Source organism: Protopterus annectens, chromosome 13.part0, assembly GCF_019279795.1.
Source record: "Protopterus annectens isolate FY-2018-M chromosome 13.part0, PAN1.0, whole genome shotgun sequence".
NCBI classification, from domain to species: Eukaryota; Metazoa; Chordata; order Ceratodontiformes; family Protopteridae; genus Protopterus; species Protopterus annectens.
Window position 1 is genome coordinate 1180570510 of NC_056747.1, and position 288358 is coordinate 1180858867.

The following is a 288358-nucleotide window of genomic DNA, read 5'->3' on the forward strand; positions in this document are numbered from 1 at the left end:
TCATAGATGTTTATATATATGGCTATAGATGTAACTGTAAATATATATATATATATATATATATATATATATATATATATATATATATTTATATCTATGTGCAGACATCACTGACATGTACATATATATATATATATATATATATATATATATATATATATATATATATATATATATATATATATATATATATATATATATATATATATATATATATATATATATATATATATTTATATATATATATATATTGTATTAATTTGTAACAGTTATACATATATAGACCTGTATATGTTGATTCACAAACTACAGTACATTACAATGTACTGTACATATGTACACAAAGTGACTGGCCCATTTGTGGTCAGTATTGTGGAATGCCTATAGTATAAGGTGTAGTCTAAAGACCATGAAATATATATACAACTCAGATGGCTTAGTAGAAAGTCCCATGACTATAGTGTGCATGGTCCAGGGTTCAGCACCTGCGATGCTTTAAAAATGTTTTTTTTTTTACTCCAGAATAAGGCTCATTTAAGCAATTGTAAGCATGTTTAAAAGTGTTTGTGTGACATTAAAGCAGCAGTTAAACAGTTGAACAAACTTTAAAACGTATAACCTGTGTGCGCAAGTATGGCCACATCTGCTAACTACTCAGGCTATATACATTTCAGTGAAATAACATCTCACTATGTGCTTACATAACATTACATTCACTGTTGACTTTACTCTCAAACACACATGGGTTTATATGGGTGTTTCAAATGTTTATTATACCGACGAATACTACCTATATATGCAAACGGTGGTTAAGGTATACTTTTTATAGGTTCATAGGTTCATAGGTTCATACTAGGCTATCTGCCCTAGGGCATTTATAAGCCTTGCCAGAGTGTGTGTGGCTTTCACCACCCCTTAGGATGAGAATACTATACCCATTAGTTTGCTGTGCCTCTGTCCAGCAGTGATACAGAGATGATTCCCGGGGTAAACCTACGATCTCCCATCCACTCGTCAAGATTTCTCTTGAACAGAGTCAGTGAGGGGCTCTGCCTCACATGGACTGGGATTCTGTTCCATAGTGTAGGGAGTCTCTGGGTGATGAATCTGTCCCTCCAGCACGTCCTATTTATATCCGTGTTGAGGTTTAAGTCTCTTGCTCGTGGCTCTGGTGGATTTGGATTTTTGAGGTGGAGCATGTCCATTAATTCAGGGTTGGACATGGCCTTGTATGTCAGGCACAGATCACCTCTGAGCAGATGGTATGCGACTGAATAGAGCTGGAGTTTCTTCAGTCGGGCATCGTATGACATATGTTTGAGCCCCTTTATCCTTTTGGTGAGGAACTTTTGGGGTCTTTCCAACGCTGCAGGTGTCGGGTAAGGTACATTCGAATGGGGCATTGTACTCAATCATTGGTCTGATAAGTGAAGAGTACAGGGGTACAATGACCTCTCCTGATCTGGATGTGAATCCCTTCATGATCAGGTGGGCAATGTAGAAGGTCTTCCTAACCACTTTGGCAATGTGAGTGTCAAAAGAGGTTTCTGTCAACTTGGGTCCCCAGGTCCCTGATAACTTCTTCCATGTTTAATGGATTACCACCTATGTGGTAATTAGGGGTTACCTTGTTTTTCCCAAAGGGTATGACTATACATTTTTTGGCATTTAGCTTAAGGCCATGGCTCTGGCACCAGTTATCCATTTCTATGAGACCTCTCTGGAGGATGTCTGTGTCTGATGGAGTGTCAATTATGGTGCCCAGTTTGCAGTCATCTGCAAATTTTGTCAGCCACAATCCCCCTATGTTTGCCTGCACTTCAGAAAAATAAATGCCGAACAAGAGGGGCCCCAGAACTGAGCCCTGTGGGACACCGCTCGTGATCGGCTTAGAGTCTGACATGGCACCAGCAACTCTAACCCTGTGTGTTCTGTCCTTGAGCCAGTTTGCAACCCATCTTGTGACATATGGGTTTACATCTAAGCTGGTGAGCTTTTCTATGATGCCCGAGTGGGGTATTGTGTCGAATGCTTTTGCTAGGTCAAGGTAGGCTGTGTGAACTGCCTTACCCTCATCAATGGCCTTAGTGACTGTTTCGAAAAAGTCGACCAAGTTCAAGAGGCAGGATCTGCCCTTGACAAAGCCAAATTGGGTAGGATCCAGTGTCTGTAGGTCCCCAATGTCTTTATTTATGAGTTCCATTATGATCCTCTCCATAGCTTTGCAGACAAGGCTCATCAAGCTTATGGGGCGATAATTTCCAGGGTCCGTAGAAGCACCGCCTTTGTGGAGTGGGACCACAGTTGCCGTACGCCATTCTTTGGGTACGTATCCTGTAGTAAGGCTAAGATTAAACAGCAGCCTTATGTGTGGGTTTAGTTCCTCATTGAGTTCGTGTAGCACACAGCTGGGGACACCGTCCAGTTCCATTGATGCTGTGTTTTTTGCTTTAGAGAGAGCAGCTCTCACCTGGGCATCTGAGATGTTTGGGAGGCTAGACTCTGGTGGGATAGATATTTCTCCTTTTGGGGGGGGGAGGGAAGAAATTTGCACTGAACCTGTCTGCCAGTATGTTGGCAATGTCTGTGGATTCAGTGATTTTTTTATCATTTTGGACTAATTCTGAGCATATCTGGGAGTTTCCACCCAGGTTTCTAACATAGCTAAAGAAAGCTTTATGATTGTCTTTTGTGTCATTAGCGATTTTTCTCTCAAAGTTGGCCTTGGATGATTTTATGAGTGATCGTAGTTTTTGCTAGTATTGATCAGAGATGCCTTCCCTTTTAGGGATTTTGCTCTGTCATGTAGTAGCTTTCTCCTCTTATTGTAGAGTTTGTTTATGGCTGGGGTCCACCAGACCGGGCACCTGCCTTTGGTGGAAAGGGTCTTGATTTTATTAGGGATTGCTTGATCCATACATTCCTGGAGGTGCTCGTAGAAGGCATTTGTAAGGGTTTCAGCAGCGTGGGTTGTGGTTTCCACTGGCTCGGGGCCTTGAAGGATACCACTCCAGTCTTAAGAAGTGTGAAGTTTGCTTTTGAGAAGTTCTTCACTGTGGTCTTTTTTGCTGGGGGTGGGGGCGGGATGTGGATCTCCAGTGAGATTAATTTATGGTCTGATCTCACCAATGAGGGATATACTTCGTGTGGAGCATTTTGTCCCCATGTTTGTGATGATCAGGTCTAGTATATTTTCTCCTCTTGTGGGAATGGTGACTAGTTGTTCCATAGCATTTGAGTTTATGAACTCAAGGAACCTTTGGGCTAGGGTGTTGGGGCTTGAGTAATGTTCCCAGTCTATGTTTGGATAGTTGAAGTCACCCAATATGATGGTGTTTGGAGACATTCATACTCTCCAGTGTCTTCAGGAAGGCTGTGTGTGTTTCCTGAGTTTGAGAACGTGGTCTGTAGCATGTTACAAACTGTAGGGCAGTTTTACCTATGGTTAATTGCACCTGGATGGTCTCCGATGCTTCGTGCGTTGCCACTAACCTGGAGGTGTGGGTATCCTTTATGAATATGGATACTCCCCCTCCTTTTGTGGTTCGGTCCGGATTTTGGGGCCGGAACGCATGATATGAGGTATAACCTGATAGTGCTGGGGTGCTCTCAGGAGCCTTGAACCAGGTTTCAGTCACAGCACAGACATCGATGTTCTCCATACTGAGGAGGGCTTGAGGCGTGCATCTTGAGGTTTAGACTTCTGGCATTGAGCAGTATTACCCTTAGTTTTTCTCCATTTTTGTTTTCTAGGGTGGTAGGTTTATCATTTGAGCCTTGCCTAAAAAAGGCACTATGGGGTGGCAAGAGCCTTTGCCAATATCCGGAAGCCCAGGGTGACAGGTGCAAGCCGTCCCTTGTGAAGCAGCGTGGCTTGTCAAGCATGTCATCCCAGGCAGACAGACATTGGATCCCCTTAGAATGACACCAGTAATTAAGCCAATTATTAAAGCTGATCATTTTGTCTTTGTATTGTGGCATCATTCTTGGTGAGGGTAGGATACTGCTCAGGGTCAGGGTCATACCGGCCTGGGCTACATAATCTGAGAGCTCCTCTATGTCTCTTTTCATGTAGTCCAGGGAGGTACATCTCAGGTCGTTCACACCGGCATGGAAAATGACTGAGTCATACTTGTACTTGCTGTGGAGTGACCTGAGTGCTTGTGTTATGTGGCGGATTCTAGCGCCTGACAGGCAGCTTACTGTGATCTTTTCCTTGCTCAGTCTGGTGAGTGGGACGTCAGTGTGTCTGACTATGGAGTCACCTATAACAAGTGTGTCTGGCATTGTGTTTGGCCTTAAGGGCTGTGGCTGTTTAGCACACTGACTTTGAGAACTATGTGTTGCATGTCTTATGTCTTGAGGTGGCAGTTGCTTGGGTGTCTGCTTTGGAGGCCTCTGTAGTTTTGGTAGATTTTTGATCAGTGCCTCCGTGTATGTTTTTGTGTGTTTATGTGTTTGATTTGCAGTTGTGATAGTTCTATGTGAAACTGGGTTTGTGGTGTGCGTGGTTTCCTTCTCCTCCTGTCTGGTCTTGCCAGTCCTGAGTTGAGAGAGCTCAGCCTCCAGTTTGGCTATATAGTTGCATCTCTCACATGTATTTGTGTTTTGTGGGAGAAGGAGTGGGTTGTCTGTGTACATGAGGCAATTGTAACATTGCCTCAAGATGCCCAGATTTTCTCCCCTGACTTTATTGGGATTTGAACCTCGACTGCACAGATATTATGCAAATGCTGTAACCATTGCACTATTGACATTAACGTTGCTTCTGCCTATTTCCTATTTAGATGATTTCTATGTGCATGCTAGGTTAAGCAAAGGGCGGAGGCGCCCAAACCCAGTGAGTTTCACTTACTCTTGAAATAAAAACATAACAAATGAAATGAGAGACTATAAATTACATTCCTAACTACATTAGGCATAGCCCCTCACTGACACACTTCAAGGGAAACCTTGATGTGTGAATGGGTAACAGAATATACACCCCTGGGATCATGTGTCCCAGAACCATACAGCCAGGGGGTGGGGGATCCCCTCCAGTTTTATAGCTGCAAAACCTGTTGGGGAAATTGAATGGTGTTGATTTTCATGTTAACATTTATTTATTTATTTATTTATTTTACATTTGTTGACCAGGATGATCTGACTGGATACATGTCCATTTTCAGCTGAGGCCCGGGGAGAAAAGCTCCACATTTACAGCAAATAACGTACGGGATACAAAAGCAAATGTCATACAATTTACAAAGTTACATATTGTTACATTAATAACACATAGGTGAAGGAGAAACATAGCATGTGCAATGGGGAAAAGAACATGAGAATTGCATATGATCTAAGGAAGTAACATCTTAGGAGTAGCACTCTCAAAGTACAGTTGTATAGCAGTGGAAATTATGCTATTATATAGTAAGAGGTTGTCAAGCTTCATGTTTTGGGCATCTATTCGATTAGGTAATACAGTGTTAGATCATAAATGAAAGAGTTTAAGTCCTAGGGATATTCATTAGTTAGAGCATGGACTTTGGCTTCATAAAGAAGAGTTAGTCTGGGACAGAGCACTGACATAGCCAGTGTGACTTGAAATGGAGTTTTAGATCCTTTTTGAATTGGACCAGGGAGCTTGACAGAGTGAGGTTAGAGGGGAGGGAGTTTCATATTTTACCAATAGTGTTGGCAAACAGAGTATCTCCCCCTGAGTTATGGGATTTGACTGTTTGGACAAGTAACCTATTTGATGAGTGTAGGCAGCTAAGATTAGTGTATGGTATAATAAGGTTTTTCAGTGCTGGAGAGTTGCCAGGTTGTTTGAGAATTTTAAAAGCCTCAAGGAGTTGGTTCAAATGAAGAAGGTTTGGCAGTTCAATCCAGCCCAGGTTTTTTAGGTTGTGGCAGTGGTGGGTCCTGTAAGGCATGCCAGCTGCAAATCTGGCAATGTTATTATAGCAGCTTGTAAGTTTGTTCAGGTCAACTTTATTAAGGTTAGTCAGTATGGGGGAGGCATATAGTAGGGTTGATAGGAGATGTGAGTGGGCGACGGCTACTTTGGCTTTTGGAGTTAGGAAATATTTTATTTTGTATAGAGACCCTAGTTTCTTGTTAATGGTTTTGATGGTCTGGTTAATGTGCATGCCAAATTGCAGTTTATTGTCAATGGTAACTCCAAGGAGTTTGGTATGGGAGTCAGGGGAGATGATAGTCCCGTTGTTAGATTGTATAGTAAAGGGAATAGGAGAGGGTTTCTGGGTAGTATGAAAGAGTAGTAGTTTGGTTTTGTTTGGGTTCAGTATCAGGTTCTGGCCTGATAACCAGTTTTCTACTGTAGTCAAAGTGAGCTGGGTTGTGGATAGTAGGTTGACTAAGGATGTATCAGAGCAGAGTAGTGTAGAATCATCTGCATATTGAATGCAGACAGCCTGAGGGATGACTGTATGAAGATCATTTATAAAGACTGAAAAGAGAAGAGGTCCTAGTATGGAACCTTGACCCCTATGGTATTAGGTAAGAGTTGAGAGAGCTGATTCTGCCAGAGTACTGCCTGTTGTCTATTAGAGAGATAAGCATGAAACCAATCAAGGGTTTGGTTGTCTAAGTACAGAGTGTTCAGTGTGTGGAGTAGCAGCTGGTGGTTAACCATGTCAAATGCTTTTGACAGGTCCAGAAAGAGAGCTGAGGATATTTTTTTGTTATTCCAATTATGGTTAATTGTATCAGTGAAGGAAAGGAGGGCAGTGGTAGTACTGTGGTACTGAGGTCTGAAACCATGTTGAGAGTCGGTAAGAAGATTATTCTGGGTGAGGTAATGTAGAAGTTGATTGTGCACACATTTTTCCATGATCTTGGCAAGTGGTGACAATATGGCTATTGGCCTATAGTTTGAAAGGTCTGTAGAGGTGCCACCCTTATGGAGTGGTATTACATAAGATATTTTCCAAATTGAGGGGATAATAGACTCTGTTATGGTTCGATTAATTAAGATAGAGACTGGGTATGCTATGACATCCGCAGCTTTTTGCAGGTATTCGGCTGGGAGAAGATCTGCAGAGAGGGTAGTTGACTTTAGTTTCTTCAATAAAGATCGGATCAAGGAAGTAGGAATGGGCTGAAGGTTGAAGGAGAGTGGTGTGCTGGGAAAAGAGCATGTTATTGAGGAGGAGGTAGCGGGTGATTGTTTGGCTAAGGACTGTATAGTCTCAGTAAAGAAGGTGTTAAAGGAGTTTGCTACTTTTTCTGGGTTCTCATTGCATAGTATTGCTGGGGTAGGAGTGGAGGATTTACCTGGGTGGAGAAGATTATTAATTCCTGTCCAGAACTTTTGAGGGTTATTTTGGTATTTATATTGTAGTTGGCAGTAATAGTTTTTTTTGTCAAGTGAGATGGCTTTTTTAGTCTCATTTCTTAGCTGTTGGAATTTAATATGATCTAGAGGTAGCCTAGTTGTACGCCACTTATCCCATGCTTTGTTTCTGAGTTTGATTTTGACTTTGGAGTCATTTGTTAGCCAAGGTGCTAATTGTGATTTTGTTTTGATTAATCTTTTTGGGGCATGAGAGTCAAGTATGGTTAGAAATGTGGTATTAAAATATATTACTGCCTCCTCTAGGGGAAGATCCTTTAGGGTTGACCAATTACAGGATCTGAGTTCTGTTAGGAATTTTGTGATGTCAAAGTTTTTCTTGTTTTTACAGATCTGTAAGTGGGTGATTTGGGGCTGACTGCTTTGTCTTTTCTTATGTATGTGATGAGATGGTCACTAGTGTCATTGGGAAGAGTCCCGGTCTTATACATATTAGGATGACTATTTATGAGTATCCAGTCTAGGATACTCTCTTTTTGGTTAGGGTTTCCTATTCTGGTGGAGGAGGATATGATCTGTGAGAAGCCGTAAAGGTTTAGGTGGATGGTGTTTGAGTCTGAGGAGCATAGGTTCCAGTCAATGTTAACATCGCCCAGAACAATTGTTTCTTGAGGGCAGTTATTAGCTAACCAGTTAAGAATATTTTCGAGTGTGCTAGGGTTATTCCCAGGGGGGATATAGATCACAATTAGATTTATACTTTTTTGCTTGTTTAGTTGCACTTTTAGGGCTAGAATTTCAGCGTTGGAGAACAGGGGAGGTTGAATGGGATAAGGTAAGACGTTTAGTGAGCTTTTAGAGGACCACAATGCCGCCTCCTTTTTTCTTTGTACAATAAGCCCTGAGTATGTTATAGCCGGGTGGTAAAATCTCATTATCTTTGGTTGTTGGTTTAAGCCATGTTTCAGTTAGACACAATATGTCAGGGAGATAGGTTGCTAAAAGGGCATGAAGGTTATGTACTTTATTGTTTACGCTTCTTATGTTTAGGTGGTAAATTTGCATGGAATTAGGTGACCTGGGAGAGAAAGGTGGGGTATCAGGTTTGGTGGTGGACAATGGACCTGGGTTAGGGTGGACGTCACCATCTTTAGTTATGTCTTTTCTTAGGTAATCTATTAGTCACATTAGTTTAAGTAGTAATTTGTGAACATATTTGGATTTAAAATGTTTTAGGTTTGGTTTGTTAAGATACTGATTGAGAGGTCTAGCTGTTGTAGCGGTTAGATAGTAGGTTGTGAGCTCGGTCATAGGTCAGATAAGTGGGGTGGCGGTTCTATTTTTGGGGTAGTGGAAGCCTGAGTATAGCTTGTCTTCATGTCTAGTTAATATATATGGGATGAGTATGAGTGGTAGTATGAGAAGTATAGTTATAAGTCTGGGGTTGAGAGTGGAAGGGATGGAATGCATTGTCCTAGGGTGATGGGCCTATTCCCTAATGGTATGAATAGGGTTAACAGGAAAAGTGGTGTGTGGGTGGTGAGGTAATAGGGAAGTGATTATGTATGGTTGAAAGGGGAGAGGAGATGTGGCTAAGTTAGTTATAAATGAAGCAGTGGTGGGGGCGGGTGGAATACGGGGGCAGGGTGGGGTGGGGAGCAAGCCCGAGCAAAGCAAGGGTGAGCGGAGTGGGGCTAAAACCGCCTCAAAGTTTCCAAAGGCCAGTGAATAAGGTGAGTATAAAAGTAACCTCTTTACTATTATAGTTCACAGAACATTAAAACAAATCCCTCTAACTATGGAAAATATGAACTTTGTTTTGGATAAAATTTGTCTAGAGGAGTTACTAGAATTGGATTAGGTTATAGGGTTTACTGCCGTGAAATGAACCTAGTCCGTACCCTTTTAGAGAACACTATTTAAGTGTTCTTTACACTATAGTATTAATGAATATTAACCTTGGCCATGCCCTCTTTAGATCATTAAGTGCCCCTATCACCCTCCACCACCCCAGTCTTCAACAGCTTCCTGCAACTCTGCCTGGAATAACATCATTGGCTATGCTTGACAGAGGCTCAGTTACTTCATCAATGGTGCAGAGAAAGCCAACACACTGTAGCTATGCTTCTAATTGCCCTTGCAGGCCATCACAACCATAATATGTAAATAAATAGAGCTTTCAAATCACAATATACAGTGAAAAATCACCATGTAGTCAGAAAACAGTTAAGTACAGCAAGAACATACAGAACACTGATCCTTAATCACTCCAAAAGCCTATCTTGGAAGCTAGAAGACTTATATAAGTTTAAGGCTTTCTATTGCTTACCAGTAGGCTACCTGCAGGAAAGATGAGAAACAAGCACAGATGGGAAACATGCATGCAACAATACCATACTGGCTTATGTGTCAGCCTTAGGCTTTGGAATACTGGCCAAGGCTATTGGCGCACCCATGGTGCCTTTTTTAGGAAAGTCTTAAAGGTGAATCCCACCTCCATAAACAGCACAATAGCAGAATCAATTAGGGTTATGTTACTCAGCGCCAGGGGTGTGATCACAACATGCACGCACTCACAGCACTCCTCAGTATGGACAACATCAACATCTGTGCAGTAACTGAGACCTGTTTTAAGGTTCCTGGGAGCACACCAGCACTACCAGACTACAACCCATACCACACATTTTGGCCACAGAACATGGACTGACACAGACATGGAGGGGGTGTATCCATATTCATCAGGGATACCTACATTTCCAGGTTAGTGGGGCAGCATGATACCTCTGAGATCATCCATGTGTAGCTAACATCAGCCACAACTGCAATGCAAACTGTGGCCTGTTACAGTTCACCCTCCATGACCCAGCGCCACCACTCCACCTACCTGGAGACAGTGGAGAACATGACAGCTCTACCACACACCCCGGTATTGGTCGATGTCAACTACCCCACCATTAACTGGGAAACTTACTCAAATACTCACTTCCAGACCCAGCGCTTCCTGGAATTTATCACCTCATATGCCCTGTATCAGATGGTAAATTCCCTAACGAGGGGTGGAAACATACTAGAAGTGGTAATCACCAACATGGACAACAGGTTCACCACAGCAGAGGTAAACCGGTCACTGGTTAGATCTGACCATGAACTATTCACTGTTTCCACACCCAACCATCTCCCCCACCCACGGAAACCACAGTGTATACCTTTCCTTCAGCTAAATTCACACTACTAGAGACAGGTGTGGGGGGTTTTGCAGCCCCCCATGCTAAGGGAAAACACTGCTCAAGATACAGACAGATTTACAAATGCACTCTATAAGCACCTACAAGGATGTATGGATTGTGCCATCACTGGTAAACCAAGACTCACTCCTCCTAGACAAGGACACCAGTCTGGTGGACCCCTGCAATAAACAGGCTATACAACAGAAGTAGGACAGTAGTCCAGAAAAACAGCAAATCCCAAGAAGGCAGACATCAGTGACCAGTATTAGTAAGAAATGTAGGTCCCTCATGAAATCATCCAAGGCTAACATCAACAGGAAAATAGGCAAGGATTCGAAAGGTAGCCACAAAGCCTTCTTTGGCTATGTCAAAAGTCTAAGTGGTAGCACACAGATTTGCACTGTGCCAGTGAAATATAGCACAAAATATACTGACCCTACTGATATCGCCAATATCCTTGCAGATACATTCAGTGCAAACTTCACCCCCTAAAGAGCCCACAACAATACCCAAAAAGTACAGTATCCCAGACATCAGAGACACACAGGTGGAAATGTCCCCCTCTAACAGCAATACACAGCATCAATGGAGGCAGATGGTGTCCCAGACTGCATCTTTCAAACACTGCAAGACAAACTGACCCCTCATCTAATTAAGCTTTTCAACCTCAGCCTCTCCACAGGCTACATGCCCATACAATGGTGCTTGGCAATGGTTATTCCACTCCACCATGGTGGAAACACAACTGACCATGGTAACTACCACCCCATAATCCTGACTAGCCTGATCTGCAAAGCTATGGAGCTCATCCTCATGGCACTCATTAACAAAGACATTGGTAACCTCCAAACACTTGACCCAACCCAGATCAGCTTGGTTGAGTGCAGTTCATGCCTACTGAACCTGTTTGATATCTTACAGACAGTCACCGAGATGTTAGATGAGGGGAGAGGTGGTTCACACATACTACCTGGACTTTGCCAAGGGTTTTGACACCATTCCCCACTCACGTATTATTGATAAACTTACCAGCCTGTACATACACCCATACATCACAGGATGGGGTGCCAACGAGTTTGCACACAGAACCCATATGGTACGGCTAGCAGTCTCCAGGTCCAACTCTTAACCAGTCACAACTGGTGTCCCACAGGACTCAATCCTGTGACCCCTACTGTTTGGCATATACTTCTCAGAGGTACAGGCAAACACAGGTGGACTACGGCAGACCATGTTTGGCAATGACTGCAAACTGGCAGCCATAATTGACAGTCCAGCTGACACAGACATCCTTCAAGGGGCCTCACAAAGACCAACACAGGGTGTCAAAGTCATGGCCTCCAGCTAAGTGCCAAAAACTGCATGGTTATTCCATTGTGGAATATTAAGCACCCACATATTAACACATAAGTGGCAGCCACTTTAATACAGACGAGGTAATAGGGTATCTGGGGACTAAGGTAGATAGTGATCTCTCCTTTGACAATCATATCTCCAAAGTAGTTAGGACATCCTTCTGTGTGGGCCATCTGATTAATAAAGGGTTCACATCTAGACATACTGAGGTTATAGTGCCCCTTTACTCATCACTCATCAGTCCCATCATAGAGTATAATAACCCATTTGGGATGTACCTCAGAAGACACATCCAACAGCTGGAAGGTCCACGAATGTACCACACCAAGAGGATTACTAGCCTCAAACATATGTCCTATGCAGCCAGACTGAATAAACTCCTACTTTACTCAGTGGCATCTTGTTTACTCAGAGATGATCTCTGCTGGCCAACAAAGCCATGTTGAACTCAGGCTTAATGGATATGCTCCATCTATGGGAATCCATATCACAGTGAGCCACACGTTGTAGAGAGCTGAACCTTGCCACAACAATAACTGGAAAATGCTGGAGGGACGGATTCCTGTCACAGAAACTTCCCATACTTTGGAACAACATCCCAAATTACATTATACAGAGCCCCTCAGTAACACTCTTCAAGAGAAACCTTGAAGAGTGGATTGGGAACAGTAGATACACCCCAGGGATCCTGCCATTGGCTCTGCTCCACAGAGGGACAGTTAATGAATCAATGGGGTGGCAAAAGCTGACACATTTTGGCTAGGCTTATGAATGCACTTAGGCAGTTAACCAAGTACCTACCTATGAACCTATGAACCTATACATACAGTATCAGCACATGCTGATAGCTTAATTTACTGTTCAGGTGTTGACTTACCTTGTGCCAATCGCAGTTTTGTGTGCAATAGTTGAGGGCTGCCTATGTTGGATGCACACAGTAGACTGCCTATACATGACAATTTACAGGTAGTCTTGTGTGTGTGCCATCCACTTTTACTGTGTGTGCAGGTGGAGAAAGGTGTCAGTCCCTAGGTGCCTACACTGTCGGTGTGTGTGCTATACATTCCCTCCTTGCCAAGACATGGGCATACTGGGCACACCTCTGTCTGCCTACTGGGCCTGGCTCTGGGTGTTCATGGCCTGAGTACCTCTGTGCCTGTGGGGCCCTTGGCAATGGTGGTGGGCTGTGAGGGCCTTCACCATTCTGTCCCTCCTGCAGCTGTTTCCGCAGGATCATATCATGTAGCATGGCACATACTATGAAGATGTGGGTACATGTGCCTGGAGAGTACTGCAAGGCTCCACCAGATATGTCCAAGCAACGGAACCATGATTTAAGCATCCCAAACACACACTCTATGATGATTCTGATTTGTGCATGTGCCTCATTATGGCATTCCTGCATGGGTGTGTTTGCATTTCTGATGGGAGACATCATCCACAGTTCCAGTCCATAGCCAGCCCCCCCCCCCAAGTGGCCATATGGGATGTCTCCTCTGGCAAATACCTGATACAGCTGTGAGGCATGCCAGATGTGAGAGTCATGATAGCTTCCAGGGCTGCCAGCACACACATTCATGATAATGCCCTGGGCATTGCCCATGACCTGGCAGTTGATGGAAGGGTATCCCTTCCAGTTTATGTAGCACCTAGCCTGCTCACCGGGTGGTGACTTGATGTGTATGTGCATGCAGTCTATTGCACCCAGTACCTCCAGGTATTCTGCCACATGATGGAAGAGACGCATATTGCTGGCTAACTCCTCCTGCATTCGGGGGAAGTATATGTGCTCATTGGCATGTGGTAACATGGCATCCAGGAACTGGTGAAGTACCCTGGATGCTGATGCCTGTGAGATCCCCATGATATCCCCAGTTGGCCTTTGAAAGGTACCTGTAGCTAGTATTCTCAGGCTTACACATACCTTTGTATCCACTGGGATGGGTTCCTCTCTGTTTGTTCTGGCTCTGAGGCATGGCCGGCACAGCTCCACAAGTTGCTGTAAGGTGTCCCTGTCCACCTTGTAATGCTCTACTATTTCCTGATCATGTAGCCCCTGGTAGGTTAGCCTGGGTCTGAACACTCTTCTCCTCCTCTGGTGCCTGAAGTGGTTGTGTGCATCATCCTCCACACCACCTTCAGTCTACAACACATGCTGGTGGATCAAAGCTATGGCAACCCCTAACATGTACATACTAAAAGTTCCCTGTCTGTATACACCAATGGTGCAGAGTGTATGGGAATACACAAGTGTGTGTGTGAGGTGCTTTCACACTTTATACTATTTTGCTATGGATGCTGCTGATGTCATTGGGTGTGTATCAGCAATTCCAGCTGCAGCATATCTTAATTATGGGCTTTACAGTGAGTACTGCAAGTGTGGGGCTTTTGTGTGGAGTTATGCTTGCCTGCCTTGATTAATCTGTTGCCCTTTAATTCACTTTTAAACCTGGATCCCCTCCAATTATCAGGCATGCAGCCACCTGCCGTCTTTCTTGTTTTGCACTTTCCCTACCCAGTCATGTGTTGCAAAATGTGTCTTATAGCTGATATACTGCAAATCCACTTTGTTCTGCTGTGACACTTTACTGTTTTCTTTGCAGTACAGCCCCTCCCCTTTCCTGTTCTGCAGGTAGCTGCTTGCAGCCTTGTTAGCTGTTGTCAATGGCCCACTGTAGAATCCTAGGTGTTAATTAGTCATTTGTACTCCAATTTCCTTGCTGCAGCATTTCCTTATTTCTTTCCTATATCCTTCTTGTTTCAGCTCCAGTGCGCGCCACGCAAACCCATTTGCCTGGTTGAAGAGCGTTTTCATCTCCGTTCACATGCATACTCAGTTACCTTGTGTACTCTCAGCTAAGCTAAGCTATAGCCAGTTCAACACACCCCTATCCTGCAGCTTCGCTTAGCTATGGGCAAACCGGATTAGCAATGCCCCAATGTGCTTATAGCAAAGGTGACACACCCCTCTCTTGATGTCATCTTTATCTCAAGGGCACACCTCAGTGTTATAATGCTACACTGTGAGGTGCATCCTTACACCAGCGGGGAATCTGTGATTCACTATTACTCCTCTTATTTGCATGGCATTGCCTACTAATTTCTAGCTACCACGCATAACACTGTCACAGCCCCTTAGCAACCCGTGTGCCATGGTGTGGTGTAGCATGCCTGCCATTCACTATTATGGGGAAATCATGATATGTGTTACATTGCAGTTTTATTCTATATTTTTCTATTTTTCTTGCAATCCCGTTTATGCGCCACTGCCCTGCACTTCCACTTCGCTATAGTGCGAATATAAATATTAAATGTTGATTTTATATTTTGTACATTTTTTTTATGTCGATGGCTATATATTTAGCCATTGGCATATATTAACAATATAATACATGTGTTTGGTTGGCTGTCATGGCTCTGATTTTATGTTTGCAAAAATGTAAACTGTTTTTTACGGTTTACATTTCTGCATGCTTACACTACACCTGCACCACTTCCTGGATCGCTACATACCTTCATTTGCATGCTACACTGCTGCACATGGGTTAATTAGCATACAGGGCCCGGGAGCTGTGCAGGCATAGTGTACACAGGTAGTACACATGGGAATAGCTCGTACCTGGATTGCTCACCGGCCATATTTGGTGTTGGAACGCCGACGCTAAGTCTGCACCTGGTGCAAGCTTCATGAATCCCGGGGCTTGTCATTAATACCCAGTTTTCTATCAGCACAGAACTTAAAAATCCAATGCAATTCCCTTTCTTTTTAAATCACCTCCACATTGTCCTTTAAACACAGCTTCTACAACCTTTAACATAAAACTATGTGAAAGTCCTGACTCATGCACATGTTTAGCTAGAGCATTGGTTAAATCACTTCTCCTAATAGCATATTTATGCTCACGTATTGTTTCATAAAACATTCTATTAGTTTTTCCTAGATAAAAACTTTCACATGCTATGTATGTTGCTAAATAGACAATGTTTCTAGTTTTACAATGTGTATGTACCTTAAAAACAAATCTTTGTTTAAAAGCAGGATGTATAAACAGATTTGACATTTCTATAAAAGAACAATATTCACATCCACCACATGGAAAGGTACCAAAAGGTAAATGTCTATCTGAAGTGTCTTCCTGACACAATTTGGACTCCCTATGGCAGAGCCGTCTTTTTAAAGACTTCTTGTTCTTATATGTATAAAAAGGGGAACCCCCACTATACCCTTAATCCTGTCATCCGTAGTGAGGATGTTCCAATTAGAATCTGTTACATGTCTAACCTGTCTAAAATCACTAGCATAAGGCAATACTAATAGTATATAATTATTCCTTTTCTCCACTGCTGACAAAAAAACTTGTTACACTTTTTCCAGGGAAATAGGAGGAAGTTGTATTAGCCCTTGATTTACTTAATTCTTCTACCATTCTACTTATTTCTCAATTACTATACTCTCTGGCCATAAAGTCAGAAGACAGTGATTCAAGGTCAGTTTGAAAACCCTCTTCAGTGTTGTTGAGCCGTGAGACTCTCATCCCTTGACTTTTCAGGACATTCCTGTAGACATGGAGAGGATGCATACTACTACGCTGAAGCAATGTGTTTTTCCTGCATGATTTTCAATAGAGTCTAGAAACAAAATTCCCCATACTGTCTTTTTGAACAAGAACAACTAAAAATATAGCCTCTTCCCTGGATGCATGTGAAGTAAAACGCAGGAAAGTAGTATTATTTAAATAATCAATGAAGTCAGCCAGCTGTAACTCTTTACCTAGCCAAACCAGAGCCACATCATCAACAAACCTCCTATAGAATAAGAGATAACCTTTGTATGGGCTATTAAACACACACTCTTCTTCTCATCTAGCTAGTACCATGTTGGTGTAGCTATTTGCACAGGAAGTGCCCATAGCTACGCCAACTTTTTGTAAGTAGTAATTCCCTTGAAACATAAAAATGTTATTTTCTAGTACAACCTCAAGAAAAGGACATATCAAATCTATCTGTTTGATATCTAAATCACTATGTAAAGTTAGAAAGGACTTAACCATACTAATGCCTTCTAGACTAGGAATGTAGGTGAACAATGACTCCACATCTAGGGTAACTAGCAAACAGTCATTCAGGTCAGCATCATTGTCTTGAACAAACACATATAGGTCATTTAAAAATTGTTGTGTATCATTAAGCATGGTGACTACATTGTTAATTACCGGATGTAATTGCTTATCTATAAATATAGAAAAAGGTTCCGTTATCCATTTCCTCCCTGAAACTATTGGCCTGAATGGAGGTGAGACTAAATTTTTATGGACTTTGGGAAGACCCTCAAAAACTGGTATCACATATATTCAACATTCAAATATTGTGAAAATTGTTTAGTGATCAAAAAAATTTCTAACCATCACAAATAGTGAAGAAAATCGTGCATTATATATCCCATTTATAATCAAACTCAAAGTTCTCATAGACAGAAACATCATTTAACATCTCAAAAATACAGTTTACATAATAATCACTATCAAGCAAAACAGTAGCTCCACCTTTATCTGCTCTCTTTATAATAACACTATCATCTTTCTCTAAAGCCATTAGGGCTGATTTCTCTTCCTTATTTAAATTGTAGAACTTGCGTCCATTAGGCTTTTCAGAGCAAGGTGTAGATGTTCCCGAAAATAATTGAAATAAATCCTGTTCACATTTCCCACAGAACACCTCTAAAGTGGAGTCTGTAGGTGGTTGAAACAAGCTCTTTTTTTAAAAACATTTCCACTTAAAGATTAGTCAGTATTGTTACTGTTTTAAAAGGAGTTTATACCCATATTAGATATATTGTTTTTAGTTATGTTATATGTCTTTTAGTTAGTGTGCATAATGCTATGTATTGTTAGGACTGTTTCCATTTTAGAGTTAGGTGAAATGCATCATGTGACTTGTTAGTGTATTTAATGCAGCCTTTTTATTCTTGTTTGTATCTGATGAAGCAGTATAATCTGTGAAAGCGTTCATTACCTTTGTGAATAAAGAAATTTGAAGAACTGGAGCACTCTGCCATTTTTGAGTTCACTTGTGTACTTGGAATTGTTTGCTGGTTTATTTTATGTGAGCCTGACTCTTGGAGAATCGTGGTGGTTTGTATTTTTTATTTATTTTATACTGTTTTGTGAGGATTTGATGGAAAATGAAAATAATAGTTTGGGTTTAATATACCCTGTTTAAGCAGTTATGAAACAGATGGTGAGATTTCTACTTTCTGTCCTGTGCTTTCCAACTTTTGTATAGATGTATAGAAAAATATTGATATAAGTTGTTAAGAAGTTGTTTTCTAGGACAATACATTTTAATTATAACCTCACAAAGTGGGGATGGGAGGCTTTATATGTTTTGGAAAGAGAATGTAGGAAGGGAAGCTTGATAATCAAAGAAAATCAGTACTTACGTATTATCGCAACCAGATTTTTGTGATAATACCACTTGCTTCCCGATGTGTGAATGTAACCAGAAATGTATGCAGAATTACAGTGGCAATGTTAACTTTATGAAAAGACATTGTTTAGGCAGGAAGAACAGTGTACAGTTTAAAAAATGACTGAAGTTATACAATTTCCCGACATCATGTCACTCATGATACACCCGCGACTGAACAATCCACAAGTATGTGACCCTAAAACATCCAGAAAACATCCACAAGTATGCTGTCCAAAACATCCAGAAAACATCCACAAATATGCTGCTCAAAACATCCAGAAAACATCCACAAGTATGCTGTCCAAAACATCCAGAAAATATTCCAACAGTAACTACTATCCATCTGAAAACAAAAAAATCATCCGGTACTGTCAGATACTCCATACATGTTTATCTTACACCTAACAGCACATGTAATATTACGTTTGGCCTCTGTTGTACATGTACTTTATCTGTTTGTTCTTCTCTTTAACTTAAATTCTTTTCAAATGTTTGTAAAATAAAGTCAATAATTTACCCCCAAAATTTGCTGCTCTTGATATCTTATTCTCTGAAAAAAATGTATTGTCAACTTTGGAATAATCCTTCTTGCAGTACGGCAGCAGTTCAACCAAACATTTCCCAGGTGTTCTCGTTTCATTTCCAGCAGTATGACAGCAGTGTAACCAATTTTCAAGTACGCAAACAGGATTCACATTTCCACGTTAATTTTGCTTATGAATTTGTGAAAAAAATAGGTTGTATCCATAGAAAACATCAAATTCAACCTTAACTTTACTCCCACAATCCGTTTTTGGGCCAACAAGCATATTACCGCAACTGCGAAAATCTGGTTGCGATAATACGTAAGTACCAGAAAATCATAAGGAGGATAACATTGCATTGATGGATGCTTTACAGTCTAGAGCTGTGTGTTTACAAGTCATGACTGACAATATAGCTTATGAAGTACTTGATAAGAAATCTACTGTTAGCTATACCAATTAAAATAAGGCAACTGTGTCAAATTTCTTTGATTTAGGGATTCTTCCATTGCAACAATTGACATAACAGATTTTTTTCATTGCAACAATCGACATCACTTCAACCTTTTAATTTACTGGTACCTGTTTCTCTATTATGGGTTGCCAAAGATTCATAAATCTGAGATTAAACCTCCAATTAGGCCTATTATATCCCTTTCCGGTACTTAATTTAAGAAATTAGGTAAGTTATTACAACTTTTTTACAGCCACTTGTGAAAGTGAGACTCTTACCAGTTTGTGGGGAATCAAGGAGCTTGAATTCTCTTAAGTTTTATTTATTCATTTATTTATTTTGCAACTTTTGATGTAAAATTTTTAAATAGTATTAAAACATAATTAATAATCAGAAGCTATTGCTTACTTTTTGTCGATGGTCTTAAAAATAATGTTGTGTTATATTTATTGGAGTTTTGTTTGCAACACAATTGTTTGTATTTTGATAACAACTTCTATCTCCATAAAAAAGTTCACCTATTGGAAATAGTTTTGTCCCATCATATGCAAAATATTTTCATGAGTCATTTTGAACAAAGATTAATTTATTTATTTATTGGTCATCATTTTTTTCAATTCTTTGCTTGTTTTTTGTGTGTGTGTGTGTGTGTGTGTGTGTGTGTGTGTGTGTGTGTGTGTGTGTGTGTGTGTGTGTGTGTGTGTGTGTGTGTGTGTGTGTGTGTGTGTGTGTGTATATATATATATATATATATATATATATATATATATATATATATATATATATATATATATATATATATATATATATATATATATATTTATAGAGAGAGAGAGAGAGATTATTTATTTATTTTAGGGTTCTGATATGTTGTTTGATAGATTTTCACAACATCTTAATTCTAATAACATAAAGATTTCATTCACAGGAGACTGTTGGGAAATGTTATATTCATGGATATGCAGCTAGAGACTGCACCATGAAGTTTATATAATTAATTGTTTAGAAAGCCTGCTGCTATTAATTCAATATTTTGGGCTAATAGTAATTGTCCAGAACATGCATTGCCCAAGGGGAATTTATACAAGCTGCTCGGTTATGTAACACAATTGAATTTTATTGCCGAGAAGTTAACAAAGGGTTATGATCTGGTTGCCAATCATAACTTTCTTATAGTGTGTTCAAGACAGGGATGCAAAGAAAGTTACCGCTCAAGCAAAGCTCAATAGGTGAATCTTGGCATCCATGTTGAGAACACATACTTTTAAGTTATGATCATAATTCTTTCTAGTTTATGGACATCTGTCTGTTCCATGCACTACTAGCTACAGAAAAAAATTAAAAGTATTCTGCCAGCTTGAAATCCAATAATACAGTTCAGAACTGCATTATGTATTTACATATTCCTAGTGTAAGGAAAATGGATGGTTCTCAAATACAGTATTAATGAGTATAATGTAGACAGCAAACAGAAATGAAGTTGAAATTAGCCTGTTTCATATTCTGCTGCTATTTGCACTTGAATATCAGTTAAACAACACCCTGATTCAGTGCTACTATGGCACTGATATAATGTTAACAGCATAGGAGATGCTTAACAGTTGTTAAGCATCCTTCTAAGTGTTGTTAAGGTGAGGTCTCATGCTATAGTACAGCTGAACCAGGATGTCATTTAACTGATATTTGAATATAATAATGGTGCTTCATGCACTAAAAGATTATTGACAAGTTTGGGCAATGTAGTTATGCCAACAATAAAGTTTTGAATGCCTTGAAATCTATTTATTCAGATTAACCTAAGGGTAGTAAGACATTTACTGTTTATACTGACAACTGAGGGGGTGACTCAGTTCTCATCTGATTTGTTACCAAACATGCCAGTATTGCTGATGCTATTTCCTTTATTGTTCAATCACATTTACATGTTTTACTTTCCTCTGTTTTACCCAAACACTCATTAGTCTCTTATTGCACAGGTTCTAGTCTTAAAATGGACCAGTATACTATGTTCCCTTGTCCTTTTTTTATTTTTTTCACTGGAGACCCAACCATGTCTACACTGTAAAATGCAACTTTGCAGCTACGGATATTCATTGGAGTTTTCCATCAGGTTTGTTTGTGTCTTTCGGCTTTTCCCGGTTAGGGGTCGCCACAGCGGAACTCCGGTCCGCTAATGATTGGCAGTAGATTTTTACGTGCTGGCTTGCCGGGCCTAATGCACAACCTTCAACAAAGGAATGCCCATTCAAGCATGTTTTCCATCAGGTAATTTTAGTATTAAACAGTGTTTTACATGTTGTTCTTTTATATTGATGCATACTGTTTTTCTTATAAACTGTTTATACAGGTAAAACTATAAATATGGTGAAAGTTAGGACAGTAGAACACATAAATGATTATAAAAAATAAAAAATTCTGTTGCTGAATATCTTTGGAATTGTCATGCAGTATTCTTGAACATATAAGATATTTTTGTTATGAGACATTTGTCCGGATTCAGCAAGCTCTGCATGTAGTGCCTGAATAGTGCAAGAGCTGTTGCAATCAATATGGCCGCTGATCGATCCAGGAACGAGCCCCTGAGACGTGCACGAGCACGCCTACACTATTCCTGCACAGATACCACTGCTATATGCTAATTACCTCATTTGCTGGTGAAAAACATGCAAATCAGGTGAATTAGCGATACAGGAAGCAGGCAGGTGTCTGTGCAGGAATAGTGTAACCTGCGGAAATGTATTTGGTTACTAACCAAATACATTTCTGCATAGGTTCATAGGTTCATAGGTTCATAGGTTGGTACTAGGCTATCGGCCCTAGGGCCCATACAAGCCTAGCCATAACAATTCCCTGGCTATTTCTTCCCACACTATTTACTTCCCTGGACCCCTGTTTAGCAGGGCGACTGACGTGATCCCCGGGGTGAATTTCCTTTCTCCCATCCAATCGTCAAGGTTCCTTTTGAAGAAGGCCAAAGAGGTGCTCTGCTTGACATGTATGGGCAGTCTATTCCAGAGTCTGGGGAGTCTTTGGGTCAAGAACATATCCCTCCAGCATGTTTTGTTTATTGTGATGACAAGGTTTAGATCCCTGGAGCATGTGGCTCTGAGGGATTGGGATTTCTTTAAGTGTAGCATGTCCAACAGCTCTGGGTTTGACATGGCCTTGTATGTTAAGCAGAGATCGCCTCTGAGTAGACGATATGTCACAGAGTATAGCTGGACTTTTTTAAGGCGGTCAGCATAGGGCATCTGTTTTCGGCCTGTGATTCTTTTAGTGAGGTATTTCTGCAGCCTTTCCAGTTGTTGCAGATGACTTGAGAGGTACATACCAAATGGGGGAGTTGTATTCTCTAATGGGTCTAATGAGGGATGAGTACAGTGGGACAATGACCTCCTTTTTCCTGGATGAAAAGCCCTTAGTGATGAGGTGTGCCACATAGAAGGATTTCCTGACTGTTGTGTCGATGTGGTTATCGAAGGTGAGACCATTGTCCACCTGTGTCCCTAAGTCTCTTATCACACTTTCGATGTTTGTTGTACTGCCACCTATGTGGAACAATACTTTTTGGAATCATTTCACAAAAATTAATAATGGAAATTTTACTGATAAGGATAAAAATATTATTAAAGTCAATGGAAAATGCTACATCCTCTTTATATCGGAAACTTTTCATCTGGAAATTCTTGTACAGAGCATTTTTTACACCTAACAAGGTTGCAATTATATATAAATCAAACAGAATCAAATGCTGGAGACGTGATTCTGAATTAACAAAAGATTGGATACATATGGTATATGTATGTGAGGTTATCTCCCCTTTGTTTGGAAAGAAATTCATAACTTTATTCAAATATTGTGGTTGGATAGATATAATATTTCCAAGTCATTGATTTTATTTAATGCTCTGATCCCTGAAATAATGTCAAGGACTCAAGTGCCTCTTCTTTATTCTATACTAGCAATAGCTAGGAAAATAATAACCAATAACTGGAAGAGTAAAACTACTCCCTCTCATACTGAATTTCTTAGTATGGCAAAAATTGTATGTAGTAGTGAGCTGCACATGATTAGGATAAGAATTTATAATCTTACTCATTCATATAAGTTGTGGCTAAAACTTAAAGACTTGCTTGAAAAATATTAACTTGTTAAGTTGTATTACATTGATATATTACACAGCTGTGAACATATGTAAATAGTTATTTGTTTCTTTTATTTTACTCTATTCTTTGTTATTAAAATAAAATACAAAGTTTTTTTAAAAAAAAGAAGTTCTGGGTAGTTCATAGGTTGGTACTAGGCTATCGGCCCTAGGGCCTATGCAAGCCTAGCCATAACAATTCCCTGGATATTTCTTCCCACAATATTTACTTCTCCAGGCCCATGTCTAGCAGGGCGACTGACATGATCCCGGGGTGAATTTCCTATCTACCATCCAATCATCAAGGTTCCTTTTGAAGAGGGCCAAAGAGGCGCTCTGCTTGATATGTATAGGCAGTCTATTCCAGAGTATAGGGAGTCTCTGGGTCAGGAACCTATCCCTCCAGCATGTTTTGTTCATTGTGATGACAAGGTTTAGATCCCTGGAGCGTGTGGCTCTGAGGGATTGGGATTTCTTTAAGTGGAGCATGTCCAACAGCTCAGGGTTTGACATGGCCTTGTATGTTAAGCAGAGATCGTCTCTGAGTAGATGATATGCCACAGAGTATAGCTGGAGTTTTTTTAGACGGTCAGTATATGGCATCTGCTTTAGGCCTGTGATTCTTTTAGTGAGGTATTTCTGTGGCCTTTCAAGCTGTTGCAGATGACTTGTGAGGTACATACCAAACTGGCATTATACTCTATAATGGGTCTAATGAGGGATGAGTACAGTGGGACAATGACCTCCTTTTTTCTGGATGAAAAGCCCTTAGTGATGAGGTGTGCCACATAGAAGGATTTCCTGACTGTTGTGGCAATGTGGTTATCGAAAGTGAGACCACTGTCCACCTGTGTCCCTAAGTCTCTCATCACGCTTTCGATGTTTAGTGTCCTGCCACCTATGTGGTAATTCATGGGTACATGTTTTTTTCCAAAGGGGATAACTATACATTTCTTGGCATTTTTACAGAACTATACATTTCTTGGCAAATTACAAAACAGAGGCATGACAGCTCCAAAAAGCATGCATTCAATGTAGTAAGCATGCCAATGGCCAAATACATGGCCATTTGTATGAGAAATAGTTGCTAAATTATTAAAAACAACTTTATTTATTTTTTTGGGCCAATCTTGGCCGTTTAAGCATAGGGCAGCGGTGCACAAATGGGATTGGCCTGAAAATAAGAAAAAAAAGTTGGAAATAAGTTTTTAAACCCAAATCAGCATTTTCCCATAATAGTCAATGGCATGCATAAGACAACAATACCAGGGATTAGTGGTTGCTAAGGTGGATGGTTGAGTGTGAGTGTAGTAACTATGAATTAGCATTCTGTTTTATGCAAATGAGGGGATTGACACTGAATCACAGATTTCCTCTCACTGTTAGCTTGCACCCAACCGTGTAGGTGCAGCAACACCATTGTATAAGTCTAAGAGGTGGATGACCTCATAAGGGGGAGTGTCATACATGCTTTATTTATTTATTTTATTTTTTATTTTACATTTGTTGACCGGGCTAGTCCAGCTGGATATATGTCCATTTTCAGTGGAGGCCCGGGGAGAAAAGCTCCAACGTAATTTTCATATAATTCACAGAAACAGTCAATACAAGGTAAAAATTATTAATTATTGAGACAGAACATAAAAATACTTGTAGAGAGGCATAGTCAAAACAGGAAATTATTTAAACAGAGTTTAATAGACATTTGCTATACAGATTCTAAAATATAAGTATATAATATGGAAAAAGGAGAAAAGAAAGTGATAATAAAATTTTTTTTTTTTTACATATGTCTATAGTATGTTATGTGAGGAGGAATTAAGAAGGGAAGGAAAAAAGAAAGGTTAATCTGGGTTGTTACAGGAACAAAGCCAGTGCTCATTAAGATGTGTTTTCAGCTGTTTTTTAAAGAGTGGAAGACTAGACAAAGATGAGATATCAGATGGTAGTTTGTTCCACATTTTTCCAACAGAGTTAGAAAAAAGGCTGTCACCTGCAGAGTTATTGGGTATGGTAATATTAACTAGTAGTTTGTTTGAAGAGCGTAGCTGTTTCAAGTTATTATAAGGTGTAATGAGGTTAGAGAGAATTGGTGTTTTGGAAGGCTGATAAAGAATTTTGTGAGCAGTTAAGAGCTGTTGATAAGTCAGCCTGTTAGGAAGTTCAAGCCAGCCTAGTTGTTTTAGGTTATGACAGTGATGGGTTCTGAAGAGGGATCCTGTAGCAAATCGAGCAATATTATGGTAGGATGTGGCAAGTTTCTTGAGGTTATTTTTAGAGAGGTTGGTATAAATAGTGGAGGCATATAGAAGGGTAGAGATAAGGTGAGAACTAGCTAAGGTGGTCCGAGCTTCAGGAGTAAGGAATGGTTTGATTCTATAAAGGGAACCAATCTTTTTGTTTATTACTTTTATTGTGTTGTTTATATGAGAATCAAAATTGAGATTGTTGTCTATAGTTATTCCTAGTAGTTTTGTAGTAGCATCAGGAGAAATCAGAGTGTTATCAGAGGAAGCAATAGAGAAGTTAAGAGAGCTTGATTTGTGGGTAGGTGAGAACAATAGCAACTTTGTTTTCTTGGGGTTGAGGAGAAGACAACGGTCAGAGAACCAGTGTTCAACAGTGGAAAAAGCTTTTTGGGTAAGTGACAGGAGTTCAGTCTGAGAGGAAGCAGTGCAGATTATAGTGGAATCGTCTGCATATTGTATGCAAGTAGTGTTTGGAATAGCTGACTGGAGGTCATTAATAAATATAGAAAATAGGAGTGGGCCAAGTATAGACCCTTGAGGTACTCCTAAAGAGATAGGAAGGAGATTAGATAGTGAGTTTTTCCAAAGTACTGCCTGCTGACGGTTTTCTAGGTAAGATGTAAACCAGGATAAGGAAGAAGGATGAATTGAGAGAGATTTTAGTATATGCAGAAGGAGTTTGTGATTAACCATGTCGAAAGCTTTTGAAAGATCTATGAAGATGGAAGATGATAGATTAGTGTTGTTACGGTTATGGTTGATAGTGTTAGTAAAGGAGAGTAATGCAGTAGTGGTACTGTGAGAAGGTCTAAATCCATGTTGACTGTTAGCAAGTAGGTTGTTATGGAGAAGGTGGTTAAGGAGTTGTTTATGGATGCACTTTTCCATGATTTTGGCTATAGGTGATAGCAATGCTATGGGACGAAAATTAGAGAAGTCATTAGAATTGCCCCCTTTGTGTAGTGGGATGATGTGAGATATTTTCCAAATGGAAGGGAAAATTCCTTCCTTTATAGATCTATTTATCAGGATTGAGATGGGGTAGGCAATGGCTTTAGCTCCTATCTGCAGAAATTCTGCAGGAAGTTTGTCTGCAGAGGGTGTGGTGGGTCTAAGTTTCTGGAGTAGGGATAAGATAAATGAGGTAGGTACAGGTTGAAGGTAAAGGGGAAGAAAAGTGTGTGGAGTAGGAGAGGGTAATTTAGAGATGTCAGGAGGTAGGTGATTTGCTAGAGTTTGGATAGTGTTGGTGAAGAAAGAGTTGAAGTCATTAGCTATTTGTTTAGGATTGTTTGGATTAGAGTCCTGGGGATTTGGGGTGAGTGACTGACCTGGGGATAGAAGATTATTAATACTGGCCCAGAATTTTTTGGGTTCTTTTTTGGTGGTTTGTTGTAGTTGAAAGTAATAGTTCTTTTTGTCTGCCAGGATGGCTTTTTTTGTACTATTTCTAAGCTCTCTGAAGTTAAGGTGGTCAGTTAGGTTCTTAGTGGAACGGCATTTAAGCTTTAAGCTTTAAGCTTATTGGAGCTCTGTGGCCCGTGTTTGCCCTTAGCTAAGCACAGCTAAGGAAGGTGGTGTGCCTACCAGTGTTTACATTGCCTAAATGGCTGCGTGCATGGTGCACTGGGTTTAAAAAAAAAAAAAAAAACAGGAAACAGCAGCTTTGTTCACATCTGAGCACTGAATATGTGCGGCGAGTCTCAGGGTTTAAACAGAAAGGCAATGGAAAGGGAAAACAGCAGGAGGAAGGCAATCAAGGAGAACTAGCATAGCTGGCAGGTGAAATCTATCAGAATCAGCCAATTACACATGGAACAGCCTAGCACACTACTATAAAGTATGCAAACACCTTCCAGTCAGGATTTACCCACAAATTCTACACCACCAGTGTACACAGACAGGGAAATTTTACCTGACAAAACTAACAAAATGTTAGGGGCTGCTGTCACTCTCATACATCAATATGTGCAAGAGGCTGAGGGTGGTGAGGATGTGAATGCTGATGACCACCCCACAGTGAGGAGAAAGAGAAGAGTGTACAGACCCAGGGTAACCTACCAGGGGCTACATGAGCTGGAGATAGTAGAATGCTATAGGGTGGGCAGCGACATTCTACAGCAAACTGTTGAGCTGTGCCAGCCGCACCTCGCACACAGAACCAACAGAGGGGAACCCATCCCAGTGGATACCAAGGTATGTGTAGGCTTAAGAATACTAGCCACAGTTACCTTCCAATGGGCAACTGGGGATATTATGGAGATCTCACAGGCATCAGCATCCAGAGTACTCCATCATTTCCTGGATGCCATGTCAGCACATGCCGGTGAGCACATACATTTCCTCAACACCTGTGAGGTGTTGACCAGCGATATGTGTCTCTTCTACCAAATAGCAGAACACCCTGAGTTAGTGGGTGCTATAGACTGCACACACATACATATCAAAGCACCACCAGGTGAGCAGGGTAGGGTCTACATAAACCACAAGGGCTTCCCTTCCATCAACTGCCAGGTCATGTGCAATGCCCAGGGCATTATCTTGAATGTGTGTGCTGGCAGCCATGGAAGCTATCACGACTCCCACATTTGGCATATGACACAGCTGTACCAGCTGTACCAGTCAACATACTAGGCAGTACTAGACAAGGTGACAAATCCCACTGCAGTACATGTGGTGGCCCAAATGTGTGTCCATAGGACACACACATGCATGTCAGTGAAGCTCACATACCCACCACCAGCCTCAGCCAGCAGGACAGGTGTAGATAACCATAAAGAAAGGATGGGCTAAGGCCTCCAATTGATGGTAATGGTTAACAACTCCAGTCCTACACAGACAGACTACAACAGGTCTGGCAGTTGTATGTTAGTTCTGAAGGGTAAGAAGTCTGAAACTGAAATGTAGGTCAATAAAACCTAAGATCTATACTCCACTGATATGTCTCCAGTCTACATGATAGGTCAGAATACAAAATGAAATAGAAGCCAACAGAGTGCCTGAAATACCAGGACAGTCATAACAAATGTTTAAAGTCATAAGGTGTGCCCCTCCCCCACAATCCTATGTAGAAATGCAGTAGCATGTAAGTGTGAGGTGTAATAACAGTGGAGCACAGATTACCCGAGCTGGCCCGATCTACAGGTTAGATTGCTGCATGTGTACAATATGCAGGGGTCTGTGTGTTAGGTTGTCATGTGTTCAATATTGTCTGGAAGTGGTCAGCATGTAGGCATGGAGGATTGCATCTCGGTGGCCTATGGGCAGTACTGTGGATGACAGGGCCATGTTCCGATAACTGCAGTACCGACCACAATGCTTCATAGCAATACCCATATCAGCTGTCATCCATACTCACTGTCCAGATGTCATCTGTCACAGTCTGAAAGATGGACGTGCCATGAATGTGGGCCCATACATACATACAGTAGACAGGTGGAAGTACCCTAGTAAGAGTACATAAAATGTAACTGTCAACTGCAGACAACTTTGGAATTGTACATAAAGGTTAGCAGCACATTAGTTGTCTGTGTAGTATGGAATACTTATGTAGTCTGGCCAATCACTGGCAGACCACAAAAGGCACAGTTATGAAGTAATGAGAGACTGCCTATGCCCCGCACAAGGCAGCATAAGGGGAATGTCCCATGTATATCTGTGAGTCAGCTGCAAGTAGCTTCCATATCACACATGCACTCAGCACACCCCACCATCAGCCACAGGTTTATCACAGATCATATCCTTACTGTTGGGAATGAGTACAGTATGATCTCACTTCTGTATGGGAATACCCACAGAATGCAGCATGCTGAAGAGGTGTCCCATGCAGGTGTTTCCCTAGCTGCAAGCAGCACCCTGCCTACATCCAGACCAATGGATTAATATGGACAGGAACTATTGCCATTAAAACCTCACACACTTACCCTGTCACCCCAGGAGAATCTACTGCTCACAGCCTGGAAATGTAGGAGTGACAGAATGCACTGGCCTGCTACAGATTGCCTGCTTCACTACCAAATGGCCTACAGTCCTCTGTCAAAGGCCTGCACCTCACCTGTAGTGCCAATGTATGGTATCTCATGAGGTCCCAACTAACAACATAACACATCCAACAGAACACAACTGCAAGACCATGTTGACAAATCCCAGTAGCATGCCCACCATGTCTTACTGCATGAACTGTGGACCAACCCCTAAATACCGCTGGGATGAAGGACCAACTATAGGGATACTTCTCAGATATCGCTTGCATAATGTTAGGAAGATTATAGAATAACAGAGTGGGGGGGTGTAGAAGCATGGACGTCATGGAGTGTGTGAAGTCTGAATCTCTGATGTGTGCTCATACTACCCCTGCCTGCAAACCCAGTAATGGGTGACTACAAGCCTGCTCGTAAACCACAATGTGAAGGGAAACTGACCAGATATATGAGCCCTGCCTCTGGGTAACTTGGGTGAATCTGTACAGCTGAGAGGTATGGCCACAGCAGGATATGGCCATTCTGTTACATTGATATATGTACAAGAAGAGGATCCTCAGCCACCATAGTACCAAGGTGCTGGACCATTTACACACACCCATCAGCAAGTGTCTGCAGCTACCCCTCCAAAATTGCATGAGTGTGCAAGAATATGTAATGTGTGGACCACAATACTGGACATACCTTCATTCATCTTGTATTTCCCAATAAATAACTGTGAGCAAATAAGTATATCTGTCATTAGTTGATGACATAATACATTACAGTGTAAAACAGTACATATGTCTGAATATCTCTGCTAACACCAGCCATGTAACACAAGCAACACAGACAGCAATAGTTATAGTATCAGACTATCTGTCACCTATTGTGACTCCATATTGTCAACCTATCTACAGATATCCTACAGAAACAGGTTGCTAGCCATAGGTGTAGAACACTTAACCCTGGACTGGAGTACAACCCTACCTGGAATGGATTCACACACTTAGTACAGAAGGTCATACTGGGCATGCTCCTATGCTTAGATAAAATGAAACCCATGTCTGGCAACACAGTGGACTATACATATTTGTCATTCGCAGATGTCTGTATACACACACCAAATTGTACACCATTCATGCACACACCTTACATAGGAATACTCACACATATCCAAGGCTAACACACTATAATATGTCAAACACACACACACACACACACACACACACACACACACACACACACACACACACACACACACACACAAACACACACATAGATGTGGGGAAGGGAGAGACAGACAGTGACAGCTTTACATTATGAGGCCTTACCCACCCACCACACATCCATTTGGCTGATATCACATGATGTGCTGATATCAATCACTGTAGATATTCCTTTTGGCAGCCCTCAGCCCTATAGTGTCTGTAGTGCTTGTGATAACTGTGTAACATGATAGTACAAATCTGAATTTGCCTGGCATTTGTATACCCAGTCCTGTCAAATGTAAAGTTGTGTGTGACTGAGTGTGTGTGCGTGTGTGCATGTGTGTGTGCGTGTGTGCATGTGTGTGTGTGTGTGTGTGAATGCGTGTGTGTGTGCATGTGTGCATGTGGGTGTGTGTGGGGGTGTGTGGGTGGGTGTGTGTGGGTGTGTGGGTGTGTGTGGGTGTGTGGGTGTGTGTGTGTGTGTGTGTGTGTGTGTGTGTGTGTGTGTGTGTGTGTGTGTGTGTGTTTCCAGAGAAATTATTTATGGCCCTTCCACACACACTGCACTTCCCATTGCCCATGTTAGCACTCCTGCTGATGTCACCTATAAGCTACATTGTCCTGGTGATACATGTGTAATACTGTAGTATAGAAAACTAGTTAGGTAGGAGTTCTAATCCCAGACATGGCAAGTGTGAAGCTCTGTATGTGTGTGTGGAGACAAATGATTTTGAGGCCATTCACACTCACTACACCTCCCATTGTCCTATTTTAGCATGCCTGCTGATGTCAGTCACCTTGAAATAACCCTTTGGCCAATTGCCAGCCCTATAAGCTCCATGGTGCTTGCAATCACTGTGTAAAACTATAGTGCAGCATACTAGTTAGGTAGGATACCAGACATGGCAACTGTGAAAACTGTGTGTGTTTGTGGGAGAGAGTGTGTGTGTGTGTGTCTTTGATGATACCTGATTTTATGGACATTTACTACTCTCCCCTTACCCCTCCTTTAGCACTGCTGCTGATGTTACTCACCTTCAAAGATACCATTGGACAGCTCTCCAACATATAAGCTCTGTGGTGCTTGCAAGAACTGCATAGTACTATAGTGTACCATACTAGGTAGGTAGGTGTTCTAATCCCACAAATGGGAACTGTGAAACTGTGTGTGTTTGTGTGTGACAGAGTGTGTGTATCTTTAATGATACCTGATTTTTTGGACATTCTCACTTACTACTCTCCTCTTACCCGTCTTTTAATACTCCTGTGGATGTTGCTCACTTTCAAAGATACGTTTGAACAGTTTTCCAACATATAAGCTCCATGGCACTTTCAATAACTGCATAATACTATAGTGTAGCATACTAGTTAGGTAGGAGTTCTAATCTCAGACATAGCAACTGTGAAACTGAGTGTGTTTGTGTGAGAGTGTGTGTGTCTTTGATGATACCTGATTTTATGGACATTCACACTTACTACTCTCCCCTTACCCCTCTTTCAGCACTGCTGCTGATGTTACTCACCTTCAAAGATACCATCGCACAGCTCTCCAACATGTAAGCTCCATGGCGAGTGCCATAAATGTTGAACAATGTAGTAGCAATAACTGTTTGTGTGTACATATGGCTACATATGTATGTCCGTACCTCAAAGATTTTGGCCCCATGTACACCCAGTACACATCTCAGTGCCTGACTTTAGCAGTCCTGCAGATATCATCCACCTTAGAAGTACCTGTTACCAACGCTAAACCATGTAAGGTCAGTGGTGCATGTGGTAAATGCATAACCATAATGGTCCGAAAAGATAGTTCGATAGAGGTTTGAACCTTACCCCTGGCAAATGTAAATGTGTGTGTAGGGTAAAGTTATTTTTGGGATCTCTCACCCACTACATCACCCAATGCCAGTATTTACAAGGGCTGGTGATGTTCCTCACCTTAGAAGTACCTTTGGACAACACTCATCCTATAAGCTCCATGGTACGTGTTATAAATGTGGTACACTGTAGTAGGAATACATAGCTAGGTAAGGGTTTTTATCTCAGTATTGGCAAGTGTGTGTGTGTGTGTGTGTGTTTGTGTGTGTGTGTGTGTGTGTGTGTGTGTGTGTGTGTGTGTGTGTGTGTGTGTGTGTGTGTGTGTGTGTGTGTGTGTTTGTTATTAGTATCCTGTGTGAGGGCATTGTGGGGTGGGTTTTGCTAAACTATTATGTTGAGGACCTAGTATATGTCACAATGTCCACATTACAAGGCCAACAGATGCCAAACACCAGAGAGGATGGTGTAGACAATCCACAGCCCTACATGTGACAGTATGGATTAGTGAACAATATAGGCAACCCTTCTATTGCACAGCGAACACTCTACACCCACATATCATACACAAACACACTTGGCTAGTCAACAACCCTTATGTATTGGTAGTTCCCTGCATATTGCCTCCCAGATAACAACCACAGTGTGATAGCAGTGGACTACATGCCTGCTGACCACAACAGTGCCACTGACATCAGAAAGTACTTTGATGTGTTACATCTCCTGACTGAGTGTGTGTTATCCAGCAAGTAAAAGGACATGGCACCCTGTTCTCTCCCCTCAGCAGCCAAATAAATGTGTACAGTGGACCTTTTGCCATGTTCCCCATTGGATGCCTGCAACAACTGTAGAGTCTGCAAATGTACCTCACAAAGGGAATACTATGCCTTATACACATGCCCTGTATGGACAGACGCCACTAATTCCACTGAATACCCATGTCATACTGTCAGTGTAGGTGCAATCACAACCTCAGTTACATAGCCAGGTCTCACCAAATGAGGTCAGGAATGCTACATCAGAAGATAATCTGTCCACACACCATGCCCCAGATACCTCAAGTGCACTTCCACACGTCAAAGAACATACATGTGGGACATGTGCACAACCCAGACACTGTCCATGTTATGGAATATAGATCACATACATGGGAAGCAGTGCATGTCACTAGCTACCCACAATAGAAACCCAGATGAGTGGATGGTGAATACAATACCCAACCCTGGGGGCCACTCCAGGGACTACACCCCTGAGCCACACTGGAGACTATTTTCATGTGGCCCGATGCAAAGGTATTTCCTTGACCTAGCCTTGTAGAGCCTTCAGGCCCATTCACCTACTACACACCTGTGAAGCAATGAACCTATGCATCTCAGTACAGACAAGTGTGAGTGTGTGTGTGTGTGTGTGTGTGTGTGTGTGTGTGTGTGTGTGTGTGTGTGTGTGTGTGTGTGTGTGTGTGTGTGTGTGTGGAGATGAATGATTTTGAGGCAATTCACAATCACTACACCTCCCATTGCCCTACTTTAGCTGGCTGCTGATGTCAGTCACCTTGAAATAACCCTTTGGCGATGTTTCAGCTCTATAAGCTCTGTGGAGCTTGTGATAACTGTGTAATATTGTAGTGTAGCAAACTAGTTAGGTAAGAGTTCTAATCCTGATTCTGGCAACTGTGATAATGTGTGTGTGTGTGTGTGTGTGTGTGTGTGTGTGTGTGTGTGTGTGTGTGTGTGCGTGTGTGTGTGTGTGTGTGTGTGTGTGTGTGTGTGTGTGTGTGTGTGTGTGTGTGTGTGTTCATCTTTGTTGACACCTGATTTTGTGGACATTCACACTTACTACACTTCCCTTACCCCTCCTTTAGCACTGCTGCTAATGTCAATCACCTTCAAAGATACCTTTGGACAGCTCTCTAATATGTAAGCTTTGTGGTGCATGCGATAACTGCGTAACACTGTAATAGCAATACATAGCCAGGTAGGGGTTTGAAACCCAGTACTGGTAAGTGTGTGTGTGTGTGTGTGTGTGTGTGTGTGTGTGTGTGTGTGTGTGTGTGTGTGTGTGTGTGTGTGTGTGTGTGTGTGTGTGTGTGTCATCAGTATCCTGTTTGGGTGATTGTGTAATGACAGGATCATTTGCAGTGTGGGTTTTGCTACACTATTATATTGAGGACCTATATGTCTCAATGTCCACACTACAAGGCTAACAGTTGTCAAACACTGTAGATGTTGTTGTAGACAATCCACAGCCATAAATGTCTACTGCCATGTGCAATTACTATGTGAAAGTATGGATTAGTAAACAATATAGGCAACCGTTATAATACCCAGAAACCATTCTCCACCCATGGATCATACACACGCTTGGCTCTTTCTCTCTTCCTTTCTCTCTATCTCTCTCACTCTCTCCCACTCTGGTAGATGTGGAAAAATGCATCTGTTTTGCATAGGCAACAACTTGACTTTTGTAGGTAATCCTCATGATCAGCTGATGGCCTGTGCACTAATTGGAGTCCCCCACTTGCTAATTGCATGTGGAATAGCTGTGATGTCATTTCTATAGCCAATTGCATGGAAACACACTCCTATAACTAAGCACTTTATGTGGGTGTTGGCCCTTTTCCTTCACTGTGAGCAGAACTTCATGTGGGTGTCTGACAAACAGCATCACAGAGGGTAGTTGGAAATACCTCTTACAAGAAGCACTGTGGAGACAGGCCAATAAACAGGAGGGGGATGTTCCAGACATGGGGACAGAATGTAAGTATTGCTGTTCTACATTTTAAGTAATGTTGGTTTAATAGGGTTTGTGTGGATATGGCTGTTCTGCATGGTTTAAAGTCTGGCATGACAGTATTATGTGGTTGAGGAAAGTCTCACATGTAGGGCTATCTGCAGACTGGCCAGAGTCTGGAGTCTTAGATGTGGTGTGTTACTCACACATTTTCTGTCTTTAGAAATGCAGTAGCATACTCTGATGATTGCAGTCAGTAGATGGTGACATCCATGTGTTACTGACTTCATATCCCTCAGAAGAGATATGTCACAACAAACCCTGTTACACCAGCAATATTCTCAGTTTATCACAGCAATATGTCAAAATTGGCCCTGTGTTTGTGCCTCTGTCCACCAAGTCTGTACCCTTTGTCCATATGTCATGCTATAAGAGGTGCATATGTACAGTATATCATTATTTACTGCCATCATTCCTGATATCAAGTCAGTGATATATCAGACTGCCAGACATGTTATGTATAGGAGGCCTTATATTTGAGGACAAAACCTGGACATTCTGTTGTAGTCTGTACAGTAGTGAGGTCTGTGCACTTATGATGATTGTTGACAGTGTCGGTATTGTGCAGCAGTGTATTGTGAATATATTTGGCCTGTGTGCAAACTGGGGTAGATATCAGTGTTCTTGGTCCTGTTCTATCTGATGTTGCATGCTGCTCCAGTTTCTGGTATCCTATCAGCGTATATGTTTGCAGGGCCAGACTGAGACATGTCCCATACCATAGTCAAGCATCAGACTACACTGTGAATTGGGCCATTATATGTAGGGTTAGTGTGTGAGTGGCAAACATGAGGATGGTTTTGTTCACACAGTCCATATACTGTACTATTAATTAGGCTTACCATAATGTGACTGTGACTGTGCTGAGATTGGTTGTAGGTATGCAGTTTCACACTGGTGTCTGTTACTCCATGCTGTTACATGCCTGTAGTGTTTGCTATATTTGCAATTATATGTGTATTCCCCCATAGGAAACTTGGGTTAGTGTGGTGGCAGTCTGCCTGTAGTTTAGACAGTGCTTGGTGACATACCTAGCAGCTCATTGTATTTACCTAGTGTGATGTTATGTCCAGATATTTGTCAGCTGTACTGTTGCCTGGCCACCATAAGTGTTGTGTATTTCTGAAAAAGCAGTAGGATGCTGTGAAGATGTATATCACTAAATAGTGGGAAGTATGTGGGTTTGGAACCTCTGCTCCTCCAGTTAATATGTGTTAGGACAGACAGGAGGGTGTGAATGCATCAGCTGTGTGAGCTTATCTACGCCAGTATTTGTGATATATCCCCATTTTCATGGCTTTAAACATCCCCTTTGTCAGGCTTGGTCCACACATCGTGCACTAAGGAGTTCTGTGTATACCTCTGGACTGACCAGATTGTTTCAGACTGTCCATGTTTATTGGTCATATTTCTGCTGTATTCTACAGGATCATTACTGTGATTTGTGTGGTACTTCACTATGATGATTTTATGATGTCTGTCAGTAACTAATGGTGTACATCAGTTTCAGAAGAACCTTCCTACACAACATATCTGTTGACACAACCCCTGTTACTGTAGCAACATTCTATATTTATAACTGCAATACTTACATTATGTTCCCTTGCATTAATAGGTTGAGAGTTATGGTGCTGAGGTATGACTCCACTACATATTATGGGCATATGTTATATATACATATGCATACACACATACATATATATATATATAAAATATACATATATATATATATATATATATATATATATATATATATACATATATATATATATATATATATATATATATATATATATATATGCATATGCGTGTATATACATGTATACATATATCTACATATGTATATATGTATGTATATATATATATATATATATATATATATATATATATATATACATATCCCTGTTATGTGTAAACATGAGTGTTGTATATATCTTCTCAGATGTATCCCATCATAGTTATCTGATATGTGTATATAGATGTAAAAACATGACTGATTCAAAACTATTTTCACTAACAAGTAGTAAACAATTGTAGTAGTCAAAGCAGTTGTTCACTACTATTCAGTACGTGTACTGAATGATATAGCTGAAAAAGCAAGAGATATTTTTACAGTTTAGATGGCTTAGTGGTTAAGTGTTGTGATTATAGTCTAGAGGGTTCTGGCTTCAAGACCTGCAAAGGCTATTTGTTTTGTTGCTAGGCAGAACAAGGATTGTTGGATACAGAGTGGTGAAGGCAGTTTTGAGCAGCTTTAAGCCGGTTTGCACAGGTTTGCATGATGGTAAGTAGGGCTAACATGCAGTTAAATGAAAAGGCGCTTACACCATGTAGCCTTCGCTTACCAGTGCGAAGATCCAAGGGAGCCCGCAGGATTTTTTGCAGGGGGGGGTGCAAACCCAGAGCCCCACCCACATAGCTCTCCCCGCCCCCTGCCAACACAGCCCCGCCCAAGTCCACCCACCACAAGCCCCGCCCACACCACCATTCTAGTGTCCCATTACTTGGCTATTTCTCCCCATTTGCCGTAGACACTGTTCAAATCTCTGAGTGCATACTGTTTTATGCTTTAGTTCTACAATGATTACAGGCAGTTGGATTTAATTTACAACTTTTATTTCAAACATTATAGCCCAAACACTGATAGACATTTACTAAACCTAAACAAAGCAATAGTCTTACAATAAAAACAGACTTGGCATTAAAGCTTCTCTACTTTTGAAACTCACATTCAATGAAACAGCATTGAAACCCACATTCAAAGAAAATGCATCTGGCCAGTGGCAGGTTATTTACTTTCAACTGTTTTCAAGCAATAGGCTCCTTGCACACTGTTAGGGCCATGCAAAAGTTATTTGATTTACCTGATTGTATTAATTATAATATATAATATATAATTGAATTATATCCCTTGTATTATACAGCAACACTTGTTTGAGTGTGTTTTAAATTTATAGTTTTGAACATTTTTCCAGTAAGCAATGAAACAAAACATACAAACCAATAATGACAAACTGTCCAATTCAGAACATTTCAACCATAAAAGGCCACTCATTACAATCCACCAATATCAGTCAATACACACAATCTCTGCTGAAGTAAAAGTAATCTGAATAATTCCACATTAAAGATATCTGAAACTAATGGAGAGGTTGTTGCTAGAAAACAACTGTATATTTCAGTGTTTCATCTACAAATTCAGTGCCTGCTGCCATCAAAGAATAAATTGCCTATGTTAAATTCAAAAAAATGGTAAGCTGGTATATTGCAATAAAAAATGGATGGCAAGCTGAAAAACAGGTTCATAGTTATTAGGCATCTCATCCAAAGGAGGACATCCTCAGGACTGCAACATACAAATGTACATGCTGTAGGAATAGAACCTCAAGCCTCTACATTAAGATGCAAGTATTCTACTTGTGGTGCTACTAACATAGTTTTAAAACTTTATACCACAATAGAGATACCATTTGCGAAACAAAACAGTTGCACATTGTAAATAGACTTGGCATGAGCAGCAGTAAACTTCGCTTCCCTTAAAACTCAGTTCCTTGAAAATGCACTTGAAAATAAATTCCACCTGCTAGCTCTAACTTGAGCATTTCACTGTCTCTCTCTCTCTCTCACACAAACATACCACACCCCTCAAGGCCTCAACCTTAGTGCAAGAAATCTGGACAAAGCCTAAAATAAATAGGGGATTATAAATATGGCTCTCATAAACTTAGAAAATTGCAAGAGTACCAGGATTTGTGTTAGTATGCATTTTTCTAAATGATATGATGTCTAAAACTGAAATGTCTCTCATTATTTAGCGACTTCAATCCTTTTTAGGAGGAATATGGGGCAAAAATCTGGACATTCTGCAAAAACCTGGACAGCTGAGGGGTATGCTACCTCCCTCTTATAAACACACACCAAATAATTCTGGTCAGACTTGAATTAGTTCTGGGAAGGTTGCACTGAACGGCACCATGCTTGATCTGAAGTGGGTGAAATCCTGGTAGCCAGTGATAATAACTGTGATCTGCAGCTCAGCAATGTGGAGCATTGAAGCATTTTTAGCAGAGCATTGTTTCATCACTACCTATTGTGTTTGCACATAAGCTGTAGTTATTTCAAACATTTGCCTTTTTTGATTACTACAGAGTACATTTACCCACCAGAGCTATTGTGTTTTGACTTCAGTGTGGAGCTTACCTAGTTGTTGCAGGGCTTGGCTTTTAAGTAAGGTAGCAATGCTTATTTACCATATAACATTAAAGCCACCCAACTACAAGTGTACTAACACACAGACACTGCTATAAGACAGTGGTATCCAATAAAATGTAATGAGCTTCTGAAAATACTGTAACCCTGTCCTTTTATTACAAATACTGTCATATGCATTTCAATACCCAAGGCTTATACATTATCTAGTTATGTAAATATTCTCTGCATGGCAACAGCGAAAAGGCTTTCAATGCTGGTAATTCTTTAACAGTTTGCTTACTAAAGCTTACTTGCATCTTACAATCTCTGACAAGCTTACCTGATGTTCATTAAACCATGGCTACTTAAACAGAGCAACAGGGCACTGTGACAGCATGCAGTTCCTGAATAATAAGAAGCATAAATCAACAGTATAAAAATCTGATAGAAAACCAGAACATTCTGCAAAATCAAGGACAGATGAAAAGCCATGGTCGTATTTGTGATCTACCTTGGATGGGGGAATACTCTGCACACTTACACTGCATAACTGCTCCTTGCCTTCCTTGGACACATCCAGAGCCACTACAATGGGGGGTGGGGTGCAATAAGTATGTCATAATTTGAAATGTCTCTGGCTGACAGCGATGGCTCTGACACTCATACCTCTCAACTTCAGAGCAAGAAATCTGGGCAAAGCCATACATAGAACTAGAAGTGGGACACAGGCCCAAAAATAAGGCCAATTTTTAAATATTGTTCTTATTAACTTAGATAATAGAACAGTAGTAGATCTTGCATTAGTACAAATTTTCTGAAGGGTATAAAATCTGAAACTCAAATGTCTGCCATTATTTTCTAACTTCAATCTTTAATGACTTGCCACTAATTTGCCAGAAAACCACAATTTTATGAAAAACGGACCAAAATGTGATGCAAAAATATAAAGTTGCCACATAATACAGCTGGGAACCTGTCAAAAAAGGGACACCTTTTTGATATTAACATTGTTAACTTGAACAGCTAACAAAATAAGAAGATCTACATGCATTTCTGGAATAAAAGTAACCTATAACTCTGATCATTACAGTTATATATAATTGTAAACCCTCCACATTATCTTCCAAAATTGCCATTTTGGAGGAGGGATTATTAGGGGAGAGCAACATTTTGAGCCAAAATTGGGGACAATTGAGAGGTTTAGATATTCCTAATCTACAAAGTGATTTGCATGTACCTCTCAACCTCTTAATGCAGGAAATCTGGACAAGGCCAAATATATTGGGGGAACATACAAACACTACTAAAAATTGCTCTTGTATAAACTTAAGACAGTCTTGCATTAGCATGCATTTTTCTGAAGGTTATGACGTCTGAAACTCAATGTCTGTCATTTAGTGACTTCATTCCTAAATGATTTGCTAGAAAACCACAAATTTTATGAGGAACAAACCAAAAATAAGAAGCAAATATCTATTCATTCTGCAAATATATGGACAACTGAGAGGTATAGTTCAACCGGGGCTGAGTTTGCTAACCCCCCCCCTCACAAAATCATGGTTGAATGGAGCCTCCCCCCTGCAGCCATTCCAATGTCCCATTCATAGGTTCATAGGTTCATACTAGGCTATCTGCCCTAGGGCATTTATAAGCCTAGCCAGAGTGTGTTTGGCTTTCGCCACCCATTTTAAATTAATTTTGCTATGCCTTTTTTTGAGGTTAGTCTAACAGTGACACAGAAGTGATAGCTGGGGTAAACCTATGATCTCCCATCCACTCATCAAGATTCCTCTTGAAGAGAGTCAATGTGGGACTCTGCCTAACCTGGACTGGGATTTTATTACAGAGTGAAGGGAGCCTCTGGGTTATGAATCTGTCCCTCCAGCATGTCCTATTTATTTCAGTGCTGAGGTTCAAGTCTCTCAAGCACGTAGCTCGATGGGATTTGGATTTTCTGAGGTGCAGCATGTCCATTAATTCCGGGTTGGACATGGCTTTATACATCAGGCACAGATCGCCTCTGAGCAGGAGGTATGCCACTGAGTAGAGCTGGAGTTTCTTTAACTGGGCAGCATATGGCATCTGTTTGAGCCCTTTGATCCTCTTGGTGAGGTACTTTTGGGGTCTTTCCAGTTGCTGCAGGTGTCTGGTAAGGTGCATCCCAAAAGGGGCATTGTACTCAATTTTGGGCCTGATGAGGGATGAGTAAAGAGGCATAATGACCTCCCCTGATCTAGATGCGAATCCCTTCATGATTAGGTGGGCTATATAAAATGTTTTTCTAACCACTTTGGCCACGTCGTTGTCAAATGAGAGATTGCTATCAACTTGGGTCCCCAGGTCCCTAATGACTTCTTCTGTACTTAATGGATTACGACCTATGTGGTAATTTGTGGGCACTTTGTTTTTGCCAAAGGGGATGACTATACACTTTTTGGCATTTAGCTTGAGGCCATGGCTCTGGCACCAGTTGTCTGTTTCTATGAGGCCCTTTTGGAGGATGCTTGTGTCGGCTGGAGAGTTGATTATGGCGCCCAGTTTGCAGTCATCTGCGAACTCGGTCAGCCACAGTCCTTCTGTGTTGGCCTGTACCACCGAGAAATATATACCGAACAAGAGAGGTCCCAGGACTGAGCCTTGTGGGACGCCACTTGTAACTGGTTTGGAGTCTGACATGGCTCCAGCAATTCTAACCATGTGGGTTCTGTCCTTGAGCCAGTTTGCAACCCATCTAGTGACATAGGGGTTTATATTTAAGCTGGTGAGCTTATCTATAATGCCCAAGTGGGGTATTGTATCGAAGGCTTTTGCGAGGTCCAGGTAGGCTGTGTGGACCACCTTCCCCTCGTCAATGGCCTTGGTGACTGTTTCAAAGAAATCAACCAGGTTTAAGAGGCAGGATCTGCCCTTAACAAAGCCAAACTGGGTAGGATCCAGTGTCTGTAATTCCCCAATATCTTTATTTATGAGGTCCATGATGATCCTTTCCATAGCGTTGCAGACCAAGCTAGTCAGGCTTATGGGGCAATAGTTTCCAGGATCCGTTGAGGCACCACCTTTGTGGAGAGGGACCACTGTTGCTATACGCCACTCTTTGGGTACATATCCTGTAGTAAGGCTAAGATTGAACAGTAGTTTTATGTTTGGGTTTAGCTCTTCTTGGAGTTCATGTAGGACGCAGCCCGGGACACCATCTGGTCCCATTGATGCTGTGTTTTTTGCTTTGGAGTGGGCGGCTCTTACGTGAGCATCTGAGATGTCAGGGGGGCAGCACTCTCTTGGGATAGATATTTGCCCTTTTGGTGGGGAGGGGGGGGAGAAGTTTGCACTGAACCTATCAACTAGGATGTTGGCAATGTCTGTGGGCTCGGTGTATTTTTTGTCATTTTGGACTAATTCTGAGCATATCTGGGAATTCCCACCCAGGTTCCTAACATAACTAAAGAAAGCCTTGTGATTATCCTTAGTGTCCTGTGCAATTTTTCTCTCGAAGCTGTCCTTAGACGATTTTATGAGTGCCCGTAGGTTTTTGATAATACTGATCAGAGATGCCTTCCCTTTTTGGGATTTTGCTCTATCATGTAGTAGCTTACTCCTTCTATTCTATAGTTTGTTTATGGCTGGGGTCCACCAGACAGGACGTCTGCCTTTGGAGGATTGGGTCTTGGTTTTATTTGGGATTGCATGATCCATGCATTCCTGAAGGTGTTCATAGAATGCGTTTATAAAGGATTCTGCGGTCTGGGCCGTATTTTCCACAGGCCCGGGGGCTTTGAAGGATTTCACCTCGGTTTTGAGGCGTGTGAAATTTGCTTTATAGTTTCATAGTTTCATAGTATAGTACTAGGCTATCTGCCCTGGGGCATTTGTAAGCCTAGCCATAGTGATGTGGCTTTTGCCACCCCATGAAATGGTACAAAAATGTACAGAATAAATCTAGAATACTGTGCCTCTGTCTAGTAGTGACACAGTGAAGGTCCCCTTATATAATAGAATTAGTTTACTGTGCCCCTGTCTAGCAGTGACACAGATGTGACCCCTGGGGTAAACTTACGATCTCCCATCCACTCATCAAGATTTCTCTTGAAGAGAGTCAGTGAGGGGCTCTGCCTAATACGAACTGGGATCCTGTTCCAAAGCATGGGAAGCCTCTGGGTTATGAATCTATCCCTCCAGCATGTCCTATTCATACTTGTGCCGAGGTTTAAGTCTTTAGCTCTCATGGTCCTAATGGATTTGGATTTTTTGAGGTGGAGCATGTCCATCAGATCCTGATTGGACATGGCCTTGTACATCAGGCAGAGATCACCTCTGAGCAGGCGGTATGCTACTGAATAGAGCTGAAGTTTCTTTAGTCTGGCAGAATAAGACATACGTTGGTGACCCTTGATCCTTTTGGTGAGGTACTTTTGTGGTCTCTCCAGCTGTTGCAAGTGCCGGGTGAGGTACATACCAAATGGGGCATTGTACTCAATCATGGGTCTGATGAGGGAGGAATATAGGGGTACAATGACATCCTTGGATCTGGATGTGAAACCCTTCATGATGAGGTGTGCAAGGTAGAATGTTTTTCTAACCACTTTGGCAACGTGGGTGTCAAATGAGAGGTCGCTGTCTACTTGGGTCCCTAGGTCTCTGATTACTTTTTCCATACTCAGTGGGTTGCTGTCTATGTGATAATTTGTGGGTACTTTGTTTTTCCAAAGGGATGACTATACATTTTTGGCATTTAGTTTAAGGCCGTGACTACGGCACCAGTTGTCCGTTTCAGTGAGGCCTTTTTGTAGGATGTGTGTATCTGCTGGTGTATTGACTATGGCGCCTAGTTTGCAGTCATCTGTGAACTTTGTCAGCCACAGCCCTCCCATGTTTGCTTTAACATCTGAGAAATAAATGCCGAACAAGAGGGGTCCCAGGACAGATCCCTGTGGGACACCACTTGTGACTGGCTTTGAGTCTGACATTGCTCCAGCGATGTTAACTTTATGGGTTCTGTCCTTTAGCCAGTTTGCAACCCTTCTAGTGACATAAGGGTTTACTTTTAAGCTGTTTAGCTTATCTATGATGCCTGAGTGGGGTATTGTGTTGAAGGCCTTAGCCAAGTCCAGGTATGCTGTATGGACTGCTTTGCCCTCATCAATGGCTCTAGTGACTGTTTTGAAAAAGTCAACCAGGTTTAAAAGGCAGGATCTGCCCTTTACAAAGCTGAACTGGGTGGGGTCAAGCGTCTGTAGGTCCCCTATGTCTCCGTTTATGAGTTCCATAATGATTCTTTCCATAGCTTTGCAGACCAGGCTAGTCAAGCTTATGGGGCGGTAGTTTCCAGGGTCTGTAGAGGCACCCCCTTGTGGAGTGGGACCACTGTTGCTGTACGCCAGTGTTCAGGTACATATCCCGAAGTAAGGCTAAGGTTAAATAGCATTTTTATGTGTGGGTTTAGCTTCTCTTGGAGTTCACGTAACACGCACCCCGGGATACCGCCAGGTCCCATTGATGCTGTGTTTATTGCTTTGTTTAGGGCGGTTCTCACTTGGACATCTGAGATGACAGGGAGATTACATTCAGCTGGGATAAGTATTTCTTCTTTTGGGGGTGAAGGAGGCGAGAAATTTGCACTGAACCTGTCAGCCAGAATGTTAGCAATATCTGTGGGTTCAGTGTATTTTTTGTTGTTGTGAACCAACTCTGAGCATATCTGAGGGTTTCCGCCCAGGTTTCTAACATAGCTGAAGAAGGCTTTGTGGTTATCTTTAGTGTCCTTAGCGATTTTTCTCTCAAAGTTTGCCTTGGATGTTTTTATGAGAGAACGTAGTTTTCTGCTAATGTTGATCAGAGATGTCTTCCCTTCATGGGATTTCACTCTGACGTGCAGTAGCTTCCTTCTTTTGTTATACAATTTGTTTATGGCTGAAGTCCACCAGACAGGACACTTACATTTGGTGGAGAGGGACTTGGATTTGTTTGGGATTGCATGATCCATTCATTCTTGGAGATGTCCATAGAAAGCATTTGTGAAGGATTCGGCATTGTGGGATGTGGTATCCACTGGCACAGTGGGCTTAAAGGATACCATCTCAGTCTTAAGAAGAGTGAAGTCTGCTTTTGAGAAGTTTTTCACTGTGGTCTTTTGTGCTGGGGGTGGAGGTGGGATATGTATATCCAGGGTGATTGTGGTCAGATCTCACTAGTGAGGCGTATACTTCCGGTGTGGCACATTTTGTCCCCATGTTTGTGATGATCAGGTCTAGTATATTATCTCCCCTAGTGGGAGAGGTGACTAGTTGTTCCAGTGCATTTGAATTTATGAATTCCAGGAACCTTTGGGCTAGGGTATTAGAGCTAGAATAATGTACCCAATCTATGTTTGGGTAGTTGAAGTCTCCCAGTATGATGGTATTTTGTTATACATTCATATCCTCCAATGTCTTCAGGAAGGCTGAGTGGGGTTCTTGAGATTGGGAGGGTGGTCTGTAACATGCTACCAGTTGTATGGCAGTTTTGCCTATGGTTAGTTGCACCTGTATGGTCTCTGATGCTTCATGTGTTGCTACTAACCTGGAGGTGTGGGTGTTCTTTATGAATATGGACACTCCCCCTCCCTTTGTGGTTCGGCCCGGGTTTTGGGGCCGAAAAGCATGATACGAGGAAGTTTTTCACTGTGGTTTTCTGGGCAAGGGGTGGGGTCGGGATGTGAATATCCAGTGAGATTAGTTTATGGTCTGATCTTACCAGTGAGGGATGCACTTCTGGTCTGGAGCATAGTGTCCCCATGTTGGTGATGATCAGGTCCAGTATGTTTTCCCCTCTTGTGGGAGTGGTAACAAGTTGTTCCATAGCATTTGAGTTTATAAATTCTAGGAACCTTTGGGCTAGGGTGTTGGAGCTAGAGTAATGCTCCCAGTCTATGTTTGGGTAGTTGAAGTCGCCTAATATAATGGTGTTTGGAGAGACCTTCATATTTTCCAGTATTCTCAGGAAGGACGAGTGGGGTTCCTGTGTTTGGGAGGGTGGTCTGTAGCAGGCTATAAACTGGAAGGCAGTTTTACCCACAGTTAGTTGCACATGGATAGTCTCTGATGCTTCGTGCTGTGCCACCAACCTGGAGGTGTGGCTATCTTTGACGAATATTGATACTCCCCCTCCTTTTGTGGTTCGGTCCAAGTTTTGGGGCCGAAAAGTATGGTATGAGGTATAACCTGGTAGTGCTGGGGTGCTCTCGGGAGCCTTGAACCAGGTTTCTGTTACTGCACAGATATCGATGTTCTCCATGCTAAGGAGAGTTTCGAGTGCATCTTGAGGTTTAGACTTCTGGCATTGAGTAGCATTACTCTTAGTTTCTTATCCCTTGTGATACCTATGGAGGTGGGTTTGTCTTTTGAGCCTTGCCTAAAAAAGGCACTATGGGGGTAGCAAGAGCCTTTGCCAATATCCGAAAGCCCAGGGGTGACAGGTGCAAGCCGTCCCTAGCGAAGCATCGTGGCTTGTCGAGCATGTCATCCCAGGCTGACAGGCATTGGATCCCCTTTGAATGACACCAACACTTAAGCCTTGGTTATTTTCCCCATTTACCATAAACACTGTAATGTGCATAATGCTTTACTTCTGCGATGATTTAGATTTCATTTGAAAGTTTTATTTTGCATTTTACAGCACAAACCCTAATACATATCTGTTAAACAAAGCAATGCAGTCTCACAATGAAAATAGACTCAGCATTAAAACTTCTCTGCCCTTGAAACTCACATGCATTGAAACAGCATTGAAACCTACATTCAAAGAAAATACATTTTGCCAATGGCAGATAAATATTAACTCTGGGCTGTCTTCAAAATCATAGGCCCCTCAAACATAACATACACATGCTCTTTGATACACCTTCCTGACTGTATTACATTATATTCCTTGTACAATACAGTACAGTTGTTAGAGGGCATTTTAAATTTATTGTTTTGAACATTTTTCCAGTAAACAATGAACAAAATGCATACACCAATGACAAAACTGCCCAATTCAGAACATTTCCATCATAAAAAGTCTACTCAACCTTCTATAGTCCACCAGTATCAGTAAAAAATATGCACAATCTCTGAAGTAGTAAAATCCACATTAAAGAAATTTGTAACTAATAAAGAGGTTGCTGCTAGCAAACAACTTTATATGTCATTGTTTAATCTACAAATAAAGTGCCTGTTACCCTTGAAGAATAAATTGCCTTTGTTGCATGCAATAAAAAAATGATAAGCTAGTAATACCGCAATAGGGAATGGATAGCAAACTGATAACAGGTTCATAGTCACTAGGTATCTTTGCCAAAAGGACTGCAGCATCCACCCCCTTTACAACACAGTACAGTATCAGCAATGCATCTACCTACTGGGGAAGTAGAACCCACAGCCTTCAGCATCAAAAGCAAGTACACTATCTGTTGTGCTATTAACAATGCAAGCAGACTAAACATAAGCAGGACTAAACTTTTGCTCCCCTGCAGCTCTCAGCTCCTTGTAAAATCTACTCGACACTCAGCTGTATCTCTGAACTTTGTAGCACAAGAAATCTGGAAAAAGCCAAAATTTATTGGGGGGGACAAAAGGCCAAAAACCAGGGACACATTTTAAACATTGCTTGTATAATGTTGGAAAGTTGCTAGAATAAAATGCTGCGTTACCACCATACATTTCACTGCCACGTCTTGCACCCAGGAAACCCTGTGCAAAACAGTCAGAGCAACATACCACTATGCCAAATCAGCTGTTTTGTGAAAGAGGAAGACTGAAACTTAAATGGCTACCATTTAGTGAATTCATTTCTCACCATAGCACAGCTGTCAACCTCTTAGCACAAAATACCTGAACAAAGCCAGTACTGGGTGAATACAGCCCCCAAACATTCAGTGAATTCAGTTCTCACCATAGCTCTCAACCTCTTAGCAAAAAACACCTGGACAAAGCCAGTAATGGGGGAATATAGCCCCAAACATATTCAGTGAATTCAGTTCTTACCATAGCTCTCAACCTTAGCACAAAACCTGGATGAAGCCAATAAATGCCTGAACAAAGCCAATACTGGATGAATACAGCCCCCAAACATATTCAGTGAATTCAGTCCTCACCATAGCTCTCAACCTCTTAGCAAAAAACATCCGGACAAAGCCAGTAATGGGGGAATATAGCCCCCAAACATATTCAGTGAATTCAGTTCTTACCATAGCTCTCAACCTTAGCACAAAACCTGGATGAAGCCAATAAATACCTGAACAAAGCCAATACTGGGTGAATACAGACCCCAAACATATTCAGTGAATTCAGTTCTTACCATAGCTCTCAGCCTTAGCACAAAACCTGGATGAAGCCAATAATGGGGGGGAATACAGTCCCAAAGACAGGGATACATTTCAAATATCCATCTTGTACACTTAGAAAATTGCTAGAATAAAAGCTTTTGTTACAATGCACTTTCTGAAGAATATGAAGTCTGATATTGAAATGAGTGTCCATTTTTTTAACATTTGTTAACCAGGAAAGTCTGACTTGGTAAAAAAGCTAATTTTTAGCAGAGGCCCAGGGAGAAACACTCCAGACAGCGAAGAAACAAACCAGAGAACATGTAGCTGTCAGGCAACAAGGACACAAATACAGAAACCACAGATTTTATGAGGAACAGAAAAAGTATGAGGGAAAAACCTGCAACATTTTTACAAATGGTGGTGGGTAGGGAATTCAGGCTCTTGCCACTTGGACTCAAGGTACAGGGTTCAAGCCTTATTCTCTACCCACCACCATGTAACACCTGAGGCATTTCACACACACACACACTCACACACACACACACACACACACACACACACAGCTACTCACTCTGAAATTGTCCCATCTTCAGTCTGTTTCCTCCTGCTTATGAATCCGTCCGTTTCAGGTCCCATCTTCTGTCCGTTTCCTCCCGCTTGCGAATCCATCCGTTTCAGTTGCTGCTTGTTTCCTCCCGCTTGCGAAACTACCCGTGTGAGTTCCCGCTTGCAAACTTGTAAATATGAGCGATGATGTCAGCACGCCCACGACTGGACTTCTTAAAGAAGAACTCATGATGTCAGCACGGACTTCTTTCTTCTTAAAGAAGAACGCACTAAAAAAAAACTTTTTTTAAATTATAGCATTAACTAGTCAGCCAATTCAAGGGGGGTGCAAGTGCACCCCCTTGCACCTGCCTGCGGGTGCCCTTGCACAGATCTACATAGCATTTACATTTAAGCAATGCTTATACTTACTCAGCATAGCTCAGCCCTGGTAACCAGTGATCACATTCCAGTCTGATAAAATAGCAGGGTAATGACATTTTTAATAAGTGTATTTAACTCCATGTACATAACATACTTCTATGTGCTGTCATTACAGTAGCAAGGGGTGTGAGTATACATGGATAGTACCACAATATTTTCTCTTTGTATGTGTTTCATACATGGGTAGTATCCCAGGTTATATGCAGACACACTTGCATGTATTGTATCATTACGTTACTACTTTTAACAGTGTTTTCCAAGTAAGAGTAGACTGCAGATTGTAGTACTAGAACCATACACCCCTGCATGCAAAGCTGAACTCTGAGTACTGACTATCATGTTCTTGTTGTGTGAGCTGCATGTTTTCAAGTATCTCCTATTGGATATTGATCTGATATGTTGATATTAACTATATACTATGTGTTTAGGACATGTCATTGAGGACTGCTGTCATGTAGTAATGGCATACCTATCAGTGTCAGATGTCTATCTGTCAAAACATTCATCCTAATGCATAACCTGTTGGCTAGCTAATTTCTGTCTGTCCTCTGTACAGATGTGCAGACATCAGGTATCCATCTTGGCTGCTTACAGCCACAGCTAGAAAACCCCACCCTGTATACACCACATGCCATGGATACCTCAACCAGACTACCACAGTCAACAGAACATGCTTGGGTACAAGTCTCTAACCCAGACACTGGCCATGGTATGCAATATATTTTGCATACATGTCAATTGTAGCACCTCACTGGCCCTCTACAAGAGAAAACCAGATTATTGGATGTTGAATTTAACAGTCACCCCGGGGTCACTCAAGTGGCATTGGTTAATAGATGGCCTTCTGACAAACGTCAGGTGGCATGATACCAGTGTACCCACATGCCCTACTCTTCTCATCTCTCCTTGGACATTAGCATGGTACACACCTAGGAACAACTGCACCTATGGACTTCAGTACTGACAAATGTGTCAGTGTGCATTACTGAGAATAACATTGTCTGTGTGTTTGTAAACTTGTAGTTGAAAATACTGTGAGGGCCTTCTAATCCCACCGCACCCCCATTCCTATACTTAGAAATGGTTGCTGCTGTAATTGACATTAAATGTACCTTGTTACACTCTTCACGCTATGGGCTACCTGGAGCTTGGAGTACCAGCATAACACTGTTCTACAAAACGGTAGATAAGCATGGGTTACCCTCTGAGTCCTGGCAAATGTGAGTATGTGTGTGTGTGCATGTGTGTGCAATTGTGTGTGAGTGTGCATATTTGTAGGAGACAGCATTCTGAGGCCCACATTCTCCAAATACAATAAACCTTGCCATGCATTATAAGGGATGGTGATTTATATGACATTAGGAGAGCCGTGACAAACCCTCACCCTGCTATCCCTGTGGCATGTGCAATAAATGCATATCCCTGTAGTAGCACTGATTAGATAGACAAGGGTTTGTAATGCAGTCCTGGTCTATGTGTGATTGTGGGTATGTCAGAGCATTATCATGGGTTTCAGTGAGTACAATATCCAATGTGAGGTGTGGGTGCTAGGTATACTGTCTTTACACCATGGTACCCCCAGTACATGTCTCAAGGTCCACTGTATGAGGACCGCTGTCACCATCAACCATACAGGTAACTGATTACACTATCCAGCCCAATGATGCATGTGCTGTGTGCAAAAACTCTGTAACAGTATGGACTCACTGACAAGGTAAACACTGCTAAACCCAGGTCTGTCAAATGTGTCTATGACTGTATGTGTTTGTCAGTGTGATATGACAGTATGTCATACTATGTATTGTTCATTATTACCCAGTATATCCCCCATTACCATACTGTACAAGTCCTGGTGATGTTGTTTACTTAACAGGAAACTCGGGACACACCTCACCCTAAAAGCTCTGTGGTGTGTGCAATTAAGGCCAAACACATTAGTAAAAATAAGTACCTAGGTAGGGGGTCTACTCTCAGTGTTGCCAAGTAAGTGTGTGTGCATGTGAATAGATCTACTTCAGTTTGCAGAAAATATATGTCCCAGGAGATCATTTGTCCAGGAACTAACTGGCAAAAGGTAACATTTCAAAGCAATCATCTTGTGAAAATTCATTCCATCAAAACTAGTAGTGGATATGTAAATGTCCTCTTCCCCACTGTACAGCTGTACAGCGATACAGGAGTTGGCAGAGATAGTTGGGTGTGGTTGTTGTGGCCATAGCCACCCACATTGGGGTCATTGTTGTGCGTATCCCCCGCTTAGTGTGCTGTTATGCCTACAGTTTATGTTAACAGGTTAAGTAGTTGTTAATCACACTATGTGTGGTTCTATGCCACCCCACGCCCTCCAAAGTGGGGGGCTGTGCCACCCACATCAGCACACCTATGTTTACCAACTCCAGAATTGCACTACATTGGGGAAAAGGACATATACTCTGCCAGTACCATTGTCAATGACATTAAACTGGCAGACTGATTATTTACTGATGTGATGTTTTGGCAATTTGGCCTTGGTGGAATTACATAGGCCAAAATGAGCTCACTCCAAAATAAAGTACATCCATGTGAACATTATTCTCTGTGTATTGCATCAACACCAAAGCCTGTGTGTGTGTGTTATTCACAAACATTTGGTATGTGCCATCCAGTACACTTACCATTGTCCACTGTAGAAAAGCTGCTTACATCAGCCACCATGTATTCACCTGCATACACCCCTCAAACCTATCAGCCATGTGGCACATGCAGTAACTGCTATACAGACCTGTTACTTGTGTTCAGCTGTACTCGGGATATGACACAGTCAATGTGTCACCACAGTGCTACACCCCTTGTAGGAAAGGACAGCAGACCAACATCCTGCTGACATGTAGACACCTACAACACAAACAGAATACATTATGGAAACCACAATCAGTCAGTCTTAAGAACAGCTATAATGCATCATGGCCAGACAGCTACACACCCTGACATGTAAGAATTAATAATTTCAGCTGAAAATATGTTAAATAGCATTAAATTGTTAAACCTTAATACATACACCCTGTGCATCAGAACCATATTAGCATGTCCCTGCATCAATGGCATGGATTACAGGGATGTGGCACAGGTATCATCATATGCACAGGGTGTGTTGTGGGTTTGCCAGAGGACTAGGATGAGCTGTTTTGTTGACATCATGTGTGTGGGTTAGGGCATTCTTTATTAAATGGGCTGTACAGACGTGGTGTGTGTAGGTATGGAGGTGCCCTAGCTGTGTTGGTGATGTGTGTATGTATGCACACATTTCTGCCATGTGGATGCCCTATACAGGAGTTTGTTGGACAGCTGCAGACTGTACATGGCAGTGTGTACAGTTCACCATGTCCAGCCATGGACATGGAAACTGTGCTTGCCAGGGGTTGCACAGGCACTACCAGGCAGAAGCCCAGATATGGTACTCTCCCCTGATGATGACAATTGTCCTTTGGATTTGCATCCCTGTTGGAACTGGCCAGGACCATGTGCACATCACCTGCTGCTTTCTGGTGTGGACAGCACCCCCCCCCCGCAGTGCTGGGACTGCCACTATGGAAGCGGCCATGAGTTGTTGTACATCCACATAGACCTCCACCTGTTGGTGTTGCTAACCTATGTCCACGTGGCTGACACCCTATTCCCACCACATGCTCTACCACAGACACCACACAGTCGAGGATTCCCACCATCTCACCCAACCATCTATCCATGACCTCTGCAAAATAACGGTAGGCACCTGCAGGATCACGGATGTTGTCACGTACAGCAGGAAGAGTAGCCCTCTGGAGCCTCAGACTATCTCTGGTATAATGTTCCATATGTGCCTGTGCCTCCACGATGGCCTGAAACATGCATCTGGTGATACCTGCTGTGGCACTTCTGCCAGGGGCATGATGGCCAGCAGCCCTCATACAAGCACCCCCATACATCTTCCTTTGTGGTACCTCACCAGTCATGCGGCTATGGCTGCTGTGTACAGATACATTTGCCATAGTTCCCACACTTTTCTGTCCCATGCCACCACCCGCCAACTGTCCCTCATCTATGACCACTGCTGATGGGGTGTGTATGGGCATTGTGACTGTTTGCAGAGATGGGGTGGATAAAAGTGGGATGCCAACCAATAGCACAGATTCAGCCCCTGACAACTCTGCCTGTACTTCACTATGCCTATCATCATTGCCAGTGTCTGTATGGACACTAATATCAGTTTGCCTGCAGGAGGGACCCTGACCCACCTTGCCACCTGTGAGGGGCAGACAAGAAATGTAAATTAAGACCTGTACATTATGGTTTACTTCTACACACATACACACTTACAGGTGAGGTGGCACAAACATATTACACAGACCTCAGTACCCAACAATTGACATGCATGACATATGGCACTCAATATCAGCCAGTGCAGCCATTCTAAATCCTGGTTACAAACAATATACATATGTGGGATGCATGAATCATGTTAGTAGGTGATGCCCCTTCCCCTGGGACACACTGCACCCATGTACACATTAATGCTGTGCATGCACTGTACACCATACATCACAACTATACAAATCATTGCTGAATGTGTTAGATGTGTAGCAGTTATGTTTGCTCTGTTCTTCACAACCCCTATGTGTTTGTCTGACACATGACTGGGATGATATGAGGATGGATGTTACTAATGAATGACTGACATTTGATTCCCAGATCTCATCATCATCAGTTGATGTATGTGCAATAACATCTATGTACACTGACAACCTTCCAAGCTTCATGTGGATTTCAGGAGCATACACACCCCTGTTGACATGGCAACCTCTTATATGATATGCAATGGGGCCACATTACTGCAGTCAAAAATATTACGTACACCTATGTGACATATGACCTATGCAATCCAACCCTGCATCAGATGACTGTCAGTCATGGAGATGCTGATTGAGATGCATACCATATTGGAGTGCATAACTGTACACACCCTTAAACCAATGGTTTGTTGAAGCACCTGCTAACTGAAATACAGCAGTCACTATTCCTGTACGGGGCACAGTAGCATGTCACTTCCTTGCCTTTGCATAATTAGGTCCATCTTCCCTACAAAGGTACCACAACTCTGCCAGATTGCAAGGCCAGCTCATGTGCACAGCACATGGAAGTCACACAGGGACTTCAGTATTGCTGTGGAGTGTGTGTTATGTGTGGGACAATTCATAACCTTGAATGTGTTAAGATATGGCCATTCTTAGCTAGCTTTGGATGTATGCTTCAGTTCACTGTTGTATTTGAAGTTGACACCCCTCCCCATCCTCAGCCTTATTGCAGATGCCTGACAACTATGGCCCACACATGAGTGTTAGTTTGCAATGTTCCACATTCACTCCACCATGTCTACAGGCCTACTTTCAGATAATGAACAGCAACTGTAAAGGTGTACACTGGCACCAGCAACCTTCAAGTTGGGGATGGTGGCTCTGATATGATGTGAGCTGCTGCTTGTGCACAACACGTAACTTTAGGACTACTGTCTGTAGGTTTGAGTCTTGGTCTCATGACATCATTATACATTGCAACACATTGCAACACATGCCTTTGGAAAACCTGGGGTCATGCTTTTACTACCTGAATGGAGGCCTGGATGATGTTTCTTGTGGGATAAATCTCCCATCTACTTACTCTAATATGAAGACTCCAGGCGATTGCTGATGCAGGTAATACACAGACAGGACTTGCTACACATTTGTGCAACTGCCTCAGTGTTGCTGCATGTATCTGGGTAGCCTCCCTGACCAGTTTGCACTATGTATTGTCATCTGTATTGGATGGCCATCTGTGTCTTGTCAACATCAGTGTCATTTTAATACACCTCTAGATGACTGTCTGCACTGTTTGCCATGGAATATACAATGGTGAGGTAATGTTATTTTACCCTACTCCTGACTACTTCCTTTCAGATATGGGATCCATGTCATGCCTTGGAAGATGTCTGTAAGCCATGGCTGCCTGTGTTGCAGGCAACTGGCCAATTGTCATGGACATACTTCTCAGACAGCAGACCATTACATGGTGTGACATGGAGGCCTGTACTTGATGGCAGATGTGTACTGCAGAAGAGTGAATGCTGTCAGTACATCACAAGCTGCCTCCACAATATGTTAATTGGAGTGTGTGCACATATATGCTTCCAGTGTGTTGTAAGGTTTCCAAACCCCATATTTGTTGTCCTAGCATAGGATTCTATTTTATACATTAATTTCACGTTAAGCGCACATTATGGGTTGTAAAAAGGTGTGGAATGTGTTATTGTGCTCTGTCATTGTATATATCAGGAACAGCTGACACCATCATAGGAGTGTGTACACTGTTGTATTGATTGTATGAGGGTTATGTTTCATACATGTCCCTACTGTAGGCCATTTGTCCCACCATTTGGCTTGTCTCTGTCCACACATCTTGCGCTGATGGGTTGTGAGGTATACTGCAGGAATCCTACCTACCCTTCACCATGGTGACCACTGTGATGGTGTGATAAATGTGTACAGGACATAGAGCATGGACTTAACATGGCCAGTGTATTGGCAAGCATGAGCAAAATAACCCCATACTCACCAGCCACGGGCTGCTGCCCCAGTTGTATACCTGAGGGACCTGCATAGTTGTGGGAGAGAGGTAATTTCAGTAGCCACTCATGTGGCATTGCTACAGGGTAGAAGCAGCATTTCAGAACATTAACAGAACAAACAGCAATATTACAGAATATTCAGCCCAACACCATAAATGTGCACATCTGTGCATTACTAAACTCCAGCTACAGTCTATTATCTCTGATATATGCATGCAGATTCTCTATAGACAGAAATATAGAATCAACACTCTTCTAGTTATGTGCACTGTGGCCTTACCTGCACGCTCCTCAGACATTGGTTGGGTGCCAACCAACTCAACTATGTTTGGTTCTGTTTCATGGTGGGTGTGCCGGGCGGGTGCACCAAGGTTGGCAAGGAGCTTTTCCATATGTGTCAGTGGGGGCTGGATGGCTGCACCCCCACCTATGGCTAGTTGTTCCCTTGCTACAGCAGCTGCTCAGTTCCATGCATGAAGCAAAATGTCACTGGCTCTATGACGGACCTGCTCATAATGCCAGTTCTGTTGTCCAGCATCATTCACCCTGTGAACCACTTCTTCCCAAAGGGTTGTTCGGTCATGTACGGCTTCTGTGCCATGTCTGAACAGGACATCATACTGCTGTATGAGATACTGAATGATTACATCATTCTCCAATGAAGTAAAGGCTGGTAGCCTTCCTTCTGGCATGGTAGCTGGAAGACATAAACGGGCGAAAAGGTTACACACCTCATACGGTTGTCTACTTGCACATCAACACAGAATATTAATTGACAATATTCCAAACTACAACCTAACCCTATAATCAGCTGTCATTAAACTCCTGGCCCTTACCTATCTTATTCCACTCAATGTTGCACAGTTAACTGGATAATCCTCTATTCTCCATTCATTTCTGTGTATAGGGATGACAGTGGCCATCATCCATGTGGCTTGTGGCAAGTCTGTGTTTGACTGTAGTGTGTGATGGAGCTGTGAGCACATGCCTTAGTTCAGGTAAGAGACAGACAGTAATGTTCTCATGGCCCAGGGAGACTTGCTGTTGTTGCCTTCAGTAGGCATTATGTACATGTTCACCATTGATGGGGGGTAGTGTATTTGATGTGCACATCCCCCTATAGAATATGTGTGGACAGGGTGACACTTTTCCCACCTAACCTTTATGATGCATGTTGCCTATATCCATGGCATGTGTGTATGAGGTGTGTTTTATCCCCAGTACAGGTTGAATTGTGTTGTTGCCCCTGAGACTGACTACATATGTGAAGATACTCTGTTGCAATTGTCCTTGCTGGTGTGGATATGTCTGATTTAAAGTCATAATCAGCCTCACACAATGTCAGCTGTGAACATACATGCTTGCTGAGATAGAGGTGGACTTGCCTCCAAGTTGTTGGCTGTGCCTATGTTGTCCCTGTACAGCCAATATAGCATCCTATTATGTGCTTTGTGTATTGCTGCTGTCCACCAAGGGGGATTACTCTCTCCTTGGTGCAGGCTAATTTTACAGGTCAGGTACTGCTGATTGCAGATAACTACAGTGGATATAAGGTGTACACACCCTGTTACAGTGCCTGGTATTTGTGCAATTGGAGCATGACACCACAAAAACCCATTTCAAATAAATTCACACCTGCAATGTGACCTCTATCCTTTACAGTTTGATGTAAAACATGACAATCGAGTCTGTGAAAACATATGTGAAATAACAATCAGTACAATAAGCCAGTTGAATGAGTGAGCACACCCTTAAAGTGATATTTTGTGTGAACACCTGTTGAGATAACTACAGCATCCATCTGTCTTGGTTTGAACACTCAATAGAATTGTACAGGTTATGGGTCACTTTTGGGGTGTGGAACATTTTTGAAAGATTATCTGTGGTCTAATTGTCATACAGCACACAAACTTGGCATTCCAACAGGGGTGTGAACGCTTTTGATATCCACTGTATATAGGTGTTGCTATAGCTGTTAGTGTTAGGCATGGGCAATGGGTATTAACACAGATGAACACTTCATTGATTACTACATGATAATCATGCCAACTGTAGTACCCATATCAGTGTCAGGGCAATGCAACAAGCAGTAGCTGTACACATTTATTTCTGTTGTATGCACTGACACTGATGTTACACATGTGCAACATGCACACCCTATTTTTTTGACTGCTTGTAACCCATGGTATCAGTTTTGTGCCTTCCAGCTGGACATACACATACATAAATGTGCCCAGGGGATACCTGGTATACATTTGTGTTCTGTGTTAGTATGGCACACTTATTCACAGTCTTGCTAATCAATCATACTTTTTGGCCGGTTATACCCACAGGACTTCAGGGCAAAGACCCACATCAATGGCTGACAAAAGTAACATCAATGTTGTTGTTTGTCTTTTGGCTTTTCCCAGTTAGGGGTCACCACAGCAGAACTCCGGTCCGCTAATGATTGGCAGTTAGTTTTTATGTTGTCGAGTTGCCAGCCCGATGCCCAACCTTCAACGAAGGCAGGCCATTCAACGCATGTCTTTTGAACGCCCACTCGACCGCGGGGAGGACATGCAGACTCCACACAGAAGGCACTCCCAACACAAGCCAAGAATCGAATGGGAGAACCTCTTGCTGTGAGGCAACAACACTACCGCTGCACCACCGCAGAACTGATACCATATTATTTTAGCTGCAACATGCATATTTAAGTTGATTGCACATTAGCCTTTGACACCAGTGTGATAACCTGGAACATGTCCAACAGTCATAACTACACTATTATGTTACGTTGTCATTGCTGGAAGACTTGCCACTGGTTTGGCAGACATAGGTCAAGTATATGTGTGTGTGTCTACAGATATCAGTTACAAATGTGCTTATTGCCCAGCAGAACACTGTACAGTTGAATGTTATTAATTCAAGATATGACATGCAGTTCAGCACATATGTCTGTGACAGTACTGTACTATGCACATGCCCTATATATGTCTTTGAACTTTCCAAGACAAACATATATCATACTCATATTCACAGGTAACATACGAATATGGACAACATCCCATTAGCTGGCCTAGCAGTGACACAGTCACAACTGTTTGACAGACACTATAGTGGTTGACAAATATGAGCTGTCCTTTCCCAAGGTGAGTCAGGCTCCTGAGTTATGATACCACTTCTCAAACTCTTAGAGCATCACACGTGGACAAAGCCTAACATGATGGGGGGGGGGTAAATAGGGACATATTATACATATTCCTCTTACAGAGTTATGAAGCTTTTAGCATAATATATTTTGCATCACTGTGACTGTTCTGAAGGATGTGTAGGCTTACACTCAAGTGTTTGTCATTACTTCATGACTTCAGTCCTCAGCTATTTGTCAAACAGGTAGAGATGTTAAGAGGAACAGACATAACAGTCTGATTTTAAAATCTGGACATTCTGTGAAGATTTGTACAGTTGACAGGTATGGCTGTGATGTCTCCCACTGCAGACAGAGCAAGATGCTATGGCCATAGCAGTTGTACAGCAGGACATCAGTACAGCAAGTTTTGCTGGCACATATACATTTTTCAAACTCAGCTATCCCATTATTACAGACCAAGTAATACATTAAATTACATGCTTAAATGTTTCACATACCTTTTTGGAGGGGTTGTTGTATATTCAAATCTAAGTGTTTTGTTTGGTTGTTGTCTCGCTCTGTGTCATTTTCTCTCTCTCTCTCTCTTTCTCTCTCTATAGTACAGGGATTGAGTGGGTTTGATTAAGTGACAGCATGGTTTTTGTAGGTGATGGTCATGACTAGATGATGGCCTATGCACCAGTCGGTATTCCCCACTTGCTAATTGCATGCAGAGCAGCTGTATAGTTCTTCCAATAGCCAATAACATGGCAACTGATTCCTATAAATGTGTACTTCCTGTGGTCGTTGTCCCTTTACCTTGCCTATAAGGAACACATCCTTTCTGTGTGTGGGCAGCAGTGTTACAGACAGCAGGTGAGAATATCTCTTACAACAGGACATGTGGACATAGGCCAACTACAGGTTTATATAAGGTTCCAGAAGTAGGGACAGAGTGTGAGTATCACTGTTATATGCTTTGAATACTGCTAGTTTAACAGGGTTTATGTGCACATGCTAGTTCTGCATAGTTTGCAGTCTGACAATGTTATGTGTCTACATAGATCTGAAATGTAGGGCTATACACATAATGGCCAGGGTTTGGGCCACTATGTTTAGTTTGTTCCCCAAACAGGTGCTCTCCTTGACAAATCATTGCCATACTCTGTTGACTGCTAATCAGTAACTGGAAACATGCATTAGTGTTTGTGATTTCATATCCTTTCTTCTTCTTCTCTTTTGGCTGTTCCCATTAGGGGTTGCCACAGCAGATCATCTGTTTCCATTTCTTCCTGCCCTCTGCATATTGCTTTGTCACACCAGCCACCTGCATGTCCTCTCTCACCATGTCCATAAACCTTATCTTAGACCTTCCTCTTTTCCTCTCACCTGGCAGCTCCATCCTTAGCATCCTTTTCCCAATATACCCATCATGCCTCCTCAGCACATGTCCAAACCAACTCAATCTCGCCTCTCTGACTTTGTCTCCAAAGTGTCCAACCTGAACTGACCCTCTAATATACTGATTCCTAATCCTGTCCATCCTTGTCACACCCAGTGCAAATCTTAACATCTTTAACTCTGCCACTTCCAGCTCTGACTCCTGCCTTTTTGTCAATGCCACTGCCTCCAACCCATACAACATAGCTGGTCTCACTACCCTCTTGTAGACATTCCCTTTCACTCTTACCAGTACCTGTCTGTCACAAATCACTCCTGACACCCTTCTTCACCCATTCCACCCTGCCTGTACTCTCTTCTTCACCTCTCTTCCACACTCACCATTACTCTGAACTGTTGATCCCAAGTACTTAAGCTCTACCACCTTTGCCAACTCTACTCCCTGCATCCTCACCATTCCTCTATCCTCCCTCTCATTCATACACACATATTCTGTCTTAGTCCTGCTGACCTTCATTCCTCTCCTCTCTAGAGCATATCTCCACCTCTCCAGGATCTCCTCAACCTGGTCTCTACTCTCACTACAGATCACAATGTCATCTGCAAACATCATAGTCAATGGGGCCTCCTGTCTGATCTCATCTGTCAACCTGTCCATCACCATTGCAAATAAGAAAGGGCTCAGAGCTGATCCTTGATGTAATCCCACCTCCACCTTAAATGGATCTGTCACTCCCACTGCAGACTTCACCACTGCCACACGGGTCTATATTAGAACATCAAAGTTTCGAAACTTTGAATGTTCTAATATCGAACTCTATTCAGCGAAAGCTGAAAACATCGAACATATAGAACAGCGATTTTTTTTTCCTAGGGAAAAATTTGCTGTTCCAAAACACATACACACAACACAAGCACACCAAACAAACAGCAATCCACTCACATACACCTAAAATCTTACACCTGACCCTACACTAGACTATACACACACCACTATCCACTTACCTTAACCCAAACCCTAACCCTAAGGTACGTCACTATTGCACACTCACCTCACACGTGCCCTAACCCTAACTCACATCGCACACTCACCTCACCCGTGCCCTAACCCTAACTCACCTAACCCTCATGTCCACACAATCGCACACTTACCTGACCTGCACCCTAACCCTAACTCACCTAACTTGCCCTAACCCTCACATCCACGCAATCGCACACATACCTAACCTGCACCCTAACCCTAACTCATCTAACCCTCCCTAACCCTCACATCCACACAATCGCACACATACCTAACCCGCACCCTAACCCTAACTAACCTAACCAGCACTCAATCACACACTTACCTGAACCCGACCCATAACTTTTTACCACAGCGCTGAAAATACCAAAGCAACAGAAACGGACAACCAAATTCTTTCCCTAGGAAAAAAATTTGGTTTTCTGTTGCTTCGATATTTTCAGCTTTTGTTGAATAGGGTTCAGTATTAGAACATTCGAAGTTTTGAAACTTCGATGTTCTAATATAGACCCCTGTCACACTACCCTCGTACATATCCTGTACCACTCTTACATACTTCTCTACCACTCCTGATTTCCTCATACAATACCACAACACCTCTCTAGGCACCCTATCATATGCTTTCCCCAAGTCCACAAAGACACAATGCAACTCCTTCTGACCTTCTTTAAATTTCTCCATCAACACTCTCAGCGCAAACATCACATCTGTAGTGCTCTTTCCTGGCATGAAACCATACTGCTGATCGCTAATCATCACCTCCCTTCTTAACCTAGCTTTCACTACTCTTTTCCATAACTTCAAGCTGTGACTAATCAGTTTTATCCCTCTTTAGTTACTACAACTCTGCACATCACCCTTATTCTTAAAAATAGGTACCAAAACACTTTTTCTCCACTCCTCAGGCATCCTCTGACTTTCCAAGATTTCATTAAACAATCTGGTTAAAAACTCCACTGCCATTTCTCCTAAGCACCTCGTGTTTCCACTGGTATGTCATCTGGACCAACAGCCTTTCCATTCTTCATCCTCTTCATAGCTGTCCGTACTTCCTCCTTGCTAATCTGTTTCACTTCCTGATTCACTATCCCCACATCATCCAACCCTCTCTCTCTCTCATTCTCTTCATTCATCAACCCCTCAAAGTACTCTTTCCATCTGATCAACACACTCTCCTCACTTGTGAGTACATTTCCCCTCACTATCCTTTATCACCCTTACCTGCTGCACATCTTTCCCAGCTCGGTCCCTCTGTCTAGCCAATTGGTACAGGTCCTTTTCTCCCTGTTTAGTGTCCAACCTTTCATACAACTATCCATATGCCTTATCCTTAGCATTCACCACCTCTCTCTTTGCCATGCTCCTCATCTCCTTATACTCCTGACTACTTTCTTCATCTGTCTGACAATCCCACTTCTTCTTCACCAGCCTCTTCCTCTGTATACTCTCCTGTACTTCCTCATTCCACCACCAGGTCTCCTTGCCCTCCTTCCTCTGTCTAGATGTCACACCAAGCACCTTTCTAGCTGTCTCCCTTACCATCTCTGCTGTGGTTACCCAGCTATTCGGTAACTCTTCACTGCCCCCCAGTGCCTGTTTTAACTCTTCCCTGAGCTCCACCTCACAATCACCCTTTTTCAACTTCCACCATTTGATCCTTGGCACTGGTCTCATACTTATCCTCCTCTTCTTGATCACCAACATCATCCTACAGACCACCATTCTATGCTGCCTAGCTACACTTTCCCCTATCACCACTTTACAGTCTCCAATCTCCTTCAGACTGGCCCTCCTGCATAGGATATAATCCACCTGTGTGTATCTTCCTCCACTCTTGTACATCACCCTATGCTCCTCCCTCTTCTTAAAATATGTATTCACCACAACCATGTCCATCCTTTTCACAAAATCCACTACCATCTGACCTTCTGCATTCCTCTCCTTAACACCATACCTGCCCATCATTTCCTCATCCCCTCTGTTCCTTTCACCAACATGCCCATTGAAATCTGCTCCAATCACCAGTCTCTCCCCCTTGGGTACACTCACCACCACTTCATCCAACTCACTCCAAAATTTTTCTTTCTCATCCATCGCACACCCAACTTGCGAAGCGTATGCACTAACAACATTCATCATTACACCATCAATTTCCAGCTTCATAAACATCACTCTATCTGACAGTCTTTTCACCTCCAAAACATTCTTGGCATACTGTTTCTTCAGGATAACCCCTACCCCATTTTTCCTCCCATTCTTCCCATGATAGATCAATTTGAACCCACCTCCTATACACCTGGCCTTACTCCCCTTCCATCTGTTCTCTTGCACACACAATATATCAACCTTCCTTCTCTCCATCATATCAGCTAGTTCTCTCCCTATACCAGTCATACTGCAGCATTCAAAGTTCTTACCCTCACTACTACACTCCTAAACTTCCTCCTCTCTTTCTGCTTTTGGGCATGCCATCCCCCTCTTCTTCTCCTTCGGCCAACAGTAGCCCAATTTCCACAAGCACCCTGTTGGCTAAGAGCACTGGTGGCAGTCATTGTTAACCCGGGCCTTGACCGATCTGGTATGGAAATCTGTATTGTTACCCGCATATGTTATTTGGCAGAGGTTTTACACCAGATGCCCTTCCTGATGTAACCCTCCCCATTTATCTGGGCTTGGGACCGGCACAAAGAAATGCACTGGCTTGTGCATTATGGGATTCAGGTTTTTGAGTTTTCAGGCTTATGAAATTTCAGGCTTTTTGTATTCTGGCTTATGCAATTCAGGCTTGTGATCATGCAGGCTTCTGAAGTGAAACTGTATATGCACATATATAGAGCAAACATTCACAGATATACGTTTACACACATATAAATATAGGTATATGCATATGTATATGTGTGTGTGTGTGTGTGTGTGTGTGTGTGTGTGTGTATATATATATATATATATATATATATGTATATATAGATATAGATATAGATATATATGAGTAGATATATAATTTTATATATATATATATATATATATATATATATATATATATATATATATATTTATATATGTGTGTGTGTGTGTGTGTATCTTATTTGAATGCTTACTGCTTCCACAATATACATTCCCTATAGTACAGTGATTGTCCTGCAAGATATATTCATGAAATCATCTCCCACTCTTACAGCTTATGTGACTTAATACTTACATGCTGTGACTATGGTGTACATGTTGCTGGGTTCAAAACCAGCAAAGGCTGTTTATTTTGTTGCTGGACAGAACAAGGGCTCATGAAGAGAGGGTGATTAAGGCACTTTAAAGCAGCTTGAAATGGGTCTGGGCTTAGCAGAGCTAACGCACAGTTAAACATACAGGCATTTAAACTGTGCGGGCTTGTCTTAGCAGCACTTACCAATGCACAAATCTGGTTAGGTATGATAACTACTGTTTACCTATTCTGTGTTTGAGCATATGTCAACTGGTTTGCAAGCTGCTCAGCGATGATAATACACAGTTAAATGTATAGGCATTCTATTGAATGTTAAGTTTGACTAAACAAGCATAACTTATGCAGTTCAGGTGGTGTAGTGGTATGGTCTCTGACTGCAGTGTACAGGGTCCTGGGTTCAAGACCTAGAGCAGTTAACTTTTTCATTAATGTTAAATGACCGGACTGCATGATAAGTTAGACAAAGCAAGAGCAGCTTATAGAACTCAGATGGTACAGTGTTATGGTTGCTGACTGTAGTATAAAGTGCCCTGGATTCAAGACTTGGTATCGCTAATTAGTTTTGTTGCTGGCCACAACAGCTGAGGGTGAGAGGATGATTAAGGCACTTTAAACCGGCTTTAAGCAGGTTTGCACAATGCTAAGTGTTGCTAAAATACGGTTACTTTGTTTTAGCTTTGCTTAGCGGTGCTTACTCCCACTAACCCTTGTGCTAATTTCTTTGAAAGAAAAGAAAAAGGGGTGTTAGGAAAGTGGTGAAAAAATGGGCACACAAAGGGAAAAACAAGATGAAAGATGGATAGGGATGTGCAGGACAGGAGTAGGGAAGGTCCATAGCTGGCCATTTCTCCTACAGCAACAGCTGTGCATATGTATTGAATTTGGAGGTGAAGTTGGATACTCATACCCCTGAGAGAGGGTAGAGGACAACAGTAATGTGTTGTCTTGGCAATTGGACAAGATTGCGTGTGTCCAGTGGACACATCTGTGAAATGGACAGCTATGTGTGGAGCATAATTTTTTGTGGGAACAGACTGCCCTTTTTTTTTTAGGGTAAGAGTGGGTTGTTGGGGAAGGATAGTAAGTATATGTGGGGAGGAAGGTTGTGTAGGAAAACAGACAAGACAGACAAGACAACAGACAGGGGTGGTGTATGACACGTGGGGGGTGAACACCTTGACGTGGGGGGTGGTTGGGAATTGGAGGCACATGAGCCCACAAATGGATACAGTGAGACTGAGGTCCCCACCCATGGGCAGTCATCACTGCACTTTCATAGCCCCAAAGATGTCTGTGCTGGGGGCTGAGCAGGAGGGGCAGGCTGACCCTCAAGATGCACCACATGACCCTCAAGCTGGCATAGCTGAGCTGCAAACTCCTTTTGCATCTCCCTATGCACCAGACCCCGGACCTGACATCGGGTGACAGGCTCCTGTCCATGCCTGCTCTGGGGGGAGAAGATCCCCATCCCCTGAAGTGGTTCCATCCATGGGTGGTGCAGGACCAGTGGATGAGGAAGATCTGGGGTGGGTCCTACATGTGCTAGGGCCCAGTGCCATGGCCAGATGAGGTGGAACAGGATCCACTGGGATCATCCTTCCCAGATGAACTAGGGTGTTGACAGTTTATAACATATGTTGGCTAGTTATGAACAATACAATGCCAGGATTAGTTATAACAGCATGCATGGGTGTTCCAATAGATGCCATAACACAATTTTCAATCAGTTGCATAGCAAACAGAACACATGCAGATATGTAACCACAGTGGATATTACAGCAGCATGCGGGTTACATTTATAGCAACAGGCCACCAATGAGTTCATTTCAACAGGGAACAGCAATAAACAGACACTGAAATATTGGTATAACAATGAGGAACATGTCCCAACAGTAGGTTTGTTAAAAACATACCATTTATTTTTATGGTTGTATTATTGTTGCAGATAGGCTGGGGGTGAGACAGAGAAATGAACAACTATTTGTTACTACATTGCTCACAACTGTTCTGTACATTATAGTCTACTCAGTACTCTCCAGATATGACCTGAAATTACAGCTACCAATGGGCTTGGGGTTGCCAGTGGGTGTTGTACACAGTTATCAGTTCAAACTTCATACACCTAATATACAGCTGTACTTACCTGTCAGACCTGTGAAAAAAATTGGGTTAACACTACTTGACTGTTTCTACACATTAACAGGGTTCAGCTTTGATTTGTGCAATCATAGTGTATGTGTGTGTGTGTGTGTGTGTGTGTGTGTGTGTGTGTGTGTGTGTGTGTGTGTGTGTGTGTGTGCTAATGTCATAGTCCACCTTCATTTTTGTACAGCACCACGGGTGCTGGGGACAGTGACCAATAGCTGTGACAGCATGACACTTGAGGGACATTTTTGGGGGAAAACTAAGTGGTCTATGTACTTTTTTGCTGTCATCTGCAGCCTTGGGGCTGGCCAGTGTGTGTTCTACACAGTGTATAAGAGACACATCCTATGGTTAATATCCAGCCTGCCTTACCTGCCGAAGCTGTGGGAAAATGTGTGTTTACACAACCTGACTGTTTGTAACAATACTCGCATATTCTTGTGTGAAAATATACAGACAGCTTAGCACCACTCCTGGGATTTAAACCCTGCCAGTGTGTTCAAAAAAGTAGTTACAATGTTGATGTTTATCAGAATAAGCTATCAAGGAACTGCTATTGCTTGTGTGAATGTTTTCTACCTATTAGTCTGTGATTTGGCCAATCTGACCTTGTACTTCTGACATTCCTGCATGGCAGACAGTTGTTCTGCTGTGTAGTCACACTTTCAGATATTACATTACAGGAAACAAGGGTTAGCAAGCATTTTTAATATTCAGCTATCAGATCATAGTACAGGGGAACTTTGTTATGCTTAATTTGTTGTACAAGACTTGACTGTTGCCACATGAACCTCAGATACTTAATGCTATCAGAGCCATATTTGCTGTGCAAAAACTATACACATTTCCAATTTCTACAAACACATTGCAAATAAAACACAATAGTCCAGAGTTGTATAGTTTTATTGACAGGTTATCACTGTTTTATGTATATCACTAGCATTATCTGTGGTAATTTCAGTTTTATTTGGTCCAGCAATACATAGATTACAGCACTGACAGGTGATATTCTACTACTTTCAATTATACTGCCAGCTAGATCAGTATTCATCAGCCTCGCGGCGCAGCCTTTGCAACCTGCTGCCATGTGCCTCCATGTTTGAAGCCCTCGCAGCTGCAGCTGTACAGGAGACAGAGAAACATTTATGACTACCTAGCCATCACATACACAGCCTGGACTATCTTAAACAGCAATTGATACAGATACTTACACACTACTGGGGCATTCCCTGCCCAAATGTCTTGTTCCCAGTGATCCAGAATGTCCCTCTTTCTCCGCTTGAGATCAGCATAGTGATGCCAAACCTGCTCACCACTCCGAGGGATTCCAATAGCACTGATGAGTTCACGGGCAAGATGGTCCCAGGCCTCCACTTTATATTTTGAGCCCTGGTACTGGCCATGCAACAATCTCAAATCAAGGTTTTCAACAAGGAGTTCAACCATGACCCTGGAGTCCAGAATGCCCCAGCATTGCGCACAAAAGTGAGCATCTCTTCTTATTCCAGCAATGGTGCCTACAGTGATGAGCTCCAACTGGTTATGAGCTGTATTCCCACCTACAGGGTTTAAATAGGGCTGATTTCCCACATTTTGCCATAATTGGTTACTTTTGAAACTGCTGAGCTCAGCTAAGCTATGAGCAAACCTGCTTAACTAAGGTTGGCAGTGCTTAAGGGATGGGTTCAACACTGCTTACCACTGGGCAAATCCACTTAGCTTGGCTGCTCACTGTTTAGCATTCATATTTAAGCAATGCTTACAACTTGTAAGCATGGCTGTAATATGCTTGGCATTGCTTACATTTTAGTTTTATAGACTATCAGTTGTGTGGGATTGATTCATCATTCCTGACATATTATTATTTTGTTTACCTTCCGTAACATCCCACTCTGTGCTTTCATTACATTTATTCTTGTGTGACTATCTGTATGGGGCACTTGTGTTTATACTGGGGGTTCACAACTTTATTACACTGACACTTCACATCTGGCCCTAATATACTCCTCCGGTTGCAAATATAAATTATTTACTCATAACTACATTCAAAAATTACATTTGTGATGATTTCACATATGAAATACAAAAGTGGGGCTAGAACGCTGCCTGTTCACTTGCAAAGCATATGCACTAACCACTCCACCATTCCAGTATTGCTTACTGCGTATGTGTATTGCTACTTAACTTGTTGGGCTGTTTCAGCTCAGCTAAGCATAGCTAAGCAGCAGGCACACCCGAGCAGCTACACTTAAACTTTCTTGCTGATTTGAAAAAAAAACATTAAGGACATTTTTTAAGTATTTCTCTTGCAAACTTTATGGCTGTTAGACTAACAGGTTTTGTATTTCCATGCATTTTCTGAAAGGTATGACATCTGCACTTCAAATTCTCTGCCATTATTTTCTAACTTCATTCTTTAACGCTTTGCCACTATTTTTACAGTGGCCACTACAATTTTATTTTACAGCTGTACACTATACGGCATTTTGGCCACATCTCTGATGTTCAAAGAGCGATCTTGCTCTTTTTGCTTTGCCGTACGGCAATTCTGTTATGCAATATAAGACTACAATTAGCATTCAAACAATACTACTGAACTGACAAAATGTGATGAAGAACGCCACTGCCACAATGTCTTGAGATGCCAAAACACCCTTTATAAAACCATAATTCACTGTAGTAACGACTGCAAAAATCTCCACTGACAAAAACCACAGTTGACCATTCTAAAATGGTAAAAAATGATGATTTAATGTGATATAAGATCCAACAAGTTAAGCGCTTTCACCCGCTACATTACGAGCTTCATCAGAACAATACTCCAAGTAACTGTTGCCATTTAAATAAATGTTTTGGCACCAAAAATCTTATCATTTAAAGTAACACATCCATTAAAAAGGACTGAAACCGTCCAAATGAATAAATGCAATACATGTCAAATCCTATCAATAATCTACGTAAACATATTTAATTTATACAAACCTATATTAAAAATAATACTTTACCATGTTAAAAAATCATCCTAATACAATACATTATAGATTAGTGGCCTCTATTATTTGTATATAACTTAATTTAGATACAACATGTAAATGTAAACTAACAGGAAATATTCAACAAGGGCTTAATGGTGGTGTAATCATTTAGCCCTGGTGGTGTGGAAGCATTGGTGTATAATTGCCACCAAATTTCCTTGTATGACAATATACCTTTGTAATCTCCCCCTCTAGGGTCTATTTGAATGATGTCCAGTATAGCAAATTTGAAATTGTGTCTGTCTCCACACTTCTTTACATGCCTATATAAGGCATTGTTTTCATCCTTCGTCCTTATACTATACAAATGTGCATAAATACGCTTGTTGAACTTCCTCTCTGTTTTTCCTATATAAAATCCTGAATACACAGTACACTTAGCTAGGTATATTATCAATTTGCAATTACAATTACCCTGTTGAAATCTAATATTAGACCTATTCACATTGTCTAAGGTAATTCCCCCTTCCTCATAAATGGCATAACACTGATTACAACTTCCACATTTTTTAGTATACCTGTTAGATGGGACTTTAGATATTTGACCTCTTTCAAGATAATTCTTAATATTGCGTGCCACTTTGTTGACAAATATGGGTTGAGACCCTAATATATTGTCTATATCATAATCTGCTAAAATTATATTCCAATTATTGACCATTATATTCTTTACTTTTGCAGCATGTGGACCGTACTCCAAAATACATGCTCTACTAAATTTTGCTCCTGTACTTGAAAACCTCTCCTGAATAATTGGGGCAATGTCTTTATTATAATAATTATAACCTAATAAAGGGGTGTATTTTCTTCCCCACTCATTAATAACTTGCTTACTCACATTTATCATCATATTCTTATCATAACCTCTATCTCTAACTAGAGAGGTAATATATGACACTTCTTCTAACATCTCTGAATGTAATGATGTCATTCTTATAGCTCGTATGAGTTGTCCTTTGTATATATTAGTTAGTAATTTCCTAGGATGGTTATTTGAGTACTCCAAGTAACCATTGGAAAATGCATTTTCCTGTATATTTGAGATTTGAAACTTCTACCTCCTTTAGAAACATAAGTATCTAGATAAGGTATACCTTCATGACTACTGGATGATGTAAACTTTAAGTAGTCATTACTATGATTAAAATATTCCAAACATTGTTCCAGCATAGTAGGACTGCCATCCCATAAAATATAGATGTCATCAAGAAAACGGGAATAGTGTTTTATGTATTTAAAAAATTCACTCTGGAAAACAGTGGTTTCTTCCCAGTCAAGCATAACCAGGTTTGCAAATATGGGGGCACAAGCTGCCCCCATAGCCACACCTCTGGTTTGCCTGAAATATTCTCCTTCATAATAAATATAATTATGTTCCAAAACTAATGACATCATATCTAGAATGAGACAAGCTTTGTCCCAATCAAATTCAGCATACTTCCTAATACTATTTGAAAAGGCTTCTAACCCTTCATCTTTAGGAATGCAAGAAAAAAGATCGATAACGTCTATTGTGATGAATAACATATCTTCTTTGCATAAATAAACTGGATAATTTTTCAAAAATTCCCAAGAATCTTTGACTAAATGAGGAATTTTGTCATAAATGCGTTTAAGCATAGTATCGACGGCTACCCCCATGGGAAAAGTTTTGGATCTACTACCAGAAATTATAGGTCTAAAAGGTATTTTGTCAACATTTTTATGTACTTTAGGAATCCCAACAAGGGATGCTAATAAGGGATGTTCAACCTTCAAATAGTTGTAAGTTTCTACGGTGATTCTTTTATCTATCAAAAATTCTTCCACGTGCATGTCTATACTCCTATATGCTATGTTGATTTCATTCAATGAAACAGTCTCATAGTTGCCCGACAACTCATACGAGCTATAAGAATGACATCATTACATTCAGAGATGTTAGAAGAAGTGTCATATATTACCTCTCTATTTAGAGATAGAGGTTATGATAAGAATATGATGATAAATGTGAGTAAGCAAGTTATTAATGAGTGGGGAAGAAAATACACCCCTTTATTAGGTTATAATAATTATAATAAAGACATTGTCCCAATTATTCAGGAGAGGTTTACAAGTACAGGAGCAAACTTCATTAGAGCATGTGTTTTGGAGTACGGTCCACATGCTGCAAAAGTAAAGAATATAATGGTCAATAATTGGAATATAATTTCAGCAGATTATGATATAGCCAATATATTAGAGTCTCAACCCATATTTGTTAACAAGGTGGGACTCAATATTAAGAATTATCTTGAAAGAGGTCAAATATCTAAAGCCCCATCTAACAGGTATACTAAAAAATGTGGAAGTTGTAATCAGTGTTATGCGATTTATGAGGAAGGGGGAATTACCTTAGACAATGTGAATAGGTCTAATATTAGATTTCAACAGGGTAACTTTAATTCCAAATTGATAATATACCTAGCTAAGTGTACTGTGTGTTCAGGATTTTATATAGGAAAAACAGAGAGGAAGTTCAACAAGCGTATTTATGCACATTTGTATAGTATAAGGACGAAGAATGAAAACAATGCCTTATATAGGCATGTAAAGAAGTGTGGAGACAAACACAATTTCAAATTTGCTATACTGGACACCATTCAAATAGACCCTAGAGGGGGAGATTACAAAGGTATATTGTCATACAAGGAAATTTGGTGGCAATTATACACCGATGCTTCCACACCGCCAGGGCTGAATGATTCCACCACCATTGAGCCCTTGCTGAATATTGCCTGTTAGTTTACATTTACATGTTGTATCTAAATTAAGTTATATACAAATAATTGAGGCCATTAATCTATAATTTATTGTATTAGGATGATTTTTAACATGGTAAAGTATTATTTTTAATATAGATTTGTATAAATTAAACATGTTTACGTAGATTATTGATAGGATTTGACATGTATTGCATTTATTCATTTGGATGGTTTCAGTCCTTTTTAATGGATGTGTTACTTTAAATGATAACATTTTTGGCGCCAGAACATTTATTTAAATGGCAACAATTACTTGGAGTATTGTTCTGATGAAGCCCGTAATGTAGCGGGTGAAAGCGCTTAACTTGTTGGATCTTATATCACATTAAATCATCGTTTTTTACCACTTTAGAATGGTCAACTGTGTTTTTTGTCAGTGGAGATTTTTGCAGTCTCTACTACAGTGAATTATGGTTTTATAAATGGTGTTTTGGCATCTCAAGACATCGTGGCAGTGGCGTTCTTCATCACATTTTGTCAATTCTGTTATGCAGGGGGCATGTATCTTGTGAGAGCACTGCTCTCATGCACACCCCCTGCTCTCATACACATTTCCGTGTACATACTGCAGCACGGCAACGTGCCTTCATGCATATGCATGGTGAGCTGCCATGCTATACGGGAACAGTACCTTCCGTACAAGAATAAGCTATTCCTGTACGGAAGTTTGATGAATCCCGGGGACTGTGTATTAAAATTACACAATAAATATGCTATAGCTGCATATGATGCAGATCTGCAAATGATATATAAAAATTAGCACATATCAAGATTAATTATTTCATGCTCTTAAGGAGGTATGGGTCTCTTTGAAATTGATTATATGTCTATTTCTGCAATTGTTGAACTGTATACATATCTCCTGACCTCATCAGATTCAAACACAGTAAAAGTTTTACAACATGAAGAGATGAGGTATAAGATAATCTCTCTACCTAAATCTACCTAAACCAGAAGCAGTGGCAAGCGGTAATGGAAATCAAACCAGAAGCAGGCAAACATCAGACAGTAACTGAATGTGCCAAAAAAGCAAAGAAAGAATATAAGGAGAAGGATTAAATGAGAAAGAAAGAAATGTGGAAAAAACACAAATATAGTGTAAACTATGGAGCTCTCCTGAAACAACCTCGTATCAATCAAGATTTGAAGTAGGAATAGCTAAGGAGAGTTGAGTTGAAATCAAAGGATGAAAGCTTAATAATGACAGCCTAGGATAGTGGACTATGTACATGTTGGTTTATAAAGTTCTTTGAACATGTCGGAGAAACAGACAAATGTAGGTTTTGTTAAATAAATTGGAAATAGTTGCACATCTTGTTGCTGGGTGTGATATTCTCATGGCAGAAGGCTTGTACACTGAAAAGCACAATAATGTAGCAAAACTGTTGCATTAAAGATTGTGCAAACACTACAATACAGAAGTAACTGAAAAGCATTGGGAATATAAACCACAAAGCATTATAGAGAATGATGAACTGTACATCACATGGGATCGCCCATTACCAACAATTCAAAAAATAAACACTTGAAAACCAGATATAGTAGTTCTTGAAAGAAAGACAAAAGCAGCATTGATCATTGAATTTGCTATACCTGGAGGTTACAGTGTCTCAGGTAGAGAGATACACAGAGTCATAAAATATCAAGATTTGCAAACAAAAATGAAGAAAATGTGGAAGAAAGATGCCCAGGCAGTTCCAACAATAGTAGGAGCAAGGAGTCTCTTAAAAAATAATTTACAGTCATATTTAGATACACTATGAATGCATGTAACTCCATATGAACTGCTGGAATCCATTCTGGGCACATATGCTGGTGCTGTGAAGAGTACTTTTGGCTAATAACAAAGATTGAAACAAGGCTAATTTCATGAACTTTAGTTATACCCTGGCTTAGGAATGGGGTCCATTCCCATCATGGTATTAGAAACTCAAAAGATTTGGAGAAATTAAACCGAGAGTAGTGATAACTTTTGTGAGCACATTGACAGTAAGTTAAACTGATAGCAGTGATAACTCTTGTCAACACATTGATGGTAAGTTAAACAAAGAGTAGTCATAACTCTTGTGAGCACATTGATGGTAAGTACGTACACCTGAACAGATGTAGACTCACTGAGAATATGCATCAATGAGTAGGACCCAACAACTTGGCCATCAGTCAAATGGCCAGTGATTATAAGAACAGCATTGACAATGTGACATACAATTCAACTTAGTCTTTGAAGTTTTTAGTTTTATAAAAAAGAACTGTAGCTCTTGTCTGTACTAGTGCTTACTGGTTTTCACTCATTGTCATAAAACAATGTGGTATAGTCTATATCACTTTTTCAAAGGTTCATTACTGCAAGCGTTCATTCATCAAGCCAAATAGAGTGAACATTCACTTCAGCAAATGTTCACTGCAACAAACGACTTGCCCAGGGAAAGGTTGCCCAGCATTCTGAAAGTCACACAAAGCACAGTATTTCAAACCCACCCAGGTGGGAGCTGCACCCCCCACCCCCCCAAGTGTATATATATATATATATATATATATATATATATATATATATATATATATATATATATATGGGTCTACTACCGGAGATCAAAATTACACTATTTCGAAATCTGGTAGTAGATGCCCACTAACACGAAAGTGCACTTCACCGAAAGTGCACTTTCGCGAACACCACTAGAATGAACAGGCAATGTCCTCCACTGTGGTGCAGTAGTCACGGACCTTAGGGTTAGGGCTTGGGTTAAGGATAGTGGATAGCCCTACCAGCTATCCACTATCCTTAACCCAAGCCCTAACCCTAAGGTCCGTAACTACTGCACCGTGGAGGACATACAATTTCCTCCACTGTGGTGCGGTAGTCATGGACCTTAGGGTTAGGGCTTGGGTTAAGGATAGTGGATAGCCCTACTAGCTATCCACTATCCTTAACCCAAGCCCTAACTGTAACGTCCGTAACCATTTGCTCAAGTGGTGTTTGCAAAAGTGCACTTTCGGTGAAGTGCACTTTCGCGTTAATGGGCATCTACCAGATTTCATAATAGTGTAATTACGATCTCCAGTAGTAGACCCATATATATATATATATATATATATATATATATATATATATATATATATATATATATATATATATATATCAACTCAGAGATTGGACTATAGTGGGGAAAAGGACAAATTTCTGATGATGGACAACTCATTCCTTTCTCTGGGTAAGTCATTCATTGAAATGAACATTCACTAAAGTGAACGTTCACTGCATTTGGTCCGATGAACAAATGTTCACTGTAATGAACATTCAACAAAGTGATATAAACCCATAGGGCATAATATATATAGAGAGAGAGCTGTAGGAAATGTTGACTGAGCTAGAGTCCCATACCGCAAAACTCTGTCTATGAGGTAGCACTTTATATGCATTAAAACAAATAAATAAGCAAAAGGAATTTGAAAGAATTTTAGTTGTTGATATTCAGCCTTCAAGATGCATCTGAAAACTGCTGTTAGTTTTTGAAATTATGCTCACATTCTTTCGAGGTCCACTAAGTTTTCTAAAATGAATGTTATGAATCAGTCATGGTTCCTGCTTACGATCATTCTTGTCTAATCAGCATCCTAGACTTGTGATTCTAGGCTGCAATCTAGCCACAGCAAGTCCTTCTTAAACCCCAGTGATGGTCAGTGGCAACAAAAGCTGTAAAATGCTTCAGAGACAATTACTGAGTCCCTACAGTGATTCATAGTAGTTTAAACTAATAATTGCATTTTCTTTCTTTACAAAGGATTAGACATTAGCAGAATAAAACAACCACATCATAGTGGGAAGATGGAAAAGATTGGGGGTGCTTTTGCTTTGGATACTCAACAGTATTCTTCCAAATAAAACACTCTGCTGAATGCTCTGGCTATGTGATTTAGAAACCTAATCACTATGTACCTCATTAGCATTAATTCAGAATTTTGTAGGTATCCATACAAATCTGAATGAGGAAAACTGCATAGCATGTGCATCAAAGGCAACGGGATTAAAAATGGTTTCTGAAATGTAGGTAAGCAGCGTGATGGATAAATGTGGGGACTGATTGATGTCTTGCATTTTTGAAGGTGCAAACTAAGCCTAATGACTGTCATAAATTTGGAAAGTAGTTTAGGGTCAGATCACAGACGCACTAAGGTAGACATTGGAAGCTGATTATTTATAGGATACATAGTTCTGATGGGAGATACTAGGAGTGGTTTGGGGTTGTAGCAAGAATAGTTCAGAGCTGGGTTAGGGAAGTGTATTACCACAGTAGACCCCTTTAGCATTGTTGCAAATGATAGCCAAGAAATGTAGGAACTCTAATATCAGTAAATATAGAAATGCATAATTAAAACCCTCATTTTGAAGAATTAAATAAGGATATAATAATTGCTTGGGGATAGCAAAGTACATGTAGGAGAATAACTTAAATGCAAGATAGTGTTTGTAGTGGAAGCAGGATCAAAAAAAGGGAAAAGGGATGATTGTATTTTAGTTTTGCAGTTTGCACAAGTTCAAAGTTTGATACAAGTTCAAATATTAATATAAATAAAACACTATTCTGTATGTTGTGTTTCATGATTATATTTTGTCTGTTCTTCAGTTAGCATTTAAAAGTTGGTATCCCACAATTTCACAGGAGTGGGTGGGGTTACATAATTACGTATGCAAATTTTATGTTAATCGGCTTACCAATTTGTACCTATTTTTCATGAGCCTTTGTCCAGATTTTTGATGTTTCAAGGTTGAGAGGTATGGAATATGCTGGTGATGTATCAATTTAAATAAACACACATGAACCCACGAGCACAGCATAGTGCAGTATGCCACACTGCTGCTACATTTATCAAGCTACAGGAGCTATAGATTTCCTTGGGCAAGCAGTTGTGGCCCATACTCTGAGAAGTACAAGCCAATATGGTTGTGCAATATGGCTGGCAGGTGATGTCAGCCATGAAACACACATCACAATGGTATGCAAGTCTGGGATACTGCTCTACAGATGTGAGAATGGAGGATAGCACAGATTAGAAATGTTCTAAAATCATTTGATTCATGCCTATCTATCAACCTAATCGTCTAGTCAAGTCCAGACTGTGTACTACTACTGTCATGGACAAACATGGTGAAAAATGCTCAGACACACAGAACACATACACACCACACACAATATACACTTCCCCATATACATGCACACACACCATCTGCACAGAGTCAAGCAAGGATATGCTCATACGTGTGAATGAATGTGCACGTCTTTTGATCACCAGTTCTTGCAATTGTGTGCCACATTACACACTCATGCACTCACTGCAAACAGGTTTCCCCCAAGCTGGCCCTAAGGGATGAAATGTATAAACCCTGTCATAGTCCTACAGCCCATAATATCTTATTTTCCTGTAATCTACCCATCACAGTGCAGTTGCCCTTATGGGCATACAACTCCCTCACTGTGTTCCACTCTTCTGAAATTTAATGATCACCAAGCACTTACTATGTTTTTTTTTACATTTTTTTTTTTGTGAGGTGCGCAAGCTACTATGCTGTTTCCTGTCATTTAGTGCAACTCTTTGCTGAGGAAAAGCCTGCACTGCACATACATAGGCCAGTCAAGCAGCCATATTATGCACCCTGCCTTGTGGTTACCTCCAAACCCTGGCTGCTGACCTGTCAATAGGTATATACAGCACACTGTTACCACGAGAGGTGTACTGAGCTGCAATGCACCATAGACATCTGTCTGTGGTACATTAAGCAGGCATTGGCATTATGTGATTCCATTCATGAATCATGTTGAATTTGTTACTCTGAACTGGTTAATATTTCAGCTTCTTTTGGTATGAAAAAGAGAAGCTATTCTTAATTTCAGATGTACACTGCTATGTATAGCAAGATGGTTCTTTTTATGATGGTATAACTATAAAGCATTTGGAATATAAAACAGAATGCTTTTATCCACTTGGTAGGAATGATCTGAAGAATTCTCAAATTGAGGTTTATGAGTACTAAGAAAGAGAGATTGTTTGGTATTTAGTTTCAAGGTGCTTGAAATAGTTTTAAGCAATTCTAGAGAATGAGAAATGAGAATTGAGCTGTTGACATTTGAGGCTAAATGATATTGCACATTGTGTAATGATCACATATCACTTAACTCATGGCCCAAAGTTTAATCAAGCTAAATGTCAGGATGTGTTTGTATTCAGTCTAGTGCAGTCATAAGGTGGTGTATGTGATTAGACTAGGTGAAATTATGATGGGTTTTGAGCACTTCTGCATTATTTAGGTTTACATTCAAACATACGTTATACTTGAAAAGCTCCCAGCTTGGAGCTATAGCAAACATTGTACCTGAATTAAAAATCTTTTACTCAAGTATAGGCTGAGTAATTATGATATAGTAATGTTTCTTTAATATCTTATACCTTTTGATAAACTATATAAAGCCTAACATGATGGTGCATCCATACAAACCTCCTTGTTTCATCTAAACCAGCTATATCTGCTGTTCAAGATATATATTACTGTAAGCTAATCACCCAAATTCCTGGAAGAGAGACAAGAAAGCAGTCGTAACATTTTTCACTTGAAAAATTTTAAAAATACTTCATGATGTGAAACTCGGAAACATGATGTAATCTTTTCTAAATTAGAAGTATGGTACGTACTTGGAACCATTTCCACAAATAATTTAAAAGAATTTTAAAATGCATGAAACAGGATTAAAACTGCCTTTGTGGTTGAGAAGCAAGGAACAGCTGCAGACATAATAGTCTTTGTACCTTTATCGTCAGGAGGCAAATGGATAACAGGGGAAACTTGGCAATTTTTGTTTGCTAGCAGTTTCATTGTTGTTTTTGCATCCATATTTATGACCTCTCACTGTAACTATCCTCTGTTAAGGATGTTGAACTAATTAATACTTTATCCATTCATCAAAGTACAGCCACGCAATAGTGTCAAAAACTGTAACATAATTCAAGAATTCTTGAAAACAGTATAATGCAATTCTTATGCTGGTGAAAGAAAAATAAAGTTTTAGTTAACTAAGATACATTTGATCACAAGTTAGGAAAATGAGTAGACTGGGTTGATCATGCAGCCATCTGATGTCAAATTTATTTAAATGCTTAAACCTTTAGTGATTTACAGAACTCAAACATTGCAACAAACAGAAAAAATGGAAAGAAAGAAATAAATTAGGAAAAATTAAGTTATTAATGCAAACAGCATGTTAAAAATGATCTACAGTGACACTTCATAAACATAAAATGAAAATTATATAATTGCCCAAATTTCTATAAAAGAGATAAGAGAATATTCACAAAAAAGCATAATATGACCGTGGAGTAGAAAATAGCAAATTAGGTTAGCGTAACATGGCCTGGTAAGGACTAGCATAAAAGAGTATTGGCATAGCTTGGACATGCCAGGGACCACGCTGCATAATGAATTTTCACTGATGTGATAACTGAAGTAACCAGACAACTAAACCAAGCACACTATGAGTGATCATGTGACCAGGGAAAAGCATGCGGTTGGTGTGCCCAACACTGTGGGTATTCATACTTGCATCAAACTGACATATAGCTGTTACACAGGCACAGTGAACAGGCCATAGCAGGGCACCACAGCAAAATACCAAATGATTTTATTATAAAATGGGAAGGGATTGGTGAGAAACAACAGTTAGAAACAGGGAAGAGTAAACAGAGGAACAATAATAATAGATTTATACTTGTTTACTAGGCTAACGACCACAAGGGCTTTTTTAAGCCTAGCCACTCGTCCCAAATCTCTGACAAGTTCTAGTATCCTTGATAAGTGTAAGCAGGGACCTGGAAGGTGAAACATTTACAAGGAGGAGCCTAGGAGATGAACCATTTACAGGCTGCCTGTTTTCATTTAATGCAAGAGTGGTGTTGGGTGTGGAAAGAAGGGTATACATTTTGGGACAGGAACTCTTTTTTTTTTTTCTTTTTTTATTTATTTAACATTTGTTTACTGGGAAAGTCCAACTTGGAATATAGCCAATTTTCAGTGGAGGCCCAGGGAGAAATGCTCCAGAAGCATGTCTTTGAAACGTGGGAGGAAATGGAAACACCAAAAGGAAACCCACATGAACGCAGGGAGGACATGCAGACTCTGCACAAAAGGCACTCCAGCTGAGAATCAAACTAGAGAACATCTTGCTGTGAGGCAACAATGCTACCGCTGTACTACTGTGCCTTTCTTGAAAAATAGTAGGGGAAGACAGAATGGGGAAGGTAAGTGTAGGAAGGTGTGTATAATGATAGTATAGGAAAAAACAGAGGCACACAAAAATATAAAATGCAAAGAAAGTCTAACAGGGGAAGAAGTAACTCATAAGGGGGAAACAGTGGAGAGACACAGACTTAGCAGAGTCTGGATAACTGGTGATGTGGTGTGTTGAACAAAAAACAGGGGATAGGGACAGACATAAAAGGATGGGGAGCAGAATGATGGAGGATAGAGAGCCCTAAGGAATGTCTCTCAAGCCAGCCCAGAGGGAAACTCATTCAGAAGTCAGTCAATACCTTCTGTAGCTTATATCATCAGTCAGATCCACCTCTGGTGGCTCAGTGGATGGGGGCTGGCCAGTTACACAGGTCTACAAGCCAGGTGAAGAAGAACATCAGGATATCAGTATGAACATAGAGCTGCCAGTCCACTTAATTTGTCACCAGCTGCTGCACTTTGTGCAGGTCAACCCAAGTGAGACCCTCAGTGCCATTTCTGGAAGAGAAGTCTTTATCTCCCCTCCTGAAAACTGACAATGGAGGCCATCAGCAAGCCCTACAGGTCACAATCCACAGGGTAACTTTTATTACCCTGTAGAGAGGCAAACTTATGGACTGCTGGTGACCCAATGGTTGTTGATGCTGATGGTGCAGACTGCAGTGGTCACCACTTTACTTTAGCCTGCACCATCACTAATCTTGCAGAAAAATCAAGTAAATGGACTCATCAAAATAACAAAGGAAAATAATAAGAAAGAAATTAAAAACATGAAAAAAAGAATGATGCAAATACAACTATTCGGTTATATCTTGTACAATTTATTAAAATATTACACTAAAAGGAGAAAAAATAAACAACAAAGCTAAATAATACACAGAAATGGAAAACAGGATAAAAAGAAATACATAAATACAGACTGTTCAGTTACATGCTGTACAGTTATTTCAGTTACCACATCACCCAGAGAACATGGCATGCTTCTTCTAGTAGGCAGTCTGATTTTCTTCATTCTCCAGTGGGACAATAAAACATAAAACAAACAGAATGAGCATAGAGCATCCCTGAGAGCAGAAGGCAATTACAGCTTGAGATGATGAGCTTACTGTACAGTGATAATGCAAGAATAGAACATGTACAATAAAAAGATGGCTGTCCCATCATAACCACTTCTTCCCACTGGTGGAGAGGTCTGGGTGGTGCCTCTCCAGGTCACTGTATTTATACTGACACTCTTCACCAAAGATGAGGACACCAGTGGCAAGCTGGTGACAGGCATCCACTTTATAAATGGGTCTCTTATTATTTTCAACTGACACCTTCAGTGATCTTTGGTACAGTAGGTTTACAAAGATTTTACAGTCCCTTGTTAAGGTTATATCTATTTGTCAGGTCAACTCCTGGAGAAAAAAATGACATCTGGGGCACATGCTACATGTTGCAGACACCACATAATGTGCATCACTGGGCAACATGGTAGCACAGCCACCACATAATGTGCATCACTAATGTGGATCACTGGGAACCATGGCAGCACCAACACCACAAAATGTGCATCAGTGGGCACCATGACAGCACAAAAACCACATAATGTGCATCACTGGGCACCATGGCAGTACAGACCACATCATAATGTGCATCACTGGGCACCATGGCAGCACAGACACCACATAATGTGCATCATTGGGCACCATGGCAGCACAGACACCACATAATGTGCATCACTGGGCACCAAGACAGCACAGACACCACATAATATGCATCAATACTGTGCATCACTGGACACCAAGGCAGCACAGACACCACATAATGTGCATCGCTGGGCACCATGGCAGCACAGCCACCACATAATGTGCATCACTGGGCACCATGGCAGCACAGCCACCACATAATGTGCATCACTGGGCACCATGACAGCACAGACACCACATAATATGCATTACTAATGTGTATCATTGGGCACCATGGCAACACAGACACTATATAATGTGCATCATTGGGTACCATAACAGCACAAACACCACATAATGTGCATCATTGGACACCAAGACAGCACAGACAACACATAATGTTCATCGCTAATGTGCATCACTGGGCACCATGGCAACACAGCCACCACATAATGTGCATCACTGGGCACCATGGCAGCACAGACACCACATAATGTGCATCACTAATGTGCATCACTGGGCACCATGGCAGCACAGACACCACATAATGTGCATCACTGGGCACCATGGCAGCACAGACACCACATAATGTGCATCATTGTGAACCATGGCAGCATAGACACTGCACAATGTTCATCACTGGGCACCATGGCAGCACATACACCACACAATGTGCATCACTAATGTGCATCACTGGGCAACATGGCAGCACAGACACCACCTAAGGTGCATCACTTGGCACCATGGCAGCACAGACACCACATAATGTGAATCACTGGGCACCATGGCAGCACGGACACCACACAATGTGCCTCACTGGGCACCATGGTAGTACAGACACCACATAATGTGCATCACTGGGCATCATGGCAGCACAAACACCACATAATGTGCATCAATGGACACCATGGCACCACAGACACCACACAAAGTTCATCACTTGGCACCATGGCAGCACAGACACCACATAATGTGAATCACTGGGCACCATGGCAGCACGGACACCACACAATGTGCATCACTGGGCACCATGGTAGTACAGACACCACATAATGTGCATCACTGGGCATCATGGCAGCACAAACACCACATAATGTGCATCAATGGACACCATGGCACCACAGACACCACACAAAGTTCATCACTGGGCACCATAGCAGCACAGTCACCACATAATGTGCATTACTAATGTACATCACTAGGTACCATGGCAGCACAAACACCATCTAATGTGCATCACTGGGCACCATGGCAGTACAGACACCACATAATGTGCATCACTGGGAACCATGGCAGCACAGACACCACACAATGTGCATTACTGGGCACCATAACAGCACAGACACCACATAATGTGCATTACTGGGCTCCATGGCAGCACAGACATCACATAATGTGCATCACTGGGTACCATGGCAGCACAGACACCACCTAATATGCATCACTAGGCACCATGGCAGCACAGACACCACACAATGTGCATCACTGGGTACCATGGCAGCACAGACACAACATAATGTGCATCACTAATGTGCATCACTGGACACCATGCAGCACATACACCACCTAATGTGCATCACTAATGTGCATCATTGGGCACCATGGCACCACAGTCACCACATATTGTGCATCACTGGGCACCATGGCAACACTGACACTGCATAATGTGCATCACTGCACACCATGGCAGCACAGATACCAAATAATGTGCATCAATGGGCTCCATGGCAGCACACTTTCCTGTAGCAGTAGTATGACAAAGGTGTTAAGTAGTGCAATTCAGTGTTTAGTCATGTTCAGGCTTTGCAAGTGCACACACCCTACATGACCTCCCAGCCCATGAATGGACATTATGGGCAGCAGGGTACCTCAATGCACATAGTTAGTAGTGTGAGGCAAAGTTATATTAGTGCAGCCTGGATTCACAGGCAAAAAACCCTATGTGATATCCCAGCCTGTGAATGAGCAGGAACAGGCTTCATTTCACTGACTATGGGCACTAATCATGGTTACTTGAGTGAGTCAGGGATGATCACACTAAATCACATCTCATTAGCATAATCACCAGGTTATGAGATCCATTTTGGAGTGGTAAAAGTCACCATTTGCAGAAGACTGCATTACAGTGAGTATTTTAGAGAATCTTGTAGAGCAGATACCAGAGAGCTTTGCCATGTAAACAACTTGACAACCAATAATTCAACCAGTAATGGACTTGAGTAATGCAGTGACTACACAACGGTGCATGTAAACCACAGATGCAGTAACATACCAGTGGAGTGAGTGGTGTAACAGAACATAGAACAACAAATGGGGCAAACAGTATGAGGAGGGGCTCAATCTGACAGCCACAGGGCAGACAACACAAGTTGCATTCCTGTTTCTGAATTCCACCTTAAAAGGCACAAGGGACAAACAGGATGCTTCACAGTTCTGTTGAGGGAGTCTCAGCTTGACAGGGCAGAGGAAACACAATCAAACTCAGTTGCCATTCTGCTGTTTAGGTAAGGCCATATTGCACCTTATGTGCACAGACAGCATGACATGCTACAAAAGATATAGGTCTTCCAGTATACCAGTCATGGTCTGTGCTGTCTGCACATATCCAACAGATAGTAAGCATGTCTAATGTGTCCACAGCCACCGCAAAATGGCACAGAGTTGAAGGCTTACATTATAGCAGTGCACAGGGCTGTGAACAATGAGTGGGTGCTGACGACAGTATGAAGGCAGTTATTGGCTGACATAGATGGTCATGTATATGCACATTGATCCACATCTGTAATACAAATGGTGTACATGTCCTGGCATAAGAACAAAGCAATGGAAATGTCTGAAGATGTTCACAACACAATAGATGGAGGTGCTTCTATAGGCCATAGGCAAACATTAGAATATTTACCCATGAGTAGAATAAGGCTAGCAGGGCTTCTGAGGCTAGGTGTTTAGTAACTGGTGCAAGGTATCAGTGTAGTGGTTGAACAAAATAGAACAATAGTGCAGGTGCATTTCAGAATCACCAATATATTACTGCATGCCAAGACCAAGGTACAGGAAATAGCTATAGATAGCATGGCAACTGGTATTAACCACCAACACAGACACATTTTGCAGAGATGGAGGAATTCCACATCACTGGGGACATTGAGAGAACCAGCCTACCTGGAAGTGGCTTGCATATTAGGAGTTGTGTTTGTGACAAGTGCTCAAGTGTCTGCAGGGGATGCACACAGTTAGCTGTAGTATGTTCCATTAGTATAGGGCAGATACTTATAACTGTGAATGGTTTACTCAAGTAAACCCATACACATGCATTTTATCATTAGGGGTGCAACAGTGCCAACCTGCATCAGCAGCAATGCTTGTACACATAGGCTTTGCATAATATTGGCATGTAGAAGTCTGGTGTTATGTGGCGGTGAGAGGCACACTTACAGCACCCACACCTGCGGTAACTGTGGAGAGGCAATATGAACCCATGGCATCACCTTTGTTTGGCAAATGTCATCCCACCCAACTTACAAAGATGACACCACCACAGATGGCATCAGAAGGCTGCAATGCCACCAAGGTGCACACAGCTATCATAATGGAGAGGTGTTTAGATGACTACTGTAGCATTGACACAGGACTTTAACAGACCTGAGTGTCACTCTTGGCATCAATCAGTGGATATGCAGCCACACAGTGCATGTACTTACACTATGTCATTTATGTTTAGTGTTCTGTGTGGTTTGAGTGATGACTTGCATATATTGCAAGGACTATGGAACATTCTGCACACATGCAGACTAACATGGCATACAGGGACCAGGAGAAAACATGCTCATTGAGGGTAACAGTGGCCTATTTGGCAGCAACTGGTGCATTCGGGGAAATGTGGGACATCGGTTGCCATGTCAATACTAAGGAATATCTGTGCATTGCACAACTGCATGCCAGGTTTACATAGATGGTGAACCATATTATGGAGATAGCTTCACTGTGTACACTGTGCATGGCTGCTTCCAACCTGGGCATGGATTCTCCCATAAAAATGGCTGATGCTCTTATGGCTCATCTGTGGGTGCAACCCACCAGGCCAACCAATCAAGGCCCTGAAGTCAAATATTATTATGCTCTTGGTAGTGCTACTATAAGTTACATCTGCTATTGTTCATTCTTGGGTGCACTGACACGAACATTCTACTGAAATTCCATATTAGCAACCACTGCAGGTTCCCATACATTCTCCTGATGTGGTAAGCAATACCTTTGAAGTATGCATCCAGTTCTGACACCATGGGGCTACAAGATGTACCCAGATAATATTTCATCCATGAAAACTCTGTCTCATCACTACATCCTAGCCATGTGTATGACAAGTGTGGCATCTGCAGCTGGGATACCATTGCTGTCCCCTACCTCTCCTGTGCAAATGATGATGACTGTGTTCTGCCCACCCTTCTGACCTATGGAGGTATGAAAATGTCGAATGTACAGTGTGTCCAGAAAATCCACTGTATTACATAGCTTGGGTGTATTGTAGCAGACATCAGTTTTATTTTACATTTGCTCTATCACAGCCCATAGCTGTGGACAAAACACCACCTTTTTGTCAGTGCCATGAGGTATCGTACCTACCTCAGCCTTGCATTGGGCCCCACTGCACCCAGTTCCTCCAATGCCTCCTCACCTGGCTCCTACTCTGCTGCTGCCACAGGTATGCCAGGCAGTGATAGTGTGTCCCCACACTGTGTTTGTTTTTGAAGAACCATTGTGATTCATGGCACAGACCACAGATATCTTGTTTCAGGTCTAAGGAGTATACAGTATACATTAGATATATCCAAGTAGTGGAGGTAAGTCTTCAGAACCTCAAACACATCTGTTTTAATGTGGTGTTATACTCCATCTCTACCATGATTTAGGGACTGCAGATGGGGATCATCAGCGGGGCAGCCACGGTGGTGCAGTGGTTAGTGTTGCCACCTCACAGCAAGAGGTTCTCTGATTCGATCCTCGGCTGGGGTGTCTTCTGTGTGGAGTCTGCATGTCCTCCCTGTGGTCCCATGGGTTTCCTCTGGGTGCTCCGGTTTCCTCCCAAAGACATGCTGTAGGTGGATTGGCCACTCTAAATTGGCCCTAGGTGTGAGTCTGTGCATGTGTGTGCCTTCTGTGGAAGGTTGGGTGCTGGGCTGGCAACTTGACACTGTAAAAAACTCCACTGCCAATCATGAGCCCTGACAAAGTGATCCACTGTGGTGACCCCTAAACCAGGAAAAGCCAAAAGAAGAAGAAGAAGAAGAAGAAGATGGGGATCATCAGCCATGGCTACATTCTGTATCACCTGCAGCACACAACAGTGGACAACTTTGTGAGTAGTCTGCTACCTTTGTTCATAAAAAGAGATTATCCAAGACTCTATATGCGTACCTACCTGTGTGATAGCCATGTGAAAAGTCACCCCACATGAAATGCTGGTATAGGTTACACATGTGCCAGATATGGGAATCATGGGAACTACTTTGTTGGTGCATAGACATGTTAACATCTTGTGCACTGCCCACCATGTGGCATTTGATGGCATCAAAGCCCTTTTAGCTGACATACCAAGAACTATGTGAAGCAGATGGAGCCTTAATATCAATGCGGGTGAAGTTAATGGCCCTAGACCTCTGGGAGACAGATTATATTGTAGAATGCTCACACAATGAAGGTTCTCGATTTTGCTTTCTATGGAAACCAAATGTGGTCCTCCACATGCTGCAGCATCCCATTAAGGAAGTTGTGTAAGATTCCAGAGCCTGACACCTATGAAATTCCAAATGTGTATCCTATTGGATGCTGAAAGGTTCCCATAACAAGGATAGTTAATGATACACAAACCTTCTTGTCCAGTGAGACAAGAAGTGAATACATCCCCCTTGATTTCATGTGTCGGCAGCACATGCCTACCACAACTTGCATGGTGTCTCTTTCCCCACAGTAGTGATCAAAATTGTTTTTGCCATGAAGGTGATGACATGTCAATGACTGGAAGATTCTACTGTGGCTTGGAGAGCAGCAACTAGAATCATCATGGTCAGTGGCTCCTAAGGCAGTCTCTAATATGTGCTCACCAAATATATCAGATACTAGTTATAGCATCTTAGTGTGGGTAATACACCTGTACTCTAAAAATTGACAGTGTTCAGACAGGCTTATTGCCACAGTTCATTTTGCTAATGTTATTGTTCATAAGTCACTCCACCAGGTCTGATCTTAAGATTTGCATATGCCATGGTCTTCATCAGTATGCTGACACTCATTTACATGACATTGTGCAATCATTAGTATGTAATGCATACTGTGCTGTTTTTATTCTAGCAAAATTGTACTTCATGCATCTCTGAAATAGCCCTGTCATGTCAACTTTTGCAATGCTATTTCAGTTAACATACTGCGCTATTTGTTTCTAAGTACCCCATAGTGTAACAATTTCACTGAATAACACTTAAATAAAGAGAATCTAAATGAAAATGGAAGGTTTTCCACAGAACCATATAAATATGTCGTTTTGATGCAATAGTATAACCTAAATATTGTGATTCATTTTATTTTTATTTTATCATTTGTTAACCAGGTAAGTGGGCTGACCTAGGTCATACATCCTTTTCAGCCACAACTCAACTATCAAGACCAAGGGTATAGCATGTAAATATATGACTAATTCCATGACCAGTCAACCAGCATGTTTTTGTAAAGTAAGAGAAAACAGGAGTACCTATCAAAATGAATGCAGGCACAGGGAAGACAATGTAAACTCCAACAGAGAGTGACTATACATCAGGATTGAACCCAAGTCCCCGAAGCTATAAAGAGAAAGCTTTCTGCTTAGCCACCATGCTATCCTACTATGTTATCATTATATGTCTGCTAGCACATCCTTTTGCATACTCACAATCCTACTTTTATAATGCTTTTTAATTAATCTAGAATCATGTTTAACAAATTCAAGTCTGTATGTTTTAGCTATATAACATTCCCCAGGATTCAGCAAGCTCTGCACGGTGTGCAAGAATAGTGCAAGAGCTGTTGCATGCAATATGGCCAACGAGCGATCCAGGAATGAGCTTCCAGGATGTGCACAAGCACTCCAACACTATTCCTGCATGAACACAGCTCCTGTATGCTAATTACCCCATTTGCAGGTGAAAGCCATGCAAATGAGGTGAATTAGTGATCCAGGAATCATGCAGGCATCTGTGCAGGAATAGTGTAAGCTGCAGAAATGTATTCGGTTACTAACTGAATACATTTCTGCAAATTAGAAAACTGAAGCATGACAGCTCCAACGAAAGCATGTATTCAATGTAGTAGACATGCCAATGGCCAAATATATGGCCATTGGCATGGTAAATAGTTGCAAAATTATAAAAATTAACTTTTATTTATTTATTTTTTTGCCGATTTCAGCCATTTAAGCATAGGGCAGCGGTGTGCAAATGGGATCGGCCCAAAAAAAAAAAAAAAAAAAGCTGGAAATAAGCTTTTAAACCAAAATCAGAATTCTACCATAATACTCAATGGCATGCAGAAGACAACAATACCATTGAATAGTGTTGCTAAGGGGGAAGGCTGAGTGTCAGTCTTCTAACCATGCATTAACAGTCAGTTTTATGAAAATGAGGGGATTGATACTGAATCATAGATTTCCCCTCAGGGTTAGCTAGCACCCAACTGTGTAAGTGCAGTAACACAATGGTGCAAGGCTAAGGGGTAGCTGACTTCATAAGGGGGTGCGTCATTCATGCTGTAAGCTTATTGGAGCTCTGTGGCCCATGTTTGCTCTTAGCCAAGCACAGCTAAGGAAGGGGGTGTGTCTGAGGCTGCCTAGCAGTATTTACATTGCCTAAACCGGTCTGCGTGCCATGCACCAGGTTTTAAACAAACAAAAAAAAAAAAAAACAGGAAATAGCAGCTCTGTTCACATCTGAGCACTGGGTATGCGCAGTGCACCTCGGGGCTTAAATGGGAAGAGAATGGGAAGGAAAAACAGCAGTAGGAAAGCAATCAAGGAGAACTAGCATAGCTGGCAAGTGAAATGTATCAGAATCAGCAAATTGCACAGGCAGCAGCCCAGCACAGTACTATAAACTATACAAACACCTTTCACTCTGGTTTTTCCCACAAACTCTACACCACCGGTGTACACAGACAGGGAAATTTTACCAGACAAAACTAACAAAATGATAGGGGCTGCATTCGCTCTCATAAATCAACATGTGGAAGAGGCTGAAGGTGGTGAGGATGAGAATGCTAACAACCAACCCACAATGAGGAGAAGGAGAAGAGTGTACAGACCCAGGGTAACCTACCAAGGGCTACATGAGCTTGAGATAGTGGAGCACTTTAGGGTGGACAGGGACATCCTACAGCAAACTGTTGAGCTGTGTTGGCCACGCCTCACACACAGAACCAACAGAGGGGAACCCATCCTAGTGGATACCAAGATAAGTGTAGGCTTAAGAATACTAGTCACAGGCATCTTCCAAAGGCCAACTGGGGATATCACGGGGATCTCACAGGCATCAGCATCCAGGGTACTCCACCAGTTCCTGGATGCCATGTCAGCATATGCCGGTGAGCACATATATTTCTTCAACACCCGTGAGGCGTTGACCAGCAATATGTGTCTCTTCCACCAAATAGCAAAATACCCTGAGGTAGTGGGTGCTATAGACTGCATGCACATACACATCAAAGCACCACCTGGTGAGCGGAGTAGAGTCTACATAAAGCACAAGGGCTTCCCCTCCATCAACTTCCAGGTCGTATGTGATGGCCAGGGCATTATAATGAATGTGTGTGCTGGCAGCCCTGGAAGCTATCATGACTCTCGCATCTAGCATATGACGCAATTGTACCAGAGGTTTGCCAGGGGGACATCCCATATGGCCACCTAGTGGGGGATGCTGGTTACTCACTGGAGCCATGGCTGATGACACCCATCAGAAATGCACACACACCCGAACAAGAACTCCATAATGAGGCACACGCACAGACCAGAATCATAATAGAGCATGTGTTTGGGATGCTCAAGTCACGGTTCCGGTGCCTGGACATATCTGGTGGAGCCTTGCGGTACTCTCCAGCTACATGTACCCAAATTGTCATCGTATGTGCCATGCTACACAATATGATCCTGTGGAAAATGCTGCAGCAGGAACAGCATGGGGCAGGGCCACACAGCCCCCCACCATTGCCAAGGCCTGCACAGGCACAGAGTGATTCAGAGGAGGAACAAACTGAGCTTGCCCCAGTAGGCAGAAGGAGGTGTGCTCAGTATCCCCAGGCTTTGGCAAATAGGTTATGCATAGCACATACACTGACATGGTAGGGACCCAGGGAATGACACCTCTCTCTGACTTGCACATACAGTAAAAGGGATGCCAAACATGACACTACATGTGCTTAACCATGTATAGGGAGTGTACTATATGCATCCAACATAGTCAGTCCTCCAGCACTATCCTCAATACTGGCACAGCCACAAGGAAGCCACACTCTTCCTATCAATTGCTGAATGGAGTAGTATGTTCTGCTATGTGTATCTATGGTATGGATGTGAGCATGCAAGGGAATTGGGTGGCTGAATGGGATTCCAGCAGACAGTAGACACCTATATCAGCAGCATGAAATCTGTAACAAATATTAGTGTCAACATAGTAGCCAGTACTAGACAAGGTGACAAAACCCACTGCAGGTCATGTGGTGGGCCACATGTGTATCCACAGAACACACACATGTAAGGCAAGTCATTGAGGCTCACATACCCAACAACAGACTCAGCCAGCAGGACAGGTGTAGACAAACACAAAGAAAGGCTGTGCTAAGGCCTCTGATTGATGGCTATGGAAAACAGCCCCCCCTCAAGACCTACCCAGACAGATTACAACAGGTCAGGCAGTGGGATGTTAGTTCTAAAGGGTAAGAAGTCTGAAACTGAAATGTAGGTAAAAAAACTGTAGTACACTGATATGCCTCTAGTCTGCAAGATAGGTCAGAATACAGAATGAAATGGAGTACCTGAAATACCAGTACACTCATATCAAATGTGTACAGTTGTCAGATGTGCCCCCCCCCCCAATCCTATGTAGAAATGTAGTAACATGTATGTGTAGGTATAATAACAGTGGAGCACAGATTACCTGAGCCATCCAAAGTAGCAGGATAGATTGTAGCACATGTACAATATGCAGGGCTGTGTGTGTTAGGTTGGTGTGTGTTGTATATTGTGTGAGAGTGGTCAGCATGTAGGCGTGGTGGGTTGTGTCCTGGTGGCCAATGACCAGTACTGCCGATGACAGGGCCAAGTTCTCACAACTGCAGTGCCAAACACAATGCATCCCAGCAAGACACATTCCAGCAGTAAGCCATACTAATTGTTCAGATGTAATATCTGTCACCATCTGAAAGATGGACATGGCATAAATGTGGTCCCAGACATACAAACAGTACACAGGTGGAAGTACCCTAGACAGACAGTGTATAAAATGTTACTGTCAAATGGACACACATTTGGAATTGTAAATGCAGGTTATCAGCACATTAGTTGGGTTTGTAGTATGGAATCCTGATGTCACCTGGCCAAATACTAGCAGACCACAAAAGTCACAGGTATGAAGTACTGAGAAACTGCTGATGTCCCTGCACAAGCCAGCATAAGTGGAATGCCCCACATATATCTGTGAGTCAGCTGCAAGTAGGTTCCATAGCACACATTCACCCAGCTCACCCCACCATCAGCCAGAGGTACCTCACAGGTCTTAGCCCTGCTGTTAGTAATGAGTACAATATGACCCCCACCTCTGTATGGGAATAGCCACAGAATGCAGCATGCTGAAGAGGAGTCCCATGCAGGTGTATCCCTAGCTGTAAGCAGCACCCTGCCAGCATCCACACCACTGGATCAATAAGGACAGAAACTGTTGACATTAACACCTTGCACATCTATGCTGTCACCCCAGGGGAATATAGTAGCTTATAGCCTGGGACTGTAGGAGTGACACAATGCAACAGCCTGCTACAGATGGCCTGCATCATTAACAAATGCCCTACAGTCCTATGTCAAAGGCCTGTGTCTCACCCATACTGCCAATGTATGTTATCTCATAGACTCCCAAATAACAACATAACACAGTCCACAGAACCCAAATGCAAGGCCATGTCGACAAATCCCAGTACCATGTCATATTGCATAAACTGTGGACCAACCCCTAAATACTGCTGGGATGAAGTGATAACTATAGGGAACTTATCAGATAATGTTTGCATAATGTTTGGAAGAGGACAGAATAACAGGGGGTAGAAGCATGGATGCCATGGAGTGTGTGAAGTCTAAAACTCAGTTGTGTGCACATACTATCCCTGCCTGCAAACACAGGAATGGGTGGCTACAAACCTGTTTGTAAACCACAATGTGAATGGGGTAATGACCAGAAATATGAGCCCTGCCTCTGAGTAACCTGTGTAAATCTGTACAGCTGTGAGGTATGGCCACAGCAGGATATGGCCATACTGTCACATTGATGGATGTACAAGCATGGGATCCTCAGCCACCACTGTACCAAGGTGCTGAACCATTTACACAGACCCATTAGCAAGTGTCTGCAGCTTCCCCTCCAGAATGGCATGATTGTGCAAGAATATGTAGGCTGCAGACCACAATACTGGACACAGCTACATTCACCCTGTGTTCCCCAGGACATTACTGCAAGCAAATATGTATACTTGACAGTAGTTGATGACATAAAACATCACAGTGTAAAACAGTACATATGTCCGAATATCTCTGCTAACACCAAGACCATGTAGCAGAAGCAGCACAGACACAATTACCTACAGTAACCCACTATCCTTTGTCCATTGTGACCCCATATTGCCAACCAATCTACAGATATCCTGCAGAAACAGGTTGCTAGCTGTAGGTGTAGAACACAAAAGCCTGTACTGGAGTACAACCTACCGGAAATGGATTCACACATTCAATGCAGAAGGTCATACTGGGCATGCTCCCACACAAAGCCCATGTCTGACAACAAAATAATGAAAGGTCATACTGGGCATGCTCCCACACTTACAGAAATGAAGCCCATGTCTGGCAACAACAGTAGACTATACATATCTGACAGTCGCAGATGTTTGTGCACACACTTCACATTGCACACCAGTCATGCTTTGCACACACATCAGATAGGAATACACACATTTATCCAAGGACAACACACTATAATAGGCCAAACTTACACATACATAGATGTGTGGAAGAGAGTGACAGACAGTGACAAAGAGCCTCCCATCATGAGGCCTGTACCACCCAGCATGCATCCAACTGGATAAAACATTTGCCTCTGGTACCCCTCAGCACTATAGTGTCTGTGGTACTTGTAATAACTCTGTAACATGACTGTACAAGTCATAATTCATCTAGCAGTTGTATACACATACCTGTTAAATGTAAACCTGTGTGTGACTGAGTGTTGTGTGTGTGCTTCCAAATGAATGGTTTATGGCCCATGCACACACATTGCACTCCCCATTTCCTTAACTTTGGCAAGACTGCTGATGTCATTCACTTTGAAATAAACCTTTGGGGAAGGAGTAGCCATATAAGCTCCATGGTGTGTGCTATAACTGCGTAATTCTATAGTGTGATGTACTAGTCAGGTAGGAGTTTTAATCCCAGATGTGTCAAATGTGAAACTGTGTGTGTGTGTGTGTGTGTAGTGATCAATGCTTTTGTGGCCATTCACAGTCACTACACTCCCCATTGCCCTACATTGGCAAGAGTAGCCCTATAAGCTCCATGGCACATGCTATACCTGCATAATGCTATAGTGTGATGTACTAGTCAGGTAGGAGTTCTAATCCCAGACATAGCAACTGTGTGTTTGGTTGGTTTTGTGTGTGTGTAGGGATCAATGCTTTTGTGGCCATTCACAGTCACTACACTCCCCATTGCCCTACTTTGGCAAGCCTGCTGATGTCATTCACCTTGAAATACATGTTTGGTGAAGGTGTAGCCCTATAAGCTCCATGGCACTTGCTGTAACTGTGTAATGCTATAATGTGATGCACTAGATAGGTAGAAATTTAATCCTAGACATGGCAACTGTGTGTGTGTGTGTGTGTGTGTGTGTGTGTGTGTGTGTGTGTGTGTGTGTGTGTGTGTGTGTGTAGGGATCAATGCTTTTGTGGCCATTCACAGTCACTAGGCACTCCTAAAAATGGAGAACATCAATATCTGTGCAGTAACAGAGACCTGGTTCAAGGCTCCAGAGAGCACCACTGCAATACTAGGTTACAGCCCTTACCACACCTGTTGGCCACCAAACCAAGACCGAAACACTAAAGGTAGAGGAGTGTCCATATTCACCAAGGATATTCACACCAACAGGCTAGTTGCCCAACACAATGCATCTGAAATTCTCCAAGTGCAACTAACACTAGGTAAGACTGCAATCCAAATTGTATACCTTGCTACAGATCCCCACCATGCCCCAAGATTCTCACTACAGCTTTATAAACATACTGGAAAATGTTAAGATACAACCAAACACCTTAAAACTGGGTGATTTCAACTACCCTGCCATTAACTGGGAAAACTACTCCTGTACCAAAACCTTTGCCCAGTGGTTCTTGGAATTCATAATTCCCAATGCCCTGGATCAACTAACTCATAGTCCCAAAGGGGGCTTGAGTATCCAAGACCTGGTCATTACCAACATGGGAAATTGATGCTCCACACCTATGGTCACCCCCTCAGTGCTCAGGTCTGACAATAAGCAAATCACCCTTGACATCCACATCCCGCCCCCACCCTCCAGTAAGGAAACCTCTGTAAAAAACTTCTCCAAAGCCAACTTCATGCTACACAAGTCAGAAGTGACAAACTTCATGACACCCATGCATTCGGGAACTGAAAGTTCAAGTGCTGAATCTGACACTAAGGCACTGTATGAGCACATCCACTCATGCATGAATCTTGCCATCTCAAATAGAACCAAGATGCTCTCCTCCAAGAAAAGGAAGCCAATCTGGTGGTCCCCTGCCATAAACAAACTTTACAACAAAAGGAAGAAACGGTTGCAGAAAAGAGGAAAACCCCAGGATACAAAAAACTCCCTTACCAGCCACAGTAAGAACCAGAGATCCCTCATAAAATTCTCCAAAGCTAGTTATGAATATAATATAGCAAAAGATTCCAAAGACAACTGCAAGCCGTTCTATAGCTATGTCAGGAATATAAATGGCAATGCTCACATCTGCTCTGAGCTACAGCAGAATGGCATTAAATATACTGATCCCAAGGATATTGCCAATATCCTGTCAGATCGATTCAGTGCCAAATGCACCCCCCTCTCACCCCCTGAAGGACCCATCTCAATATCGAATGATTGCCAGATTCCAGTAATAATGGCCACAAAGGTAAAAACCACACACTCCAAAGCTAGGAATACAGCATCTATGGGACCAGACAACATCTTGGGCTGTATACTACATGAACTACAAAATGAACTGGCACCTCACCTAAGTGTCATGTTTAATCAGAGCCTCACTTCAAACTTCGTGCCCACTGAGTGGTGCACAGCTATAGTTATCCCACTTCACAAGGGGGGATCCACCGTGGATCCCGGGAACTACTGCCCCATCAGTCTGATGAGCCTGATCTGCAAGGTCATGGAATGTATTATCATGGAACTTATAAACAAAGACATTGGCAAACTTCAAACCCTGGACCCCACCCAGATTGCATTTGTGAAGGGCAGATCATGTCTCCTGAACCTGATTGACATCTTCAAATCAGTCTCCAGAGCTGTGGACAAGGGTAAGGCAGTCCACACAGCCTATCCAGACCTTGCCAAGGCCCTCGACACCATCCCCAAGTCTGAAATCATAAATAAACGTACTAAGCTGGGCATTAATCCCTACGTCACTCGATGGGTTGCTAACTGGCTTACTGACAGAACCCACACTGTAAAAGTAGCCAACTCCAAATCCAGATCCAGACAAGTGACAATTGGAGTACCACAGGGTTCAGTCCTGGGACCTCTCTTGTTTGGCATCTACTGCTCTGAAGTACAGGCCAACACTAAGGGACTCTGGCTAAAACAGGTCACAGATGACTGCAAACTGGGAGCCATTATTGAATCCTCAAATGATGTGGATATTCTACAAAAGGGCCTTACAGAAACAGATGCTTGGTGCATGAGCCATGGGCTCAAGCTCAATGCCAAGAAATGTATAGTTATCCCCTTTAGGAAGAAGCATGTACCCATGAATTACCACATAAGTGGCAGTACACTAAACACCAAAAGTATGATAACAGACTTAGGGACACAGGTGGACAGTGGTCTCACCTTTGATAACCACATTGACACAACAGTCAGGAAATCTGCCTATGTGGCACACCTCATCACTAAGGGCTTTTCATTGAGAAAAAAGGACGTAATTGTCCAACTGTAGTCATCTCTCAGTAGACCCATTATAGAATTCAACACCCTATTTGGTATGTACCTCTCAAGACAACTGCAACAACAAGAAAGGCTGCAGAAATACCTCGCTAAAAGAATCACAGGCCTAAAGCAGATGCCCTATGCTGGCCATCTAAAAATCATCCAGCTATACTCTGTTGCATATCGTCTACTCAGAGGTGATTTCTGCTTAACATACAAGGCCATGTCAAACCCAGAGCTGCTGAACATGCTACACTTAAAGAAATCCCAATCTCTCAGAGCCACATGCTCCAGGAATCTAAACCTTGTCATCACAATGAACAAAACATGCTGGACGGATGGGTTCCTGACCCAGAAACTCCCCAGACTCTGGAATAGACTGCCCATACATGTTAAGCAGAGTGCCTCTTTGGCCCTCTTCAAAAGGAACCTTGATGATTGCATGGGTGATAGGAAATTCACCCTGGGATCCAGAGAAGCAAATATTGTGGGAAGAAATAGCAGGGAATTGTTAGGGCTAGGCTTGTATAGGCCCTAGGGCCAATAGCCTAGTACCAACCTATGAACTTATAAACCTATGAACTACACTTTCCATTGCCCTACTTTGGCAAGCCCGCTGATGTCATTCACCTTGAAATACACCTTTGGGAAAGAAATAGCCTTATAATCTCTGTGGTGCATGCTATAACTGGGTAATGCTATAGTGTGATGTACTAGTTAGGTATGAGTTCTAATCCCAGACATGGCAACTGTGAGACTCTGTGTGTGTGTGTGTGTGTGTGTGTGTGTGTGTGTGTGTGTGTGTGTGTGTGTGTGTGTGTGTGTGTGTGTGTGTGTGTAGGGATCAATGCTTCTGTGGCCATTCACAGTCACTACACTCCCCATTGCCCTACTTTGGCAAGAGTAGCCCTATAAGCTCCATGGCACGTGCTATATCTGCGTAATGCTATAGTGTGATGTACTAGTTAGGTAGGAGCTCTAATCCCAGACATAGCAACTGTGTGTTTGGTTGGTTTTGTGTGTGTGTAGGGATCAATGCTTTTGTGGCCATTCACAGTCACTACACTCCCCATTGCCCTACTTTGGCAAGCCTGCTGATGTCATTCACCTTGAAATACATGTTTGGTGAAGGTGTAGCCCTATAATCTCCATGGCACATGCTGTAACTGTGTAATGCTATAATGTGATGCACTAGGTAGGTAGAAATGTAATCCTAGACATGGCAACTGTGTGTGTGTGTGTGTGTGTGTGTGTGTGTGTGTGTGTGTGTGTGTGTGTGTGTGTGTGTGTGTGTGTGTGTGTGTGTGTGTGTGTGTGTGTGTGTGTGTGTGTGTGTGTGTGTGTGTGTGTGTGTGTAGGGAACAATGCTTTTGTGGCCATTCACAGTCACTAGGCACTCCTAAAAATGGAGAACATCAATATCTGTGCAGTAACAGAGACCTGGTTCAAGGCTCCAGAGAGCACCACTTCTATACCAGGCTACAGCCCTTACCACACCTGTTGGCCACCAAACCAAGACCAAAACACTAAAGCTGGAGGAGTGTCCATATTCACCAAGGATATTCACACCAACAGGCTAGTTGCCCAACACAATGCATCTGAAATTCTCCAAGTGCAACTAACACTAGGTAAGACTGCAATCCAAATTGTATACCTTGCTACAGATCCCCCACCATGCCCCATGATTCTCACTACACCTTTATAACATACTGGAAAATGTTAAGATACAACCAAACACCCTAACACTGGGTGATTTCAACTACCCTGCCATTAACTGGGAAAACTACTCATGTACCAAAACCTTTGCCCAATGGTTCTTGGAATTCATAATTCCCAATGCCCTGGATCAACTAACCCATAGTCCCAAAGGGGGCTTGAGTATCCTAGACCTGGTCATTACCAACATGGGAAATCGATGCTTCACACCTATGGTCACCCCCTCAGTGCTCAGGTCTGACCATAAGCTAATCACCCTTGACATCCACATCCTGCCCCTAACCTCCAGTAAGGAAACCTCTGTACAAAACTTCTCCAAAGCCAACTTCATGCCACACACGTCAGAAGTGACAAACTTCATGACACCTATGCATTTGGGAACTGAAAGTTCAAGTGCTGAATCTGACACTAAGGCACTGTATGAGCACATCCACTCATGCATGAATCTTGCCATCTCAAATAGAACCAAGACGCTCTCCTCCAAGAAAAGGAAGCCAATCTGGTGGTCCCCTACCATAAAAAAACTTTACAACAAAAGGAAGAAACTGTTGCAGAAAAGAGGAAAATCCCAGGATGCAAAAAACTCCCTTACCAGCCTCAGTAAGAACCAGAGATCCCTCATAAAATCCTCCAAAGCTAGTTATGAATATAATATAGCAAAAGATTCCAAAGACAACTGAAAGCCATTCTATAGCTATGTCAGGAATATAAATGGCAATGCTCACATCTGCTCTGAGCTACAGCAGAATGGCATTAAATATACTGATCCCAAGGATATTGCCAATATCCTGTCAGATCGATTCAGTGCCAAATGCACCCCCCTCTCACCCCCTAAAGGACCCATCTCAATATCAAAAGATTGCCAGATTCCAGTAATAATGGCCACAAAGGTAAAAACCACACACTCCAAAGCTAGGAATACAGCATCCATAGGACCATACAACATCTTGGGCTGTGTACTACATGAACTACAAAATGAACTGGCACCTCACCTAAGTGCCATGTTTAATCAGAGCCTCACTTCAGACTTTGTGCCCACTGAGTGGTGCACAGCTATAGTTATCCAACTCCACAAGGGGGATCCACCTTGGATCCCGGGAGCTACTGCCCCATCAGTCTGATGAGCCTGATCTGCAAGGCCATGGAATGTATTATCATGGAACTTATAAACAAAGACATTGGCAAACTTCAAACCCTGGACCCCACCCAGATTGCATTTGTGAAAGGCCGATCATGTCTCCTGAACCTGATTGACATCTTCAAATCAGTCTCCATAGCTGTGAACAAGGGTAAGGCAGTCCACACAGCCTATCCAGACCTTGCCAAGGCCCTCAACACCATCCCCCAGTCTGAAATCATAAATAAACATACTAAGCTGGGCATTAATCCCTACGTCACTCAATGGGTTGCTAACTGGCTTACTGACAGAACCCACACTGTAAAAGTAGCCAACTCCAAATCCAGCCCCAGACAAGTGACAATTGGAGTACCACAGGGTTCAGTCCTGGAGCTGCTCTTGTTCGCCATCTACTGCTCTGAAGTACAGGCCAACACTAAGGGATTCTGGCTAAAAAAGGTCACAGATGACTGCAAACTGGGAGCCTTTATTGAATCCTCAAATGATGTGGATATTCTACAAAAGGGCCTTACAGAAACAGATGCTTGGTGCATGAGCCATGGGCTCAAGCTCAATGCCAAGAAATGTATAGTTATCCCCTTTAGGAAGAAACATGTACCCATGAATTACCACATAAGTGGCAGTACACTAAACACCAAAAGTGTGATAAGAGACTTAGGGACACAGGTGGACAGTGGTCTCACCTTTGATAACCACATTGACACAACAGTCAGGAAATCTGCCTATGTGGCACACCTCATTACTAAGGGCTTTTCATCCAGAAAAAAAGGACGTAATTGTCCCACTGTAGTCATCTCTCAGTTGACCCATTATAGAATTCAACACCCTATTTGGTATGTACCTCTCAAGACATCTGCAACAACTAGAAAGGCTGCAGAAATACCTCGCTAAAAGAATCACAGGCCTAAAGCAGATGCCCTATGCTCACCATCTAAAAATCATCCAGCTATACTCTGTCACATATCGTCTACTCAGAGGCGATTTCTGCTTAACATACAAGGCCATGTCAAACCCAGAGCTGCTGAACATGCTACACTTAAAGAAATCCCAATCCCTCAGAGCCACATACTCCAGGAATCTAAACCTTGTCATCACAATGAACAAAACATGCTGGAAGGATGGGTTCCTGACCCAGAGACTCCCCAGACTCTGGAATAGACTGCCCATACATGTCAAGCAGAGTGCCTCTTTGGCCCTCTTCAAAAGGAACCTTGATGATTGTATGGGCGATAGGAAATTCACCCCGGGATCCAGGGAAGTAAATATTGTGGGAAGAAATAGCAGGGATTTGTTAGGGCTAGGCTTGTATAGGCCCTAGGGTCAATAGCCTAGTACCAACCTATGAACTTATAAACCTATGAACTACACTTTCCATTGCCCTACTTTGGCAAGCCTGCTGATGTCATTCACCTTGAAATACACCTTTGGGGAAAAAGTAGCCTTATAATCTCTGTGGTGCATGCTATAACTGGGTAATGTTATAGTGTGATGTACTAGTTAGGTAGGAGTTCTAATCCCAGACATGGCAACTGTGAGACTCTGTGTGTGTGTGTGATGTGTGTGTGTGCGTGTGTGTGTGTGCGTGTGTGTGTGTGTGTGTGTGTGTGTGTGTGTGTGTGTGTGTGTGTGTGTGTAGGGATCAATGCTTCTGTGGCCATTCACAGTCACTACACTCCCCATTGCCCTACTTTGGCAAGAGTATCCCTATAAGCTTCATGGCACATGCTATATCTACGTACTCCTATAGTGTGATGTACTAGTTAGGTAGGAGTTCTAATCCCAGACATAGCAACTGTGTGTTTGGTTGGTTTTGTGTGTGTGTGTAGGGATCAATGCTTTTGCGGCCATTCACAGTCACTACACTCCCCATTGCCCTACTTTGGCAAGGCTGCTGATGTCATTCACCTTGAAATACATATTTGGTGAAGGTGTAGCCCTATAAGCTCCATGGCACATGCTGTAACTGTGTAATGCTATAATGTGATGCACTAGGTAGGTAGAAATTTAATCCTAGACATGGCAACTGTGAGACTGTGTGTGTGTGTGTGTGTGTGTGTGTGTGTGTGTGTGTGTGTGTGTGTGTGTGTGTGTGTGTGTGTGTGTGTGTGTGTGTGTGTGTGTGTGTGTGTGTGTGTGTGTGTGTGTGTGTGTGTGTGTGTGTGTGTGTAGGGATCAATGCTTTTGTGGCCATTCACAGTCACTAGGCACTCCTAAAAATGGAGAACATCAATATCTGTGCAGTAACAGAGACCTGGTTCAAGGCTCCAGAGAGCACCACTGCAATACCAGGCTACAGCCCTTACCACACCTGTTGGCCACCAAACCAAGACCGAAACACTAAAGGTGGAGGAGTGTCCATATTCACCAAGGATATTCACACCAACAGGCTAGTTGCCCAACACAATGCATCTGAAATTCTCCAAGTGCAACTAACACTAGGTAAGACTGCAATCCAAATTGTATACCTTGCTACAGATCCCCCACCATGCCCCAAGATTCTCACTACACCTTTATAAACATACTGGAAAATGTTAAGATACAACCAAACACCCTAACACTGGGTGATTTCAACTACCCTGCCATTAACTGGGAAAACTACTCATGTACCAAAACCTTTGCCCAATGGTTCTTGGAATTCATAATTCCCAGTGCCCTGGATCAACTAACCCATAGTCACAAAGGGGGCTCGAGTATCCTAGACCTGGTCATTACCAACATGGGAAATCGATGCTCCACACCTATGGTCACCCCCTCAGTGCTCAGGTCTGACCATAAGCTAATCACCCTTGACATACACATCCCGCCCCCACCCTCCAGTAAGGAAACCTCAGTAAAAATCTTCTCCAAAGCCAACTTCATGCTACACAAGTCAGAAGTGACAAACTTCATGACACCCATGCATTCGGGAACTGAAAGTTCAAGTGCTGAATCTGACACTAAGGCACTGTATGAGCACATCCACTCATGCATGAATCTTGCCATCTCAAATAGAACCAAGACGCTCTCCTCCAAGAAAAGGAAGCCAATCTGGTGGTCCCCTACCATAAAAAAACTTTACAACAAAAGGAAGAAACTGTTGCAGAAAAGAGGAAAATCCCAGGATGCAAAAAACTCCCTTACCAGCCTCAGTAAGAACCAGAGATCCCTCATAAAATCCTCCAAAGCTAGTTATGAATATAATATAGCAAAAGATTCCAAAGACAACTGCAAGCCGTTCTATAGCTATGTCAGGAATATAAATGGCAATGCTCACATCTGCTCTGAGCTACAGCAGAAAGGCATTAAATATACTGATCCCAAGGATATTGCCAATATCCTGTCAGATCGATTCAGTGCCAAACGTACCCCCCTCTCAACCCCTAAAGGACCCATCTCAATATCGAAAGATTGCCAGATTCCAGTAATAATGGTCACAAAGGTAAAAACCACACACTCCAAAGCTAGGAATACAGCATCCATGGGACCATACAACATCTTGGGCTGTGTACAACATGAACTACAAAATGAACTGGCACCTCACCTAAGTGCCATGTTTAATCAGAGCCTCACTTCAGACTTTGTGCCCACTAAGTGGCGCACAGCTATAGTTATCCCACTCCACAAGGGGGATCCACCTTGGATCCCGGAAACTACAGCCCCATCAGTCTGATGAGCCTGATCTGCAAGGCCATGGAATGTATTATCATGGAACTTATAAACAAAGACATTGGCAAACTTCAAACCCTGGACCCCACCCAGATTGCATTTGTGAAGGGCCGATCATGTCTCCTGAACCTGATTGACATCTTCAAATCAGTCTCCATAGCTGTGAACAAGGGTAAGGCAGTCCACACAGCCTATCCAGACCTTGCCAAGGCCCTCAACACCATCCCCCAGTCTGAAATCATAAATAAACATACTAAGCTGGGCATTAATCCCTACGTCACTCGATGGGTTGCTAACTGGCTTACTGACAAAACCCACACTGTAAAAGTAGCCAACTCCAAATCCAGCTCCAGACAAGTGACAATTGGAGTACCACAGGGTTCAATCCTGGGACCGCTCTTGTTTGGCATCTACTGCTCTGAAGTACAGGCCAACACTAAGGGATTCTGGCTAAAAAAGGTCACAGATGACTGCAAACTGGGAGCCATTATTGCATCCTCAAATGATGTGGATATTCTACAAAAGGGCCTTACAGAAACAGATGCTTGGTGCATAAGCCATGGGCTCAAGCTCAATGCCAAGAAATGTATAGTTATCCCCTTTAGGAAGAAACATGTACCCATGAATTACCACATAAGTGGCAGTACACTAAACACCAAAAGTGTGATAAGAGACTTAGGGACACAGGTGGACAGTGGTCTCACCTTTGATAACCACATTGACACAACAGTCAGGAAATCTGCCTATGTGGCACACCTCATTACTAAGGGCTTTTCATCCAGAAAAAAGGACGTAATTGTCCCACTGTAGTCATCTCTCAGTTGACCCATTATAGAATTCAACACCCTATTTGGTATGTACCTCTCAAGACATCTGCAACAACTAGAAAGGCTGCAGAAATACCTCGCTAAAAGAATCACAGGCCTAAAGCAGATGCCCTATGCTCGCCATCTAAAATCATCCAGCTATACTCTGTCACATATCGTCTACTCAGAGGCAATTTCTGCTTAACATACAAGGCCATGTCAAACCCAGAGCTGCTGAACATGCTACACTTAAAGAAATCCCAATCCCTCAGAGCCACATGATCCAGGAATCTAAACCTTGTCATCACAATGAACAAAACATGCTGGAAGGATGGGTTCCTGACCCAGAGACTCCCCAGACTCTGGAATAGACTGCCCATACATGTCAAGCAGAGTGCCTCTTTGGCCCTCTTCAAAAGGAACCTTGATGATTGTATGGGTGATAGGAAATTCGCCCCAGGATCCAGGGAAGTAAATATTGTGGGAAGAAATAGCAGGGATTTTTTAGGGCTAGGCTTGTATAGGCCCTAGGGCCAATAGCCTAGTACCAACCTATGAACTTATAAACCTATGAACTACACTTTCCATTGCCCTACTTTGGCAAGCCTGCTGATGTCATTCACCTTGAAATACACCTTTGGGAAAGAAGTAGCCTTATAATCTCTGTGGTGCATGCTATAACTGGGTAATGCTATAGTGTGATGTACTAGTTAGGTAGGAGTTCTAATCCCAGACATGGCAACTGTGAGACTCTGTGTGTGTGTGTGTGTGTGTGTGTGTGTGTGTGTGTGTGTGTGTGTGTGTGTGTGTGTGTGTGTGTGTGTGTGTGTGTGTGTGTGTGTGTGTGTGTGTGTGTGTGTGTAGGGATCAATGCTTCTGTGGCCATTCACAGTCACTACACTCCCCATTGCCCTACTTTGGCAAGAGTAGGCCTATAAGCTCCATGGCACATGCTATATCTGCGTAATGCTATAGTGTGATGTACTAGTTAGGTAGGAGTTCTAATCCCAGACATAGCAACTGTGTGTTTGGTTGGTTTTGTGTGTGTGTAGGGATCAATGCTTTTGTGGCCATTCACAGTCACTACACTCCCCATTGCCCTACTTTGGCAAGGCTGCTGATGTCATTCACCTTGAAATACATGTTTGGTGAAGGTGTAGCCCTATAAGCTCCATGGCACATGCTGTAACTGTGTAATGCTATAATGTGATGCACTAGGTAGGTAGAAATTTAATCCTAGATATGGCAACTGTGAGACTGTGTGTGTGTGTGTGTGTGTGTGTGTGTGTGTGTGTGTGTGTGTGTGTGTGTGTGTGTGTGTGTGTGTGTGTGTGTGTGTGTGTGTGTGTGTGTGTGTGTGTGTGTGTGTGTGTGTGTGTGTGTGTGTGTGTGTGTGTGTGTAGGATCAATGCTTTTGTGGCCATTCACAGTCACTAGGCACTCCTAAAAATGGAGAACCTCAATATCTGTGCAGTAACAGAGACCTGGTTCAAGGCTCCAGAGAGCACCACTGCAATACCAGGCTACAGCCCTTACCACACCTGTTGGCCACCAAACCAAGACCAAAACACTAAAGGTGGAGGAGTGTCCATATTCACCAAGGATATTCACACCAACAGGCTAGTTGCCCAACACAATGCATCTGAAATTCTCCAAGTGCAACTAACACTAGGTAAGCCTGCAATCCAAATTGTATACCTTGCTACAGATCCCCCACCATGCCCCAAGATTCTCACTACACCTTTATAAACATACTGGAAAATGTTAAGATACAACCAAACACCCTGTGTGTGTGTGTGTGTGTGTGTGTGTGTGTGTGTGTGTGTGTGTGTGTGTGTGTGTGTGTGTGTGTGTGTGTGTGTGTGTGTGTGTGTGTGTGTGTGTGTGTGTGTGTGTGTGTGTGTGTGTGTGTGTGTGTGTGTGTGTGTGTGTGTGTGTGTGTGTGTGTAGGGGTCAATGCTTCTGTGGCCATTCACAGTCACTACACTACTTTGGCAAGCCTGCTGATGTCATTCACCTTGAAATACACCTTTGGTGAAGGAGTAGCCCTATAAGCTCCATGTCGCATGCTATAACTGCGTAATGCTGCAGTGTGAATTACTAGTTAGGTAGGAGTTCTAATCCCAGACATGGCAACTGTGAAACTCTGTGTGAGTGTTTGTAAGCCTGCTGATGTCATTCACCTTGAAATACACCTTTGGGGAAAGAGTAGCCCATTAATCTCTGTGGTGTATGCTATAACTGTGTAATTCTGCAGTGTGAGGTACCTAGTTAGATAGGAGTTCTAATCCCAGACATAGCAACTGTGAGACTCTGTGTGTTTGTCATCAGTATCCTGTGTAGAGGTAGCTGTAATTGTGTAATAACAGGACTCATTGTGGAGTGGGTTTTGCAAGTTTCTTATATGGTGGGCCTGTTATATGTCACAATGTCCACCTTACAATGACAACAGATGTCAAATAGCAGAGAGGCTGGTGCAGACAATCCATACCCTACATGTGACATTATGGACTGGGGAACAATATAGGCAACCCTTGTGTTACCCAGAGAACACTCTCCACCCATGCCTCATACACAAACACACTTGGGTAGGCAACAACCACTATGTTGGTAGTTCCCTGCATATTGCCCACAGATAGTAACCATGGTGTGATTGCAGTGAACTACAGAGGACACAGCACCCTGTCCCATCCCTACAATAGCAAATCATAGCATACAATGGTCCTTTGCTATGTTCCTTACTGGATGCCTGCAACAACTGTAAAGTCAGCAAATGTAACCAACAAAGGAAATACCATGCCTTATACACATGCCCTGTTTGGACAGATGCCAGTAACACCAGCGAATACCTGTATCATGCTGTCAATGTAGGTGCAAGGTCAACCTGAGTTCCATTGCCAGTTCTCACCACATGAGGTCAGGAATGCCACATCAGATGACAACAAGCTGTCCACACAACATGCCCCTGACACCCCAGGTACACTTCCATATGTCACAGAACATGCATGTGGGACATATGCACATCCCAGTCACCATCCATGTTATGGAATATAGAACACATACATGGCAAACATTGCACAACACTGGCCATCCACAATAATAAGCCAGATGAGTGAATGGTGAATACAATACCCACCTGTGTGGGCCAATCCAGAGACCAGAGACTACACCCCTAAGCCACACTGCAGACCATTATCAAGTGGCCTGATGCCAAGGTATACCCTTTCCCTAGCCTTGTACAGCCTTCTGGCACAGTCAACCACTACACACCTGTGAAGCAATGAACCCATGCATATCAGTACTGGTAAACCTGTGTCTGAGTATGTGTAGAGATTAACGATTTAGAAGCCATTCACATTCACTACACCTCCCATTGTCCTACTGAAGCATGCCTTCTGATGTCAGTCACCTTGACATACCCTTTGCCTATATATCAGCCTGATAACCTCTGTAGTGCATGTGATACCTGTGTAATACTGAAGTGTAGCAAACTAGTTAGTTAGGAATTCTAATCCTGACCCTGCCAACTGTGATAATGTGTGTCAGTCCCTGAGAGAGTATGCCTGTGTCATCCTTGACACCTCTTCTTGTGGACAGGCACATGTACTACTCATACCTTATCCCTCCTTTATCACTGTTGCTGATGTCACTCACCTTCAAATATACCTTTGGACAATTCTTCAACATGCAAGCTCTGTGGCGCATGCAATACCTGCATAGAAATGTAATAGCAATATATAGTCAGTCAGTGGTTTAACTCATTACAGCCCAGTGATGTCTATAGGCATTTCTGCAGTTACCTCCTACTGCTCCTCTAGGCATCAAATATTGCCTGTTCATATTTGCATTAATAATTCCAAAAACCATGCTACATACAAGGTATTAGAATATTTTATCTTGAAGCATATATGATGGCAAACACAATTGTATTGATATATGACCTCTGTCAATAAGTATTTGTTAGAACTGTAAAGTGATAAATTCATTTTTTAAAGGCTGAAGCCACACCTACTGGGAGTTAAAGGTATACATTCAAAAGAGCTCTGCTGAAGGGAATGAGTTAAAACCCCGTACTGGTAAGTGTGTGACACAAACATGCTTAGCTTGTACTCTCCTACCACTCCCTTTCTTACTTTGTCTGTGTCTGTCTCTCTCACTCCCTCTCTGGTGGATTTGGAGAAGTACACCTGCTTTGCTTAGGCAGCAGCTTGTGTTTTGTAAGTGATGCTCATGATCAGCTGACGGCCTGTGCATGAATTGCAGTCCCCCACTAGCTGACTGCATGTGGAACAGCTGTGGTAACATTCCCATAGCCAATTGCATTGAAACAAACTCCTGTAACTAGGAACATCATGTGGATGTTGGCCCTTTTCATTCACTGTGAGCAGGACTTCATGTCGGTGTTTTGGCAAACAGCATCACAGAGGGTAGGGTGATATACCTCTTGCAACATACAGGCCAACAAATAGGAGGGGGATGTTCCAGACATGATTACAGAATGTAAGTCTTGCTCTTCTGCATTTGAAGTAATGTTGGTTTAACAGGGTTTGTGTGGATATGGCTGGTCTACATGACTTAATTCCAATCATGACAGTGTTATGTGGTTGAGGAAACTTCCACCTGTAGGGCTATCTGTAGACTGGCCAGTGTTTGGAGTCTTATGTGTGTTGTGTTACTCACAGATTATCTATCTTTAGAAATGCAGTAGCATAGGCTGAGGACTGCAGTCAGTACATGGTGACAGCCATGAGAGTTACTGACTTCATATCCCTTATAAGACATATGTCACAACAAACCCTGTTACTCTAGTAAATGTATGATGTTATCACAGCAACATGTCAATATTGGCACTTTGTGCCGCTAGACACAACTCCGTCAACCTTTGTACATATGTCATGCAGTAAAAGGTGTATATGTTCAGTACACCATTATTTATTAACATCATACCTGATAACAAGCCAGTGAGATATCAGACTGCTAGACATGTTATGTATAGTAGGGGTTATATTTGGGGACAAAACCTGGACATTCTGTCATAGTGTGTACAGTAGTGAGGTCTGTGTACCTATGGTGATTGTCGACAGTGTGTGTATTGAGAATATGTACCTTGGCCTGTGTACAGACTGTGATAGATGTCATTGTTCTTGATCTTGTTCTATTTGATGTTGCATGCTGCTCCAGTATATGTTACCCTATTGGCTTACATGTTTGTAGGGCCAAACACACACATGTCCCATACCACAGTCAGGTATTGGAATGCATTGTGCATTAGCCCAGTATATGTAGGGTTAGTGTGTGAGTGGCACATATGAGGATGGTGTTGATCAGACACTCCATATACTGTAATATTAAGCACACTTGTTCACATTGGTTGTGGGTATGCTCTTTCACACAGGTGTCTGTTACTCCATGCTGTTACATGCCTGCAGAGCCTGCTATATTTGCAGGTACATGTGTATTCCCTAATAAGAAATGGAGGCCAGTGTTGTGGCAGTTTGCCTGCAGGTTGCACAGTGCTTTGTGACATGCCTAGCAGCTCAGTGTACTTACCCAATGTGATGTTATGTTCAGATATTTGTCAGATGTACTGCTGCTGGGCCACCATAACTGTTGTGTATTTCTAACAAAGCAGTGGGATGCTGTACAAATGTACATCATTAACTAGTGGGTAGTATGTGGGCGTGAGACCTCTGCTCCACCGGTTATTATGTGTCAGGACAGACAGGAGTGTGTGAATGCATAAACTGCGTGAGCATATGTATTCCAGTATTTACGTGACATACCCATTTACATGGCTGTTAACATCCACATTGTCAGGCTTGGTCCACACATGTTGCACTAAGGGGTTCTGTGTATACCTCTGGACTGAACAGAGTGTGTCAGACTGTCCACATTTATTGGTCATATCGCTGCTGTTTTCCACAGGACCATTACTGTTATATCTGTGGTACTGTACTATGATGATCTTAGGATGACAGTCAGTAACTGATGGCGTACATGTTAATATCAGATGTGACCTTCCACATACATTTCTGTTAAGACAACCCCTGTTACAGTAGCAACAGTCTGCATTTATACCTGCAATACTTACATGACATCCCCTTGCACTAAGAGGTTGCAACTATTGGTGCTGAGGTATGACTCCACTCCATGTTCTGGACATATGTTAAACATATATGTATATTTATATATATATATATATATATATATATATATATATATATATATATATATATATATATCCATATATCTATATAGATATATACACATATACATACATACATACATATATGGATATATATATATATATATATATATATATATATATATATATATATATATATATATATATATATATATATATATATATATATATATATATATATATATATATATATATGTCTACACATACATATATCTACATAAATATATATAAATATATATATATATATATATATATAGATAGATATACTATATATAGACATAATGATATACATATATATATATATATATATATATATATATATATATATATATATCACACACACACACACACACACACACACACAGATCTATATATGGCCATATATATAATGCAATATACAGATGTATGCAAATATATATATATATATATATATGAATATATATGTGTATGTACATGTACACATATATCTACATATGTATATATATATATATATATATATATATATATATATATATATCCATATTCTTGTTATGTGTAAACATTACTGTTGTGTATACCTTCCCAGATGTATCACACCATATTAATCTGATATGTGTATATTTAGATATAACAACATACGTGATTCAACAGTAATATCACTAACAAGTACTACACCATTGTAGAAGTCATAGCAGTTGTTCAATACTATTCAGTATGTGTACGGACAGATTTATTAGAAAAACAACAACTGTCTTTACAGCTATGATGGCTTAGTGGATAACTGCTGTGACTACAGTGTAGAGGGTCCTGGGTTCAAGGGCTGTTTATTTTGTTGATGGGCAGAACAAGGGCTGTTGGATACAGAGTGGTTAAGGCAGTTTTGAGCAGCTTTAAGTGAGTTTGCATGGGTTTGCATGATGGTAAGCGCTGCTAACATATGGTTAAACATAGAGGTGCTTATACCATGTAGGCTTTGCTTACCAGTGTGCAAATGTGCTGAAACCTGCTAAGCATGGCTCAGCCCTGGTAACCAGTGCTAAAATTCCAGTCTGATAAAATAGCAGGGTAATGACATCTTTAATAAGTGTATTTAATACCATGTACATAACATTCATCTATGTGCTGTCATTACAGTAACAAGGGGTGTGAGTCTACTGTCTGGGACACCTGAGTATATATGGCTTGTACAACACTCTTTTCCATTTGAATGTGTTACATACATGGGTAGTATCCCAGGTTATATGTAGTCACACTGGCATGTAGTGTATCATTACGTTACTACTGTTGACAGTGCTTTCCCGAGTAAGAGTAGATTGCAGATTGTAGTACTGGAACCAAACACCCCTGCATGCAAAGATGGACTCTGAGTCTTCACTGTCATGTTCCTGGTGTGTGAGCTGTGTCTCATTAAATATTTCCTACTTGACAATAATCTGACATTTGGAAAATAACTGTAGACTCCTGTGTGTGTAGCACATCAGTGAAGGCTGCCGTCATGTAGAAATGGCATACCTATCGGTGTCAGATGTCTATCTGTCAACACATTCATCCTAATGCATAGCTAGTTGGCTAGCTGATGTCTGTCTGTCCTCTGTACAGATGTGCAAATGTCAGGTATCCATCTTGGCTACTTACAGGCAATTTATGCTTGACTGACACTGACATGACTACCCAGCTGTGTTATGAATGCCACAGCTAAGAATCCACACCCTGTACACACCACATGCCATGGATACCTCCTCTACACTACTACAGTCAACAGAACATGCTTGGACACAGGTCCCCAAGACAGACACTGACCATGTTATGTAATATATGTTGCATACATGTCAACTGGAGCACCTCACTTGCACTCTGCAAGAGGCAACCAGATGATTGACTGATGCATGTAACTCTCACCCTGGGGATCACCCCTATGGTATCTATCGATAGCTGGCCTGCTGGCACATGGCAGGTGGCATGATATCACTGTACACACATCCCCTCCACTTCCCATCTCTCCATGGACAATAGCCTGGTACACACCTATGAACACCTGCACCAATGGACCCCAGTACTGACAAATGTGTGCGTGTGCATTACTGAGAATATCAGTGTGTGTGTGTGTGTGTTTGTAGACCTGTAGTTGAGAATACCCTAAGGCCTTTCATAACTACCGCACCCCCCATTGCCATAGTTAGATGTGTCTGCTGCTGTACCAGACATTACTTGTACCTTGTTACACTCTACTCCCTAAGGGCTACCTGGGCCTTGCATTACCAGCACAACACTGTTGTACAAATGGGTTGATAGGCATGGGATACCCACTGAGTTCTGGCAAGTGTGTGTATGTGTGCATGTGTATATATTTGTAGGGTACAGCATTCTGAGGACACATTCTTCTAATACAATGCACCTTGCTACACAGTATTAGGGATAGTGATGTTGCTGACCATAGGAGAAGCATGACAATGCATCACCCTACTATGCCTGTGGCATGTGCATTGGATGCATATCCCTGTAGTAGCACTCTTGGTATAGAAAAGGAGTTATATTGCAGACCTGGTCAATGTGTGTTGGTGGGTATGTCAGAGTGTTATCATGGGTTTCAGTGTGTACAATATCCACTGTGGGATGTGGGCGCTGGGTATAATGTCTTTACACCATGGTACCCCCTGTACATGTCCCATGTTCGACTGTATGGGGACCACTGTCACCATCAACCATACAAGTAACTGATAACACTATCCAGCCCAGTTATGCATGTGCTGTGTGCAACTTATCAGTAACACAATGGACACACTGACAAGGTAGGTAGCACTGATAATCCAGGTCTCTCAGATGTGTGTCTGACTGTTATGTGTTTGTCAATGTGTATATGACAGCATGTCACACTATGTATTGTCCATAAACAACCAGTACATCCCCCATTACCATACTGTACAGGACTGGGGATGTTCTTCACGTAATGTAACCTGGAACACACTTTATCCTAAAAGCTGTGTGTTGTGTGCAATTAAGGCCACACACATCAGTAGCACTACATACCTAGGTAGGGGTCTAGTCCCAGTGTTGCCAAGTAAGAGTGTGTGTGTATGTGAAGGAATCTACATCCGTTTGCAGAATATACATGTCCCAGGAGGTCATCTGTCTGAGAACTGCCTGGCATATGCTAACATTTCACAGGTATCATCCTGTGGAAATACATTCCATCACAACTAGTGGTAGATGTGCAAATGCCCTCTTCCCCACTGTATAGGTGTGCAGCATTACTGGTGTTGGTATATATAGCTGGGTGTGGCTGTTGTGGACACAGCCACCATCGTTCCAGTTACTGTTGAGTGTATCCCCCCACTTAGCTGGCTGTAATACTGTACAGTTCATGTTAACAGGTTAAGTAGATGTCTATCACACTATCTGTGGTTCTAAAGCACCTCTCACCCTCCAAAGGGTATGGCTGTGCCACCCACACCAGCACACTTATGTTTACCGTGTTGAGGATTGCACTACATTGGGGAAGGGGACATATACCCTGCCAGTACCATCGTCAATGACATTAAACTAGCAGACTGCTAATTTCCCAATGTGTTGTTGTGCCTATTCTGGCTTGGTGGAATTACATAGGTTACAGTGTGTTCCTTGCACAGGTACAAATATCCATGTGTACAGTATTCTCAGTGTATTGCATCAACACCAAAGCCTCTGTGTGTGTTATACACAAACATTTGGTGTGTACCACCCAGTACACTTACCATTGTCTACTGTAGAAGGGCTGCTGAGAGCAGCCACCAAGCACTCACCTGTATACACCACTCCCAGACCTATCAGCCATGTGGCACATGCAGCAACTGTTATACAGACCTGTGACATGTGTTCACCTGTACCCAGGATATGACACAGTCAAGGTGTCACCACAGTGCCTTACCCCTTGTAAGATACAACAGCAGACCATCCTCCTGCTGACACATGGACACCTACAACACAAACGGATTTCATTGTGGAGACCACAATCACTCAGTGTTAATAACAGCTATAATGCATCATGGCTGGACAGCTACACTTCCTGACATGTAAGCATTAAATTTTACTGCTGACAACATGTTATACAGCATTACATTGGTACACTGCAGTACTGTCACTATGTGCATCACAACCATATTAGCCTGTCCCTGCATTGATATTATGGATGACAGGAATGTGGCACAGGTATCATCATATGCACAGGGTGTGTTGTTGGTTTGCCAGAGACCTAGGCTGAGCCATACATTTGACACCATGTGTATGAGTGAGGGGGTTTAATTATTGATATGGCCGTGGTGATGTGGTGTGTGTAGGTATGGGATTGCCCTAGCTGTGTTTGTATTGTGTGTGAGTATGCATGCACACAGTTCAGCCATGTGGCTGCCTATACAGGTGTTTGTTGGACAACTGCAGACCATACCTGGCAGAGTGTGCAGTTCACTGTCTCCAGCCATGGACATGAGAACTTTGCCTGCCAGGGGTTCCACTGGCACAACCAGGTACAAGCCATGATATGGTACTCTCCCTTGATGATGACATATGTCTGCTGGATCAAGGTCACTCCTGGGACTGGCCAGGGCCCCATGTACATGGCCTGCTGTGGTGTGGTGTTGACAGCACCCACCCTACGGTGCTGGGGCTGGTACTGCCACTACAGGAGTAGCTTCATGTTCTTGCATGTCCACGTCGACCTCCAACTGTTGGTGTTGCTAGCCTATGTCCATGTGGCTGTCGCACCACTCCCACCATATGCTCGAGCACAGACATTCCACAGTTGAGGATTCCCACCATCTTACTCAACCATCTATCCATAACCTCTGAAATATAACGGAGGGCACCTGCAAGATCATAGATGTTGTCAGTAACAGCTGAATGAGTAGCCCTCTGAAACCTCAGAGCCTGTCTGGTGTGCCATTCCATATGTGCCTGCACCTCCATGACAGCCTGAAACATGCATCTGATGGTACCAGATGTGGCACTTCTGCCAGCAGCATGATGACCAGCAGCCCTCTAACGAGCACCCCTGCACATCTGCCTATGTGGTACCCCGCCGGACATCTGGCTATGGCTGCTGTGTCCAGAAACATGTGCCATAGATACCACACTGTCCTGTCCCATGCCACCAATTGCCAACTGTCCCTCTGCTATGGCCATTGGTGATGGGGTATTTATAGGCATTGTGACTATGTGCGGGGATGGGGTGGATAACAGCCTGACAACCCCGCCTGTGCCTCAACACACCTATCATCATTTTCAGTGTCTGTATGGACACCAACATCAGATTGCCTGCAGGAGGGACCCTGACCCACCTCGCCACCTGTGAGGGGAAAACAAGAAATGCACTTTAAGACCTGTATGACATTGCTTAACAGTACACACATACACACACACACACACACACACACACACACACACACACACACACACACACACACACACCCACACCCTGACATTCCACTATACTACTTACCTGTCCCTGAGTTTACAGACTGTCCCTAGTTTATTCTCTTAAGTTCCCCATCCTGCATCAGTCTTGAATAATTACAGTCAATAATACCAATCATTAATGTATCATTCTTCTGATTGCCTAGAAAAGTGATCACAAAACATGACCTGTTACTCCATTACCTCTTTGACTTGACTGGAATAATTTTTTCAAAGACTCCCTGATGTCATCCAATGTTCACCCTGGGTTTGTCCAGACATCTTGAGCATGGACCCCATATGTTATGGGCTACTACAGTCACTCAATAATGTCACTCACTGGAGTGTTATACATAACTATTGTTCAGTAGATGCAAGAGCTGTTGCTCTATTAACTTTTTATGTGGACTACAGTAATATTTGAAAACACTCTCTGGTGTTGTCTGGTAATTACCCAATGCAGCTGTAGTGCTCTATACATGGGTATTCTTTCCCCATTCTGCTTATTGCAATTAAAACATTATCCCTGGTGTCTAGTTTTCCCTCCCAATGCATGTTTCATACTACAAACATTATACTATCAGCTGTCCTGAGATTACATGTCAGAAAAGTATTCCTGGTGTCTCATGTGTCTGTCCATGTCCATGTACTGCACGATTTCAAAGGGAAGTTGAGAGGTATGAAGAACCCCACACTCACAAATGTGCATACATGAACACACACACAAACACACACACACACACGCAAACACACACACACACACACACACACACACACACACACACACACACACACACACACACACATGCATTCTACATAAATCAACCCCCCCTCCACTCCACCAGATTGCACTTACAGACAAATTAACCCCCCACACACACATACACACACTCACACACACACACTTACAGGTGAGGTTGCACAAAGATATTACACACAGACCTCCCATTACCCATCTGTCAACATGCATGACATATGGCACTCAACAGAATGTAGTGCAGCTATAGTCAATCCCTGCAAGCAACATTATACATCTCTGTGATGCATGGGTTGTGTTAGTAGGTGATGTCCCTTCCCCTGGAACGCACTGCACCCATGTACACAGTTTTGCTGTACACCATACCTCATAGGTGTACACACCATTGCTGAATGTGTATATGTGTGTCAGTTATGTTTGCTCTGCTGCTCACAGCTCTGATGTGTTTGTCCGATACATAGCTGGGATGATATGTGGACAGATGTCATTTGTAAATGCCTGATGTCTGATTTACAGATCACATCATCAGCAGTGTATGTATGGCCAATAAAATACAATTACACTGCCAACCTTCCATCCTTACCATGGCTATGGGGAGTGTACACACCCTTATTGATATGACGCCCTCTTCCTTGATATGCCATGGGACCACATTAATGCATATGTTAACACTACACGAACCTGGTATGTGACATATGACCTGTGCAATCAAATGCAGTGTCAAACAAATGTGTTAGTTGTGCAGATGCTGATTGAGATGCAAACAATTTGTTATGTGTACTACAGCAGTCACTATTCCTGGCAGGGGTGTACTAGCATGGGCCATCTGCATTTGCCAGTATTTGGTCATTCTGCCCTACAAATGTCCCCCAACTCTGCATGATTGCAAGGTCAACTCATATGCACATCCCTTGGAGGTCACACAATGCTGTCACTATTGCTGTGGAGTCTGGATTATTTCTGTCACAGTTTCTGATCTTGACTGTGTGCAGATACAGCTCTGCTTCAGTGCACTGTTGTGTCATGATAACACTCCCTCCCCACCCTCAGCCATTTTGCAGATGCTTGACAACTATGGCCTACACGTGTCATTTTGCAGTGTCCCAAACACTGAGCACCATGTGTACCAGCCTAGTCTCTGCTAATGAATGGCAAACATGCAGGTGTACACTGGCACCGGCAAGGTACAGATGGGGATGGTGGGCCTGAGGTGGGGTGAGGTGTTGGTTGTGCAGCACATGTATCTTAATTGATACTGTCTGCAGGTTTCCAACATGGTCTTGGTACAGCAGTACACATTGCAAAGCATGCCTTTTGGGGACCTTTGCTGTTATGCATACACTACCTGTAGAGAGGCCTGGCTGATGTTTCCTGTAGTACAACTGTCCCATCTGATTACCCTAACCCATGGGCCACACCTATGCAGAGTCCAGGCAATTGCTGACACTGGTACTGCACACCCAGTACTTGCTAGACATTCCTGCAACTCCTTCAGTGTTGTGGCATGTTACTAGGCAGCTTGCATGACCAGTTGACAACATTTGTCATCATCTGTCTTGGATGGCCATCTGTTGATTTTTTACATTAATCTTGTCCCATACATTCTCACCACATACATGACTGTCTGCACTGTTTGCCATGGTATATACAATGGTGAGATATGGCTACATGTCCAACTCCTGGGTGCTAACTGTTGGGTATGGGATGCATTCCATGGCATATAAGATGTGTGCAAGCCACGGCTGCCTCTGTTGCAGGTAAGAGGGCACATTTGATGGACAAAAGTCATGGACAGAAGACCATTTACTGGTGTGACACTGGGGACTTGTACTTGCTGGAAGATCCATACTCATGAAGAATGCATGCTGTCAGTACCTCAAAAGCTGCTTCCACAATATATATCTGGACTGTATGCACACATATGCTTCCAGTGTTTGTGAAGGTATGTATTCCCCATATTTGCTGTCCTAACATAGGATTCCATATTACACATTCATTGCTCATGTTAGGACCACATTTCAGGTTGTAAGGATTGTGGAACGCAGTATTGTGATATGTTGTAGTGTATATCTGTAACAGTTGCCATTGTAATAGCAGTATATACACTGTTGTAGCATTGTATAAGGGTGATGTTTCAGACATGTCCCTACTGTAGGCCATTTGTCCCACCATTATGTTCATCTTTGTGCACACATCATGCAATGACAGGATGTTAGTTATATTGCAGGAGTCAGACGTATCCTTCAGATACACCATCATGGTGACCACTGTAATGCAGTCCAGTTAACAACATCAATACATGAACATGTACAGCATACATTATGGGTAGGTGTGTTAAATGTCTGCATGGAATCTACCATGACCATAACATGACAGGTGTATTGTCAAACCTGAACAAACACCATACTCACCAGCTACAGCTGCTGCCCCAGAGGTATACCAGAGGGACCTACATAATTGTGTGAGAGTTGTGATGTCAGTAGCCACACCTGTGGCATTAATACAGGGTGGGTGCAGAATTACAGTACATCAACAGTACAAACCCACAATACTACAGATTATGCACATCTGTTTATTACTACAATGCAGCAACTGACTATATATATATATTTCATCTCACATATGCATGACTTAACTCTACAGATGCAGATGGATATGCAACAGTGGTCTACTGATGTGCCCTGTGGCCTTCCCTGTCACTCCTCTGCCATTGTGTGGGTAGCACCCACCTCCACTATGCTTTCCACCAGGTGTTGTGTTTGTGGGTATGCAGGTGTCCCAAGGCTGGCGAGGAGCTCCTCAACATGTCACGGGGGGCTGGATGGCATGACCCCCCAATTGCAAGCTGGTCCCCCCTAACCGCAGCAGCATGCCGACGGGTATGGCAGAGTAGATCAGTGCATCTAGGTCAGACCTGCTCATAACTGCAGTTATGCAGGCTGATATAGTTTACAAGATTGTTCCACAGGGCGGTCATCTCCTACAGTTCATGGGCTGTATGCCCGAACAGGGTGTGGTAGTGCTGCACCAGGTATGTGATGATGACATCATTCTCCTCCGCTGTGAACATAGGCAGCCGTTCCCTGGACATATTGCCTGAAAGACATAAAGAGGGAAATAGGTCTGAGGACTTCATACTGCAAGGTTATCATAGTTGTTAATGCACATCTCTGTCTTCCCCCCACCATATCAGCAATAACAATCTGATCACACAACGCAATGGGTATATCTACAGAAGACCTACCATTGGGACATATATCATATTGGACAGCAATTTGTGCTATGTGTTTGTAGACATGTTCCATGCTGAAACACTATCATTGGTGGCCTGTTATGGACAACGTCACCTGCATGCTATTGTAAGGGCCACTATGGTTCCATATATGCATGTGTTCTGTTTGCTATGTGACTGCTGCACATCTGTTGTTTTGCGTTAATGGGGATATCTATGCATGTTGTTAGACATAATCCGGAAATGTATGGACTATTACTACCCACATATGTTCTATAACAGTGATGCAATAGCATGTTTGGGAAACAGTTGCCAGCAGAACCACTTCTTCCACCTCATCTGGCCATGTTACCAGGCCACATCACATCTGGGACCCACCCTGGGACCTCTTCATATACTGGTCCTGCACTACCTGTAGGTGGAACCACCTCAGGGGATGGTGTTCATCCCCTCCTGGGAGCACAAACAAACAGGATCCTGTCACCTGAAGTCAGTTCCAGGGTCTAGTGCATAGGAAGTTCCACAGAGACTTGGGGGATGTTATACAGCACCTAGAGGCTCTCAGTACACACTCATAGGGTCCGCATGCTCCTCCTGCTCAGCCCCATGCCCAGGCACCTTCAGGGCTGTGAAGATGATGTTATGACTACCCATGGGTGGGGACCTTAGTCCCATTGTTTCCATATGGGGGCTCATGGGCTTCCACATTCTAAACAACACTCCCCATCCAGGGTGTTTACCAACCACATGTGTCATATACTGCCCCTGTATGCTGTCTTGTCTGTCTTCCATCCCAACCTACCTCCCCAAATATACCTACTATCCTTCCCCAAATTACCAATCCTACCTTCACAAACAAGAGCAATGTGTTCCCAACATGTGGTTCACACCTGACATAACGGTCTATTTTGCACCCACTTACTGCTGTATATATATGTGTGTACTGATATGTGTGATGTTCCCTCACACATATCGTGCAGCACTGACATTCAACAGTAGGGGACATGTATTTATATAAATACGTGTCTGTGTTTGTATATAAGTAGACATACACGTGTGTACAGATATATATTATGAGTTGTATATATATATGTATATATATATATATATATATATATATATATATATATATATATACACATATAGGTGTCTGTATATATGTAGACATACATGTATGTGTGTGTGTGTGTGTGTGTGTGTGTGTGTGTGTGTGTGTGTGTGTGTGTGTGTGTGTGTGTGTGTGTGTGTGTGTGTATGTATATATATATATATATATATATATATATTTATGGATTCACTTCAGAAGCTCGAAAAACTGAAATCTTGAATTTCAGTATTTCGAGCCCAGGAAGTGGAATCCACAAAACAACGAAAACTAAAAACCGCGAAATTCAAAACCTCGAATACTGGAAGTTTTGAATTTTGCAGTTTTACTACACACACACACACACACACACACACACACACACACACACACACACACACACACACACACCATTCACCACAGAAACACACACAATCACTCTAGTACATGAAAGCAGGGGGGCAAGCCCCCCCCGCACCCACCATGTGGGGGTCTGCACACCCCCACACCTCCTACTTAAATATTCTCACTCAGAGGTTGCACTACATGCAAACACGCACAAAACACCACCACACAAGCTACTTTCTCGTCGCACACACACACACATCACAGCAACAAAACACACTGACACACACCACAGCCCCTACCCAAACCCCTTAACACACACACACACACACACACACACACACACACACATACACACACACACACACACACACACACACACACACACACTTACCTGAATACATGACCATAGCCGAACTTTAGAAGCGTGAAATTCAAAACCTCCAGTATTTGAGGTTTTAAATTCCCTCACTTCTTAAGCTATTATGTGGATTCGCTTGGGCTTGAAATACTGAAATTGAGATTTCAGTATTTTGAGCTTCTGAACGGAACCATATATATATATATATATATATATATATATATATATATATGTATATATGTATACACACACACACACACACACACATATATATATATATATATATATATATATATATATATATATATATATATATATATATATATATATATATATGTATATATATATATATATATAGGGTGCATTCAGACATCAGGTCCACACTCTCTAACTCTCCTTGCTGCACAGCTGCACTGTTCTGCCTTGCTACAACACAGACAGATGTCACATGTGGACACAGCCTAACATTAGGAGGGTATATAGGGGGACAGATTGCAGGTAAGCCTAATACACACCTATAGCATTTGTGCATGCTACATTACACATTAACATGACTGCCCTGCAAGTGGTGGGCTCTAAAACTCAAGTGTCCATCATAACGGCATTACTTCCACCACCAGCTATTGGCCACACTAATACACATGTCTTGCAGTACACAAAACACACTATGATGGCTTACATCTTGTCAGTCAGTGCTGATCTGCAGAGTTGACAGATATGGCCCACTGCCCACAGGGAAATACACTATTGTCCATAGCAGTTGTTCAGCCAGACATCATTACAACAAGACCTGATGGCACATATAAATCATTCCACATCATCTATACCATTATTATGGACCAAGTACTATATTCAATTACATGCATATATGCTTCACATACCTGTTGTGGGAATGTTGTCTCTTCTGGATATAGTTTGCTGTGTGGATGGATGGATGTGTGTGTTTTTTTTTCTTTCTCTCTCTCTCTATCTCTGTCTCTCTCCACTACATGGATTGAGATGCTTTGAATAGATTGCAGCATGGATTTTGTAGGTAATGCACATGACCAGGTGATGGCCTCTGCACCATTCAGTGTCCACCACTTGCTACCTGCATGCAGCCTGCTGTGTAGTACTTCCAATTACCACTGTCATGGCAAGCCACTACTGTAAATTCCTAAATCATGTGGGCGTGGTCCCTTTACCTTTCCTGTATGGAGGGCATCCTTCTTGTGTGTGGCCAGCAGTGTTACAGACACCAGGTAGCAATACCTCTTACAAGAGGACTTGCAGACACAGGCCAACTACATATTTGTATAAGGATCCAGACCTACAGACAGTGTGAGTAGTGTTGTTATATGCATTGTATACCACTAGTGTTACAGGGATTGTGTGTACATACTAGTTTAGCATGGAATGCAGTCTGTCTGCATAGCTCTCAACTGTGGGCCTATCCACATGATGGCCAGATAATTGCCTGTTATGTATTGTCTGTCCACCACACAGGTCTTGTCTCAGATATATCACTGGCATTCTGTCTACTGAGTGCTATGAGTACATGTCTACATCCATTTGTGTTTATGACTTCATATTCCTGACTAAGGGTATGTTGCAAATAATCCTGTAACACCAGCAACTTTGTCAGTGTATAAAACAATATTGCAAATATGGCCTTGTGTTCCAGCCAATTTCCTCCACCTATATACCAGGCTTTGTCCAGATGTCATGCAATAAGAGGTTGTTAAGTAATGGCCTATGATTATGTCATGCTGCCATTCCTGCCATCATTCCAGTGATGTTGTGGTCCTCACACATATTGTGGGGTAGGGTCCATATATATATATATATATATATATATATATATATATATATATATATATATATATATCTGTGTGTGTGTGGGGGGGGGGCTACAGCTGGACAAAATATGTGTGCCGTTGTGCAGCCCAGAGGTCAGTGTATGTAACACTGTTATATGGCCCTGTAAGTCAGTCTATGGGGGAGGGGTATGCACCATATATAACCTAGGCTGTTACAACATATGAGGGATATCAGTAGTAAGACACCTTAAGGTATATGGCTGTACATTTTCATATATTTCACCTTGGGAACATTGATGGCCTAGTGCTTACTGTCATACAGACTGTTCTGTTTGTCAGTGTGGTAGTGTGGTTTTAAGTTAAGCATTGTTATGTAACAAATGCATCTTCATTGTGACAACTTAATTCTTTCCCCCCTAGGGGTTGAGTACATAGTGTAATTGGAGGCTGCTGAACTACATCTGCATTACTTACTGTTGATTGATTGTTATCCTCTGGCCCAGTGTTTCTTTACTGTTGTACTACTTGAAGGCCTTGGCCTGGACAGCAACATATGTTATGCTTTCGGATTTCTGTATAAAATGATTAGCTTGAGAGTTGCATTACTCAGTTAGTATGTATTTCAAACACCTAACAGCTATATGACATGGTATATACAACTGTAATAGTACATAAATAAACATTTCTTATGTATGCAAACCTGTGTGTGGTGTTATATCCTTTGACTTCTCTGTGGGTATATGTTTCATGCAATGATTGCCTTTTGTATGAGAGAATCATATACTGTCCATTTTAAAAGATGGCAATTGTAGGAATACTGACTATTCAATATGCAGTACACCCTCTAAAAATGTATCTTCCTATACATACCTATACATAGTAATATATGTATTTGTGTGTGTGCATGTGTATATACATATATATCTATGGATTCACTTCAGAAGCCTGAATGATCACAAGCCTGAATTGTATAAGCAGGAAGACAAAAAGCCCAAAATTTCATAAGCCTGAAAACTCAAAAGCCTGAATCCCATAAGACTGAAAGCAGATAGGATACATATACTGACTGAAGACGGCACAAAGATTATATTCCACCAAACCCCCTGATATATATATATATATATATATATATATATATATATATATATATGTATATACATATCAACTCCAAGATTGCACTTCACTACACTAAAGTGCAATCTTGGAGTTGATATATTTCATTAGCAGGAGGTGTGGGTGAAAACTGCGAACCTTTGTCTTGTATGGGTTTTTGTGTGTCATTTTTTTGTGTTCTGTATATTTTCAGTCTTATGGGATTCAGGCATTTGAGTTTTCAAGCTTATGAAATTTCAGGCTTTTGGTCTTCCGGCTTATGCAATTCAGGCTTGTTATCATTCAGGCTTCAGAAGTGAAACCATATATATATATATGTAGATATATATGTATGTATATATATATATATATATATATATATATATTATATATGTATATATATATATATATATATATATATATATATATATATATATATATATATATATATATATATATATATATATATATATATATATATATATATATATATATATATATATATATATATATGTGTGTGTGTGTGTGTGTGTGTGTGTGTGTATCTGCATATATGTGTGTGTGTATGTGTGTGTGTATGTATCACTGAAATATTTATTGCTTCCACATTGTACATTCCCTATGGTAGCGAGGCTGTACTGCATGATATGTTGTTGATACCATCCTGACATCGTACAGGTGGGATGGATTAATGTTAACTTCTTGTGGCTATGTTGTGTAGGGTCCTGGGTATGGGACTTGCATGTGTTGGTACTGTGTTAGAAGGCAGATCTGTTTTGCTGTGGGGGAGGGAATGATATCAGTAATTACAAGAGGTACTTAGGTTGAGCCCCCTCACCCCCATTAATGGTGCCTTTTGTCATATATGTATTTGTTGTGTTCTCTTATATATATTTATGTATATATATATATATATATATATATATATATATATATATATATATATATATATATATGGTCCATATTACATATTCAAATGCTTAAATGTTCGAATCGCTAAAGATTGAACTTTAGTGATCGAACATTTAAATGTTCGAATATCAATAAAATTTTTAAAAAAATGAAAAAAAAAACAAAGGGTGCAAGCAGAGGGGCAAGCCCCTCTGCACCCCCCACACCCCCCACTACTTAAATATACCAACTTCAAGATCACGCTATGGTGTAGGGAATGGGAAATTTTCCATTTCCGCACTGTAGCACAGTGAAGTGCGATCTCGGAGTTGGTATATTTAAGTAGTGGGGGGGTGTGGAGTGCTTAAACCCTTTCCTTTTTCTCTTTGTTTTTTAATATTATTTTTTTACATATTTGAACATTTAACTGTTCAGTCACTAAAGTTCACTTTTTAGCGATTCGAACATTTAAGCGTTCAAATATGTAATATAGACCCAACATATATATATATATATATATATATATATATATATATATATATATATATATTTATATATATTTATATACACACATGCATCTAAGTATATAAATACATTTCCTGTACTGCTGAATGACTGTGTTGGATGATATGTCTGTGAAAACATCAGAGTTATGTATATCTGACATGGCTTAGTAGTAAATCACTTTGGCTATGGTGTGCAGGGTCCTGGGTTCCAGACTTACAAAGACTGTTTATTTTGTTGCTGGGCAGAACAAGGGCCATTGGATACAGAGTGATTAAGGCACTTTTAAGCAGGTGTAAGCGGGTTTGCATGGGTTTGCGTGATGATAAGCAATGCTAACGTCTGGTTACACTTTCTTATACTCAGCTTCTAAATTGCTTAACCTGTGTAGGCATTGCTTACCCCTGCGCATACAGGCTTAAACCTGCTTACTGCTGCTTACAACAGCTTATTCCCGCTTACCCCCACACTAATTTCTTTAAAAGAAAAGAAAAGGGGATGATAGGAAAGTGGTGAAAAAGGGGCACAAAGAGGGAAAGACAGTAGGGAAAATAGCTAGGAATGTGCAGGATGAGTGTAGGGAAGGTCCATAGCTGCCCATTTCTTCTCCGACAACAGTTGTGCATATACACTGATTTGGTGGTAGATTTGGACACTCATACCCCTGAGAGAGGGGTGAGGACAACAATAATATATTGTGAAGCCAATTAGACCAGATTACATGTGTCCAGTGGACATGTGCATGAAATGGACAGCTATGTATGGGGCAAGATTTTTTTTTTTGGGAACAGATTGCCCCTTTTTTGTTTTAAGGTGAGAGTGGGATGTTAGGGAGTGATAGTAGGTATATTTGGGGAGGTAGGTTGGGTATGATGACAGACAAGACAGCATACAGGGGTGGTATATGACACGTGGAGGGTAAACACCTTGGATGGGGGGTGTTTGGAAGTCGGAAGCCCATGAGCCCCCAATTGGAAACAGTTTCATCACTACATATGGTAGGAACTATTACGTAATTAGGGACATCATCAATAGACATTGGAATATACTACTAGCCAATGAACAACTCAGATCTTTTCTGGGTGAGGAATGTCAATTTTTATATAGAAAAGGCAAAACATTGGGGTCCCATCTCTCTCATTATAAACATATTGGTAGTGGTGGAGCAATTCATAAACAACTTACAATAATGGGACATGAATTATTGGGTACACACCCATGTGGCCACTGTGGGTCCTGCAAACAGATCACCAAGTCTCAGAACTTTTCGAGTCGTAACACCAGTAACGTCTTTGACTGCAAAATCTTTGGAAACTGTAGCAGTGATTGGGTTGTTTACCTGGCATCATGCCATTGTGGGGCATTTTATGTGGGACAGACTTCCAGGCCACTCAGGTCACGAATAAATGAACATCGAAGTGACATTAAAAACAAAAGGGAGACCAGTGCCTTATATCGACATGTATTAAAACATCTACAAGCACAGTTCATGTTCATGATTATTGACCGTATAATGGGTGATCGTAGCAACCCACAAGGGTGGCATGGTATCCTTAATCATAAAGAAAAGTACTGGATAATCACTTTGGGCGCACTTTTTCCACCTGGTCTCAATGATCATCTCTAACATTTGCCATGGAAAAGGTTGGATTGATTTCCATCTTATTTAACAACTATATCAGGTATAATATTTTCTGAATTATTTAATTTCATTTTTTGTATGGTATCATCAATCACAAAGAAAAGTACTGGATAATTACTTTGGGCATAATTTTTCCACCTGGTCCCAATGATCATCTTTAACAATTAGCAAATGCAGAAGGATGTACTGAATTCCATTTTACTTACCAACTATATCAGGTATAATATTTTCTGAATTATCTTATTGTTTATATATATATATATATATATATATATATATATATATATATATATATATATATATATATATATATATATATATATATATATATATATATTATAGGAAGTAGCCAGAATTAATTATTATGTCTGGTTTTGAAATGTGCCCCTTATAGGTTCTCTTCTATTCTTCCACATATATTTAACATAATTATGACTATGGAGGTACATATATCACTATGTATAATTATAGCCTTCATGGTTCCATAGTCTATTATGGTTTTGTCTTTTGTGATGTTTTTGGAACTATTGTTCTTGGGCATAATACACATTTCAGCTATGCTCCCAGGTGTAGTGTTTGCCAGTGCATAATATATCATACATTATTCATGAGGTCTAACAGCACATTCATGTGCCTATTGGCCAATACTCTGTATAAGTTTGCATTTTTATTGTGTTAATGCATGCATATATGGAACCACAGTGGCCATTACAACAGCATGCAGGTACATTGATGGCAGCATGCCACCAATGTGGGACTATTTCAACATGGCACATGCATAGAAACAAATTTCAATATTTATCAAACAATAGGACATATGTCCCAACAGTAAATTTAATTGTACACATACCCATTGAGTTGTGTATTTAGATTATTGTTGCAGATATGGTGCGGGGGGATGTCAATTAACAACTTGTATATCCCTGTAGTTCTCAATACTTTCTTAGTCAGTGCTGTAATTTGTACCTTACAGGTATTATTACACTACCCTGTGGCCTTAGTTTGGACAGTGATATGTTTGTAGACAACTATATACTAGAACTGTATTTTACCTGCAGTATACACCTCTTACCTGGTATATCTGTGGAGGTATTATTTGTTAGCGCTACCTGACTCTTTCTACACATATTCCCAGATTCCAGGTTGATGTTTTGCACATACCTCTCAATCTCTTATTGCACACACTCTGGGCAAGTCTTGACAACATGCAGGTGAAACTGGGACATATTTTGACTATTGCCCTCATAAACCTTTGGTGAGTGGCTACAATGACAAGTTTGTTTTCATATACATTTTCTGAATATTTACAGGTTTGATATGTTATTAAATGCTGCCTAAATGTCAGAGATCATCACACTGATTTGCTAGGGGGACAGGGTAACAGGCAGTGGATATGGGCCAATTATCTGGACATTCTGGACAAATCTGTACAGTTGAGGGCTATGATTCTGCATGCAGCTTACTACTACTCCCAGGATTCAAACCATGGCTGTGTCTGCTAAAAATAAAGCAGTGTACATCACAGTTGAGTGTACTATATATATTGCTGTGTATCTCTTCTCTGATTTCTGTCTATAAGTCTCCCATGGTTTTACAATCTGACCTTGTAATTACAACACTCTTATACAGGGTTTCCTAGACAGTTTTATTATGTAGCACAGTGTGGATGACAGTGATGAGTAATACCTTATTATTCAGAGAAACAGCAACACTAACAATGCCATACAATACCAGACTAAACAGAACCAGTCCTGGATTTCAATCTTTTATTTCGAGGCACAGTTTTCGTATTTGACAGACCTGTGGAGGGAATGTTTGTTAACACTACCTGAATGTTGCCACACATATTACCAGATTCCACATTATTATTATGCACATATGTCTCACTCTGCTACTGCACACACTCTGGCCATAGCTTCACAATATGGGGGGGTGGAGATGGGACATACTTTGCATATTACTCTCATAACATCTTGGTGAGTTGCTAGAGTGACAGAGTTGTTCTTATAGATATATTTCTGACAGTTATGATGTCTGACAATCAGTTGTATGTCATTATTTGCTGCCTAAACTTCTGGGATCATCCCACTGATTTGCCAGGGGAAAAGGGTGACAGACAGGAAACTTAAGCCAATTATCTGAACTTTCTGACAAAATATCTGTACACTTGAGGGGTGTGATTCTGCTTGCATGCAGCTTACTATCACTCCCAGGATTTGAACCATGACTGTGTGTGCTAAAAATACAATTTATGTCTCAGTTGAGTGTGCTATTTGGATTATGTTGTCTATCTTTTCACTGTTTTCTGTCTAGGTCTCTCTCAGTTGTACAATATGACTTTGTGATTACTTATGTAGCACAGTGTGGGTAACAGTGCTTAATACAACAGTACTATTAAGAGAATGCAACACTACATTACCATAATTTACATACAACCTATATGAGACTCTTCCTGCCATATTGTCTGGTTTATTCAGTACATCCCATACACAATACAGGTTTTATACTGGCAATTACCTTTCTACTACTTTTCGATTTATTTCTTTTGACAGTACATACAAGATTATTACTAACCTGCTTTGTGACACAGCCTCTGCAGCCTACAGGCTTGGCCTTCCTGATTCACAGCCCACTCTGCTGCCACTGTCAAAGACATAAGAGGAATATTTAGCCATACCTATCCATAATATATATGAGCTGGCAATTATTAAACAGGTAGTAGAATGATTTTTTACACACAGAAACAAAATGCCAAAGGCACCAAAAATACCTGAAATAGTCCAAGGCACCCAGAAAACAAACTCAGCCACTGACAGAAGGATAATTCCAACTTCTTTATTCAGCCAAAAAAAAAAATAAAAAACATAAACGCTCACTTTATACTTTAATTGTGTCTTAGTTAATTGAAATGATGGGAACTAGAAGTATAAAATAATTTTGGTTACATGCAGTCCACATCTGATGAAGGTTTTAATGAAAACATACTGTATAAAGAGAGCATTTATGTTTTTTTTTGGTTGAATAAAGTTGGAATTATCCTTATAATTATCCTTATATCAGTGGCTGAGTTCATTTTCTGGGTGCCTTGAACTGTTTTAGGTAGAAGAATGATACACATGGCTGGGACATCACCCATCTGCCTAGCTTCTTGGATCCACTGATCCAAGAGCTCCCTCTTCCTCTGTTTCAGGTCAGCATAGTGATGCCTGACCTGCTCACCAGTTCAAGGGATGACATTGGCACTGGTGAGGTCATGGGCAAGATGGTCCCAGGCTTCCACTTTATATTGGGAACCCTGGTACTGGCCCTGCAGCAGTTTTTCTTCATGGTCTTAAACAAGGAGTCCTGCCATGACTTTGGACTCTTGGATACCCCGGCGCTGTGCTCAGAAGTGCGATCCTTTTCCAACACCGGCCATAGAGCCTCCAGAAGGAAGCTGCAACCACTTATGAGATGTATTCCCACCTGTGGGGTTTAAATAGGGCAGAATTCCCACACTTTGCCATGATTGTACAGTTTTGAAAATGATAAGCTATGGGCAAACTTGCTTACCTAAGGTTGGCATTGCTTAAAGGGACATACCAATGGGCAAATCTATTTAGCTGGGCTACGCATTGCTTACACCTAGTAAGCAGAGGTGTGCAGTGCTTAGCATTGCTTATTTTTAAATTTGCACACTATTTGCTGTTTGGCATTGATTTATCATTCATTACACATTATATATTTGGTATCCATGATTCATGTGTACGTACACTGTATGGGGCACTTGTGTTTATTGGAGGATTTCATCACTTTATCACAATGACACCTCACATCTGGACTTAATGCAGTACTACAGTTCACATATATATGTTATGTGGTATGTTATACAACATAAAAATGTTTATAGATTCCTTTCACATATAAATTGTGATTTGGCTATAGTGAGGATCTGTTTGGGTATACCTCCATTTTATGTACAGCTGTGATGGCTTACTGGTTAATTGCTGTGACTATAGTGTACAGGGTCCTGAGTTCAAGACCTGCAAGGCCTGTTTGTTTTGTTGCTGGGCAGAACAAAGGGTGTTATATACAGAGTGATTAAGGCACTTTTAAGCAGGTGTAAGCAGATTTGCACGGGTTTGAGTGATGGTAAGCAATGCTAACTTCTGGTTAAATATGCTTACAGAGAGTTAGCTTCAAAATTGCCTAACCTGCGTGCGCATTGCTTACCCCCACACAAACAGGCTTAAACCCGCTTACTACTGCTTAAAAGTGCTTACTCCCACTTACTCCCACTTACCCCTGCACTCATTTAGAAAGAAATGAAACATGGTTCTTGAGAAAGTGGTAGATTTGGACACTCTACGGATTCATAATTTCATTTAGTATCCCTGATTCATGTGTACATATACTGTATGGGGCACTTGTGTTTATCTGTGAATTTTACCACATTACTACAATGACACCTCACATCTGCACTTAATGCAGTACTCCAGTTCACAAATATATGTTATTTAATAGGTTATACAGCAAAAAAATATATTCATAAATTGCTTTCACATGGAAAATGGAATTTACTACAGTGAGGATCGAACCAGGAATAACCATTCACAAAGTGAAAGCTCCGACCACTACACTATTGCAATACTGGTTCAACTGAATGTAACTTATTTATCTTCTTATGCTATTTAAGCTACTGTATGCATAGCTAAGCAACGGGCAAACCCGTGCACCTATGGTTAAATTTAATCTGTTTGATAAAAAAAAATTCTCTACTGTTATTTTCTCTAGGAAGGGACAGATTACACTTATTGCTGTGGATTCCTGCGTGCATCTGCACATTTGGCAGACATACTAGCAACCCCCCATACCTCTCAACCTCTTCATGCAAATTATCTGGACAAAGCTTCACAACATGAGGTCCAACTACGGACATATTTTAAACTTGGGAAAGTTGCAAGAGTAACAGGATTTGTTTTAATATACATTTTCTGATGGAGTTGAAGTCTGAAACAGAAATGTATGCCATTATTTACTGACTTCAATCCTGAGATCATCCCAGTGATTTGCCAGGACAAATGGGGTACAGGCAAACTGTATGGGTGTCAAATTTGGACATTCTGTGATGATTTGTATGGTTGGGAGGTATGCAACCTCCTATGAGCATTCTTGCTCATTGTAGGGTCTATATTATATTATCGAATGCTTAAAAAAGCAAACGCTGATTGATCGACCTAATTTAAGTGAAAGCTTACAATCTCGAACTGTCAGATCAGCGATTTTTTTCCCAGGGAAAAAAATCGCTGATCCAAAACACATACACACAACACAAGCACACCAAACAAACAGAAATCCACACACATACACCTAAAATCTGATACCTAACCTTACACTAAACTATGCACACACCACTAACTACCCACTTACCTTAACCCAAACCCTAACCCTAAGGTCCATCACTATCGCACACTCACCTCACCCGCTCCCTAACCCTAACTCACTTAAATCCGCCCTAACCCTCATGTCCACTCAATCGCACACACACCTAACCCGAGCCCTAACCCTAACTCACCTAAATCACCCTAACACTCACATCCACACAATCGCACACTTACCTGAATCCGACCGGTAACTTTCCACCATAACACTGAAAATACCGAAGCAACAGAAACGGACAACCAAATTCTTTCCCTAGGAAAAAATTTGAGTTTCTGCTGCTTCGATATTTTGCAGTTTCGCGAAAATAAGTTCAATCAATCAGCGTTTGCTTTTTTAAGCATTCGAGGATATAATATAGACCCTCGTTGTAATTGCCGAATGGCACTTCCTGAGTGCAGGGGCATGTGTATTGTGAGAGCTCTGCTCTCAGACACACCCCCTGCACTCGTCCACGCTCCATGACTGTTTAGGAGCAGAGGCAGCATGCCTTCATTACTATGCATGGTGCGCTGCTGTGCTGCCCTTAAATGGCTGTTTCCGTGCAGGAATAACTTATTCCTGCATGGAAGATTACTGAATCCAGGAGGTAGAATTTTCAGCTGTACAAAATCAGAATGAATTTATGTCATAGTGCTTTCAGCTGTACTAAATGAATTTATGTCATAGTGTTTTTAGCTGTACAAAATCAGAATGAATTTATGTCATAGTGCTTTCAGCTGTACAAAATCTAAATGAATATATGTCATAGTGTTTTTAGCTGTACAAAATCTGAATGAATTTATGTCATAGTGCTTTCAGCTGTACAAAATCTGAATGAATTTGTGTCACAGTGTTTTTAGCTGTACAAAATCTGAATGAATTTATGTCATAGTGCTTTCAGCTGTACAAAATCTAAATGAATATATGTCATAGTGTTTTTAGCTGTACAAAATCTGAATGAATTTATGTCATAGTGCTTTCAGCTGTACAAAATCTGAATGAATTTATGTCATAGTGCTTTCAGCTGTACAAAATCTGAATGACTTGTCCCAAGCAACCATCTGACTAATGGATGGGGTGTTTCTGACTTATGTGAAACTTTATCACCAAGTGTATAGTCTGCATGAGTATGTTACATATAATGAGATAACAAAGATGATTCCTCTAGTGTACATTCTTATGTCTAAAAACTCCCTCAAGGTTTATAATGTTATGTGGAACTGTGTTTTGAGCTGCTATCTGAAAATGATTTAAGTAGTGGCATTCGCTTTCTATTATGCAGCTACAAGCTAACTGCTATACAAAGTATTAAATAAAGCATATTTTAAGTCCACAGCAAAGGCTGCTTCATCCATCTTTCACAGAATCTTGTTGGAAAATTCAGACTTGGGCTTATCTGCTCAGTACAGCAAGGATGTTCACTTTCTGTTGTGTGCTAAAAAACTGCTAACATTATGTTTTTTAAATATTGATGATGTTTAGGATGCCTAAGTAATAAAAAAACTTGTCCAGATGAAGCACTACCCTTTCTAAAGTATTTTGAGGATTTCTATCTGTATGATAAAGGGTACAGTGTTTCCCAATGTTTCATCAGTGTTTCTGATGGAGTTCTGGAGTATCAGTTGGACAGCAACATTCAAGGAATTACTCTGGGCTGTAGCACCTCAGAAATAAGAGGAAATAGGTGGAGTTGAAGAAGAATGGCAGCACCTCAAAACAGTATGTGTGAGGACCACACAACAGTTACTCAGTCAAGCCAAGTATGGATATAAGGGACTTTTCTATAGTTTGTGGTGGAATGCAGATGTTCAGGAATCATCCAAAGAAAGAAGTCCAGAAAGAAGTGGGAGATGGAAAATATGGACTAGGCAAGGAAGGAATACTGTTTGGCTAACAGAGGCTAAGAGAGGAATTGTAATAGCAAAGAGCAAGGCATCAGAGGCACTCTACCAGCTTTTGGAAAGTAACACAAAAAGATAATCCAACTCACGCTAAAGGCAATTCAGGATGAAGTAATTCAAATTGGAAAAAATCCTGAATATGTCACCACAGCAAGAGCTGTAGGCTAATAAAACTTCATGTCCTGGAGTGACACTAGTATCAGCTGAGCACCTAGCCCCCCCCCCCCCCCCATTGCAGGCTCCGTAGAAGCTCCAAGATCTTTCCTTTGGCAGCCTTGTTGCTTTTTCCATCTTTTGAAAAGTGGCTCAGCTGATGACACAAAGAAACTCTAACAGGTTGCAAGACAAAGAGAGCAAGATAAACTAAATAGTCAGATACCCTTCATAAAGGATTCCAGCAATAAAGTACTTCCAGCAGCTTCAGAATGAAGAAAACCCCACAGAGGCTATAATGACCCAGACAGAGCCTATGATGAAAGAAGATGAAGGCCCCACCATAGAAGCAGTAAGAACAGCCTAAGAAAAATGAAGTTGGGGAAGCATCAGGCTCAGATGACTTCACAGCAGATATGATGATCAATATGTTGGGGGGGTGAGATGGGGAGAAATGGCTCCTGAGGCTACTCATAACAGTATGAAGAGAAAGACATAGTCCAAATGACTGGAAAAAAACATACTAGTGCCAGTGTACAAGAACAAAGGAGACACCCACAAGTGTGAGAAGTACAGAGGTATCAAACTCCTGTCACGCTGCATGAAAGGTCTGCACAGGGTAATTGATAAACAAATATACAAAGTAGTAGAAAGTAAGATGGGAGATAAGCAGTTCAGATTCAGATCAGGATGCCTCACAACTGATGTATGTTTGCAGTGAGACAGATAGCTGAGAGAAAGTTAGAGATGAGGAAAGAGTGTATCTGGGCGTTTCTAGACTTGGAGAAAGCCTATGACAAAGTCCCAAGAAAGCTGACTTGGACAGTCCTGTGGTAGTGTGAAGTCACAGAAACATTGGTAGAATTAGTGAACAAGTACAAAAAATGCTTGTCCTCACAGAGGGGTTCCCATTGGGAGTGGGTGTGCATTTGCTGTTCATACTGGTGCTGGGCTACATTATCAAACAGGTCAGAGGGGATAGATCAACAAAGTTCCTGTATACAGGGGATGTGACATTGCAGGCTGCATGCAAAACTGAAGGCACATGAGTTGAAACTGAGTACAAATAAGACAGCTGTAATGACAGCAAGTGGAGGAAATCAGAAGAAGAAGCTGAGAATTGAGATACAAGGGAAATAGTACAGGTTAACAGCTTCAAGTATCTGGGAGAGGTGGTTGAGGAGAAGGGAAATCTGAATGAGAAGGTCAACGTTAAAAACACAGGGGCTGCAGCCAGCTGGCATAGAGTATCGGGGGTAGTGTATGACTGAAGAATGACAAAGAAATTGAAAAGTAAGGTGTACAAAACAGTGGTGTGACCACTACTAATGTATGGTACAGAAATATGGGCAGTAAAGGCAGAGCAGTTGAAGAAGTTAGAGGTGATGAAGATGAAGTGCTTGAGAAGGATAGTAGGATGCACACTGTGGGATAGAAGACAAAATGAGGACATCAGAGTAGAACCCAAAGTAGCTCAGATTGCAGAGAAGTTCAAAGAGAACAGATTACGGTGGTTTAGACACATGTGCAGAAAAACAGAAGACAATCTGGTAAAGAAAAATTTGGACAGACAAGAACAAGGCAAGAGGAAACATGGACAAAGAGATGGATTGTGTGACTGAGACCTGCAGTAGTTAGTCATTCTGTCAAAGAAGGTAGAAGAATGGCATTGAATCAAGAGAGATGGTGACAGATGGCACTACACCCAGCCACATGTAGAAAATGGGAAAAATAAAGTTGATGATGATGATTTTGGAATTCCTGGGTTATTTTTGACATTATGACATTTCAGTGAATTTTCTGGTCAACAATATCACCCTTGACATATCAACATTGAGATTCTTGATGAAAAAACAGCAATTTGCCAAAAAGTTATGCTCTCGGATACAGATATATATATATATAGATATAGATATAGATATAGATATAGATATAGATATAGATATAGATACAGATACAGTTACAGATACAGATACAGATACAGATACAGATACAGACACAGACACAGACATAGACATAGATATAGATATAGATATAGATATAGATATAGATATAGATATAGATATAGATATAGATACAGATACAGTTACAGATACAGATACAGATACAGATACAGACACAGACACAGACACAGACATAGATATATATATAGATATAGATATAGATATAGATAGTGGAGCCATTCATTTTGTTGATTACTTGATTGGTTAAAGTAGTGACTTGATGACCTTGTTTAATTTTGTTGAAATATTTCATGGTATGGATATAGAGAGTTCAGTACAGTGGAGATCAGAATTTTGCTCTTTTCTGCACTGTTCTGCAATCTTTGGGTTGTTATATTTAACTTTGAATGGTTGTGGTAGTACATCCCCAGCATGGGGGAGGGAGGCTATTCCCCTGCAAAACCCTGTCTTTTGCACTTTATTTATTTATTTAATTTTGTTATGTAGGTACATTGCAATTATAGTTCCCAACCTCTCAGCACAAAAAAATCTGGATAAAGCCAACAATATTGGCTAGACACAGCCCCAAAACATGTTGAAATTTTAAATATTGCTCTTATAAACTTAGAAAGTTGCTAGAATAAAAAGTATTGTATTACATTAACTTCTGAAGGAAATAAAGTCTGAAACTCAAATGCCTGTCATTATTTAGTGAATTCAGTCCTCATTGATTCTCTACAAAAATCCAGAAAATCACAGATTTTATGAGGAACAGACCAAAAACATGGGCCTAAAATCTGGACATTATGCAAAAATCTGGACAGTTGAGAGGTATGATTGAGGTTCAGTTTTGGTTTTGATTTTGGAGATTGTGATATAATAGGTAATTGTTTTTGTTTTGTTTCCCATCATTCTAGGATCTTCTATTTATGATTGTGTTAAGTGAGGTGTGTGTCTTTTGGAGTGTAAGAGCTCTATGATGTTAGATTTGATTTTTTTGGCAATTCGGTGTTTCGAATCTAATACATTGAGTCTCGATAAAATTTGTATTTGATATAATGCTTTTGGTCCATATATTTGTGCGTGTCTCTGTCTGTGTGTATATCACAGCAATTGACAGTAGGAATAGCTTTTCTGAATGAGCCTGATAAAATATTAGAACTAGTATGTTTGTTTTGTAAAAAAAGACTTTCTCAGATTCTTTTACTTACGGAAAATACTTCTTCCAACTCTTTTATGTAAATATAATACTTAGCAGCCATTTGGTGCTATGTTGTAATTGTCACTAACCATATGATTCCATGTTGTATTGGTTAGGACTCTGAATCCAGTGATCTCATTTCAGCCTTAGTGGAAACTACCAACCTGACATATGTAATATGAGCAATATTCCTGTGTCCACTTACTATGCATGCTTTTGGTTGGTAGAAAAAACTGCAGTACAAGAGATAACTCATACATACTTAGAGAGAATATGCAAGTTGTACACAAACAGGGTCCTTAAATCAGAACTGAACCTCAGACTAGTGGACATCTGCAATAAATGAACTCTATAATAAAAGGAAAAAAATGCTGTCCAGGACCAAAAAGGAGCAGGTGCCTAATTGGAAGCAATATATCCTTAGCCTGAATAAGTAAATACAAGCACTAGTGAAATTCTCCAAAGCAAACTTCGAGTCCAAACTGGCCACATCTACTAAAGACAATCATAAGGCTTCTTCATATATGTCTGCAGTCTCAAAGGAAGCACTCAGATCTGCTCAGAACTAGTGGTCAAGGACACTACATACACAAACACCGTAGATATAGCCAACCTGCTGGCAGGCAGGTTCAGTTGAAAACCTCACCTCTCTGTCCCCCATCAATAAATCAGGACATCCACAGCACCTGCCCCTCCCCTTATCTCTAGGGAGCAAGTCATCACTGCTCTCTCAAAGGCAAAAAATACAGCCTCCATAGGACCTGATAACATCCCAGGCTGTATTCTACATGAACTCAAGCAGGAACTTGCAGCACCATTAGATACCCTATTCAACCAAAGTCGGAGTGCCAGCTTCATTCCAGCAGAGTGGAGAACAGCCAATGTCATCTCTTTGCACAAAGGTGGAGCATCCACAATCCAGGAAATTATAAACCCATCAGCCTAACTAGCCTGATGTGTAAGGCCATGGAACGGATTATCATGGACCTCATTAACAAGGACATCGGCAACCTCCAAACAATTGATCCAACACAGTTTGGTTTCATCAAGGGGAAGTCATGCCTGTTAAATGTGGTCAACTTCTTTGAGACAGTCACCAAAGCCATGGATGAGGGTAAGATGCTGCATATCGCCTACCTTGACCTGGCCAAAGCATTCGATACCTTACCCCACTTGGGTATAATAGATAAACTCTCTCAACTAGGCACCAATCCATATGTTACCAGATAGGTAGCAAACTGGCTTACTGATAGAACCCACCTGGTCAAAAAAGGGGAAGCCACCTCAATCAGTAGACCTGCAATGAGTGGTGTACCCCAGGGATCGGCCTTGGGGTCTCTCTTGTTTGGGCTATACTTTTCACGGGTGCAGGTCAAAACCTGTGGGCTATGGCTGACCAAGTTTGCAGATGATGTGGACATCCTCCAAGAGGGTCTCACCCAGACTAATGACTGGTGCCAGAAACATGGCCTCAAACTGAATGGCAAATAATGCATCCTCATCCCCTTTGGGGCGGGTGATGTCCCCACAAAGTATCACATTAATAACAAGGTCCTAAGTACGCAATCAGTCATGAGGGACTTGGGTACCTAGGTTGATAGCAAACTGACCTTTGACCACCATATTGCCTCCATTGTATGGAAAGCTTTCTACATGGCCCACCTCATTAGTAAGGGTATCTCATCCAGGGACAAGGAGGTCATAACATCCATGTATTCTTCCCTTATAAGGCCAATTATTGAGTACAACACCCCCTTTGGCATGTCTCTCATAAAGCACATGCAGCAGCTGGATAGACCACAGAGGTTCCTCACCAGGAGAATCCAGGGCCACAAATATCTACCCTACACAGATAGGCTAAAAACCCTGTCCCTCTACTCAGTCTCATAGACTCCTCACAGGTGACCTCTGTCTGGCATACAAAGCAATCTCAGTCTCCGCATCAATGGGACTGCTGCATATCTGCAAGTCAAGTTCCACTAGAGTAACCTACACACGTGACCTCAACCTGGTCTGTGACATCAATAGGACTTGTTAGTGGGACAGATTTGTTTCCCAGAGACTCCCCCTTCTGTGGAATAGACTCCCTCTCCATGTCAAGCAGGGTACCTCTTTAACCCTTTTTAAGTGTAACCTGGATAATGGATGGGGAACAGAAAATACACCCCTGGGATTCTACCTGTGTCCCTGATGGACAGGGGCATCGGGTGCTGACTTGTTGGAACATGGGCTAAATTCTTAGCTGGACTTGTAAGGGCCTCTGGGCCAATAGCCTAGTAATTTCTTATGATCCTATGATCCTATGACTCTGGAGCTTAGAGGTTAGAATCTTAATCACTGACTTCCATTTCAAATAAGAAGGCAATCCTACAGAAAGCTCAAGTTTTCCCTCACACCTTGACTGTGCCCCAGTATGTTGGTAAGTCACTATTTTCTCTCTCCCTCTCTCTCTACCTGTCTACCTCAGTACATATATCTTAATACAGCATGATGCAGTCAGTGTCTTACTGCCATCAAACCCTCTTGGACTCTTGTTTGCTATCCTTGGTCTGCCATGTCTCAAAATGTACAAGTAACTCTCCCACTACAACTCCTCTCCTCCCTCTTTTTTAATTTCTCCAAACCTGTTGGGTTTCTAACACCATGATGGGAATGGACCCGATTCCTTAGTCAAAGTACGATTAAAGTTCATGAAATTAGTATTGTTTCAGTCTTTGATGTTAGCCAGAAGTGCTTTTCACAGCACCTGCAATGTGCCCAGTAATGACTCCTGCAATTTGTATGGAGTTATATGTACCGGTAACATATCTAAGTACAACTGTAAATTCTTTTTTATAAGACCCATTGCTCCTTCTACTATTGGAACTGCCTGGTTATCCTTCTTCCACATTGCCCTCATTTCTGCCTACAAAGTCTGGTATTTTATGACTTTGTGTACTGTAAGTAAGACACTGTAATCATTGGGTGTAGCAATTTCAATGATCAATGTTACTTTTGTCTTCTTTTTATGGACTACTATATCTGGTTTTCTCGCATCTATTATTTGAACTGTTGGTAATGGGTGATCCCATGTGATATAAACGTCATCATTTTCTATAATGCTTTGTGGCTCATGTTTCAAGTGTTTTTCAGCTACTTCAGTATCATAATGTCTGCACAATCTGCAGTACAACAGTCTTGCCACATTTTTATGGCTTTCAGCATACAGTCCTTCTGCCATTAGTGTATTACAGCCAGCAACAAGATGTGCAACTGTTTCCAGTTCTGTTTTACAAAACCTATATTTGTCTGTTTCTCCCACATGTTCAATGGAATTTATAAACCAACGTCTACGTAGTCCACTATCTTGGGCCGCCAACATTAACCTTTCATCTTTCGGCTGAAATTCACCTCTCCTTAACCATTCTTGCATTCAGTCTTGATCAACATGAGATTGTTCCAAGAGTTTTCTATACTTGCAACTATATTTATGCATTTTCCACATTTCTTGCATTCTCATTTGATCCTTTACCTTATATTCTTTCTTTTGTTTTTTGGCACATTCAGTTGCTGCCTGATTTTTATCTCTTTCTTGTTTTATTTCCATTCCCACTTGATGCTGATATGTTTCTGCTAAACTAAGCAGGGAAGTCATCTTAGATTTATTCCCCTTATGTTTCAAAACTATCACTACATTGTATCTTGTGAGGTCAGCAGATATGTATGCAGTTCCACGATTGCAGAGCTATACATATAATCAGTTTCAAGAGGCTCATACCTCTTTCAGAATGAGGAATATATACTCTTGGTATGCACTGATTTTTATAAATCATTTGATGAGCATGAAACATCCCTTATGTTTTCCTGTCAAACCTATCCAACACCTTTTGGGGCCAGTCAGTAACTCCAAAACTAAGGACAGGAAGAGAAAATTGGTTTATAGCTTGGACTTTGTTCCTAGAGGTCAATGCCTTTTTCAGTATTAATTTAAGTCTTCTAAAATATTAATTACTAAGTTTGATTTGCATTTGTTCATGTTTTATTGTTAATCCTTCATTAATTCCTAAACATTTAAACACTCTTCCTTACTCAAGTTCTTTTATATTACATTCTTGTCCCTAACTGAAGTTTTCTTGGTGCTGCAGCTTTCCTACTTTATAGGTTTCTTTTGCACATTTATCAAGACCAAATGAAATTCTTATATCATCTGAAAAAGTTTTGACCACTTGCAGTTGTTCTTTCATTTATTCATCTGATGAATTATACAGCTTTAAACCATCTACAAAAATAAGATGAGAAGTCTGTACACTTTGTTGTTTTTTGGGAGCCAAGTTGTAGCCATGATCTAAACTGTTAATGGGTTAAAGGCAAAACAAAAGAACAGCAGTGGCAAAGAGTCACCCTAGAATGCCCCCCCTTTGATTTTTTATCCCTGGAATAATAATTTGTCCTTTATCATGGCTTAACTGCAAAGTGGTTTGCCACTGTTTTGTGGTCGTTGTACTGTAATTGATTAGTGTAGAGTGTATCTTATACTATTTTAAGCATTCTTTCATCCATGATTGTGGGATACTGTCAAATGCTTTTTTATATTCTATCCATGCCATACTTAGATTCTTCCCCCTTTTTTTTACAGTCTATCCATGCCATACTTAGATTCTTCCTTTTTTTTTTCACAGTTCTCCGTCACGACTTTATTTAACAATAAATGATCCTTTGTTCCATATAACTTTATTTTATTACTCTTTTGTTCTTTTCCATAATTGAATTTTCTTCTAAATGACAATAAACTCTGTTGGCATTAATTCTAGTGTATAGTTTATACATTGTTGGGAGGCAAGTTATTGGTCCATAGTTTTTAGGATAGCTTGCAGGTTCACTCTTAAGGAGGAGTATTGTTTTTCCTGTTGTCAAGTAGGCAGATGTCTGTTTGGGGTGTACATATAAATAGTTCTTACTCATGGCTAAATCTTCATGTAAAGATGCTACTACTTTTAATCAGACGTTAGATACTACATATGGGCCTGGGGGGTTCCAATTAGGAGCTTTTCTTAACTTTGTTTGAATCTTAATGGCTGTTATTTCATTCCATTTCATATCCTGTACATTTGAACTTCTTGTTCTTTCTTTTATTTCTGTCCATTTAGCATCTTTGTTATGTTCCACAGGAACTTCATGGATATTTCTCTACAATTTATCTATTTCTTCTTTTTTGGTGGTGTTTCAAGTCCTTTTGTCTTGTTTCCCAATTTTCTATAAAACTTTTTTGGGTCATCAATAAATTGCGTATTTTATACTTTTCCTTTATATTTACCTGCGTATCTTCTAACTTTTTCTACCTGTGCTGATATTTTTAGTTTATTATTTGCAATAGTGCATGATAAATCCTGATATTTTCTGATACTGCACATTGCTTTTAGCACGTCTACCTTTCTGAGTATTTTTGTTGATCTTTTCCCACTTCTATACTCTTCTAACAGTGACACTTCTTCTCTTAATTGCTTTATAATTTTCTCTACTCCATACTTCCACGATGACATTCAATTTCTCCCCTTCCTTTCCCTTACTACTCTGTGTTTTGTGGTAACACGTTATCTATTATTAATTTAGCTGCACAGTAATATATCCTATTTACTTCTGTTATATCACATGAATCTCTATGGACAGTCCTAGTTACTTTGTCCAGTTGTTTTATGAAACTTCTAACTTTTGGGGTTATATTGACTTTCTGTAGTCTATTTCTTTCATTGACCTTAATATGTCCATCTCTATTAATTCATGCAACTCTTCTCTTAGATCATTGTCTCCTAAACTGATGGCACATTCTTTGTTCTCCATTTCCTGAAGTCATTCTATAGAAAGTTCCAGAGCATCTTCCTGTGCCACATTCTCTTCAGTTTCATCATGTGTCACCAGTTCCTCTTTATACTGACCTACCACTCCACAACACTGACCATGTCAGAGTTGCCATGGCTTCCTATGGAAGATTCCAAAGTATCTTCATATGGTAGCTAATCAAATATTTCCCACTCCACTGGTTTCTCCTTAATTTGGGGATCCATTGCTCTATCATGCTGTGATGTTATCTGAGTTAGAATTTCTATACTAAATTCTTCATTTCACAGGTAATCCATAACCTCAGTTTCTATTTCTTTAACTTCTCCCTTACTAATCTTCTTTTCTATGTGCACCTCTTTGTGATATTATTTTTATTGTGAAATTTTCCATATCTAGATGCCTTTGCCTGTGTTTCTCTTCAAATATCTTGGGGGTTGCCTTCTTTGTGTTGATTAATTTGGCTTTTTCCTTTTTGTAAATATTGCACCATAACATCTGTCTTTCTTTCCCATGTCCATATTTCCTTTTTATACCTTTCAAAAATCTCTAGATTTTGTTATTTTATATTTTGCACTTCTTCAATTGCTTCTTTTTCCAAACATCCCAGTGTTTCTTGGTCTATATAATGCTTTTCATAAATCTGCTTTATTAATTAACACGCATTTTTATTTGAAGCTTCTGACAGTTTTTCCTTTTGGAAATATTTTCTTTCCTCCAATATCTCTCTTAATTTTATTGTATATATTCTGCCTGGAAATTTGGGCTTCTTGCATAATAGTAACAATACATAATTTCTTTCTTATCCTCAACAGTCCACTCTATCGTCTTTATTGCTCTTTTTTGACCTGTCCATTTTTTGTGATTTTTGTGGAGTGTTATTTCCTTCTACAAGAGGGGGAGTTATCCTCCCCCTGGGCCTGGCCTAGCCCAATTGTAGGAATGTTTCGATGTTTTGAGGATTCTACACTGTCAATTTTTCCAGTCCTGGGACCAGTGTGCCTACCAGGATTGGGCAATGTTTATCCTGGGTCTTGTGCACCCAGTTATGTTTTGTATTTTTTAACCTAATTCTGTCCATGACATATGTTATATATATCACTGTCATCCTGGTGAGATTTTGTGAAAAACAGGGTCTACTTCATGAATGCACTCACCAAGACTTGAGGATGAATTCAATTCCAGCAATGCTGCTCTCCTTTGTTTTCTGACTTAACATCTCTCCATTCAGACTCCTGTGTTTCTTGATAGATAATGGAGCAGATATATATTTTGTATTGGTTTATTACATGATTCCTGACAGAAAAAGAGTAAGTAGCTTTGTTTCATGGGAAATTCTGAGAATGCAACTTTTACTTTAACAATGTGTATGTTTCTTTAATAATGACAGTCCTTGTGCCACATAATTGCACCTCTAAAAATCACACTTCAACACTCCACTTAAGACCACACTGTCATCCTCTTCCCAGCATCCCAGAGTTCTTGCTTATTTCCACTATCATTGTTTATGACCCATTATACCTGAAACTTGACTCTTCCCAAAATTAGTGAATACCCTTAGCATATCCTCCGGTACAGTTTCTAGGTCATCAAATAGCAGCACAGCTGGCTGCAAACATTATAAATGCTACAAACTTTCATTGCTTTTCTGTATCATTTGATTCCTGCCTCATTTGACCTGCTGTACTATAAATTATAATCCCATTAATAACAGAGGCAGCATTCCTTAAAGGTATCCCTTTTTACTGCTGTCCGCCTTAAAGAGGCTTCTGTTAAACTATTCTCTAATCATAGGCCTTCTGTATATTGCCGGGCTACCTCACTAGAATCTTCATCCTATTCTCACCACCTCTGACACCTGGTGAACATAATACCATTCAGTGTGGTCAGACGTGCTCCTTATATTAGTGAATGGTATGCTTGTCCCTGAAATGTTAACTCCTTGCACCAGTGACCCACAAGGACCTGGCTTTTACAAAATCTCAATGTTCAAACTGGATTAGCTGAGCGGTTATCCATTCCAAATGATATGCTTATATCTTTGCCATCAGCTCTCATCAATACTGATTAAGGAGATTGACTATAGTTCCCCGAATTTGCCTGTTTTTGGATCATTTGAGATGAGTTTTCATTCTAACCTGCTGTCTCGTTTCTGTTAGCCATTATGCTACAGTGATTTTGTTAAAAATATCATCAAGGAAGTTAGTCATATTTTTCCCCTTACTAACTTGTAAAACTCAGTAGGAAAACCTATTCTCTGTGTTCACCTTCTTCTTTTCTTTCATAGCCCCAATGATCTTTCCCTTCTCATGACTTTATCCAACCTGCATAAATCAGCATCTTCTATAGTTAACTCTTTTCTGTAAAAACCCCTGTCCAGCTCTAATAATTTTGTTCCAACTTCCAGCTTCAGAATATACAGCTTTGTATAAACATTGAGCACAATAATCCCCTTATACTATTTTCATACACTTTTCTGTCTTCCTTATTCCCTTTCGCTATAATATTCATGTTCTTTCTTCCTTACCTGCATCTTCCAAGCTAAGTGTTTCCCCCACTTCGCCCCCATCACTCTACCATATAGCTCCTTTTATGTCTTTTTACTTCTGTGTTCACAGGTTCATATGAGATTATTAAGCTAATGGCTTAAGAGCCCTTACAAGCCTAGCCAATATATCCAAATTTACCCAGTATATGGCCAATATATATTACCTGCCTTAACAGTGAAAACAAGCCTTTGCTTAAAGTAGTACTTATGCATTCAAGACCTTTATTCTACAAACACATTTTAGTTTTAACTTCAGAATAGCACTGTGAAACTATTAAAACTTCCAGCCTTCCTAAAACTTTATGTGTACTTTCAGATTGGCATTTAATTTGAAATAATATGCGTCAATGTTTCTTTTAGGCATTCTCTGAAGTTAAAAACAAGTATGTGCGATTTTTTTTCTATAATGATTTTTATGAAAGCTAAGCATTTAGGTATTACATTGAAACATTTTAAAATAACCCATTCATCAGCAGTTGTAAGATGTTACTCAGTAATACAAAATGTTTTTAGTATTTTTACTGATTGTTCCTTTTCAAATGTGCATTAACATCTGACTGAGAGCATACAGGGTTAGGATTGGGTCTCTACTCACAACCAAAGTTGCTAAATATTTGAAAAAAAAGTTGTCAAGAAATTCACATAAAAAAGAATAAAGATCAAGAGGTGAGTCTTGACATCCATGCTAAGAATGTATAAATACTTGGTTATGATAGGAGAGACCTGATCATAATTCTTTGTAATACATGGAGCTTTTCCTGCTACATGTAATACCTGTTTCAGAAAGGGGAAAAATTAGGACCACTACATGTTTTACAGCACTTAAAGGTGTCACACAATTATGTATTAGTACACAGAACTTCCTGCTATTAGAATCTCAATTCTAAAGAAACAGGAATGTCCTAAGATCTCCAACGAAACTGACAACATGGACACTCAAACTACAAAATCTAAATTCTCAACAATAGCTTCTGAATAACTTTAAGAACCTAATAAACTGAGAGGTAAAAATGAATCTAAACAACTGACAAACCTTGAAAGAACTAAAACTAGCCCTTCAACCTTTACAGCTTGCAATACAAAACATTTCTGATCAACTGCAAACATTTGGAAACTCTATTAATCAAATAGCAGGCAGAGTTGAAAAAAACAGAGGCCAAAGTTTTAGAAAACGAGATAAAACTGGACTAACATCAGAAGGAAACAGAATCAAACTGAAAATATCTATATAAAATGCAACAAAAGATTATTGATCTATGTGCAAGATCCAGGTGAAATAATGTTATTATATGAGGTATCCCAGAGCGAATCGAACAATCAAAACTGCTAGAAATGATTGAACTGATCCTTGAGCTCTTACTGGAAAATTCACATGAAGCTAAACAATTAATTATTGAAAGGGCTCACAGAGCGATCCAACCCCCCTAGAGTGTAGATAAACCTAGACAGGTTTACCTTAAACTTCTTAATTACCAAGATGTGTCCAAAATTTTATCGGTTGCAAAAAAAGAGAAGTATGTCACCTGGAATGGCAGCAAAATATTCTTCGCCCAGGACCTGCCTCTACAAATTAAACAAGAAAGACAAAAAATGTCTCCATGCTGTGCCTATCTGATTCAAAAGAAAATGAAGTTCCAGATGAAATACCATAACACCTTACTTTTTCAACATCATGGCCTTAAATTCACTGCTTCTAATTCCAAAGATGCGAAAAAAACCTTTATGAATGCTTTTAACAAATTACCCAAAATCGATACATCCAAACTTTGAATTTCTTCTGAGACAGATGCTTGCTACACTGAAGAACTAACATTTTAAAAATCACCCTTTTTTCTCCTTCTTGACCTGAGGTGGGTCCAAAGATGTAGAGGAACAGAATTCCGCCTGGAATAGTTTAATGTTCCTCCTGCTCATAAAAGAACTTTTTAATGGCACATAGTGTCACTCTTAAATTATGTATCTCTTTCTTCTCAAACTCCTTCAGTTTCTTAAAGTGACATGAACATCTATTAACCCCCCCCCCCCCCGACTTGTTCAAGTCGTTCAATACATGCAGCTTTTGAGATTCATATCAACAAGCTCTGTACAGGAATTAGGTAAAGTGACTTTAATCATAAGACTGTAATTAAGTATACCACCAATATCTTCTACTACATGTTGTCATGTTCACACTGCCCAAATGACTGAACTCTGGTAAGTTGTAAAAGGTTAATTAAAACCCCACAGTACAATTGGTTCTTAGCTGATCTCAATCAACTAATTAAACCTGCACCTTCCTTAAGTACTGCATCAATACTCTTGTCAAAACTCCTTTACAGTTTTGTTCTAAGGTGATTAATCCCTTACTTGCTTAATCTTCAAGAAACCTGTCTATAATTTTGAAAAATAGATTTGTAGGAGATAGCTGATGTGTAAGGCATTCTGCTTTCCTCCCTTTGTAGAATGGCAGATTATGTTAGAGAACACTTTAAGCTTTAATTGTGGCTATACCAGTCTACTTCCTTTTCTCCAATCTCCTTAAGGAAGAAATGAAAGGCTATAAATCATCCATAAGGTCTCTCTAGTGCATAAAGGAGGACATGCCACTTCTTATCTGGAATGCATATTAGTATTTTCTGCATGCTAAACTGAATTCTGAGCAAACAGATTTTGGAGTTCCTCTAATAAATTAACTTAAACCAGGATAAAATTTAAATATTTTTATTCACTTTGTCAGTGCCTCTTCGAACCTTTATTCTTAAAGCCAGTTTCACATGTTTATCTCAATTGTCAGATACAGAGCGCTTCTATGGTGCGAACTATGCTACTGCAAATAATTGCCGGTTATGACTGTTATAACCTATGGGTATTCAGTGCTTATGATTGAAACCTGATACAAACAATAGTGTATTTTTTACCCTGGTCTTACCTAAGTCTAGCTGCATTCATAATGATAAATTAACACAGTAATTTTTTTAAAGTTTGCTTAGCCTTGTATTAATCCACATTTGCAATTATTTTATTTTTATGCCCAACTTATCCCTTTATCTGTTTTGCTGGGTGCAGAAATGTCTTAAGTAATTGCATTTTCCATAAGGCTATAGTATAAAGCATTTTAAAATGGGTGGCACATGTTCCTTAATTTCAGGCATCTGAGTTGTGCAAAAGAGGAAAAAGGGCTGAAGTATATGCTCATTGTGTTACAAATATTGTGGAAATTTAATCTGTAGACCACTAGCAGAAAATATTCTGATTAATTGCTGAACGAATAGAGGTTGATCACTCATAAACTGTGAATAATATGATTTGCCTTATATTTATTGTTAGACTACTTTTGTGACCACATTTCAGTAAAATCTGATTGCCCCCTATTACTATACCGCAAAATATTTTACACTGTGCTACGTAATCTGTCAAGACAGCCTTATGGCTCTGCCCATCCTGTTTTATCGTATATCCAATTTATATTTGGCTGACTATGTCAAATTATATTTTATATAATTTGCCTTGTTAAAGTTATGCCCTGAAGGTAGCAAGATCAATTATCAAGCCCTTATACCAACAAGCTATGCCAATTAGTATAAATTTTATGTATTTGTTCTTTACAAATAGGATTATTAGGATTAGTTCTAGACATGGTGACTATTTTCCAGTCCCATAGCTCTATATGATTTGTGCCAGCTAAGATTAGCCAGTATTTAACCAAATGTCCTTTTTACCTTTCTGTTTATAGTACATCTTTCTACTTTTTCATTTTTTCTTATTTTCTCTTGTCTCTAGCTCTTACCTTACATTTTTTTATTAGGGATTGGATGATTAGCTGTTGGTGTTTTGAGAAAGTAATGATGTTTGTACCCTACTCAACTGACATTTTTATTCTGGGACTATATGTTATTAAAAAGTTTACATTAGAGACTCAATGCTCTTTGACTTTCTTACTAGTTCTCTGCTGTCTACCGTCCAGGCTAAGTAGTTTTGTGATTAGGCATGGAGTTAATGCAGGAAGTGATGAGTGCTATTTGTCATCACTTTCAGTAGTATGACCTATTCTCATCTATTCAGGTCTCTTACAGCTAAGCCCACCTTCCCTAGTACATCTTATAAATAAAATTCTATTATGTGGATAATTGACTGTTAAGGCGATCCAACAGGATAAAAAGAGAAAGATATTTTTCCATTTGGCCTTTAAATCCAAGGTGAATTTAATATTAGTACAAGAGACACATATGCTCCCTGAACATTGGAATCATGATATGGGGGAAAAATGGATTAAGACGATCGTTGCTGTTGGCAAGAAATCTAATAGTATAGGGGTGGCAATTATTATTAAAAGAACCTTCCAAGGTGATGTTATGCATCATGATTCAGACCAAGATGTAAGATAGTGTTATGTAACTAACAGTTAAATGCCCATATCTTGATAACCTTTTAGTACTGTTAAATATATATGCCCCTTGTACTAGACAACAAGAATTCATAATGTCTCTCTATAAGATTCTATCCAATTTTCCTAACTATTATTATATCATAGGAGGGGATTGGAACTCAATACAAGACCCCATATCAGATAGGACAAATATTACAAACACATATAATGGATACACTATCCTAAGCATTACAGAACTTAAAAAATATTTTATTTGATCCATATGTCTTCCAAAATACAAGTACCCCAAAGGATAAATTCACTTTTTGTTTTCACTGCCATAAATGCTGGTCCAGATGGGATTTTTTTTTAATTTCAGAAACCTTTATGAACTTTAATAACTCCTTTCATACACAGCCTAGATTTTTTTCTGATCATTCAAAAATCATGCTTGCTATTAATTTCCTATTATTTATTTTTATTTTCAGTTTGATGAATGGGGAAGTCCACTGGGCCAAGAAGAGCTTGTTTTCAATGGAGGCCCGGGGAGAAAAGCTCCAATGAACAATTACAAGCAGACATAAAGCAGTATAATCATCTAAATCAGGCTGAGAATACAGTGTAATACATATGAGGTATAATAGAATCATGCAAATAAATACAAATAATTGGACATTGTGTTGGAAATTTTGTATGTACAAAGTTAGATACATTTACTGATATAAGAGAATCTAACAAGGTTAGCCAAGGTGCAACAGAAGGCTATCCAGTATTGGTTTAATGGATTGTAGTAGTAGACAAAGTAATGGTATGAGAAGTAGGTGTAGCAGGGGATGGAGATGAGAGTAGCTAGAGGGAGAAGTTATGTTGGAGAGTAGAATGGGCATGTCCATTTTGCAGATATGTGGGAGAACAAGAGAGATTTGAAGTTGGTGTGGTTTGAAGTACTGTGACAGGAGGGAGGGAGAGAGTTCCATAGTTTTGATATGGAGTAGGATAGCAGGAGGTGGCCGTGATGGTTTGTAGATTTCTAGGAGGTTTTGATTTTATGATCTGAGTGAGCGGTTAGGAATATAGGGGGTTAAGGCAGTAGCAAGAGAAGGGCAGCAAGACGGTTTGAAGATGAGCTTGTGGGCAGTGGTGAATTTGAGGAAGTTCAGGTAATTAGGTAGTTAGAGCTATTGTAAAGTATGGAGAGAGTGACAATGGTGGGATGAGTTTTTTTGAATTGGTGGCAAATTTGCTTATTTTATTGGAGCTGGACTATAGTTTGGATTGTAGGTCAAGTTGGAGATTGGTTAGCAGAGGAGTGCCATGCATGAGAGAGGGAAGAAGGTAGGAGGAGGCTTGGGTTTTTCTGGTAGAGGGGGTGAAGTATTGGTTATGTCTGTACAGGAGTCCTAGATTTTGGTGTTTTTTTTATGATAGTGTGGATATGGTGTCGAATTTTAGATGTTCATTAATGATAACACCGAGCAGTTTAGTATTTGATACAATTTTGATGGGGACGTTATTCTGACTGAGTATAGAGATGGAGGTTTTGTCCATAGGGGAGTTTCTTGAGAGAGAAAAGATCATCAGTTTAGTTTTATTTCTGTTTAGGGCCAGGTGATTATTTTGCATCCAGGTTTCAGTTTTAGAGAAGGCTGACTAAGTTTTTAGAAGTAGATCAGAAGGGGAGTATGCTGAGAAGATGATTATATCATAGGAGGAGATTGGATTGGCTTAATAACTCCAACATTAGAACTAGGGGATATAATTTGGTCACTGAATCCTAATCTACTGATAAAAAGATGTGATACAAGAAATAGATATCATTTTGGATGACCTTCTAGCTATGCCTGATATTAATCGGCTACCCTTTGACATTCAGTGGGCTTCTACAAAATGTTTAATTAGGGGGATTCTCATTAATAAGGCATCTTACTAAAACAAAAGATATCTCACTAAAGAATCCTCTATTAAAATAAAATTATTAAACTAGAGATGGAATTACAATCAAATTATAACCAGGAAACAGAAAATAAATTGTCTATCTCCAGAAAGAACTATATTTACTAAATGAGAAACAACTATCCTTCCAAGAAATAAAAACCCTTGTGAAATACTCAGAGTGGTTTCAAACGCCATTCAAGTTTTTGTCAACATTAATAAACCAGAGAAAACTTTCCCCTATTATATCTGAGATGTCATATCAAGATAAGACCTACTATTATTGTCAAGAAATAGTCCACATACTTGAAAACATATACTCCCAATGTTATGGTGCCTCTAATCTTCCTTTAATGGAGCAAAATTTAAACCATTTCCTAAGTCAACTGAACTTCCCAAAACTTAACCAAACTCAACAAGATTCCCTATTGTCTCCTATTACTCAACAAGAAATAATTAAGACAATCAATAATCTTAAATTGAACAAATCTCCAGGACCAGATGGCTTCCCAAACAAATTATATAAGACTTTCAGCCAGAATGTTTCAAACATCCTTTTACTCTTATTTAATTATATTAAAGAAAATTGAATCACATACCTCTACCTGAATACCTCTAAAATAATGTTTATTCTTAAAGAAAACTCTGATCCCAAAAATCGATGGAATTATAGGCCTATCTCTTTGATTAATCTAGATATGAAAATATTTGCTTCAATTTTAGCTGACAGACTCAAACATATTATCCCTTATATAGATTCACCCAACCAATCCAGATTCATACAACATAGGCAAACAGTTAACCATACTCTCACACTGGATGCCATGATAACCCTATCTAATCAAAATTGCTCCCCATTATTTGCCTTGATAATAGATGCTTCTAAAGTCTTTGAGATACTTAATGTGGACTTCTTATTTTTTATCCTGCCCCATTTTGGTATACCCCTAGATTTTATTCAAGCCATTAAAACATTTTATTCCAATGCCTATGCTATTTTACAGATCAATAAATGCATAACCACCCGGATCAATAACCAAAATGGAACAAGACAAGGTTGCCCAATGTCCGCTTACCTATTTAATCTATATATTGAACCTTTACTTTTACTTATCACTCAGAAGACTTGCCATCATATTCCTGTTCTCTACAATGAACTACTTTATCCATCTGTGCAGATGATTTAAACTTGTACTTCATGTTCCTAACTCTGACATATAGAAAATCCTGAAATCTGTAGACATGTTTTCAAAATTTTCAAATTACAAATTAAAATTAGATAAATCTACTATTTTTCCAGTCAACCCTTCTTGCCAGCTACCTATTTACCCACTTCCAATGAATATCAAAATAAACCATTTTCTACACTATCTAGGAATATCCTTTCAACAAGATTCTAAAAAGCTCTATCAAAATAATATTACAAATCTCTGATCAACCATACAACAAGACCTTATTAGGTGGAATAAGCTCAAACCTTAATTTCTTGCAAAAGTGGCTATTATTAACATGAACATCCTACCAAGAATGTTATATGTCTTCAATGCTAACATAATATTTTACAACAAATTCTTTAAAACACTACATTTCTGTCTATCCAAATTCTTATGGTTTCCCAAAGTGGAAAGAATTACTTACAAAAACCTGATATACCCCAAAGATAAAGGGGGCCTTGCTCTACTCAGCTTCAAACTATACTATGACATAATCAGTTATAACAGGTTACTAGCAATCTCCGACTATATTACAAGCAAAAAAACCTGGATCCCATCTTGGATAGAGTTATTTTATAACTAACTCCAAACATTCAAATTTGATCCCTAGGCACTTCCTTTTCTCAATAAAGACAGCTTAAAAAACTTTAAAATACACACCTCTCTAAAACATAAGATTATCACCTTGGAAAAACTTTTGAATCATTAAACTTATCCAACCCCTTTAATACTTTACAACCAATAAAACTTAACCTTAATTTTAGACTAAAACAATAAAATAATTAACCTAAAATGCTACCCTCTCCTTAAAGAAGAAACTTTACTAGATATTTTCCTCTTTAAAAAACAATCCATTACTGAGATTAGACTGGAGATGAACCATCCTAAAAGTTATACTATTATCGTAAAACAAATTAGAGAATTATGTAGGGAAATCTTGGATGACCGCAATCTAACTCTGAATAACAGAATACATGTAAAACTATACGGAATCTACTTTCTTTCAAAGAAGAAATGATTTCAAATTCATACAAACCTATTGTCTCGATTAAATGCCAAAATACCATGTTTTTCTCTAAACACTGGAAAGAACTAGACCCACCAATCTCAACTAAGCAAATAATCCATTCTATTCAAATAACTTCAAAATGTATCCCCTTTAAAAAACTCAACTATACTCATATCATATTATTAAATAATGCTTATCTTACCCCAACTCTATTAAACAAATTTTACCCCACAACTTCCCCTTTCTGCCCATACTGTGACAACCAAAAGGCTGATCTTTTACATGTTTTCTGGAGTTAATGAAGTGAACTAAAAGAGGGAAAGGGGTATTTATATCGCATTGTTGGCTAGATCAAGCAGTGCTAGTACAACTGATGGGCCCATTGTTGGCAATGTTAATAATGACAGTCAACAATCATTTAGTAAGGCCCTGGTGTTGCCTTTCAATCTACATTTTGACCAAATTAGGTCCATCATTGTCAGGAATTAGGAACCCGCGGCGGTGGTGCTGCGGTAGCGTTGTCGCCTCACAGTAAGACACTGTCCGGTTCGATTCTCAGCTAGAGCGTCTTCTCCATGAAGACATGCGTGAATGGGCGTACCTTCGTTGAAGGTTGTGCATCAGAGCTGGTAACCTGGCACATAAAAATCAACTACCAATCATTAGCGGACCGGAGTTCTGCTGTGGCGACCCCTAACCGAGAAAAGTCAAAAGACGCAAACAAATTGTCAGGAATTAGGAATTGGAACATGTTTTGTATTTTGGTGAAGTCAACCTCAATAAGGTGGGAGAAAAAACAAATATTGTATACAAAAAAGACATTAGCCTTAAAACAATATTGGAGAGACCCACCATAAGGGGTAATAATGGTGGGATGGTTAAGTGTGGGCACTGCAAACAATGCAAACACATTTTAGAAGGCACTAGTGTGTGTTTACAAGGCCATGGGAACATTGTACTGTCACACAAATATTATTGTGACAGTAAGGGGGTCATTTATGTTGCCAAGTGCCAGGGCTGTGATGGATTTTATATAGTTAAGACCAAAAGAGCCCTTAGGGACGTATTTACCAACATCAATATTGTATCAACAAAAGGGATGATAAGAATGCTTTATTCAAGCATATCAACAATAATCCCTCTCATTTTTTCAAATTCATCATTACTGACCATGTTGATCTGGGACCCAGAGGGGGTCCAGTAGATGAATTTTTAAAACTAAAGGAACTGAAATGGCAGCTCAGGCATCATGCCACTGTAGTCCCAGGCCTGAATGATGTTGCATCCATAAGAAGTGTTCTGAGGTTAAAAGCTATGTGAGCCACTTAGTTCTCTGGCAGGGACTTGGGTTTTATATACCCACACTAATAGTTTTTATTTTTAAGTTCCCTGTTTGAATATAGGCTTATTGTCAGTTTTATTTATGTTGCTTTTTTATATATATACATTTTATTGGGAAAGTGCTACATGTTGTTAATGTTTTTACTTGGAGTTTTACACATATATGTTGGATGTTTTGAATTTATTATGACAGAACTGTAGCTTTAAAGAGTAATATGGGAGGTAATTCCTCAGATGGTTGGGACAGCCTATATATTTGAGATTAACTGAATTTTTTGTACATTCTGATGAAGTTCTTTTCAGAACGAAAGTGCTTAATGTGAATTTATTATAAATAAATAAGTGTTTTTTCAGCTTCCAGTTTGTTTCTTCCACTTTTGGATTTAAATGTTTTCTGGAGTTGCAAATGTTCATATAAACGCAAGTGTTCACTTAGAGTTAAATTGGAAAAAATGAGTTATGAGAAAACTACCCTATTGTGGAAATTTGCTATGCTACACAGTCTCCCTCCTGAGTTAATGAAGCTACAAATATGTATTTTAATCACTCTATCTACCCTAATCAAATTTTATATTACCCTGAACTGGAAAGATAGATCCTAGCTTTCTTGGTCTGGATTTAAACAAATGGCTATTAAGCATTTAATGGCCTACAAATGCTTAATGTTTAGCCAAAAACTACACCCGTGTTTTATTGTATATTGGGATGAATTATTTTATCATATTCTCCAATGAAGATCAATGCCTGCTTTTAATTTTTTTGGAATTGGACGTCTAACCTTCTTATGTTAACAATAATACCTTTTTTTTCCTCCTCTTATTCTTCCAATGTCTGGGCTAACTAAACTTTATTCTGTTTTTCTCCTTTACTTACTACTTGAATTTACTCATCTAGATCAAAACTAAACTTTTGCATTATCTTAACGGGCAACTAGCACACTGGTACATTGTTTATTTACTGAATGTTGTACTATTTTCTTTTATATGTTTTTTTTTATTATATGCATGTATTCATTGTGATGTTTGTGTGTTTTGCTTTTTATGCTTTAATACTGAAAAGATTAATACAATAAAGAGATTTTTGACAAAAAAGGATACTCCCTAATCTACACATCCAAGTATCTGGCACTGGTCAATGTATTGACTTGGTGAGTGTTCTCATCTGTTCTGGCTATCTCATACTTATCTCCAAATAATTATGGAGATGCATGCTACCTGAGCTATATAAGCAGGTTTTGGGACAGTCTTTATTCTAAAGTCCATTCCAGAGAGCCATGATTCATCCATCCATTGCTGTTAAGTCACATCCAACATGAAAGGTAACTCTGAATAGTCGCTGCTATCCTAAGGTTTATTAGACAGCTGGGGAATGGAAGTAGATTGCCAGTTTTCTTTCTGTATCTCTCACACACACCTACAGATAGTTTAGAGTGGCCAATCCACTTACTGCATGTCTTTGGGACGTGGGAACAAAGGAGAGCATCCAGAGAAAGCCCACACAGAGACAGTGAGGACATGCAAAATCTAGACAGAAGGCTCCCCAGCCAAGAACTGAACCACAGAACCTCTTGCTCTGTGACAACAATGCTACTGACTGTATCCATTTCCTGGCATACTTACCATGTACTAAAGAAATATTGCATCTGTGATGTAATGTAAAGCTCGATTTTGTTTATTACATGTGCTTGACCTAATTATATCTATTTTTTCCATTTTAGTGTAGATTCCAAATGTTTATTAATAAATAGATATGAACTATTAAAAAAGGTATGTGTGGCATTATGTAGACTACCAACAGGTATTCTTCAGAGACCCACAGGGGATGTATTAGGGGTGTCACTGGCCTCAGCCTCAAGAATATTACATCAGTTTCTAAATGCAATGTTCTAACATTTTAGGTATCAAATATGCTTTTCATGTACCACAGAGGAGAGAGCAGCCACCATACAACATTGATATGCAATAGCACACTACCCTAAAGTTCTGAGGACCATAGACTGCACACACTTTAAAATAAAAGCCCCACTTGATGAGCAGGAGAATATAATGGTCAGTTGTTCATCAGGGGCCAGGATTCACCAAGTTACATATGCAAGCAAGTCATTGTACCACAAGTACCAGTAAGAGTCAGTCATATTCCACATAGGTGTAAATGACCTGAGAAGTACCTACCTAGACTATACAAAGAGAAACATTATGGAGCTCTCAGACTATATTTCAAACGCTAGTGTGTGCCTAGCATTGGGCAGCTTTCTACCTTCACTAAGGATGATACTGCAATATGAACAGAAAATAACTGACTTTAATAATTAGCTTAGTTTATGGTGTCATTCTAGAGAATACAATATGTGTTAGTGTGAGGACATGGTTAACAAACCATGTTGCTTTGCAAAGGATGGGCTAAATCTGTCCCCTCTAGGCTTTCGAATATTGGCTGAAACATTGACCTACCGACATACAAACTTTTTTAAACAATACCAACTTGCCAAACCTTCCAACATAGCAAAATCTACTGAAATGTAGTCACTTGTTTTGGAGTCTTGATATTCACCATTCCAGACATCCAGTGAGCAATAATAAGAAAATGTCTACTCTATTCTACCTAGAATTAGCATTGCAGGGTGACAGATGTATGCTGCAAGGTATTCATATAGGGTTGCCTTGCATTTGCTAGTGTGTCCTACCTACGTCTCCCTTGAAAGTAAGCAAGCAACTTGAAATGCTTAAGATGCTGGACCAATTTACTTGTAACCTTTGAAACACTCCAAACAGATGAAGAGTAAGCACTCTAGCAGACCACACTGTTTGTTATGTACCCCCCAACATGAGTATGTTTGTCTGCTAAATATCACTTCTGCTGGAAGAGTTCAATGCCAACCTTTTTTTCCTAAGGACATTTTTTTTGTTACTTTATTTTTGCAGTGAGGTAACCTCCCACATAAACTGCCTAGGAAAAAGAGGTGCATTTACTTGCTACAGACACCACCCACATATTACCCCACATTATTCATCTATTCCTTCTCCCAAAAGCTGCTTCTCATAATCTCAGCAACTTATCTCCTTTTCAGTCCTTTCATCTTCTTTGCTAATAAATTCTGAACAACACAAACATAATGGAGAGAGATAAAGGCCCAAAAGCAAGGACAATGTTTGATATTACTTTAATTCACTTAGAAATTAATATAACATGTTTTGCATCAATTTGCATTTTCTAAACAATAAGAAGCATAAAACTCTAATGTCTGACATTTTTGACTGACTGTAACATACGATGAAATAAAAAAAATCAGGGACAGGGCAAACATATAACGCAAAATTGGAGAGATTCTGCAAATCCACGGACTGCTGAGAGGTATGTTCCTTTCTATTGATTAATTATCTTAGTACTTCATATGCTTTACTGTGATGGGTCTTCTTTGCTAGTGTTTATTAATAATAATAGCACTCCGTGCAGCCCTCATCACAAAAGGTCTATCAGTCATGTACATTGTACTGCAATAATTATTCCTTCAAACTCAGTCTGCAGATATTCTGGAAGTCCATGCTTTTGTTCTTGCCTCAAGTGAACCTGTCTGTCTCACACCTCTGTTGCTTTCTATGTATCACTTTAGTTTTCCTTTCTTTCCAATTCCTAAGCACTCTTTCCTTTGATATTTCTACTTTACTCTCCCCAGTTGGCAGTATGTATTTCATCCTTCCATGTTTTTCTTCCCTGTTTAACAAGCTTCTCATAAACCTTAATGCCTGTCTCATTGCATAATGTACTTTTCCCTTCCACACCAATATTCCCTGTATTGGATACCTTCCAAAATTCTCTTTATTCTCAGTCATAAGTTTCACTATTGTTGAACTGCGGTGGTGGTGCTGCGGTAGCGTTGCTGCCTCACAGTAAGACGTTGTCCTGTTTGATTCTCAGCTAAAGCGTCTTCTGTGTGGAGACATGCGTGAATGGGCATACCTTCGTTGAAGGTTGTGCGTCAGGGCTGGCAACTGGGTATGTAAAAATCTACTGTCAATCATTAGCGGACCGGAGTTCCGCTGTGGTGACCCCTAACCAGGAAAAGCCGAAAGATACAACAAGTTTCACTATTGTTCTCCATGTCCCATCCTACCACTAACAATTAAAAAATACAAAATGTTCAGTTGTACCACCTAGCAATATATCTCCAAATCAACTACATTTAACCCTCCACATTCCTTAGGTAATACTAACCTTATTTCAAGCTGCTTTAGACTTACTGCCATTCCAGACTTAGTCCCTTATCATATTCTTACTGGACTACAAAATTCCCAGATAGCCCTGCTGAGAATAACTGGAATGTGAATAACAATAGCATTAACAGAAAAAAAAAACTGCTTCTGCTCTTTGGTCTAAATCCCGGTCTGTCATCTTCCATTTTCGAGTATCATTCTTCAGGTTTTTAATATGTCTTCTTTATATACCCCCTGAAATTAATTTCTGAATCATATCTCTAAATACTTAATATATTCATTGTTCCACAAATAGTCATGCTTCCTTTGCATGCACAAGGAAGGAATGTATTCAGTTTCTACTGTACATACTTTTGTTTTGTTTTGTTTGCCTTATAGCCCATTTTACCAAATGTATCCCAACTCTGGAATAATTTATCAATATCTTTCTCACTATGTACTAAATAAATCACTGCATCATTCACAAATAATGATATTTTAAATTTCTCCCCCTGCAGTCTATATCATTGCAAATATGATACCCACATCAAAGTTGCCAAGGGCTCATAGTGCGAACAACAATGGGAATAATGGACACCTTAACCTTGTTTCTCTATGTATTCTTAGTAGCAACAGCATACTGGCATTTATTTTAATTCTGACTTTTACCATATAATGTACTACCTTGAGTACATTTACAAAATCCTCAGTAAATCCAATGGTCCATAATACTTGCATCTGTCTTGCTGTGCCATCTCAACAGCAATGCAGTCCTGGATTTTAACAAAACTTTGTCTACCTACAGCAAATCCTCTTTAATCACCAGCAGGTTAGGAACCAATTGAGCTACAATGTTTACTAGTATTCCCATAAAGAGCACAACATTTTCATTTAAAACAATGATTTGTCTAAACCATGAAAGAAGGTTTTGATACTTTTCTTCTTTAGGGTTAACTGTTATTGTTATTTTCTTTCACAACTCTCGTATCTGCTTAGTCTCAAGTACCAAATTAAATAATAATACCAATTTAATTTTTATCACCTCTCACTGCAAACTCCAAAACTTAATTGGCAAAAAACATCACTGCAGTTTTCCCCGAGCTTGCTTCATGAATATAGTTGTCAATTTTCCAATATAATTAAAACTTAAATTATAATTAAATGTACCATGAACACAAACTCAGAAACACTATATTACATTATGCACATTGTCAATAATGCATTCTGCCACCTGCACATGTAACTGCATGAAATTATTGAGAATATTCATAAAATAAATACTTAGGTACTTACAAAAACTTCCCAAGATAGCTGCTCCAAATAAATATGATAATTCATCCATAATTGCTGACAAAAAAGGAATGAGGCATCCAACTGCCCTACTTTTATTTCTGGGAATTAGGCAGGGGCTTACAGATACAAAGAAATGTCTGTTGATGCTATTGGATGTCCTATAGTGATGCGCCCCCAGTTTTAGCTTTAGCCAAAGTGTACAGACATCTCAGTTAAGGCTGCCATGGAACATTTATGTTTTTAATGGTCAGAAAACAATTTTAACATAGCAGTGTGGCAGTTTGCTTAAGTGAAGTTTCCTGAGTCCTGTATGTGTTTGTGGAGGGGATATAACACCATTTGTAAGTTGTTCTTATGTGTGAATACGTATGTGAAAACCCCTGTAAGAAAGCTTTTTCCATAGAAATCTCAAACTGGGTTGTACCTTTAAAAGCATACTTGATTTACAGTAGCTTAAACATGGAAATTGTTTGTCCATGTTTAAGCTTCTGTACCTTAAAAAATCTTAAATCAGGTAAAAACCAGGAGAGCACTCTGATCAGGCATAGGTACAATGGGAGAACAGTGTTAAAGTGACACTTTAGGTGCTGATTGTGAAAATGCATACATCTCATTTTAGGCCCAACTGAGTTAATGGCTACCTGGAGTTTCATCAGCAGACACCCTTTGGTCATACTCCACCTCATTACTATGTCTAGCACTGCACTAGGAGCCCCCAGTGAGCTGCCTGAATCCCTTACAGTGGACAGAAACTTCTCTATCTCGATGAGTGGTGGTTCAGTAGTAGGCCCACCACCAGTAGCCTCACATTGCTATAGCACTGGTTATTTTCTTTACCTTGGTGATCATGTCACTGGCCTAATGTCCGATTTGGCTGTAGTCACAGCCATGGCCACCCATAACATTGACATCATCAACCACTTGCTGCCAGATACAGTCATGGAAAGCTTGTCAGCCCTTTCTCTGATATGCATGATCCAAGGCACATTTCCTGCACTGTCACCTCATTTTCATCATTTGAGAATGCAGGTGTGCCAGGCTCAGATTTTTTGGACCCATATCCCTGTATGGGATTCAAAAGAACAAAAATAGATGAGATGTATGTTTCAAAAGAAGAAGCAAAGTGACTGGAAACAAAACAAATATGAATACATGCAAGATCCATTAACAGAAATCAGCTTAATGTTTAACAGGAATACAAGCACATAACACATAAGTATAAAGCCCCCCACCAAAAAACCAATGCAACATCAAACCTGGTAAGAATGAAAAAATGTGTAACTCCAGAACAGATGGCAGTATTAACAGTTGAAGTGTAGGAAATTAAAATGTTACCATTTGGAATAAGCTTTGTTGATGTCAGATATATATATAGTTTCCTTAATACACTTTTTGGTCTAAAATTTAACCATGACATTGCTACTAATCATATAACATTTTTTTTAAACATATGTTCACATTCTCAGATAAATGTTGATATAAAAGCATGTAACAGTACCTGAGTATATTTCAAAGTACAACTGCTATACCTTCTACAACAACAACACTGATGGACAAGCTAAATAGAAGTCAATGCAACTGTTAATATAATTTATTTTCAATAAAACATCACATACCTTGACAGGATTTGGGTGGCGCACTGGTGCAGCGGTTAATGCTGTTGCCTGACAGCAAGAGGTTCTCCGGTTCGATTCTCAACTGGGGTGCCTTCTGTGCGGAGTTTGCATGTTCTCCCTGTGTTTGCGTGGGTTTCCTCCGGGCACTCCGGTTTCCTCCCACATTCTAAAGACATGCATCTGGAGCATTTCTCCCCGGGCCTCCACTGAAAACAGGATCTGCGGAACCTAGTCGGACTTTCCCAGTCAACAAATGTTAAATAAAATAAAATAAATAAATACATTTTATGAAAGTCCAAAACAGTAATGCAATTACAGAAAAAAACAGCAGTATTTCAAGTCATTGAATCCAATCAGTCTCCCCTACTATGATACAAGTGCTTTAGCACCAGAATGTTCTTGTATATTGCAGAATAACCCCCAGTGAACACTCTGAATATGTCAATGAAGTGTCAAATCATTGTCATTCATGACTCACTCAATCTGCTTGAAATGCAGGGCAGGTAAGCATGGTGGGAAGACCTACATAATGCTGTATATACTCCCTAGCATTACAAGAACAAGCATTGAGATGGGGGACATGATAGGGGCTTGCAAATGTGGATGATTACAAGTAATACAGGAACAATTAAGTGTTTCATACTCCTGCAACTTTGATGTATAATTACAGAGAGAGTGTCAGTGACAATGCACTTACCAAAAGTCTGGGATTACATTGACTGACTTAGGAGATAACCTTTATAATGGTTTTATAAATAAATGTTTATGACATGACTGTGCCTCGGTGTAAAACGTTGTCTGTATTTCATATCAAGTGCATAACAGTTAAATATACAAACAGAAAATTTATAACTGCAATTTAGACTGAATTAATTTTAGAAATGCATAAAAATAGAGTAGTGCTCACTAAAGAAAGGGAAAAAAACACTCTCACATTGGAAACACTTGTTCCCATTATGACAGGAATTATTAGCTTAACTGATGCAAATATTTCATTCATCTAGACATCTACTGAGAAGGTACAAAGGACAAATGTGAGAAAATGCTTTTCTTAGACCCTTATTGTAAAGTTTTATAATGTCACAGTATATGAAGTCTACTTTCTCTTCTTTATACTATGTATGTGCATGTTGCAAATAGTGTAAATTATTTCAAATGTATCATGTTAATGCTAAGGTTTCAAACTTCTAATCTAGAGAGACTGCTGTTTGTGTGAAGGTAGTGATGTGTAATGTGCATATTTTCATAGTATAAGACAGCAAAGTTAAGAAAACATCACAAAAAGTGTTTAAAATCCTTTTTTGGCTTTATACTTTGTACACCACTTGGCATAGTGCACTGGGGACTGTCAGTCCTTTTTTGACTTTATACTTTGTACACCACTTGGCATAGTGTACTGGGGACTGTCAGTGGTGATTAACAGTGAATGACAGTTCACTTCCTAAGGTAAAAAATCAAAAATTTAATTTGGAATGTCATCAGTAGCACAAATTAGACTGGAACTGGTGCACTTCAGTCAGCAGTCTGGATAGTACTGAATGAAGAAAATGCACCTGTCATGTAACTTTCTATGTGGCTCGAAGTGCTAGTGTAGTAAGATCTAAGTAGCAGCAACAATAGGGTATAGTTTGATGAATATAATTTATTTTAAATTACTACTCCCATTTACACAAATGTGTTTAAACCAGAAAAAACTATTACCAGTAAGAACATATTTTGATATTTATGATATTACAAGTATGAGATGAACTAAACTGTTTGGAAATAAAAGCATCAATGTAATGAATGTAGATATATATGGATACTTAAGGAATAACACTGCAAATATGTCAGAATTACCAAACATGAAAGTAATGCATTCTATTCATAAAGGTGTACAGCTTACTTGTGTATGCTGTTGTAATGTCTTTTTGGTCCCTGCATGAATAATTGTCATTATGTGATGGTATGATGGATGTCTTACAGACATGCAAGTGGTGAACACTGTTAAGCTACTGAATGTTTGAGGCTAATGCAATAGCTCCATGTTGTCATGCTACACATTTTAGAAGGCAAACACTTGGACAGAGTGTTTGTTTTCTTTTCTCTCTTTTTTTCTTCTCATGCGATATCCTGCTCTTGACAATGTGCATTATCGACTGTCAGTGGTCACTAGTAGTGAATGAAGTTATACTTCCCAAGGTAAAAATTCAGAAATTTAATTTGGAATGCTATCATTAGCACAAATAAGACTGGCACTGGTGTGCTTCCGTCAGCAGTCTGGATAGTACTGAGTGACGAAAACACATCTGTTAATTACCTCTGGCTCAAAGTATTAAAGCAGTAAGCTTGGAGAAAGAGCATTGGTTAGGCAGAGTTTGAATCTAGTTTACTGACAATTTTAATGATGGGGCCAGAATAAGTAGTAACACAATTTTTATTAGGAATTGAACACAAAGTAAAACTGACTATTAAAAATATTAACTTTGCAATACAACTATATGTAATGATTGCTACATAAGTTAGATGTGTAATCATCACAATATTTATTCATAAAAAATATGTCTTGTCACATGTAATTATTATGTGTGTGTAGGACAATATGTCACGTAAACTACATATGACAACTACCCCAACATATTTTACTCAGGTCATGCAATTTTAGCCATATGAAATTTATTTACAGAAAGAAATACTGGCTTTTACATAGAACTCCAAAGCTATGACAAGTGAAAGTTGCACACACATACAGACATATCTTAATTAGATCTTCAGTCATGTTGAAATTTGTAGACCACAAATTGCAACTTAAAAGTGCATGTTATTCTGAGGTATTGACAGTTAACAAACAACATTTAGCATTTTAGTCTTCTTTTCTCTCATGGGCTTAATACCCAACTGGTATTATTCAAAGTCTGTATTTTGTATATTCCATCAACCCATTATGAACCAGTAAATAACATTTTACCTCCAAACAATGATTATAACCAACTTTATAAAGCATTTGATTATTTTACAGTGGAATATATGTAAATAGGGTGAATATCTCACAAGGCCAAGTCTCATTGCCATATTTCACACCATCATTGTATTTTGAAGGAATAATTCCCAAATGGTAACCATTTGAAATGTTGGGACACATTAGAGCAAGTCCTGAAATACAGAAACTGAATGCTGGAAAGAACGGACTTACATATACCAAGTCCAAGATGCCATTTTTTGGAATATTCTCTTTTCTCTGAGGTATGGTGATCTCAGAATTAGTATATATAAGTTCAAGGGGTGTGGGGGTGCAGGGGGGGTTGCACCCCTGCAAAAAGAAGTTTTAAGGGGAAGAACAATTTTCAAGATCTGCTCTTCCCCTGTTTTTTAGGTCTTTTGTATGTTTTTTCAGCATTCGGCATTTCAAGTGCCAACATTTCAATAGGAAGCCTTCCCAATTTCTCTGCCAAGCCATTTTTTGTGCTCTCATTTGTGTAAATGTCACTGGCAAGGTTGTGTGCCATTGCACACAGGCTGGTACATGTATGATCTGAATTGGGCGCCAGTTCAGACACATAATTCTAGGTGCTTTTCAGAAGACATGGCAGGTAAAGGTGAAGGTGGTGCTCCATTTAGAGCCCAAAGGTGGTATGAAGAGATGTCCAGTATTTTAGTGCACTCCTTGCAAAGGTGATACAGCCGTAGGCTTCTGCAGGGAGACTATACCATGTCCCAGTACAAGACAGGGCTTTGGAATAGCTTGGTCAAGGCTGTCACCAGTGCAAATGGCATTCCACACACACTGGAGAACAATGTCATCACCATTACAGTGACATGAAGAGAAGCAGGGCCTCCTGAGCTAATGAAAGATGAACTTAGAACTGGAAACACTCATGATTTGTGTAAGTATAGTGACCTGTCACCAGTCAATAATATACCATGGATTGGCAAGGCAATACAGTTATTTATTATGCTTCTATTTTTTGTCTGTTTTATTTTCTGTACAGTTGTTAAAGCAATTGCCCAGAATAAAAAGGAAAGAATGGCTCACCTCAGAGAGGCATGCGGTAAGTATGGATCAGGTATGAATGCTAACAAGATTATAGTTTTCAGGGTATCTGTCCATATCAGCTTTAGTAGGCATATCTAACCTTTATATCAAACATACATGCCTGCTCCAATGGGTCTATTTCAATTGACATTGTCAAAACCCACATAGTCAAGGCCACATGATCGACAATGCAGTTCTTCAACTGTTTTGACTAAGATTGCAGTACAGTGGGGATTGGGGAGTGTACCGTTTGTCCCACTGTAGTGTAAGCTCTGAGTTGATATATATAATTAGCAGGGGGACTTGCCCTCTTGCAAAAACATTGTGTGTTTGTGTTGTTTCCATTGATCAACAAACTGCATTACCGATCATGTGGTCTTGTCCAGTGGGTTTCGACAACATCATTTATTGATCACTTTGAAATAGATCCTCTCCAATAGCTCTTGATCATTGCATTAGGCAGTGAGTAAGTCACCTTAGCTATGTATGTGGGTTCAATTCCCAACAGTATCAACTAGCTTTTATTACAGGAAAGTATGTAAAAATATATTTTGTGCAATATTAAATAACACTAAACATTAAACATTCTATTTTTGCAGCTGGATGTATTTACTTGGAATGCATTTATCCAATATGTTATAGTCAACTAACTGTTTACATATTATTTATAATAGCGCTGAGATTGATGTACTTTATGATACGTAATGCCTTCACTTCATATCTGGATGTGGCAAAGGTTAACATACTTATGTGTTCTATTTGACTATATTTTGAAATATTAATCTGACATGGCATTGATGTTACTATCTAATTTTTCTCTCCCTCATCCCTATATCTCTGTTTTTTTTTCTGTGTGAAAAATGTTGCTGCTACACAAATGACCATCAGCACAGGAAGTTAGACTGACCACTGGGATTTGGCCCACCATGCCTCCACTGTGACTGCCGAAGCACCCTCACAGGCACAGCAGACACTCAGCACATTTAAGTCACAGCCTGCCAACTTCTGCACTACCTGCTCCAACTGTCAGGTAGCTATGCCCCAGCTGTACTTGAGGTAGCAATTTTATCACTCATCAGGAGCTGACAGATCTGATGCAGGACATCATGTAGAGGGGCCTCAGTGCCTGAATTGTCAGAATTAAAAAGATCTTGCATTGAATTGCAAAGTTGAAGAGGTAAATGGAGAGAATGCAGTTAGCTTATTCTCCTTGTCACCAGGACGGATAGATAATACAGTGGAAGGGAGAGGAAAGGGTGAACCATCACCATCACCACAAGGATATGTAGAAGCAGAGCTGGAAGGGAAAGGCAAGGCAGTGATTACAGACAACAGTAAGTGTGAGCAAGGGAGAACTACAGCAAGTTAGGCAGGTTTTATGCTAGTAAATGTTAGGTAAGTGGCTCTCATTCCAGATCAGAGAATTCAGGTAGTAAACTGCAAGAAAATACAGAGAAGGTTAATAGACATTTGGTATCAATGTTGTAATAAAATAAGTATCAGTTTAAACACACCAGAAACTATGAAAGAAAGATTAACCCTAGATCCCTCTGCTGCATTATTCCATTTTGCAGTCTAAATGTCCGACAAATGATATAATCTCCAGGAGGAGAATATAATCCAGTAGAATTAAACACTACAAAAATGTTCAGTCATCTGCTGTGATTGTCTAATTTAGCTAGATTCTCTGCTGACCATCAATGTTCATTAATGGAATTAGAGGACCCAGAGAAGTTTTCAGATCATGGCTTCCCACTGGAAGGGCTGGATTTGTCGGGGAGGTGTCGAATTCAAGTGACTTGCTTAATCTCCTGTGGCTTTGCCTGGTCCATTTGTGAAAGTCTTCTTGTTCTTAATGGGCCAACGTAGGTGATCAGGTAGTCTTCTTTTGAGCTGAGCCCATCCATCATTTGGTAAATCATTAGTTTAAAACAGAAGAAGAGGTTACCTAGTTAGGCATGGAAGCATCATGTGTGTTTTTCTCCTTAGAATGTGGTTCAAATGCCATCATTACTAATGGTCTTGGAAATGTTGTAATTAGTATGGCACTGACATGGTCAATCAATTTCATTATTAGTTAAATGTTTTGTTGTGGTCTTGCTACTTTGTTAGGGGACCCAGGTCTAAGTTGTTTTGATCTTGCAAGATCCCATTCCATTCCCTTATGATCCACTGGCCATCATCTTCTGATTCTTGCCTGCTTGCTGCTGTTTTATCTCAGCCAGAAAGCTGTCCACTTGGTAAACAGTATGGATGAATTCCATTCTATGTTCCTTTTCAACAGCCAAAGTTGCCAGGAATAGTAAAGAGACCCTGTAACCTCAGTCCATTGACCTTTTTCTAAACAGAGCCATGTTTTGCCACAGATGGTAGAGTCTCTTGTAGAAGTCCCAGGTACAAGAAATGTTATGTTTGCCCCATTTCACTTCTTTCTTCTTTCACCTAAATCTTATCAGGCATTCCCTGTTCTGGCCAAGAGAAAGGCAATTAGCACATGCCTGGATTGTCAGCACTCCTGTTTTGTGGACCAACACAATGCACTCTCTCAATGGTAGGTTTCTGGTAGCTCAGCAATCCTATTAACTTGCAAACAAGGTAATCACAAAAACAGTAAAGGTCCCTGTCAGTACAGAAGAAGGCACCCCTTTTAAGTGAAGGTTACACCTCCTGGACCTGTTTTCCAGATCATCAATCTTAGCAGGGTGTTCCAGTAATTCTTTCGATAGGTTAGCAAGTTATTTGGAAGTAGCATTAGAGGATTCCTGCAGTGCTTTAACACTCAGTTTGAGAAACTCCACTTCAGTTTTCAGCAATGCAACCTTAGTCTGTTGTTGCAATGCTACCACATAGTAAGTCCGTATCAATGTGGAAATCACTGAAAGCCTCTCAGAAAGGATAAGCAGATGATATTCAGAGGGCACTTTTTAAAAACATTAAGTAGCTCATTTTGTTCCATCTGCTGTTCTGTTGGTTTAGACATTAGTGAAAGCAGTTGGGCTCACTAGCCTTCTGAAATCTTACACTGATTGCCTGGGATGGCAGAGATAAAGAAATTAATTATGTGTTCAGCTGTCCATCTTCTTTTGGGCCAGCCCCCACCCCCACACATACACACATACATTTTTTTTCCTTAAGTAATCAGCAAAAATCCCATTAGTTTCCCTCCAGTGGAAAGGAAACATGAATATTCTGTTTGCAAACCCTCTCCTACTTAACTGGGGAGGGGGAACACACTAATCATATCTCATGTTCCAGTCAATTTCCTTCCCTAATGAGCTGTTGAGATGATATGGTTAGCATTTGCTGCTCCTTTACTTTGATGCATAGTAATTGGGCTAAGAGTTTACCTGCAATGAGCTCTGTCAGCATTTTCAGGTGCTCTCTTGGCAAACACCAGTCCCTCTGCATCTGGAGCTGTGGTAATGACTTGTTAAACAAGAGCATTTAAAATTAAGGACATCATTATCTTCAAGCTTCTTAATTTAAACTATTGTTCATCTCTAGCCCACATTCCACCTTCGCCCAACCATCCTTTACCCCATACTGTTCCTTTTCCTCTCTTCTCCCTCCTTACTGACCCTTCTGTCTGCTGTTCTGAACTATTCTCAAGTAACCCAAATAAGCATAACTCCAGACATTGCTCAGCAGAAAAGTCCTTAAAGTATTCAGCAGATCTAAGGATCTTTAAATCGAGGATATCTTTAGAAAATTGACTTACTTAAAAAACAACTTTTAGAAATATTAAGGTAGCTGATTAACTGAGGATAGCATCTGAAGCTAAGGACAACTACAAATATATCTTTAGTTATGTTAACAAACTAAGAAAGTAACACATAACATTGCGCAGAACGTATTCAAGATGACAATCCTAGTAATGAGTGACCACATGATGCCATTCCATTAGAGACCATGGGTATACCACAAGGGATTCACCTTAAGGAAAGAGGAAGGAAGTTGTCATACCCCTATACTGACGACGGATCATATCCCACCTGTTCTATCACATACAATTTAAAAATCTTCACATTGAAAAAATGACATATGGACCTGGCAAAGGTCACAGAAAAGGCTACCAACATAATTTTGAATTCGACAGACAGGCTTTGTGACTACAGGTCTCTCATCAAACTACCTCCTTGTCTACCTTTTATGCCAGCTTCAGCAACTACAAATTCATGCTGGATACTAACTGGAATGATATCCTGTACAGAGTAAATTAGTCTATCCTCATCGCTTCATGGGAGATGGTGATAAGTTTTTTTGATGACTCCCCAGCCATAAGCTTAGTATAAACCTATGAGTCTATGATCCTACCTGAAGCACTGCTCTTTCCAGTACCACAGATAATCTAGTAAAGGACAGCCTAATATTGTTTTATTAGAGGTTGAGCCCTTTGGATATAATGCACCATTCCTTTAATATTCAATGGATCAAATTAAGAATGGAAAAACAGGAGGCAATTTTATGACCCACAGTAATGGCTCAGGAGATGTAATCTCAGAGGCAATAGAAAGAGTGCCACAAATCAGCAGATGTTTTAATGTAAGACTGACACCAGAATGTGCTGGACATCAAAATACCTAAAAGCAGCTTTCTTTTAGATGTTGTGCAAGAGCACACCATGCCCTTGCATATACACATCAAAAAATATGTATGAGGCCCTCATGCATGCATCTGCTCACCCTTTGGTACGTGTGCATGTATGTACGTATGTAAGTGTGCATGTAAAACAAAGCTCTGCTTCATTCAGAATAGTAAAATGGCATATCTTACATTAAGTGACCTTGAACAGAACCTCCAGATGCCAGTGTGTATGCTTAAAGTAATATGAACTCTAGTTTCTAATCTTGATAGATGGAGTTTTATCTCTGTCACAAACCTTCCCCATATAAATGCTAAGTCATTAGCAAGGAAAGAGGAGGGGTTACCTGCTAGTCTGAATAATTCAGTTAACACAGCATCACAGCATATTCTTTGTCAAGAATATAGCAAGGCATATATATCAGCAGCAAGCACTTGACTGGAAACTGAAGCATTACTAGAAAATAGATCACTCTGCTGGAACAAATTTGAAGTCTGGAAATTTGAGAAAGATTTATTGATGCAGACGTTCAGTGTTCAATTTAACCAACATACGGTGCTATTTATTAGGCTAACATAACAGGTACATACAAAAAAAATGCATAGATGTGGGATTCCTAAATAGAAAGTTCTGTTTACTTCCTGTGCTTCAGCTATATAATTTTCCATGATTTAATAACATGAATGATTGAACGGACCTGTATTTGTGCATTCTGTATCAGCATGCACACTGATGGAACAAGTGGCAGGTGTTTGAGTCAGTCAGGCACTAAAATTGAATAGCCATAAACAGTGAAGGTTATTAAAGTAGTGGGCAGGTTGTTTATCTCTCTGACAAGGCAGTACATTAAAAGAATGTGCAAAAGCTTTTTGCTGAAAACACATCAAAATGAAATATTCAAAATACTGAATCATTCTAATTTTAGGTTCAGTTTTCTAATGAGGCTTTTAAATGTGGTCATACATATTTAATATATTTTGTATTTGTGATATGGACTTGGTCAAAAATATCAGCCTGGAAACTGGTCTGCTGCAAGATTAAACTCTACTAAGCCATTTGCTGAAGGGTTAACATGACAGGACACATTCCTCATTCTCCCACTTTGGCTGAAGTTATCTGAGAGCAAGTATCTTCAGGATCAAAACTCAGTGAGCCAGTTTCTGATGTATTCATGGTGTGTCATAGCAGTGACCCTAAGTCCTTCGTTCCTGTCAGCTATGGAAGTGATGCAAGAATAAAACTTCACTGAAATGAGATGCTACCCTTCAACACAGCTTTCCAGGCACAATTACCAGCACAATGCAAATTCTTGGTTTGGAGCTGGAGTAACAGCAGTGTGATATTGCAAATGGTGGACTACGATGGGAAACACGTAAAACAGAAGTCAAAAAATTAATAAACAAGCTACACACACTAAAAAATTTAGAGCTGTATTTCACATTATTTCCAAAATGAACATTTTTTTTTCTCAAGTAAGCAATAACTGGATTAAAACCTGAAGCAGCAATGAAAATGTCTATCACTGCTAACTGTTTATCATAAAAGTTATGCATCCAGTTCCTTTGGGACAGGAGACAAATTCTAAAAGTGGGGTAGGACATAATTATTCACCAGAGCTGTATTGGCTGAGGTCCCTAGTGAGTTATAAACTTCTTCCCAGCCTTCATGTAACATTTTTCATGTCCAGCTACAAGGAAATGTAGGGAGTTCTATTTATACTAGTTTATTTTTAATAATACCAGATAAACCAGATGAACTAAGCATCTTTTAAAATTTTCTTGACTTCAGGGATTTATTCAGTCAATACAGGCTGTTAAAGCTAGCCAGAAGACTGCAGAATACAAGCAGACTGCCATGCTAGAAATGAAACAGACTATCTTGGAAAAAAGTAATGAATAATAATATATGATGCTACAGCACTGAAGATGCACTTCACTTCCCTGTACACTAGTACTACCGAGATGTATTAAATGAAATTTTGATTTATAAAATTGGTGTGGTAAGTAAATATAAATTATGGGTCCTCTGGCATCATAATCTATATTAGTTCTAAGAAATACCTTACAGAGTCATTGCAGCAGTATTACTCTAAATTTAACAGCATAACATCAATACTCAGGTGGTACATAATTATATCCTGTCTGTCGAGGAATGAGCAAACTAATTAGCAGAACATGATCAAGGATTCAAATTTCAGTTGTTTATTATTGTAACACAAAGACCCACAAAATCACAAGTACTAACGTAAATATACTTTCATAAATCAGTCGGAAAATAGCTAGTTTCCTAACTTATATATTCTGCTAACCAATTAGGCGATCACAGAAAGAAAACTTTTTGACAGTTGTATGAGACTAATGTGATGAGGCATTTTAGCATAATCTCTTTCAGCTTTTCCTCACAAACTTCCACTAAGACAATACATTTAACATATACATGACAGCAAAATATTTATTTCTATACAGCTTTAATTGCCTGACCCAATACATGAAATAAAAAACTGTTGTCTGAGATCAAAGATCATTTTTGATCTGCTAGATCAAATTAAGCAGAGCTGAGATCATAGCATTTTTTCTGGGAATTCATAAACACTGTATCTGCAATTGTGGCTATGCCACCACTATTTATATTGCATGCGCAACTAGCAGCAATGCTAATCATGCATGCATTTGTCAAGTCCAGTTTGTGTAATGAGCAGCACCTCATCGCAGTTGCAGCACAGCCCCAAGGCTATATTTTATTAGTTCACCTCATGAACATAGTTTAGTACAATGAGCATAGCTAAACACTGATGAGCTTCTCTAGTGGTCATTACCAGTTTGCATGCACAGCTTTACTATGAATGGAAAAAATATAGATAGATAGATAGATAGATAGATAGATAGATAGATAGATAGATATAGATATAGATAGATGGGTCTACTTTCAAATTAAAACTCCCAAATGATCGACTTTCAAAATCCTGAGACGAAAATCAAGAAACTGCAGAAACTCGAATGTCAGATTTTTACCAGGGTAAGTCAACACTCGCCCAAATGTAAGTGAAACTCATGCCAAAGTATGTAACCCCCCCAGCTGGGGGGGCTATGCCACCACACCACCAACTATATATTCCAACTCTGAGATCGCATCACAGTGGAGAAAAGGCTACCTTGGAGTTTTGTTTACTGTTGGGCAAGTGTTGACTTACCCGGGTAAAAATCCGACTTTCAGGTTACTGCAGTTTCGTGATTTTCATCTCGGGAATTTGAAAGTCGATCATTTGGGTGTTGCATCTGAAAGCAGATAGATAGATAGATAGATAGATAGATAGATAGATAGATAGATAGATAGATAGATAGATATAGATAGATATAAATATAGATATAGATATAGACAAACAGGCAGACAGAAAAAGGTGCAATGAAAAGGGAAATATCACTGATTACTGAGGGTGGAGTAGAGGTTATTCTATAGAAAAAATAATCTACAGACATGGACAAAGTGCAAAGGTGAGTGCTCCAAAAAGCACTGAAGGAAAACCAGAATGGAGAAGCTGATATGGCAATACATGAATGCAGAACAATGATAACTGTACACAGAATAAGTGGAATTCAATAAAGTAACATTATGTGCCAACCTGCACCAGTCCTGACATCAGTGTGACAGCAATGGACCTATACTATATTGTTACTGTCATTAAATAAGTATATGATACCTGTAGAGGAGTCCATCCATCATTGAAGTCCACATGCCAGTATGTTACAGTAACGTATAAGGTATTAACAGTACATAACCAGGCAGTAAGCTGTCCCCACAGGTGACATACATGAAGAATGATATTTTTTTATTTTATTTTGACATTTGTTAACTGGGTATGTCCGGTTGAGTATAAGCCCATTTTCAGAGGAGGCCTGGGGGAGAAAAGCTCCATACAGAAACAGTTGGCAAGGCAGTGTATAACAATAAGGACATAACAACAATCACATACATACAGAAACACTTGGTAAGGCAGTGTATAACAATAAGCACAAAATATTTCATACCGAACACTTAACAAGGCAGCGTATAATAATAAATGCAGAAAAGTTTCAAATACAAGTGAATACTTTAATACAGCGGTAACTGTAGATACCAATAAAATCACAAATGCAATATATAGATTAATTAATCAGCAGTCATAGAAGTAAATTATACAATAAATTCATTATGATTACTAAAGTCACATAAGAAACTCCAAAATATAGTGAAAAGTAAAACCAGTCAGGAAGCTCAGGAGTAAAAAGTATGAAATAAAGCAAATGCATCCAGATAGATAAGATAAGAGCAGTACAGAGGGATCATAGAAGGGACACCTGAATAGCAGTAAGAGATATGGTGAAAGTACTGGGGGTAGTATAGGATGGATGATTTAGAGAAATAAAAAGACCAAATGTAAGAGAGGTAGGTTGGACTTTGACATGAGCAGATCCAAGTGTTAAGCAAAGTTTCTTTTAAAGCTTTTTTGAAGTTATGAGTGTTGGATATGGTTCTGATGGACACAGGGAGCTTGTTCCAAGCTAAGGTAACAGAGTAGTTATACAGATGTTGGCCAATAGTTTTTTTGAGCTTATAGATTTCCAAGAGGAACTGGTCAGAGCTCTGGAAAGAGCAAGTAGGAGTATATAAGGAGATGAGGAATGAGATGGCAGAGTGGGAGGTAGATTTGCTGAGGATGGAGTGTATAAGAAGGAGTTGAGGAAGTAAGAGCTGGTGGGGGAGTTCAAGCCAGCTTAGAAATTTGTGAGAAAGGCAGTGGTGGGAGTTGTACAGTTGGTTCATAGCAAATCTAGCAACTTTGTTATAAGTGAGTTCTAGTTTAGACATTAGGGAGGATTGTAGGTTAGTTAAGAATGGAGAGGCATAGAGTAGACTGGGAAGAAGGTAGGGATAGGTGAGGTAGAGTCTGGAGTCCATGTTGAGGAATTTTCTGTTTTGATTGAGCAAGCCTTGTTTTTGGTGAGTCTTTTTATGTAATTATGGACGTGTGGATCAAATTTAATTTGATCATCAATGATAACATCCAGCAGCTTGGTATAAGTTTCAAAATTAATAATAGTGTTGCTGAGCGATGACATTTTAAATGAAATTTAAAATGAAGATTTATGATGAGAAAGAGATTTTGGGAGGAACAAGAGAAGTTTGGATTTCTTGGGATTGAGTATGAGTTGATTGTCAGTTAATCAGGTTTCGATAGAGTTGAAAGAGTTTTGGGTTAAAGTGTGGAGTTGAGAGAGATTGTCTGAAGTGGAGATGATACTAGAATCATCTGCATACTGTATGATAGAGGAGTGAGGGCAGGAAGTATACACACAGTTAGTGAAGATGTTAAATAGCAGTGGTCCAAGAATGGAACCTTGTGGTACACCTGTATTTGACAGGGAGGAAGGGAGAGGAGGCGGAGAGCCATCTCACTGATTGTTGTCCATTAGAGAGGTAGCTAGAAAACCATTTAAGAGTGGGATAAGAAAGACTAAGATCAGACAATCTGATAAGGAATTTGGGGTGAGAGACCATGTCAGAAGCTTTGTAGAGATCTAAAAATAGACATGAAACAAGTTTATTCTAGTCTCTAGCTTGAAAGATAGTTTGAGTGAAGGAAAATAGAGTGGTAACCAAGCCTGGCTTGAAAGATAGTTCGACTGAAGGAAATTAGAGCAGTAGCCATGCTGTGTTTAGGGCAGAAGCTGTGTTGGGTAGGAGTGAACAGATTTTCCTGGAGAGGATAATCAAAGAGCTGCTTATTTATAAATTTTTTGAGTAATTTTGAGTTAGGATAACTATGAGCTTGTAGTTAGAGAGGTCAGTGGAGTGTCCTTCTTGTAGAGTGGTACAGTGTAGAATTGTTTTCAGATGGTGGGGGTGGTAAATTATTGAACAGATCAGTTGATCAGGATGGAAACAGGGAAGGCTATTGAACTAGTGTCAAGTTTTAGGAAGGGGAAGGTAGATTGTCAGAAGATGGGGAGCATGGCTTTAATCTATTAAGTAGCGATCTTATGTAAGCAGTGGAAACAAGTTTGAGAGAGAAGGTGTGTTTGTGGCCAGATGGCCAGATGGAGGGGGTGGTATGAAGATATTGAAGGCTGGAAGAAAGTAAAAAATTAGGAATTTATTTATTTATTATTTATTCATTTCCCATTTGATAACTGGGCGGGTAACCTAACCAGAACACCCTTTCCAGCCATGACTCGGCCACATACATGCCAAAAATAATAGAGTACTTGAAACAAATTTACAAATATTAAAAAAAAAGAAATACAATAAAAGAGGTACAGAGAGAAGTATTTCATGTTAAAATAATCAAGAGTATAATTTGAGTAAATGAAGCAACTAACAATAAACAAATATCATGTATCTCAACAGCAGTACATTAAAGTGGATCTGTCTGAGATACATTCAGAACATCAAATGTTCTGAATGTCAAAAGGAAAAAGACTAAAAGAAAAAGGATTGAAAAACGACATCGACCAAGTTTTTTCCACTTGCTAGAAAGCCAATAGTGTGGTACCTGAGAATGCAGTAGAACAGGTACTGAGTTTTTACCCTTTCCCCACTCTGGTGTGTGTGTGTGTATTTACACACACACACACACACACACACACACACACATGCACGCACGCACGCACACACACACACACACACATATATGTACATATATATATATATATATATATATATATATATATATATATATATATATATAGCAAGGAGTGTTGGGGGTACAGATGAGCTTGGCCCCTGCATCAGATGTGTAGTGTTTACTTTTTTCTTCAACATTTTGGTTATCAAGCTTTTGCGTTCAATCTTTTTTCTTTCAACATTCAGAATATTTGATGTTCTAAATGTATTCCATCTGTCTGACAGGCTAAGAGCAACACAGTATTGACATTCCTAATCTGAATCTAAGTCAATATATTATAATTTGTAGGGAAGTAATACAGCAGCAATAAGTAGGATAAATGCTCTTACTACAAATAAGTGGCCAACATTTACAATAAGAGTCCAATGGGTGTTATATATTGATGGATTGGAGGATAGCCAGAAAGACTGATGCATTAATAGAAGTAAAGCTGGCTCAAACAGCACAAAGTGGTCAACAAGAGGTATTCCTATTTTCCGGACCTGAGTTGAATGTACTTGCATGAGTCCTGAGTTCAATCTGAGCATAAGCAGAAAGAAGAGCCATCTTCTTGTCAAAAAAACAAAGTCATTGAGACAATATATCAGTTTCAGAATATATTACACTTAGTTTCATATGATGATAGCTTCCAACTAGGCTAACAACCACCAAGGTCTTTACATGCCTAGCCGTTCAACCCAACTCTGCTTTTTCCCAGAGTTCCTTAGATGCCTATATGGTAGAGAATGTTAATAAAGAGATAGCTAAGTGTTATGTGGTTGTGGGGGGATAAGTCATTTGGGGATTAAATTGCTTAATGTCGACCTCGATCAGAGACATGTGAGCCAGAGCAGGGGTGAATTTGCAATTTCCCATCCAATGATCAGTGTTTCCTTTGAATAGGGATGGGGATGAACTCTGCTTCACATAGATGAGGAACTTATCTCATAGTGCAGGGATCCTTTGAAGCACATATTGGTCCCTCCAGCAGATCATATTTATGTCACAGACAAAGTTTGGGTCTTTGAATCTCATATTGCTGGTAGTATTTGTCTTGCAGATGTGCAAGAGAGCCATCAGAGCTGGATCTGAAGATGCCTTAAATACTGGGCATAGCTCACCTCTCAGTAACCTGTGGGAGACTAACTACAGAGATAGGACCTTAGCATGATCTGTGTTAGACAGGGTATTCATACCCTGGATTTTCCTAATGAGGAACCTTTGAGGGTGAGCATGGTTAGGTACATGCCAAAGGGGGCATTCTACTCAGTGATGGGTTTCATAAGGGTTGGGTAGAGTGGTACTGTTAGTTCCGTGGACCTGAATGCCATACCCATTCTTATGAGCAGGGCAACATAGAATGATTTTCTTACTATCTTGGCTACTTGTTGGCCAAACACCAGATAACTGTCTACATATGTTCCCAGATCCCTAACTATTGGGTCAGCTCTTAGGGGTGTTTTCTCCATGAAGTATTTAGCTTGGCTGGGTGCTTTCCCAAACAGCACTATAAAGCATTTCTTTGCATTGAGTTATAATATGTGGCTTTTGCACCAGTCATTTGTTTGTGTTAGACTGTTTTGTAGGATATTAGTGTCTTGGGGGAGGAGGGATCTATGATAGCTCCCAGTTTACAGTCAACTTGCTGAGGCAGATGCCGTTGACATTAGTTGTGAGTTCCGAGAAGTAGACACCAAATAGGAGAGGGCCCAACAAAGAGTCCTAGGGTACTCCACTGGTGACCGGTTTCTTGGTGAAGGTGGTCTCACTGATCCTGACTTCTTGTGTCCTACCACTGAGCCAGCTGGCAATTCAGTGAGTTATGCAGGGATTTATAACTAATTTGGAGAGCTTATCAACAATACCTCAGTATTATTATATCAAATGCCATGACCATTTCAAGTTAGTAGCATGCACCACTTTCCCCTCATTCATAGCTATGATGTCAGATTCTAGTTCATAGGTTCATAGGTTCATAGGTAGGTACTAGGCTATCGGCCCAAGGGCCTACGTAAGCCTAGCCAACAAGATTCCCTGGCTTACGCCACCCAAGAAAGTTATTTTCCTGTGCCACTGTCGAGCAGAGACACAGAAGTGATCCCCAGGGTGTATTTCCTATTGCCCATCCACTCATCAAGATTTTTCTTGAAGAGTGCTAATGAGGAACTTTGTTTGACAAAGATGGGTAGCCTGTTCCAGAGTATGGGAAGTCTCTGGGACAGGAATCTATCCCTCCAGCATGTCCTGTTTATTGTGGTGACAAGGTTTAGGTCCCTAGACCATGTAGCTTGGAGGGATTGGGATTTATTTAGGTGTAGCATTTCCAACAGCTCTGGGTTTGACATAGCTTTATATGTTAGGCAGAGATCACCTCTGAGTAGGCGATATGCTATGGAGTAAAGCTGGAGTTTTTTGAGGCGGTCAGTGTAGGGCATTTGTTTGAGGCCAGTAATCCTCTTTGTGAGGTACTTCTGTGGCCTTTCCAGCTGCTGCAGATGTCTTGTGAGGTATATTCCAAAAGGGGCACTGTACTCTATAATGGGTCTAATGAGTGTCGAGTACAGGGGAACAATGACGTCTTCTTTCCTGGTTGAGAACCCTTTTATGATGAGGTGTGACACGTAGAAGGACTTCCTGACTACTGTGGCGATGTGACTATCAAAGGACAGACTACTGTCCACATGGCTCCCAAGGTCTCTTATCACACATTCGGTGTTAAGTAGATTGCTGCCTATGTGGTAGTTCATGAGTAAAGAGTTTTTACCAAAGGGGATGACACTGCACTTTTTGGCATTGAGCTTGAGGCCATGGCTCTGACACCAGGCATCTGTCTCAGCGAGGCCCTTCTGTAGGATGTCCACATCATTTGGGTACTTGACTATGGCTCCTAGTTTGCAGTCATCTGCAAACTTCATTAGCCAGAGGCCTTTTGTGCTAGCCTGTACTTCAGAAAAGTAGATACCAAACAGGAGACGTCCCAGAACGGAACCCTGTGTTACTCCACTTGTCACTGCTTTGAGGTCAGATTTGGAGTCTGCAACTTTTACAGTATGGGTTCTGTCAGTGAGCCAGTTGGCAACCCATCTTGTGATGTACAGATTTATACCTAGTTTAGTGAGTTTAGCTATAATTCCAGAATGGGGGATGGTGTCAAAAGCCTTGGCAAGGTCAAGATAGGCTGTGTGAACCACCTTACCCTCATTTACAGCTTTGGTGACTGCCTCAAAGAAGTTAATCAGGTTCAGGAGGCATGATCTGCCTTTCACAAACCCGAACTGGGTGGGATCCAGAGTTTGGAGGTTACCAATGTCTTTGTTTATGAGTTCCATGATGATACGTTCCATGGCCTTGCACACCAGGCTCGTCAGGCTAATAGGTCGATAGTTCCCAGGATCAGTGGTAGCCCCCCCTTTGTGGAGTAGGATAACTGCTGCTGTGCACCATTCAGTGGGCACAAAGCCTGATGCAAGGCTATTATTGAACACGGTGCTTAAGTGGGGAGCCAGTTCATTCTGAAGTTCATGTAAAACACAGCCTGGGATGTTGTCCAGTCCCATGGATGCTGTGTTTTTGGCTTTAGAGAGTGCAGGTTTTACCTGCGTAGTTGTGATTACAGGGACTCTGCATTCTTCCTGTATAGATATTTGCCCTTTAGGGGGTGGGGGGGGTAAAGTTAGCACTGAACCTATCTGCCATAATGTTGGCAATATCAGTTGATTCTGTAATTTTCGTGCCTTGTGCTGTAACTCAGAGCAGATCTGGGTGTTGCCATCGAGAGTCTTGACATAGCTATAGAATGCTTTGTGGTTGTCCTTAGAATTAGTGGTGATTTTGTTTCCATAGCTAGCTTTGGAGGATCTTATAAAGGATATCAGCTTCTTACTGAGGCTGACCAGGGAGCTCCTCCACTCATGGGATTTTACTCTCTTTTGCGGCAGTTTCTTCCTTTTGTTGTACAGTTTGTTTATGGCAGGAGACCACCAGATTGGCTTCCTTTTTATGGAGGATAGCATCTTGGTTCTGTTTGGGATAGCACGATCCATGCACTCGTGTAAGTGCTTATAGAGTGCATTTATTTAGGATTCAGCAGTTGTAACTGTATTGTCCATCTGCATGGGTGTCATGAAGTTCACCACTTCTGTCTTAAGAAGCATGAATTTGGCTTTGGAGAAAGTTTTTACCATGGTTTCCTTAATGGGGGGGTGGGGGCGGGATGTGGATATCAAGGGTGATTAGCTTATGGTCAGATCAGACCAACGAGGAGCTGACTTCAGGTGTGGAACACCAGTCACTCATGTTGGTAATGACCAGGTCTAGGATATTGTTGCCCCTGGTGGGAGTATGGATAAGTTGATCCAGGGCATTGGAGTTTATGAATTCCAGAAAGCGTTGAGCTAAGGAGTTGGTACATGAGTAGTTTTCCCAGTTAATGGTGGGGTAGTTGAAGTCGCCCATTATTAGGGTGTTTGGTTGAACCCTAATATTTTCCAGTACATTAAGAAAAGAGGAGTGGGAATCCTGGGGCATGGTGGGGGATCTGTAGCAAGCTACAATTTGGATTGCAGTTTTGCCCAGAGTTAGTTGCATTTGGATAACCTCGGATGCATTATGCTGAGCAACTAGCCTGGAGGTGTGGATATCCTTAATGAATATGGACACACCTCTGCATTTGGTGTTTCGGTCCAGGTTACATGGCCGAAAAGTGTGCTATGAGTTATAGCCTAGTAGTGCAGGGGTGCTCTCTGAAGCCTTGAACCAGGTCTCAGTCACTGCACAGATATTGATGTTCTCCATTTTAAGGAGTGCCTCGATTGAGTGCATTTTGAGATTTAGACTTCCAGCATTGAGTAGCGTTACCCTCAGTTTTTGCTTGCCTGTTCCTGTTACGGTGGTAAATTTGTTATTTGAACCTTGCCTAAAAAAGGCACTATAAGGGCAGCAAGAGCCTTTGCCAGTATCCGGAATCCCAGGGGTGACAGGTGCAGGCAATCTGTGGCAAAGCATCATGGTCTGTCGACCATGCCATCCCAAGCAGACAGATACTGGATCCCCTTAGAATGACACCAGAAGCTTAGCCAATTGTTGAAGTCAATCATTTTGTCCTTGTACTGCGGTATCATTCTGGGCGATGGCAGAATGCTACTCAGGTCTAGAGTCATACCTGCCTGGGCTACAAGATCGGAGAGGTCCAGGGAGGTCTGTCTCAGGTCATTCACACATTCATTAGGTATGTGGGAGTTGAATGTCTTTGAAGATTATTTTCAAACACACTTGTTAAATATGCTTTTTGTTTCCTAGGTATCTAAAAGTAAGATCACTGTATTTAGATGAACAGCCCTCATCTGTATCTTAGACTAAATATGTTAAGCTTTATTGTGTTCTCTGTAAGTAACAAAACACTAATTACAATGTCAGATGACGCACAAGAACCATCCTTCACAACAGCTGCAAAAATAGCACCAAACTGGATGATATCCACATGCAATGATTATGCAACTGAAGACAATAACCTTGGCACTTTACTCTGTAATTTATCAAAAGAGGAAACTGTTTAGTTTTGATAGGACAGCTCAGGCCTCAACTGCAAATAATGTGATATGACACTGTGAAAAACAACATTAGGTATACGAGGGACAGGTAAGGTTTAGGCTTGTAAGGTAAGGTACAGGCAACTGAAACTTAATGGTTTTATGAAAATGAGTATGATGAGATTTCTTTCAGAGACTGATCGGTAGAAGCACACAATAAAATTTCTAGGAAACTTGTAAAAATCAGTGAAGGTGTTTTTACTACAGGGATTCAGTGTATTTCACCAACTATGCAATAGTTTAGTAGGTTTGGAAGGCTTGGCTGCAGAGATTACAAGGGAATAATGAGTCTTACATAGTTTGGTCCTCTCAGTGCTACGGGAAGGGCAAGCTATGACCAGATGGACAATTCATCCAGCCTTCAAATGCTTTAAATTAGGTTTGGTGAGGGCTAGATGGTCTTTTACCATTCCTTTGTTTCGGACAGATGACTCACAGAATCTTGAGATTAGGAAGTGACCCATCTGTAGAATTTTAAAACATCAGTAGAAGCTATTATTGATGTAAGCTGTCATAGCAGAATCCAAACTAACCTATAAGTGCAAATTTCTTAAGGTAAGTGTCAGGCATGATGTAGTCAATTAACTCAGTTAATAAAATATATAGCCCTGTCTATCACTACAATGCATTTGTGCTTTTTTTTTATTTACATATTTAACTATAATTTTCTTGGGTGGCAAAAGCCAGGATACCTTTGGCTATGCTTATAGAGGCCCTAGGGCCAATAGTCTAGTACCTACCTATGAACCTATGAACCTATATATGCATTTCTAAGACAACGAAGAATTCTGCAAGCTTTGGAAACAGGAACACCTTTGTTTTTGGGGTTGCATAAAGAACACATAGTAGGTTAAGTAGGCAAATAGGACTGCCCACAGGTGCTGTAGAGGTGGACAGGAATGAATGAAGTAGACAAACGATTCTCAAAGAGATGGGGTCAAGTCATCAATGGGGTTCAAAGCAAAGCTTTTTGGCAGTTAAGTAAGAGCCATTTCATTCTCCGACTTTCAGTAGAACTTTCTAAGCTCAACCAAAATATTCTTTATAAAAACAATGGGGAACCCAACCCTGATTATAGCTTAAGTGATGGGGATGCTGAATGGGAGGGTGGGAAGGAGCTGCAGTTTTGACCAAACCCATGCTGGAAGGCAGCGGTTTTAGCCTGTGATCAACTACTCCCCCAGTAAGATGGATGCCAGAATGCCATTGAATTTAGCATTATTGAGGGAGGTTGAGAGCTGACAGATGTTGCTCCATCTAGTCAGGGTATAACAAACCATGGTATGTGGGATGGTTTATGTGATGCTGTTGGCATGTCTACTCTGACTTCCACTACAGCTTCCCCACCCACACTAAGGAGATGGACTCAGCCCTAGGGGTAGTACCAGAGGCTAGAGGTGTTGCCAGGGTGAGGCCTGGGTGCATGATGAAAGGGGGATGCAATCATCAAATGACAATCAGTCAATAGTGCAGTGCTGACATTTAGAAATTAATGCTGAAAATGCATTTGCAGTCAGGAGTGAAGCACTTCAGTGCTTTGCATGTGTTAGAATGTGTAACAAGCTGCTTGCTATAAATATAGCAAGCAGTTTGATAAAGTTTAAAAAGGTAGAAAAACTTTTATTTTTTTAGCCTCAAGTAAACCCAATCAGGGAATGACACAGGATGCCACAATAGCCAGCTATGGTTCTGCCAGGGGGCACTAAAGTTAAGGAGTGATAAGGTCGGATCTGGGCAGCTGATGGTCAGTTGGAGGGCATGCAAAGTGGAAAATAAATAAATGAACTCAAGGGAAAATCCGTAATTATATAAAACTGGATGATCCTAATGATTATTGAGAAGGAAATTTTCCATTTTTCCCAATGGCATTCTTTGGGATTTTTGCCTCCTTTAGCAAAAGAAGAGCTTGAATGTTTGGAGAAGATAGATAAGATCTGGTGCACATTTCTTCAGTCATATTGTAAATACATATAGTTCAGATGTCTTTTAAGGCTCTGTGGAAGAAGCAGCAAGCATACCAAGCATCTTATACAGTAAGGTCACCTTAAGGTTGATAGGAAGGTGAGTTAGCGGTACAGCATCAAATAAAACCTATTTCAGACAACTCTTGGTTGAATGGTGTTTGGACATTATAGTTGTAAGGCAAAAGCAAAGTTATAGCAACCATCAGTATCAGTGGGTAGGAGTTCATAGAATCTTGTGATAGAAAGTGACCTTTCTGTGTGCTCAAAACGAATGTGTATCAGTCTAAATTAAATGCCTGAATCCTTGTAGAATCTCTTTCATAGGTGCTCAGCAAGGAGACAGTCAGTAATAAATTCAGGCAAAACAAAACATTAAAATTATAAAAAAGATCAATTTTGTTTCAAACTTTTGAAATTAAACTCCAAGAAAAAAACTTTGTGTTTCTTTTCTGTTGTACAAGCATTCTCTAAAAGATCATTTCCCAGTTGTTACTAGGTTTAATGTTATCTTTCCAATTTCAGTCTTAGTAATCAGCAGAATAAATGCCGGAGAAATACCTGAGGCTACAAAAAGGTTCAGAGAAGATGAGCCTTTCATCAAAGATCTTCACGGATAACAACAAGGCCAAGGGTGTGAACAAAATAATTATTTTTAGCTGTATTGTACTTTATTAGGATAAGAGTTTTATATGCTTTCCCAATGATTCTAGACAGATCAAAGAGTGCATGAAAAAAGAGAAAATTCTCCTTTAGGAATTGTAATATCAAGTTGTTAGCAGTGGTGAAAGAAAATTGAAGTCATGATCCACATCCCAAGGAAATTCTACTGTATGATGTGTAATGAGTGAGAACAAAGAGAGTATTTGGAATAAAGTAATTCCTTTCAAACAGCACTGTTTCACCTCCACAAGAAAGAACAGAAGGTCAGCAGTGGTAGATGCATGAGTGTAACCTGTGCAGAAAGAAGGCTTAATAGCTTAATTGTTTTCATGTAGGGGACTAAGTGTGTGCAGTGGCTGCAAACAAGACAGATCCGACCAAGTGAAAATGCTTTTCCATCCACTACAGCAGCAGAACATGAAAACCTAACAAGCACAATGCTCTTAAAAGTTATATGTCTTTATGAATGCTCATCCTTGGCCTTGTAAGGAACCTTCTTTAAATAAATGGATTTTACAATCTTTAGTCTGAATCACACAAGTTTAAATGAAAAATATCAATTAAAAGTAAAGTCATAACATCAATCAAAATGTAATGTAATACACAAAGACACACAAATACATACAAATTTACACACATATAGACACACACATGAGCATATTTTGGTTTGGTGTGTGTGTGTGTGTGTGTGTGTGTGTGTGTGTGTGTGTGTGTGTGTGTGTGTGTGTGTGTGTGTGTGTGTGTGTGTGTGTCTGTTTGTCTGTCTAGCTATATTTGTATGTACATGTGTTTGTCTACACATTTCATTATCATTCATTTTTAGTTTACTTTGTCATTCTGAAGTATGCAAAAATCATATAACATGAACCAATTATGGTAGACATTTACTAAAATCCTATGGTACTCTGAAATACATACATAATTAACCATTAAGAAATGGCAAATATAAATATCTTTGTGAGACTGGCTAAAAGATAGCAATACTCAGTGTATCTTCACAGCATACATGCACATTAAAAAGTAACTCAAAATAAAAGGACAATGACATACACACACACACACACACATAGATAGATAGATAGATAGATAGATAGATAGATAGATAGATAGATAGATAGAGTCTTTTAGGATTCATTCTCCATAAACACAGTGTTTTCACATACAATTCACGTGAAAGGTTAACGGTGACCTCCGCAGTCTGAACATGACTGGAACTGCATGCTATGCATAATACCTAGATTTCGCTTATGATCCTTAATGTGCAGTTTCTCATGGCATTTTCTATACATGATTTCCAAACTTCTCACACATTCAGCTTCTGAATGGTCCATGACAGTCTTTAATGTTTTATTCACCTATCTGCTTAAATGAGATCTATCTTTAATATTGTGGATGGCATCTCTTGCACATTTTCTGTTTTACAGTCATTGCTGTTGCTTACTCTGCTATATTGTATTTGCATTTAATTTATACTCTTTTGTAATGCTTTATTTAAACCTGGGTTTCCCTTACTGGTCAGCTCTAGAGGTCAGTACTTACAGAGCAGGGCAGAGCATTGCAAACACCATAAAGGTCAGCCCTCTTTAATGATGTATTATCTACTTTGATGTTAGAGTTCACTTTGTGAGGGATACAGTGTCTTTCTGTCAACAGTGTAGTGCCAGAGACAGATTCACTGGGAGGTAATTTCACACTATTGTCCAATGGCCTGTGGTGATGATAGGTCATATCTGTACTTTTTACTGGAGTAGAGTGGTGTAGGAGAGAATTTGCATTGTTGGAAAGAATGCATCATCATCATCATCATCATCATCCTCAGTCTCCTTCCTTCACCTGGTTTCTGCACCAGTTATTAAACAGATCTCAGTCTCCTCCAAGACTCTATCTACAATAACTCACATTCTCTCCATCCTTCCCATTGATGGAGAAGGTGGCACTGAGACATATAATCTCTTCTCACCTTGGCCCATCCCTTACTTCAGGAATCCATTTTATTTTCATTGTTTTTAGTTTGCTCATTTGTTAATCAGATAAGTGAACCTGTCACTACAGACCCTTTCCAGTCATGATCCAGGAACCAAGGGCAAGGATAAATGTAAATTGTACTTGGATTTGCTAGAGTAACCAATCAAACAACGTGTTTCTGAGGATGTGGAAATAAACTGGATTATCAGGAGAAAACCCTCAAAAGACATGAGAACACGCAGACTCCACAAAGACAGTGACCAAAGATCAGGACTGAATCCTGTACTCTTTAGCTGTGAGGCAGAGATCTTAAAAACTGAACCAAAAAGCAAAAGTATAAGTTCTAATGGCAGAAATCTGGTGTTTGTAATAACAAAAAAGTTTAATATGATATTCATTTTTTTCAAACTAAACAGAACTGTAGGAAGAATACAGCAGATGTAACTGCTGCCCCGGTGCCAACCTGCAAGGGTGCAAGCAGTGAAAATATATATTTTATTATTATATCCAAGTTTTTAATTCTTTTTCACCTTTCCCTTCCCTAGCTGAGCATTAATGAGGAAAGAAATCTCTGTCTCTACTCTCACACTGGCCTAGCTTGTGACCTAGCATATCTCTTTCTTTCTCTCTGTTTTCATTACCTCACTATTAAAGACATTATGAATTCTTCAGAGATAGGAATTAGGTTTTGGAGGTGCTGGCTAGGAAGCAGCACCCCTATTCTCCAATGTCCAGGAAGATGATTCTATGCCAACAGTGCTGCAGCTGTGGACTGAATGCAAATATTACAGGGCTGTATTTCTCTTAGCAGCACTCAGATTAATTATATCTGGCTGTATTTCTCCTAGCAGCATTCAGATTTAATTATATCAGTCCCTTCATTTGCCATTAAGGAAAGTAGTCTGAAATGCCCATATTCAATAGGGGATGGCTGCAATTTGTCTTAGTAAATGTTTCACTAGAGTTATTTTGCTGCACTTCTTGAAATCTGCTTTTCTGGAGCACAACCCCAAAACTGTCTGGGGTAGAATCCAAAAACAATACAAAGAATATAAAGAATAACAGGAAGTCCTGCAGCCATATGCCTACTTAACAATAAACCTGGGGGTATGGACCCTGGTCTGGGGGGGATGAGAGTGAGGGGTACAAAACTGGAATATGATCACCATGGCATCAAATTCCCTTGTTACAGCCCTAAAACACACAATCACACACACACACACACACACACACACACACACACACACACACACACACACGTGTGCGCATGCACACATTCATCTGCAGCTTCATTCCATTTGTGCAAAGGGATGAAGCCTTGTGGCACACAGGACCTAGGATCAATTAGCATCCCAGATGATGGAGAAGCCAGCAAGGGAGGGTGGAAATGAGTGGGTGATACCAGTTAACCCACTTTGGGGCAGAAGGTGGTCCACTGCAATGCTGAAATACCTGCTGGACAACAGATGTCTAGCATACTGAGTATGGACTAGGTCTGTGCACTTGACTCAGCCAAGCTGTGTTTGTGCAATAACTATCATTTCATGTGTCCGTGGGTATGCATGTGCATGGAGGAAGGCACAGAAGATTCCTGCATAGCCATCTGTGCATGTCAGCTTCCAGGAAACAGTTTTACCTCATATAAAGACAACTGCTCATCACTGTCAATTAGACATGAGTACCATGTTCAGCTCTTACCCGTCAGGTGAATAAGTATGAGCAAGATACTAAGAATTCAGAAAAATAACTAAACTAAAGCAATCATCACATGTGAAATATTCTAGATTGATCCATTTAGCCTGCAGGATAAAATGCGTCACAGGACTATGTGCATATGAAAATGAACGTCATCTCATCCTCTAAATGACCTCCAAGTTTTATCAGATATGCAGCCTAGTACACTTAATGGCTGCGCTTGTATCCTAATATACATAAATATAAATGACTGTACAAATGGTAAATTATTACAGTACTCATGAAGGTGATGCTGGCTCATAATTTACTTGTAGTGTCATATATTTTTATGACAATCAAATTTAATTGATTAAAAGCAGGTTATGGTTTCATATGATAACCATAGCAACATGGCAAATTTGTTGGCTGATAAATTCAGCTAAGATATCAGTTCTCCCACCTCCCCCCATGAAATACCTAGTAGTATAACCCCCACAAATATTAACAGGAAGCAGGTCCTGGAGACACTCGCTAAGGCCAAGAACACAGCCTCAGTGGGCCCTGCCAAAATACCAGAATGTCTCCAAAATAGCTTGAAATGTGACCTATCAGGCCTACTTGAGTAATTTTTCAGCTATAGTGTTAAAACAAGCTTTGTTCCATGAGAATGAAGGACTGCAGCAGTTATCTCACTTCACAAAGATGGACCATCAACTGACTCTGGAAAGTACAGACCAATTATTCTGACTATAATATGTATAGCAATGAAATTACTTTCATGGAAATGATCAACAAAGACATGGGCAACCTTCAGACTACAGGCTCAACCCAGTTTGGCTTTGTCAAGAGAAGGTCATGCCTACTAAATTTGGTGGATGTCTTTGAGAAGGTCACCAAAGCAATGGATGAGGGGGAAACAATGCATACCGCCTACCTAGACTTGGGTAAGACATTCCATACAATGCCCCGCTCAAGTATAGCTGACAAACTCACTGCAATGGGCATAACACTCTACAAAACTTGCTGGGTTGCCAATTGGTGCACAGGCAGGACCCAGGAAGTCAGGACTGGTGAGACCACTTCCATTAAGAAACTGGTCATCAGTGAGGAACCTCAGGGTCCTGTGGTGGGACTGCTCCTATTTGGCATGCGCTCCTCATAGGTAAAGACTAATGTCAGGGGGCTTTGGCTGACCAAATTCACAGATTAATGCAAATTGGGAGCTATCATAGATTCCGGCCCATGACAAAAATATCGTACAAGACGGTCTAACACTTATAAATGACTTATGACTGCCATATTCTTTTCTAACTGATTGTACAATGGGGTGCTAAAATTTAACATCCATTTCTCAAATGCATAATAACTTGATTATACCTGGTGACCCAATAACAATCCTCTTTTTAATTTGCCTTACATTAATACCAAGATGTATAATAAGCCTCAGGATTCACTAATCCTCTGTGTAAGACTAGATTAGTCTTACACGGAAGAGCCAGTCTAAGAGTAAGATGGCAGCGCACCATGCATATTAATGAGGGTGCACTGCCTCAACTCTAAGGCTAACACAGAGCATGCACGAGTGTAGTGGGTGTGTCGGACTGCCGAGCAGTCCAAAAATCCACGCCCCTGCAAGTCTGACACTCGGGAAATGTCTACTTACATGAGCGAGTCCGCTCAAATGTGTATATACCCAACACTACACTCCCCCACATTCTAAACCCCTGTACAATTATAAAATGTAAAAATGTTTTTTTTTTATTATTTCCGATATAGCTGCCCGTATTTGTGTGTGTTTGCGCAGGTTTGCCCATTGCTTAGCTGCAGTTAGCAGTTTAGACACTGAAGAGGATAATAAGAAACTTATATGCAAATGAAGTGAAATAGTGATATCATAGTGGTAGAGCCTTCGCACAAAGAGGAGGCATTCCCGGTTCGAGTCCCACCACTCCCCCTTCTATTTTCTGTTGGAAATCTGTATATAAAAATAATTCCTGACATTTATCATTTAAATTTTTGTAAAAAGCATTGAAATGGCCAATGTAGTAGTGAACAAATTTTTATATATATATAATTGCTCGTAGCTGAGCACTGTGCTAACTAGCGCAATGGCTTTGCGCATAGCTGCGCATCGTGCCAATTAGCGCAAACAGAACATGTTTGGGTAGAGTTGTGCTCTGCGCTAACCAGCGCAACATTGGCCAACATCAAGCAACGTAGAGCAACGTCAGGCAAAGTTGAGCAAAGTCCACTAAACACAGCCACACCTCCTAGCCAGTCTGGCCAGTAGTAAAATAAAAAGCAATGACAGGGCTTGAACCCGGGATACTGTGCACCATAATCACAGTACTGAACCACTAAGCCATGACAGCATTTCACAACCATGCATTTTCAACACACACATACATATCAATGGAAGTTTACCACTGGCCAATCACAAATAAGTGCAGTAACTAAGGCATATTTAAGCTCCACAGGTGGGAATACTTGCCATAACTGGTTGTAGCTCCCATCTGCAGGCAGCATGGCCAGTGCTGGAGAGGGCTCTCAATTTCAAGCGCAACGTTGGGGCATTGAGGAGTCAAAAGTAATGGTTTGGCTCCTTGTCCATAATCATGAGGATAGACTCCTGCGGGGCCAGTACCAGGGCACCCAATACAAAGGGGAAGCCTGGAACTGTCTAGCTCATGAACTCACCAGTGCCACAGACATCCCTCGGACTGTTGAGCAGGTCAGATACCACCACGCAGACCTGAAGAGACGCAAGGAGGATCAACTGGACCAGTGGATCAAGGAAGCCCGTGGGATGGAAAATGCCCCACTACTGAGTAAGTAGCCATGGAATTAAGTATGTAAGAATTGCTATTCCAGTCTATACTATGGATAGGTATGTCTCAATATCACTTAATTTACTTCACAGCTGCAGGTGCCCGTGCTGCGAACCAGCAAGCCTATGCAGATAGGCTGCTAAGGCTGCGCCACCAGGCAGGTTAGTAATTATTCTGCATGTACTGTTATATAAAATAAATGAGAGAGCCTGAAAAAAAGTGTTTTAACCCAATAAATAAAGGTATAATAGTTCTTTAATAATTATTCTGCATGTACTGTTATATAAAATAAATGAGAGAGCCTCTAGAAAAGTGTTTTAAGTCTTTAATAAAGGTATAATTCCTGGAGTGTGTCTGTGTCATTTTCTTTGATATGTTGTTGTCCTCTTGCATTATAGAAATAGTACTGTTGTATTAAGCGATGTTAACCCACACTTGGGTAGGCCCATATAAAGTGGATGAAAGGAGTGCCAGTAGCTTTTAAGCATACTTACAGTCCTCAACTGTTGGTTCATGCCCAGCATGTACAGGTTAATCTGGCACATGAGTAGCTTACTATTGTGTTCCCCAGAAATGTATGTGTGCTGCCAGAAATGTAGGGAGCTGTTAACATATAACTGATAATTTCACATGAACATATCTAGATAATTATAGGAAAGTAGAGCTGTCAGTGTACCATCTCAGCCGTAGTGTGTCTGAGCAACTCGCAAAGTATGTAGCAGTAACATCTGCATCCCGGACAGTTTGTATGTCAGATACAGCTCATGTATATAAAGATCTAGCAAAACCCATTTCACAATTTAAGGACAATTGGGTAGTGTAATAATACATGTAGGGGGACATATAACTGCAGTTAATAGGAATGTAGTATAAACTAGAAGGATATATAAGTTGTTAATGGAGCTATCTTTTTCCACCCTACTGTATGTGCATAAAAATGCAATTCCACACCTCAATGGGTATGTCTAATCTCAAAACATTTGTTGGGACATATGTCCTATTGGTTTATAAATATCTGCATTTATTTCGATGCATGTGCCCTGTTCAAATACCACAATATTGGTGGCCTGTTGCCATCAGTTAAACCTGCATGTTGTTGTAATGTCCACTGTTGTTCTATATATGCATGTATTATGCTTGCTGTTCAACTGTTGGAACTCTGGTGTGCTGGGTTAATGGGAATACTTCTGCATGCTGTTGTAACTAATTGGGAATGCTGTTGACTGTTACTAACCCATATTTTCATTAAATCCTCCAAAATATAGAACATATGGGAAGGCCGGTCCCAGCGGACCCACCTGTCCCACCTCAGCTGGCGATGGCACCTCGCACCAGCAGGTCCGGTGCCCTGCCTGGGACCTCCTCCTCCATTGGCCCTGTGCCACCTTCAGATGGAGGCACTGCAGGGGATGGGGCTCGTCTCCCCGTGCAAGTGTGGGTGAATGAGGGCCACCTATCACCCTCCAAATGGTCTGGGCTGTGGTGCGTAGAGAGATCGAGCATTCTGTCACTGATCCCCTACGCCAGCTTGAGGCATGAGTGGCGTGGCTCACGGGTGAGCCTGCCCCTCCTACGCAGCCCCCAGCACAGCCACCCTCTGGGCTGTGAAGGTGCAGTGGTGACTGCCCATGGGTGGGGATCTCAGTTCCACTGTTGCCATCTGTGGGCTCATGAGCTTGTGATTTCCAAACATCCTTCCCCGTCAATGGTGTTCACTCACCACATGTGTCATATTCCGCCCCTGTATGCATCTTGTTTGTCTTGTCTGTTTACCTCTCCAACCTACCTCCCCAAATATACCTACATCCCCTACCCCACATTCCACTCTCTCCTGAAAAAAAATCTGCTCACAAAAAAAAAATACGCCCCATACATAGCTGCCCATTTTGCACACACGTCCGCTGGACACATAAAATGTAATTTAATTGGCAGTACAACATACTTTGTTGTCATCACCCTCTGTCAGGGTTGGAAGGTTTCATATTTCCCTCCAAATTTATTGCATATGCACAGCTGTTGCTCTTAAAGAAATGGGCAGCTATGGACCTTCCCTACACCCATCCTGCACATCCCGAGCTGTTTTCCCCACTGTCTTTCCCTCTTTGTGCCCCTTTTTCACCACTTTCCTATCTCCCCATTTTCTTTTCTTTCAAAGAAATGAGCGCGGGTGTTAGCGGGAGTAAGCACTTTTAAGCAGTAGTTAGCGGGTTTGTGCGAGTGTGTGCTTGTTTGCGCTTAGCTAAGCATTGCTAAGCATCACGCAAACCCATGCAAACCCACTTAGAACTGCTTAAAAGTGCTTTAGTCACTCTGTATATGAGGGCCATTGTTCTGCTCAGCAGCAAAATAAAACACCTCTGTCAGTCTCAAATCCAGGACCTTGTACACACTACACCGCATGAAGTACCACTAAGCGACGGTAGATATACAACAAGTTGGTGCTGAAATAAATATATCATGCATCAGAATGACTGAATGTAAAGGAAAAATAGGAATGCCATAACACACAACTTGTTCTGTGGATCTTTACCAGCAGTTGTTGTGGAATTGCATTACATGACTGTAATAAGAGAAGCAGCCATTCTAGCAGGAAATAATGTTACAGCAGCACTTTACAACCCCTACACAGTATCATAGCAGGAAAAACACTGGCATATCTGATTAGGGCAGAGGACATACCTCCCAACTGTGCCTAATTTTCAGGGATGTTCCTGATTTTGAAACAAATTTTAGCTGTGTCCCTCTGAATCCCTCTGAAAAGTACTGGCATTGGCTAGAAAGGTGGTGAATTACACTTAATGAATAATGACAATAAGTAAGAGTTAGACACTGCTTGTACTTCAGAAAAGGTGTTTTAATCCATATGCTCTGGTTCTCTCAAAGTTTCAACTTAATGGCATTAATATTTTAAAAATGTACCTCACTTTTACCTACTTTTCCCTGAGTCTGTTCAAATATGTACCTGAGTGTTTGAGAGACTTGGCAGAGGCAGAAACACATAGGCATATCAGCTTTTCTGCTGTTACACACTGTGCAAATAGCTTTGGAAGGAGTTCCAGAAGCATACCCTTATGTAGGAGTACAACACTGAAATACAAAAGGATGTAGCCATGTACTGGTAGCAACCAACTGCAACAATGCCATTGTTCCAGTGCTGAAAAGACCGGCGTGGTGCACAGACAAAGAATAACAGGCTAACCTCTGGCTACCATGTGGATAGGTCCACAGTTGGGAGCTACGCAGACAGACCACTTGCCTTGATAAACTAACAGGTACACAGCAACCCTTTAAGTCCAGCAAGATAAAATTCACACAATAATACATAATGCTGTCTGTACTTCTGCACCCCTACCCAAATGTAGAATATACCTGTGTTCAGGGTCTACCAAGGATGTAGGTAGACATACTCTACTTAAATTTGTCCAGTTTTCTTGAGCAGCCTGTGCTAATGTCAACACTAAAAAAGCACAAACTGTTCAGAAGTGAGTAAATTAATATTCACAGTATAGCAGTTCACAAACAATTCATGTGCCAAAGGAATACATCTCAATAACTAGTTTTGTATGGCAGTTAATTGTACAAATAGAAAAGAAAGTACATACTCTGATGTATTTTGGGTTAGCATTTTGAGGGGTGAGTACAATTCTACACTGATAAGTGTGTACTGGAAGCAGCAACATTCAGGTCTGAGTACAAAATTTAAATCACTGGCTACATCCCTGGCTTCAGATATAAGAACTATACCAACCTTCTGCCTTAAACAAAGATGTCCACAGCAAACAAGCATGATCCCCATCTTGGAAAGCTGAAAGGGCCATGCCTACCCGGGTTAGCAATTTATAGCATTGGGTTGCTATGACAGCGATTACTGCAATTACCACACAGCAGGCTGCATGCAATTAGCAAATGGTGGCCACCAATTGGTGCAGAGGCCATCACATGCACATGTGCAAATACCTATAAAAGCAGGCTGTAATTGCTGCCAACAACTCAATCACTCTTTTGCAGAGACTGACAGAGAGAGAGAGAGAGAGAGAGAGAGAGACAGAGACCGTGAAAAGCAAAAGGAGAAAGAAAAAGAAATAATGTCAACTCATACAAAGGAAAGGTATGTAACAGATATGTATTTACTGGCATGTAGTAGATGTTTTTGAAGAGTACTCTACATAATGTGAACCATTCACATGTGGCAGCAGTACGTATCTATGCACAGATGTCCTGCTTAACTATTGCCATGGACAATTCAGTGTGTACCTGTGGGCAGTGGGACATAACTGTGAAATGTGTAGCTCAGCATTAAATGTCAAACATCTGATCCATATTATCTGTACAGTAGTGTGGCCAATGGCTGTTTGGGGCATTAGCGCAAACATTTATATAAACATGGGTGTGACAGAGTAACACATGCATGATAGTCATATTAAAGTGTAGCTTAGCATTGGCAACTGCTGTACCAGGCTAGTATGCTAATCTAGCATTTGGAACTATATATACCCCCTCTAATGTTACTGTGTGTTCACATGTGTCACCTGCTCATGTTGCAGCAAGGCCCAACAGTTCAGCTGTGAGGTCCAGGGACTTACAACAGTGTGGACCTTGTGTGTGTATGGCACACACATATGGAGATATATATATGTGTCATATATATTAACATCTGCATATGTGCATAGAGCAAGGGACATATTGCAACTGTTTGTGAAGGGTGGACATATATATGTTGGTGAAGGTAGTTATGTGCATATTTGTATGTAGGTTTTAGTGTGTGACAAACAAGACAGCATACAGTGTTGGTATATGACATGTGGTGGTTAAACACTGTGGGTGTTTTGTTCAGTTTGCAATGTTGCAGCCAGTGAGGCCTGCTAAAGCTACCTGGGTTGAGAACACTTTCAATGCATTTCTCACAAGACTGTGCAATATTATTACATTACTGTATACCTCACATCCTTTGTATAATTGATATTCCCACCATGAAAGGTGGACTGTATATGTGCTATATGTATATGTATATCTACACCAATGGATGTGTATATGTATATATATATATATATATATATATATATATATATATATATATATATATATATATATATATATCTACACAGAGAGAGAGAGTCATATATACTCATACACACCCACATCTACTTGTTGCAATAGATTCTATGTAAAGTTGACTGAGTGTGATGGTCAATGTGTTGATGAATATGTCAAAGATGTGTATTTGTGGGATAGCTTAGTGGGAAACTGCTTCTGTCATGGTATTATGGGTCCTTGCTTTAATCCCAGCAAAAGCTGTGTATGCTGTTGCTAGGCAGATAAAGCACTATGGAATACAGTCTGATGTAGTCCCTTGGTGTTAACTGGGGTGTGTCATTGGAGGCTAAAGCACTACATGTATGCTTATTGATTGGTACTGATGTTGAATCCAAATCCTGTATGTACTGTAGTACTACTTGAAGCTCTGGGCCTAAACAGCAAAATATGGTGTATGTCCACATTGTTTGGAACCACTGTTTTGTGTGGTCCCTGTAGTCATCACAGATTACATTCCTCAAGCTTACGGTTTTGTAAGTACTGACACACACTACTATATGGTACACACGTAAAGCTTATCTGGGTTGCCATACCTTTGTGTCTTGTAATTATGTCTGATGTGTGTGTGTGTGGTTATGCCTGTAACATGTCCTCTGTCATATGTGTGTTACAACATATAACTGCGTATCTAGCAACATTTATTGTTTACTACAGCAGTATGCCACCTATATTCACAATTGTGCACATATTTTGGCCACGGGTTTGACATCAACAAGTAGTGTGGTATAATGGTAATACTGTAACTGGACCTTACAAACATTGCGATGGATGACATGTTTCTTTATGCATTGGCTTGATCTATATCTGCTGTGTCTAGGTGGTGCATTGCGTTGCATACAGCGTGCCAGGTACTCTTGTATAGTCTTATATAGTGATTTTATTTTGTTGCTGTGCAGAACATGGTTTATTATATAGAGCGTGCCAGACACTTTCAAGCAGTTGTGGGGTGAGCACTGATAAGTGGTAGTGAAAGTGTTTAATTTCAAGCAGCTAATAGATTGCTATATATGGCAGTTCAGTGATATCTGTACTGTATAATGTTAAATGTGCCATATGACTTGCTCATACATATTTTTTCTTTATGTCTTCCAGGGATCATGGCACACCATAGAAATCCTAGCTACAGTAGTGCTGAAGATGAGATTCTTACCAGCTGTATGATTCAGCACTACAGCCTACTATTCTCCAGAACCAGCCAAGACAAGCAGGAGCGTACTGCAATGTGGCAAGATGTTGTCCGGAGGCTAAATGAGGTAGGCCTGCATAACCAGACATATGAGCAGGTGCGCCACCACTGCAGTAATCTACTTAGACATGTCCGTCAGCATGCTTCTGATGTACAGAGACAACAGCTTGAAACAGGTGGTGGGATTAACATCCATCCCCCCCTCACCAGAGTGGAGGAGCTGCTCCTGAGCCTGGTGGCACCTGCCCAACAACAACAGCAGCAGACATTTACCATGATGGAGGTTGAAGCCACCCAGCAAGAACACATGGAGCATGCAGGTAACATGGCATATCTGTAGACTACTGTTACCTCTATTGGTAGATCATGCATATGTGAGATGTGCACTGTGTAGTTAGAAGATGTGGAGCCTGTTGTTGTGCAATACTGATCATTTGGAACATAATCTGTAGGCCTGTGAATGTAAACTGTTGTTCTACTGTAAGATTGCAAACCCACAGTAGCAATGCCACAGTTGTCGCCACTGACAAACTGTCTCATATCTATGTAGGTCCCTCTGATGTGAGAGCAAGGCAGTGGACATATGCTAATGAGTGTGTTCCACATTTATTATTGCAAATGAAAAGTGCATGTCATAGTTAAGGTGTAGGCCATGTACACATGTAACACACCTACCTATAATGCATGCTGTGCATGTCTGCTGTGAGACCACACACATCTCACTAATGTGATTAGCTGCTTCAAACACATGCAATACACAGACCATCTCAAACAAATGTGGCTACACTGTAGTGACCATTGGATAGGCAGAGTCGATACACAACATGCACATAACATACACAACTATGTCATACACAGAACATGTTAACATGCTACACATGAAGGATTCACAAACCCTCTGTAAAGTCACACTCCAGTATCCCAAATGTCATCCACACAGCACACATAATATACCTGAGGGGTAGAGGCCTATCATGGGGCAGTGAAACACTCTGCAACACACAACACATTCATGTTAGGGAATGCTCCTTATTGGCCTCCTTACAAACCCATGTAACAACTGGTTGTGAAATGGTGAATGCAGCCATGGTAGTGCAGTTCCAGTACAGCATGATAGGTGCTGGTTTGGGACACATTTGTAGCCTTGAATGACCACATGATGCTTCATTATGATGGCTTATGGTAATACATCCCATCCAGTTATTGTAACCACAGTACTACACATAGCTTTCATTGCTATACACCTCAATGTTGTGTGTGTACAAACATATGCACCTCTAAACAATATGCATACCAATCACCATTTGCGCAACTGACACATATATGTCTTGTGATGCTATTGAGTGGCTAGGTCATATGACAAACATTGGGTATGTGTGATGTTTAAATTTGCAGTTGTGTTTTAGCATGCCATGTCATAGATGACACTGGCATGTCCAAAATATGATCTACACTCATCATAACTACTGTACATTGGGTATGTGGACCAATGGTATTCCATCAGTTATACATGCACCACTGATCTTGTGTATATACACATCATGCATGAGCTAAAACTGTGTCCACAATTATTTGCTAAAGACACAGAGGCTCTAATCAGACTTGGATATCTATGTGACACACAGATACACATCCAGCCATGGTATGTAGACCTGTGAGTGATGGTGCACAGTACATTACAGAGTTTTGAATATGTGCGCAGCAATGTTGTGTCCATGTATGCAATGCATTCCAGGGGGAGGCCAATCACTGAACAAGAAAACACATGCATCAAATCCATGTATACTGTTAGTAACAAGGACTGTCTACACTTGCACTGCATGCTGTTGAGCAACACATGTCCTGCATGCTGACATGTGTGATATGACTGTTTTGCTTGTGATACTGTACCCCACCATCAACTGCTATTGAGTATGTTCTGAGATTGCTGGTGGTGTGTGTGTGTGTGTGTGTGTGTGTGTGTGTGTGTGTGTGTGTGTGTGTGTGTGTGTGTGTGTGTGTGTGTGTGTGTGTGTGTGTGTGTTTGTGTGTCTGTGTGTCTGTGTGTGTGTCTGTCTGCTTTAGTGAGGAGTGTATTTGTCTGTGTGCATGTGTGCATGTGTGCATGTGTGCATGTGCATGAGTGCATGTGCATGTGTGCATGTGGTCTGACATCATGTACAGGTCTTAAAGTGTGTTTCCTGTTTTCCTCTCACATGTGCTGAGGTGAGGCTGGTTCAGTGCAGCAGGGAACCTGATGTCATTGACACAGATAGTGATAATGAGGATAGGTGTGTTGAGGCACAGGCAGGTTTGTCAGGGTCTGTTGTTGGGCCACCAATTGACAGTACACAAGTCTCCACCCCATCCATGCACACAGTCATACTGCCTGTACATTCATCATCACCAATGCCCTTAGCAGAGGGACAGTGTAGAGTTGGCACTGGCCAGGACAGTGTGGTATCTATGGCACATGCATCAGGACACAGCAGCCATAGCCAGATGTCTGGAATGGTACCACATAGGCAGGTGCCCAGGGGTTCTCATCAGAGCACTGCTGGTCATCATGCCCCTGGCAGATGTGTCAAACTCTTACAACCACATGCATGTTTGAGGCTGTCATGGAGGCACAGGCATGTATGGAGCAGTACACCAGACAGGGACTAAGGGCACAGAGGACTCATAACACCTCTGTAAATGACAGTATCCATGACCTAGCAGGTGCCATACGTAATTACACTGAGGTCATTGACAGATGTTGGGATGAGACATTAGATGTCCTCCACAATGTCATGTCCATGTGTCAGGACAGTGCGGGACGGTTGAGATGACAACATGGACATATACCAGCAACATCATCAGCTGGCAGTTGCCGTGGATGTCCATCAAGTCATAGATACTCCCATAGTGCCAGTACCAGCCCCAGCAATGTTGGGGGGGCTGTCCATAGACCGTCCTAGAAGACCACGTGCACGTGGCTCTGGCCAGTCCCAGCAGGGACCTGGATTCAGTGTACATATGTCAACCTCTGAGGATAGTACCCAATCTGGATTAGTACCAGATACTGTCTGTATTACCCCTGCCAGGCACAGGTCCCATATCCGTGGCCAGAGACGGTGATCTGTAAAGCCTGCCAGGTACAGTCTGTAGCTGTCCCACAAATCCCCGTATATGGCAGCCACATGATGGAACTGTGTGCATGCAGATACACACACATAAACCAGACACCTAGGGCAAACACATACCCGCACACATTACATCCACATTGGCCCATAACAGTACTCTTGGGCCTCACACACACACACTCACACACACACATGTTGATTGTATGGCTCAATGTAAGCCTCTGGCAAACCAGCAACACACCCTGTGCATATGATGAAACCTGTGCCACCTCCTGTCATCTGTAACATTGATGCAGGAACAGGCTAACATGGTGCTGATGCACAGGGTGACTTTATTACAGTATAGCAATGTTTTAATGTATAGCATGTTGTCAGCAGTAAAGTGCAATGATATCCTTGAAGGTGTAGCTGAGCAGGCATGATGCATTAAAGCTATAATTATCAGTGTAGTATTGTTCGCACCAGTGTTTATTTGACTTCCTCAGAACAATATACAAACAGTCATGTGGATTTAAATATATTACACTGTCACAGGATAGGTGAGGAATCCCACTAGTCAAACAAAAGATCTCTTGAATAAATTAATACCTTAAAGGCATACACTATAAACACTAAAAATACAATAAAATACATTTCTGTAAAGAAATTATGTTAAAATCAAACCCTTTCCGCTCTTTCTTTTAAAGCAGGCAAGATAGATATAAAATCATTTAATCCTGGACACAGATTAGCTGCCAAACGAAGCTGCCACATCAGTTCCCTCTTATTTAAAGTGTTTTTCCAGTTGCCACCCCTGGGGTTTATTTCAATGGTATCTAATATCCCAAACTTAAATCCAGAGAAATTAACACATATTTTACTATGCCTAAATAAGGCATTGGTTTCTTTTGAATTCTTAATGTCATATAAGTGTTCATATATCCTGGACCTGAGAGCCCTCTCAGTTTTCCCAACATAAAACCCCGAGCAGGAATTACACTTTGCCAGATAAACTATTTTGCTAGTCTGACAGTTACCTTTTTTGAAAAACACTGTGTCCTAGTTGATATTATCAAGTTTCAAACTAGCAGCCGATAGTATATATCTACACTGTGTTACGACAACCACAGTCTTTGGTGAATTCATTCATTTTTTCACTACTATTGTTCATGTTACCCTCCAAGGTAAGTTTCAAGTTGCGGCCCACTTTAGTACAAAAAATAGGCTGTTCACCCACTGCTTGTAAAATATTAGGGTCACCCCTAAAAATGTTCCAATTCTTACAAAGTATATTTCTGATGTCATTATAATGTGTACTATATTGCACCACACATGCCTGGGAGAAGTTGTGGGTAGAACTCTCTGTTGATTTACAATTTTTGGTTTTAGAAAGACCTCTACCTAGTAGAGGTTCATATTTAGAACCCCACTCTCTCAAAACCTAAAAAGTCTTTGAAACAATTATAATTTTTTATTCGCTCATCTAAAGATGTTCTCTTTGATTTTAACAATTTCTTTCTCATAGTGCGCCATTAGTATACGCATCATACTGAGACCTGTGTCATTATATAGTTCTACTAAAAGTTTACTTAGTTCATCACCCGGTGTGACACAATTCAGAAATTTGGCAGTTCGCAAGCCCTGAGGCACCACTTTTCTACTGATACACTCTTCAAAATATTGTATTTCCAAATCCAGTGTCACATGTTTAAAAACCAATCTTTCTAGTTCGTAAATAGTTTTTTTACAGTTCACACTATTCAAATGAATGTTTCCATTCAAGGAATTACTTACATTGACCTTAGAATTCGTAACTTCTAGAGAGGAAAACGGATTCACATTATGCTTGCAAACATAATCCCAAACATTCACTTCGTTAAAAGTGATCTGCTCTTTCGCTTTCGCATTCGTTGTTTCAAAGTTACCAGCTGCAATAGCGTCTCCGTTGATGTGATGGAGTGACGTGTGCTCTCTCTCTTGTCTGGAACCAATCATATCTTGCTGCTGCAGGGAAACACATTGATCCAAATTTTCTTTGACTATCCTTACGATAGTACTTATAAGTTCATCTTAATGGTTTAATTTCATAGAAACACTCGAACCACTCTCAGGAACTGGGTGGATAGATAAATTAAATAAAGAGTCTTGACTTGACATTTCAGAAGCCATGGATAATACCCAAAACCAAACCAGAAATAAAACAACACTGAAACCAACTAGGAAACAAAACTTGAAACACAGTTCTAGGTGCAATTCCAATGACCACTCGAAACAAATGTCTTAGCGCTTTCATTCACTGTTTATTCCGTGAACTTCTTCAGAAAAAAGTTTATTCTACCCTAACTTCCTTTTTATATCTAGTTACTCAATCTAACAGGAAATGACTTCATTGACAAACAAACAACTCATTTTAACAAATGAATCATAAAACATACTTAAATTGTGGAGCACACACCCAGTCACCAAGTGTAGGATTCAAACCCCTCCCTAACTACTTTATGATATTACAACAGTACACATTTACTCAATGCGCTATGCACATTACTGGGAGTTCTACAGGTATATTTGTAGGATGGTGACATCATCAGACTTGACAAAGATGAGTATATCACTTTTAAGGTGTTTCAGTAGTCTTCAAAAAGGTTGCTCCTCTCCAAGGAGACACACACACACTCTCATACAGTTGACAAGGGCAGGATTCAAACCCCTACCTACCCTCTTTATGATACTAGAGCAGGATGTGTTTACACGACACGCTATACACATTACTAGGAGCTCTCCTTTCCACAGGTATATTTGTAGGATGGTGACATCATCAGACTTGACAACGATGAGTATACCGCTTTTAAGGCGCTTCAGTAGTCTTTAAAAAGGTTGCTCCTCTTCAAGGAAACACACACACACACTCTCATACAGTTGGCAAGTGCAGGATTCAAAACCCTATCTAACTACTTTATGATACTTGAGCAATACGCATTTACACGATGCACTATATACATTACTGGGAGTGCTTCTTTCCACAGGTATATTTGTGGGATGGTAACATCATCAGACTTGACAAAGATGGGTATACCACTTTTAAGGTGTTTCAGTAGTCTTCAAAAAGGTTGCTCTTCTCCAAGGAGAAACACATTTATACAGGTGGCAAGTGCAGAACTCAAACCCCTATCTAACTACTTTATGACACTAGAGCAGTACGCATTTGCATGATACACTGTACACATTATTGGGATTTCTACTTTCCACAGGTATATTTGTAGGATGGTGACATCATCAGACTTGACAAAGATGAGTATACCACTTTTAAGGTGTTTCAGTAGTCTTCAAAAATATTGCTCCTCTTCAAGGAGGCACACACACACACACTCTCATACAGTTGGCAAGTGCAGGATTCATACCCCTACCTAATTACTTTATGATACTAGAACTGTACGCATTTACACAACATGCTATACACATTACTGGGGGTTCTCCTTTTCACAGGTATATTTGTGGGATGGTGACATCATCAGACTTGACAAAGATGAGTATACCACTTTTAAGGTGTTTCAGTAGTCTTCAAAAATGTTGCTTCTCTCCAAGGAAACACATACACACTCATACAGTTGGCAAGAGCAGGATTCAAATCCCTGTCTAGCTACTTTATGATACTAGAGCAGTATGCATTTACACAATGCACTACACACATTACTATGAGCTTGCCTTTCCACAGGTATATTTGTAGGATGGTGACATCATCAGACTTGACAAAGTGGGTTACATTAGGTGACATTAGATGGGCTACATAGAAGGAATTTGTAAACACTTTGGCAATGTGATCATCAAAGGAGAGTTTACTATCTACCTGGGTCCCCAGGTCCATAATTACATTCTCCGTACATACTGGAATACCACCTATGTGGTAATTTGTGGGCACTTTGTTTTATCCAAAGGGGATGACTATGCATTTTTTGGCATTCTGCTTGAGGGCATTGTTTTGACACCAGGTATCTGTCTCTGTAAGACCCTTCTGGAGGATGTCTGTGTCAGCCGTAGAGTTGATTATGGACCACAGTTAGCAGTCATCTGCAAACTTGGTCAGCTATACTCCTCCTGTGCTTGCCTGTACCTCTGAGCAGTATCTACTGAAAAGGTGGGGTCCCAGGACCAAGACCTGTGGGATGCCACTTGTGACTGGTTTAGATTCGGACATGGCACCCGCAACTCTGACCGTGTGTGTTTGATCTGTGAGCCAGTTGGCCACCCATCCTGTGACATAGAGGTTAATGTTCAAGCTGGTAAGCTTGTCCATGATGCCAGAGTGGGGAATGGTGTCAAAGGCCTTAGTGAGGTCCAGGTGGGCTGTGTGGACTACTTTCACCTCCATCTATGTCCTTGGTAACTGTTTCAAAGAAGTCCACTAGGTTTAGGAGGCAGGATCTGCCTTTAACAAAGCCAAATTGGGTAGAGTCCAGTGTCTGGAGGTTCCCAATGTCTGTTTATGGGTTACATGATAATTTGCTCCATAGCTTTGCAGACCAGGCTGAGTAGGCCTATAGGGCAATAGTTTCCAGGTTCTGTTGTGGCACCACCTTTGTGGAGCTGGATGACTGTTGCTGTATGCCATTCTTTGGGTACATAGCCTGTGGTAAGGTTGAGTCTGGACAGTGAATGTAGGTGAGGGTGTAGTCCCTTTTGAGGCTGGTGTAAGATGCCTTGGATTATTTTATGAGTGATCATTGTTTCTTCCTAATAATGATCAGTGATGCCTTTCCTTTTGTGAAGTTTTCTCTATCATGTGTTAGTTTCCTCCTTCTGTTGTATAGCTTATTTATGGACAATGACCACCAGATCGGTTTCTTCTTTTTAGAGGAGTGTGTCTTGGTTTTATTTGGAATGTCTCGATCCATGCATCCCTGTAGATGCTCATAGAATGCACTTGTAAATGATTCTGCAGATTGTATAGCATTATCCTATAGCAAGGGGGGCTTTTGAACTTTCCACTTTGGTCTTGAGAAGTGTGCAGTTTGCTTTTGAAAATTTCTTCACGGTGGTTTCCTTGACTGGGGGGGATGTGGATGTCCAGTGTGATTACTTTATGGTCTGATATTACCAGTGAGGGGCTTATCTCTGGAGTGAAATATTGGTACCCCATGTTGGTGATGATCAGGTCCAGTATGTTGTCACCTCTAGTGGGCATGGTGACCAGCTGTTCCAGGGTATTTGAGTTTTTAAACTCTAGGAAGCATTGGGCAAAGGACATTGTACAAGAGTAATTCTCCTAGTCAATGTTTGGGTAGTTCTTATCTCCTCATATAATGGTGTTTGGTAGGACCTTTATATTTTTCAGTGTTCTCAGGAATACTGAGTGAGGTTCCTGAGACAAGGTAGGTGATCTGTAGCAGGCTATAATCTGATAAGCAGCTTTGCCCAATGTTAGTTGCACTTGCATGGGCTCCAAGGCCTCATGCTGTGCCACTAACCTGAAGGGGGTATCCATAAGGTAAATGGATACACCCCTTCCTTTTGTATTTCACTCTGCATTTTGGGGGGCGAAGATCAGAGGGATTGTGAGTGTTTTACATGGAGCATGTCCAACAGCTCTGTGTTTGACATAGCTTTGTATGTTAGGCGGAGATCACCTCTGAGTAGGCGATATGTGAGAGAGTACAGCTGGAGCATTTTGAGATGGTCTGTGTATGGCATGTATTTCAGGCCACTAATTCTCTTTGTGAGGTGTTTCTGCAGGCTTTCCAGTTGTTGTAGATGTCTTGTGAGGTACATAGAAAAAGGGGCATTGTACTCTATTATGGATCTAGTGAGTGATGAGTAGAGGGGAACAATGTCCTCTTCTATTCTGCATGAGACACCGTTTGTGATGAGGTGTGCCACGTAGAAGGATTTCCTGACTACTGTGGGGATGTGATTATCACAGGTGTGTCCACTGTCCACCTGTGACCCAAGGTCTCTTATCACACTTTCAGCGTTAAGTATACTACCGCCTATGTTGTAGTTCATGGCTACAGAGTTTTTACCAAAGGGGATGACAATGCACTTTTTGGCATTGAGCTTGAGACCATGGCTTTGACACCAGGCATCTGTCTCAGTGAGGCCCTTTTGAAGGATGTCCACATCTTTAGTAGTTTCAATTATGGCTCCTAGTTTGCAGTCATCTGGAAACTTCATTAGCCAGAGACCTTCTATGTTAACGTTTATTTCAGGGAAGTAGATACCAAACAGGACAGGACCCAGGACTGAACCCTGTGGTACTGCACTCGTCACTGGTCCATAGTTGTACTTGGAGTCTGCTACTTTCACAGTGTGTTCTGTCAGTGAGCCAGTTGGCAACCCATCTTGTGACATAGTGATTTATACCTAGTTTAGTGGGTTTATCTATAATTCCAGAGTGGGGGATGGTGTTGAAAGCCATGGCAAGATCTACATAGGCTGTGTGAACCACCTTACCCTTGTCTACGGTTCTGGTGACTGCTTCAATGACATCTATCAGGTTTAGGAGACATGATCTGCCTTTTACAAACCCAACATGGTTGTGGTCCAGAGTCTGGAGATTACCAATGTCATTTTTTATAAGTTATATGATGATACATTCCATGGCCTTGCAGAGCAGGCTCATCAGGCTAATGAGGCACTAGTCCCTGGGGTCCGTGGTGGCTCCCGCCTTGTGTAGTGGGATAACCATCACTGTGCACCATTCAGCAGGCACAAAGCCTGAGGTGAGGCTATGACTGACATGGTACATAGGTGTGGTGCCTGTTCATTCTGTAGTTTGTGTAGAACACAGCCTGGGATGTTATCTGGTCCCATGGATGCTGTGTTCCTGGATTTGGAGAGTGTTTTTTACCTGTGCAGCCATGATGTCAGCAACTTTGCAGTCTTCGGTTATAGAGAAGTGCTCTTTCATGGGTGAGAGGGGGGTAAAGTTAGCACTGATCCTATCTGCCAGGATGTTGGAAATATCAGTTGGGTCTGTATATTTAGTGCCATTGTGCTGTAACTCAGAGCAGATCTGAGTGTTGCCATTGAGATTCTTGACATAGCTATAGAATGCTTTGTGGTTGTCTTTAGAATCAGTGTCGATTTTGTTTTCATAACTAGCTTTGGAGGATTTTATCAGGGATCACAGCTTCTTACTGATGTTGACCATGGAGCTCCTTCACTCATGGGATTTTACCCTCTTTTGCAACAGTTTCTTCCTTCTGTTGTGCAGTTTGTTTATGGCAGGGGAACACCAGATTGGCTTCCTTTTCTTGGAGGATAGTGTCTTGGTTCTGTTTGGGATAGCACAATGCATGCAGTCATGTAAGTGCTTATAAAGTGCAATTGTGAAGGATTCAGTTGTCGTAACTGTATTGTCCATCTGCATGGGTGTCCTGCAGTTCAGCACTTCTGTCTTAAGAAGCATGAAGTTGGCTTTGGAGAAATTTTTTTAACATGGTTTCATTAATGGGGGTGTGGGTCCAGAATGTGGATATGTAGGGTAATTAGCTTATGGTCAGATGGGACCAATGAGGCGCTGACTTCAGGTGTGGAACACCGGTCACGCAGGATAAACCAAACTCCGTAACCAACATAAATAACCACAAAGTGAGCTAAACGCTACTCATTGCCAGAAGTCTCAGCCTCCAGATGCACACACTCGAGGCACTTCTCAGTATGGAGAATATTGATATATGTGCAGTAACAGAAACCTAGTTCAAGGCTCCAGAGAGCACACCAGCACTACCAGGATACTACTCATTCCATACCTTCCAGCATCAGAACCTGGATCATAGCATATAGGGTGGGGATGTATCCATATTCATCAAGGATACCTACACCTCACTCTACATGCTCTGTACAGGATATGTACCCATAGAATGTTGCACAGCAACGTTCTTCACACTCCACAGGGGTGGGGCTACAAAAAACCCTTTGCATTCATGCTCTATGAGCCTGAAAAGTGTGTTCTGCAAGGCAATGGAGCCAATCATAATGGAAGTCAACAATACAGAGATTGGGAACCTTCACACAGTTGAGCACACCCAGTTTGGCTTCATCAAATGCAGACCACGCCTCCTGAACTGGGAGGATTTCTTTGACAGTTACCCAGGCTACAGATGATTGAAATGAGCTCAACACAGCCTACCTATACCTCGCTAAGGCCTTTGACACCATTCCCCAGTCAGGTATCATAGATGAACTCACCAACCTGGCCATGAATCCATACATCACAAGATGGATTGCAAACTGGCTCACAGATAGATCCCACACATTAAGAGTTGCTGGCTACATTTCAGACTCTACACCAGTAACAACTGGTGTCCCCCAGGGTTGAGTCCTGGGGTCACTCCTGTTTGGTATAGACTTCTCAAATTTACATGCCAACACAGGAGGGTTGTGGTTGACTAAGTTTGCTGGGAACTGTAAAGTTTTTGCCATAATAGATTCCCCGGAAGACAGACATATTCTCCAGAAAGAACTCTATGAGACAGATATGTGGTGTCAGAATCATGGCCTCAAGCTCACTGTGGAGGAATGCATAGTGTTCCTCTTTGTTGAAAACAAAATACCCACAAACTGCCACATAGGTGTTACCCCCTTTAAAATTACATGGTGATAAGGGATCTGGGGACACAAGTAGATAGTCATCTTTCCTTTGACAACCATGTTGCCAAAGTGATTGGGAGATCCTATGTGGCCCACCTACTCAACAAAGGGTTTGCGTCAGGATCCAAAGAGGTAGTGTTGGCACTCTTCTCTTATGTCATCAGACCCATCATTGAGTACAGTGCACCATTTTGGATGTACTCGACTTGGCATATCCAGCAGCTGTAGAGACCACATAGGTACCTCACCAAGAGGATTACTGGCCTCAAACAGTTGTGTTATGCAACACAACTGGTAAAACTAAATCTGTTCTTCGTTGCGTACCACCTACTCAGAGGCACACTCTGCCTAGCATACAGAGCCATGTCCAACACATAACTGTTGAACATGCTCCATCTACAGATAAGAACACTGAGTCACCCTACACATTCCAGGGATATGAACCACATCACAACGATGAATACAACATGCTGGTGGGATAGAGTACCATCCCAGACGTTTGCCTTACTGTGGAACAGAGTCCCAATGTACATCAGACAGAACCCCTCACTGACACTCTTCAATTGGAACCTTGATGAGTGGATGGGAAACAGACAATTCATGCCAGGCATCACATCAGCAGCCCCACTATAAAGGGGCTTAGGGTACTAACTATTAGAACTAGGCCTTGGGAGACTACCCAATGGTGTGGTGAAAGCTGCACAACTTGCATAGGCTGATATATGCCTTCGTGGAGATAGTCTACTACATACCTATGAACCTATATGACAGGTACATGTCTACAGATAGTAGATGTGTACTTCATTATACAGTCATGTTGTACAGCAGGCACATGGACCACATACACTGTAATGCTTACAGATACTGGTGGCTGTTATGTACAGTGGGAGAGATGTGCACCTCATGTCTTTCGTGCCATTGGGATGTGTGCTGGGTGGGACAGTCCTGGATGGCTCCCTGTCTTGGTCACCCTCTTACACACATCTCTGCCCATCCATCTTTGGCTTATTATACTGTGTACACACACACATATATATATATATATATATATATATATATATATATATATATATATATATAGGTACATGGGTAGGTAATAGGCTATCTGCCTGAAGGCATATATAAGTATGGCCAGAGTGTGCAGCTATCACCACCCATGGAGTTAGTTCCCTAGGCCTCTGTGTAGTAGAGCTGATGAAGTGATCCATGGTGTGACAGTTCAGTTTCAAATACACTCATCAAAGCTCCTCTGGAAGAGTGTCAGTAAAGGACTCGGCTTAATGTTGGTTGGGAGTCTGTTCCAAAGCAAGGGAAGTCTGTGAGTTAGTAATGTATCCCTCCAACATGTTCTATTTAATGTTATGATGATGATATCCCTAGAGCATGTGGTACAGTGTACTTGGGTTTACTTCAGATAGCACATGTACATCAGTTCTGCATTGGACATGGACCTGTCTGTTGGGCAGAGATCTCCTGAGTAGACCATATGCAACACAGTACAGATTGAGTTAAATTTAGTCTTGTTGCATGGGGCAACTGTTTAAAGCCAGTAATCCTCTTATTGAGATACTTCAGTGGTCTTTCCAGCTGCTGAAGGTGCCTAGTCAGATTCATCGCAAGTGTGTTGTGGTACTCTGTGATGGGTCTGATGACTGATGAGTAGAGGGAACCTCCTTTGACCTACATTCAAAGACCTTGGCAGTTTGTGGGAACACATAGCATGAGTTTCTAACCACTTTGTGAATGTGTTTCTGGAAGTAGAGATGACTATCCACATGTGTCCATAGATCCCTTATTATCACCTCCATATTTAGGATGTTGGCACCTATGTGGTATTTGTATGACTGTAGCTCGAAGCCATAATTTTGACACCACATCTGTCTGACTGAGACCCTTTTTAAGGATGTCTTTGTTGTCCCAAACATTGATTATGACAATTTTTTTGCAGTCATCCACAAACTTTGCTAAACATAGCCCTCGTGTGTTTGACTGTATTTCTGAAAAGTATACAGAGGGGTTCCAGGACTGAGCCATGGGGGACAGCAGTTGTTATCAGCTTGAACAGGAGACCACAATTCTTACCTTGTGGGATCTATCTGTGCCCCAGTTGGCAATCCATCAGATGACATACATATTCATGCACAGGTTGTTGATTTTGTGGATACGACAGGTGTCTGGGATGTTGGAAAAGGGCTTTTCAAGGTCTATGTGGGACATGTGTAGCTCATTTCATTGATGTATGTCCTGGGTAACTGCCTTGAAAACAGTCTAGCAGGTTTGGGAACCATGATCTGCCCCTGACCAAACCAAAATGGGTAGGGTTGGGTGTTTGCAGGCTCCCAATAGCTCTGTTTATAAGTTCCATCATGATGGACTCCATGGCCTTGCAGATCAGGCTTAATAGGCTTATAAGACAATAGTTCCCACGGTCTGTTGTGCACCAACACTTGTGGAGTGTGCCAAACATTGCTGTAACCCATTCAACAGTTTCATATCCTGTACAGAGGGTGAGTCTCAACAGACTGTTCAGGTGCAGGGTCTGTTTGTTTTGGAGTTCACATATGACACAGCTAGGGAATCCATGTCATCCCATAGACGCCGTGTTTTTAGGTTTGGAAAGAGCTGTTTAACCATTGTATATGTGATTTCTGGGTTTTCACAATCTCCAGGTATGATAATGGGCCCTTTTCTCAGTGAGAAGGGGGTAAGTATGTATGAATCTGTCTGACAAGATGTTGGCAATGTCAGTCATGTACATGTATTCATTTACAGTTTGCACTGACTCAGAACATATATGAGTTTACATTGATATTTATGACATAGCGAAAGAAAGCTTCATGGTTCTCTATGGACTCTTTGACAATATTTTTGCCAGAACATGGATTAGATAATGTTAGGAGTGCTCATTGCTTATTGATGATACTGATGGGAGATTTATTGATCTTCTTTGAATTTTCACTTTCTTTGAACAACTTAAGTACTTGTAGTACATAGTTTGATTATGACAGGAGTCCAATATTTGATATGGGTCTGTTTTCATATAACTGTGTGCACAAGGCAGGATTGGTGAATAGTGACAAGTTTCTGGGGTAAGAACTGCAACTGCCAGATATGTGTGGCCGACTGCTGTACTCAGACATGGCCTAAGTGTGTGAGCATGCCCAGTATGACCTTTCAGTATGTTGCTGACTGAAATTTGCTCAGTTTGTTTGTGTGTGTGAGCATGCCCAGTATGAACATATATACTATATGTGTGTGAAAAATCAAGTTGGTTTTTACTTCAGGGCTCACCTTTGTGTTGTACATCGACAGGAAGCACGCTGTGCCTGCAGGGCTTCCATGAGTCACTTTGCATAGACTTATCAACATTTCTACATACAAGGGGGACAGCTATTATTTGTACATTTGTACCCGGGGGCACACCTGATTGTTACTGTGGGTGTACATAGGATGAGGGGTTCACCTGACACTTATACACATTTGCTAGGCCTGCACTGCTATTTCAGGTACTCCATTTCAGTCTGTACTGTTGCCTATCGTACTGGCTTGAGCATACTACTGTACTACAGATCTTAGCTTCCAATTTCATGTATATTAGTTTGTGACTTCATAGCCTACCCAACCCACATCATACTGCCTGGCCTGTTGTTATCTGTCTGCATAGGCCTGGGGGGAAGTTACTCATATGCCTCTTCAGAGGGTATGATACAGCATTTGTTTGTGTTTGCGTTAGTCTACAATTGTCCTGCTGTGTCTGTGCCAGTGAAATGCTGTCATGGCTTAGTGGCTCAGTACTGTGACTATAGTGCACAGTATCCTGAGTTTGAGCCCTGTCACTGCTTTTTATTTTCCTGCTGGACAGACCAGACTATTTAAGGAACAGTAAATCAGATGTGAGCTTGTTTACCTGACTTTGCTCAACTTTGCCCAACCTTGCCTGACTTTGGCCAACATTGCTCAATGTTGCCCAACGTTGCGCTAGTTAGCACGGTGCGCAGCTCCGTGCAATTGTGTTTAAATATGCTAAATAGTGGTAAAATGTGCTTAGCACTGCTTTATATTGCTGAAAATAGGGCAATCATGCCTCAGGTGGTGCTGCAGGGCTGCCTATGTCGGATGCACATAGTACACTCCCTATACATGTTTGAAAACAGGTAGTGTCAAGTTAAGCATCCCTTTTATTGCATGTGCAAGTCAGAGAGAGGTGTCATTTTCAGGGTTCCTACTGAGTCAGTGTATGTGCTATGCATTGCCTCTTTGCCAAGGCCAAGGCATACTGGGCACGCTTCCTTCTGCCTACTGGGGCAGGCTCAGGTTGTTCCTCCTCTAAGTCACGCTGTGCCTGTGCAGGCCTTTGCAATGGTGGGGGGCTGTTTGGCCCTGCCCCATGCTGTTCCTGCTGCAGCTATTTTTGCACGATCATACTGTGTAGCATGGCACATACCATGACAATTTAGGTACATGTAGTTGGTGAGTACTGCAAGGCTCCATCAGATATGTCCAGGCACCAGAACCATGACTTGAGCATCCCAAACACATGCTCAATAATGTTTCTTGTTTGTGCGTGTGCCTCATTATGGAGTTCTTGTTCGGGTGTGTGTGCATTCCTGATGGGTGTCATCAGCAACGGCTCTAGTGCATATCCAGCACCCCCCACTAGGTGACCATCAGGGATGTCCCCACTGGCAAATCTCTGGTACAGCTGGGCATCGCACATGACCTGGCAGTTGATGGAGGGGAAGCCCTTGTGGTTGATGTAGACCCTACCCCGCTCACCGGGTGGTGCTTTGATGTGTATGTGGGTGCAGTCTATTGCACCCACTACCTCAGGGTATTCTGCTATTTGGTGGAAAAGACGCATATTGCTGGCCAATGCCTCACGGGAATTGGGGAAATATAAGTGGTCACCGACATGTGCTGAGATGGCATCCAGGAATTGGTGCAGTACCCTGGATGCTGATGCCTGTGAAACCCCCATCATATCCCCAGTTGGACTCTGGAAGGTACCTGAAGCTAGTATGCGTAGGCCAATACATACCTTGGTATCCACTGGGATGGGTTCCCCTCTGTTGGTTCTGTGTGTGAGGCGTGGCCGGTACAGCTCAACAATTTGCTGCAGGAGGTCTCTGTCCACTCTATAGCACTCCACTATCTCCAGCTCATGTAGCCCCTGGTAGGTTACCCTGGATCTGTACACTCTTCTCCGTCTCCTCACTGTGGGTTGCTAAGCAGCATTCACAACATCACCACCCTCAGCATCTTGTACATGTTGGTTTATGATAGCAATAGCAGCCCCTAACATTTTTTCTGACTTAAGCTTTTTAAGTTTTCACTCTTTGTATACTGCAGTGTTGCAGAGTTCTTGGGAAAAAACAGGGTAGACTGCTGTTTGCAGAGTTGAAAGTGCTGGGCTGGGCTAGTCTACTGCCTGTGTAATTGGCTGATTCTGATATATTTCACCTGGCAGCTCTTCTAGTTCTCCTTGGTTAACTTCCTAGTACTTCTTTTCCTTCCTTTTCCCTTTCTGTTTCCACAAGGGGCAGTGCCACGCAAACAAGCGCACACTCGTGCACACAAGCACACATGCGCGCACACAGTGTAAGCACGTTTGCAAGAAATTTCAGATATATCCACAGTGTACGCCTTTGGTTTCTTATTTTCAGCTAGGACAACTGTAGACACGCCTCTTGCAATCCTGAGCAATTCAGGACAAACACAAGCCACTGTGCTCCAATAAGCTTACAGTCTTTCAGACATACCCCCTCATGATGTCACCTATCTTCTACTCTACTACTCCCCTACTCTTACACTTACACTCTAGGGACATGGCTCACATGCCAGGGAAAATTGGGATTCACTACCTTATCCTCATTTGCATAGGATTGCCTACTAATGCTTGGTTATATCTCTCACACTGAGCTTCCCCCCCTTAGCAACCACTACTCAGTGGCCATGTAGTTTTCAGCCTGCCATTCAGCTGCATGGCAGAACAAGCTTTTTAGTGAAAATGCCCATTTTTGGCTATTTTTCAATTTTTTTCATTTTATTTAAAGCGCAGCACGTTTGCGCGGCGCTATGCTGAAACATCAGAGATCGGGAAAAAATGGATTTTAAGGATTTACAACATTTGCAAATGCCAGTGGCCTTATATTTGGCCATTGGCATGCTTCCTCAACTAGATGCATCCTTTATTTGGAGCTATCATAGCTCCATTTAGCTATTTGCAGAACGGTACTCCGTTACCAACGGAGTACATTTCTGCAAATAACACTACTCTTAGACGGACAGGTTAGTGTTTCCTGGATCACAAATCTACCTCATTTGCATAGCTTTCAGCAGCACATGAGGTAATTTGTATACCATAACATTGTCCATGCAAGAGTAGCTTTAGAAGCTCTCATGCACGCCCCTGTCGGCTGTTGCTGGATCGCTCGGCAGACACATTGGCTGTCTGCCATCTTACACTAATCTTAGACTCCGTGCAAGCCTTCGTAACTCTGGCCCAAGGTGATTGCACTCATAAGCAAAGATGTAGCTAAGGGGGTAGTGACCTGCCAGTCCATTCAGGTCACATCTGCATGCACAGACCATTGATGTCCTGTTCTGTCCACCCGCACAATAGGGAGCCATTCACCATGAACACTAGTGTGTGTGTTTGTGTGTGTGTGTGTGTGTGTGTGTGTGTGTGTGTGTGTGTGTGTGTGTGTGTGTGTGTGTGTGTGTGTGTGTGTGTATGTGTGTGTGTGTGTGTGTGTGTGTGTGTGTGTGTGTGTGAAGTGCCCCAGTTAGGTATACCTGGTGGTTAGTATTACTTAGGCTTAAACCCTGTACCTTGGGTGCAAGAAACATGAGTCTGAATTCCCTACCCACTAAAAGAGTTGAGTCCATAGCTCTCAAGGAGTTGAGTCCATGTCTCTCCACTGTCAAAATTTTCACAGAATGTCTGGAAATGTTTGAGTTATATTTTTGGTCTGGTCCTCTTAAAATTTGTGGTTTTCTGGCAAATCAGTGAGGACTGAATTCACTAAATAATGATAATCATTTAAGTTTCAGTCTTCTTATCATTCAAGAAACACATGCCCCCCCCCAATAAATTTTGGATTTTTCTAGATTTCTTGTGCTGCAATTTTGAGATATATAGTTGAGTGTCAAGTGGATTTTACAAGGAGCTGAGAGCTACAGGGGAAGAGAAGCTTAGTGCTGCTTATGCCAAGTCTGTTTGCATTGTTAGTAGCACAACAGGTAATATACTTGCTTTTGATACAGAAGGCTGTGGGTTCTACTCCCACATTATGTAGATAGATTGTTGATACTATACTGTGTTGTACTTTAAAGGGAGTGGCTGCCGCAGTCCTGAGAAACTAGAAATTCATCCCTGGTGTGGCACCTATGTCTCTAATGGGCACAGGTAATCTGTAAATGGTTCAACTCCCAGACTCATGCTTACACTTATCAAGGGTAGCAGAACTTCTCAGATATTTGGGATGCATGGCTAGGCCCAAAAAGGCCCATGTGGTCATTAGCCTAGTAAACACCTATGAACCTATGAGAATGTCCTCCTGTGGAGGAGATACATAGTAACTGCAAACCTGTTATCAGTTTGTCATCCATTCTCTATTGCAATATTACTAACTTATCATTTTTTTAATGTAACATAGGCAATTTATTTTTCAAGGGCAACAAGCACTTTATTTGTACATGAAACAATGAAATATAAAGTTATTTCCTAGTAGCAACCTCTTCATTAGTTATATATCTCTTTATTGTGGAATTATTTAGATGACTTACTTCTGCAGAAATTGTGATATTTACTGATACCGGTGGATTGTAATAACAGAAGTTTGAGTAGATTTTTATGATGGAAATGTTCTAAATTGGGCAGTTTTTGTCATTATTGGTACATACATTTTGTTTCATTGCTTACTGGAAAAATGTTCAAAAGAAATTTAAAACACGTTCTTATAAGTGTGCTGTATTATATAAGGAATATAATTTAATACAATCAGGAAGGTGAATCAAAGAACACATGTATGTTTGCATGGTCCTAAATATAATGTATACAAGAGGCCTATGATTTGAAAACTTCCCAAAGGTAAACTTTATCCACTACTGGCCAGATGCGTTTTCTTTTAATGTGGGTTTCAATCAGTGGCATAAACTAGTGGGGTTGAGAGGGGCGTTCAACCTTTTTAATTAACGAGAAGATATTTTTTTTTGGCCTGGTGGCTGACTCAGAAAGGTGGAAGTCAGCTGGTGCTGTGGTGGCTTTCCATTTGGCTGATTTGCACACAATGGCACATGCAGACATGCAACAGCAGCAGGCCATCAGGCGACCCCTATGATGGTTCGCAGTGTTAGAAAAACAGTGGGAACCTGGGTCCGGGAAGAATATACATTAAAGGACATGTAGTGCTACAAGAGATTTTTAACTGATTTATTGTTATCTAAACAGATGCTTTGTATAGCTTAACACACTTCATCAGAAGGCTTGACTGCTCAGAGCTTACATGCAGCCTTCTGAAAATTAGGTCTTCATTTTTTATGTAAAAAGCACAGTTATTCAGAAAGATTATTGCTGCCACTTTTATGGCAGGCTGTACTGGGCCAAAAATCTTCGATGACTTTTTAAATATATAATGAAACATTTGATTGTATGTCACATGAATAGATGAATTTGATTTAGTGATTTCAAAATATCATATGTTTAATTTGAAAAGTTTGGCTACTACTGTGACTTTATAATACAATGTGGTCTTTTAAAACATAATATTGCAAGGGAAAAAACAGGCTGTTCAGTAAAAATGAACATTTTCATTACAGTTTTAACTAAAATGAAGCATGTGGCTTTTGAGCTTTTTCATGGAGAAGAGATTTAACAATCAGACCTTGTTCTTGGCTTTAGTACAAAAGTTATTCGAAAAGAGCAGCAGCAACATACTTAAAAAAAGACAAAAGTGTGCATAGCATATGTGTGTGTGTGTGTGTGTGTGTGTGTGTGTGTGTCTGTGTGTGTGTGTGTGTGTGTGTGTGTGTGTGTGTGTGTGTGTGTGTGTGTGTGTGTGTGTGTGTGTGTGTGTGCATGTAATATAAACTGTGTTGTAATCAGAATTACTTATTTACTCGTTTTATATGTCTGTTTATTCATGTATTTGTTTTTGCTAAAAACACAGCAAAAATGGCCCAGATTTAATCACTGTCATGTGTCCCTATTTTTAGTCCTTTGTGCCAATTTTATGTCTTTGTCCAGATTTCTTCCTCTTAAGAGGTTGAGAAGTATGGCTATATGTATTCCGAGTGTTTTCACATGAATTTAGCTTACATATTAATTCACATTCTCTTATTTTGTCAGTTCAAAGTCTCAAGTGAATTATAGTACTACAAATACTTTAAGAGTATGACTGTCCCTGATTATTTTTGGATTAGTTTAGTCCTACTCCATGGTTCTTTTGAGATTTGTCCTTGATTGGTTGAGAACTATGGTTCAGGTGGAAAGATTCCATGGCACTTATGTGTCAACATTTGTACAGTACAATGCTGCGACTGTGTGGTTTATGCAGTCATGACAGTACTTTGCCTAGAGGACCCTATGCATGTCTCTGTCAGCAAAGATGTCTGGTTCATTCAATGTATGTATATGTACAGTACAGCATTTGTAGCCATCTGTCTACAGACACTATTAAAATAGTTTGTATTTGATTTTCTGTATTTTTGATCAGCTTATTATCTGCATGAACAGGTAGGCTGTTGACAGTGGTATCCTACAGCAACCAGGGAAAATGGATCTATAGGGGCATGTGAGACCGTAAAGAGCTTGTTTTTACTTATGTACAGAAACCTGGAATGCCTTGCATACTGATACTGCATGGGCTGTCCCAACTCATTACAGCGAAGTGCTCCTCCAGGTGTCTTCTACAGTTAACGCCTACTGCTCCTCTGGGCATCAAATATTGATTGTTCATATTTGCATTAATAATTCCAAAACCATGTTACTTACAAGGTACCAGGATATTTTGTCTTGAAACATATGTGATGGCAAACACAACTATATTGATATCTGACCTGTCTCAAGGAGTATTTTCTAGAACTGTAAAGTGATAACTTCATTTTTTAAAGGCTTCAGCCACACCCACTGGGGGTTAAATGCACACACTCAAAAGAGCTGTACCGAAGGGAATGAGTTAACTTCTCCAAATGTTTTGGGTTTCTAATACCGTTTTTGTTAATTGGGTAGTATGTAGCACATGAAAGCCATTTAAACAGCAGTTAGTACAATATATGCGACATTAATATTATTATTTTACTAAAAAAGATTTAACTGCAATGTGAAACAATTGTGTTAAGTTGTTAAAAGATCTGGACTTGTTGCATTCCAAAAATGCGTATGGTCATTTATTCTTCCCTGTTGTTGTTATTCTTAATGACTGTCATTCTTATTTACTATTACGTAGTAATATTTCTTTCTCTCAGGTGTCAATCTAATCACATTCCCAGGATGAAGAGAAGAAAAGAGAGTGGTGCTGCTTTTAGAAAAAAGAGAAAGGCAAGGAAAGAAGTATTAAAAAAGAATGAAGGTGCACTATTGAAATACCTCAGTCGTGAAGAAACCGCTATTACTGCTGCATCTGAACCACCTGAAGCAGTTTCTGAATTAAAACCAACTTTAAGTTTAAGTAGTCCATCAACTTCAAGAGATGAAGTGTGTGACAAACCAAAAATTCCATCTGTTAACTTAAAAGATGTTGGTCTTTTGCCAAGCAAGATTAATGATGACAAATGGAAGTTACTGGTAAGTCAAGGTGCGTGTATGAATCAACACCTAGATTCACATTTCGGTGAAGTTGCTCATCAAGATGTGTCAATCAAAGGACGAAACAGAAAACTTACATGCAACTGTTTTTTTTTCAAACCCTACCAAATGGTGAAAAAATGTTGCAATTGTGGTTGATTTACTCTCCTTCCAAAGAAGCTCTTTAATGCTTTTGTTTGTTTTCGGAGAGAAGTTATTCCAATTTTGATTCTGTGGATGGATTCAGTATGTGGTGGAAACTGAATCCTAAAATATTTGATCATATAGCCAGTGTGGCCCACATTCAGAAATTCACACAGTGGAATGAGCTGGAAATTAGGATTAACTGTGCGGCAACTATTGATAAAAAAAAAAAAAAAATCAGGAAGTTATTGAAAATTTAATTCCTAGAGAAACAAAATTTGGCATTACAGGGTCACCAAGAAAAAACTCTTGAGATCGCACTACAGTCAGGAAAAGGGCGGATTAAAAAGAACAGCAAACTGGTTTCTTTCCCTTAGAAAGTAATCGATGATTTGGCCATTCGACAATGTGCAGCTTCGACATATATGGATCGATGAAAGGTAAGTTGAGAATTTAATCATTCGTCTATACGGTATAGACCCTATATATATAGATAGATAGATAAATAGATAGCTAACTTTGCCTTCTTAAGGGCTATCTCAGATTGGTAGATGTTATAATAGACAGTCATTATAAGATTATCTGTCTCAATCACCTGCCATTGTAACCCAAGACAGGGCACTTTCTTTTTTATATCACCTAAATAATGCTTAAATCATTTAAGACTATGCTTATAAACAATAGGCAAACATTTTCAGAAGCAAAATGATCAAGAAGTAAAGAAAGAGTCCAAGTGCAAGAATAAGATCGAGCCACATTGTCACGATTGTCCATAGCACAAAAACAGCAAGTAAATCTACTAGCACCCTGAACGCATTCATACATACTCAGTTTAAATGATGATAGTGGATCACCTGAGAATGTAGGAGAAGATTATTGGGGGCTCATACTGAAATTAACCAGTAGGTACTTGGACCAAGAAACTAGTTCCACACCCATCTGTTGGACCTCTACACCCATACAGGGGGACCAAGGCCAGAGTGTGTACTAGGGTAGAATCCAGCACTAGTGATACGTTGGAAGACATATAACAATAAATGTCTGTTGCAACATTGATTCATATGTTAAAAATGTCCTAAGACTAACAGTCCACACTAAATGTTATGAAATTATTTCTTTCTGAATTACTAACAATGGCACTGGACACCAGCATTCAAAGTAAAACCTCAACATTAATAACATACAAAATGGCGGTATTGCAGGGAGGCAGTAAACAGCTTCATTTCCTCTTCCCTGCACACCACACTCAAAACCTTGTAGGTATATGAATTTCCTAAAGACAAAGAGTTATATTACATATCCACTGATATATACAAACATACATATTACAACTCTACACACCTTTTATTATCATATCTCACCACTCCCAAAAAGAGAAAAGCCTGATGCCCAGAAGATTAACGCTTGATGCATGTTTAACATCCTTGACTCCAGTGCAGATTCTGTACGAATATACTTTAAAACATATTCACAATTTTTGACAAGCAGTTGTTTTGAAGTAGCACCATTTAAGGTAGTTAAGCAATTTTCAGCAGTAACACACAACTGAATTTATAACCAAGAAAGATAAATCAGTCACATGTCTACCTCCTGGATATGATTATAGTCACAGAAGTATTCAACTAGTCAGACTTCTTCTCTACTTTGAATTGCTTACACTGGACTAGAACCTATGGAGGAAAAAGAGATAGACAAACGGTTAAAACATTTCAAGTTTTATTCAGTGTTTGTCAGCAGAACAGTCTGAGTAGTATTAGAAAGAGGATTATTTAGTGTCATGAAATTTTAGTTTGAGACAGTCTGGAGCACAATTTAGATTCATGATTTCTACCTTATGTAAGATGACAGGCTACAGTAGAGCTTTTGAAAAAAAAATGGAGCAATTTGATTGGCTGAGGATCTCATCATACTTGGATCAAACATCTAGGCATGACCCTCATGGTTTGTACATTGAATCTCTTCCGGAATAGCATGGATATGTTTCAAGTGGCATCTCCCAAGGGTGTCACCTTTAGTATGCATCATGTAGGACCTTGGTTCAACTTTTTTTTTTTTTTTTTTTTGCAGAACTAGCTATTACTGATTTTCTTTCACTCTCAATTTTAATGTGCACTTGTTAGTCTAGTTGAAGTTCAGGTACAGTTTTAGTGGAATATTGTAAGAGTCATCATTTTTCATGAAGGATTCAGGCAGAATAGTTTTTGGCTCAAGTTTGGGTTTCACATAGGAATACTTATTCTAATTTGTCTTTTAAGCAGTAGTATTGCAGGGCTTATTCCAGTCATATTGTGCAGACTAGGAAGGTAGTACATAAGAGACCTGTGAAAACCAAACGGACAAATAATCATTTCATCAGTTTGGACTGTCAGCAGCTACACTGGAAGTAGATAATGACTTGACATAGTATGTATGAAACCACAGTCCTCAACAAATTGCTGGAAGTTAGTAGATATAAAATGTGCATCATTGTCTTAGGTTCATAGGTTCATAGGTTGGTACTAGGCTATTGGCCCTAGGGCCTATGCAAGCCTAGCCATAACAATTCCCTGGATATTTCTTCCCACAATATTTATTTCTCTGGACCCCTGTCTAGCAGGGCGACTAACATGATCCCCGGGGTGAAATTCCTATCTCCCATCCAATCATCAAGGTTCCTTTTGAAGAGGGCCAATGAGGCACTCTGCTTGACATGTATGGGCAGTTTATTCCAGAGTATGGGGAGTCTCTGGGTCAGGAACCTATCCCTCCAGCATGTTTTATTCATTGTGATGACAAGGCTTAGATCCCTGGAGTGTATGGCTCTGAGGGATTGGGATTTCTTTAAGTGGAGCATGTCCAACAGCTCAGGGTTTGACATGACCTTGTATGTTAAGCAGAGATTGCCTCTGAGTAGACGATATGCCACAGAGTATAGCTGGAGTTGTTTTAGATGGTCAGCATATGGCATCTGCTTTAGGCCTGTGATTCTTTTAGTGAAGTATTTCTGTGGCCTTTCCAGCTGTTGCATATGTCTTGTGAGGTACATACCAAATGGGGCATTATACTCTATAATGGGTCTAATGAGGGATGAGTACAGTGGGACAATGACCTCCTTTTTTCTGGATGAAAAGCCCTTAGTGATGAGGTGTGCCACATAGAAGGATTTCCTGACTGTTGTGGTGATGTGGTTATCGAAAGTGAGACCACTGTCCACCTGTGTCCCTAAGTCTCTCATCACACTTTCAATGTTTAGTTTCCTGCCACCTATGTGGTAATTCATGGGTACATGTTTTTTTTCCAAAGGGGATAACTATACATTTCTTGGCATTAAGCTTGAGCCCATGGCTCTTGTACCAGGCATCTGTTTCTGTAAGGCCTTTTTGTAGAATATCCACATCATTTGGGGATTCAGTAATGGCTCCCAGTTTGCAGTCATCTGCGAACTTTGTTAGCCAGAGTCCCTTAGTGTTGGCCTGTACTTCAGAGAAGTAGATGCCAAACAAGAGTGGTCCCAGGACTTGAACCCTGAGGTACTCCACTTGTCACTTGTCTGGAGCTGGATTTGGAGTTGGCTACTTTTACAGTCTGGGTTCTGTCAGAAAGCCAGTTGGCAACCCATCAAGTGACGTAGGGATTTATGCCCAGCTTAGTAAGTTTATCTATGATTCCAGAGTGGGGGATGGTGTCAAAGGCCTTGGCGAGGTCCAGATAGGCTGTGTGGACTGCCTTACCCTCGTTCACAGCTCTGGAGACTGATTCAAAGAAGTCAATCAGATTCAGAAGACAAGATCGGCTCTTCACAAACCCAAACTGTGTGGGGTCCAGTGTTTGAAGGTTGCCAATGTCTTTGTTTATAAGTTGCATGATAATATGTTCCATGCATTTGCAGATCAGGCTTGTCAGACTGATGGGACGGTAGTTCCCGGGATCCAAGGCGGATCATGCCTTTTAAACTTGGTTGACTTTTTCGAAACAGTCACCAAGGCCATTGATGAGGGCAAGGCAGTTCACACAGCCTACCTTGACCTGGCAAAGGCTTTCGACACAATACCCCACTCGGGCATCATTGAAAAACTCATCAGCTTAAATGTAAACCCATACGTCACAAGATGGGTTGCAAACTGGCTAAGTGACAGAACCCACAGGGTCAGAGTTGCTGGCGCCATGTCAGACTCCAAGCCTGTCACAAGTGGTGTCCCACAGGGCTCAGTCCTGGGCCCACTCTTGTTCGGCATCTACTTTTCTGAAGTACAAGCAAACACAGGAGGATTATGGCTGACAAAGTTTGCAGATGACTGCAAACTGGGCACCATAGTTGAAAACCCATCTGACACAGATATCCTTCAGAAGGGTCTCATAGAAACGGAAAACTGGTGCCAGAGCCATGGCCTAAAGTTAAACGCCAAAAAATGCATAGTCATACCCTTTGGGAAAAACAAGGTTACCCCTAGCTACCATATAGGTGGCAATCCACTAAGCACAGAAGAGGTTATCAGGGATCTGGGGACCCAGGTTGACAGTAACCTTTCGTTTGACACTCACGTTGCCAAAGTAGTTAGGAAGACCTTCTACATTGCCCACCTGATCATGAAGGGATTCACATCTAGATCAAGGGAGGTCATTGTTCCCCTGTACTCATCACTCATCAGACCAATGATTGAGTACAATGCCCCATTCGGAATGTATCTGACCCAACACCTGCAGCAATTGGAAAGGCCCCAAAAGTTCCTCACCAAAAGGATAAAGGGTCTCAAAAATATGTCTTATGCTGCCCGACTGAAGGAACTCCAGCTCTATTCAGTTGCTTACCGTCTGCTCAGAGGTGACCTGTGCCTGACATACAAGGCCATGTCCAACCCGGAATTAATGAACATGCTTCACCTCAAAAAATCTAAATCCATCAGAACTACAAGGGCAAGAGACTTAAACCTTAACACGGTTATTAATAGGACGTGCTGGAGGGACAGATTTATCACCCAGAGACTCCCTATGCTGTGGAACAAAATCCTGGTACATGTGAGGCAGAGCACCTCGCTGGCTTTGTTCAAGAGAAATCTTGACCAATGGATGGGAGATCGCAGGTATACCCCAGGGATTACCTCAGTGTCACTGCTTGACAGAGGCACAGCAAAATAATGGGCATAGTATCCTTCAAACTAAAGGGGTGGCGAAAGCCACAAAACTCTGGGCTAGGCTTATAAATGCCCTAGGGCAGATAGCCTAGTATGAATCTATGAACCTATCCCCCCTTGTGGAGTGGGATAACTGCAGCTGTGCACCACTCAGTGGGCACAAAGCCTGAGGTGAGGCTATGATTAAACATGACACTTAAGTGAGGTGCCAGTTAATTTTGTAGTTCATGTAGTACACAGCCTGGGATGTCATCTGGTCCCCTGGATGCTGTATTCTTAGCTTTGGAGAGTCAGTTTCTACCAGTGTGGCCGTGATTACCAGAATTTGGCAATCTTTTGGTATTGAGATGTGCCTTTTAGGGGGTGAGAGGGGGTAAAGTTGGCACTAAATCGATCTGCCAGGATATTGGCAATATCCTTGGGATCAGTATATTTAATGTCATTCTGTTGTAGCTCAGAGCAGATCTGAGCATTGCCATTTAGATTCTTGACATAACTATAGAATGCCTTGTGGTTGTCTTTGGAATCTTTGGCAATTTTATTTTTGCAACTAGCTTTTGAGGATTTTATGAGGGATCTCAGCTTCTTACTGAGGCTGGTGAGGGAGTTTTTGCATCCTGGGATTTTCCTCTTTTCTGCAACAGTCTTTTCCTTCTGTTGTATAGTTTGTTTATAGCAGGGGACCACCAGATTGGCTTCCTTTTTTTGGAGAAGAGCATCTTGATTCTATTTGGGATGGCATGATTCATGCACAAGTGGATGTGCTTGTACAGTGCCTTAGTGTAGGATTCTGCAGTTGAACTTTTAGATCCCATCTTCATGGGTGTCATGAAGTTTGTCACTTCTGACTTCAGTAGCATGAAGTTGGCTTTGGAGAAGTTTTTTAAGGAGGTTTCCTTACTGGGGGGTGGAGGTGGGATGTGGATGTCAAGGGTGATTTGCTTATGGTCAGACCTGACCAATGAGGGGGTGACCACTGGTGTGGAGCATCTATCTCCCATGTTGGTAATGACCAGGTCTAGGATATTGGAGCTCCTGGTTGGACAATCGATTAGTTGATCCAGGGTGTTGGAATTTATGAATTCCAAGAACCGTTGGGAAAAGGAGTTGGTACCCAAGTAGTTTTCCCAGTTAATGGCAGGGTAGTTGAAATCACTCAGTATTAGGGTGTTTGGTTGTATCTTAATATTTTCCAGTATGTTTAGAAAGGTGTAGTGAGAATCTTGGGGCATGGTGGGGGATCTGTAGCAAGCTACAATTTGGATTGCAGTCTTACCTAGTGTTAGTTGCACCTGGAAAATTTCAAATGCATTGTGTTGGGCCACTAGCCTGGAGGTGTGAATATCCTTGGTGAATATGGACACTCCTCCACCTTTAGTGTTTTGGTCTTGGTTTTGTGGCCGAAAAGTGTGGTAAGAGTTGTAGCCTGGTATTGCAGGGGTGCTCTCTGGAGCCTTGAACCAGGTCTCAATTACTGCACAGATATCGATGTTCTCCATTTTTAGGAGTGCCTCGAGAGAGTGTATTTTGTGATTAAGACTTTTAGCATTGAGTAGCATTACCTTCAGATTTTGCATGCTTGTATCTGTTATGGTGGTGGTTTTATCCCTTGAACCTTGCCTAAAAAAGGCACTATAGGGGTGGCAAGAGCTTTAACCAGTAACCTGAATCCCAGGGGTGACAGGTGCAGACCATCTCCGGCAAAGCATCATGGTTTGTTGATCATGTCTTCCCAGGCAGACAAATACTGGATCCCCTTTGAATGACACCAGAAGCTTAGCCAATTGTTGAAGTCTATCATTTTGTCCTTATACTGTGGTATCATTCTGGGCAAACACAGGATGCTACTCAGGGCTAGGGTCATACCTGCCTGGGCCACATGATCCAAGAGCTCTTCCATGTCTCTTTTCATGTAGTCCAGGGATGTACGTCTCAAGTCATTCACTCCAGCATGGACAATGACAGAGTCGTATTTGTACTTGTTGTGGAGTGACCTGAGTTCATGCATTATGTGGTGGATCCTGGCACCTGACAGGGAGCTGACTGTAATTTTCTCCTTGTTCAGCCTGGTGAGTGGGACATCAGTGTGCCTGACTATAGAGTCACCTATGACTAAAGTGTTGGGTACATTTTCTTGCCTTATGGGCTGTTGTTGTGTGGCACACTGATGTTGTGAGCTATGTGTCACTTTGGTTGTGACTGGTGTTTGTTTGCGTTTCAGCTTCAGAGGTCCTTGTTGCTTGGGCAGGTTAATGTTAAGGGCCTCCGCATATGTGGGTTTAGTGTTGCTATGTGTGGGTGTTGATGGTGTGGGTTTTGAAGGGCTATGAGTTGCTAGAGGTGTAGTGCAGGTGTTAACCATCTCCTCTTGGCTGTCTAGCACAATCTTGGCCGGAGAGAGCTTTGCTTCCAGTTTGGCTATGTAAGTGCATCTCTCGCAGGTTGTAGTGTTGGGTGGTAGGAGGAGAGGATTGTCTGTGTACATGAGGCAGTTGCCTCATTACCCCAGTATGCCCAGATTCACCAGGTGGACAGGAGAAATCACCGGAAGCTGACCCTTGGACATGCCTGTTTAGGTGCTTTTTTTGTAAAGTTTAAGAGCTGTTTTCACTTACCTTTGCAAGGTACTTTGCAATTATAGGCTGTTTAGTGCCTACGATTAATTTCTCCTTATTGACAAGGAGCATTGAGTGCTTGTATCAGGTTCAGGCTTCCTAGTGCTTTCCAGCAGGTTCTAGAGCAAGTACTAGTCACAGGGGTTCAGATTTTAGCACTACTATTGAGAAACCAGCTAGTTCTAAGGGAAAATTTGAAGAGCAGACTTTCTGGCACCTGGAATAGTTTAACTGTAGCCTCACAGTGCTGCACGATGTGAAAAATGTGCAAACACATGCGTGTTTAAGCCAGAAAGTTGAAAGGGATAGAAGTCAGCCCAAAAAGGCTAATAGAATTACAATTTCAGAGCTGGAAACCCCTCCTCTAGCATTAGATAGGCAGTACAATGCTCACCACTCCCACTGGTAAGCAGTAGGACTTGCTTCTACCACAGCAAGGTCTGGATAGCTCTGAACACAGAAAATAAAGTCCTGAGACAAGCAAAGCCTGAGATATGGACTGGCTAGGAAAGGTGGGAAACGAACAAGAGAGTATTTTTTTTTTGAAACAGGCTAAACAATCTGTCTGTCATTAGTTTGGCAACTATGCCATATCAGGTAAACATTTTCTTAAATCTGGTAATAATTTGTTGGCTAGTCATGGTTTGTACATGTACTCTCTTTATTTCTGAAGACTAATAAGCCCGTACTATAAAGTAGTGCTCTTTCCTTCAAACTCGCACAACTCAGCAGCTATTTTCTGTCAAGGGCTTTGCGGTAATGGAGTTGTCAGTAAATGTTCTCTTTTTTTTTAATTTTTCCAAATCTTTTGGGTTTCTAATACCATGATAGGAATGGACCCCATTCCTAAGTCAAAGTATGATTTAAGTTTGTAAAATTATTATTGTTTCAATCTTTGATGTCAGCCAGATGTGCACTTTGCAGCACCCACAATGTGCCTAGTAATGACTCCTCCTGCGATTCGTATGGAGTTGCATGTATTGGTAACATATCTAAATACGATTGTAGATTCTTTTTTATAAGACCCCGTTGCTCCTACTACTATCGGAACTGTCTGGGTATCTTTCTTCCACATTGCTCTCATTTCTGCCTGCAAATCCTGATGATTTATGGCTTTGTGCCTCTCTGTACATAAACACTGTAAGCACTGGGTGTAGGGATTTCAATGATCACTGCTACTTTTGTCTTCTTTTCATGGACCACATCATCTAGTTATCTCACATCTATCTTTTGAACTGTTGGTAATGGGTGATCCCATGTGATGTAGACCATCATTTACTATGATGCTTTGTGGCTCATGTTTACAGTGTTTTTCATCTACTTCAGTATTATAATGTTTGCACAATCCCCAGTGCAACAGTCTTGACACATTATTATGCCTTTCAGTATACATTTTCCCATTAGTATATCACAACCACCAACAAGGTGTGCAACTGTTTCCAAGTTTGTTTTACAAAACCTACATTTGTCTGTTTCTCCCACAAGTTCAATGGACTTTTTAAACCATTGTGTATGTAGCCCACTATCTTGGGACAGCAATATTAACTATTCATCTTTTGGTTTGAATTTGCCTCTCCTTAACCATTCCTGCATTCAGTCCTAATCAACATGAGGTTCTTCCAGGAGTTTTCTATATTTGCAACTATATTTATACATTTTCCACATTTCTTGCCTTCTCATCTGATCCTTCACCTTATATTCTGTCTTTTATTTTTTGGCACATTCAGTTACTGCCTGATTTTTATCTACTTCTGGTTTGATTTCCATTCCCGCTTGATGCAGATATGCTTCTGCTAGACTAAGAAGGGAAGTCATCTTAGATTTATTCTCCTCATGTTTCAAAACTTTTACTATGATTGGGTTTTGTCAGGTCAGCAGCTATGTACGCAGTCCCATGTTTGCAGATCTATACATGTAATCAATTTCAAGGAGGCTCATACCTCCTTCAGAATGGGGAATATATAATCTTGCTATGCAATGATTTTTATAAATCATTTGATGAGCATAAAGCATCCCTCTTGTTTTTTTGTCTAATCTATCCAACACCTTTTGGGTCCAGTCAATCACTCCAAAACTGTAAATTAGAACAGGAAGAGCAAATTGGTTTATAGTTTGAATTTTGTTCCTAGATGTCAACATTGTTTTCAGGATTAATTTAAGTCTTCTAAAATATTTCTTACTACATTTTATTCACATTTGTTTATGTTTACTGTTGATCCTTCATCAGTTCCCAAATATTTATACACTCCCTCTTGCTCAAGTTCTTTTATATTACATTCTTGTCCCAAAGTGATGTTTTCTTGGTGCTGCAGCTTTCCTGCTTTATAGGTTGCTTTTGCACATTTATCAAGACTAAAAGACATTCGGCAGGATTCACGAAGGCTTGCACGGAGTCTAAGAGTAGTGTAAGACTCCATGCAGCCTTCGCGATCCAGGAACAGCCCAAAGTCCGTGTAAGAGACCAGCTAAAACGTCTCTTACATGGAGTGGGCGTGGATAAGCTAATCACCTCACTTGCAGCCGAATAGCATGCAAATGAGGTTGATTAGCGATCCAGGAAGCCCAAAGCAGCCCGTGTAAGAGCCGTTTTAGCTGCAGAAATGTACTCAGTTGACAACTGAGTACGTTTCTGCAAAAACCACAATGGAGCCATGTCAGCTCCAAATAAAGGGTGCATATGTGTCAGGCAGCATGCCAATGGCCAAATATGTGGCCATTGGCAAGGTAACCTGATGCTGTATAAAACATAAAAATGAAGGTTATAAACCCACAAATGTGGGTTTTATGCAATACATGGATTTACAATGCAGGGATCAGCAGACCAAAAACAACATGGCCACCGTGTAGTGGTTGCTAAGGGGGGAAGCTGAGTCTAAGACATGTAACTAAGCATTAGTAGGCAATCTGATGCAAATGAGTGTTAGGATACTGAATTCCACTGTCACATAGCAAATGAGCACATTCTGAGTAGTGTAAGAGTTACAGAAAGGAGAGGAACACAGTAGGAGATAGGTGACATCACAGGGGGGAATGGCAGAAAGAAATGCAGTTCACTGGAGTTCAGAGTTACATGACAGATGTCAGACACATATCATGGAAAGAGGAGTGCCACAACATAAGCATGGGAAAGTCAAGAAATGGAAGGTGTACACTGTTGCCTACACCAAAGTTTCTTGCTGGGCGTGCATGCGCACGTGTGTGCGCCATGAAGCGCGAGTAGGACAGTGTGCGCGCGTGTAAGGCAGACTGAGCATGTGGGAGTGTGTTGCTAGATGTCTAACACTGTTTGCGCGGGTGTGCGCACAGTTTAACCCAAATAAGCAGATTCTGAACCGTGTAAGCATGTGTGCGCACGTGTAAGCCACCGTGAGCGTGTTTCTGCTGGTATACACGCTGCTCCCCCCTGAGGAAACAGAAAGGAAAAAGGAAGCAACAGAATTAGTAGGAAGCTACAAGGGAATACTGCTGGAGCTAGCAGGTGAAAACAATTAGAAGCAGGCAATTACAGAGGCAGAATAGTAGCCCAGCCCAGCACTTAAAACTCTGCAAACAGCAGTGCAGGATGTTTCTCTCAAGAGACACTGCAAGACAGGAGTAAGCTATTAGAAGTGAAAACTGAAAAAGCTGAACTCAGAGCAGAAATGTTAGGGGCTGCCATAGCTGTCATAATGAGACATAGGCGACTTGCTGAGGGTGGTGACAATGCAGATGGTGCCAGACAACACACAGTGAGGAGACAGAGAAGAGTGTACAGGCCCAGGATCACCTACCACGGGTTACATGAGCTGGAGATAGTAGAGCGCTATAGAGTGGACAGAGAACCCCTGCAGCAAATAGTGGAGCTGTGCAGGCCACGCCTCACACACAGAACCAACAGAGGGGAACCCATCCCAGTGGAAACCAAGGTATGTGTTGGCCTAAGAATACTAGCAATAGGTACCTTCCAGAGACCAACTGGTGATATGATGGGGATATCACAGGCATCACCCTCCAGGGTACTGCACCAGTTCCTGGATGCCATGTCAGCACATGTCGGTGATTATGTATATTTCCCCAATGCCCATGAGGTATTGGCCAGCAATATGCGTCTCTTCCAGCAAATAGCGGAATACCCTGAGGTAGTGGGTGCAATAGACTGCACGCACATACGCATCAAAGCACCAGCCGGTGAGCAGGGTAGGGCCTACATTAACCGCAACGGCTTCCCCTCCATCAACTGCCAGGTCGTGTGTGATGCCCAGGGCATAATAATGAATGTGTGTGCTGGCTGCCCTGGGAGCTACCATGATTCCCACATCTGGCATTTGACACAGCTGTACCAGACATTTGCCAATGGGGACATCCCACACGGACACCTGGTGGGGGATGCAGGTTATGCACTGGAGCCGTAGCTGATGACACCCATCAGAAACGCACACACACCTGAACAGGAACGCCATAATGAGGCACACGCACAATCACGTAATGTAATAGAGTGTGTGTTTGGGCTGCTCAAGTCACAGTTCCGGTGTCTGGACACATCTGGTGGAGCCTTGCAGTACACACCAACTACATGTACCCAAATAGTCATGGTATGTGCTATGCTACATAATATGATCTTGCGAAAACAGCTGCAGCAGGACCAGCATAGGGCTGGGCCAAACAGCCCCCCACCATTGCCAAGGCCATCACAGGCAGAGCGTGACTCGGAGGAGGAACAACCTGAGCCTGCCCCAGTAGGCCAAAGGAGGCATGCCCAGTATGCCCTGGCCTTGGCAAAGAGGCAAAGCATAGCACATACACTGGCTCAGTAGGAACCCTGGGAATGATACCCCCTCTGACTCACTCAAATAATAACAGGGATGCCTAAAATGACATGACCTGCTCACAAACATGTACAGGGAGTGTAATATGTGCATCCGACAGAGGCAGCCCTGCAGCACCACCTGAGGCATGAATGTCATGTGTTAAGTAATGCAACACCATGTACTATATGCACACCTGAGGACCGTGACTAACATCCTACCCTCACCAAGCATCATGCCACAATATGACAATGAGATGATCAAGTGCAATAATTGGCTGACGTATCACAGTTAGTCAAAGGGGATCCAATGTGTGCCAGCCTGGGATGACATGCTGAGCATGACATGATGCCCCACCTGCTAGGACTGACGTGCACCTATCAGTGCAGGCCGTATGGATACTGGCAAAGGCTGTTGTTACCCACAGCGTGCCCTGAATAGGTAAGGCTCAAAACACAAACCTACCTCCATAGGTATCAGAAGGGATAAGAACCTAGATGTAATGCTACCCAATGCCAGAAGTCTAAACAGCAAGATGCATGCAGTCTAAACTCACCCAGTATGGAGAATGTTGATATCTGTGCTGTAACAGAAAACTGGGTCAAGGCTCACAACAGCACCCTAACACTACCAGGTTACACCTCATACTGTGCTGTACAGCCTCAAAACATGGAACAAGCTACAAAAGGAGGGTGAGTAGCAATAATTGTCAAGGATAACCACACCCCCATGTTGGTACCACAACAAGAAGCAGCATGGACTAGCCATGGTCAAGTAACAGTGACTAAAACTGCCCCCCAGTTTATAGCCTGCTACAGACTACCGTCCCAACACCAGGAACTGCACCTGGCCTATGCTGGAATACATGAATATATCAAGTCCTTCAAACCACATTATATTGGGTGACTGAAAATACCCAGACATAGACTGGGAGCATTATACTAGCTCCAACACTGTAGGACAAAAGTTCATAGAATCCATAAACCAAAATGCCCAGGAACAACGTACCACTCCCACAAGAGGGGTAAGCATACTGGATGTGATAATCAGCAACATGGGTACTGGATGGCAAGACGAGAAGTGTATTACTCACTGGTAAAACCAGACCATAGAGTAATCACACTGGATATACAAATCCTGACCACAGTCCCTGGCCAGAAAACCACAGTGAAAAACATGTGTTAAGCAATATTTGCACTCCTCCAAACTGATGTGGAATCCATTAAAGGTCCTGTGCAGGTGCAAAATATGGGCCACACCTCAGAACCTGTAATACAGCCATTCCATGAACACTGCCAGGAATGCTTGGATTATGCAATCCTAAATTAAAACAAGACACAATGCCATACACGCAGGCATCTGGCATGGTGGACACCAGCCATAACCAAACCATGCAAGAGAATGAGGAAGCTACTACATGATAGAGCAAACATAAAAAAAGAAGTAATCACTGATCAGTAGTATGGCAATAAAATATGTCCACACATACAATCCACTAAGGCCAGCCACAACAAGTTGAATCTGTGAATCTTGAGGCAATGTTACACCTGCCCCAAGTACACAGACAACCCCTAACTCCCCCCAAGAAATACAAATATATGTGAGAGATGCAACCATCTATCCAAACTGGAGGCTGAGCTCCCTCAACTCAGTACTCCCAAAACTAGTCAGGAGGAGAAGGTAACCACACACACCACAAACCCAGTCCCACATAGACCTATCACAACTGCAAACCAAAGACATAAACACAGAAAAACATTCCCGGAGGCCCGAATTACAAACACACCACACCAACAGAGGCCTCCAAAGCAGACACCCAATCAAACAACCTCCAAACATAGCACATGCAACACATAGTACACAAAGCTGGTGTGCCAAACAGTCACAGGCCAGAAGGAGAAACAACATGCCTGATACAGTTGTAATAGGTGACTCCATAGTGAGACACGCTGCTGTCCCGCACACCAGACTGAACAAGTGAAAGGGTACAGTAAGCTGCCTGTAGGCTGCTACAATACGCCACATAACACAAGTGTGCAGGTCACCCCAAAGCAAGTAGGAATAAGATGCAGTCATAGTCCATGCTGGTGTGAATGACCTGAGATGTACCTCCCCGGACTACATGAAAAGAGACATAGATGAGCTCTCCGATTATGTAGTCCAGGCCGGTATGACACTGACCGTTTGCAGCATCCTACCCTCACCAAGAATGATGCCACAGTACAAACACGGAATGATCAGTTATAACAAGTGGCACAATTACTGGTGTCATTCCAAGGGGATCCAATGTCTGTCTGCTTGGGATGTCAAGCTTGACAAGCCACGCAGCTGTTCCAGGGATGGCTTGCACCTGTTACCCCTGGGCGTCTGGATATTGGATAAGGCTTTTGCCACCTCCATAGAACCTTTCGTAGGCAAGGCTGAAAAGACTAACCCACCACCCTACAAAACATAAGTGGAAAGAAACATAAGGGTAATGCTGACCAATGCCAGATGTGTAAACCCCAATATGCATGCTCCCGAGGCCATCCCCAGTATGGAGAACATTGATGTCTGTGCAGTGACAGAAACCTGCTGCAAGCCTCCTGACAGCACACCAGCACTACCAGGTTATACCACATATCATGTGTCATGGCCCCAGAACCTGGAACAAAACATAAAAGGAGGGTGAGTATCCATATTCAGCACAGACACCCATATATCCAGGTAACTGACAATGCACAAGGCATTGGAGTCCACCCATGTGCAACTAACCGTAGGCAAGACTGCTGTACAGTCTGTAGCATGCTACAGACCACACTCTCACACACAGGAACCCCACCCAGCCGTCCTGAAGACACTGGACAGTATGAATGTCCCATCAAATACCAAACAAGGTACTCACAAATTACCACATAGGTGGTAAACCATTATGTATGGAAGGAGTAATCAGGGACCTAGGGACACAAGTGGAGTTATGTGACACTCACATTGCCAATGTGGCTAGGAAGACTGTCTATATTGGACACCGTATCATGAAAAGATTCACATCTACGTCAACAGAGGTCATTGTGCCCCTATACTGTTCTCTTATCACACCCATAATCTAGTACAATGCCTCATTTGGGATGTACCTTACCTGACACCTGCAGCAGTTAGAAAGACCTCAAAGGTACCTCACCAAGAGGATAAAGGGTCTCAAATATATGTCATATGCTGCCTGGCTGTAGACACCCCAGCTGAATGCAGTCACATACTGCCTACACAGAGGCATTGCATGCCTGTTGTACAAGGCCTTGTCCAACACAGGAGTAATGGACATGCTCCATCCCCGAAAACTCAAAGCCATCGGAGCTGTGAGAGTGAGAGATGTCAACCTCAACACATAATGAAATAGGATGTGCTGGAGGGACAGATACATAACCCAGAGGCTCCCCACACCCTGGAACAGAATCCCACTCCATGTTAGGCAGAGCTCCTCACTGACACTCTTCAACAGGAATCTTGCCAAGTGGATGGATGATCGTAGAGTTACACTGGGGGTCTTCACTGTGTCACGTCCAGACAGAGGCACAGCAAAGCAAATCATAAATGGCCATAATATTCACATAGCAAGGGGTGGCGAAAGACACACACACTCTGGCTAGGCTTACAAATGCCCTAGGGTGGATAGCCTAGTATGAACCTATGAACCTATGAGGATACAAATTGCACAGGACACTAAGGATAATCCCAAGGCTTCCACAACTGATGTTAGGAACCGTGTTGGGAATTCACAGATATGCTCTGAATCACACAAATATTACAAACAACATACCAAACACACACACATATTGCCAACATACATCCTGACAGGTGCAGTGCAAACCCCCCCCCCCCGAATGCAAAATATCTATCCCAGCAGACTGCTGGCCCCCTGACATTGCAGATGCTGAGGTAACAGCCAGCATCTACAAAGAAAAACACACAGCAGCAATGGTATGAGATGGTGTCCTGGGCTGAGTCCAACATGGACTCCATGAAGAATGGAATGCCAAATCACACTACTGCTCAATGTCAGCCTTACCACAGGATATGTACCCAAAGAGCAGTGTACAACAACAGTGGTCCTTCTCAACAAAGGTGTTGCCTGAATGGATACTGAAAACTACCACCCCAGAATCCTGTGAAGCTCGGTCTGCACAGCTATGGAAAGGATCAGCATGTACCGCAGACATAAAGATATTGGTGACCTACCTTAAGTGCAGATCCTGCCCCTAAACATGTTTGATTCATATGAAACAGTCATTAAGGTCATTGATGAGGGCAATGTGGTCCACACAGCGTAGCTGGACCTTGCAAAGGCTTCTATACAATACCCTACGTGTTCATTATAGATATGCTCACCAGCTTAAATATAAACCCCTATGTCAGTAGAGGGGTTGCAAACCAGACCAAGGACAGAACTGACATGGTCAGACATGCTGAAGCCATGTCAGACTACAAACCAGATATAACTGGCATCCCACAAGGCTTGGTCCTGGGACCTCCCTCGTCTGGTATATATGTCCCATAGGTACAGGCCAACATGGAAGGACTGTGGCTGAACATGTTCGCAGAGGACTACAAACTGCTCACCATATGTGACCCTCCAGCTGACACAAGCATCCCACAAAAGGGCCACATAGGAACAGACAACTGGTGCCACAGCCATGTCAGCAAGCTAATTGCAGAAAAGTGTATAGTCAACCCCCGTGGATATACAGTAAGTGCCCACCAATTACCACATAGGTGTTAACCCATTACGTACTTAACATGTAATGAGAGACCTGGGGACACAAGGTGATAGATATCCTGCATTGGACAAACATGTGGCTGTAGTGTTTACAGAAACATACCATATACCCACCTAATCATGAAGGTTGTCAGATCTAGATAAGGGGAGGTCATTGTGGCTTTGCAGTCATCCTTCATCAGCGTTACAATTGACTACAATAGCCCCTGTGGGATGTACCTCAGCAGACACCTCCATCAACTGTAAAGTCCCCAACAGTACCTCACCAGGAGTATCAAAGAGCTTGCACAGATGCCATGTGTTGCCTGATTAAACAAACTGCAGCTACACACACTGCCATACTGCCCACCCAGAGGCAAGCTGTGCCTGATGTATAAAGCCATGTCCAAGCTGGTATCAATAAACATGCTGCACCTTGTACAATCTGAATGGCAGTGAGCTATGCACATGAGAGACCTGAACCCCAGCACTGACATACATAGGACAAGCTGTACTGCATGATCCATAACACAGAAGCCACCCCACCCATGAGTAAACTCCCAGTACATGCTATCCATAGAGTCACTCATCGATTCTCCTCAAGAGGAATCTTGATGAGTGGATGGGAGATGGTAGGTTTACCCTGGGTATCACTGTTATGTCACAGGTAGACAGAGGCACAGTATACTAACCATGACATATGTCATGGCAAACTCCACTTACAATGTGTGTCAAGGACAAACACACTCTCCGACTAGCATTAGAAATGGCCTAGGGCACATCGCTAGTGTTTGCAAATGTACACCTATGTTGTGGAATACACTACCAATGTTGGACAAGCCTGGTTTAAGTAGTTCATATCTGAACATAATGCAACATGGTCAGATGTGCACAACTGGCCCCTAACCAGGCTGTTGTGCTCACTATGGAAATGTAAAGCAGTGATAGGACTAAAGCCCAGGATACTGTCCACCACAGTCAAAGTACTGAACCAGTACACTATACAGTACTACAGTGTTAGGTCAGTATGAAAGGTTGTTGACAACTGTATGCAAAGTATCCCATGCAAACCCTGCAGGCACAGTATAATCCCTGTTGTGTTCACACACAAAGCAGTTGGACAGTAACTACACAACATGACACACAACACACATCCATAAACGGGAGATTTTTGTTGAAGTTCACACTCATCCACAAATGTGGTGGGCTGCAGAGTTCAACATATGGAAAGCTCACACTGGGCATGCTCACACACTTTGATAAATGAGACATATGTCAGACAACATGCCATGGGAAGGCTGAACTGGGCATGCTCACACACTTAGGCCAAATCTCAGTTTAGCAGTTGGCCACACATATCTGGTATTTGTACGTGTTATTCCAGGAACCAACCACATTACAGCAATCTGCCCAGTGCACACAGTTAAATGACTACAGAGACATACGTGATATAGTGGATCCCTCCCATATGCAAACATCTTCCACAGATACACAAGTTGTTCATACAAACAGGGAATGCTATGGCAATAAAGACCTGCAAACAGTCTATCAGCAACAAATAATGTGCATTTGACAATTAAACATATGGGTGTAGAGGTCAACACTAGGCTGTTTGCCCTAGGGAATGACAGCTTAGCCAGAGTGTGCTTGGCGTCTGCCTCCCCACAGGATGCACATTCCCCTTTCTAAACACTGATGATGTCAGCACCCTATAAGTACAGCAGGAGAAGAGAAACCTCCCAGTAATGCAAATAGCGCTCTCTGCTAATGCATCCGTCTCAAGTGTCATAACATAGTTAGGTAGGGGTTTGAATCCTGCAAATGCTCAGTGTGTGAGTGGGGTTGGTGTGTGTGCAAGTCTGTGTGAGAATGATGTCCCTTTTGGCAACTGGGAAAACACACTACAGGATGCACATTCCCCTTTCTAAACACTGATGATGTCAGCACCCTATAAGTACAGCAGGAGAAGGGAAACCTCCCAGTAATGCGAATAGCGCGCTCCGCTAATGCGTCCGTTTCGAGTGTCATAACATAGGTAGGTAGGGGTTTGAATCCTGCAAATGCTCAGTGTGTGAGTAGGGTTGGTGTGTGTGCAAGTCTGTGTGAAGGAAATGTCCCTTTTGGCAACTGGGAAAACACACTACAGGATGCACATTCCCCTTTCTAAACACTGATGATGTCAGCACCCTATAAGTACAGCAGGAGAAGAGAAACCTCCCAGAAATGCAAATAGCGTGTTCTGCTAATGCGTTCATCTTGAGTGTCATAACATAGTTAGATAGGGTTTGAATCCTGCAAATGCTCAGTGTGAGTGGGGTTGGTCTGTGTGAAGGAAATGTCCCTTTTGGCAACTGGGAAAACACACTACAGGATGCACATTACCCTTTCTAAACTCTGATGATGTCAGCACCCTATAAGTACAGCAGGAGAAGAGAAACCTCCCAGTAATGCGAATAGCGCGCTCTGATAATGCGTCCGTCTCGAGTATCATAACGTAGTCAGGTAGGGGTTTAAATCCTACAAGTGTGTGTGTTTGGATGAGGGGGGTTAGTGTGTGTGCAATTTTGTGTGAGGGAACTATCCCTTTTGGCAACTAGGAGAACAGACTACAGGATGCACATTCCCCTTTCTAAACACTGATGATGTCAGCACCCTACAAGTACAGCAGGAGAAGGTATGTGGCATGGACAATGACTGAGTCATATGTGTCCATGCCTCTGACTGACCTGTATGCTTGTGTTATGTGGTGGACCATAGTGCCCCATGGGCATATCACTGTGACCTTCACCTTGTCCAGCCTGGTGAGCATGACCACACTGTACCGGACAATAAAGGTAGCTAACACAACTGTGGCAGGTGTGTTGTCTAGCCGTACAGGCTGTGACTGTTTGGCACACAGGATTTGTGTGCTATGTGTTATGTGATGTGTTCAGGCATAACGTATGCCTGTGTGCCAGCTGCAGAGGTGTGTGCCGCTCAGGCAGGATGCTATTCTAAGGCTCCACAAATGGCCCAGTGTGTTCATGTGCTTGTATTGCTGTCAGTGTAGGTCTACATCAGACTGGTATTGTAGTCACTGTAGTATTGCATGCCACCTGACAGGTTATGCCAGTACTGGGTTCAGAGTGCTTAGTCCCCAGTTTGGCTATGTGGTTCCATCTCATACATGTGTTGTACATCCATGTGTAGGGGAGAGGGTTGAATGTGTACATGTGGCAGCTGTGACATTGCCACATGACCCACATATTCCACAACTGTACCATAGAGGTGACTGACAACTGACCTTTGCACATGCTACCATAGTATTCTGATTGCCATGGTGATTAACAGCACATAGGGCCAATGGGGAACAAGGTACATAGGTTCATAGGTTCATACTAGGCTATCTGCCCTAGGGCATTTAAGAACCTAGCCAGAATGTGTTTGGCTGTCGCCATCCATTGTAAATATATCTTGCCATGCCCTTTTCTGAGGTTAGTATACTGTGCCTCTGTCTAACAGTGACACAGAAGTGATACCCAGGGTAAACCTACAATATCCCATCCACTCATCAAGATCCCTCTTGAAGAGAGTCAATGAGGGACTCTGCCTAACCTGGACTGGGATTTTATTCCAGAGTGAAGTGAGCCTCTGGGTTATGAATCTGTCCCTCCAGCATGTCCTATTTATTTCAGTGCTGAGGTTCGGGTCTCTCAAGCGTGTAGCCCGATGGGATTTGGATATTCTCAGGTGCAGCATGCCCATTAATTCCGGGTTTGACATGGCGTTATACATTAGGCACAGAACGCCTCTGAACAGGCGGTATGCCACTGAGTAGAGCTGGGGTTTCTTTAACCGGTCAGCATATGGCATCTGTTTGATCCCTTTGATCCTCTTGGTGAGGTACTTTTGGGGTCTTTCCAGTTGCTGCAGGTGTCTGGTAAGGTACATCCCAACAGGGGGATTTTACTCAATTATGGGCCTGATGAGGGATGAGTAAAGAGGCACGATGCCCTCCCCTGATGTAGATGTGAATCCCTTCATGATGGGGGGGGGCTATATAAAATGTCTTTCTAACCACTTTGGCCACGTGGTTGTCAAATGAGAGATTGCTATCAACTTGGGTCCCCAGGTCCCTAATTACTTCTTCTATACGTAATGGAGTACCACCTATGTGGTACTTTGTGGGCACTTTGTTTTTGCCAAAGGGGATGACTATACACTTGTTTGCATTCAGCTGGAGGCCATGGCTCTGGCACAAGTAGTCTGTTTCTATGAGGCCCTTTTGGAAGATGCTTGTGTCGGCTGGAGAGTCGATTATGGCGGCCAGTTTGCAGTCATCTGCATATTTGGTCAGCCACAGTCCTTCCGTGTTGGCCTGTACCTCTGATAAATATATACCAAACAAGAGAGGTCCCAGGACTGAGCCTTGTGGGACACCACTTGTAACTGGTTTGGAGTCTGGCATGGCTCCAGCAATTCTAACCATGTGGGTTCTGTCCTTGAGCCAGTGTGCAATCCATCTAGTGACATAGGGGCTTATATTTAAGCTGGTGAGCTTCTCTAGAATGCCCGAGTGGGGTATTGTATCGAAGGCTTTTGCGAGGTCCAGGTAGGCTGTGTGGACCACCTTCCCCTCGTCAATGGCCTTGGTGACTGTTTCAAAGAAATCAGCCAGGTTTGAGAGGCAGGATCTGCCCTTAACAAAGCCAAACTGGGTATGAACCAGTGTCTGTAGGTCCCCAATATCTATATTTATGTGGTCCATGATGAACCTTTCCATAGCTCTGCAGACCGAGCTAGTGTGGCTTATGGGGCGATAGTGTCCAGGATCCGTTGAGGCACCACCTTTCTGTAGAGGGACCACTGTTGCTGTATGCCACTCTTTGGACACATATCCTGTAGTAAGGCTGGGATTGAACAGTAGTTTTATGTTTGGTTGTAGCACGTCTTGGAGTTCATGTAGGACACAGCCCAGGACACTGTCTGGTCCCATTGATGCAGTGTGTATTGCTTTGGAGAGGGTGGCTCTTACCTGAGCATCTGAGATGTCAGGGGGGCAGCACTCTGCTGGGATACATATTTGCACTTTCGGTGTGGAGGGGGGGAGAAGTTTGCGCTGAATCTGTCAGCTAGAATGTTGGCAATGTCTGTGGGTTTGGTGTTTCTATTGACATTTTGGACTACCTCTGAGCATATCTGGGAATTACCACCCAGGTTCCTAACATAACTAAAGAAAGCCTTGTGATTATCCTTAGTGTCCTGTGCAATTTCTCTCGAAGCTGGCCTTAGACAATCTTATGAGTCCCTGTAGTTATTTGCTAATACTGATCAGTGATGCCTTCCCTTTTTGGGATTTTGCTGTATCATTTAGTAGCTTCCTCCTTCTATTGTGTAGTTTGTTTATGGCTGGGGTCCACCAGACAGGACGTCTGCCTTTGAAGGATTGGGTCGTGGTTTTATTCGGGATCACATGATCCATGCATTCCTGAAGGCATCCATAGAATGCGTTTATAGAGGAATCTGCGGTCTGGTCTGTAGTTTCCACAGGCCCAGGGGCTTTGAAGGTTTCCACCTCAGTTTTGAGGAGTGTGAATTTGCTTTAGAGAAGTTGTTCACTGTGGTGTTCTGGGCAGGGGGTGGGGTCGGGATGTGAATATCCAGTGAGATTAGTTTATGGTCTGATCTTACCAGTGAGGGATACACTTCTGGTCTGGAGCATAGAGTCCCCATGTTGGTGATGATCAGGTCCAGTATGTTTCCCCTTCTTGTGGGAGTGGTAACAAGCTGTTCCATAGCATTTGAGCTCATATATTCTAGGAATCTTTGGCCTAGGGTGTTGGAGCTAGAGTCATGCTCCCAGTCTATGTTTGGGTAGTTGACGTCGCCCAATATAATGGTGTTTGGAGAGACCTTCATATGTCCACTGTTCACAGAATGGCCGAGTGCAGTTCTTGGGTTTGGGAGGATGGTCTGTAGCAGGCTACAACCTGGAAGGCAGTTTCACCCATTGTTAGTTGCACATGGATAGTCTCTGATGCTTGGTGCTTTGCCACCAACCTGGAGGTGTGGGTATCTTTGATGAATATCAATACTCCCCCTCCATTTGTGGTTCGTTCCAAGTTTTGGGGCTGAAAAGCATGGTATGAGGTATAACCTGGTAGTGCTGGGGTGCTCTCAGTAGCCCTGAACCAGGCATCTGTTACTGCACAGATATCGATGTTCTCCATGCCAAGGAGAGTTTCGGGTGCATGCATCTTGAGGTTTAGACTTCTGGCGTTGGGTAGCATTACTCTTAGTTTCTTATCCCTTGTAATACCTATGAAGGTGGGTTGTCATTTGAGCCTTGCCTAACATAGGCACTATGGGGGTAGCAAGAGCCTTTGCCAATATCTGAAAGCCCAGGGGTGGCAGGTGCAAGCCATCCCTAGCGAAGCAGGTGGTTCAACAGAAGATGAATATGTGAGGGTGTAGTGCCTGTGATTAGTTAGCAGTAGCATATATGACTGCTCACGTAGACAAATGCCAGGTAAGTCATATGCAATGTGTCACAGGCAACGTACATGTGAACAGGACAAACAGTGACATTCTGTCAAGTGAGACATGGACATACATATAGTAAGCTATGCAGATGTCACTAGGAGTCCACAGAAGCTCTGTAACTATGCATTGCAGGTGGGATCAATATTCCAGGGTAATTGCAAGCAAACATGCATGCAAGCACAGCTACAGTAAGAAGGGCTGCATGTAGTACATTGTACAACAAACAAGCTGTACCACTTCCAGTAGGTAACACTGCAAATATGTAGGCACTATGCACATGTACATGGAAATACACAGGTCAGATGGCTAGGGTCCAGTCTCAGCACACACAAGTGTACAGATCATGTACTGTCAGGATGTACAATAACTGGATGGAAACCCATGTGCTCATACCTGCAGTAATACACATGTCAAATAACAGACACTGAGCCTTCACTCAGTGGTTCCATACTTAGTAGGATGTATGCTACCTGGCCTGCCTCCACAGTATCCCTGACATGTATGGGGACTCTCCCTCCTGTGACAGTTAGTTTTGTGTGTTGGGGCTGTCTAGCATGGTATAAGATGTGAGCTTGCAGTGCTAGGGTGCTCCTGTGTGTCCTGTACCAGTCGTGTAGTACTGCACACATATCAACATCCTCAAACATCCACATTGCAGAGTCCAGTGTGGGCAAGATGCCACTTGCAGTTTACATGTCCATCATTGCGTATTAATACATTCATTACCTTATCCCCTGTGCTACCTATGTATGTAGGCTTCCGTTGACATCCTTACCACCAGTATGCCAACATGTGCAGATGATACACTATGGTACTTACCATGGGTGTAGACAACAGTACATGACAATCACACCCTTACTGCATCAGGCATGCTGTTTTATACCCACAATTATTTCAGCACACAGTACTGTTAACAACATGATACTATTACTACACGTCTATGTAGTCACCCTGTGCATCAGCAACATGTTAACCTGTACCTGCACTGATGTTACAGATTGCAGGAGGTGGCACAGTTTCATCATATGCACAGGGTGTGAACTTGGTATGCCTGAGTCAGCCACCGGTACCACCAATTGACATGTATGTGTATGTGTGTTGGTGAGGGACAGCAGTGCAAGGTGGGGCAATGTTGATGCAGTGTGTGCATGTATGCGGTAGCCCTAGGTGTTGTCAATTCGCATGTGTGTATGGATGCACACAGTTCCACCTCATGGCTGCCATATACTGGTGTTTGTGGACAACCACAGACTGTACCTGCCAGGTCATACAGATCAGTGTCTCTGGCCACGGACACGGTACCTGTGCCTTGCAGGGGTGCTACAGACCATATCCGGTACCAACCCAGACTGGGTACTGTCATCAGAAGCAGGTGTTCATTGACTGGACACAGATCCCTGTCGGGCCTGGCCAGAGCCACGTGCATGTGGTCTCCTGGGGCGGTCTGATGACAGCACAGACCCAGCATTGCTGGGGCTGCTGCTGGTACTACGGTGGCAGCCGCGGCCCTGTTGTCATCCGCGATGACTGCCAGCTGCTGCTGTTGCTGGCATACACCAATGTTGACGCCTCAACCATCCACCATCACCCTGGCTCATGGACATGTAGTTGTGGAACCGGTCTAATATGTCCCCACAACGTCTGTCTATGACATCGGTGAAATTACGGATGGCAGCCGCAATGTCACACATACTGTCAGTCATGGCTGTGCGACATGCTGTCAGCTCCCTCAGACCCTGTCTGGTGTACCGTTCCATACGTGACTGTGCCTGCATGACAGCCCGAAACATAGCTGAGGTTGTAAGACCTCTGTGGGCACATCTGACAGGGGCAGTACGCCCATGGATGCTCCCACGAGAACCCCTGGACATCTGTCTGTGTGGTACCATCTCTGGGCCATGCCCATGGCTGCTGTGTGGGAAGGCATGTGCCACAGATACCACATTACCCTGGTCAATGCCCACTGTATGCTGTCCATCACCTAGGGACACTGGTGACAAAGGGTGTATTGGCAGGATAACTGTGCGCATTGATGGGGTTGACAGCTGTGTACTGTCAATCGGCTGACCAATGACGGACCCTGGCATACCTTCCTGTGCCATTACACAGATGTCATCATTTTCAGTACCCATGGCACCTGATTCAGGTTCCCTGCTGCATGACACCAGAGCAGCACCAGAACCTGTGGGAGGGAAACAGGAAACACAGTTTACAATGTCTACACATTACCAGTGATGCACACATCCACACATGCACAGGTCCAGACATGCCCACATGCACACATGCACACATGCGCACATGCACACATGCACAGGTGCATACATGCACACATGCACACATGCACAGGTGCACACATGCACACATGCACACATGCACAGGTGCACACATGCACACATGCACAGGTGCACACATGCACACATGCACACATGCACAGGTGCACACATGCACACATGCACAGATGCACACATGCACACATGCACACATGCACAGGTGCACACATGCACACATGCACACATGCACAGGTGCGCATGTGCACACATGCTCAGGTGCACACATGCACACATGCACACATGCACAGGTGCACACATGCACACATGCACAGGTGCACACATGCACACATGCACAGGTGCACACATGCGCACGTGCGCACGTGCACACATGCTCAGGTGCACACATGCACACATGCACAGGTGCACACATGCACACATGCACACATGCACAGGTGCACACATGCACACATGCACACATGCACACAGTTGCACACAATTGTACACTACTCAGTATGTGTGATATCAACACACAGACACAGACACACCTACATGCATACAAAGAGCACTACTAAGTGAGCCTAATATTACTATTACTATCAAGACTATTACAGGTATTGTCAATACACACTCACCAGCATGGATAGGCTGCATTGCTGTTACACCGGAGGGACCTGCAGACGTGAAGAAACTAATGTCAGTGGGCACAACTGTGCCATTGTTACTGAGTATGATACAGGTCAGTAGTACAACAGTCGCCTTTCACAGGTCAGCTGCTAATATTGAGGATATCACACTTGCACATTAAATACTATGGTGACAGCTACAAACCAAGGACACACCTCACACATGCATTAACTACCAGTGTACACATTAGTCAACTATATATATGGCATATTACCTGCGCGCTCATAGTCTTGCTGCTGCGTGGCTCCAGCCTCCATCATAATGCATGTCTGCTGCTGTTGTTGCTGCTGGCGGACTGAAGCCACTACACTCATGAGTAGTCCCTCCAGTCTGGTGAGTGGGGGATGTGTAGCCACCCCACCACCTGTGGTGACCTGTTGCCTGTGGATATCCGACGCACACTGATGGACATTTCTGATTAAATCACTGCAGTGATGTCGTACCTGCTCATATGTCCTATTAGGCATGCCTATGTCATTTACCCGACGGACCAGGTCTTGCCACAGTGCAGCCCTCTCCTGCTGATTCTGGCTGGTGCGGGAAAAGAGTATTGCATAATCCCGCACTAGGCTCTGGTGTATCTCCTCATCCTCAGCTGCGGAGTAGGCGGGATTTCGCGGGTGAGCCATGTACCTGAAAAAGAAAATAACCTGATATCAGCAATATATGTCAGCAGAATTTGGAACACATACTACACATGCTACTCGACTGTTATGATACAACATATCTCACATATATAGCATCTGTCTGTCTATTGGTGGATACACATGTAAATGGCCAGGTATCAGTGCTCAGCCAGCAACTGTGCAACAGTACCTGGCACACTCCATACGACATACTACCAAACCCCAGCAGTCAGAACACTGATTCAGGTCCAGAGCACCTCCTCACTCTGGGGGTTTGTATCTAGGTACTGTATGGCCTACATCATCAACTACTGTGAGCTGACCACACGGTAATTGCCCTGGATATACATATCCCACCTCCACCACCAGCACAAACGACTATAGTGAATAACATTGCAGATGCAAACTTTACACTTTGTAACAGTGACATGGTATCCTTTCAGCCCAGTGGAAGACACAACCCACAATGCTGACCCCTACACAAATGCTTTCTACAGACATCTCCGAGAATGCATGGATCATGCAATCCCATATATGACCAAGACACTCTCCACAAAGGGACAGCATCCTGTCTGGTGGACCCCAGCCATAGACAGATTGTATTACAAAAGATGGCAGCTACTGCAAGACAGAGCATAATTCCATAAAGGGAAGGCATGTCTGAGCAGCACTAGTAAGGATCTATTTTCCATCATACAAACATACATGGGCAACTTTGAGAGGGAAATCAAGAGGGACACTACAGATAACCAGAAGGCCTTCTTCAGTTATGTTAGCAACCTGGTCAGAATCCCTCCTCTATGCCCATAGTGAGTACACAACAACAAATATTTCACTAAAACCACAGGTATTGACAACATTGTGGCAGACAGGTTCAGTGCAGGTGTCACCCCGCCCTCACCCCCAAAATAAGACATAGTTATCCCAGCTGACTGTAACCTCCCTGTCATCACAGATGTCCAGGTGAGAGCCGCCCTCAGGAAAGTAGAATACACAACATGACTGGGACCTGATGGTATCCCCAGTTGCATGCTACATAAACTCTGACAGGAGCTAAACACACATATAGAAGTGCTATGTAACACTAGCCTGACTACAGGATATGTACCTGTACACTGGCGCACAGCAGCAGTGGTTCCACTCCACGAAGGAGGCACCTCAACATACCAATACAATACAACACAGTACAATACATTACAATACAATACTATACAATATGCTATTGCCCCTGGGACTACAGCAGCATACTGTTCTGCTACCCTGACCATTGTGACACATGTGGTGTGATGGTACCTGCTGCTGTCACACAGTTACACAGGGTGACTCATATGGCATATTACCTATCTGACTAACATTCAGCAGGGGTATGTGTGACATGTACTCATGGGGAGTCTTGCTTCTTAACACTGTGTGGTTTATTGCAGGGTATGTCTTATCTGTGGGTAGGAACCTTTACCTCCAGATGTGCTCTCTATTGCAGTGGCATGGACGATACACAGCAGTCATTTAGGTTGTGGATGGTGTGAGGTGTTACTATGGTTGTTGGACATCTGTCATGGGTGTGACTTACGTATGTAAATCCAGGAGTGGTAACCTCTATGTGGGTAGTATGTGTGTACTCTGTGGTGTTCAACAGGACCCGGAAAGCAACAACTAAATATAGTATTGTAAATCCTTTGTGTGGCCAATACCAACACAAACGCAGCTTGTTAAAAAGCTTTTATTAGATCTCACAATTCAAAACCAAGCGCTTTCTCCCAGTCACTACCGGGCTTTCTCAAGGTAAAACAGTTTAGTAACTCATACCATTTAATTTATACTTTAAACAAGATCACATGTTTCAGTTAATTAATACTTGTTAATACTTTAAAGTGAAATACAAAAAATATATAAAAGGGTGAAATTGTAAAAGTGTAAAAATGTAAAGTTCATGTAAAATTTTTGTAAAACAATCTTGTGTCAAAAGGGTAAAACAGCACTATTATGTTGGTTGACCATATTCCCAAAACAAATAAACATTCCCCCTTTTTTTTTTTTAAAACTCCAAACTTATTCCTGTTTTTGTTTTTGTGCTTTAACTTTTAAAAGCATGTCATTAAAGTCCTAATACAAACCCGAACAGACCTCTATTAGACAGAATATTTCCAACTTTACAGTCTAGCTTGTCTCATTTTTAAAACACTATTAATGTTAATGCTCTCATTCATACCGGGAAACCTATTAGCATCCAATTTAAGTTGCCAAAGTAGTTCACGGTATTCCAGTTTGGTTTCCCAGTTGCTAACTTCAGGGGCAACTTGCTCAAGAACAAAAAACCTTAAACGTATATTCTCACATGCCAACAGGTGTTTATAAAAAGCATTGCTTTCCTTATGGTTGCTGATGTCATTCAGGTGTTCATACACCCTTCTTCTTAAAACCCGCTCTGTTTTACCAACATAAAACCCTTTGCATTCTTCACAAAACCCAAGATAAACCACACCTTTCACCCCACAGTTGTAGTATTTTTGGGGTCTGTAATTAAATTTCCTAGAAGGCAAATATAAAATTCCCCCATTTAACATTGCATGACATTGTCTACAGTTCCCACAAGGAAAAGTTCCCAGTTTCTTCTTAATATTATCATTTTTAATGTCTTGCTTAACCTCAAGTAATTCTTTAAGATTTTTGTTCCTTTTTCTAATAAAATGAGGGCAGGATGTGGTATAGGGTTTTGTGTCATCATGTGAAGTGAGCACAGGCCAGTACCTTTGAATAACCTCTTCAAATTCATTGGAATTAGCTGCGTAGGTGTAAATAAAACTGTTTCTAAGGTTAGAACTGTCTTTTGTTGTTTTTGAATGAACCATGCTCGAAGCAGTTCCTAACAAGGGTGGGTATAATCTGTCCCTCCCCTTACTAACTTCTTGACTCATTTTATTTATAAGGTCTTTTGGGTAACCCTTTTCAAGAAAAAAGCTCTTTAAAATCTTGATCTCTTCACAAAAGGCCTCCAAAGTACTAGACATCCTTGATCCCCTTATTAACTGCCCTTTTACTATACCTTTCTTTTGATTGTAAGGATGGTTACTTTGAAAATGCAGAAATTAGTTTGAGTAGGTAATCTTCCTGAATATTTTTGATTGAAAACAATGATTGATGTTATCTTTATATAAGGTGACGTCCAGGTAATGTAGCTCATTCCTATCAATGTCATGGGTAAATCTCAAGAAGGTTGTGGAGTTGTTAATATGGGACAAAAACTCTAAAAGATCCTGTTCACTGCCATTCCATAAGATGCAAATATCGTCTAAAAACCTCCTGTAGTACAAAATCTCTTGACACCAGCTACTTGCAAACACATGTTCCTTTTCCCAATGGTACAGGACAATGTTGGCATATAAAGAGGCATATAATCTAATAGAGGTCTGTTCGGGCTTGTATTAGGACTTTAATGACATGCTTTTAAAAGTTAAAGCACAAAAACAAAAACAGGAAGAAGTTTGGAGTTTTAAAAAAAAAAAAGGGGGAATGTTTATTTGTTTTGGGAATATGGTCAACCAACATAATAGTGCTGTTTTACCCTTTTGACACAAGATTGTTTTACAAAAATTTTACATGAACTTTACATTTTTACACTTTTACAATTTCACCCTTTTATATATTTTTTGTATTTCACTTTAAAGTATTAACAAGTATTAATTAACTGAAACATGTGATCTTGTTTAAAGTATAAATGAAATGGTATGAGTTACTAAACTGTTTTACCTTGAGAAAGCCCGGTAGTGACTGGGAGAAAGCGCTTGGTTTTGAATTGTGAGATCTAATAAAAGCTTTTTAACAAGCTGCGTTTGTGTTGGTACTGGCCACACAAAGGATTTACAATACTATATTTAGTTGTTGCTTTCCGGGTCCTGTTGTGCTGGACTTTGTTCTTTTGGCTTGGGCTACATTTTTTCTGACTTACTACTCTGTGGTGCTGTCAGTCACTATGCATTGGTAATGTGTTTGAGTGCATTGTCACAGTGTTGTACATGTCACTGTGTCCTTCTCCATATCTGTAGCTGTCATGTGAGGTACATACCATGGCATCCATTATGTGGTGTGGAAGGGTACACTGACCTACATGTCCATAGCTGACACACCATGTCTGCTGACACATACCATGTGCAGGTATTCCAGGAATAGTGTGCCACTGTGAATATCATTGGGGGCACTATTGTACACATGTATGACCCTGTTCACCCCTGACACATGCAGTGGTGGGCAGCCAATCACATATCTGGTGGTTACTGGTGTAGGTGATTTGAAATGGGGTATGGTACTTTGGTTTTGACACTGGTGTTCACTCCATGCCTTTGTCACCAGGCACCTGTTGCAATACATCTGTACACATGTGCCTCACTCAGAATATATATACATCTCTCTCTCTCTCTCTCTCTCTATATATATATATATATAGATATATAGATATATCTATATGTATATATATATATATATATATATATATATATATATGTCTGTATACATATACACATATATATATTGATGTACATATATTGCTATAGATATGGAGGGCACAGAGGGGTGAGAATGACAGAGGGGTGGGACAGGGGTGTTGAGGTCGTCATATACAGTCATACCTGTAGATAGTCAGATCAGTCTGTCTATGTATATGTATCTACATATATCTATATCTGTATGTGTCTATTACATATATGTTTGTACATATTCTATCTATCTACATCTGTCTATGTATTCCTACATCTCTCTCTATGTATGTATACATATATGCATATTATATATATATATATATATATATATATATATATATATATATATATACATACATACATACATATTCTGACATACATACGTATCCATATGATAGACAGGTATAGCAACATGTTTGTCTACCATTCTGTATACACACACTAACATACTGCTAAACATACATAACTGTGAAACCTACATTGTACATTGCACTACAACCTACAGTCAACCTACATTGATATGTGCACCTAGATGCTCTTACATACAAATGTATGTACAGCCTTCACCGATAGTTGCTGTATGTCCCCTGCCCTTTGCACATCTTCATATACATATGGATACAGACCAATGACACATATGGAGGGTTCACAATATGCAGACCTTTATAGTATTACTTTACATTACCTGTGTTTGTCACAGCTGCTTGTGTTGCCATCTGGTTTTCTGTCCTGCTGCTCCACTTTCCAGTTGTCAGCTTTCAGGTGGCTGTTGCTGAACAGTTTTGTTTGTGTCTGCTTAATTTCGATTTTCTCTGTCTCTGTCTCTGTCTCTCTCTCTCTCTGTCTGTCTCTCACGTCCTCCTCAGGGTGCAATGAAAGTATTGCATCAGTGGACTGGGAGTACAGCATACTTTTGTAGGTATCTGCATATGTCCATGTGATGGCCTCTGCACCAATTGTTAGCCAGCATTTGCTAATTGCATGCAGCCAGTTGTGTACTGATTGCAGTTCTCACTGTGATTTCAGAACAGTGCTATAAAAAGGTATTGAGATAGGCATAGCCCTTTCAGATTTTAAGGGCAGGGACTATGCTGGTATGCTGTGGACAATGTTCTGTGAGTGTAAAGGTTGGTATCTCTCTCATATTTCCAGCTGTGTTGTAGATTAACATTCCTCCATTCATTTCTCCAGTTTCCTGTACTAACTGTGTATGTACACTGACACCTACAACTACTACTACTGATAATGTGTGTGTGTGTGCTTTCCTTGCACTTTTGCTTGCACTTTGTTGCTAAGGCTTCAATATTTGCCCTTTACAGTCACTACTTGTATGCCTGCTAGGTGTCCTGACTGTAGTGTGCTGCTGTGGCTTTCCTATTTTCCATGTACATTCACACCTTGGAATGTTTGCTATATCTGCTAGGGTGTTACAGCATGCAGTGTGGTCTGGCCATGGTGTGGGCCTTGACATCTATTAGGGCATTTGAGTATGCTGCTGAGCAGGCCCCAGAGACTCTCAGGTGCATCTGTTATCTGCCTCATGGAATGGTACATATTAGTGGGGTACACCCATTAAATTGTCTGGTATGCTGCAGTTGTGAGTGTGGGCTAGCATGAGCATATGTATTACTACACTTTTTCTGCCATGCAAGTGGTGCATCCTTTCAGGACTCCATAGTTACCATTGCATGTGTTGTTACACCTTTCTGCCTACTGTTTGTACATTTCACATGGAGTCTGTGGGGCATCCCTGTAACTCATTCACTGTTGCTATGTCTAGGCTCTTAACTATTCAAATATGGTGGTGTCAGACCTCTCATATGTACAAATATTTGCAGGTTGTCCACATTTCTGCCTCATATTTTGGTCAATATCTCATGCACAGCTTTTTATGGCAAATCACTCTGGGCTCAAGTCAGAATATAGTGACAAACATTCAAGTTTCAGACTTCATACCCTTCCACACATCCCACAAAATGCAGAACTTGTTACTCTCTGAACTGTCTGAGTTTGTTGTAACATTATTTGTAATGTGTCCCTGGTTTTGGCCCTTTGCTCCACATATTTTATTACTTGGTCCGGATGTGTTCCTGTAAGAGGTTGTGGGGTATGGGCAGTGATTATCCTGCTGTGAGTATGTGTGTGGCTTGCAAGGTGCTACAGTGACATTATTACCTACTAGCTACCAACTAGCATGGCTGTTTCTGTTCACACACTACTATTATGGAAATCCACTAGTTTTGACAGTAATTCTAAATGACATGCTTTGTGTACTACACATCCTATATTCCCTTTACATTAATTCCTACTATTACATAATATATTTATTTTAGCGCAATGTTCTTGTATAAGAGTCATGGCTTAGTGGTAAGTCATGCAGGCTACTGTTTCCAAGGTCCTGGGTTCGGGACTGACAGTGGGATTTTATTTTGCTTTTGAACTGACTACAGGACCGGTCAATCAGAGTGCCTAAGGCACTTTTAAGCAGTTGTAACCGGGTTAGCGCTGGTTTGCGCGGAGCTCACGCATGCGCAATGGCGTTTAGCTCCATGCACACACGCGCACACCCACTTACAACCGCTTAAACGTGCTTACTCTTGCGCACACCCGCGCTATTTTCTTTGAAAGAAATGAAAATGGGGAGACAGGAAAGTGGTGAAAAAGGGGTCACAAAGAGGGTAAGACAGTAGGGAAACAAGCTTGGGTTTTGCAGGAGGGATGTAAGTAAGGCCCATAGCTGCCCATTTCTTCATCAGCAACAGCTGTGCATATGTTTGTAATTTGGTGTGACATTTAATACCTTCCACCCCTGAGAGAGGTGTAAGGACAACAATAATACTAGTTGTACAGCCAATTGTAATTGATAGTTTCCATGTCTGGTAGACATATGTGCAGAATGGGCAGCTATGTATGGGGCGTAATTTTTTTGTGGGTACAGAGTGCCCCTTTTTTTTTTTTTTTTCAGGTGAGAGTGGTATGTCAGGTGAAGGAAGTCAGTATAGCTGGGGAGGTAGGTTGGGTAGGACAACAGACAAGACAAACAAGATGCATACAGGGGCAGTGTATGACACATGTGGGGGGGTTACACAATTGACGGGGACGGAGGTTTGGATATCCAGAGCCCATGAGCCCACAGATGGCAACAGTAGAACTGATATCCCCACCCATGGGCAGTTGCCACTGTTCCTTCACTGCCCAGGACGGGGCTGTGCTGGGGGCTGTGTAGGCCGGGCAACAGGCATGCCCGTAAGTTGTGCCACCTGTGCCTCAAGCTGGCGTAGGGGCTCAAGAACAGAGTCCCGGATCTCCCTACGCACCACAGTCCGGACGCTACGGAGGGTGAGTGGTGGTTCTCCTCCAGCCACGCTTGCAGAGGGGGGACGGGCCCCATCCCCTGCAGCGCTTCCACCCGCAGGTGGCACAGGGCCACCGGAGGAGGGTCCAGACTGGGCACTAGTGCCAGGTGCACTCGTCAGCTGAGGTGGGAGAGGTGGGTCTGCTGGAACCCGCCTTCCCTGTCGTCCTATGTTTTGCATTATGTCATGACAGTTTGGGTTAGTAACATACAATACCATTCGCAATTAGTTGTAACAGCATGCATTAGTATTCCCATTAACTAAACACCCAGATATTCACACCATTGAACAGCGAGCATAACACATGCATAATTTGAACAGCAATACACAGTCCAACAACATGCAGGGTTGATTGATGGCAACAGGCCATCAGGTTTGGATGTATGAACAGGGCAGATGCATCAACGGACATGCAAATATTTATGACCCAACAGGACAAATGTCCAGGGGTGTTAATTGTGATTGCACATACCAATTTCACGTGGAATGGATTATATGTGGTTATAGGGTGGGGTGAAGAAAATATTATTAACACCTTGAATACCAATACATATGCTGTACATTTCTAATAGCTACAGATATATACACACTACTGTTCTAACTACAGTTTCGTATATGATAACTACTTCAATTTGGTGATAGGACTGTTACTGCTACATCAATATACATTTTATTGTTATTCATACACGTTCATATCTGGCTTTGTTCAGCTACATCATCCTGCTACATTTGCTTTATATAGCTATAGACAACTGTGGATGTTTGATATTTCAGACAATCATACTATCTGCATATTGCAGACTGAGAGCAACATATCCAGATTTTGGGATACACATTCCAGCTGCAGCAACACTTTGGACACATTTCGCAGTTTGGTTCTACTTGTCACATTCATTTCATTCTGTACTGACTGCTGTATACTTTATACAGGGGTTATTACTACATTATTGGTGGATTCATAACTCTTTCTCACACCCTCTCACTTGTTTTCATTTTACTATTCAGGATGGTACTTACTTCTAGGCTTTATTGACATGTTTTACCTGTAGTTATTACAATCCTTTCCAGCAGTCTCACTTCTGTCATGTTTCAGTATTTCAACAGGGATATATTTCACATATGCGAGTTGCTCATCTTCTGCAGCTGCACTTTTCAGCCTGCTGCAGGTTGTGCACTATGATACTAGGGGTGGGGCATCTTAATTTCAGACTTTATTTCAGATATTTTCATTTTTCTGTTTGGATTTCTGACTGCAACACACTTTTGTAATCAAGCAATACTTGCAAACACTTTTACACTGTTACTTGCACATTTTATTACTTAGTGACTACACTGCACTCTTTTGCTAACTGTCATACTTTTATATTTCTTTACACTTACTGGGAGTGGATTACTGACCTGCCTGGTGGTGCAACCGCACCAGCCTATCGCCATAGGCTCTGCGGTTCGCAGAACGGACACCTGCAGCTGTAATATAAATGAAGTAATATTGGAATACACATCTCCATAATATCAGCTAATTTAATTTCTTACATACATAATTAAATGTAGGGGCGTTGGGCATTTGCCGGGCCTCCTGTATCCAAAGGTTCAATTGGTCCTGCTTGCGTCTCTTCAGGTCCGCATGGTGGTGACGGACCTGCTCACCAGTCCTTGGAATCCCTGTGGCACTGGTAAGATCATGAGCCAACTGGTTCCACGCCTCAGCCCTATATGCTCCCCACAGGACTTGGCCCTGCATGAGTTGGGCCTCATGATTGTGGACTAGGAGCCAGACCATGTATCTGGACTCCTCAACGCCCCACCTCTGTGCTCGAAAGCAACTACCCTCACCTACACCTGACATTCTGGCTGCAAGTCAGTTCTACAATCGTTTATGCTGTGTATTCCCGCCTATGGGGCTTATATATGCCGTTTTTCCCGCACTTATCTGTGATTGGCCATTTTGGAATTGTATCTACTTCACAAAACCTGCTTTGTCATGCTCCACTTTCTATTCATTCCTATATATTTGCTATTACTGCATTTCTGAGTACAGCTGTCATAGCTTAGTGGTTCAGTACCTTGACTATGGTGCATGGTATCCTGGGTTCGAACCTGGCCACTGCTTTTTAGATTTTATGAGTGTCTAGACAGGCTAGGGGGTGTGTCTGTGTAAAGGCAGTTTTGTTACAGCTTGCTCAATGTTGCCCGTCGGTTAGCTTGTTGGCGCGGTGCGTAGCTCCGCGCAAACGGGGTGTGCTGTTTTACACCTCATTTGGCTGTCAGCACGCATATTACACTCAGCTCAGCTAGGGTCACACAGTCTCAGCGTGTAAAACCACTGCTCAGTTACGGGCACTCATTTTGCACCTGTTAAACCACTGCTCAGCTACGGGCACTCATTTTGCACCTGTTAAACCACTGCTCAGCTACGGGCACTCATTTTGCACCTGTTAAACTACTGCTCACCTACGGGCAGATGCACTCACCTTGTTAAACTGTAGCTCAGCTATAGGCACGTCTGGCATTTTTTATTGTTTTGTTACCTCACATTTCTTCAAAATAAATGGACTATTTCATTACATTTTACATAAAATGTGATTTTATATGTGTACATGTTTGTCAGGGACTTGTTTCGTGCTTATTTTGCTAAAAATAAAACTTGGTGTTGTGGGGGCTAGAACCATGAATGCCTGCTCTTCAGCTGACGTCTCTACCACTACGCTATTGCTTCTTGGCTTGCTTTGCATATTTAGTTTTTATATGCTTTCCCACTGACTGCTAACTGTGGCTGCGCTACAGGTACGCCCGCGCAAACGAGCGCACTCACGGGCAAACATCTTTACAACTTAAAAAAAATATATAACATGTTCATTTATATATTTTCTGTTCATAGTCTGTGGGGGCATGTGTTGTGTTGTGTTTATTCACATTTCCGTGGACTCTGTCGTGGGTGTTTACTTTGGGCACTTTTACTCTTCTGGGGGCGTGTCCGCTTGCAGGGCTCAGCCTACGGACACGCCCCCTACTGTCTTACATGGACCGTGTTAGCCTTAGGTGTGATTCAGCATGCTCTCATGAATATGCAAAGCATGCTGACATCACTCCGTTTAACTGCAGCCTCCATGTAAGAGTTATAACTCTTACATGGAGGCTTCGTGAATCCATGCCATTCTTATATCACCTAAAAAAAGTTTTGACTACTTGCAGTTGTGCTTCCAGTTTCTCATCTGATGAGCTATACAGTTTTAAATCATCAACAAAGAGAAAATGAAAAGTTGTTACACTTTGTTGCTTTCTGGAAGTCATATTATAGCCATGACCTAATCTGATAATCAGACAGCTTAATGGGTTAAAGGCAAGGCAAAAGGTCAACTGTGACAGAGAGTCACACTGGAATATCCCCCTTTGGATTTTTATGCCCGGAATAGTAATTTGCCCTTTATCATTGCTTAACTGCAAAGTGGTTTGCCACTGTTTCATGGTCGCTGTGATGGAGTTTATCAGTGTAAGGTGCATCTTATACATTTTTAAGCATTCTTTTATGCATGAATGTGGGATACTGTCAAATGCTTTTTTGTAGTCTATTCATGCCATACTTAGATTCTTCCCCTTTTTACAGTTCTACACTATGACTTTATTTAACAACAAATGATCCTTTGTTCCATATGACTTTCTTTTATTTACCTTTTGTTCTATTGCCATAATTGAGTTTTCTTCTAAATGACTATAAACTCTTGTCGGCATCAATTCCAATGCATAGTTTATATGTCGTCGGAAAACAAGTTATTGGTCTATAATTTTTAGGGTAGCTTACAGGTTCACTCTTAAGTAGGAGCATTGTTTTTCCTGTTGTTAACCAGGTTGGTGTCTGTTCGAGGTATGCATATAAAAAGTTCTGATTCATGGCCAAATCTTTGTGCAAAGATGTTAATAATTTTAACCAGAAGTTAGGTACTGCATCTGGGCCTGGAGTTTTCCAATTAGAGGCTTTTCTTAACTTTGTTTCAGTCTAACTGCTACTTCATCCCATTTCGTATCCTGCACCTTTAAACGTTTTACTTCTTCCATCCATTTAGTATCGTTGTTATGTTCCACAGGATCTTCATACATACTTCTCCCAATGTATCTATTTCTTTTTTTTTTTGGTGGCCTTTCAGTTCCTTTTACCTTGTTTCCCAGTTCTCTATAAAGCTTTTTTGGGTTATCAATAAATTGCTTATTTTTTACTTTTCCTTTTATTTATCTGTGCATATTCTAACTTTTTTGCATGTACTGATATTTTCAATTAATTATTTGCAATAATGCATGATAAATCCTGATCTGTTATAATACTGCATATTGCTTTTATCACATCTATCTTTCTGAGTACTTTTGTTGATCTGTTCCCTGTTCTATACTCTTCTAACAGTGACACTTCTTGTCTTGATTGCTTTATAGTTTTCTCTATTCAGTACTTCCATGATGGTATTCAATTTCTCCCCCTCTCTCTCCCTCACTACCTTGAGTTATTGTGGTAGAATTTTATCTGTTATTAATTTAGCTGCACAGTAAAATATCCTGTTTACTTCTATTATATCACATGGATCTCTATGCACAGTCCTAATTACTGTGTTCATTTGTTTTATCAAACGTCTGACTTTCTGGGTTTTATTGATCTCCTGCAGTCTATTTCTTTCATTGATCTTAATATGTTTATCTATCTGTATTAAATCAAGAAACTCCTCTTAGCTCTTTTTCTTCTAAGCTGAGGGCACACTTTTTGTTCTCCATTTCCTGCGGGCATTCTCTAGAAAGTTCTATAGCATCTTGCTGTGGCACATTCTTTTCAATTTCATCTTGTGTTATCCATTGCTCTGTCATATGGAAACTCACTGGCCTATCACTGCTCAATATTGACTGCATCAGAGTTGCCACAGTTTCCTGTTCCTTCCCATGCTGTCCAGCTTTAAGTGAATGTTTATACTGGTTTCCTGTGGAAGGCTCCAAAATATCTTCATATGGCAACTGACTAGTTGCTTTCTGTTCCACTGATTTCTCCTTAACTTGCATGTCTATTGCTCTATCCTGTTGTGGTGCTTCCTGAGTTAGATTTTCTACACTGAATCCTTCACTTTGCAGGTATTCCATAACCTCAATTTCTATTTCTTTATAGGTTCATAGGTTCATAGGTAGGTACTAGGCTATCGGTCCAAGGGCCTACGTAAGCCTAGCTAGCAAGGTTCCATAGCTTATGCCACCCAAGAAAGTTATTTTCCTGTGCCACTGTCCAGCAGAGACACAGAAGTGATCTCTGGGGTGTATTTCCTATTTCCCATCCACTCATCAAGATTTTTCTTGAAGAGTGCTAATGAAGAACTTTGCTTGACATAGATGGGTAGCCTGTTCCAGAGTATAGGAAGTCTCTGGGACAGGAATATATCCCTCCAGCATGTCCTGTTTATTGTGGTGACAAGGTTTAGGTCCCTAGAGTGTGTAGCTCAGAGGGATTGGGATTTCTTTAAGTGTAGCATGTCCAACAGCTCTGGGTTTGACATAGCTTTATATGTTAGGCAGAGATCACCTCGGAGTAGGCGATATGCTACAGAGTAAAGCTGGAGTTTTTTGAGGCGGTCAGTGTAGGGCATTTGTTTGAGGCCAGTAATTCTCTTTACTAATCTTCTTTTCTACTTTTCCTGTTTGTCTTCCTATTTTTTGTATTGTAAAGTTTTCCATGTCTGGATTACTTCACCTGTATTTCTCTTCAAATATCTTTGGTCCTGCTCTTTTTGTATTGATTAGTTTTGCTTTCTCCTTTGCATAAATATTACACCATATTAAATCTCTTTTTTCTTTGCCATGTCAATATTTCTTCTTCAGATATCTCCGCTTGCCCTGTTTCTCCTTACTTTGGGGAGTCGTTCCATCATGCTGTGATGTAACTTGTGTTAGACCTTCTATACTAAATCCTTCACTTTGCAGACATTCCATAACTTCAACTTCTATTTTTTACCTTCTACTTTACTAATCTTCTTTTCTACATTCCCTCTTTGTGATATTATTTTTTTATTGTGAAATTTTCCATATCTGGATGCCTTTGCCTCTATTTCTCTTCGAATATCTTTGGGGCTGCCTTTTTGTATTGATTAATTTGGCTTTCGACTTTGCTTAAATATTGCACCATATCAAATCTCTTTCTTTCCCGTGTCCATATTTCTGTATTATACTTTTCAAAAATCTATAGGTTTTGTTGTTTATATTCTCACACTTCATCAGATGCTTCCTTTTCCAAACAGCTCAAAGTTTCTTGGTCTATAGAATGTTTTTCACAAATCTGTTGTATTAGTGAACACAGATTTTTATTTGAAGCTTCTGACAGTTTTTCTTGTGGAAGTATTTTTCTTTCCTCTAATTTCTCTCTTAATCTTTTTGTATATCTTATGCATGGTAATTCTGGGATTTTTGCATAATAGTAACAATACATAATTTCCTTCCTATCCTCAATAGTCCACTCTGTCATCTTTATGGCTCTTTTTTGGCCTATCAGTTTTTGTGATTTTTGTGGACGGCTAATTCCTTCTACAACAGGAGGGCCATCCTCTCCCTGGGCCTGGTCTGCCCCTATTGTAGGAATGTTTCCATATTTTGAGGATTCTACACTATTTTGTCCAGTCCTGGCACCAGTGTGCCTACCAGGATTGGGCACTTTTTTGTCCTGGATTTTGTGCACCCAGCTATCTTTTTTTATTTTTGACCTACTTCTGTCCATGATATATGCTATATAAAATACAGCCTATATAAGTCTATATATCAGTGTCACCTTGGTGAGATTTTGTGAAAAACAGTGTCCACCTCGTGAAGGTACTCACCAAGACTTGAGGATGAATTCAATTTCAGCAATACTACTCTCCTTTGCTTGCTGACTTATCATATCTCCATTCAAACCCATTCTGCAAGATGGCATGTATGTAACACAAGAATGGTATTCAAACTAGCTTTGCAATGTCCATGTTGATGCTTGGCCAGCACATAGACATTTTGGCTCTTTCATGACACTTAATAAGTCCTTGGTGTCCTTCATGTATCTGCTTCAAGACTTCTGCACACTGTGAAGAAGACACACTAACTCTATATAGTCACAATAGCAATCCATCAAGTTTAGACAGTTGTAATTTGATGGTGTAGCATTTGTACAAAGTATACTTTGTGTGTGCCCAATGGTTAAGCCATCCATCCCTTAAGTATCTAATAATTGTTTTCACCTCACTGTCATGCTTGGCAGCTTGCTTCAACTTTTCTGGTCTTTTTGTAGTAACTGGTTGATTTGTCATAATGTTCTGCACAAAGGCAGTAATGTCTTCTCCAGCATCTGATTATGGCTGGTGAAATACTGGGTTTCTGGACAACATTTGAGCCACAATTAATTGCTTTACAGACACATGGATTGCTCTGACATTGAAATTCAGTTTAATAAGCAATCTTTGGCATCTGTGTTGAACTTTGTCCAAATCATAGTAATTAATCAATGGAGCCAGAAGGTTGTGGTCAGTCTGTAGCTAGAAACTCTAAGCTCAGTAGGTATCTGGACAACGTCTAACATGCCCACAAAGTGTCAAGGCACTCTTTTTCTATTTTTGAATATCATGGTCAGAATAGTAAGCATTCTGGAGCAATAGGCAGCAGGTCTTAAAATGTATCCATTCATCTGGAATAAAGCAAGATCTAGACCATAACTATTGTTATCAGCATGCATGACTTTAGCTTCATACTGCCATAAAGGACAAGCACTGGAGCAGATAGCAGCATTTGTTTAATCTTGCTGGAAGCTTGAGGTTGAACTTTCTCCCAGGACCAGGACCTCAATACATCTTTATTTAGTAAATCTGTCAGTGGATGCAGCACTGTGGACATGTCTAGTACAAATTTGCCAGAACAATTTATTATGCCTAGGGCTTGACATTGTTCAGTTACACATTTTGGACTTTCTAGCACTGCTATTGCCTTGATCTTTCTTGAATCTGGTTTCTTTTCACTAACACTGATGCTGTGACCTAAATATAGGATCTCAGACTTCCCAAAACATCATTTATTACTATTCAACTTCAAATCTGAGTTTTTAATGGTATGGAACATGGCCCCCAATCTCATGTCACGTGCTTCTTTATCCCAACCAAGCTCCGGTGCATTATCTATGGCAACAACAAACTCTTCAGGAATTTCCTATCAAAAGATTGGTCATCTCACATTGAAATATATTTGGTGCTGAAGTCATATAAAATCACTGTCTTTTGAGCTAAAACCTCCCAAACTGAATAATGAAGGTTGTTAGCTTTTGGCTGTCTTTCTGTAGGGGTATCTGCCAAAACCCACATGAAACTTCTCTCTTTCCCTCTCTCTCTCTCTGTCATAACCTGACATATTCTTACACTGACATTTTTGTTAATGGCTGAAGTTACTAGTACACATCATTCAGGTGGTTTTGTTACACTTTTAGTCACAATCAAGTGCTTGCATACATTTGAGTTTGGCCTGTACTTTAGAAAGATTTGGAAATGTTGCTCTTCTGGGTATGGTCAAAGATTTTGGTATAACATCTGGCTTTAGCTTTATTTTTATTCGCTCACAGTTAATCAGACCCATTTCAGCAAACAAATCCACATTAACTTTATTTATTCTGACCATCAGTCCCAGCTTTATGCTACAGTTCTGTTGATCAAATTATTTATGAAGAGACCTTCCAGCACATAATCCCTGAATTCATACTAATGCGCCTTCTACTCGGACACTGGTAAGAATCTACCATGCCCTTTAGCTTGCCTGGCTATATATTTCCATTTCTTCTTCATGCAACTGTAAATGCTTTGCGTTGCTTCTATAAGTACAATTTGACAACATAATCCCCTGTAACAGTAATAAAACTTACTGGAACTTCATGAGCCAAAAGTTTGACTTGTTGCTCTGACGTAATAATTGGCACAGCAATCCCTGAATCGGGATAAACCCAGGAAATGATTTCTAAGCACCTTTCTCAGTTTTATACTCACTGGCTACTTCCTTCATTAGCTTAGTTTTGCAAACAACAGAAAAATGTCTTATCCTGAGAATTTCTTACACCTTTTGTCATGTGCAGCACACTGCTCAGACTGAGCATATAAATAGTTATACCCCATGCATTTGCCAAGCTTGCACTCATTGCTTCTTTTGCATACATTTAGTCTAGCCAGTATCACACTCTTTGCTAAATATTCTGTTTTCTTTTCATTTTACCTCCCACACATCATTTGTGGCATTCATGTTATAATTTTGTTTAATAAATAGTTCATCTTCTCTAAAAACCTGAATTACCTTTTCCAAAGTTAAATTGATTTCTAACTGTAAGTTTTAAGACACAATATCAGCCAGCTTAATCAACAAGACTATCTCTAATTGGTTCATCTTTTCTTTGGTCAAACCTATAATTTTCAGACAATTCACTTCAGCACTAAATGAAAGCTTCAAGTGAATCTCCTTTACCTTGAACATACCTGTGAAAGTGTGCCCTTTCATGATTATTTCTTTCTGGTGTAAAATATTCACTGATCTTACTTACTACTGACTCATACTTAGCACTTCGGCCCTTATAAAACAAATAAAAAAAAAAAATGAAGGGCAAACAATTCTACCTCTTTGCCCATACCATAATGTGTTACCTGGATTTCTTCACATTCTTTATCCCGCTTGGCTGTGATTTGAAAACATGAACATTTCTGCATCTGTGATGGCCAGACAAAAGATCTTATGATGTTAAAAGTTCTGGTGGGTTAAACTTGACTGTTTTTTTCATAAATTTTTGGTTATTTCAGGCTATGCAGCTGATAATTAAGAGCAATGACTTTGTTTAGATGTAAAATACACAGTTTGGGTAAAATTAGTTTACTCCACATCTATTCAGTTGTTTGGCACACTTTTTCAGTCTGTATGGCATTTGTTTGGTCATTTCATATGAAAAATATCTTGGTTCTAATACCATGTCACTATGCACGACAACCATTATCCAGTTATCTCTTTCAACAATAACTACCAACATTCAAATTAAAACTGCAATATTTATAGCATACAAAATGGCAAAATGGCAGAAAGGCAGCTAACAGATTCATCCCCAATTTTCTATCCAAATGACACACCAGACTCAAAGCATTATGAGCAGGGACAAATCCAGCACAAGGCATCCTAGGCAACTGCCTAGGGCCTAGTGCTGGCTGCTGGGCCCTGCCTGGCTGTAAAAAAAAAATCTCTTATACCATCCAAAAAAACTGCTCTGCTACTAGCCAGATTTAAGATCCAAAGCACTTGCCTTCCATCAACATGCACACATTCACATATTTTCATCCAATTATGCACCAGCACTCATGCACAGAAGTTCAGCTCAATATGCTGAAGCCCACACTGAGACATCTGCACTCTTGAGTAGGAGATTTGAAGTGCTGTCCTGTTGACCTGAGTGAGTGAGTGAGTGAGTGATTATTTGTGCGAGCTGGAGATACTTGTGTTGAATCAGGAGATAAATCAATGAGCAGAGGCACTGTCCAATTAGCAGATTTGAAGAAGTAGTATTTTGCGGTGTGTTAGTCGTGTTTTACAAGTGTGTATGCTTACTTGTGTGTGTTCATAGGTTCATAGGTTCATAGGTTGATACTAAGCTATCTTCCCTAGGGCATTTACAAGCCTAGCCAGAGTGTGTTTGGCTTTTGCCACCATTCTTAGATTAGTTGACTGTGCCTCTGTATAGTAGGTCACAGAAGATAGCCCATTTAAGGTTAGTTTACCGTGCCTCTGTCTAGCAGTGACACAGAAGAGATCCCAGGGGTAAATTTACAATCTCCCATCCAAACGTCAAGATTCTTCTTGAAGAGGGTCATTGAGGGGCTCTGTCTGACATGGATTGGGATTTTGTTCCAGAGTGAGGGGAGCCTCTGGGATATGAATCTGTCCCTCCAGCATGTTCTATTTATTTCTGTGCTGAGGTTTAAGTCACTGGAGCGTGTAGTTCTGATGGATTTGGATTTCTTGAGGTGGAGCATGTCCATTAATTCTGGGTTGGACATGGCTTTATACATCAGGCACAGATCGCCTCTGAGTAGGCGGTAAGCAACTGAGTAGAGCTGGAGTTTCTTTAGCCTAACTGCGTAGGGCATCTGTTTGAGTCCCTTGATCCTCTTGGTGAGGTACTTTTGGGGTCTTTCTAGTTATAGCAGGTGTCGGGTAAGGTACATCCCAAATGGGGCATTGTATTCAATTATGGGCCTGATGAGTGATGAGTAGAAGGGCACAATGACCTCTCTTGATCTAGATGTGAACCTCTTTGTGATAAGGTGGACTATATAGAATGTCTTTCTAACCACTTTGGCAATGTGATTGTCAAAGGAGAGATTGCAATCTACTTGGGTCCCCAAATCCCTAATTACTTCTTCCATACTTAATGGATTACCACCTATGTGGTAATTTATGGTCACTTTGTTTTTCCCAAAGGGGATGACTATGCACTTTTTGGCATTTAGCTTTAGCCCATGGCTCTGGCACCAGTTATCCGTCTCTGTGAGACCTTTTTGGAGGATGCTTGTGTCAGCCGGCGAGTCGAATATGGCCCCCAGTTTGCAGTCATCTGCAAACTTAGTACCTCAGAGAAATATATACCGAACAAGAGCGGTCCCAGGACTGAGCCTTGTGGGACGCCACTTGTAACTGGTTTAGAGTCTGACATGGCACCTGCAATTCTGACCATGTGGGTTCTATCCTAAGCCAGTTTGCAACCCATCTTGTGGCATAGGGGGTTGATATTTAAGCTGGTGAGCTTATTTATGATGCCCGAGTGGGGTATTGTGTCGAAGGCTTTTGCAAGGTCAAGGTAGGCTGTGTGGACTTCCTTCCTTTCGTCTATGGCCTTGGTGAGCATGTGTGTCCTCCAGAATGATTACTATATGTACCCATGGATTACAGCAATTTGACAACTATGATTGTTTCCATAAGAACTGTGTGCCCATGGATTACAGCAACTTGCGTACTATGATTGCCTCCAGATGGACTGCCCTAATATAAGTACAGAAAATTCAGGTAAGCAATAGGGATTATAATTAGTAAGTAATATCTATCATCACAGCATTGTTGCTATTTCTCAGAAAAGGCATTTTTTTATATATGTAGGAGTACTGTCTAAGTGACTTGCTCAAAGTCACAGAGTAGGCAAATGGAGCTATGAAAAATCAAACCCTATACCCTTTACTACAGGAATCAGCCATTAAGAAATTAGAGCCTTAGTCTACTGCACTAATACCAGACCTTCCATAACTTATTCACTTTCTGATAAATCACAAAGACTAACAGTCATTCAAGAATGCTAGTCATTAGAGTTTCATAGTTATTTTTCAGAAAATGTATTTCAAGTTAATTGGGGGTATCCAGCATTTATGACTCTGAGCTATTAACAAACTGATTCCTGTAGTCAAAAGTACAGGGTTTGAATTCTTCAACCTCCATTTGCCTACTGTGTGACTTTGAGTAAGGAACTCAGACAGTGCTCCTGGGTCACCCCTGAAAAGAGACATTTTGTTCATTGAGTTTACCTGGTCAGCAATTAGATAAAATAAAATGGAATTTAAAATTGGTGCCCCTGTCCCATTTTTGGCTTTGTCCAGAATTCTTGAGCATAAAAGTTGAGATGTATCTTTGTCTACCCCTTGTAAGATTTCTGACAAATTGCTGTGAACTGCAGTCATTTAATGACAGGCATGAATTTTGAACTTTGTATTCTTCAGAAAATGCCTCACAGCAAGAGGTTCTCTGGTTCGATCCTCGGCTGAGGTACCTTCTGTGTGGAGTCTGCATGTCCTCCCTGTGGTCGTGTGGGTTTCCTCCGGGTGCTCCGGTTTCCTCCCACATCCCAAAGACATGCTGTAGGTGGATTGGACACTCTAAATCGGCCCTAGGTGTGAGTGTGTGCATGTGCGTGCCTTCGGTGGATGGTTGGGCGCCGGCATAGCAACTCGACACCGTAAAAACTTCACCGCCAATCATGAGCAGACCGGTGATCTGCTGTGGTGACCCCTAACTGGGGAAAGCCGAAAGAAGAAGTATTCTTCAGAAAATGATTGCTAATTCAAAGCATTTTTATTCTTGCAATTTTTTAAGTATATAAAAGAAACATGTAAAATCTCTTCCTGATTTTTGGGTCTTTGTCTTTGATTTGAGTTAAGACATTGAGAGGCCAGAGGAAGTTTGCAATGGGTTCCACTGTATGGTTTTGGCAGCAGTGAACTGAGATACATTTTGGCCAATTATTTATGACTGTATTCATTCATTTGTTCTCAAGCAACTATCTACGTTGAACAGTCATGCAAGTGGGTGTAATTGCTGTTTTTGTGTGTGTGCATAAATATTTGGTTCCTGCAACCCACAGCAGTTATACTGTAAAGGAAGGAACTGATTGTAGTAAACAGGAACATCATCATATGAGTCATGTTCTTTGGGTATGATCCTTGGTTTCCTTGTTCTGTTGATTGTTGATAGTGTCTTTATTATTTGGCTGTGAATAAAGTGGACAGCATGAAGTCTATAAGTTTAATTTTAATATTTTAACTATGAATACATTTTTAATTCACCTTTTATTTTATTTTTTTGCAAACACACCAGTGTGAAATGCATTGTGTTTGGCTCCAACCATCTATCTGAATAAAAAATGCTACGTACTGCTTTTGTAGTAGAGATTTTTATTCCCTCAGCCTTTATTTCTCTGCTATGTGACCGACCAAGTCACTTCACACTATAGTGCTCCTAGGCTGCCCCTGAAAAGAACATGTGCATCCAGTGGGCTCTCCCAAGTTGTTAGCAAATACATTGCACATTTGTCTTTTGAATTCCTGTATCCTTCACATAGAAGGTAATTAGTGCTTTCCTATATGATATTTGACTATGAGTCCCAGCACAAGTCATATAGTAAAATGAATAGCCAAATGCATTTTCAAGAAATGTGAGTTTCAAGGGAAGAGTTGTTTATTGTTGTTCTTGCTAAGTCTGTCGTCAATGTGGGATTGCTTTGTTTTGTTTAGCAAATGGCTGTCAGTGTTTTTGCTGTAAAATCTGAAATAGTAATTTTAAATTAAATCCAAATTCTATTATCATTGCAAAAGTGAAAAAATAAATAGTATGTGTACTGACAAGTTTGAAAAATAATTTACAGTTATTGAAAACAGACAGCCAAGTAATGGGATATTGTTATAGCTTTGGGGGGATTCATTACCCTGCCTAGAGCCCCATTTGACCATGATCCAGCTCTGATTATATTTATTCATTATTTATTCTTTTATTTGTTTATTTAGTTAGTGATATTTGTTTTCTGGGAAAGTATAACTGAGCAGTGCCCAGTGGATGCCCGGGGAGAAAGTCACAATTATGCAGATATCATGGACATCATTTGCATTGTTTAAACATTTATAGTCAGTTTCATTCATGAACAACAGTTCCATTATTCAGACATCCTTCACATCAGTTATATCATTTGCAAACAGTTTCAATTAAAAATTGCATTTACATGGGCTGTAAATTAATACTTTTTTAAATAAAGGGACGTGCATGCAGGGCAATATCATCAGTATGCATATGTTGTCAGGTTTTATGCTATAAAATCTAGGTGATAGGAAGACAAGATAAAGAGTTAGAGAGAGCAGCCCAAGGAAAAGAAGGAGGGAGGAGACACAAGGAAGCTAAAGAAAATTAGACGATAGAGGATGGCATAGTTTTGATAATAGTACAGTAACTAAGTTTTGTGCAGCAGAGAGTTATGGCACAAATTCATATAGTTCAACATGGGGTGGTGCAGGTACAGTCATTTATCTATAATCTAAATTAAAAAAAAAAAAACAATCAAAAATAGCACCAGATATTAAAATAGCCAAGTTAAACCAGAGTGATTATTATCAATTCATTAAATTCAAAAACTATCCAATCAATATAAACCAGCTAGAGCAAACAATAAATACCAAATGTTATGCAAATTAGTTTATATAACAAGAGTTTGACATATACAAGAAAATATGCAAAACACTTATAAACACTATTCTAAAACCAATCCTCATAAAAGCCTTTCGATTTCCAGCAAAGCAAGTGATGAAAGTAAACAAAATTTGTGAGATGCACAAAAAAACTGCTGAGGATAGGCTCCAGAGTTAAAAGCAGGCAAAAAAAACAAAAAAAAACTTTGCTGAGCAGTACTACTTTATTAAAATTTGTGAGATGCTCACTCCAAGAATTGTTTTGCAATAATTTGTACATGGTGCTACATTAAAACTCACAGTAACAGAGAGAAGACACCAGTGGTCATTCAAGGAATGCAATCTTCCATTAGAATTCTGTTCAGTATAACCAAAACACATGACCCAATGGAGACAATATCTTCTCTGAGCATGTATCTTCTGCCTAAACTGGTCACGGAATAAACAACAAGGTCTTATTTGCAGTAAGGTTTCTCTAAAGCAAGCTAATCAAAGTTTAAAAAATGCTTTAATATCTAAGATGACAAAAGCAGCAGGCACTTTGCAACAGGTCATGGTCCAAAAATGTTCTAAAGAGTCTTCAGCCCTCATTCCAAACAAAGTAATGGAAACAGAGCTCAGAAAAGAAACCATAAGAACTGCACAGTGATAGCATAAATCCTTACATTAAAGAAGTGGCTGAAATGCCAGGTTCATTAGGATGCTTCCCTAATTCCAGTAACACTAAATAACTAAAAAAAAAATAAGTCCATTGTCAGCAAAATCTTAAAACTGTCATAAAATCCATCAAATGAAAAGCAGCTGAAGCAGCTGAGTTAATGATGGACTGTGCTGTGCCTTGCAGTGCCAAATGCAAACAAAACCATCAGTAGTCTTCATGGATGCCAAACATTTCCGCTGAATCAGCTGAATCCACTGAAAAACTAAATGGGCATTAGCAAACTACAGGTCTCAAACTAGTACAAATCACAGTAAGACTCAACAATAACAATAATACTATGGGTGCAGGCATACCTCTCAACCTCTCAGTGCAAGAAATCTGGACAAAGCCAAAAATAATGGGGGAACCGAGGCACAAAAATAGGGACAAATTTTAAATATTGTTCCTATAAACTTAGAAAGTTGTTAGAATGACAGATTTCACATTATTACATATTTTTGAAAGATATGAAGTCTAAAACTCAAATGTGTATCATTTTGTATAATTTAGTCATGTCAATCCTCAATGATTTGTCATAAAACCATACATTTTATGACCAGCAGACCAAAAATAGGAGGCAAAATTTGGACGTTCTGTGAAAATCTGGACAGTTGAGAGGTATGGGTGCAGGTTCAGCAAAAATACACCATCAGTCACAGCAATAAGAAAGAATACAAAACCACAGATCAACATCAGCTGCTATGATCACAGGTAATACAACAAAAGGAGCAAATTTGGCAGTGTTCACTAATGCACAGTAATGTTAATGCATGACCAAAACAGCAAAGATATTTAGTAAGAAACAAAAATAAATGGTGATAATGGAGAACACTAGACCCCACTAGTGTTTTTGCATAGTTCTCAGAACATTACGGCAGTTGCATAACATCTAAGAACTGCTACATATTATCTCGGCCACAGCTCTCAGCTTTGTTCAATAAACAGAGGCAAAGTTAAAAATAATGGGTAGAAAATTCATTATTGTTACTCATACCTCTTAAATGGTGTCATTATGAGGAGCAGTCCTCCTTTTGAGTCTTATAACAAAAGTCCATGTTCCTCACTGTTCCACATTTGAAGGACAGGTTACACATTTAGTGTTAAGAAATTCCGTAATTAATATCACAGAGGAAGATATAATCATCATTAATGAAATAGCTTTTTACTTTTATCATGTTTAGTGGCAGTAACAGTTTCAGTTGATAATGGAGAACACTGGGCTTTGCATAACCATGTCACTTGGTATTCTGGATTTGCACCTATCAGAGGTCCAGTATTTTCCATTATTGCCAAATAAACAACCAAGCACAAACAACACAAATGCTCAAGCAAGCAGCCACCATACCATTTGAGAGACCTTTCTGAGTAAGAGAACATAAAAAGTACACAGGATCATAGAAATCATAAGAAATTTAAGGCCATTATGTCTTGTGACCATTATACCTTAGTACAGTTCCCTGTACTATCCCTCTCAAGGAGCATGTATTCTGAGACCGTCTAATTTCCTGCTCCTGAGTTGGAGATTTCTGCAAGACATTGAAAGTATCATTTTGCTCTTTTACTCCTCAGTCGGCTTCCCGGCTGCTGTGTGCACCTGACCCGGTATCACTCTCTTAGCTCTTTATATCCACTACCCTGCAATAAGGGACCTGCCTGACTACTAAGGATTCTCTCATCTACCTCCAGCCTGCCAACTTGGACCTTCCTTTTTATGCTGTCCCAGTATTTCTCACCTGATTGAATAGTACTTGGCAAACTTTCTATCCACTACCCTGCAATAAGGGACCTGCCTGACTACTAAGGATTCTCTCATCTACCTCCAGCCTGCCAACTTGGACCTTCCTTTTTATGCTGTCCCAGTACTTCTCACCTGATTGAATAGTACTTGGCAAACTTTCTATCCACTACCCTGCAATAAGGGACCTGCCTGACTACTAAGGATTCTCTCATCTACCTCCAGCCTGCCAACTTGGACCTTCCTTTTTATGCTGTCCCAGTACTTCTCACCTGATTGAATAGTACTTGGCAAAGTATGTACTATCATTGCCCCTTGTTGTAAACAAATTTGTTCTCGTTTCTTTAATCCCTATTAACTGATTGTTATATCCTGAGTCAGGAAAGCCAGCAGCCAGACCCCTCTCTAGGACCATTATCATCTATATACTGCTTCCCTGTCATTTAGCTTACCCTTCCCTACTTGCTATACTTCAGAACTTAGTCACCTGATGCTATACTAACTCTGACCACCAGGTGGCAGTCTAACCTAGCCTAGACCCCTTACTTTCTTTTCAATCTACTAGCTTCAGCTCCTTTTATTTTTCCTTCTTTTTTTTTCCCCTTGCCCTACTGCCTAGCTATTCTCCTAATCGACCTCTTCCTGCTCCTTCTCTGCACTCTTCTCAACCCTACCCTCTGCAGACTAGTAATTTCCTTATTCTGCCTTCCTTATTACCCTTAGTCTTCCATCATACCTGCTCTACTGAAACCTTCTTACCTGCTCCACCTTCTCTCTCTGGGTTGTTACTGCTTACTGATTGTCTCCTTCTCTACTTGCTGTGACCCGCTCCGTTCGCCCTGCAAGCTCACTCCACTCCCCTACCCTACCACCAATTCCCACTCACCCCCAGTGCTGTTTAACTTATACCTATCTGGCCACACCCACTGTCCTCTGAACCTATCACCTAACACTTGAACTTATCAACTCCACCCCTAATCCCCCTCCTCTATCATCTGTACACTACTGCTTTATACCTACTCTCCCCCAAACCTCCTCTAACTATCTTATCATACTATATAACTTACTTCCCCACATAATTTGTCACTTTAGCCTGCCTTATAACTTACTTAACCTTTCTACCATACTACTACAATATGGCCTATGTACATACACCTATCCTCAAATACTCTCTACTCATGTCTTCTTCATTAACATTCCTTAACTTAACTTATACCCTTACCTACTATGAACACTACTCTATGTTCTTTAAAGTACCCCCTCAACATCAAACTATACCAACTACACACCCCAACTCTCTCTCTCACAGCAACATTACCTTTACTTCAGCCTACCTACTGCCTAGGTTTCACAGATATACCCACATTACCTACTTCCCCAACATGATAAGTCTACCCAAGTACTATAAAGTCATAAAAACTGCATTGACACATTCTTTAAACCTTCTAATAGGTGGAGACATTCATCCTAATCCTGGCCCAATACCACAACATGACAATCTACAAAAACAATCATTCAACAATGCTTCCTCCTCTATAATATCAGGAAACTCACTCAGAATAGCTCAACTCAATATCCGTAGCATTAATAACAAGATTATCCAACTGCATGCTCTTTTACAAGCTCATGCATTTGATATCCTTTGCCTAACTGAAACTTGGTTAAAACCCGCTACTCATGACCTAGAAATAACCCCACCTGGATATAACATCCTAAGATCCGACCGTACATCCAAAAAAGGTGGAGGTGTAGCCATCTTGCATAAATCTGAACTTCTTGTTACACCCATTGATGTGTTATTACCCTCAAATACCAATGCTGAAACTCTTACTGTCAAACTTCAAATTAATAGCGCTAAATCTATCTATATAATCTGCTCCTACATCCCTCCAGATAATAATATTACCACTCTCGAAAACATTCTTAGCAGCTTATCTACTCTCCTACCTCAGGAAACTACAGTACTTGGTGATTTTAACATAGATTGGACCACATGTAACTCCCCTAATCCAAACACCCACATAAACCTATTTGGCTTCACACAAATAATAAACTCCCCCACAAGATTCCATAAACCTAGCAAAAAGGAAACTATTCTTGATTGGATCCTTATAAACAGTCATCCAGATACTTATAAAGTTGGAACTCTCCCAGACGACATTAGTGATCATGTACTAACCTTCATAATAAAACAAAAAAAAACACAGCTCTAATAATTACAACATGGTCACCTTTCGTTCAAAAAAATTCTTCCAAGCAGAAAACTTTCAAAATGAACTAAAAGCCTTTAATTGGTCACCTCTAAAGCAACTCAAACTGGATGAAGCCGTCTCTTACTATAACACTTCATTCCTTCAAATCCTAAATAGCCACGCACCCATCCACTCTTCCCGTGTAAGGACTAAAATAGCCCCCTGGCTCACAAAACTAACCAGAGAGAAAATGTTCCTACGGAACAAAATATGGGCCAAATGGAGAGCCTCAAAGAACACTGCTGACCACTTATACTTTAAGCAATTAAGAAACGCTACCAAAAAAGACATTTTGTTAGACAAAAAAAAATATTATTCCAAACTTCAACAATCACACTCTAACAACCCTCAAAAGTTTTGGTCAGGCATTAATAAACTTCTCAAACCAGGGCAGGCTAGAACTCCAGCCCCAAACTCTATTCCCCATAATAGTTCTTTGCAAATAGCCAATACCTTTAACAACTACTTCACTGAAGCTATTCAAACTTTAACAAAAACACTAACACCCACTACCCTCTCTCCTTTACAGAATACAAACAGTTCTATTCCCCTCTTACAGTTACAACCAGTTACAACTTCCTTTATCTGTAAACTCCTTCAGAAACTCAAACCTTGTACTCCATCTGCAGATAACCTCCCAGCAGAATACCTTCAAGTAGCTGCCAAACCCTTAGCTTATCCAATATCCATCCTTATAAACAGAACAATCACAGAAGGTACCATCCCTTCCACATGGAAAGTATCCCATATAATCCCTTTGCATAAAGGAGGTAAATCCACTGACATTTCCAACTACCGTCCAATTGCTCTACTCTCTCTCCATTAGCCAAAATAATGGAAAGATGTATCCACCATCAACTACTCCAACACCTGCTCCATAACAACTTACTTGCTAACTGTCAGCATGGCTTTAGACCCTTTCATAGCACCACTACTGCCCTACTAAGCTTTACAGACTGTATTAACAGAAATCAAAACAATAACTCTCTCTCATCTGCTCTGTTTATAGACCTATCAAAAGCTTTTGATATGGTCAACCATAGCTTACTTATCAGTACTCTAAAAGCCCAATTTCTTGACCCACAAGCTATTCTTTGGTTTAAATCCTATCTAGATAACAGACATCAAGCAGTACTCTGGGACAACAATCTTTCCACACCCCTCCCTGTGAACACTGGAGTCCCTCAAGGCTCTATCCTAGGCCCTCTTCTTTTTTCTATCTTTATTAACAATCTCTACACTATTGTTCCACAAGCCACTTGCATACAATACGCTGATGACTCTACTCTAATCTGTACTGCCAAGTCCTCATCCTCTCTCCAAACCCTTACTCAAATGGTATTTAACTCTGTAGAAAAATGGTTTACTGATCAATGTCTCCTCCTCAACCCCAAGAAAACCAAACTATTACTCTTCACTTCCACTCAAAAATCACCACAGATCCACTTCACTATTAACTCCTATAATAGAACTTGTATCTCCCCTGATCCTACTGCACGCCTTCTGGGTATAACCATTGATCACAACCTCAGCTTTGATGACCAGATCAATAATACTATTCAAACTATCAATAAAAAAATAGGCTCTCTGTATTGAATCAAACCCTTCCTTACACAACTGGCTAGAACTTCCATTGCCCAGGCTCATCTTACTTCTACCCTATTCTATGCTTCTGCCATTTATACCAATATATCTAAGCACAATCTTACCAAGCTTGAATCTAGCTATAATAATATAGTCAGATTTGCTACTGGCTCTCCCTGTAGAACCCACCACTGTCTCAACCTCAAACAACTCAAATGGTTAGAACTACAAAACCAACTACAATATAATCAACTTGTAATCACACAAAAATTTCTGTACCACCCTACTAATACTCCTATCCTCTCTAACCTGATCTCCCCATATAAAAATCTTACAACACTATGCTCAGCTAGCAAGTTACTAATTGCCAACATTAAATCTAATAACAAAGCTGGGGACTCACTCTTTACCAATGTGGTGGGCAGAATCTGGAACAACCTTCCTACAACACTAACCTCTCTTTCATCTACTCCACTCTTTAAGAAACACCTCAAAGATCACCTAAAAATACATTGGCTATGTCCCTGCTCAATGCCTGACTAAATATTCTTATTCTCTTTTCTCTGCCCCTTTTTCCCCTACCTCCTGGGCTACTGCCCCACCATAGTTCTAATTATTACAAGCTAACTCTTCTCTATTTATATCTTCCAGCCTACTCCCTTCTCCCTCTTTGACTAAGTGAATGTCAATTTGTTTTTCTTGCCAATTTGCTTTTCTTGTCAAATATTGTATGAACTTGTGCTGATTGTACCTTATAACTCATGACTTAATTGCTGTTTAAAACCTATACCAAGACTTTGTAACTTTGATCACTCAAATTGCTTGTACTCTCTTTACAATCAGTTTGTGCTTCAAAATGTATTTTTAAGCTTGTTTTTTTATTCTAACTATTGTATGTAGTAACCTTATCATACTTGGAGCTTTTCTCCCCGGGCCTCTACTGAAAAAGGATATGTATCCAGCTAGACTAGCCCAGTCAACAAATATAAAATAAAATAAATAAATAAAATAAATATGCCTGTATGTAAGATATCTAGCCCATTTTTCTAAATTTATCCTCTTTACATAAGAGGTTATCTAGGCCTTCCAAATTAGAGACATCTTCTATGAGTATTTCATTTTCAGAAATAGGATTGCAAGACTATATACTATTGAACCACAGCCATACTCTCCACCTCCAACTTCATAAAACTGGGGTACCAGATTTATTTACAGTAACCAGCAGCAAAACTTGGAGGGAAGGTGTGAATTGGTGAATTAAAAGTACAAGCAAAATCCAGCACTAAATAATTTTAATGGAAACAATGACCTTTTAGAACAGGTTGAAGAGCCACAGTTGAGGAGGTAGGAATGAATCAGGGAGAAGCAGCAATATTCCAACAACCTGTCTAGGACCAGATATTACACCAAGTCCCCATGGAGGGGTGGGTTGAGAAGCCAGAACTGGACACAGAGGAACCAGACCTGGCAGTACATACAGAGACACGAGACCAGCAACTGCAATGTTTAGCAATGTCTTTTGTAAAAAATGACAGTGGGAATTTTAACGTCTATAATTATTCCTCTTGCCAGATTGACATGAAATGTTGAGACTTGTTCACAAGGGGTTTAACTTTCATATCAAATAAATGTATAGACATGGCAAATACACTCATGGAGCACAAGCAATATGTGCATATGCTAAACTTCAACGTGATGTTCCAACATATGGATGAGGCACTGAGTACATTGCATGTATCTAGTACATTTAATCCCCTATACATTTAATCACCCAATTGTATGAGAGATGTGCGAGCTGGATATTAGGAGAGGTTTACATTTGACCCCTAAATGTGGTAATTACAGTAATCTTATGATTGATGAAAAATGTAGATTACGAGAATTTAGGAATAATTCTAAGATTCAAATTATGAAGCCAGATAAGGAGGGTGGGATTGTTGTCATGGAAAAGACTGATTATTCTAATAGGATGAGAAAACTTTTGGTTGAAGATACTTACGGTAGTGTATCTATCAATGAATTGAACGGTGCATACAGGAAAATCAAGAAAAATCTGGAGGACTTGTTTACTGACAAAGAAATATATGTGGCGAAGAACAATTATTTGAACGTAATTACTTGCATGACCCCCCTCCATTTTTGGGGTGACCAAGATTCATAAAAATATCTAACAACCCCCAGAGCAACCAATCGTGGATGCTTGAGGATCCATTACTCACCCTTATGCTAAATTCCTGGATGAAAAACTAAAATTATTACTTTTGCTAGAGGAACATGTGTGCCACAACTCCTGGGAATTCCTATGAAAGGTGGATTTGATACCTTTCATGGATTTTTACACATGTATTACAATAGACGTTAAGGACCTGTATACAGTAATACCACACCAACTGGGAGTTGAATGGTTCACTGAATTCTTATATGAAAAGGGTATCTAACAGGACCAGATCAATCTCTATGTGAATTTGCCAGAGATTGTATTGGAAAACAACTACTTGAGCTTCGAAAAACAACTATATTTACAGAAAAAGGGAGTCGCTATGGGGTCAGCATGTGGGGGGTTGTTTGCTAACATCATTATTATTCAATGGGAGAGGAAATACATGTTTACTTCTGAATTTTTTTCATCCTGTAAGTTTTATACACGCTTCTTGGACGATATTTTCATCCTTTTGGGATAGAGATAAGGAAAATATTTCTAAGTTCTTAGACTACAGCAACAGCAGTATAGATTTTCTCAAATTTACATACACAAGCCATGATGATAATATAGCCTACTTAAAAATTTGTCTAATCAAGGGCATGGTCAACCAGATGTTTTGTCGAAAATCCATAGAAAAGCTACATATTTTAACAGTTTATTACATTTTTCCAGCTAGCAACCACTCCCCCAAAAAAGGAGCAGTAGTCAAAGGGCAGATTGTCTGTGCTGCCAGGATGGTTACCCTCAATGAAGCCTTTTGGGATGAGTGTTTTGTGTTAAATGATTTGTTTAGGAAATGAGGGTATCCGGTGTATTTTATTGACAATCTTATGTACATACAAGGTCATCAATAAATGGAACAAAAGGTTTTTGCAACAATACTACATAATCATTGGAATATATTCAATAATACAATCAGCAACAATAGGGCATAGGATAACCTGAACGTTACTCATCCTAACAATCAAGGCCATTTTAGAAGCACATTCATCATTACTTTCTCAGTGGATAGTACTTTCATTAAAGATATTTTGGTGAAAACTGGCCTATTCTAAGCATTTATCATAGTGTTAGAGAGAGAATGTGGGGGTAAAATCATATGTGGTATATCAGAGAGGGATAAATCTTAAAAGTTTCTTGGAAAAAGGTCTGGGAATATCTATTGGGACATTGCAAAAAGAACATGATGGCATGAAGAGGTGTGGTTATTGTGCTCAATGTAAATACATTCTGGTAAACAAAAAGTGAACTATTTATAATAATGTAGTTAAAATCAGGGGGTCATTTAATTGTAATACACCATGGGTGGTTTATTGCACATTTTGCTCATCATGCCCTAGCTTCTACATTGGAAAAACTGAGCATAGACTCAAGGAAAGAGTCTACAAGCATATATACATCAGAAAGTGAAAGAATACTAAGGCACTATTTAAACATGTACAAGAGAACCCAGGACATGACTTCAAGTTTTCAGTTCTGGAGTAAATACCCCTGAATGATGGTGTGGGGGGGGGGTCGATGAACACTGCTCCTTGAGAAACATGAGCTGTATTGGCAATTGCTTTTAAAAGTGGATAGCTGTCCAAGTTTCAATGAACAGGTGTCAATTGCTTGTTTGCTCAAGTTAAAAGTACTTCACAGATAATTTTTGACCATTCATAGTCATTTTTAACTTTATAATAAATCCTAAGCATTTATCTATTTATTTAATAGATATCTCTCAACAAGCAACTTCCTAGCCAAATCTCAACATGGTTTTAGACATAACCATAGTACCACAACTGCCCTTATCAGTTTCACCAACACCATTAATCATTACAAAAATGAAGGTAAAATGGTTTTATCAGTCTTCCTGGATATGTCTAAGGACTTCAACACAGTATCCCATCCCAAGCTATTGACTGCTCTCAATAACCTAAATCGCAGCCCCACAGCTATCATCTGGTTATAAAAGCTATCTACCAGGTTGCCAACAAGCAGTGAAATGGTTACAAGACCTCTCCCCCTTACTACCAGTCACATTTGGAGTTCCACAAGAGTCCATACATGACCCTCTTCTTTTCAGTATTTTCACCAATAATCTTAGTTCTGCCACCCCGCGGTGGTGAGCACTTCCGCAGTGGTGCAGCGGTAGCATTGTTGCCTCACAGCAAGAGGTTCTCCCGTTCGATTCTCGGTTGGAGTGCGGGGAGTGCCTTCTGTGTGGAGTCTGCATGTCCTCCCCGCGGTTGAGTGGGAGTTCGAAAGACATGCGTAAATGGGCGTGCCTTCGTTGAAGATTGACCGTCGAGCTGGCACCTCGGCATTCGTGAAAATCTACTGCCAATCATTAGCGGACCAGAGTTCCACTGTGGCGACCCCTAACCGGGAAAAGCCAAAAGACAACAACTACAATCTTAGTTCTGCCATCTCACTAGCCTTACTGATCCACTATGCAGAGTATTCAAGACTTATATGTGCTGCCCCTAATATACAACAACTCCAAGACATCACAGAAAAATCTGTCACCAGAATCAAATCATGTCTCACAAATCTACAACTCATCCTAAACCCCAAAAGACCAAGCTTATGATCTTCCTACCTACCAGAGTCCCAGATCCCCCTCCCACCTTCACTATCATCTCCATCAACAGCACAATAATCACACCAGAATTCCACACATAACTCCTAGGAATGGTAATTGACACTAATCTGAGATTCGATCAACACATATTGCAAACAAAAGATACATAAAAAGCTAGAAACTCTATACAACAACAAAACATTCCTAGCCAACAATACTAGATTAGCTATTGCTAGATCCCACCATCTATCCACACTCTTTTACCCCTCACCCATGCTTACCAGTCTTAAAAAATAGACCTTGAAAAACTTGAAATATTCTATAAGATAGCAAAATTCACCACAGACTCAGCACACAAGTCACACTACTCTCCTGGCTATATCTACCTCCACTACTAAATTTTAACCAATTCTTAATGTGGCATAAAATACTTCACCAGCCTGAAAAAATACCAGCTATCCAGAACTTAATAGTACCTTACTCCAACAACCAAACATTACTCTCCACCCATAAGTCATTACTAAAAGTCACCAAGGTGACATATACAGCAGGAGGCTCTCTTCATTCAAATTAAGTGGAAAAAATCCGGAACACGCTCCCACTCACTACTAGATCCACAACAAACTCTATTCACTTTAAACAGCTATATAAAACTCACCTAATTCCAGGCTTTGTTCATGCAGCACTCCAAGCTGACCTCTAACAACTGTACCAATTAGACTCTTTCTGCCCTTCTATAATCTCATTTCACCCACTAAACTCCTACTACCAGCACACCTACTAATTAATCAACTAAAAACTACTAAAAAACTCTTCCTTCAATAAACTTAAAACCCTAATCCTACCATTGTACTGCAATATGTGTACCTCAACTGTCAGAAAAGACTGACAGTGTGAACTACTTTAATCTACCTCCTATTGAGCTACTAGCATGTTTATGATCGCCATTTTGTTTCAAGGTTTCCTTTCACCATTTATGTTATTTTTATTTTTTTTTTTAGCATTGTATAATCCATGATATAAATCATTGTTACATGTAAGTATTCTAATATGTAAATTCTCTGCTTATATTCTACTTTGTAAATTCTCTTGCTTTTTATGTGGAGCTTTTCTGTCCAGGCCTTTGCAAAAATGGGTACCTGCCCAGTCGGATCTTCCTGGTAAACAAATGTAAAATAAAATAAATTTATTTATTTGTGTATTATCTATTTACCTTTCAAACATGAATTTTATCACTTTTAAAGTGTCATATGTCCACTTGAATGTACATTACTGATTAAGTGGGATATCCCTTGTTGAAGGCTCGGCTGTCACATGATGAATACATTTTGAATTTTATTGGCGGGTTTATGTGTTTACGTGCATATATATGTGGGTGTTACTTTTATGGAGTAGAATCTGAAGAAGGTTTTATGTGAAAGACAAAAGCGCTCATTATTAAAGTAATTTTTCAGTCCAATGTCAGTCTTGATTAGTGTGGTGCCACGTTCCCATTTTAAACCTAGCCAAATTTCCCAACTCAGAGGTAAGAATCAAATCCTGTTCCTTGTGTCTGTGAGGTAAACACCTTAAACATTATGCCAAACCCAACCCACTAAGTTTTTTTCTGCAGATTTATTTTTAATTAAAACAGATACCTACTAGTATGTCTTACTATAGTGACTGAGAATTAGTATTACCTAATAGTCATGAGAACTGGCTGCAATTTTAGCAACAATGTTCACTTGCAATATGTTATTAAAATTCCAGTTCTAAACCTTATACAGTGGTTTTGGAGACTGAATGAGAATGTCACAACTTCAGAAAACCTGACACTTGTCTACTTTTTTTATGAATGTTATGAAAATTCTGTGTTATGATTACTTCTGAACTGCAAAACAGATTACTGCACAACTGATTATAGTCTACAATAATATCATTTAAACTGTACAAATCTCAGAATTCAGAGAACATGAAAGCACAGCACCTATAATACTTATTATATGAAAATGTAGTTCCAGAAACTGCATTACTTGTATTGTCTGTCACAGTTCTGTAAAAGTCTAAATGCACTAATAAGGTCAGCTCTGTTTTTTGACAACTGACTTGTACGTGTTTCGCAAAGCAAATATTTGGGCTATTAAAATCAGACCTAAACTCCTTCTCACAGCTTGACAGGCAGTTTGGACTATGCACAGCAAGCCTATTTGTGAATGTAAACATTCTAATTCCTTAGAAAATGTCAAGTCTAAAAGGCTTAGTTTGGCAGCTCATTGCCTCTGCAAGCCTTAGATTTTAGTCTGTGCGAGCACCTCATTAAATCTCTGATGACTCTGAAAAGCCAGCTCAATTACTCATATGTGGCAGAGTACAAGATGTGCTCAACATGTAATTACCCAGCACACACCATGATAAACTGCAACAGTATACAAGTTTGAGACTCTCAGCTCTCATAAAAGGCATTTACTCTGGAGCCACCTGATATTGAACAGTAACTATGTAACTAATACACAATAGTTGCTTCCAATTATCACACACAAACCATGGTAACTGTAACAGTCTAATTTTTACTCTTCAGCCTAGGATGATATCTGACATACACACTTTAAACATACAACACCCCATTGTTTAACTTCTTTTATCTAGACAGGTTCCAACTAACTGCCAATGGTTTCCTCTGAGGTACAATGGTAAAGGTCATGCCAAAGTGCAAATTATCGCCTAGATATAGAATTCTCCTTGTCAGCCTCTGTGGTGGCCCAATCATAGAAGTAGGTTAAGCCTGGCTGCCATGAACTGTAGCAGTCTGCCCCTGGAGAATATTTTGCATTAACTGTCTCTAGCATGAAAATGTAACTAATTGATCTATAATCAGCCTACTCTACTCTAAATCAGCTTTACTGCATGGTAATTTAATGGACAGTATTAAGCCTATGAACTAGTAATGAACTTCATCCTGCAGTCATGGGTTTGATTTCTTCAGTCTTGTGTTACCCGCTGCCTGACTCTGAGCTGGTCCTTTAGCCAGACAGTGATCCTGGGCATCCACTGAAAATGGACCTCAGCCCAGTTGTACAACCCAGTTAACAAAACATATAAGCATACCTCTCAACTGTCCCTGATTTTTAGGGACGTCCCTGATTTTGACTC